Genomic DNA, 288,358 nt, shown 5'->3' with positions numbered 1-288,358 from the left:
TATTTTAGAAAGGTCTGTTTATAGAAACTCTCAGTATCAACTCTCCATCTCCATTCATAAGAGTGCTCCTTTTCCCTGGTGTGGGGGCCAGGGTCACCTTCACAAGGGGAGATTTACGCCCTTGCCCTTAGGTGTTTGGGAAGGGGACACAGAGCTCTTACTGTATCTGTGGTTCTTTTTTTTTGTATTTTTCTGAAGCTGGAAACGGGGAGAGACAGTCAGACAGACTCCCGCATGTGCCCTACTGGGATCCACCCGACATGCCCACCAGGAGGCGACGCTCTGCCCCTCCGGGGCGTCGCTCTGTTGCAACCAGAGCCATTCTAGTGCCTGGGGCAGAGGCTAAGGAGCCATCCCCAGTGCCCTGGGCCATCTTTGCTCCAATGGAGCCTTGGCTGCGGGAGGGGAAGAGAGAGACAGAGAGGAAGGAGAGGGGGAGGGGTGGAGAAGCAGATGGGCGCTTCTCCTGTGTGCCCTGGCTGGGAACCGAACCCGGGACTTCTGCACGCCAGGCCGACGCTCTACCACTGAGCCAACTGGCCAGGGCAGTATCTGTGGTTCTTGATTGCCTTTGGCGTTATTATTATTATTTTTAGATTTTATTTATTGATTTTAGAGGAGAGAGAGGGAGATAGAGATAGAGAGAGGGAGAGAGAGAGAGAAGGCGAGAGGATTGGGAAGCATCAACTTGTAGTTGCTTCCTGTTGGGCAAATGAGTTTGTAAAATTTATGTTTTTTGAGTTTGCTCACTTTTATTGTTAAAAATGGCTCTGGGCAGCACCAGGTATGTTGTCTGTGAAATTGCAAATTACCTTCCTGCTTGGGAAGGGCCATTGTTATGCTAATTTTACTGGAGGAGTGGTTTTGGCACCAGAAAAGTTTTAAAAGGAGAGAAGGAGAAGGAGGAAGAGGGAGAAGCCAGGATGTCAGGGAAAGAGAGGGGATACCGAGTGCTGAAGGAGAAGCTGGGGAACCAGAGATGAAGGGCTTTAGGACTGGAAGGCCTTTGATTCTAGGAGGAACCAGAGAAGATTCTCCTGGTTGTGGAACTGATAACGTATCAGTAGCTTTGTGAGCTCTAAATGAAGAGGGAAGTGTTTTTTCCCTGTGTGTTTGCTCATCAGCCACCACAAGACTTGAATAAAGAAATGGCCCACCATTTTTTGGCTCCACTGTTTCTTTACCATCTGCCCAAATCCAATGTGAACCTGCATGTGAATGGCCATGACGGTGGTGACTCCTGGCCATACACTTCCCATATGTGCCTTGACTGGCCAAGCCCAGGGTTTTAAACCAGTGACCTCATTATCCCAGGTCGGTGTTTAATCCACTGTGCCACCACAGGTCTCCTTCCACTCAAAATAATCCTAGGGGGCATATTTTAGGGTGACATATTCTGTTATCCTTCAACTGTTAAACATCCTTATACTACCAATTAAAGGTCATTTTCAAAGCACAGCACCAGTTGTTTTCTCTTATGAAAATGTACTGTGGACCCATATTTTGGCAATGTACATATAACAATTGTTTCTAGAAACAAAAGTGATATTAAAATATGCAAACTGTTTCCTAAATGAAAGAATTGAAAATAATTGGAGAGGTATACAAACAGTGGTTAATAAGCCGCCTTTTGCAAAGACATATTACAACTTATGATCTTCCTTCATGGTGTTTGTTGTCAGTGTTTAATCGGGCGTGTGAATGTATTCAGGTATTAAACCTTTCTGTTAGCTGGGACTTTGCACTATTTTCTGCTGAGTTGTTTATGTTCTATTGTTGTTGGCTCTCTGAACTTCTCTTTCTGTTGCTCCTTTGTTTCTGGTCTTTTTTCAATCGGTATAATTGTCTTCTTTTGTCTTCAGAAGCTTTAAATAGAGTAAGTCAGAATCATAAAGTTCTGGTGCTTTACAGATTAATTACAGGGACTTCTTATGCTGATGTTTTATAAAAGGCAGGAAGGGCCCTGGCCAGATAGCTCAGTTGGTTAGAACATCATCCCAAAGCACTGAGGAGTCTAGCATGGAGGTCACCATGGGGTGGCTGACAGTGGCCCTTTTTACCACCCTTGGGGACACCAACCTTTTTTTTATTTATTTTTACAGCAGGCACTACACCTTTTTTGTTTTTTACTTTTTATTTTTATTATTTTTATTATTTATTTTTTTTTATTTTGAAGCTGGAAATGGGGAGAGACAGTCAGACAGACTCCCGCATGCGCCCGACCGGGATCCACCCGGCACGCCCACCAGGGGCGACGCTCTGCCCACCAGGGGGCGATGCTCTGCCCATCCTGGGCATCGCCATGTTGCGACCAGAGCCACTCTAGCGCTTGAGGAAGAGGCCACAGAGCCATCCCCAGCGCCCGGGCCATCTTTGCTCCAATGGAGCCTTGGCTGCGGGAGGGGAAGAGAGAGACAGAGAGGAAAGTGCAGCGGAGGGGTGGAGAAGCAAATGGGCACTTTTCCTGTGTGCCCTGGCCGGGAATTGAACCCGGGTCCTCCGCACGCTAGGCCGACGCTCTACCTCTGAGCCAACCGGCCAGGGCCTGTTTTTTACTTTTTAAATTTCACTCGTGCCCCCACTCCCTTCCCTTTTGGCAACCATCAACTTGTTCTCTATATCTATGGGTCTGTTTTTGTTTTGTGTATTCATTTGTTTGTTTAGATTCCACATATAAATGAAATCATACAGTATTTGTCTTTCTCTATTTTACTTATTGCATTTAGCATAATATCCTCTGGGTCCATCCATGTTGCCGCAAATAGCAACATTTTTTTTTTTTTTTGTATTTTTCTGAAGTTGGAAACGGGGAGGCAGTCAGACAGACTCCCGCATGCGCCCGACCGAGATCCACCCGGCATGTCCACCAGGGGGCGATGCTCTGCCCATCCAGAGCATTGCTCTGTTGCAACCAGAGCCATTCTAGCGCCTGAGGCAGAGGCCATGGAGCCATCCTCAGCGCCTGGGTCAACTCCGCTCCAATGGAGCCTTGGCTGTGGGAGGGGAAGAGAGAGACAGAGAGGAAGGAGAGGGGGAGGGGTGGAGAAGCAGATGGGCGCCTCTCCTGTGTGCCCTGGCTGGGAATCGAACCTGGGACTCCTGCACGCCAGGCCGATGCTCTACCACTGTGCCAACCGGCCAGGGCCACAAATAGCAACATTTTATTCTTTTTTAATCGTTAAATAATATTCCTTTATATATTCACTGTGCCTACGCAGAGTGTGGTGGTTCTCAATCTGCATGTTCCTTTCACTGCACTTGGGAATCTTGCAGGGTATTTTCATCATGACTGGCACAAGGATTTCTAAAGCTCTGCAGTGTTTGTAGTGTACAGCAATGCTTGAGTTGGCATGTCCACCCTCTAATCCCCTGCAGCACCAACCAGACTTGAGTGGGACATATGTAGAGTTTGTCCTAAAGGTTGGGGGTGACAAAAAAGAGATGAATTTAGAGTGCCTCCTTATTCCATACCCGTTCTGCATACCAAATCTCTCCTTCAAATATTCACACTCCCTTTTGCAATATCACAGACCCTGAGAAATTCTGTAGTACAGAATTCTGTCTAACCTCACTCTATTCAATGTTTTCCAAACTTAAATATCAAATTGATGCGATAGTAATATATGTGTACTTTTATTAATATATGAAATAACAAGGAACAGCAGCTATTTCAAGGTGTATTCAACAAGTTAACATGTGATGTGAAAATACAGGATTTTATTGGAACTGTGGCTTGTTATTAAAGGAAAAGCTAAATTTCAGATAAAGGACAGTGCAAATAAAGCTATGATTACCTTCCTTCCCAGCTCACAGACCCCTCTGCATTCTGTGCCTGTGGACTCAAAGTCAAGAAACCCTCAGAACAAAACTGACAGGAAAATTTGTAAACTGGTTCCGACACCATGCAATGGAGCTAGTTCTCTGTAGAGTTAACACAAGTGTGAATGTGAACATCCATCTCTAGGTTTCCTGCCTCGGAACTGGTGGAATGCCAGTCACCCGTGGGACTGGGAACCATCTCTGCCCTTGCCTGGGGTTCTTGGACTTTATTTTTCTGTGACTCAGCTGTGTGCTTGTCGGTCAAATAAGTTTATAAATATGATGTATATGTTAGCTCGCTTATAGTTTGCATTGGGTGTGGGAGACAGGCTGTAAGCCGGCAAAGTTATTATAGCCTATGGCTTAGTTTTAAGACTAAGACTTTCTCGCCCTTTTAATATTAAGATATTATTTTCAAAACTAAGCTTTCCCCACACCCTTAACTGTTGCATAATGTGGGATGGTGCACTCTTAGAAGAAATCCCATTTATGCCTCAGATAAGTGACTTTGTATCAGAGACTTTATTTGTATATTGGCTTAAAGCAGGGGTCTTAAACTCAACTCAGCATGTGGGCCGCAGAGCAAGATGCTAGAGAAATGAAAAATACAAGTAGGCCCCTAGGCTTACTTAATTTTATCCAAAATATTTTGAACTTCGTGGATTAGTCTGCGGGCCGCACAAAATTATTCGGCGGGCCGCATGCGGCCCGCGGGCCGCGAATTTGAGACCTCTGGCTTAAAGGTTTTGATTTCTACACTATAAAATGGGGCTGACCTGGGGCTTGCTCTCTCTTGGTTCCTGAAATTAGCATTGCATAGGAGAGGCAGTCAAGATGGCGGAGTGCTGAAGGAGAAGCCAGTTTGTGCAGAGTTTGTGCAGAGAGAAGGAGATGGGAAACAGAGGTGAATAAGGCTGGTGAGCTAGAAATCTTTGATTCTAGAAAACTTGGATAAGTCAGTGGCTTTGGGAGCCCTGAATGGAAAGGGAAGTGTTTTCCCACTGTGTGTATTTCTTGCCACCGGGTGCAAGCTAGGATTAAAAGTAATGGCCCACCAGTTCTTGGCTCTATTGTTTCATTACCGTCTATCCGAATCAAATGTGAACATGCATGGGCCAGGTGGGTGATGTGATGGTGGCCACGGCTACTGGCTTTATATTTGGTGTAGTCTGTGGCAGGATTTGATACAGATCGGTATGGAGCCGCCACCACCTTTGAGCTGTGGAATAGAAGACTGGCTGCTGTTATGGTTCCCCATGGCAGTCCTTTTGGGGATCATAGGCTGGCTGACTTTTACAGCCATGTGTGAGGAAACCAAGAGCTCTGTGGAAGAGGCTGCTTGGGACCTGCAAACAGAGCAGTGGGAGGAACTGGAGCAAACGTGGGAAAAAGAGATGTCGACCCTGGAGTTGGAGCAAGCACTGGAGAAGGAGGCCGACCAGGTTCATGAGATTCACCTGAAATGGACTAGCTGCTCGAGAAGGAATCACAGGTTCATGAGTTACAGATTTCCCTGGATGTTGTGAGGAGCCAGCAGCGGCGGGAGGCCAAGGCTGATGCGGGGCTGGGGCTGCAAGGCCTGTGGAACAGAAGGCGGTGGCAGCCCGGGGTTTGAGCCTGGCAGCGGGAGCTGGTGTTTTCAGTTCCTCTTTGGAGAATGAGGAGAATCAAGCTGGAGTTGCAATTCGCAGTCTCCAGAAGATGAGAGCCCAGCTGGAAGGAGTACCTGCTATGCCCCTGGTAGGTCTGTGATTTTGGGACATAGAAGTGGATGTCATCATGCTCTCCGGAGCAGAGATGGAAATGCTGACTGCCATTGCCACGTGCTCCTCTTTGGGACAGTGTAAGACCTGACAGGACAGCAGGGATGAAGTGGGTGGCTGAGGCCCCATGTATGTGGACTGATTCCTGGACTATGACTGGAGTGGGCACTGGCTCCTTTGTTGGATGGACTTACAGATTTTGGATGATGTGAAATACCCTAATGGAGGTGGGGGCAGCTTTGCTGGAGGCCCTCCCCCTGCCCCGGGAAGCTTTTCAAATGGCTTGAAAGAAGGCCGAGGACTTTTTGTGCTTTTGGCAAAGTGCTCAGAGCCTGTTGAAATGTACCTTTGTAATTGTTGAAACTGTATGATTTGTGCTGTTGTAATTTGTGTAATGTGCCTAATTTCCTTGTGCAGGAATACCTATGCTTTAGATTGTAAGCGACCAAAAGGGGTGGAATGTGGGTCAAATAAGTTTGCAAATATGATGTATATGTTTGCTCGCTTATAGTTTGCATTGGGTGTGGGGGACAGGCTGAAAGCAGGCAGGGTCATTATAACCTAAGGCTTAGTTTTTAAGACTAAGCCTTCCCCACACCTTTGAGTGTTGCATGATGTGAGGTTGTGCACTCTCATGAGGAATCCCATTATGCCTCAGATAAGTGACTTTGTATTAGAGACTTTCTTATTTGTATATTGGATTAAAGGTTTTGATTTTTACACTATAAAATGGGGCAAAGGAGGCCATGCAGGAGGAGGGCAGAGAAAGGCCACGTAGAGGAGAGGAGAAGCAGTCAAGATGGCTGTAAAGCCAGTAGGCAGGGCCAGGGCCAGGGCCACCATCAGAGCAGCCGGGCCTATGCAGGTTCGCATTGGATTCGGACAGTTGGTAAAGAAACAACGGAGTCAAGAACTGATGGGCTGTCATCTTTAATTCTAGCTTGCACCCAGTGGGCAAGTAAAAATACACACTGGGCTCCAAAACCCACTCACATTCAGTGCTCACAAAGCCACTGAATTATCCGAGTTTCCTAGAATCAAAGGTTTCTAGCTCACCAGCCTTATTCTCCTTAGTTCCCCATCTCCTTCCTTATCCCAGATACAAACGGGACACAAACTGGCATTTCACTCAGCACTCCGCCATCTTGGCTGCTTCTCCTGGCCTACTCCACGTGGCCTCCTTCTGCTCTGCTCTCTCCTCTAATCATCCCTGGAACCAAGAGCGCAAGCTCCCGCTCCATCCCCATTTTATAGTGTAGAAATCCAAACCCTTAATCCAAAATACAAAATAGGGAAGTCTCTAATACAAAGTCACTTCTCTGAGGCATAATTGGATTGTACCACCCCACATCAAAAAGGGTGGGAAAGGCTTAATCCCAAAACCAAGCCCCAGGCTACAAGGATTCTCAACACACATTAATATCACCTGGGCGACAGCCTCACGTGGGCAGCACCATCTTTAACAAAGTGAGCATAATATATTTTATCTGCCCAACAATGGCAGAGTGCTGAAGGAGAAGCCAGTTTGTGCAGAGAGAAGGAGATGGGGAACAGAGTGAATAAGGCTGGTGAGCTAGAAACCTTTTTTTTTTTTCTTTTTTAAATTTTTTTTTTCTTTTTTCATTTTTCTGAAGCTGGAAACAGGGAGAGACAGTCAGACAGACTCCCGCATGCGCCCGACCGGGATCCACCCGGCATGCCCACCAGGGGCGACGCTCTGCCCACCAGGGGGCGATGCTCTGCCCATCCTGGGCGTCGCCATGTTGTGACCAGAGCCACTCTAGCGCCTGAGGCAGAGGCCACAGAGCCACCCCCAGCGCCCGGGCCATCTTTGCTTCAATGGAGCCTTGGCTGAGGGAGGGGAAGAGAGAGACAGAGAGGAAAGCGCGGAGGAGGGGTGGAGAAGCAAATGGGCGCTTCTCCTGTGTGCCCTGGCCGGGAATTGAACCCGGGTCCTCCACACACTAGGCCGACGCTCTACCGCTGAGCCAACCGGCCAGGGCGCTAGAAACCTTTGATTCTAGGAAACTCGGATAAGTCAGTGGCTTTGGGAGCCCTGAATGGAAAGGGAAGTGTTTTCCCACTGTGTGTATTTCTTGCCCACCGGGGGGCAAGCTATGATTAAAGCTATAGCCCACCAGTTCTTGGCTCCGTTGTTTTATTATTGTGTGTTTGAATCAAATGCAAACCTGCATGGGCCAGGTGGCTGTGATGGTGGCTGCAGCTGTTGGCTTTACAATCAGGCTCTGTGATGGCTATTCAGAGCTCAGTTTTGGTGTAGAGTAGCTTTGTTGCTCTTATCCTTCTGGGAAGCTCTTTAAATGCCCAATGTTACCTGTTTCCAGGAAAGGCTCTCTCCATCTCCTGTTGCTCAGTGTCCTGTCTTCGCTGTCTCTCGGTTTGGCTGGCTTGCTGCCCAAGGTGGAGGTTTTACTCTTTTTATCTGAAATAAAATTTCCTGGTGCCCTCTGAGCTTTGCTATTTTTGGTGTGGCATCATTAAAGTCTGCCTCTGGGCCTACTGGTTGGGATTTTACTTTTGATTGTTAAAAAGATAGGATCTCCTAGCCCAGTGGTGCAGGGACTGGTGTCCAACTTTTATTTTGTTTATCTTGTATTATGATGAAATGGAAAGACAAGTGAAAATAGAGCACTATAACAATTTACAGATATTCTGAACAATTAGTGTAGAAAATATTTTCAATTGTTGGGAGGAAAAGCTTCTAATTATTTTCGGAAGCAAAAGCAATAATTTACAAGAAAACTTTATTTGTCACTAAAATACTGTATCTATAGACATCATATCCTTTGCTTTTTTTGTGTGTGTGGCTAAGAGGACTTATCCTCTAAACTGACAGAGGTAAAATCATGCCTGTTGAGGGTGAGAAGGAGTCAGTTCAGTGTTGAGAAGATGAGAGAAGCAAGAGAGGCTTTAGGGTAAATCCGTCAGAGCTGTAAGGATCGGTGCTTCAAACTGGGGCAAAACAGAAGGGGAAAGTTAGAATGGGGCAGTGCTGCTTTCAAATTAGAAAGTTTTCAGGCTTGCTACACATGTTTACTTAAATGCTCTAACATGGTCCTAAAAAAATCTCTATTCTTAAATTGGAAGGTCAGTGAATTATAGGTAATACAGGGACTGCTTCAGGGAATATCTGTCTCTGTGGCTATATTCAGCACTCATTATTTCGTTTCTTTTATACGTTGGCTCGGAACTACTGAAATTTAAAACTTTGCAGTGCAAAATATCCTACCGTTTTGAAATTTTTATGTCCTACCCTAACATATTGTGATTTATCACTTTACCTTGTTAATTCCCTTTTCACCCCTTCCTCTGGTTCATAGCCATTTCAGCTTCTCAAGATGTTGATCTCTCGGTATTTGCCTGAAGGACTGACAGGTTGAAGCTGGGGTCTTTTGTGGTCTGTATTGATCCATCTGGTTTTTTTTTGTTTTTTTTTTTAACTTATTGTGGTGACATCGGTGAACAAAATTATACAGTTTTCAGGTGCACAATTCCACAATACATCGGCTGAACACAGCATGGTGTGTTCACTCCACCCCAAGTCACATCTCTGTCCGTCACTATTTATCCCTCCCTTCTTAGCAACGAAGGTGCTTGTTAAGAAAGTTACCCTCTTCGTTTTTGTTTTCAATAAAGATACCTTGGCATTTGTTCAACAGTTAATGAGAAGTCATGGTCCAATGGTTTTATTTTTCCCTTCAGGTCTTTCTGTGTTTGACATAATGGTGAAAATTTTTAAATCATTTTTTAAAAGACTTTATTTATTTTAGAGGAGAGAGAGAGAGAGAGAGAGAGAAGAGGGAGGAGCAGGAAGCATCAACTCCCATATGTGCCTTAACCAGGCAAGCCCAGGGTAAAATTTTTAAATCTTGAGTGGAAAAATGTATCAATAAAATAAAAGCATATGGAATTATATTCTGACCTTGATCTTTCCTCTGTGACTGTATATTTTTCACAGGATTAAGTAAATTCTAAGGGTGTACCTATTCCTATCAGTGTTTGCTAGTAGAACAATTGCATACTACTTTTCCTCAAATGAAGTGATGCTTTTATAACTTCTAAAGAAGACAGAATTGTCTGAGGTTTTTTAGCTTTTAATAATTAAATTTTCTAATTGTTGATACTGATAAAAAATATGGCTGCACCCCAAGTATAAGGGTAAATTAGTGTGCTGTCTATAGAAACTAGCTCTCTGTGTAAGTGAAGAGCAGATAAAAACCATACAGGGAGTTAATCTAATCTGCTCACTGGCGAATTATAAAACAACGAGGCGGAGCATGGTGGTTGAATAGCCTTTTAGATTATCCATGCTGCATTTATAAAATGTTTTGTTTTCTATCAGAAATCATTCAGTTATATGCTAAAGCGATGATAACCTCATTATAGTAGGTTTGTTTATTCCTCAAAGCAGTTGTTAGTTATATGGTTAAGAATGAAATGTAAATCAAAGAAATCTTAAAAACCACCAATTAATAATTTACTCATTTAACTGTTCTCCAAAGATTAGACATGTTAACTAAAGATAAATGTAGAAATCTCTTCCCTGTGGTCATAATGCTTTGACATTTATATTATATGTACCCCCATATAAAGAAGACTGACTGGATGAATTCCCCTGTCTAAATGACTCCACCCCACCCCTGACCTGCCCCTGTTGTTATCTCCGCCCTGTTCAGGTTATCACCCACAGTGTGAGTGTGTTCTTTTATGTCTTTGTTTACACGTTGTCTCTTGCCGCACTCAATAGAAGCTTCATAGGATAGAGACTGTTCCTGAATTGTTCACTGCTGTGTCCCATTAAAGGTACAGAACAATTACTATTGTCAAAATTCTGATAAACATTGGAAAGAAATTGACTTGAAGAATGAAGATTTCCTTTTCCTTGCCTATTTTTGCATTGTAAATATGTTAATGACCAGAGGTTGAAGGGAAATGTTTTTGTAAAAATGTCATTTTAATATATCACATAGGCCTGCCTTTATTATGTTGTGTAAGTGAATATTTAAAAAAATTAAAAACAATGATCTATTACACATAGTGGTTCTTTCCTGAGTAGTCTATAGAGACACAGTCCACTTGTCAGGTTTAGGAGGCAGTGTTTGGACAGAGTTAGGTTTAATGTGCTTTAGTATATGAGTTATTTAATCAGTGAAACCAAGATATCAGACAAAGTACAACTTTCAGTGTAGAGCCAAAAGAAATACCACCACTCAGTGCTTGCACAATGTATCCTTTTAGTTATCTATAACTGTAAAGCCAGTAGCCATAGCCACCATCACAGCCGCCTGGCCCATGCAAGTTTGCATTTGATTCGGAGAGACGGTAATGAAACAACAGAGCCAAGAACTGGTGGGTCATTAGCTTTAATCCTAGCTTGCACCCGGTGGGCAAGAAATACACACAGTGGGAAAACACTTCCCTTTCTATTCAGGGCTCCCAAAGCCACTGACTTATCCAAGTTTCCTAGAATCAAAGGTTTCTAGCTCACCAGCCTTATTCACCTCTGTTTCTCATCTCCTTCTCTCTGCATAAACTCTGCAAATTGGCCCCTCCCTCAGCACTCTGCCATCTTGACTGCTTCTCCTCTCCTCCATGTTGCCTTTCTCTGCTGCCCTCTCTAATTCTAATCTCAGGAACCAAGAGAGAGCAAGCTCCCGGTCTGCCCCATTTTATAGTGTAGAAATCAAAACCTTTAATCCAATATACAAACAAGGAAGTCTCGGATACAAAGTCACTTAGGGTGGGGAAGGCTTAGTTTTAAAACTAAGCCTTAGGGCAGGCATCTCCAAACTATGGCCTGTGGGCCGCATGCGGCCTCCTGAGGCCATTTATCCGGCCCGCGGCACTTCCGGAAGGGGCACCTCTTTCATTGGTGGTCAGTGAGAGGAGCACTGTATGTGATGGCCCTCCTACTGTCTGAGGGACAGTGAACTGGCCCCCTGTGTAAAAAGTTTGGGACTCCTGCCTTAGGGTATAACGACCCTGCCTGCATACAGCCTGTCCCCCAGACCCAATGCAAACTATAAGCGAGCAAACCTATATATCATATTTACAAACTTATTTGACCAACAATAACTACATCTGATTCTGTTGAGTGTAGATTACCTTTAAAATAAAAAGAGATATCAGGGGTCCTAGCTATGCAGAATGAATCTATGATGAACGTTGTAAAGCCAGGAGGCACGGCCAGGGCCACCATCAGAGCAGCCCAGCCCATGCAGGTTCGCATTAGATTTGGACAGTCGGTAAAGAAACAACGGAGCCACAAACTGGTGGGCCATAGCCTTTAATCCTAGCTTGCACCCAGCAGGCAAGTAAAAACACACACTGGGCTCCAAAACCCAATCACATTCAGTGCTCACAAAGCCACTGACTTATCCGAGTTTCCTAGAATCAAAGGTTTCTAGCTCACCAGCCTTATTCTCCTCAGTTCCCCATCTCCTTCCTTATCCCAGATACAAACTGTACAAACTGGCATCTCACTCAGCACTCCGCCATCTTGGCTGCTTTTCCTGGCCACATGGCCTTTCTCTGCTGCTGGCTCTACTCTCTCTGCTCTCTCATGCTAACCTCAGGAATCAAGAGAGCAAGCTCCCACTTTGTCCCCATTTTATAGTGTAGAAATCCAAACCCTTAATCCAATATACAAAATAGGGAAGTCTCTAATACAAAGTCACTTTCTGAGGCACGATTGGATTGTACCACCCCACATCAAAAAGGGTAGGAAAGGCTTAATCCCAAAACCAAGCCCCAGGCTACAAGGATTCTGCCTGCCTTTAGCCCACCCCAACACACATTATTTTTATTTTTTATTTATTTATTTTTATTTTTTTGTATTTTTCTGAAGCTGGAAACGGGGAGAGATAGTCAGACAGACTCCCGCGTGCGCCCGACCGGGATCCACCCGGCACGCCCACCAGGGGCAACGCTCTGCCCACCAGGGGGTGATGCTCTGCCCCTCCGGGGCGTCGCTCTGCCATGACCAGAGCCACTCTAGCATCTGGGGCAGAGGCCAAGGAGCCATCCCCAGCACCCGGGCCATCTTTGCTCCAATGGAGCCTTGGCTGCAGGAGGGGAAGAGAGAAACAGAGAGGAAGGAGGGGAGGGGTGGAGAAGCAAATGGGCGCTTCTCCTATGTGCCCTGGCCGGGAATCGAACCCCGGTCCCCCGCATGCCAGGCCGATGCTCTACCGCTGAGCCAACCGGCCAGGGCCCAACACACATTAATATATCACCTGGGCGAAGGCCTCCTCGTGTTATCTTTAACAAAGTGAGCATAATACATTTTATCTGCCCCACAAACGTCAAAACTTTTTAGGATATATATTTAATTTTAGTTAAAAAATTTATAAAATCACAGCCCTGGCCAGTTGGCTCAGCAGCAGAGTGTAGATCCAGCTTGTGAAAGTCTCGGGTTTAATTCCAGTCAGGGCACACAAGAGAGGCGACCATCTGTTTCTCTCCCCCTCCTTCTCCCCTATTTTCCCCTCCTGCAGTCATGCCTGGATTGATTCAAGCTCATCAACCTCATGCGCTAAAAACAGCTCAGTTGCAAATGGCCCCAGATGGGCAGAGCAGCCGCCCCAGATGGGGGTTGCTGGGAGGACCCGGGTCAGGGTGCAGGTGGGAGTCTGTCTCTGTATCTCCCCTCCTATCACTTAAAAAATATTACAAATATCAGAAATTTGAAACAGGTTACTCTATGCAAAGCTTCCCAGAAATGATGGTGTACTGTGTATTTCCAAGAGAAATTTCCCAAAGTGTTTTCGCCTTGCAGCCTACTTTTATTGGAAGTTTTCTCCAGAGATTAATCCTTAACCGAAACCACTCCAGAAACCTCTATACTCTGGAGACTAAAACTCCGTCTGAACTTGGGAGCCGTTAAGTGATCCGACCGGATGTGTGGGTTACTGAGGAGTTTCTGAGACAGGAGTGGCCTGCATGGAGCCAGGACCGTCCCGCAGGCCAGGGTGCCGGTCTCACTCAGGACAGGACCTGGGTCTGGAGGATGGAGGTGTGGACCCCAGGCGGGCAGGGCAGTCCAGGGCTGTGGTTAGATAGGAGGCTTCGGAGGAACTCATTTCAGACCCACGGGAGAAGTCACTAGTGGGCAGGCTAACCTGTCATAGAGCTGGGTCCCACCAACCAGGGTCAGCAAAGTCTGTGATGAGCGGGGGGTACACTACACCGGGGTGGTTGAGATGGGAGACCCTGCCCCAAAAGATGAATTGGCTCTGGGGACATAGACCCCTGGCATGGCCCCAGGAAGGTTAGGTTTTGTCCAGAAAATGAAGATAATACCGTAGATAACTCCATTGTATTTCCTGGTTCAATGAATTAGTCAGGATGACCATTCATGGTAGGAATATATGGGTAATTAGCTAGGATGACAAGCCAGTCTTTTAAATAGATTCATGAGAAGGAATATTCTTTTTTTCTTGCCACTGATGAATTGAGATTTTTTTTTTTTTTTTACAGAGGCAGAGATAGACAGGGACAGACAGACAGGAACGGAGAGAGATGAGAAGCATCAATCATCAGTTTCTCGTTGTGACTTCTTAGTTGTTCATTGATTGCTTTCTCACATGTGCCTTGACCGTGGGCCTTCAGCAGACCGAGTAACCCCCTGCAGGAGCCAGCGACCTTGGGTCTAAGCTGGTGAGCTCTTTGCTCAAGCCAGATGAGCCCGCGCTCAAGCTGGCGACCTCGGGGTCTCGAACCTAGGTCCTTCCGCATCCCAGTCCGACGCTCTATCCACTGCGCCACCACCTGGTCAGGCGAATTGAGATTTTTTGAAATAGAAATTTCATAACTAAATTTAATTTTTAAGCCATTAACTGGGAATAATAAACAGAATAGAAATTTTAAAGAGAGCTATTAAGTAGATGATTATAAAACATTTGAATGAAAATTGCTTCTTAAAAACTCTACTCCTAGGCTTTAAAAAGTCCTATAAAGCTATTCCCACAGGGTTGTTGTTTTTTTTTAGCTGTGCTTCGAAGGAAGAATGAATATATTTAAAAAGATAAACATTTTTTTGCACACCTTTTTAAAAATTAAACTTAGAATTTCTGCTTTTATATTCTTTCTATCCAATACATTCCATACCTATTATTAATCCCAAACATCAAGTAATATTTGGGAGAAAAAAAAAATCCTGTACTTTAATTCTGATCTATCTACTTGTCTGCCAGTTGTTTGTAGGAAGGCCGGTCTATCCTGAGTGCCTGGCCCCAGGGCTCACCGGCTGCTGTAGGCCTCTACTCCAGGTCCTCCGTGGAGCTGTGTTCTCCTGGGACTGCATCCTGTCAAGAGTTTGGGAGGAAAGGGGAGGTGCTTCTCTATTTCTCACTCTTTAGCACCTCTTCTCATCTGTGAGGACAGGTGCATAATTAGCTGTCAAGTGACGCAGATTTGCACAGTTCTGCATATCACCTTATTTTCCCCATTGGCTTCCTGGCTCTGTAAGCAGAGGGTGTTAGGAAGCTACGCCTCTGAAATAGCCACTGTCCAGCAAACATAGCTGTCCTTCCTGAGCAGTGTCCTGATTCCTAGCGCATCTCTGGACCCTGGAGAGAAACCTGGTAGGATGGAACAGTGGAAGTTGGAAGTGCAGGTGCGGGCGGGGGAGGGGGTGGGAGGGGAGAAATAACCTGGTGGCCAAAAGCACAGGCACTGGAATTAATTTACCAGTGTGGTCCCCTATCCTGCCTCTTTCCCCCACTGACTGGGAACTTCCCTTTGCCTACATTTTCTTGTCTAAAAAATAATGACAATTCCTGCCTCATAGAGCCTTTGGGAGACTTAAGTGAGATGATCAGTGTCAAGTGCCTGGCGCAGGATAACCCCCCCAGAGGAGCTCCTATTATAACGAAAAGGCCTGGTTTTTGAGTCTCTGAGTCCTCACTTTTCTCATCTCTCCCCTGACCTTTGAGGACAGGTGTGAGGCTCAAGAAAAGGCGCTGTGAAGACCTCCAGTCAGAGCACACATGCTGAACCCAGGTGGGGCCTGTGCTTGCACCTGCTTTAAGATGCTAAGGTGGACAATTAGACCTGTGTTTTCATGAACACCCTCAGTAGCCCTAAAAGGAATTTTAGGATAGCTGGAGGGTGCTGTGAGAACTCAGGGAGCTAATTTGAGGTGGAGAAACAACCACAGCTCATCTCCTGTAGCACCTGTTACGGCCCTCACATCCACTTCATAAAGGACTTGGAATCAATCCAGCTTTCAGAAAGCTGTTCACTGCTTCTGTAGTTCTCTCTTTCTTTTATGTTTTAATTCAACAAATATTTGTAAATATCTCCCATGAGCAGACATTACACTAGACGCTGGAAGTAGAGTGGTGAGTAAAAGAGAAATTATCTCTATCCTATGAGATGCACAGAGTTTAAAGAAGACTCCAATAAAAATATTATTGCAGATTATAATAAGGGCTACAAAGAGGAAAAAATACAACCGTGAGAACCTCGGGCAAAACCTACTTGAGATTGCTTGTTCTGGAAAGCGGTCCTCGAGGATGTGGCATTTAAGCTGAGACCTAAAGGAGGGATTAGCCACTTGGCACATTTCAGATTCTAAGGCTGTAGGGGAAAGTTTTAAAGGATTTTCAAAAGGGCAAAAAAACAAACCAGAAAACCTCTACAAAGAAACAACAGAAAACTTTAAAACACTGTAAATTGTAGGAAACTGATAAAATGCTAATACAGTGTGTCTGTAAAGTCATGGTGCACTTTTGACCGGTTACAGGAAAGCAACAAAAGACGATAGAAATGTGAAATCTGCACCAAATAAAAGGAAAACCCTCCCAGTTTCTGTAGGATGATGTGGCAGCATGTGCGCATGTGCAGATGATGGCATAACACCGTGTATACAGCGGAGCAGCCCACGGCCATGCGTGTCGAGATGTGGACGGTACAGAGGAAAGTTCAGTGTGTTCTGTGGCTCGCTAAATTCGAATCCGTGACCAAAGTGCAACGTGAACTTCGGCGCATTTATAATGAAGTGCTACCACATAGGAATAACATTACTCAGTGGGATAAGCAGTTGAAGGAAACTGGCAGTTTGGTGGAGAAACCCCGTTCTGGTAGGCCATCAGTTAGGAGGAGTCTGTAGAGGCTATACAGGATAGCTACCTAAGAAGCCCTAAAAAATCTGTGCGTGAGCCCACATCAAACTGCACTGAATAGGTATAAAACTGGGAGAGTTTTCCTTTTATTTGGTGCAGATTTTACATTTCTATTATCTTTTGTTGCTTTCCTGTGACCGGTCAAAAGTGCACCATGACTTTATGGACACACTGTATTACTTATCCATAGAAATGTAAATTGTATCCAGAGTAAAGCAGTTGATTATCACCTTGGGGATAGTGACCAGTGCTCCAATATTGCATCTATTTATAAATTCATTTCAGCATTTTATGGTGATAGCAATTTATTGTCAGAAATGACTCTAAAATGTGACTAGAGTCATTTCTTAAATGACTGCAGAATTATGAATTCTTCGCAGCATCTCATATCTGATCCCGTGAGCTCAGCTCTTTCTGTATCTCTAAGATGACCTGTCTGTGATTCAGAAAGTACTTGTATTTCTCAGGGAGTGTTTAATGGTTTTCTATCTCTGGAGGGTATTACTAAATCAGATTAAAAAGTCTCTTAAATTAAAGAAGCTCTATCTGATTGGTTTATAAAAATAAAGAAGCACTTATATAAATTGAATATTCTTAAAATTTTGAGAAAATAAGGCAATTGAACTTAATTAAATCTAAAGTATTCTTAAATGAGCTATTTAAAAAATATTATTCATATAAAATCTAACTCAGAAATGCATTAAGAATCCAAGTATACAAATGAGGCAAATCTTTGGCAAGTGAGATTAATTTGATCTCAAAATTCAATTTAAAAAATAGCTGTCCCTAATTTATCAATGTTAAGCAAAATGCTTAACTATTTGGGTTTGCTTTTCTTAAACTAAAACTGGTTTACTGATCAAGTATGTTAATGTTGCCACTCTGTAATGTTTCAGGTTATGAGAAATATAAGTTGGGCTTTAAGTAAATTGAAGCATTATTATGATGATCTTTTTATTTCAACAGTAATTATGTTTTATATTGTCAGCTTGAAGAAAATTCCCAAGATCGTTAGATAACAAGATTGTGTAATAATTTTAAATTGCACTAATTAATGAATAATTTTTGGAGACCTAGAGACTTTTTAAGTAAGATATACTAAACATTGATTATGTTGAATGATCTCAAAAAGAGTCTGAAGCTTTGGCTAGAAATAAATGATAAAGATTATTCAGGCCCTGGCCATTTGGCTCAGTGGTAGAGCTCCAACCAGGTGTGTAGATATCCTGGGTTTGATTCTTTGTCAGGATACACAGAAGTGACTATCTGCTTCTCCATCCCTAGTTTCCCCTTCTCTCTCTTTTCCTCCTCCCTCTTTTTTTTGCTCTCTCTCTTTCCTACCACAGCCATGGCTCAATTGGCTCCAGCGAGTTGGCTCCAGTTGCTGAGAATGGCTCTGTGCCTTCTGCTTCAAGCACTAAAAAATAGCTCGGTTGCCAAGCAGTAGGGCAATGCCCAGATGGGCAGAACATGCCTGTGGGTCAAAGAAGTTTGCAAATATAATATATATGTTTGATTGCTTATAGTTTGCATTGGGTGTGGGGGACAGGCTATAAGCAGGCAAAGTCATTATAGCCTAGGGCTTAGTTTTAAGACTAAGCCTTTCCTGCCCTTTTAATACTAAGATGTTTTCAAAACTAAGCTTCTCCCCACACCCTTGACTGTTGCATGATGTGGGATGGTGCACTCTTATGAGGAATCCCATTTATGCCTCAGATAAGTGACTTTGTATCAGAGACTTCCTTATTTGTATATTGGATTAAAGGTTTGGATTTCTACACTATAAAATGAGACAGACCTGGGGCTTGCTCTCTCTCGGTTCCTGAAATTAGCATTGCAAGGAGAGGCAGCCAAGATGTCAGAGTACTGAAGGAGAAGCCAGTTTATGCAGAGTTTGTGCAGAGAGAAGGAGATGGGAAACAGAGGTGAATAAGGCTGGTGATGTAGAAACCTTTGATCCTAGGAAACTCGGATAAGTCAGTGGCTTTGGGAGCCCTGAATGGAAAGGGAAGTGTTTTCCCACTGTGTGTATTTCTTGCCCACTGGGTGCAAGCTAGAATTAAAGGTGATGGCCCAATAGTTCTTGGCTCTGTTGTTTCATTACCATCTGTTCGAATCAAACCTGAACCTTGGTAGAGCGTCAGCCTGGCGTGCAGAGGTCCCGGGTTCAATTCCCGGTCAGGGCACACAGGAGAAGCGCCCATCTGCTTCTCCACCTCTCCCCCTCTCCTTCCTCTCTGTCTCTTTCTCCCCCTCCTGCAGCCAAGGCTCCATTGGAGCGAAGATGGCCCGGGCGCTGGGGATGGCTCCTTGGCCTCTGCCCCAGGCGCTAGAGTGGCTCTGGTCGCGGCAGAGTGATGTCCCGGAGGGGCAGAGCATCGCCCCCTGGTGGGCAGAGCGTCGCCCCTGGTGGGCGTGCCGGGTGGATCCCGGTCAGGTACATGCGGGAGTCTGTCTGACTGTCTCTCCCCGTTTCCAGCTTCAGAAAAACACACACACACACACACACAAAAAGATATTGGCCAAATTTGCTGGTTAGTAAACACTTTTTAGTATTCCTTTATTATTATAAATGTGTTGAATTTTGAATTTTTAAAATTCTTCTTTAAAGTTTTATTCAACATTCTACTGGCTAGAATCTTAGACATGTTTGTTTTACATTTGATGAGAGTTATAATTTTGCTTTTATAAAAAAATGCCTTTAGCAAAAATAATGGAACCTCATCCCATAAAATGTATATTTACATCAAATATAACCTATTTTTTTAGGCATCTATAGCCCTGTAAGTCCATCAGGTTCTCCCCTCCAGTCTTTAGCAGTGAACATGGCTTATTCACTGGTCCTTGTTTGTTTTCTTCAACCACCCAAAGGGCGTGTGTTGGGCAGATAAAATATATTATGCTCACTTTGTTAAAGATGGTGCTGCCCACATGGAAGCCTGCTGCCCAGGTGATATTAATGTGTATTGGGGGCAGGCTGTGGGCAGGCAGGATCCTTGTAGCCTGGGACTTGGTTTTAGGACTAAACCTTTCCCACCCTTTTTGATGTGGGGTGGTGCAATCCCATCATGCCTCAGATAAGTGACTTTGTATTAGAGACTTCCCTATTTTGTATATTGGATTAAAGGTTTTGATTTCTGCACTATAAAGTGGGGCAGACTGAGAGCTTGCTCTCTGTTCCTGAGATTAGCATTAGAGAGCAGAGCAGAGAAAGGCCACGTGGAGGAGGCCAGGAGAAGCAACCAAGATGGTGAAGTGCTGAGTGAGAAACCATTTTGTGCAGATTTCGTGCAGGGAGAAGGAAGGAAATGGAGAACAGAGGTGAATAAATCTGGTGAGCTAGAAACCTTTGATTCTAGGAAACTCGGATAAGTCAGTGGCTTTGTGAGCCCAGTGTGTGTGTTTCTACTTGCCCACCGGGTGCAAGCTGGGATTAAAGTTAATGGTCCACCAGTTCGTGGCTCTGTTGTTTCATTACTGTCTGTCCGAATCTAATGCGAACCTGCATGGGCCAGGCGGCTGTGATAGTGGCTGTGGATACTGGCTTGGCAGTGTGATAATATAATTGATCTCTTTCTTTACCAGCCACAGTATCTTAATGCAGTTCAGACAATGTGTCCACATATTCTTCGCTATTTGACTACAGCGGTCATAACAAAGATGTTCAAAAACGCCGGCAGGTGCTAAAAGATCTAGCTCTAGTCAAAGTTATTCAACAGGAGTCTTACACATATAAAGACCCAAATACAGAGTTTGTTGAATGTTTATATGTTAACTTTGACTTTGATGGGGCTCAGAAAAAGCTGAGGGTATGTGAATCTGTGCTTGTGAATGACTTCTTGGTGGCTTGTCTTGAGGATTTTATTGAAAATGCTCGTCTCTTCATATTTGAGACTTTTTGTTGCATTCACCAGTGTATCAGCATTAATATGATGGCAGATAAACTGCATGACTCCAGAAGAAACTGAAAGGTGGATTGTGAATTTGATTAGAAATGCAAGACTGGTTGCCAAGATTGATAATAAATTAGGTCATGTGGTTATGGGTAATAATGCAGTATCACCCTATCAACAAGTGATTGAAAACATCAAAAGCCTTTCTTTTAAAAGCCAGATGTTGGCGATGAATATTGAGAAGAAACTTAATCAGAACAGTAGGTCAGAGGCTCCTAACTGGGCAACTCAAGACTCTGGCTTCTACTGAAGAACTGCAAAAAAGAGACCAAAAAAACAAACAAAAAAACCCCCAACCAAAAAAAAAAAACTATAAAGGAAAGGTGAAATAAAAACCATTATATAAAGGGTGACATACATTTTCGAAACAATATATTGAGTATAAATTTTGGCGAATTTAAATAAAATAGGCTGTTTCATTATCCGGTCTTCTTCAAAAGCTGGCCAGCATGCCTTGATCTAATTATTACTTAGATTTTTTCACTCATGAGACTGAGTTTAATGGCAGGAAGGACGGTTTATGCATTTGGCTAACACAGAGTATTCATCAGCCGGTTTTCACTGCTGAGTCCACAGGCGAGCTTTCTTTGGGGAGAGGAAGGCCTTTGGCTCGTGGCTGCATGATGGAGATCCGTAGCGAGGCTGGAGACCAGAGCAGGTTGCACTGTGAAAGTGGTTCCCTTAGAATTCAGTGAAAGGTGAGACCACAGTGGGGCAATACTCACTAAAGGGAGTCCTATAGCAGGGGTCCCCAAACTACGGCCCGCGGGCCGCATGCGGCCCCCTGAGGCCATTTATCCGGCCCCCCGCCGCACTTCCGGAAGGGGCACCTCTTTCATTGGTGGTCAGTGAGAGGAGCATAGTTCCCATTGAAATACTGGTCAGTTTGTTGATTTAAATTTACTTGTTTTTTATTTTAAATATTGTATTTGTTCCCGTTTTGGTTTTTTTACTTTAAAATAAGATATGTGCAGTGTGCATAGGGATTTGTTCATAGTTATTTTGTAGTCCGGCCCTCCAGTGGTCTGAGGGACAGTGAACTGACCCCCTGTGTAAAGTTTGGGGACCCCTGTCCTATAGGAACGCCCTTCTCTACATATCTGGGTAGTCTTAACTCATGTTTCCATTTACTCAGAGAGGTAGAGGAAACTGGGTTATTGTACTGGCACAGTGTCAGGATGGAATTTTTGGTTGGAGATCAAACCATACTTTTAGTTGGAATGAATTTTGGAGTTGGAGACCTGTCACGGAGACAATGACTACTCAGAGACCACATGGTGTGCACTGAGGGACCTTGGGAAGACCGCCTCATCATCCCGAACACGGGTTTCATGAGATGGCTCTGACCCCCGAGTCCTTACAGGCATTTATTGATACATACAAATAGAAGAAGGGACAAGAATGAGGAAGTCGGGAAGCAGAGAAGAGAATGAGGAAGTCAGGAAAGGGAACAGAATCTTTAGAGCAGATTAAAGGGCAAGTGAAATAGCTCAAATGTCCCCACTTATTGATTAATCAGAATTGCTAATTCTATCCCTACTGTGCTACGTTCAGCACTGTACTGAATTCAGTACTTTTGTCAGTAAAGCTACTGTGGCCTTTACCTCAGGGCACTGAACTCTATCCCAGTTCTAAGTTCCCACTCAGGGCCTCTACACCTCCCCCTTTTTTGTTTGAGCTGTCTAATAACAGTACAATTTTCAATAGGTTCAGGAGGACATTTTTCTACAGGTGGCAGTAGTTGCAGTGGAAGGTGAACGATGGGCATGGAGAGAAACAGGTTTTCAGGGGTCACAGGCGTGCCTGTATTTTGCAAAACTTCTTCAGCATGCCCAGTTAGATGCTTTAAAGCAGTGGTTCTCCAACCCCCAGGCTGCGGACCGGTACCGGTCCGTGGGCCATTTGGTACCGGTCCGCAGAGAAAGAATAAATAACTTACATTATTTCCGTTTTATTTATAGTTAAGTCTGAACGATGTTTTATTTTTTAAAAATGACCAGATTTCCTTTGTTTCCTTCTAAGACTCACTTTTGACGCTTGTCTTAGTCACGTGATACATTTATCCGTCCCACCCTAAAGGCCGGTCCGTGAAAATATTTTCTGACATTAAACCGGTCTGTGGCCCAAAAAAGGTTGGGGACCACTGCTTTAAAGCACCTCAGGTGCCTGACCTGTGGTGGCGCAGTGGATAAAGCGTCGACCTGGAAGTGCTGAGGTCGCCAGTTTGAAACCCTGGGCTTGCCTGGTCAAGGCACATATGGGAGTTGATGCTTCCAGCTCCTCCCCCCCTTCTCTCTCTGTCTCTCCTCTCTCTCTCTCTCTCTGTCTCTCCCTCTCCTCTCTAAAATGAATAAATTTAAAAAAAATTAAAACAGTCAAAAATATATAAAAAAAAAATAAATAAATAAGCACCTCAGGTGATGCCAGGTGCTCCCTGAGTGCTTGGGAGCAAGTTAGGTCTCTTTCTCTTTTTCAGGTTCATCCACTATCAGCTCTGGATCTCTGGAACCGGGTTGCTTCCGAGAGGCAGATGCCAACTATTGGTCAAATAAGTTTGTAAATATGATATATATGTTTGTTCACTTATAGTTTGCATTGGGTGTGGGAGACAGGCTATAAGCAGGCAAAGTCATTATAGCCTAAGGCTTAGTTTTAAGACTAAACTTTTCCCCACACCCTTGACTGATCGCATGATGTAGGTGCACTCTCATGAGGAATCCCATTATGCCTCAGATTAGTGACTTTGTATCAGAGACTTCCTTGTTTGTATACTGGATTAAAGGTTTTGATTTCTATACTATAAAGTAGGGCAGACCGGGAGCTTGCCCTCTCTCGGTTCCTGCTATCACCATTGCAGGGGCCTCCTTGATCCCTTACCCTTCATGGGAAAAGCAGGTTTTCTGCTTTTCCCTTGTCTTCTCTTGTGGCTCGCCTGTCTTGGTGAGACACCAATAAACAGAATGGTCCACCATTCTCCGACTCCACCATTTCTTTACCGTCTGCCCGAATCCAATGAGAACCTGCATGTGAATGGCCACAATGGTGGCTCCTGGCCTTACACCAACTCATGTTAAGGCTTCACATTCCTCGCTGGTATCCAAAGAGGACCTGTTGATAACTAAATTGCAACATACTCTCGCCCCCAGGTTAGCAATTCAATCACACTCTGCCACTCGGGGCCAGCTAATACTCCCCAGTACTACACGAGAGGCTTAGGCTGTTGCTTGGCTGGTATAAAACGCCTCTTGGCTGCAGTAAGTCTAGATGAGGAAATGTTCAAAAAATTAAGAGTAAAAAGAGCCTTTTACTTGTGAGGTGAGTCTCTTCTGCTGCTCCCCCTTTTTTGTTAGTTCAATTGGTACTTAAGAAGGCCATTGGCTTTTTCTGCAATACTTGTAAGTTTGGGTGAATTCCTCAAGTTCCTGAGGTCCCCAAGAATGTCTCAAGATTTCTTTTTGCTTCCCTTTCAGGAAAATCCATCTTCTAAAGTCTTTCCTCTCCTTTTCTCACCATTGTTCACTATCTTAGTTCTTTTTCTTTTTGTTTTTTTCCCTCTGCAAAAACCTTCTGAAATCTGCACAAACCTTCTATAACCTGCACAAACCTTACGCAACTTACACAAACCTTCTTCTCTATTCAGAAATAACTAGCTTTCAGAACAACTTACTTTCCTTTTTGTAAGGCCAGTAGCTGCGGCCACCACCACAGCTGCCTGGCCTGTGCAGGTTCCCATTTAATTTGGACAAATGGTAATGAAACAACAGAGCCAAGCACTGGTGGGCCATTACCTTTAATCTTAGCTCGCACCCGGCAAGTGCGTGAAAACAAACACACAGGGCTCCAAAACCCACTCACTCAGCGCTCACAAAGCTACTGACACATCGAGTTTTCCTAGAATCAAAGGCTCCCACCTCACCAGTTCAATGGAGCTTACAAAGCCCCTCAGCTCTGTTCCCCTTCAGCTCCCCGCCATCTAGCTTGCTTCCTCTCTACCACCACATGGCCTCTCTCCCTGCAACAACGTGGTCTTCTTCTCTCTGTCAAAATGGCCTCCTAGCTCCTCCTTTTAAAACTTTTCTGCGCGAAAGTACCTGCTCCAGCACACATGAGCATAACCAAGCCCCTTCCCAAGCAGAAAGGTAATCAGCTGCCCCATGTGGGCAGCACCATTTTTAACAATAAAAGTGAGCAAAACCAGAAAATACAGATTTTACAAACTTATTTGCCCAACACTTTTCCTTTCAAAAGGACCTCCATACCTTATAATTAAAACCATACATTTTCTTTCCAATTAATCAGAATTCTCAATTTCCAGAAACCTTAACTTTAGGGGAGGACTAAGTTAGTAGTTAGCAATATTAGAGTGATACTTTTATGAAGATATTTCATGACCTTTATAAATTTTTTTATTTTTTATTTATTCATTTTAGAGAGGAGAGGGAGAGACAGAGAGAGAGAGAGAGAGAGAGAGAGAGAGAAAGAAGAGACAGAGAGAGGGAAGGGGGGAAGAGCTGGAAGCATCAACTCCCATATGTGCCTTGACCAGGCAAGCCCAGGATTTCGAACCAGCAAACTCAGCATTTCCAGGTCGATGCTTTATCCACTGCGCCACCACAGGTCAGGCCCTATTTCATGACCTTTAGAAACAGGTTCTTTCATTGGCAAACAAACATATTATCAAAAGATATAACAGTGATAACAGGAACCTTATGTAAACCCAGGCAAAACAAACATTTTCTGTTAAGAAATTTAAAACATAGTAATTAAATTAATCTAATAGTAACATCAAATGCTTTTGTTGACAACCTGGTTAAAAAGAATGGGAATAGTTTTATATTTTTCAGTATTATTAATAACTGCAGAGAAGATAAGACTCTTTATTTGTCCTTAGCAGCCTTCCAGGTTGACTGAAGAGAAGGGAGAGGATGGGCTACTGAGCCACTTGGATTTTAAAAGTGTCCCTTTTTTTCCCTTTTACAGTGAGGTTGTGATATTACCCTTTCCATTTTTACAGCCTGCACAAGGTCTGGAGAGTTGTCAATTCTCCTGTTGTTCTCAGTATTTTCCTATAGTTCCTAGGTTTCCAGAAGGCTTTAAGATATTTAAATGACCTGGTTTCTCTTTTTTCTTCCTTTTTTCTGAGTTTGACTGTCTGGAAAGGGGAATGAGATCTTTTCCCCACTTTGAATTATTAAATTTTTTCCTAAACAATCTTTAACATGAACAACATGGAAGTTGGTACATAACATAAGAACCAAATTCTAAATAAAGACCAAGTTCAGCTTGACCAGGTGGTGGCGCAGTGGATAGAATGTCCGAATGGGACGCAGAGGATCCAGGTTCGAAACCCTGCGATCACCAGCTTGAGCACAGTCTCATCCGGTTTGATTGCAGGTCGCTGGCTTGAGCGTGGGATCATAGACATGACCCCATGGTCACTGGTATGAAGCCCAAGGTTGCTGGCTTGAGTAAGGGGTCACTTGTTCTGTAGCCCCCTGGACCCCTGTCAAGGCACATATGAGAAAGCTATAAATGAACAACTAAGATGCTGCAATGAAAAATTGATGCTTCTCATCTCTCTCCCTTTCTGTCTGTCCCTATCTGTCCCTCTCTCTGTCTCTCTCTCTCTGCCTCTGTCACATACACATAAAAGACAAAATTCAAACAAAAGGTATTTATAAACCAAATCCTCTAGAAGGAGGAACTGCGATGCTAGTCTTTAAACCTTATTTTACGTTAACCAGTACTATAAATGACCTTTACAAGGTCTAGGCGGGACAAAACCCAAATGGTGGAGGTAGAGGATTTCTAGTACACATAGAATAGTAAAAATTTCAGACAGATAGACAGATAGGTGAGAAAGACAAGAGCTTTCAAACTGAAATTGACTCCTATTTCACAGACCTGAGTATAATTTGACATAAACAAGACAGTTATAGAACAGAGACACATAAATAAAACCTGATTAAACCTAATAACAGAGTTGCTACTTAGCCCTTAGCTCTGAAGACAATGAACACAGAACACAGCAATTAGTATGGCAACACCTTATAGAGCGGTGGTCCCCAACTGCTGGGCCACGGACCGGTTTAATGTTAGAAAATATTTTCACGGACCAGCCTTTAGGGTGGGACGGATAAATGCACAAAATAAAATTATGCGACCAACATAAAAACTGTGGTATTTTTAAATATAATTGTCGAACTTACAATATTTATTGGGCTAAGTTAAAAGAGGAATGAGCATGTCCTCATTATTCAGGCTGTATTTAAATTTGTTATTCTGACAACATTTCATGTCTAATATCAACATGTAATATGATAGGTTCAGGCTCGCTACCAATCATGAACCTACAACAATAAAAATAAACATGAATCCACTGTGTACTCGTATGCAACTTTATTAGAAACGTCCTTTTAACATCGCACCAACAACATGAGTAACATCCTCTCTGCCTCCAAACACTTTCCAGTCACTATGGTAACGTTTAAACATGCCTTAAAAATAAGATACAACACAAAAACAAATATAAAGTGCATGAAAAATACAACTCACTATTGTTATGAATATTGTAAGTTAAGGGTTATTTATTATAATGTTTATATAGAATGAGAGATAGGCTACTATCTCTCAATAACCATAACGCTAAATCAGTGGAAGCCCTGAGCTTGTTTCTCTGCAACGAGACAGTCCCATCTAGGGGTAATGGAAGACAATGACACCCGAAGTGTGTTGCTTATGTCCAGTCTATTCCGTAATTTTGTTTTGGTTGCTGTCACTGCAGAAAATCTCACTTCACACAAATAGGATGTCGGAAATGGCAACAGGGTTTTAGTGCTTTTGCGGCGATCTCGGGGTGTTCTGCCATGACTTTAATCCAGAACACCGGCAGAGTTGTAGTCTCAAACATATTTTTAAGGCCGCCATCATTTGCAATCTCCAGTAGTTGATCCTCTTCTTGCATAGACACGCTGGATTCACCTGGTTTGTTGACAAATGGATCGCGGATCCATTCCTTGGCAATTTGTGGATCTTTTGTGGTTGGGAAGTAGCGTTCAAACTCTTTTAAAAGCAAATACAGGTGATCGTGCACCAGCTGGGACAATGAAGGCTTGGGCTCAGTCTCTTCCAAAATTCCCACGAATGTTTGAAACATGTCAAATATACCCCTGTTCACGCATCGTCCCCATAAATCCAGTTTGGCTTTAAATGCAGCTACTTTATCTGCCAACTTGAAGATAGTTGTCATTTTCCCCTGAAGTGACTGATTGAGTTCATTGAGGAGGTTAAATATGTTGCACAAGTAACTGAGTTTTGCGACCCATTCCTAGTCACTGAAATGTGCTGCTAGTGGTGACTTTTTTTCTGAGAGAAATCTCTGCAGTGGCTCTTGTAATTCAAACACTCTGGTCGGGACCTCCCTTGGGATAACCATCTTATTTCTGTGTATAAGAGAAGGTGTCTGTGCTCCGCGTTCATTTCCTCACAAAGCTGCTTGAACAGGCACAAGTGAAGGTCGTATACTTTGATGTGGTTAATAACTTTAATGACATCATTCAATATGCTGTTAAGTTCCAGTGATATATTTTGGCTAGCCAGCATTTTCCTGTGAATGACACAATGCGTACTCGCATTCAGGTGCAACCTCCTTAATCCGAGTACTTAAACCAGACATCCTTCCGGTCATGGCACCAGCTCCATCTGTGCATATGCCAACACAAAAAGACCATTTCAGTTTTCCTGATATATAGTCATCCAGTGATTTAAATAGTTCTGCGGCTGTGGTTTTGGTTGGCAATGATAGTGCACATAACATATCCTCATGCACATCCTCTTGATAAAGATAACGCATGTAAACAAGTAGCATTGCCTTGTTGTCAATATCTGTAGATTTGTCAACCTGGAGAGCGTACCACGGTGATTTATTAATCCTTTCCAACAATTGTGATTCAATGTCCTCTGCTATATCCTCAACGCGCTGTGTGACGGTGGTAGCTGAAAGAGGCATCTGTGCTATCTTTTTAACCGCAGCCTCTCCTAGAAGTTCACGACAAATGTCTTTAGTGGCTGGAAGGATCAATTCTTCACCAATGATGAATGGCTTCTTAGCCTTAGCAATACGATTAGCCACCAAGTATGATGCTCTCAGTGCACTCGCATTTATTGATGTAGTGGCCACCAGTAATTGTTTCTGTCCTTCTTGTTCGTGCCTTTTTCTTTCGAAATACTCAGAAGGCTTGTCTTTTAAAGTAGGGTGCTTGGTCTCCAAGTGGCAAAGCAGTTTTGAAGGCTTCATTGCCTCATTACTTAGCCAGTCACCACATATTATGCAGAGCGGCCTTGGTGTGTGAGAATCACCAGTTGTGATAAATCCATACTTCAAGTAAGACTCCTGGTATTGTCTGTTAAATGAAGCTTTCTTTTTCTTTGAGGTCGTAAGTTTTTCTGTCTCCTCACTGGCCTTTTTCCAGTTCGCAAAAAAACTTTCGATGAAATTTTGTTTTTCACTAATTTTGCTAGTTTCTGGGTTTAATTTTAGGAACAACGTATCACGTGACCAAGACAAGTGTCAGGAGTGAGTCTTAGACAGATGTAACAGAGGGAATATGGTCATTTTTAAAAAATAAAACATTGTTCAGACTTAAATATAAATAAAACAGAAATAATGTAAGTTATTTATTCTTTCTCTGCGGACCAGTACCAAGTGGCCCACGGACTGGTACCAGTCCGTGGCCCGGGGGTTGGAGACCACTGTTATAGAGTACTGTTGTATCGGAACAGCAACAAACAGATGTTTTGCTACACCAATTAAGTAGCCTAATTAAGGAGTCTTTATTTTAAAGCCAGCGACTGCATGAAGACCTAAGTCATTCAAATCATGTGGCCCCGAACACAGTTTGGGGCCAGCTTTTAAAGACAAAAATTATATACTGGTTGTGGTGGGAAGGAGGGGGAGCATAGTACAAAAGTCATTAATCTCACTAACAAGCTCATCGAATTACACTGTTGTAGTGCCAGTAGTCATGGCCATTGTCACTGCCAGGCAGGTGCAGGTTCCCATTAGATTTGAACAGATGATAAAGAAACTGTGGAGCCAAAAACTGGTAGGCCATTCCTTTATTCTAGCCTCACACCCGGAAGAAGAGTAAAAACACACAGGGCTCCAAAACCCACTCATTCAGAGCTCACAAAACTACTGACACATCTGCATTTTCCTAGAATCAAAGGTCCCCCCGCCAGTCTCAGTCACCTCTGGTTCCCCATCTGCCAACATGGCTTCTTACTCTGCAAAATTGGCTTCTCTCTCCTTCCCTTCCATCTTGACTTCTTCCTTCTTCTCCTTCTCCCTCCTAAATCCTTTTGGCACAAAACCCCCTCCTCCAGCAACATTAGCATAACAATGGCTCTTCTCAAGCCAGAAGGTAATTAGCAGTTTCACCTGGCAGTGCCATTTAGCTGGGCAGTTAAAAATTGTTATTTTTAACAATAAAAGTGAGCAAACATAAAAATCACATTTTACAAACTTATTTGCCCAACAACTGTCTTGTTACAACGTTTATCTATAGGATTCATTATAAAAGAAAATATATTTCTACATACTAAGTCTATAAGCTTTTGAAGATGATAACACAGTAGTGATAAATGTTTCACTAACAAAAACATTCCTAAACATTCTAGGATTTATGACCTATCCCTGATACTACAATAGTGAGAAAGATTTTGCATATCTATTCCTAAACATCCTAGGATTTAGAACCTATCCCTGACACTACAATGGTGAGAAATGTTTAAGATAAGGAGAGAAGCTAAGTGAAGTTACTTTTGCTAAGAGCCCTTAAATTACCTATTTGCTAAAAGAAACTTTCTTTTCTATATTTCAGTACAAAACAAAGAAACAAATTTAAGATCCAAAATTCCATTCTATTTAAGTTTAAATGAGCACCCCACACATATTTTAATTTTAAACATCAATGCCCAGAGCATTTAAGCACAGGAATGAAACTATTTTTAGTTCAACATTAGAGCCGTGTTTCCAATTTTTGCATGCAAGCACTTAATTTAAGCCTCAAAAGAGCCACATCTTGGCTATCCTAAACTGATAACCTAGTTACAGTATTAAGCCCAGTTTTAAGTTGGCCTGGTAATTTGCATAAACACCAATTGATCATATTGTCTTTTTACAATCTGCTTTGCTAGAACTTTATAAGGAATTTTCAGATTGAACTTTAATTAGCCTCTCAGGGCACACACAAAAGCCAAGTTACACAGTTGCCATTAGGCTCTGCCTGTAATCTTTCTGAAAATGTCCTTCTTTGTCACAGTTATAAGTTTGTGGCCTCAATGTGGCAGCAAGTACCTGGGCTCAATGTAGGTAATTACCTACACTCAAATGTAGGTAATTCAGTACCTACATTTTGACAAGCTCTAATTATTTCTGCTATATTAGGGTGCTGCCCCTTAAGAGGGACCAATACCTTTTGGAAATCAGCATTTGAGGTTTCATAAGGCAATTTTAAGGTCAGCACCTTTGCTGCTTGTTCTACCTGTTGGGAGATGGCAGTTTGAAGTTGACTAATGAAATCAGTCTAGGGTTCATTAGGTCTCTGATGGACACTTGCAAAAGAGCCCACAGGGGCTGTATGGCCAGTAGCCACCGCCGTCATGGCCATGCAGATTCTCATTGGGTTTGGGCATATGGTAAAGAAACAGTGGAGCCAAAAAATGGTGGGCTTTTCTGTTTATTAAAGTCTTATATTGGCGGACAAGCAAACAGGCAGGGAAGACTGTTTCTCTCTCATTCAGAGCTCCCAAAGCCTTGATGTATTCTCTGGTTCCACAACTTGGAAAATCTTCTCCAGTTCCTTCTGGAATCAAAGGCCCCCACCAGCGTCAGTGGAGCTCCCAAAGCCCCTCAGCTCCGATTCCACCTCCAAACTACTTCTTCTCTCCCTGCAAAACCCAGGCTAGGGAATAAACCCCTTCTCCAGCAAACATTAGCAATACAGTGGCCCCTTCCAAACAGGAAGATAATCTGCAATTTGTAATCTGCCACCTGAGGGCAAGCACCGCAGCCTTTCACAGACTACCTACATGTGGTGCTGCCCAGGCCAATGCAAAATATAAGCGAGCAAACCTAAGAGACATTTTACAAACTTATTTGCCCAACAGGAGCCTTGGTATCTGGAATCCGAAACCATGCTTTAAAAGCCGCCAAAAAAACCTGAGAAAAGACGAAATAGTTCATGTGGTCCTGAGTCTGGAGAGTGTCATAAACCCCAGCTCCTGTGAGCATATCAATACCAGTTGGAACTCCCATATTCAGATTCTCTACAGCTTGTGTCTAAGCTGCTGTAAAGCCAGTAGCCACGGCCACCATCACAGCTTCCTGGCCCATGCACATTCACATTTCATCTGGACAGATGGTAATGAAACAACGGAGCCAAGAGCTAGTGGGCCATCACCTTTTAATCCTAGCTTGCACTCGGCGGGTAAGAAATACACACAGTGGGAAAACACTTCCCTTTCCATTCAGGGCTCCCAAAGCCACTGACTCATCCAAGTATTCCTAGAATCAAAGGTTTCTTCACCAGCCTTATTCACCTGTGTTCCCCATCTCCTCTCTGCACATACTGCACAAACTGGCTTCTCCTTCAGCACTCCACCATCTTGGCTGCCTCTTCTCTGCAATGCTAATTTCAGGAACTGAGAGAGAGAAGCCCCTGGTCTCCCTTATTTATAGTGTAGAAATTAAAGCCTTTAAGTCAGTATACAAATAAAGAAGTCTTCGACACAAAGCCACTATCTGAGGCATAAATGGGATTCCTTATAAGAGTGCACCACCCCATATCATGCAACGGTCAAGGGTGTGGGGAAAAGCTTAGTGTTGAGAAGATCTTAGTATTAAAAGGGTGGGAAAAGGTTAGTCTTAAAACTAAGCCTCAGGCTATAAGGATCCTGCCTGTTTACAGCCTGTGCCCCACACCCAATGCAAACTATAAGAAAGTAAACATATACATCATATTTGCAAATTTATTTGACCCACAGGTGGTTACTGCTTTCACTAACCCCTTCCAGTCCCATGAGGTCATTTCATATTTTGTGCCAATTGCCTAAATCATACCCTTGGTAAATGTACTTTATACCCCATTTTCAGTAATATTTTTCCTGAATTCCTTAAAGGCCAGGAAAGGAAGACTCTCGTGTTGTGCAGGCTGCCCTGACATTCTTTTTTTTTTTTTTTTTTTACAGGGACATAGAGAGAGTCAGAGAGAGAGGGATAGATAGGGACAGACAGGAACAAAGAGAGATGAGAAGCATCAATCATCAGTTTTTGGTTGCAACACCTTAGTTGTTCATTGATTGCTTTCTCATATATGCCTTGACTGTGGGCCTTCAGCAGACTGAGTAACCCCTTGCTTGAGCCAGCGACCTTGGGTCCAAGCTGGTGAGCTTTGCTCAAACCAGATGAGCCTGCGCTCATGCTGGCTACCTCAGGGTCTTGAACCTGGGTCCTCCGCATCCCAGTCCAACGCAATATCCACTGTGCCACCACCTGGTCAGGTGCCCTGGCACTCTTTTTTTATTTTTTTAAAGGGACAGAGAGAGAGTCAGATAGAGGGATATATAGGGACAGACAGACAGGAATGGAGAGGGATGAGAAGCATCAATCATCAGTTTTTTGTTGTGACACCGTAGTTGTTCATTGATTGCTTTCTCATATGTGCCATGACTGCGGGCCTTCAGCAGACTGAGTAACCCCCCGCTCAAGCCAGTGACCTTGGGTCCATGCTAGTGAGCTTTTTGCTCAAGCCAGATGAGCCCGCACTCAAGCTGGCAACCTCGGGGAATCGAACCTGGGTCCTTCCGCATCCCAATCCGACGCTCTATTCACTGTGCCACTGCCTGGACAGGCTGCCCTGGCATTCTTAATATGAGGAAAGCCTGAACAAATCCTCCATCTTTTTTTCTAAGCCTTCCATTAGACACTTTCAACCTTACTTTCTTTTTATTTTATTTATTTTATCTTATTTTTATTAATTTTAATGCAGTGACATTGATAAATCAGGGTACATATGTTCAGAGAAAACATCTCCAGATTATTCTGACATTTGATTATGTTGCATACCCCTCACCTAAAGTCAAATTGTCTTCCATCACCTTCTATCTGGTTTTCTTTATGCCCCTCCCCTACCCTCCCCACCCGCTCTCTCTCCTTCCTCGCCCCCTCCCCACACCCCCACCCCACCCCTTGTTACTATCACATTCTTGTCCATGTCTCTGAGTCTCATTTTTTTTTTTTTTTTTTTTTTTTTTACAGAGACAGAGAGAGAGAGAGAGAGTCAGAGAGAGGGATAGACAGGGACAGACAGACAGGAACAGAGAGATGAGAAGCAACAATCATTAGTTTTTTGTTGCGCATTGCAACACCTTAGCTGTTCATTGATTACTTTCTCATATGTGCCTTGACTGTGGACCTTCAGCAGACCGAGTTACCCCTTGCTCAAGCCAGTGACCTTGGGTCCAAGCTGGTGAGATTTTGCTCAAACCAGATGAGCCTGCACTCAAGCTGGTGACCTCAGGGTCTTGAACCTGGGTCCTCAGCATCCCAGTCCGATGCTTTATCCACTGTGCCACCGCCTGGCCAGCCTCTGAGTCTCATTTTTATGTCCCACCTATGTATGGATTCATATAGTTCTTAGTTTTTACTGATTTACTTATTTCACTCTGTATAATGTTATCAAGGTCCATCCATGTTATTGTAATGATCCAATGTCATCATTTCCTATGGCTGAGTAGTATTCCATAGTATAAGTACCACTTGTCCACTGACGAACACTTGGGCTGTTTCCAGATCTTTGCTATTGTGAACAATCCTGCCATAAACATGGGGGTACATTTCTCCTTTTGGAACAGTTCTATGGTGTTCTTAGGGTATATTCCTAAAAGTGGGATAGCTGGGTCAAAAGGCAATTCAATTTTTAATTTTTTTTGAGGAATCTCCATACTGTTTTCCACAGAGGCTGCACCAGTCTGCATTCCCACCAGCAGTGCAGGAGGGTTCCCTTTTCTCCACATCCTCGCCAGCACTTATTCTGTGTTGTTTTATTGATGAGCGCCATTCTGACTGGTGTGAGGTAACATGTCATTGTGGTTTTAATTTGCATTTCTCTAATGATTAGTGATGTTGAGCATTTTTTCATATGTCTATTGGCCATCGGTATGTCCTCTTTGGAGAAGTGTCTATTCATTTCTTTCGCCCATTTTTTGATTGGATTGTTTGTCTTCCTGGTGTTGAGTTTTACAAGTTCTTTATAAATTTTGGTTATTAACCCCTTATCAGACGTATTGTCAAATATGCTCTCCCGTTGTGTAGTTTGTCTTTTTATTTTGTTCTTGTTGTCTTTGGCTGTGCAAAAGCTTTTTAGTTTGTTATAGTCCCATTTGTTTATCCTGTCTTTTATTTCACTTGCCCGTGGAGATAAATCAGCAAATATATCTCTGCGAGAGATGTCAGAGAGCTTACTGCCCATGTTTTCTTCTGAGATACTTTTGGTTTCATGGCTTACATTTGTCTTTTATCCATTTTGAGTTTATTTTTGTGAATGGTGTAAATTGGTGGTCTAGTTTCATTTTTTTGCAGGTAGCTGTCCAATTTTCCCAACGCCATTTATTGAAGAGACTGTCTTTACTCCATTGTATGCTCTTACCTCCTTCATCAAATATCAGTTGTCCATAGAGCTGTGGGTTTATTTCTGGGTTCTCTGTTCTGTTCCATTGATCTATATGCTTGTTCTTATGCCAGTATCAGTCTGTTCTGAGTACAATGGCCTTCTAGTATAACTTGATATCAGGAACTGTGATACCTCCCACTTTATTCTTCTTTTTTTTTTAACAGTTTAATAATTTATTTACACATATTTATAATGTCATGTTATCTAATATTATTTTAGAATGTTTTTCTACTAATATATATTCATTAAATAATTTTTTCCTTTTTTTATAAATAAATTTTTATTTTAATGGGGTGACATCAATAAATCAGGGTACATATATTCAAAGAAAACATTTCCAGGTTATCTTGTCATTTAGTTCTGTTGTATACCCATCACCCAAAGAGAGATCGTCCTCTGTCACCCTCTATCCAGTTTTTCCTGTATCCCTCCCCCTCTCCCTCCTTCCCTCCCCCCACCCCCCGTAACCACCCCACTCCTGTCCATATCTCTTAGTCTCGCTTTTATGTCCCACCAATGTATGGAATTCCGCAGTTCTTGTTTTTTTCTGATTCACTTATTTCACTCCGCATAATGTTATCAAGATTCCACCATTCTGCTGTAAGTGATCCGATGTCATCATCTCTTCTAGCTGACTAATATACCATGGTGTATGTGTTCCATCTTCTTTATCCAGTCTTCTATTTTTTTTTACAGTGATTAAAAGCCTTTAAGCAAACTCTTGGCCAATACAGCAAGAAACCATAAAAGAGCAGTTTCCTTAACATGTTCACCAAGTCCAAGTTGGCCCCATCACCATGCCAAATCCCTGAAAAATGCAACCCAACCACAGTTCAGTCTGTTAGGAGCTGTCACAAGGAGCAGGAGTCCAGGAAAAGTCCACATCCAGGATAAGTCCGCATGGCACTGGAATTGTTGTCACCATTCTATACTTTGCAGCTCATGTCCAAGTCCCAATGACCGCTGCTTCTAGCTGGGAATGGTTCAGGTAGACTGGAAAAGCCATTTGCAGCATGCGTGGATATGGAGCTTCTGTTCTCCTCTGCCTGGAGAGATGAGACCAGGTTGCTTTTCCCTGGAGCTCTGCGACTGTGGCATGGTAAAGATAACATTGGGATACACTAAGCAGTCTCGGTGTGGCTTCTTCAGTGTTCCTTGGTTGAAGAGTCCTTTTAGTTTAGTCCAAAACTTTATTCTTCTTTTTTAAGATTGCTGAGGCTATTTGTGTTCTTTTCTGGTTCCATATAAATTTTTGGAATATGTGATCTATATCTTTAAAGTATGTCATTGGTATTTTAATTGGTATTGCATTGAATTTATAAATTGCTTTGGGTAATATAGACATTTTAATGATGTTTATTTGTTTATTCTTCCTAACCATGAGCACGGTATATGCTTCCACTTGTTTGTATCTTCCTTGATTTCTTTTATCAATGTTTTATAATTTTCCGAGTACAAGTCTTTAGTCTCCTTGGTTAAATTTACTCCTAGGTACTTTATTTTTTTGGTTGTAATAGTGAAGGGGATTGTTTCCTTAATTTCTCTTTCTGACTGTTCATTATTGGTATATAAAAATGCCTCTGATTTCTGAGTATTAATTTTATATTGTGCCACTTTGCTGAATTCATTCATCAGGTCCAGCAGTTTTTTCACTGAGACTTTAGGGTTTTCTATATATAATATCATATCATCTGCAAATAATGGTAGTTTTACTTCTTCTTCTTCTCTGATTGCTGTGGCTAGGACTTCCAGGACTATATTAAATAAGAGTGGTGAAAGGGGGCACCCCTGCCTTGTTCCTGATCTTAAGGGGATTGCTTTTAATTTTTGCCCATTGAGTATAATGTTGGCTGTGGGTTTGTCATAGATGGCTTTTATCATGTTGAGGTATGTTCCCTGTATTCCCACTTTGTTGAGAGTTTTGATCATGAATGGGTGCTGGATTTTATCAAATGCTTTTTCTGCATCTATTGAAATTATCATGTGGTTTTTCACCTTCCTTTTGTTTATGTGATGAATCACATTGATTGATTTGATTTGCAAATATTGTACCAACCTTGCCTCCCACAAATAAATCCCACTTGATCATGGTGTATGATTTTTTCCATATATTGTTGGATCCAGTTTGCTAATATTTTGTTGAGGATTTTAGCATCTATATTCATCAGGGGTATTGGCCTATAATTTTTTTTCTTTGTGTTGTCTTTGCCTGGTTTTGAAATTAGAATTATGCTCGCCTCATAGAAGGAGCTTGGAAGTCTTCCTTCCTCTTGAATTTTTTGAAATAGCTTGAGAAGGATAGGAGTTAGTTCTTCTTTAAATATTTGGTAGAATTCACTTGTGAAGCCATTAGGCCCAGGACTTTTCTTTGTTGGGAGTTTTTTGATAACTGTTTTGAACTCATTTGTTGTAATCTGTCTGTTTAGGTTTTCTGATTCTTCCAGATTGATTTTTGGAAGATTGTATGTTTCAAGAAATTTGTCCATTTCATCTAGGTTGTCTAATTTTTTGGCATACAGTTCTTCATAGTATTTTCTTACAATATTTTGTATTTCTGTTGTGTCAGTTGTTATTTCTCCACTTTCATTTCTAATTTTATTTATTTGAGTCCTCTTTCTTTTTTTCTTGGTGAGTCTAGTTAAAAATTCATTGATCTTGTTTACCTTTTCAAAGAACCAGCTCCTAGTTTCATTGATCCTCTGTATTGTTTCTTTAGCCTCTACATCATTTATTTCTGCTCTGATCTTTATTATTTCCTTCCTTCTACTACCTCTGGGCTTTACTTGCTGTTCTTTTTTTAGTTCTTTTAGATGCAGGGTTAAGTTATTTATTTGAGCTTTTTCTAGCTTCTTAAAGTGTGCCTGTAGCGCTATGAACTTCCCTTTCAGTACTGCTTTTGCTGTGTCTCATAGATTTTGAGTTGTTATATGCTCATTATCATTCATTTCTAGGAATTTTTAAATTTCTTCCTTGATCTCATTCTTAATCCATTCTTTATTTAACAGCCTGCTATTTAGTTTCCATGTGTTTGAGAATTTTTGAGTTTTTCTGTTGTGGTTGATTTCTAGTTTCATGCCATTTTGATCAGAGAAAATGCTTCATATGATTTCAATCTTCTTAAATTTGTTGAGACTACTTTTGTGCCCCAACATTGGTCTATCCTAAAGAATGTACCATGAGCACTTGAAAGGAATGTATACCTGGCCAGTTGGCTCAGTGGTCGAGCATCGGCCTGGCATGCAGGAGTCCCGGGTTCGATTCCCAGCCAGGGCACACAGGAGAAGCACCCATGAGCTTCTCCACTCCTCCTCCTCTTCTTCCTCTCTGTCTCTCTCTTCCCCTCTTGCAGCCAAGGCTCCATTGGAGCAAAGTTGGCCCGGGCGCTGAGGATGGCTCCATGGCCTCTGCTTCAGGTGCTAGAATGGCTCTGGTTGCGACAGAGCAACACCCCAGATGGGCAGAGCATCGCCCCCTGGTGGGCATGCCGGGTGGATCCCGGTCGGGCGCATGCGGGAGTCTGTCTGACAACCTCCCCGTTTCCAACTTCAGGAAAATACAAAAAATAAAAATAAAAGAATGTATATTCTGCTGCTTTAGGGTGAAAGGTTCTGAAGATATCTATTAAATCGAGTTGATCTAGTGTGTCCTTTTAGTCTGCTGTTTCTTTATTAATTTTCTATCTTGAGGATCTATCTAGTAATGTTAGTGGGGTATTGAAATACCCTACTATTATAGTATTGCTGTTGATCTCACCCTTTATATGTATCAAAGTCTGCTTTATATATTTAGGTGCTCCTATATTAGGTGCGTAGATATTTATAATAGTTATATCTTCCTGTTAGATTGCTCCCTTTATCATTATGTAGTGGCCTTCTTTATCTCTTACTATAGCCTTTGTTTTAAAGTCCATTTTGTTGGATATAAGTATTGCTACCCCAGCTTTTTTTTCATTTCCATTTGCATGAAATGTGTTCTTCCATCCTTTAACCTTCAGTCTATGTGCATCTTTTGTTTTAAAGTGTCTCTTGTAGACAGCATATGTACGGGTCCTGTTTTCTTATCCATGCACCTACCCTATGTCTTTTGATTGGATTATTTAATCCATTTACATTTAAGGTTATTATTGATATGTAGTTGTTTATTGCCATTTTATTCTTTAAAGCTGTATTCCTCTTTTGCTATATTCTTTTCCCTCTTTGATCTGTTTACAACAGGCTCCTTAACATTTCCTGCAGCACTGGTTTGGTTGTAATGAATTCCTTGAGTTTATTTTTTTCTGGGAAGCTTTTTATTTCTCCTTCAATTTTAAATGATAGCCTTGCTGGATAAAGTAGTCTTGGTTGTAGGTTCTTGTTTTGCATGACTTTGAATATTTCTTGCCATTCCCTTCTGGCCTCAAGTGTTTCTGTTGAGAAGTCTGATGTCATCCTTATGGGGGCTCTTTTGTAGGTGATAGCCTTTTTTTGTCTAGCAGCTTTTAATATTTTCTCTTTATCATTTAGCTTTGGTATTTTAATTATGATGTGTCTTGGTGTAGGTTCTTTGGGTTTCTCTTTAATGGAGTTGTCTGTTTATCTTGAACTTGTGAGAGTTTCTCCTGCATTAATTGAGGGAAGTTTTTAGCTATGATATGATTGAACAAAGTCTCTATCCCTTGTTCTTTCTCTTCTTCTTCAGGAACCTCTATGATGCTGATGTTATTTCTCTTCATGTTGTCACAGAGCTCTCTAAGAGTTTCCTCAGACTTTTTGAGTCTCTTCTTTTTTCTTCTCTGCTTTCATGCCTTCATTCCAGTTGTCCTCCAACTCGCTGATTCGATCCTCAGCTCCATCCATCCTGTTTTTAATTCCTTCCATTTTGGTCTTCATTTCTGATATTGTACTTGTCATCTCCGACTGATTCTTTTTTAATATTTCAATATCCTTTTTTATACTTGCTATTTCTTTATTTAGGTGTTCATAATGATCATCCATTGTTGTTCTAAGATCCCTAAGCATCCTTACAATCATTATTTTGAACTCTGCATCTGGATGTTTGGTTATTTCAATATCACTCAGTTAATTTCCTAGATGTTTTTCTTGTGGTTTCATTTGGATTGCACTTCTCTGTCTTCTCATTATTTCTGTCTGTTTGGGTGTTTTGTTTGTAGAACTGGTTGAGTCTAGGCTTGGTGTTGTCTGCCTCCAATTTTCAATTGTGTTATTTCTAGGTCTTTTTGGGTGGGCATCAGCTATTATTTGTAATGCACTTTTGGATTTGGGCCGCTTTGAAGTCTTGATTTGTTTGTTTTCTTAACAGGTGAAAGTCTTGTTTACTGATCTCAGCAGGGGGCTTATTTGAAACTGTATCCAGGAATGTGGTGACTGTAACCTGAGACTCTGAAGGCCTCTTCTGCTAGTTACTCTCTCTGGGGGGAGGGTGTTTTCTCAACTTCAGTAGGGTGAGGTGCATCTCAGGTCTCCATAAATACCTGAGTTACTGCCCCACCTCCCCACTTCTTATTTTCAGCTGTGTCTTGTTGCACTGATTGGAGTTGGAGAGATGTCTGGAGATCTGTGACCCAGAAGCACTTCAGTGTTTTATTTTGTGGAAGGATAAGCCCCTCCCCCAGCTATGGCCGCCTCCAGCACTGGATGAGTCAGCTTCTTAGGTCGTCCCCTGCATTCCTCTGCCCCTCACCATCTGTCTCTCTCTTTCCCCTTTCTTTTTGGAAGACAAGCCGGCCCTTTCAACACACCTTGTTCCCTGGTCACCAGGCAAGTGGCTGTGAGCAGAATTTTCTGCTCTTTCCTTGGAGTGAGAGCCCTTCTGGACTCTCAGCCTTACTCCCCCCCTCCCTGTTCCTACAAGCAGGGGAGATTCAGGCACTCCTTACCAGGTTTGTTGTGGCTTCTTCTTTGCTCCTTGGTTTTTGAGAGCTGATCTTGTAGTCCAGAGTTGGTTTTTCATGCTGATTGTTCATAAATTAGTTTGTAATCCAGTTTGGTGGTGTGAGCTGGGAGTCTGCATCTGCTTACTCCACTGCCATCTTCAGGTCTCTTCAACCTTACTTTCATATGGAGGTGGCTAGTGAGGTTGGGGCTCATCAGAGGGGGAATCTGATTATTTCTGCCCTGAATTGGGCATAATGCCAATCAAGGATGATTCCATGTTGTTAGATATTGTACAGTCACTGGTCCTAATAAGCTGTGGAGCCAGCGTCCCATTCACTCCCAGTCTTCAACATCTAGGCCTTTCTTTCAGGTTCCATGGACACTGTTAATACACTATAATAAGTAGCCTTGTGAATTGCCCATTAGTGTGACCTTACACCCTGCACTACAGAGAAGACCATGAAGTTGGAGCTTATGGTTGCGCTGCTCTAGGATTAGGGAATTCCACATGGTAGAGCAGGGGTTGGGAACCTATGGCTCACAAGCCAGATGTGGCTCATTTGATGGCTGCATCTGGCTCGCAGACAAATCTTTATTATTATTATTTATTTATTTATTTTTTACAGAGACAGAGAGAGGGATAGACAGGGACAGAAAGACAGGAACGAGGAGATGAGAAGCATCAATTATTAGTTTTTCATTGCGTGTTGCAACACCTTAATTGTTCATTGATTGCTTTCTCATATGTGCCTTGACCACAGGCCTTCAGCAGACTGAGTAACCCCTTGCTCGAGCCAGCAACCTTGGGCTCAAGCTGGTGAGCTTTTGCTCAAACCAGATGAGCCCTTGCTCAAGCTGGCGACCTCAAGGTCTCGAACCTGGGTCTTCCACATCTCATTCCGATGCTCTATCCACTGCACCACTGGCTGGTCAGGCTCGCAGACAAATCTTTAATAAAAAAAATAATAATGTTAAAAATATAAAACATTTTCATGTATTACAATCCATTCATTTCCTATCGCTCATGTTCATGGTTACAGGTGGCTGGAGCCAATCACAGCTGTCCTCCAGGACAGCACCAAATTTTTTATTGGATAATGTGTAACATACACGGGTTGTTGTATGGCTCTCACGGAATTACATTTTAAAATATGTGGCGTTCATGGCTCTCTCAGCCAAAAGTTTCCCAACCCTGTGGTAGAGGGTGTTGTAAAGTAGTGTCCCATGGGTTTATGTAGAGACACCAAGACAGAATACAGAAGACTTTTTAAGAGGAGATTTATTGATTAAGCCGGCTGCATATGACGTACATGGGGTATAGCTGACCCAAATCGTGCAGTCTCAAATATAGCTCTGAGGCTGGTTATATACCCTTTACCACATACAGGTTGGGGGAAGAGGAGGGGGAGCATGACACAATCATTAACAAGCTTATAACATTTGTCTAGAGCAGGGGTAGTCAAACCTTTTTATACCTACCACCCACTTTTGTATCTCTGTTAGTAGTAAAATTTTCTAACCTCCCACTGGTTCCACAGTAATGGTGATTTATAAAATAGGGAAGTAACTTTACTTTATAAAATTTATAAAGCAGAGTTACAGCAAATTAAAGCATATAATAATAATAATTACTTACCAAGTACTTTATGTCAGATTTTTGCTAATTTTGGCAGAATAAATCTTTATAAAACAACTTAATATAGTTAAACCTATCTTTTTATTTATACTTTGGTTGCTCCGCTACCACCCACCATGAAAGCTGGAATGTCCACTAGTGGCGGTAGGGACCAGGTTGACTACCACTGGTCTAGAGGATCTATAAAAAATATTGAAACTTTCAAGGTAACATAATAGTGATGCTCTTTTACATATCAAAGACATTCACAAATCTTTGTGTTGATCTGCCCTCCCTTTGCCTAGAGGTATATGTTACTCTCAGGATTCCAGGAAGGGAGGAAGAGTTAAAATCAGTGTAGGGTATATAAATATTGTCTCTTATTGAAAGGGAAAGGAAGTTCTTCAGATAACCTTTATTCTATAGTTAAACTAAATGACCCACTCATCCTTGCAAGCCAGAAAGCTTCTGCATTCTTCTCTCTTCATTCTCTAAAGAAAGGACGGAGCAAGAAGCCTGACTTTTCCTCCAAAAATTAATATTAATATTAATTTTCGTAATTCTTTGGTACCTTACCACAAAAGCAAATTGAAGGAGAATGGAGGGAAAGGGATGGAGTACCCTGGTCTGATCTGTATTTTACTTCTTGTATGGCCAGTATCTGCGGCCACTATCACAGCTGCCCAGCCTATGCAGGTTCGCTTTGGATTTGGACAGATGGTAATGAAACAGTGGAGCCAAGAACTGGTGGACCATCATCTTTAATCCTAGCTTGCACCCGGCGGGCAAGTAAAAACACATTGGGCTCCAAAACCCACTCATTCAGTGCTCACAAAGCTACTGACTTATCTGAGTTTTCCTAGAATCAAAGGTTTCTAGCTCACCAGCCTTACTCACCTTTGTTCCCCATCTCCTTCTCTCTGCACAAACTCTATACAAACTGGCTTTTCCTTCAGCACTCCACCATCTTGGCTGCTTCTCCTGGCCTCCTCCATGTGGTCTTTCTCTGTTCTCTCTCTGCTCTCCTCTCTAATGCTCATCTCAGGAACCAAGAGAGAGCAAGCTCCCAGTCTGCCCCACTTTATAGTGTAGAAACCAAAACCTTTAATCCAATATACAAACAAGGAAGTCTCTGATACAAAGTCACTTATCTGAGGCATAATGAGATTCTTCATGAGAGTGCACCACCCTACATCAAAAAGGGTGGGAAAGGCTTAGTCCCGAAACCAAGCCCCAGGCTACAAGAATCCTACCTGCCCACAACCCACCCCCAACACACATTAATATAATCATGCCAATCCCAAGCAAGAAGGGCAACCAATACCATCACCTGGGTGACAAGCTTCCACGTGGGCAGCACCATCTTTAACAAAGTGAGCATAATATATATATTTTATCTGCCCAACACCTCTCCACAGATGTTCGGATGGTACTCCTTCATCATCTATGTCTCATTTACCGGGATGTGTCAGACATCTTTTTCTTTGTTAGGCTTTGGGAGGTTGTTTCATTGTTTGGTTCCTGTTCCTCACATGAGGAAGCACTTGTTGTGGAGACAATGACTACTCAGAGACCCTGAGACATGGTGTGCACTGAGGGACCTAGGGGAGTGTAAGGCCAGGATCCGCCATCATGGCCATTCACATACAGGTTCGCATTGGATTCGGACAGTCGGTAAAGAAACCATGGAGCCAAAAACTGGTGGGCCATAGCCTTTAATCCTAGCTTGCACCCGGCGGGCAAGTAAAAATACACACTGGGCTCCAAAACCCAGTCACACTCAGTGCTCACAGAGCCACTGACTTATCCGAGTTTCCTAGAATCAAAGGTTTCTAGCTCACCAGCCTTATTCTCCTCAGTTCCCCATCTCCTTCCTTATCCCAGATACAAACTCTACACAAACTGGCATCTCACTCAGCATTCCACCATCTTGGCTGCTTCTCCTGGCCTACTCCACGTGGCCTCCTTCTGCTGCTGGCTCTACTTTCTCCTCTAATCATCCCAGGAACCAAGCGTCCAAGCTCCCACTTCGTCCCCATTTTATAGTGTAGCAATCCAAACTCTTAACCCAATATACAAAACAGGGAAGTCTCTAATACAAAGTCACTTCTCTGAGGCATGATTGGATTGTACTGCCCTACATCAAAAAGGGTGGGAAAGGCTTAATCCCAAAACCAAGCCCCAGGCTACAATGATCCTGTCTGCCTCCAACACACATTAATATCACCTGGGCGACGGCATCTTTAACAAAGTGAGCATAATACATTTTATCCGCCCAACAGGGAGACTGCCTCACAATCCCCTATACAGGTTTCATGAGAGGGCCCTCACCCCCAGTCCTTACGGGTATTTATTGATACACACAAACAGAAGCAGGAATAAGAATTAGGAAGTCAGGAAGGGGATCTTTAGAGCAGATTAAAGGGCAAGTGAAGTAGCTCAAATGCCTCCACCTATTGATTAATCAGAATTTCTAATTTTATACCTACTGTGCTGCGTTCAGTACTTTTGTCAGTAAAGCATTGTGGCCTTTGCCTCAGGGCACTGAGCTCTGTACCTGTTTTATGTTCTTATGCAGGGCCTCTACAGAGACACTGGACAAAATTTAATGAGAACTACCAAAAAAAGAAAAAAAAAGAAAGAAAAGAAAAAAGAACTTGTTAAATTACACTGGGGAACAAATTTTTTTTTTTCATTTTCTGTTGCATGAGGTTTTAGAACTGTTTCTATATATGTATGCATCGTTGATTCCAAATCTGAAATCTGTTTTTTGGTGCATGCTCTAGTTTTTATGCAATTTTAATTTCTTTTTGTTACAGTTAATGGCATGTATTGGTTTTTAAATTAGAGTTAAGGGTGTTGGGCAGATAAAATATGTTATGCTCACTTTGTTAAAGATGGCATTGTCCATGTGGAAGTCCATTGCCCACGTGATATTAATGTGTGTTGGGAATGGGCTGTGGGCAGGCAGAATCCTTGTAGCCTGGGGCTTGGTTTTAGGACTAAGCCTTTCCCACCCTTTTTGATGTGGGGTGGTGTGATCCCATCATGCCTCAGATAAGTGACTTTGTATTAGAGACTTCCCTATTTTCTATATTGGATTAAAGTTTTTGATTTCTGTACTATAAAGTGGGGCAGACCGGGAGCTTGTTCTCTTGGTTCCTGAGATTAGCATTAGAGGAGAGAGCAGAAAAGGAGAACAGAGAAAGGCCATGTAGAGGAGGCCGGAGAAGCAGCCAAGATGGCAGACTGTTGAAGGAGAAGCCAGTTTGTGCAGAGAGGAGATGAGGAACAGAGGTAAATGAGACTGGTGAGGTTAGAAACCTTTGATTCTAGGAAACTCGAATAAGTCAGCAGCTTTGTGAGCACTGAATGAGTGGGTTTTGGAGCCAGTGTGTGTTTTTACTTGCCCACCGGGTGCAAGCTAGGATTAAAGATGATGGTTCACCAGTTCTTGGCTCCGTTGTTTCATTACCGTCTGTCCGAAAATAATGCAAACCTGCATGGGCCAGGTGGTTGTGATGGTGGCTGTGGATACTGGCTTTACACATAATGAAATAGAATGTCTTCTTGAGCATTGTAAGGCCAGTATCCACGGCCACCATCACAGTCGCCCAGCCCATGCAGGTTTGCATTATATTCGGACAGACGGTAATGAAACAATGGAGCCAAGAACTGGTGGACCATCATCTTTAATCCTAGCTTGCACCCAGCGGGCAAGTAAAAACACATTGGGCTCCAAAACCCACTCATTCAGTGCTCCCAAAGCCACTGACTTATCCAAGGTTCCTAGAATCAAAGGTTTCTAGCTCACCAGACTTATTCACCTCTGTTCCTCATCTCCTTTCTGCATAAGCTCTGCACAAACTGGCTTCTCCTTCAACACTCCATCTTGGCTGCTTCTCCTGGCCTCCTCCACATGGCCTTTCTCTGCTCTCCTCTCTAATGTTAATCTCAGGAACTGAGAGAGAGCAAGCTCCTGGTCTGCCCCACTTTATAGTGCAAAAAATCAAAACCTTTAATCCAATATAGAAAATAGGGAAGTCTCTAATACAAAGTCACTTATCTGAGGCATAATGGGACTCCTCATGAGAGTGCACCACCTCACATCAAAAAGGATGGGAGCCTGACCTGTGGTGGCGCAGTGGATAAAGCGTCGACCTGGAAATGCTGAGGTCGCCGGTTTGAAAAAAAAAAGATGGGAAAGGCTTAGTCCTAAAACCAAGCCCCAGGCTATAAAGATCCTGCCTGCTCCGCAGCCCGCCCCCAACACACATTAATATAATCACGCCCATCCCTGGCAACAAATATCACATGGGAGACGGGCTTCCCCATGGGTAGTGCCATCTTTAACAAAGTGAGCATAATATATTTTATCTGCCCAACATTATGTTAAAGTAAATGTTGAAAATTTTACAATAAGATGAAAACCTAAAATCTTGAATTGCAAAAAACCTGTAGCTTACAGAAAAGAACTAATGTCAGATTTGAGATCAGCACACTCGAAATAACAAGTGTTTTTGTGGATGCAACAAAAATTTTGTTCCCCAGTGTTATCTTAAGAATCTTGAATTTTCAGTGTAGCTTCTGATGCAGGATTACAATAGTAAGTGATAACATACTTCAAGAATACCTTGGAAAGAACCAGGATGAAAAATCAGATGACCTAATTCAGGTGTTGACTTGGCTCTTGAGCAACTTCAAGTGGGTCCTTTGAAGTTTTGTGCCTTTAATGACAGTGGGATGTCTGCTCGACCCTTCTTGCAGCGTTATAGGAGGGTCAAGCAGAATCATATGTGTTAAAATACTATATAATATTGGGAAATAAATGAACACTACCCAAATTAGAAAGGCAAAGGCTGTTTAATCAGAGCTCACCACAGTAGGGAGTAATAATAACTTGGGTTTGACAGACACTCAAAGCAGGCAGAGGAGGGAAAAGCTTATAGTGGACAAAAGTGACTGGTCATGTGTGCCCTGATGGGCACTTCTGGGCAGGAGAAGCTGGAGACACGAACCAGAAGCAAACAACCCATGTGACTGGTTAGGGGAGTACATTTGGCTACCTCTAAATTGTAAGCAGAGACAAAAGTTAGGGTAGCTGTCAGCTATTGACGAAGTCCTGGCCATTGGGGACTAATTATTCCGGATGTTTTGGTTTAACTTCCTGGATCATCTGCTAGAGATAACTGCCTGGCTCCTTCTAGTCTGACTTATAGCAGGCTGCTTCCTGGGTGTTTATTGTAAATAAACGGTTGGTTTCCCAGGCAGGCCGAGGAAGGTTGTAGGTCAAAGTTCTATTTTTATATATGTTCTGGCAATTGCCATTGGGATATTCAGTTTCTCAATGTGTATGACATAAAATTCTGAATATGTGACTAGACTGATTTTTGAGGCTAATAATCCATATTTCTTACTAGAGTGTTCTTTTTTTTTAAATCCCCAAATATTACTTGAACTTAGTAGACATATTCCCAGAAACTTCCTTGAGAAAGCAACAGCTGCTACTATTTAAAGATTTCCTTTAAATCTACTGCCCGGAAAGCTGAGTTGGTTTAAGTGTGTCGTTCTCTTCCCAGATCCTGGCTCAGAGCTGGGGGTGGGGGGAGGGGAAGCAACCGAACAGAATTAATATCCTCAGGCTACTCTCTGCTCATTGCCTAATTTTATACCCAGAGTCACAGAATAGGAAGGAGTTAAAATGTGATTTGTCCAGCCCCTACCCTGGAAGAGAATTTATAAATTTTTTTTTTTTAAGTTCAATTGGGACCAAGACATGATAATCTTACCTGGCAGCTGATTATAGGATTAAAACTTCCAGAAAAGTCAAGTGGAAGAGGCAGTCATAAACCAGTGAGATGAGAAGTCGTGCATGTTGGGACTGACAGCTTCACCTGAGAGGTTTCAGGAAGATGAGCACACATCTGTTTCACAACTCTCCTGGCACCATCACTGCCTGACTTCAACAGGCATTATACAGCTGAGTTGAACCAGCTAATGGCCTCCTCACCAGATGTTTCCACTTTCTGAATTGGACAACATCATAGTTACATGTATTCAAAACCCTCTTGGCTAAACACTTTCATTCCTATCTTTTGTTTAAGTTTTCACTTCCTTAGCAGCAGGCATCTCCAGCTATATTTTCAACAAACTTAAAAAAAACCCACCTCAAACCTTCATAAAAATCACAAGTAAGAGTACAATGAAACACTTTTTTCCCTGAACCATTTGAGAATAAATTGAGATCATGATACTCCATCACAGCCAAATACTTCAGTATGTATTTTTTTTTACAAACAATAGCTTTCTACTACATGATTATAACATACCTTTCAAAATTAGAAAAATTAATAGTGATATATTATACACTATGTAATAATACATTTTATTAGATTACCACTATCTAATCCTCAGACCCCTTTTAGCATTAACTTTTAACCTATGGTTAGCAAGATGATAAATATAAGATTAATAGAGTCAAGTAAATAGCTTTTCTGTGTTAGTAATAACCAGCTATAAGTTGTGGTAAAAAAATATTCTTTACGTTATAGCAAAAATTATATTATATGGGAGATATAACCTAGTACACTTAACAGAAAAAGATGTTCAGTTTAGGGAAATGTCATAAAGTTAGGTATTACCTTTTAACCGCCCAGAAATGGCCTCACAGTGGAAAGGAGAACTAGAGGCAGAAATGCAAATTCTATCACATAAAATATAGAGACATTTAAATCCCTAACCGTCTACGTAGGAGGAAGTGCTCTGAAAGCAGTGAAAGTCCCGTGGAGTTTGGGGAGTCAGAGAGGGCAGTTTAAAATAAATAAGTAAGAGACACTGCAGAACAATTTCTACAATACCATGAAGGTTATGTTATGCATCCAGCCTGTGTCTCACGTTATGTTAAAAGCCCCACATAAAACGACACCATGTAGTTTAATCACACTATGTATTTTCTAGGAGAACACATGCTTGTGTTTTATGCTTTTACAAAAGCATAAAAGATCTGAAAAGAACATATAAAACTGATAAGAGAGTGAGCTATGAGGAAGCAGGAGCAGGGCCAGGTGGAACATGTGTTGGCTTTATCTTTTGTGCATTAGTTTTCCTGGAATTGCTTTAAAATGTACTTGTATTGCTTATATAATTAAAATTTGCTTAAAGGAGCTAACTTTAAAAATTACTGTTTCTTTCTCCTACTGTCAAGCAATAGAGATCAGATCAGGCCAAATTCTTTTCGTTTCATATGTCTCCAACTTTCTTTAACTTGCAGAAATGTAGCTGAAGATGGTCTGAAAGTTTTAAATAACTCTGGGCGAAATCGAAAATAATTGGCAAAATAGTTACTCAGAGCTGTAAAAAGGTCGGTTGAGGCCCTGGGTGCAGAAGAAAATATTGGGCCCCTTACATTAGAAAGAAATGTAAAGTTGGGGTTTTGCGGGGCCATTCAGAAGTTGGGGCCCGGGGCGCGTGCCCAGTGCACCCACCATTAAGTCCACCTCTGTAGTTACTATATCCACATCATTACAAAAAATTGGTGGCTCAGGTAAATGTGAGACACAGGCTGGATGCAAAGGAACTTGGATAAAAGTTTAAAGCATAATATAGGATAGTTTGGGCTTCCTCACAACGTGGCTGCTAGGTTCCCAGAGCACGTCTCATCAGAATTACATTGCTAAAAAAAAAAAAAAAAAAAAAAAGAAGAAGAATGAGAATAAAAAAATTTAAAAAACTTTATAAAGGGGGAGCATTCAATATCTTGTTTCCCAACATGTCAGTCTAGCTCAAATAGACTCTTAAAAATATCCTCTAAAAAAAAACCCCTGTGAAATGAAAGACATTGTTCAGTCATTTTTGGAAATCACAACCTGCAACTGGACCATATACAAAAGAACATTTGAAAAAGCCTGAACAGCGTTGCGCAGTGGATAGAGCATTGACCTGGGACACTGAGGTCCCAGGTTCGAAACCCCTAGGTAGCAGGCTTGGCTGCTGGCTTGAGCAAGGGGTCACTGGCTTGGCCTGAGCCCTCCAGTCAAGGCACATATGAGAAGCAATCAAGGAACAACTGAAGTGACACAACAACAACTTGATGCTTCTCATCTTTCTCTTTTATTTTTCTCACTCTCTTAAAAAAAACACAAAACAATTAAAAAACTTCCAGACACCTGTGCTTCACAGGGAAAGGGAAACACTATATTATCCTTTGTGAAATGAGTTTAATAAACAGTGGACATTTCAATATACTATCCCATACTTTTTGGATTTTGGTGGCTTGAAGAATAAAGAAAATACCACATTTGGAAACATATTAAGTCTATTCCTAAATTATACAGTGTGTAATGATGCGCGAAAGGAGTATGTTTTGTGCGTCCAGAGGTCCCAGCTTGGGCAGGCTCATTTTCAAACTTGTATTATGTTAAACACCCACAGCCTCCGCTGGGGGTGTTTGGTATACCGTCTCCCTCCCTCCCATGCTTCTCCTCATGGCTCTTCGTTTTCTTTGACAAAATGCTTTTAACCTCACTCTGCTGGCTTCTACCTTGCACTGGCCTAGAAAATAATTGCTTTCCAGTTCATGTCCATTACACTAGCTTAGCATGAGTTTTTCTATGTGAGATTCTGGCCAAGCCTAATGGTGTTTCCAAGTGCTCTTGTGCTCTGAGGTTTGGAGGCTGCACATCTATATTCAGTCTCTGTGCCTTTGGCTCGTGTTTCCCTGCCGGGAGCTGCCGAGTCCTGCTGCCGGGTCCTGCTGCCGGCTTCTCAGAGCTGTCCTCTCGGAGTGTAATATAAGTCCAGTGCAGCTGCTGCTGGAGGGTCAGCTGTGTTCAGCTGTTCAGACGGTCATTCCATGCTGCCCCCACGTCGCCCACCACATTTTCCAGGAGAAACCTCCATGTGTCCTTGGTCAAGGGTCTGTTTGGACTTGCCCACTTTATGAAATCAAATGACAAAAGGTACATTGGGAATGAATGGCGGTCCACTGGCCCTGTGTCACGGAAGACACGTCCAGCTGAACAGGTGCCACTGAAAGGGTTCTCAGTTGTCCGCGGAGGCCTTCTTTCTCTCTTGGCTCGCAGACCACAGGGTTGGTCAAGATTTCTGTGGGCGCTGTGCCCTCTTGACACATCCCCAGAGCTCTCGCAGCCAGGAGGACATTTAAGGCCAGTGGCATTTGGGTCAGACAGTACTGCTAGGCACGGTTGTTAAGGCGATCCCTAACCTCTCCCTTTTACTGCTTGTCTCGGGGTAGAGAAATGAACTGAGCCAACACCCTTCTCAACTACTTTTCGACCTCAACCCTAGCCTCGAAAGGATTTCTAAAGTGAACTCTAATCGTGACTTGTAAAATCAAGACTTTTTTGCAGACATCGCTCCTAACTCCCTTGCACCTCGCCTCTCTTTCCCTGTACACAATGACAACTGTGGCCTAAGCCGAAGTCCTGCTCATTAGTAAAGCAGATGATTTGGGCATTTGAAAATAAGCGGAAATTAGAACTCCAGAATGAATCTAAATCAGTCAACTTTCTTAATTTTTAAAGAGGGTTTAATTTTATATCTCTAGTCATCTTCTGATTGTTTAGTCTTTAAATTCTGTGCATCAAAGTTTTCATCTAGAATCAACACAACATGCACTGAGCTACCTTCCCCCATGATCAATGGTGCTTCTGGAATGCAGGTGAACTTGTGCAATTGCCTGCTGTGAAGTCATCAGAGGCTCCCCACAGTCACCCCACCAGCGCTGTTTTGCTTCCTGGGTCAGGGCGCACCCTTCACCGATGTCAAGGGTAACATTTATCCAGAGTTAACGTGTACTTTCCAGATTGCTACACCTCGCCTGGCTTTCTCAGAACTGGCTATATCATCACTAAGTTGTAACTGTCTTGTGATGAAGTTACACTTCTCAAACACTGGCTACATTAAGAAAATGATCACAACTTTTACTATAAATGATGTTGCCATCCCCCATTCATTCTTGCACTCTTGAAATAGATTCGTTTACTCTTAATAGTTGTTTCTCTGATGAGACTCTGTTTGCTGAATGATTAATCCCATAGTAATGCCACTTCATGCTGGATAATACCAGGCACTGGCAGTGTTTGCGAGGATGAGATGGCTCTTTCTCAAGGCCCATTCCAGTTTGGGTCTTTCTGTTGTGACCAGTGAGTTGTGATGGAGACACCTGTCCAACAGGAAACAGACAGAAATCGCAGCTCATTGATGTATGAACTCGGAGCCTCTGATGGGCTCAGATGGGCGTGCATTGCAGGCCCAGCTGTCCCCGGTCCTGATCTGACCTAGTGACTTTGAAACCAGAGTTTTCTTCCCAACCAGCTGAAATGTCCTGTCACATGTTATTCTTATTTAAAACTCTGGCTCAGCCTGCAGAGCCCTGTGAGCTCAGCCACCCATGCCTGGTCAGGTGGCTGGAAGAGTGCCGGTTGCCTAAGGACCTAGACTTTCCTGCAACTTTTGCTTTTTATTAAAACCAGTGGAGGCCCTGGCCAGTTGGCTCAGCGGTAGAGCATCGGCCTGGCGTGCGGGGGACCCGGGTTCGATTCCCAGCCAGGGCACATAGGAGAAGCGCCCATTTGCTTCTCCACCCCCTCCCCCTCCTTCCTCTCTGTCTCTCTCTTCCCCTCCCGCAGCCAAGGCTCCATTGGAGCAAAGATGGCCTGGGCGCTGGGGATGGCTCCTTGGCCTCTGCCCCAGGTGCTAGAGTGGCTCTGGTCACCACGGCAGAGCGACGCCCCGGAGGGGCAGAGCGTAGCCCCTGGTGGGCGTGCCGGGTGGATCCCGGTAGGGCGCATGTGGGAGTCTGACTGTCTCTCCCCGTTTCCAGCTTCAGAAAAATATTACCAAAAAAAAAAAAAAAAAAAAAAAACCAGTGGAGGAGTAACTGTTTCACCCAGGAGGATTAGCCCCCAATAGGCCTAACTAGGGGCTGGTTCCATATCGCAGGCCTTGGCCTGAGGAGCAGAGGAGGGGAGGGTTAGAGAGAGTGAAGGAAAAACCGGTAGCTGCCCTTTGCCCCCCCTTCACCCCCGAGCTGTTCCCAGCTGGGCCTGACTGATCCCTGCTCAACCTTGCCCCACCCACACTCCCTCAACGGGACTCGGGGAAGAACAGCCTGGGAACCATCAGGAAGACGGTAATAGTAGTGGGCTTCTGTCTTGGTTCCCCTCCCAAGCTCTCCTCTCTGTAATCTGGCTGCACCCGCCCTCCAGTTCTCCTATGAAGAGGGCGGTCCCCAAGCCTGCACATCAACATTTTAACCTGGAGCCTAGTCCAATGTTTAGGGCCTTGCTCCCAAGGAAGGTCACTGGATGTGCGAGGGAGGCCTGCTGGGCTTCAGGAATTCTCTCTTTGGTGCCACAGCCTCCTGTCTGCTAGGACAGTAGTTACTATACAGGAGGCTGCTGAAGGGGGCCCCGGTGCTTTTTAGTCACATCCTTCCCCCCTCTGGGTTCCAAACTACTTGAGGGGTGTGTTTAGAAATCTGACAGATGACAATTGTGTTACAAGTTGGACTTGAGACCAGGGCTTGCACCTGAGCCTTGATCGAGGCTTTTTATAATATCCCCCTGCCCAAAATTGAAATTGCCTGTTGAGTCACAGGCCGGACCACCACAGAGTCAGCCTAATAGGTTTCCTGGGGAGGGCGATATGAATGCATGTGTCTGAAGAAAGGCGGATTTCTCAGACCAAGAGAGTCTGGAATATCCATGATCTGGAAAATTTTCTACCTTACTTCTTCTCTTACAGGAAGGAAGGAACGAAGGGGCTGGGAAGAGGAGAGAGAAAGCAGAGCTTTTTCCGAATGTCCTATGAAGGCAATAGCTTCTACTTTATAAGTTATAGTGGGTTGCATAGTGCTCCTCCAATTCACATCCACCCAGAACCTCAGAGAAATTGAGTTATTCTTATTTGGAAATTGAGTCTTTGCAAACGGATCTTGAGATGAAATCATTTGGATTCAGGGGTGGGCTCAAAATCTAATGGCTGGTATCCTTATAAGAAATGGAGAGGACACAGAGAGACACAGAGAAAAGCAGACTCTGTGAAGGTGAAGGCAGAGGCTGGAGTGATGCTTCCACAAATCAAGTAATATCTGGGGTCACGAGGGGCGGGAAGAAGCAAGGAAAAATTCAAGTGTGGCCCTGCCGATTTCATCCGGTTGGTGGTACTTTGTTATGGCAACCTTGGGAAACTAATACACAAGCTAAGGCAGCTATAAGGAGACATGAGGAGGGAGGGAGGGAGGGAGAGAGAGAGAGAGAGAGAGAGAGAGAGAGAGAAATTGTTCTCCCTGTAAAACCTCACAAACCTACGAACACACCTCATGTGACCCTCAGTGGGAGTTGGGTCTAGCGCCCACACTGGCCCTCTTTGAAGCCTTGCCTTGCAGGGGCCCCAGGCTGGTCACCGCTCAGCCTGCAGCCACCTCCTCAGTGGGCAGGGAAGAGGGGAGGCACACCCCCCTTGGCAGCCCTGTGTCAGGGCCCCTCATTAACCCATGAGCAAGGGTGTTGTGGTCTCAGATTCACTTCCAACAATCTGTTCCCTGCAACCGTTTCCCTGCGAATAGTGAGTCATTATATTGAGTCACAATTTTTAATAAAGTTATGATATCTGACTCCAAAATATTTGTTTATTTTGTTTATAAATCCACTCTTAGAGTTGAGTTAGGGTTCTGTACACTGTAAGGATCTAGCTCCAATACTATGTTATTGATATCCTGAAGGTGATTTTTTTTGGTAGGGAAAAGAAGAAAGGAAACACTCAGGCAGAACAACATTTCTGAGAAAGCACTTCCCGGTTCCTATGAAATCTTTCCCTTACCCCGGGCGGTGGGAAGCCAGCGTCCGTGGAGGTGCTAGCGCAGACAGCCCTGTGGACGCGCTGCCACAAGAGAGGTGCCCGGGGACGAGAGTCCAGATTTAAGAAAAAATACATCGCATAAATTATATTCAAAAACAAACCACAGGCTGAAAGGACAATGCCAATCACCAGGATAGCATGCCTGTGGCGTCGGCAGGGCTCTTTTCTGACCGGCCAGAGGGGTGGAGCTCCCAGAAAGGCAGGCAAGCTTGAGTCAGTTCAACACAGTCCGCCAGGCTCCACTGCATAGTGAGTTTCCCGGGCTCGCTCTGACCAGGCCATGGCAGGGTGCACTTTCTGCCCACACCTAGGAGTGTTTCTTTATCTTGGTGTGGCAGGAAATGGAAGAAGAAATGTAGGGCAACCCTGATAATAGGCGTGAAGCTCAAGAAAGGCTGCTGCCCGGGTAAAATTTCCACTGGCCTGGCTCATCTTCATGCCTGTTTGCTCCCAGAATTCCTTGGAGACACTTTGTAAGGAGAACTACAACTGCTTAGCTAGCATTGACATCCCTATGAAGTGATGATCAACATTCACATTCAAACCTTGAGGTCTTCGGAGAAGAAAATGAGTATGTAAAACAATCAGCAGCTTGAAGTTGAGATGCATGACCTTGGCCAGAATTTTTTTTGTGTGTTTAGATCACATTCGTTGAAGTGCCTCCAACTTCTGGCAAAAATCTGCTTCATTCTTTATGACTGAAATAGGTAGTCTGAATCAATTCTATTCAGTTTTATGCATCTTATGCCTGTCTACGAATAGTGGTAGAAAAGCTTCCAAAGAAAATTGAATTTATACAAGCTGCTAAACTTCTGGTCAAAAGTGACATGTTATAAGGAATGTTTGTAAGATCTCATTAACTCTAAAACAGGAGTAATGGTACTGAACCAAAAATCAAGTTTTCTAGATTCTTTAATGCTTTCATGACAATATACAAGTAATATACTATCTCAAAGAAAGATGTATCCTGTGGCTATTTGTTAGATGCCAGTCTAATGGGTTTTTCTATTTATAGATATTAACTTTGTGATTCAGTTAAAAGTAAAACTATAGTCAGTAAATCCTAAAGTTTTAAATAGCCTATTTCTCTAGTGACTCAGATAAGACTGGTCTGAAACACACATGAGTGACTGTTTGTGTGACATAATCTATTTCTACATTACCGATTACTTGAGTTATATTACCAATAGTGGATAGGATGACAGTGAAGATAATGAGGGGAACAGAAATGCATGAAATTAACAACATTTAGGTCAGGCTTTCCCAGATGAAACTTTGTAGGGAAACTAATCAATTCTACTCAAACAACTAGAAAACTTTAAATAACCAATCAATTCATTTTATTTTTAAATTTGTTGTTCAATATATTTTAGCCTTTTAAAAATCTGGTTTGATAATATAAACAGACAAGTAAATATATTAATGGAGAGAGAGGTAAATCTTCAAGTAGCAGGAATAATGGAATGAAGAAATCATCATTTATATATCAAGCCAGTATAAGTCAGTGTGATAAGTTATGAGATATTTACCCAGTCTCAAAGGATCTCTCCACAAAATAACCATTAATTAAAATTATGAAAAGGCAAACTTGCAGTCTGATCATGAGGAAATGTAAGATAGCCCATATTTTGGGTCGTTCTACAAAATGACCTGCCTACAATCTTCCAAAATGTCAAGGTCGTGAGAATCAAAGACGATGAAGGATGTTCTAGGTTGAAGAGGTTATAGAGGCATAATAACTGATCCTAGATTGGGTTTTTTATTATAAACAATGATGGGGCAACTGATGGAAGAAATCTGGACAGGGGTCTTGGGTAAAGGGTCATCAGGAGCTGATTGTACTATTCCTACAACCTTTCTATAAGCTTGAAATTGCTTCATAATAAAATTTACAATAGTTTTGGAGCAAAAGCAACAATGATTTGGCCTGTGGCGCTGTCTTGCAGGAGAAATGGCTGAACATTAGCCTGGCACACCAGGACTCGCATCTTGGTTCACAACTCGATAGCTTGTGACTTTGGGCAAGTTACTTAATCCTTCTGAGACCCTCTTATTTCTCATCTCTTAAGTAGGACCTCCCCATGGGGCTTTCAGAGGATTAAATGTTATTGCACATGTAATAACCTGTGTAAAAGCTCAGCTCAGTGGTTAACACAGAAAGAAGTGCTCAATAAACAATGGCCATAATAAATAGGGTATTAGTTTTCTGAGGTGCACTAGCAAAGTGCCACACAATGGGTGGCTTAAAACAACAGAATTTAATTCCTCATAGTTTTGGAGGCTGAAGTTAGAGATGCAGAGTTATGAGGGAGTGGGCACAGACCTTACGTGCCCTCTCTGAGAGCAACACCCTTCCAGCCCCTTCACCGGAAAACTCTCTGAATCCTGGACTTTAGAAATTGTTAGGGAGGAGTCATGAGGACGGGTTCTCAGACCCACCCTAGTTATCCCCCTAGTTCCGCAGTGTGTCACCGGGAATAGACATACTCAGCAACCGACAGGGTGCCCAGCCGGGGGTACCCAGCACAACACCAGGCACATGTTGTAAAACGGAACATAATCGAAAGAGCTATGGTATTTTTGAAGATGTTGAGAGTACAGGATCTGCAGTGGCTGCTTTACTTGTGGCTGGTAGTTTGGTTCTGACCACTTGTCCCAGCATTGGTTCTGCCTCATCTTGTCTAATCTTGTTGTCAGTGCTCAACGAGGCCACATGCAATAAAAGCACCTACAGGGGCCTCTGGGGCCCAGGTCCGTGGTGAGGCAAACTTTCTTTTCATAAGCTGCAGTTGTCACAGCTGCTACCCTTACTCCCACGCCTCTGGCTCACTACCCTCTCATTTATATTTTAGGATTCTTCATCAAGTCCCCAAATCACCCTTGGTTAAATTAGGTCATCTTAGGACATCTCAACTATCTGTTGAGAAAAGATTCTGAAGCTATGACTTCACTTGGGATTCCATGTTCCTTATTTCCTGGCTCGCCTTATCTTGATGTGGGTTGTCACACCATAATTTTAGGACATAGTCTACGTGACAATGACTCATCCCATGTTAACTCCTCTTGAGATGTAGGGCTAGACCAGGTTCATGTTCTCTTGTTTCTTCTTTTTCTTTTTTGTATTTTTCCGAAGTTAGAAGTGGGGCGGCAGTCAGACAGACTCCCACATGCACCCGACTGGGATCTGCCCAGCATGCCCACCAGGGGTGATGCTCTGCCCATCTGGGGCATTGCTCCATTGTGGCTGGAGCCATTCTAGGGCCTGAGGCGGAGGCCGTGGAGCTGTCCTAAGCACCCAGGCCAACTTTGCTCCAGTGGAGCCTTGGCTGCAGGAGGGGAAAAGAGAGATAGAGAGGAAGGAAAGGGGGGAAGGGTGGAGAAGCAGATGGGTGCTTCTCCTGTGTGCCCTGACTGGGAATTGAACCTGGGACTTCTACACGCCGGGCCGACACTCTACTGCTGAATCAACCGGCCAGGGCCTCTCATTTCATCTTATTGTCTTGCAAAGAAGAAACAGAAATTTTAAACTGAAAGATGGTAGTTTAACAGTTTATTTAATATATCTTTTTTTTTCTTTTTTTTTTCTTCATTTTTCTGAAGCTGGAAATGGGGAGGCAGTCAGACTGACTCCCGCATGCGCCCGACCGGGATCCACCCAGCATGCCCACCAGGGGGCGATGTTCTGCCCATCTGGGGCGTTGCTCTGTTGCATCCAGAGCCATTCTAGCGCCTGAGGCAGAGGCCACAGAGCCATCCCCAGCGCCCAGGCCATCTTTGCTCCAATGGAGCCTCGGCTGCGGGAGGGGAAGAGAGAGACAGAGAGGAAGGAGAGGGGGAGGGGTGGAGAAGCAAATGGGCGCTTCTCCTGTGTGCCCTGGCCGGGAATCGAACCTGGGACTTCTGCACGCCAGGCCGACACTCTACCGCTGAGCCAACCGGCCAGGGCCTATTTAATATATCTTGATCCATAAAATGAAAACCATCACATTTTATCTCTTTATGTATTATAGACAAACTTTTCTAATCGCCCATAAATAAATATGCAACCAATGCTTAGGGGAAAAGAAATCTCCAAGAGGTTCTTAATTCTGCAGTCCAAATCAGAAAGCACGTGGCTAATTATGCTACAATAAAATTGAAAACCAGAGAAGTAGTAACTTTCCCGTGATCACATAGAATATGATATAATATCATTAATTTTTAAAGCCCTCAGCTTACATAGGAAAAAAGAAAAGACAAATGAACACTTAGAAGGGGAAGTGTAGAATAGATGTGAGTGAAACCCGAGCTCTGTGAAGGCGTAGATCATCTGTCTCATTGATCATTAGGTTCTCAGCTCCAGGCACGGTGCCTGACAAATAGTAGGTGCTCAAGAAAGATTTGTCAAATTGTTACTCAATAATAGACAGGAGAAATAGCTCAGGCACCATGTCAGCTGCTTTTGCTCATGTAAGAGCTGACTCTATAAAATAGAAAATCATACCTGTCGTCCACAAGAAAATGCCAATTCATTGCCATAACTCTGTTATAGAAAATTGAATTATGAGGTAAGAAAATGCAAAGTATGGCAAGACAAGCCTGAAGATCTAGGGATATAGCCTGTCTTCTTTGCTATTTAAAATACATTTCTAAAAAGTATTTAGCTTTATCTCTTTGTTGGGAATAGAATTTAAACTGCAAAATACTTGCAGGGTGGGGTGGGGAGAGGGGGAACTGAACTCTCTATACCAGTCACATGGATTGAAGGGCCACTCTACTCCAATATGACCTCATCTTCGCTAATTACACCTGCAAAGACCTTCTTTTCAAATAAGGTTACATTCACAGCTATTTGAGGGTTAGAACATCAACTATCCTTTTGGGAGCACAATTCAGCCCATAACGTTTTTCATAGGAGGCTCCTTACCCTTCCTTGGGTTGTGTAAGGACTCTGGAGGCTCACAGTCTCTCTAGACCCCGACTGCAGCAGCCTCTGGCTCTCTGCTCTGTGGCCCAGTCCCGTCACGTGGCACAGTACCAGGCGCCCCTGGTTGCTGGCCTCCCCAGTAGGGGCCTCCTCTCAGGGCAGCCCCTGTTTCCCCTCAGGACCAAGCTGGCCCCTGGCCCCACTCAGTGCCCACTTGCCACCCCCCCTCTGGAAGCTTTCTCTTTCCCACTTGGCCAACTGTTTGTCCAGGACCTGTTCTTCCTTCTCGGTCCCTTAGGGCCCCTGAAACCTAGTTACATGTGTCTTGCCTTCTCTGAAAATAAAATATGTAGTGGCCTTGGTGAACCTCTGTCGTTTTCTTCAGCTTGCAGCTCAGCTTGCAGCCCTTTTCCATCGAAACGCGAGAGATGACTGCCCCCTTGGGGTAAGAGAAGCACTTCTGAGTGATTCCAGGTGAGTGGCTAAGTGGCACCCGACCTCGCCAATCCTCAACAGCTTACTCTGCTGAACATTAATTCTTTCAAGTTTCCTGCCAGCTAAGTTATGAAAAAAGGGGAAGAAAGAAGGAAAAAACAAGAAAGGGAGAATAAAATGCACTGCAATCAAGAGGTAGGAAGAAACAGTACAATAAAGCATTTAAACAGAGAGGAAGAGAAAACACATCACAAGGGAAGAGACTAAGAGGGATTTATGAAACAAGTTATATGGGAACAGCCAGAGTTTATTAAACATTCTATAAGTCTTTCTTGTTTAAAAGAAACATATAGCCTGGCCTCTGGTGGCGCAGTGGATAAAGCATCGACCTGGAACGCTGAGGTTGCTGGTTAGAAACCCTGGGCTTGCCTGGTCAAGACACATATGGGAGTTGACACTTCCTGCTCCTCTCCCCTTCCCTCTCCCCTCTCACTCTCTCTACTCTCTAAAATGAATAAATAAATTAAAAAAAATAAACATATAGCAATAATCCAGTCAAAAAAAAAACAACAACAAAAAACAAAGCTCTAATGACCCACTTATATAAGGTTCTAGAGTGTCAGCTTCAGAGTCAGAAGTTAGCCACACACATCTGTTCTCAAATGCGGGTGCGGCAGTGTGGGGCGGGAGAGGGGAATGGAGAGTTGTTTGATGGGACAGTTTCAGTTTTGCAAGATGAAGAAGTTCTTTTGGTTACACAACAATGTGAATTACATTTAACACTCTAGAACTATACACTTAAAATGGTTAAGATAGCCAATTTAATATTCTGTGTATTTTACGACCCTTGTAAAAATTAGAAAATAAACGTATGCCATGTTCTTTGGTTTAACGTGTAAACCATTTGCCTTTTACCTCTCTGTTTATCTTTCTAGTAGTCATTCAATGTTTTTATTTTCTGTGCTACATATTAGTAATTATCCTGGGGAGTGAGAGAGGAATCTCATTTCCGCATCAACAAGAGATTTCAAAAGGGATGGGGAGAAATGTCGAGGGAATCCAAAGGCCAGTCTTGACGGAGAGCACTTGGCAGCCAGTTAGGAAGAAAGGGGACCACGAGTGAGGAGCAGAGTGTGCACCAGGACAAGCAGATTCCTCTAGAAGCTCCAGGAAGGGCCTCTGGGATGGCACCTCCACACTCCTCATGGGCATTGGGCAGTGAGGACCGCAGAGGAAAACAGCAAATAGCTGCTTTAAGCCAGAATGCCAACTCAACCATTCATTTCATCCAGTGAAAGCTGCCACGATGATTAAGCCCCAATGTGAAGCTGTGAGTTAAAGATCTACACTATGTCCTGATGGTTTGGAGGTACTGGATATCATTACCAACCCCTATGAACTGCTGGATGTTTACCAGTGAAAGAAAAGCCAGAATTCAGATCTTGGAAAAACATTAAACTTGCATCTGGACTTTTTTTTTTTTAATTAACAGCACATGCTTTATAACTCATATAACTGGAATATGCACATCTTGTCATGGGGGAAACCAAGTCTATTTTTTTTTGCATTTTTCTGACTGGAAATGGGGAGGCAGTCAGACTGTCTTCCACATGCACCCGAACCGGATCTACTTGGCACGCCCTCCAGGGGGCGATATTCTGCCCATCTGGGGCGTCACTCTATTGCAACCAGAGCCATCCCAGCACCTGAGGCAGAGGCCATAGAGCCATCCTCAGCGCCCGGGCCAACTTTGCTCCAACGAAGCCTTGGCTGTGGGAAGGGAAGAGAGAGACAGAGAGGAAGGAGAGGGGGAGGGGTGGAGAAGCAGATGGGCGCTTCTCCTGTGTGCCCTGGCCGGGAATCAAACCCGGGACTCCTGCATGCCAGGCTGACGCTCTACCACTGAGCCAACTGGCCAGGGCCCCAAGTCTATTTTTCACAGACCACCAGTAAGGCTCTTGAGCTGCCTTTTTTGGAAAATAAAATTTACATGGGTGAAATCTCTTGGGGGCAAATCAATTGGATTATACTCATGGGGGTCAAGGCCTCCATTCATTAAAATTGTGAGAGACCATAGCTCTCTTGTAATGTGTCTAGGTTTATTACTTTTAGGAGAGTCAGTCAAAATAGTCTTAAGGGTAGTAGAAAAACATCCAGAAATCTTAAGAGTATTATTATGCATAAGACATATAGGTATATTATTTGTGTTTTCATGGAATGAGAAATTTGAATTAGTTTTATGTATAATAAAAAAACTAGATGATTCTTTCAAGAATTTAGTACAATTAATAAATACAGATATATCATCTCCTCCTCAAGTAACAGGCTTAAAAATGGTGGATTTGGAATAGAAGCCCAATAAGATTTGTTTTGTCCAATAGCCCCAACAATCAGTATTTGAATTGAAACTGCAACTAGCATAGCAACAAACGTAGTAGTAGGGTTATGATGTATATTTTGTTGATTACAAACTAAACCAGCCCTCTCAGATAGCGCCTTCAACTGGCTCCAAGTTGGTGGGGTGATGGTTCGAGTAGAGTGAGCCAGACATTGACCACGACAGGGAGGTTGTCTAGCTTCCTGTAGTGACAGTCATTGCATCACTCAAGTAACAGGGTTATATGGAGAGTTTCTTGATGGCCTTTGCTGGAGAGTCACCTGTGACGAGGGTGGGACAGAACTCTCCTCTGAGCTTGACAAATAAGGAGGAGAATGGAGATGAGGAGGAGGCAGCGGTGGCAGCAAAGGCCTGGCTGAGTTTCAGTCACTTCCCAGTCTTGGAATCTCAGGTCGGAATTTACCACCACAATTCTTCCACTTTTCTTTCCCAAGCTCTTGTGGCACACAAGCCATTTCACAGAAACTCTCTTCTTACTTCTGCTGTCACACTGTTGCCGTGTTGAAAGAGTTCCACATCTGGACCTTTTAATAAGATGTGATATGGGAGAACCCATATTTATTCTAGAGACACCCTTAATTCTCTCTGAGAATTCATTGTAATCAGATAGCTGTAGTTTCTCAGGAGCATCTGTTTTTCATTGAACATTGCATTGCAATGAGCACTCCTGCAGAAGCAGATTGCAGAATCAAGTGGAGTGCAGCTGCGGGTTCTTGTTCACCTCGCTTTCCTCTCAGATGTCTCTGCATTGTGCTCCAGCATGGGGGACAGGGGAGTTTTGTCCTGTGAGCACCCAGATGGCTAAATGACTAATGAGGTACATAGGTATTCTGGAAATAAAGCTGCAATTGTTACAGCTCTGTCCTCTTACAAAACACAAATTTTACAATCCCAATCTCTTTTTCACCTTTTCTACTAAACTTTAATGCTGGTTTGTAACTCCTCTGAGCAAAGATGTGTGTTAGCGCTAGCAATCATTGATCTAATTTCATTTATTGGTTCTACCCTGCACCTACTGTTGATGGCCAATAGGGGGCGGTGATCAATGGCTTTATTACTGTTCTGCTTACATCTTAAAAATCATAAGATTGCAAAATTCAGCTCATTTATTAAAAATAAATATTTAACTTCTTGATTCTTATAGGATTTTTTTTATCACTTGCTGATTTCACTTATGTATTCTTTAGTATCAACACTAATGTTTCTAAATGTCTACAAATAAACCTTAAAGGATATAGATATATATTTTTTAATTTATTCATTTTAGATAGGAGAGAGAGTGAGAGAGAGAGACAGAGAGGGGGGGGGGAGGAGCAGGAAGCATCAACTCCCATATGTGCCTTGACCAGACAAGTGCAGGGTTTCAAACCGGCGACCTCAGTGTTCCAGGACGACGCTTTATCCACTGCGCCACCACAGGTCAGGCAGATATAGATATATTTTTAAATCAACATTTAAACGGAAAGGTAGCATATGTAAGGAAAAGTTTACAAATCACAAATGTGCAGCTGGAATTTTTTTTACAAAGGCAACACATATGTGGGACCACTCTCTTGGGGAATGATATAGAATATTACCAGAAAGTTCCCTCAAATTCCTTCCATTATTATCCCTACTCAGAGTAGGAACTCTTCTGAATTGTTTATCATGGGTTAGTTTTGCTGTTTTGAAACTTTATATTATTGAATTATATAATGTTTCTGGATTCTTTTGCCCAATATTATGTTCACGAAGCAGTATTACATGGTATAGTATACATCACTGTTTGAATATACCACATTTCTATCCATGCTAGCAGGCATTTGGGCCGCTCTCAGTTCAGGGCTATTATGGGTGATGCTGTTATACACATTCTTGTACACGTCATTTGGTGCACATATGTATAGATAGATATTTATTTTGGACTAAACTTGCTGAGTCATAGGGTATCCATACGTAAGCTTTAGAAGATACTGCCAAACAGGTTCCTGGAGAGGTTGTATCAATTTGCACTCCCACCGGCCACATATGAGAGTTTTAGTTGCTCTACATCCTTACTAATGTTTGTCATTGCAAACCTATTTTTTTTGTTGTGTGAAATTATTATGGTACTTGCTATATAGCTTTTCAAGGATTTCCCAAGCAGTATAACTTTAGCTAGCTATTAGGAAAAGAGTAATGAAAATGCAAGAACTGTGCAGATAGCAAGCACTCAGAATATGTATTTGGCCCATGGAGTGTTCTAATGGAAATCTTAAGGCGTTTCTCAAGTTAAGGGGCCCTCTTATTGATCAGAGAAAGGTATTGTGGGTAAAATTCTTTATTCTTACACTTATCAGCCCATATTACATTTTAGCTGCTGAAGTGATTATCCCCAACTGTAACTGAGCATCCTTGTCAGGACAGACAGAGGGAGGCAAACTTCCCGCAGGAGATGCAGCTCTTCCTCGAACCGAGGAGGTGCCTTAAAGCTCAGCAGTGTTCCCGTCACATCTCGCCTGTCCACAGGTGACCTGTGTGTTACCAATGGGAACATCTTTTCAATGCTGTTTGAAAATGAAGTCAGAAAGTAATGAAGATGCGGGGAGAAGAGAGTGCTGAGGGTAACAGCATTTGAGTAGGACTGGTTTGCCCCCCCCCCCCCCAGATCTTACCTTGAACATGGTGAACATGGGGGAAAACAGAGGGGAGGCTGCATGTTCTACTCAAGCACACTGCATGAGTGTTGACAAATTAAAGATAGTCTCAGAGTGATCTGAATTATTAAATTCATTCTTCTTGAACACAAAAGAACAACGCTTTTTCTGGATTTTGAGAGACAAAAGTTTCTTATGTATATCATCTTTGAGAATTCCAGATGTTCTCTGAACAGAGGCAAATACGTCTGCCCAGACTTCTGAACAAGCAGGCCCACCACCTCTTAGTCATGGCCTCTCCTGGCCTCTCCTGTCCTCTCATTTACCTCTGCCCTACTCTCCTGGCTCAGAAACGTGAAACATGATAAGTAAGTCCAACAACACCGATGACTCATAGGGGCTTTAGGCTATTTTCCCACAATAAGTCATACTCCTCAGTGGTTCATCACCATCCATTTTGTTTGCAGAATTCCCAGCTCCAATGTTGGGAGGTGGTCTATGGACATGGAACAGAATTCTTGATCCCACAGAGATTCAATCTATTAAGAAAGTGGCAGATTTTGTAGTAAGAAGAGGAGGGGCACCCCGCGGTTCCCACAGGAGGTGATTGCCATGTTGAATAATTCCATGAGCTGGTAGGATGGTGAAACCAATTAAGTCAAAGATCAAGTAGGGTGCATCAGATCCAGATGATCTAGAACTAGGCAAGTAGGGAGGCTTTCCTGCTGGGTGGGTGGCATATCTGGTGAGAGCTGGGAACTCATATTTGGGCTTTTGGAGCCCAGTGAAGCTCAAAGGCATCAAGGAAGCACATGGCATTTTAGGTCTTAAAATATAGAAAGTAAGGACATGCCTAATTATAATAGTCACTATACTGTGGACTCCCATCACTCACAGTCCTCTCACAGTCCTCCCAGTCTAGATACAGGGCACTAATCAGTAGTAATTTTCATCATAAGCAATGTTAATTGTTGACATAGGGTAACACTTTACAGGGGAGCAGAACTAGAAAGTTAACCCCAAGTCAAACTTCCACAGCAAAGGAGAAATCTTTAACACAAATGCTGAACTTTGTCCGAGGCTAGCACTAAGAAACATTTACTCACAAATGTAAACTAATTAAAAAAGGAAAATAGCCCCATTCAGCTCATTAAAACAGTCACTTCTAGCATTATTTTTTTATGTAAACATAAAAAATTTATGTATACTCCATTATGCAAATTGGTATGCTGCATTGTTTTTGATCAAGTGTGAACTGTTAAAAGTTATAATAACACAATATAGATGAAATATTTTTGACACCTAGGGCTTTATGATCAGGTTTAAAAATATATAACTATTTATATATACATATTTTGTTTTCAGAGAAGTATGTTAGAATGATTAATAAAAATTATTTAAATATAAAAGTATATTACATTAAGATAAAGTCTGTGGAGAAAGTATATTAAAATATAATTTTAAGGAAAAAGTAAAATATAAAATTAGAAACTTTTAAAACACTTGTCAGCACATTTTTTAATGGATAATGATGGGTATGAAATTTTATGGTATATTGATTCTATTGGATACTGTTAAAGAAATGATGTGAGTTTATTTTTAAGTCAGTGTTTATAATACACTGAAATTACATCTTTTGCAACCATTTTAACTTGCAATAAAAACTTTTATATGTCAAATTAAAAATATGCAAAGCTATAATAGTTTTTCATGAGTAAAAAGATATAAAAACCATTGCTCTCATCCCCAGTTTATAACTGGTTTGGTGGTTGTATTTTTGAGGTGTAAGAGGGCAGGTATCAAATACTTTAGTCACACGGCCCATTGTCTGGGGTATAAGTGTTCCATTGTATTCTCAAATATCTGACCTGGGTGGTTCAGTCTCAAAGTGGCTGTAAATGTACCTGTGTTGAAGACTTCTATTGTTTTGTAATAGTAAAAATAAGCCTGAGGAGAGACCATTAAAAATTATTAGGGTGGAAGATATTCAGGCACAGGGAGAATAATTGTAATGTGCCAATGAAAATGAATAATCACACTCTGTAAGTCTGGCTTTTGGACACCTGGGTTACTAATGAATTCCTTATGTAAAAATGGGCCCATACATCTCAACTTTGATAGATCCTTGTTATGAAAACTGTCCATATAGCTTGGGTTCTTTTTGTACATAACAGAAAAATCACTTTTATTCATCCTATTAGCTTATTCAGAAGCTAATGGTGATTGTGACATATGGAATAAAATAAGTTGATAGGACTGAAAAAAGATTCTCTTGTGCCTGGGTCTGTGTTGAAACATGTGTCCCCTTCCTCTTCTCCTGCGGCCCTTGTGCCACGAGCCACCCTGTCCCCCCAAAATCACCAACCTAGAGATAGAAAGTGGAGAGAGGCTGGCCTTCAGTGTTTACAGTGACAGAGTCTGTGGCTCAGGCCCTGGGTAATTGGCAAACAGCCAGGAGAGGCCAACACAGACAGGAAGGGACTGTGTTCCTCACCACTGTCCCAGTACACGAGCACATGATTTGGCTCCTGGTCAACCCATGAGCACATGTCAACGCTGAACTAGTTCAGAGGGGAGCCAGAAAAGGTGGGGCATTCTCAGAACAAGGTGCGATAGAGTCTTGCCAGAGGTGATAACATTTGTAGCAACATTCTTGAAGGCTGGACTCAAACTCTGTAAGATCAGAAACTAGGATTTGGCCATGTGTACGAATGGGTGGACTCAGAATGCCAACTTATTAACTTAGAAAAATGTAATAGTCGTGGGGACTAGCCATTCAAGTCTTCTTGCCAGCTTAATACCTGTCCTGCTCTTGGGAGGTACTTGAGGGAAGCCCAGACGGCATCGGCTCAGTGCAAGCAGCTTTCAGTGAATCCACCCTCACAGCCAGCGCCAGCGAGCTCTGCAGCCCAGTGTCCATCACTGTCCCGTGTGTTGCCAGGAAAGCTGAGGTCTGTTCGCCTGGCCATGTGCTCCCTAATCAGTCCCGGAGCCCAGGATGGCTTCTTGTTCCTTGGGCTCCATATTCTAGCTTCATGCTGACTTCCCTACATTGCCTCCAGTTTATTAATACATACGCTTTCTTCTTTTTCTCCACAGCTCCTTTAAACAGCTCTGTCCCTCCTTTCTTTGTGGGCATCCCAGAGATCTAGGGCAGAAGCCACAGCTTTTCTGGGGCTGTGAGGTATTAACAAAGAATCACATCTTTTCGGTATAAAAAAATCCGGGTCTATTCTAATATTAAGACTTCCATTTCTCATTCAGTTTTAACCTTCTTTCCTCCCCCAGCCCAATCCCAACCTCAACCCGGAACTTGGAGTCAGGGATCGGGGCTGTTTGGCTTCTTGCTATTTCCCACCTGGATCTCCTCCCTGCTGCAATCACCATGCTACCCCGGGATTCTTTGGGCACTAAGGGAGAGGACGGGAGAGCCGTGAGGACAGGAAGGGTCCTACTGGCGAGTAGAATTGGCATTTTCTGATCTGTGGGAATGCTTGTATGGGTCCTTACGAGATGGGCCTGCAGGGACCCTCCACTTATGGGTTCTTGACACCTCCAACAACTGACCCTTGAGCATTAGGGGTTCCCTCCCCAACACAGAGACCCTGCTTTTGGTGTCACCTCATCTTTCCACAGGTCCACTACAGAGATGACCTGTCAGGAGTACCCAAGTCTGGATACAGGGTCTTGCCAGCCCCAGGGAAACACAAATGCTCCCTGACCCACCACATTCAGGACACCAGGAACCTGTCACTACACCCTACCAACCCAGAGAGTGAGTGAAGCTCTGAGTGAGTCTCCCAGCTTCCCTCTCTTGCTTGGTGAGGCACACGCCTTCCCCTCTAAGGTGGGAAGAGACAGAGCCTCAGCACCCCTTCCAGATGGGGGCTCCCTCTCTCCTCAGCAGTCCTCAGCCTCTCTCCTCAACAGTCCTCAGCCTCTCTCCTCAGCAGTCCTCAGCCGAATTCTCAGCCTTCTCTTGTTTAGCCTGAAGGTGAATGATGGGGTGGGGGGCTGGCAAAACCTTTGCTTCAGGGCACCCCTGATACCTTATTTTAGAACGTGGAGTCCCTAAGCATTTCTCTTTATCAATACAGTTGATCTTTTATTTTTCCCTTTTGCTTAATGATTTTTCTAGTGGGCTGATTATCCCATTTCACATACTCTTGACTCCTAATTTCACTTAAAAGTTTCCTGAGGGCCCTGGCCAGTTGGCTCAGTGATAGAGCATCGGCCTGGCGTGCAGAAGTCCTGGGTTCGATTCCCGGTCAGGTCACACAGGAGAAGCACCCATCTGCTTCTCCACCCCTCCCCCTCTCCTTCCTCTCTCTCTCTTCCCCTCCCGCAGCCAAGGCTCCATTGGAGCAAGTTTGCCTGGGCGCTGAGGATGGTTCTGTGGCCTCTGCCTTAGGCGCTAGAATGGCTCTGATTGTGGCAGAGCTACGCCCCAGAGGGGCAGAGCATCGCCCCCTGGTGAGCATGCCAGGTGGATCCCGGTCGGGCGCATGCAGGAGTCTGTCTGACTGCCTCCCCGTTTCGAGCTTCAGAAAAATACCCCCCCCCCTCAAAAAAAGAAAAAGTTTCCTGAGCTCTTTGCATCTAAATCATCTTGTCCCTGGCTCGGACTGCATGTTCCACTCTTCAGATGCCTGTGTCAGCTAGGTCCCCACCAGGAGAACAGAAGACACACTGGTCATCCGAATGGATAGAGGTATTGTTGAATATGGGGTATCGGAGGATGCCCAAAGGAAAAAGCACTGAGGTTGCACGGGCCGCTGGGGCTGGGAGATGTAAGGGGGTGTTTGGGCTGCCAGGATTGAAAACTGAGAACAGGCCTGGCAGAGCTGGCAGACCTGTGCAGAGAGGGCACACCAAGCTGCTAGTACCACAGGGGTTTGGAGGACGCTGCCAAAAGGCTGGGGAGGGGTCTGTCCCATGGTGCTGGAGCCTCCAGATGGCTGCAGAGGGCTTGCTTCTAGGAGTGTGGAGATAGACTGGAGACCACTACAAACAGCCTGTTCCAGGTGGAAGTGGGGCAGGAAGAACAAGAAAACTTGCCTTCACGCCTGCTGCCTTCCAGCCCCTCGAAGTGTGCCCACCTCTGGGAGACTTACCCAAGAGCAGCCAATGAGGGACCCCTGAGACACACAACGTCCCGGTCCCAACATGACAGATTGGGGTGTAGAGAGTGGGTACTAGCTCCATGACAGGTAGGGTTTCTGTTTAGGAAATAATGCAATTCAGCTCTGTATCCGCATGTTCCAGATCCTCACCACCACGTTGCAGAAAACACTGCATCGTCTTCCAGCCTTAGAAATAATTAAGAATGCACCTGCACAGTGTTAAGAATAGAAATTCCTCACTATTCTCAACACCTTAGTCATGGTCCCTTCTGCCCTTTTGCTGGTATTTAGTGATAGTCATCACATGAATAATTCTGGCTTTATTTTATGTATTCTTATTTCATACTCATCATATTTACCATCTCAGTGATTTCAAGATGATCCATAAAGTTACTACTCTAATTTTCTAAGCTCTTTCCCAATGGTATGGCTATTTTGCCATTTCCCACATTAATAAATAATACTGCTGTGAAAACATTTGTGTATATTGTTTTTTCTTCATTGCATATATTTCTTCATCCTCATACTTTCCTACTCTATAATTTTACCTTACATTGAAATTATTTGAGATGCTACATCCATGTTTTATTAAAACCATCTCTGCTCAGACTCTCTCTATCTTTCCATTCTCTCCACCCTTTTTCTTAATCCTTTTACTTGATTACTTTTCTTCTGGGCCTGTCATTGCAGGCTTTGTTTTCTTAACTTATGAAAAATTCTTATTTCACTTTGTCACCTTCCTCTCTACTCAGTTTACTTGCACTAAGAGCACCACCTCCATCAGAAATTGGTCTGTGGCGAATGAGGCTTCTTCACCTCAGGCTAATCTGCCCTGTTCCCTAAGGGACCTCTCTCTTTTGAATAATTAGTGGCCTCTAAAATTTGTATTTAATTAATCTAACCCATAATTTGTTTGATGTATCTGGACTAAGTCAAAAGAACCAAAAATGGGTTAATTAAAATGTTTCCCTTTGGAAACTGACCTTACAGTCAAATACTAGTTGAGGCCATTTATCAAGCAAAAAATTAAGATTGATTTTGCTGCCCCAGGATAAAGTATGGCAGGCAACTAATTATGTCACCAAATATTTATTTGTTGGTATCTGCTTCTTTCTTTTTCAAAAAGTATCTCTCCACTAGAAATTATTATTTTTTTGTGACAGCGACAGAGAGAGGGATAGATAGGAACAGACAGGAATGGAGAGAGATGAGAAGCATCAACTCATAGTTGCAGTGCGTTAGTTGTTCATTGATTGCTTTCTCATATGTGCTTTGAAGGGGGGGCTACAGCAGACTGAGTAACCCCTTACTCAAGCCAGTGACCTTAGGCTTGAAACCAGTGACCTTGGGCTTCAAACCAGTGACCATGGAGTCATGTCTATGATCCCATGTTCAACCCAGTGACCTTGTACTGAAGCTAGTGAGCCCACGCTCAAGTCGGTGACCTTGGGGTTTTGAACCTGGGTCTTCTGTGTCCCAGTCCAATGCTCTATCCACTGTGCCACTGCCTGGTTAGGCAGAAAATATTTTTCTTAAGTTTTGTATGGGATATACATGAATATATATATGAAAATATCAGTGGGTAGTTTAAATGAAAAATCAAAGCATCACCCATTTTTAAGGCCAATGTTTATTTATTTATTCTATTTATTTATTCTATTTATTTATTCTATTTATTTATTTATTTATTTTTTATTTTTTTCTGAAGCTGGAAACAAGGAGGCAGTCAGACAGACTCCCGCATGCGCCCGACCGGGATCCACCTGGCACGCCCACTAGGGGGTGATGCTCTGCCCTTCTGGGGCATCGCTCTGCTGCGACCAGAGCCACTCTAGCACCTGAGGCAGAGGCCATGGAGCCATCCTCAGCACCTGGGCCATCTTTGCTCCAATGGAGCCTTGGCTGCGGGAGGGGAAGAGAGAGACAGAGAGGAAGGAGAGGGGGAGGGGTGGAGAAGCAGATGGGCGCTTCTCCTGTGTGCCCTGGCCAGGAATCGAACACGGGACTCCTGCACATCAGGCCGACGCTCTACCACTGAGCCGACTGGCCAGGGCCAAGGCCAATGTTTATTTTAAGCTTTATAAGAGATCAACAGAGTCCTCTTGCCCAGTTGTCTATTCCTGTCTTTATTATTTTACATATAAAGATCTACCGGAAAGTTCTGTCCGTTTCTGTCACAACAAGTTTCGACACGTAAGCACATGTTTATTTGGCGCATGTGTGCCTCTCTATACTGACGTAGCAAATTAACTAAAACAAAGTTGATTCACGTGAGTCTTATGTGTGAAGCGATAGTGTACCCAAGGCTACTGATAAAGTTCATTTATGCCACTGTAATTTTTACAGATTTCAACAAGGAAGAAATGCTACAGAAGCATGTCTGTCATATCCACCATATTTCCCGGACTTAGCACTCTCCGACTATCACTTGTTTTTGTCCTTACAAAATTTTTTGAAGGGCAAAAAACTCAAAAATGAAGAAGATATCAAACAAGCACTGGTTCAATTTTTTGCATCAAAAGATAAAACATTTTTCAAAAAATGGGATATACAAATTGCCCTTACGCTGGCAAGAAATCATTAATAATAATGGCAATTATATTATTTAATAAAGTTTATTGATGGTAAGAAAAATTTGTATTTTGTTTTATTCCAAAAATGGACAGAACTTTCCAGTCGGTAGACTTTAATAGTATCCAGTCAAGGGCACTGAGAACGATGCTCACTGGCACCCCTGAGGTAAACTCACATGGAAGAGAAAACAGACTTGTAAAACATTTTATTTTCCAACAAGCCTTGTCTGTCATAGCATCATTAGGATTTATACACCCCAAAATTATTGGGATAGTTTAATCTCCAAATGCCCGTTGATTTTTTAAAAGTAGATTTACAAAAATGTAAAATACATAATCATTTACTTAAATGGGAAAAAATAAAATGTATCAGGCAATATACAAAATCTGAATGGACTTATTTTCCTATTAAAAAAAATACTCTCAAATGGCATAACAAATAAAACACAGATTATCCGCTTTGCACAATCCAACTTAAAATGAAGTGGTGAAGAAAAGTTGGACGTCAGCAGCCAGGGAGGAGCACCAGGTGAGCAGGTGGAGTCAGCACAGCAGCCATTTATACTATTGGGGACCGTGTACAGTAAGCTCTTGGCATAAATGGCCCAGCCCTCCAAATCACCCACCTCCACTGGTTGGACTCCCAGAACTCCTCAGCTCACGTGTGTGACATCATGGAATGTTTACTATGACCAGCTGATAGAGAACCAGCCTGGTTTAGGAATAGCTTTGGTTGATCATTTGGTGCGAACCAAATATCGATGGCTGCCATGCTACAGCCCAACTCCAGGGTGGTGCTGAAGGACATTGTGAGGAGGAGCACTCTCACTGCCGAAGCTTTGAGCAGTTTGCTGGTCATTTCCTCTGTGCACAGATGCAGCATCTGTGCTAGGCTCCTTGTCTGGAAGGGGCAAAATGGGATGAGTGGCAGCAGGGAGGTGTGTGTGTGTGTGGGGGGGCGCTGTGGAGGGACCCGTGGATACAGACGTAGGCCTGTGGGTCTTGAGTCCCACTTTAATCTCCAGAGAGCATCACTGCAGAAGGTGCACCCAGCAAGCAGGCACATAATGATGTTTATGGCCAAGTGCTGCAGCCAGTCCAGGCTTTGTGTACCAGCCCAATGCCCTGCACAACAGGCCATGACGGCCCAGTCATGGTGGCATGGATGGACCCGTGCTTTGAGTTCCCTCTCACCAAGACCAACCTAGCTATGCATAGCAGAGGCTGATTCTAACCCCCTAGTATGGCAACACCGGCCCCCTGGTGGCAAGGTGGTTACATCAGAGCCCTGCAGTCCTGGAGGGAGAAGCGATGTGTCTCACTGTGTGTATACCATCAGGGAGCCAGCTTGGTTAAAGATGACCTCCTGCGGGTTTAGGGACCTATCCTTTAAGATGTGGCATATATATTGAACCAATGGCTTTTTAATTTTATTTTAGAAATTAAATTTAGTGGGGTGACATTAGTCAATAAGAGCACATAGGTTTCAGGTAAACATCTCTATAGCATTTTGAACTGTTGATTGTGTTGTGTACCCATCACCCAAAATCAATGGCTTTTATATGGTATTGTGCCCCAGTAGCTAAAAAGCAGCACCCAGGCACCAATAAGTAGCAATAGCATTGGCTCCTCTTACTATCACTCCCAGTTGTCCACTTGGGGATTTGTGCTTCCTGTTGCACCTTTGGTTCTGCTGAATTAGAGGTCATTGACCCAAGGGGAGACCCTCAATCATAGCAGATGGGAGCTGAGGGATAAAAGTCTGCCTGTCCTCTGCTCAGAAAATCCTGAGACCTGTTCCACTGCTTCTCAAGGCTTCCCAGAGGAACTGAGTCCCAGCTGCCTATTTACACAACTTTTTTTTTTTTTTTTTGTATTTTTCTGAAGCTGGAAACAGGGAGAGACAGTCAGACAGACTCCCGCATGCGCCCGACCAGGATCCACCCAGCACACCCACCAGGGGTGATGCTCTGCCCACCAGGGGGCGATGCCCTGCCCCTCCGGGGCGTCGCTCTGCCGTGCCCAGAGCCACTCTAGCGCCTGGGGCAGAGGCCAAGGAGCCATCCCCAGTGCCCGGGCTGTCCTTACTCCAATGGAGCCTTGGCTGCGGGAGGGGAAGAGAGAGACAGAGAGGAAGGAGGGGGTGGGGGTAGAGAAGCAAATGGGTGCTTCTCCTATGTGCCCTGGCCGGGAATCGAACCCGGGTCCCCTGCACGCCAGGCCGACGCTCTACCACTGAGCCAACCGGCCAGGGCTATTTACACAACTTTGATTCACTTTTCTCCCTCTCCTGTTTCACTTTCTTCCTTTCTTCATTTGTTTTTCCTGGGGTCGCTTCCCAAATAAATTACTTGCACCCAAGTTGTTGACTAGGATCTGCTTTTGGGGGAACCCAAACTAGGATAAGTGCCTTAATGACACTGTGCTTCATACTATACTATATGTAAAATGTCTTATGATCCTGAGTAATTTTTCAGCCCTATATGCGTATAAGCTATTTTTCCTGCCTTCCATCTTTAATTTTAGCATTTGATCATATTTATGCTAAATAAATAGGACACTTTGATAAAATGAGTGCCTTTGATAATATACTTAACAATGGATACAATGAGCTGCATATAACCTCTTCTTACTGCATTTTTCAATCTAGATAATGGTCCAAATCAATAAAATCAATTTCACAGGGAGTGATTGCAACACAGTGCTAGGTGAATAGCCATCTGCCTGTCTGGCTTCAGTTCGGGATAGATTTTAACATTTTTGTGACCCCCATCATCCAAACACCGACAAGCTAACCAATTTATTTAGCACGGTTCAACTGAACTTTGGGTGGCTATTGGTTTGCTGTTGTCTGCGGGTACACCCTTAACGATGCGTAGGATCAGGTATCAATGGGCACCAAGCTGGGGAGGCTGGAATCCTCTCTTGAGACATGAGGGAACTGAAGAACACATGCTTGCAGTGACATTGACAACAATCTTAATCGGCTCCAACCCAACATAACAATGAGTTCTTCAGAGCACATGTCCTCTGTAATAGAAACTTGGAAAAATGTTAAGTTTAACCAAATTCTCACTTTAGATACTAAAACAGCTTGACTAAACACCTAAAAATACCTAGCTTTGAAAAATGTTACTTCCTAGAAACCCTTCCAAATAAGCTTCTTTGAAATTAATGTACATCAAGGTAAAAGAGTGCCACTAGCAGCTATAAAGAATTTAAATGCCCAGGGACTTCTAAGAAGTGGCCCATGGGTCTCCCTTCTGACAATAATCGGCTGCCAGGTTACTGGCCACCGAAGACTACTGCCTAGAGCTGTCTCTCTGTAGGACCATTTGATTGAGTCAAGTTGAATCTTACTCTTGTTTACAAGCGTATAAGCACCTGACCTAATTTAATGAAATCTAAAATTGTAATGACTGACTGTATTCTAATTTTTTTTTTCTCCAACTCAGCAGTAATGAGTGAACAGGAACTTCAGTGGACAATTATTCTTGGGTTAACACCCTTCTGTTGATAAAGATTTGGCCACAAAACTTTTTTTTTTTTAATTGAGAGAATGGGAGGCAGAGATAGACTTCCACATGCGCCCGGACTGGGATCCACCTGGCAAGCCCACTAGGGGGTGAAGTTCTGTGCATCTGGGGAATTGCTCTGTTGCTCAGCAACCAAACACTTCTTAGTGCCTGAAGCTGAGGCCATGGAGCCATCCTTAGCACCCAGGGGGCCATCTCTCTCTGATCGATCCATGGCTGCTGGAGGGGAAGAGAGAGAGAGACAGAGAGAGAGAGAGAGAGAGAGAGAGAGAGAAGAGGGGGAAGGGGTGGAGAAACAGATGGGCACTTTTTCTGTGTGTCCTGACCAGGAATCAAACCCAGAACATCAACACACCTGGCCAATGCTCTACTATTGACCTGACAGGACAGAGCTTGGCCACAATACTTGATGGAGCTGTTAATTGCTTTGCTTCCTAGGGAAGTGGTTTAGAACAGGGGTCCCCAAACTATGGCCCGCGGGCCACATGTGGCCCCCTGAGGCCATTTATCCAGCCCCTGCGGCACTTTTGGAAGGGTACCTCTTTCATTGGTGGTCAGTGAGAGGAGCATAGTTCCCATTGAAATATTGGTCAGTTTGTTGGTTTAAATTTACTTGTTCTTTATTTTAAATATTGTATTTGTTCCCGTTTTGTTTTTTTACTTTAAAATAAGATATGTGCAGTGTGCATAGGAATTTGTTCATAGTTTTTTTATAGTCCGGCCCTCCAACGGTCTGAGAGACAGTGAACTGGCCCCCTGTGTAAAAAGTTTGGGGACCCCTGGTTTAGAAAATGGGAGAGATGTGTCAGTCCTGGAGTCAGAGCCCAGGTTTGAGTTCATCTCCACCACTTGTTGGATGTGTGACTAGTAAAATGGGGATTAGGAGAGAAACTTCATTAGGTTGTAGTAATGATGGTGACATAATACAGGGAGAGTACTGGGCAGAGACACAGGGTCTCAGGCAGTGGTAGCTGTTACCACTGGATATTCAGCCCTCATACTACAGAATTCATACTGCTCTTTTAATTACTTTGCATTTGGAAAGAAAACATAATCACTCAACTGGAAGCTGGAAATAAATGCAACTCATGATTATAATAGCAATACTTTGAAAGAAGGCAGAGGAAGAGAAAGAGTTAAGTCTGTTTTTAAATTTTTATATGGTTTCTAAGGTTTTGTCATTAACTCTATCAATATATGTGCCTGGCACTTGGCAAGCTCTCTGTAGGTGAGTGCTAACGCTGTTTTAAATTGCCATGTGCAGTCACAGCAAGCAAACAAGGAAAGCACTGGGGCTGGGTGGAGGAAAAGATGTAGATGTTGTACACCTTCATACTGTGCTTCTTTTAGGAAGAGGCTCTCTTCCTTGGTTAGCATTTACATGTGTCAATGTCGCTGGTTATTTGAAGAAAGTTATTAAATTGCGTGTCATTTGGTTGTCTGAATTCTTTAGGTCCTGCCGCTGCTGGTTCACAGCATCTCTTCCAAGAGCGTATAGCCAAGTGGCCTGTTTGGACTTAGCCATTTGCTATAGTGCTTCCTTCCAGATCATCTGCACAGACACAGTTTAGGCTCTGCTGTTTTCCTGACCTTCCTCCCAGTGTTTGAAACATTGCCATTAATTTAAAGTGGAGTCGCTCCAAGGTTTCTTTCTGGTATTAGAGAGACAGCCAGGGGCATCCCGGCCTGTGAAGTCGTAAGAGCGCAGGAGTGGACCCCCCAGCAGGGGGCATGCGTGACAGCTTGTGTGTGTGTGTGTGTGTACACGCGTGCACGCGCGTGTGGTGTCCATGGCCCTCCTCTCCCCAAGGATCACAGCAGCATCCCGAAAATCAATTCCTCCCCAAATTAGACCTATCTGGTTAACAATTATCATTTGTGTTCTGTAATTATTGGCTCGCAAAGTAGCAAACGTCTCGTCTCGTTGTCAGCACTCCAGCCCCCAACCTCTTGAAATAAAACTGGAAGAAATAAAAAGAGCATTCTGGGAAGATTTAATAATTTAAACATTCATAAATTACGAATATATAAATAAAGGATTCCCAGTCCTTCAAGGAGAGGAGAGGACAGCGGAAGGGACGGGGCCGTGAGAGGAGCCTGGCTGGGCTCTCAGGTCCGGAGCGGGTGTGCATGGGCCCCGTGAGGCGCATAGTTAAGGGCGCGCACTGTCCGTGGATTGGGAGGCTCGGTTAGCCCTTTCTAGCTGGTAGGCTGTGGCCTCCTGGAGGTCAACGGGCCCTTGGGGCGGGGGCCACTGCCCGGGGCGCAGGTGCGGACGCGCGCGCACGGCCGGCTGGGGGGTGGAGGAAGCACGGCAGCGGGGCCAGAGCGCGGGGTGCGTGTGCGGCCCGGGGCCGAGCACGGGGCCGCTCCGGCGCGGCGTCTTTTCTTCTCTTCACAGTGATGTCATCGACAGCAGCGGCTGGGAGCCGGGAGGCGGCGGCGGGGGCGGCGCCGGGCGGCCGCCGCAGGTTCATGTGCATGTAATGAAAAGGCACTTGACAGTCGGCCAGGACGCACGCGAGGGAGCGCAAGCCGGCCGGACCGCGGCGCCTCCCGAGCCAATCGCCGTCGTCGGTCTCTCCATGGGCGAGCAGGAGGAGGGGGCGGTGAGCGCAACCGGCCGGGCCTCGGCCGCTCCGAGGTGAACGGCGCGGAGACTGGCTCGCGGCGCGGGGAGGCCAGGCGCGCCGCCGCTATGAATTCCGCTGAGCAGACCGTTACGTGGCTTATTACCTTGGGGGTGCTAGAGTCGCCCAAGAAAACCATCTCGGACCCAGAGGGCTTCCTGCAGGCGTCTCTGAAGGATGGAGTGGTCCTCTGCAGGCTGTTGGAGCGCCTGCTGCCCGGGACCATTGAGAAAGTGAGTGTCCCCCGGCGCGCTCCCTCACGGAGGACAGGCCCCGGCAGTGGGAGCCCGGGGCGGTGGGAGGCCCCGCGCCCCGCCTTGCCCGTGCGGCGGCCCGGGATGCGCGGAGACGCGCGGGCGCGGGGTCGCTCGTGTCCGCACCTGGTGGCCGCGCGGGGCGGAGAGAGCGCGGAGCGCGGAGGAGCCCACGCGTCTCCTTTGTGCGCGGACCCGGGAACGCGGCCCGCGCGGGGGGCGCGCTGGCGGCGCGAGGACCCAGTGGCGGGAGCTCGGGGCGCCATTGTATGCGGTGTGGGCTGGGGAGGGGTTCGGGGCCGCGTTCTAGAGGAACGACCCTGGCGGCGGGGGTGGGGGGGCCGGAGGAAATGAGAGCGCTCTGCTCCGCCCTAAGGTAGAGTCGCCTGTCTCCGTGACCCCACCGAAAAACCGTACTCCATCTAACGCGCACTGCTTCCTCCGAGGCTTTGTTTGAACAGCTTTTGTTGATGGTATTGTGAGAGTTTCGCTCCCCCATTTAAGTGACCAATTGCTATGCTTTTTTTAAAAGATGCATTCATCAATAGCTGAGGGCTGGGTTGTGAAATGACTTACTGCCCTCCCCACGAAAGTGTTCCTCCTGTCTCCAAGCCCAGAGGATGGCAGACACGGGGTTGGGAAAAGCCTTGGCATTCTTTAGGGCTGTCTTAAAATTCTAGATTTCATTTTCCAGTTCCTACCTGATTTTGAACAGAATCCCTAGCCCTCCAGACCCTGCTTCTCTTCTTCGTGACTGGTGGTTTCCCCGGGGCTGGAGTGTGAACCTTGACCCGCATCTCTGTGAGTGATTAAAGTTTGCTTTTCTCTCCCACAGCTGACAAAGCAGGGGTGAGGGGAGAGAAGCACTTTTAAAACCGATGCGTTTGCTATATTTCAAAAACGCTACAGTCTTACCCCAATTATTTTGGCCAATACATAATCTTAAGATCAGCAATTACTTAAAAGATGTTAAATGTAGAAATTGAAGCACACCATGATTAGGGAAAACGATTTAATTTTTAAAATGGGTGTATTGCCCCCTCCCCCCCAAAACAAAGAGTTTGCTAATAATAATACTTGGTGACTCTAAAAAGTAAAATGTTTAATCTTTTAAGTTTGTGCATGTCCTGGAGCTATATTTTCAAGGTCAGAAAAGATTTTATTTAATTTTAGTTTTGCATGCATACTCGTTTTAGGTGTTTTTCTTAATTGGAACATATTTATCAAGACAGAATCTTCATTTTAGAGGGAATTTCTGCCTGCCTGTCCAGCAAATATAAATGTTCCTTGTAAATGAACCTGATGTCACAATAAAATTATGACTTAAGACAGGAATAAGGAGCAGGATCTAACTTTCAAGGCACTCAAAATACTTCGTTGTCATCTGGATATCAGACTCTCTGGTAATAAAAGACAGATGTTGAAAAGAATTGGAAATCCATGCATGTTAAGTTTACCAAAATAGGATTATATGAAATGCTGTTCCATTTCTAAGAGTGAAAAGCATTAAGAAACTTCATATATTTTATAGATAAAAACATACCACTGTCAATGCATATTACTTGGCATATTAACTATGTTAATATCACTTGGCAGACTTCAATAATCATTTTCTTTTAAGTTCTAGAAAAATTTTCTTAGAACACTGTACTGTGCCTTTCATCTCTAACACAACAAAGATAGGAATGAATAAAATGTTTAGCTTGCTGAAGCCAAATTGAAACAACCCAACATATTCTAAAACTATGGTCATTGGGGAGTTTCTTATATTGAAGCTATCCTTTTTATTCCCCCTAGGCCCCAGCTGGTTTTAGACTGACACTATCACAATGGAAGTTTAACATCAAAGTAGCCAATAATAGAGCTTCTGAATTTCTCTGGTTCAAAGGTAGCTTTTTTGGAGTAAAATATTAGCTATTCTCTGCTCCTGAAAACTCTGGGTTTCAGAAGTTCCAGGGGCCTTTTCTGTTTTTTGAGAAGTTATTTATATGAGATTTCTGATGTTTGCATGCACACCAAATAGGATGTGCCACAGAGCACACATGCTGAACAGCTTTCAGTGGAATGTGGGAATGTTAGTATGAGGACTTTTTTTTGCTTGAAAGGGAACATTTGGAAACTGAACTGAATATTCATATGGAATTGGAAAGATCTTAACTTTATGCCTGTTTGCCACACAGACATACTGACAACTGGTTAATGGTGTCTAAACAGCCTGCAACTTAATATATATTTGCAAATTCATCATTTAAAATTGAACCATTGGACTGGGAATAGTGCATAATTAGGAAAAGTTTTGGGGTGGCTCAGATATGCCATGTGCCTTTTATTAAGAAAACATGCCCTAAAATGTTTTCTTGCATTTGTTCATTTGTTCTATTTTAGAGCCAGTAAAAAGGGTGGAGAACTGAGAGGACATTTATTTGGTTCAGATGGTTCTCACTTCAGAAAAGTTTTTTTGTTATGCAGTTCTACTTTAAGGTGGAAGGTTAGACAAGAAAAATAGGTGGATTATACACTTCACAAGAGCGGTTCAGAAAAGAGACATGTTTCATGATTGCTGACGATATGTTTTCTGCTGTAGGGAAGTGAATAGTGGGGATTACAAGGTTTCCCCAATCTTAGTGTATGTGGATCTTACACTTTGATTTTCTCCAGCAATAGCCAGAATGCCTTGCTGTCTTACACTATTTGCTTCCCTCATTCCTCCTGTGATGGGAAACACACAAAGGTCACAGAATCCAGTGGGACCTATTAGCAGTGAGCTCATGAGTTGTGACTTGAAACATCTCCAGACCAGGTAGTCACAGGGGGTGAAATCAAGATTCAGAAGTTTCAGAGGATGGAACATGACTATAAGATGAATAAAACACTCTAAAATAGTGAAAATCATGAAATGCTGCTATAATTATACCTGTACATCAAGTTGCTTGGTTCACCATGAAAAGCTCAAGAAACCTGGTTCTTTCTTCCTATGCTCATAACACACAGTAATCTGTAAAGTACAGCACAAGAGACCATCAATGAATATTTCTAGAATATAACTGAAAGTCAGATGCTATTGCTGGATGTCCTGGGTGTGCAGCTGTGCATGCGTTTAAACTGGTTTAAACTGTTGGGCTATGTATTAGTATATGATAGCTGTTGTAATGAAGTGCCACAGATGGGCAGCTTACATGACAGACCTTGCTCTCTCACATTCTGGAGGCAGATGTCCCAGATCAAGGTGTGGGCAGAGCCACGTTCCCTCTGCGGGCTGCAGACGCTAGGGGAGGACCCGTTCAGACCTTGCCAAGGCTTCTGTGTCAGCATAACTCCGGTCTTTTTCCACGGTGTTCCTGCAGGAGTCTCTTCTCTGTGTCCACACCTTCCCTTTCCAGCAGAACACCAGTCCCTGGAACAGCACCGCCCTACCCCAGTGCGACCTCATCTTAACTAATTATATCTGCAAGTGAACTTGGTTTCCAAGTAAGATCTTGTTCTGAATTATTGTGGGTTAGGACTTCAACATATCTCTTGGGGGGGACACAATTCATCCTATAACAGGTTATATAATGAATCTGAACCAAGTCCATTTGTTAAGCACTTGCCTACATGCGGGTGCCAGGTGCTATGGAAGATAAAGAGACTAAACAATGTGTTCTTGGGGGGTTTGTTACAGGCGAAAACATAACTAATAAGCATAAGAACCATGTGAGGCAGAAGGGAATCAAAAGCCGTGAAGTCCGGTGCTGATGATAAGAAGAGAAGAATGAAGAAGTCCAAGGAGACTGCATCTGAGCTGTCCAGGCTCTGATGATTTTTTTGACACATAGATTAGAATGTGGTTTGTGTTTCCCCGAACTGATCTGGCAGCCTTGGATGATCTTCCATAGCACAGAAAACCAGGGAATTCCGATATAGCACAGGCAAAAGACAATGCTATTTCCTAATTGATACGCAGCTCGCTTTCTGATCTGTCCTAGGGTTGGCTGAGGATGGGGGTGGGAAGAGAAATGAAGTGTCAGTAGCTGCCTACTGTGAGAAATTTACCTTTTCCTAGGCCCCTAAGGATGTAGTCAGTGATGGCAGTGTGGTGTAGTGGTAAGTCTCGCTTTGATTTGGAATGCCTGTGGCCTGTAGCTATTCATAAATAACTTGTTGATTGGCTGGTAAAGCACCTGGAGAGAATATTCTAGTTATAAAACATTATCTCCTGTGTTTTTACGGAGACTTCATTAGACCTTGCAAACTGAATTATTGGTTGTATAAAGTTGCTTCTAATGAAACTACTTAAGGTTTCAGAATAGTTAACTTGGCAATAATAAACAACTGCTTTTGAAGCATGTGACTAAAGTACCATCTCAACCCTCCGCCAGAGTGATTCCACTTTTGAAGTTTTAGGCCCAGAGAAAGGGCAGTTGTAACTGCATCTGGTGGCTCCTGCAACATAAAGTAAACAAACCTAAATTCAATTTAAATTGGGAATGCATAAAGTGATTTCCTGAGAGCCACACTAGACCTGCTGTAGTGTTTCTGTCGACATCACACCTGTGCACTCACATACGTTTGCATACTCATACGTGCACATCTGGCTTGGGTTTGGGGGACGCCAAGGGAAAGGATTACAAAATGGCTTTTTATTAGGGGCAGCTGCCTCAGTGAACTCGGCAGGAATTCAGCATTTGTGCTATCCCAGCACCTCTTTCTACTAATAGAAATAAGACCTGTAATGTCCTTCTCTTCTCATTTCTTTAAGCACAGCCCACCCTGCCTTTATATAGATCTCTTTTAAAGAAAAAATGTGCTCCCTAAGTAGCAGGCACCATGCTAAAATGCTGATCCAGTGTCATCTCATGGTATACCCATCTCACAGATGAGAACACTGAGGCCCAGCAGTTTGCTGTGCCTAGGTCACTTAGCTGGCACATGGAAGCAGAACATTCCAACCCGGGTCGGCCTGCTGCCAGAGCTCAATATTTTTCAGGCGATGACATTTCTGTTGCTCTTTGAACACCTGCTGGCTGCCTCACCTCTGCTACATCAGGGGAAGATAGGTAGTTAGGCCTTCAGGAATTACAGGGCAGGTCAGCAAGCCAGACAGACATAGAGAAGGACCACAGCGGCCAGAACGGGGTCCATAGACTGCTGGTGAGCAGTGCTCCCAAGGGGAAAGAGGACACAGTGGGGACTCGCAGGAGGTTTGGGTAGACAGCTGTCAGTAAGAGCAGTGTTCCTTCCTGGCTGGACCGGAAGTCAGAGACACTGGAAAGAGGACACACACAGCTCTGGGGAGCGCTGTCTTTGGGGTATGGACTTGGGAAAGCTCACTTGGAGCCTTTCCATCGATTCCATGGCAGGACACCCCCAAAGACTTCAGTTAAACTCTAGCTCTGGCTTCATAAAACTCACTGTGGCTCCTGGGCTGTTTGACTTTGAGTTTACTGGAAGACCATCTAGAGCAGTGGTAGTCAACCTGGTCCCTACCGCCCACTAGTGGGTGTTCCAGCATTCATGGTAGGCAGTAGCGGAGCAACCAGAGTATAAGTTAAAAGATAGATTTAACTGTAGTAAGTTGTTTTATAAAAATTCTGCCAAACTTAGCGAAAATCCGACAAAGTACTTGGTAAGTAATTATTATTATATGCTTTAACTTGCTGTAACTCTGCTTTATAAATTTTATAAAGTAAAGTTACTTCCCTACTTTATAAATCACCATTACTGTGGAACCGGTGAGCGGTTAGAAAATTTTACTACTGGCCCTGGCCGGTTGGCTCAGTGGTAGAGCGTCGGCCTGGCGTGTGAAAAGTCCCAGGTTCAATTCCCAGCCAGGGCACACAGGAGAGGTGCCCATCTGCTTCTCCACCCCTCCCCCTCTCCTTCCTCTCTGTCTCTCTCTTCGCCTCCCGCAGCCAAAGCTCCATTAGAGCAAAGATGGCCCGGGCGCTGGGGATGGCTCCTTGGCCTCTACTCCAGGCACTGGAGTGGCTCTGGTCGCGACAGAGCGACGCCCCCGATGGGCAAAGCATCGCCCCCTGGTGGGCGTGCCGGGTGGATCCCGGTCGGGCGCATGCAGGAGTCTGCCTGCCTCCCCGTTTCCAGCTTCAGAAAAAGACAAAAAAAATAAAAAGAAAGTTTTGCTACTAACAGAGATACAAAAGTAGGCGGTAGATATAAAAAGGTTGACTACCCGTGATCTGTACTAAGATTTAAAACAATATAATACGATATACTACAATATAATGTGAATTCACACACATATATATGTATATGTAGATAATAAACTTTTTAAATGGAAGTCCTGTATATGTATGTATATATCCAGTGAGTTCTTTCTTTAGAGGCAACTGCTCACTATAAAAAATAATTGGAGGGGATCAGGGACCACAAGCAGGGTGGTTGGAAAAGCTTTTAGTTCGTTTGGTGGGGGCATCTCTAGCCTTTTGGATCGGACTTCTTTCATTGTTGGCAAATGGCAGCAAAGGCACACCATTCCTCTGGGACTCAACTCTGCCATGGGCAATGTCTGGGGCTGGGAGGTTCAGTGGTCTCCAAGACCTACTGGTTACTCTTGCAGTCACTGTAATATGAGGTGGTCCCAATATGTGCTATGTAGTTACTCATTTGCTGTGTGACTGGGGCAACCTGCCTAACTTCCCTGAGTCTATTTCTTCCTCCTAAAAACGGAATTAACGATTATGCCTGGAGGGAATGGTAAATGAGTAGCTGTAAGGGGTTTTGTGCAGTGCTGGGTGAAGTGGGTCCCCAGTACACGGCAGTTACTGTGTTATGGATTGACACTGAAAACTTTCCCTGCCATGTCCAGAAAAATGCTATGCCAGGATTTGAACCTTAGGGCCACCAAACCCCAGGAATACGTCTTTATTCTAACAGCAGGGCAGATTCTTACAACTTTAGGGGGCTGGCGACCCCTCCCTCCCCACCCTGACAGACCACTGTTGTCGGGGTTGGTGGGACCAGTGAATTTGGCTTCCAGGGCCCTCTGGTGAGCACCAGGTCCCCGCGCAGCTGCTGAGTACACACAGCTGCTAGCTCAGAGGGGCCAGAGAGCCCGGCTGGGGGGCTCAGGTTTCATGTATATAGAGTTTCATGCTTGAGAAGGGCCAGGAGTCACAGATGGGCAGTGAGGACCTGGACAGCCCGCCCTGTGTCTGCAGAGGGAGGGCATTGGGCTGCCTGAGTCCTGTATCCTGTGTACGACTTCTGACTTTTCCTTCCATCAGTTCTACTAAGTTAGGTTAGGAGAATTTATTTTCTGATGTTTTTGTATTTCTAACTTTAGCCCTGAATTTTTGGTTTTATGAACCAGGCTGGTAGTTCTCAGCCCGTTTTTATAGCACAGTGTTGTGTCTGCTGTAGTCTAAAGGCCAGGGAGGAAGGGTAAGGATGTTTACATAGGGTGTGTGAAGATACATTTCTAACACATTTGTTTAAATTATTTAAATGTAATTGATGTATTTATTGGGTTCCTACTATGTGTGTGCTAGTATACACATCATGTGCACAGAAACACACATGTATTTATTGTGTTCATATTATGTTCATGCTGCTAGTGTATTATTACATCATGCACACAGATACACATGCACACACATGAATGTTTTCTGTACCACCTTTTCAGGCAGGTCATAAGAGAAACCAAAGGGTCTTATGTGTAAAGCTTTTGTGAATTCTCAATGTGAAGGAATTCTCAAGAGGTCACATAGTCCAAACTCATAATTTTAGATGGGTTCACTAAGGGCAGTTGCATATTGGCTGGGTAAGTTAGCAGTCTAGGGAGAGTCCTTCACACTGCAGGCTAAATGAATGGTGTCTCCAGGGTGCTAGGGAGGGCCCTGGGGCAGTGGTGCAGAGGGGTGAGCCTCCATAAAGGTAAGCCTCCTAGGGCACAGAGCAAACTAGAGGAGGGTCCTGGTTGGTTACAGAAGTGGCCCTAATTGGCAACCCCTCCCGCCAGCCATGCCCCTTGGAGAGCGACATTGCAGCTCCTCTCGTCCAGAGGTGGCGCCCGTTTTCTCACTTCTTGAGCTGAGCTGGCCAGTGGACTGTGGCAAAAGTGACAGGTGCTTGTTCCTAGCTCAGCTCAGGGCCTAGGAGGCCTTGCATCTTTTCCAGCTCTCTCAGATGTTGCCTTTACCCAGAGGACAAGCCCAGGGTTGCAGGGGTCTCAAACTCGCGGCCCGCATGTGGCCCGCCCACCAATTTTGTGCGGCCCGCAGACTAATCTGCGGCCCACGGGCCACGAGTTTGAGACCCCTGACATTGAGGGATGCAAGACCACAGGGCAGAGAGCTCAGTTATCCTTGCCGAGACCTCTTGTACTCACCTAGAGCCTACCAGCCCTAAACACTGGAGAGAGTCCAGCCAAGATCAGCGGAGCTGCCACCTGAACCGGAGTTGACCACTGCTGCATGAGGAAGCTCCAGAGGAACTAGAAGGACTGCCCAGACGACCTGTAGCCTCACGAACAAAAACAGATGCTAATTTCAGCCTGCCGCTGACATTTTGTGGCTCTTTGTTACTCAGCCTTACTGTGGCAACAGGTAATGGGTACAAGGATGGAGAGTGGAAGTGGAATTTTGTGCGTAACTTTGTTATTATTACAGTTGGAGCAGCTTTTTAAAAATGGGCTTATAATATTTTTATCTTTTCTCCAAAGAAGCTGTATGTAATTCAGAACCCCAAAAGGGTATGTGAAAGCGATTTAAGCCTCTTCCAGTTTATATTAAATTGCTTTAGTCTAGAACAGGAATCCACAGCATCAAGTTTGCTTTGAATTTGCGCAGTTTCTTGCAGGGAAGTCTTGTTCTAACAGTATGATTTTTGTTAGTAAGGCCTTTAAAATTAACAAGTTTGGTATTATTTATAGATACCCTGGCCTAGGATGGCCTCTTCTCTCTCAGTTCTGAGTGTCTCACTACTAAGATCCTATACCAAAAAGACACCTTTTCACCTATTTCCTGTCCTTAAAGTTGTTTGTGTTCTTAAGAGACTTTTAAGTATCCAACCACAGTTGGTGAATTTATTCAGACGTCTTTTGTCAGGAATGCAGATTTTCTGAAAAAACCTGTTGCTTTCTGAACACATGCCAAAAGATTATGACGTTGTCATTCATTTTGAGGAAGAATGTTACAGTGCTTTTGACGGAAAATTAGGAGTTTCAGAGAATCATCCTGATGCTGCTCACCTCTGCTGCTGGCTCTCCAGTGGGAAGCAGAGACCATCAGGACACACGGGATCTTATATCTAGGTCTTTATTTCTGAGTAAACTCATTATGATCTTTCTATGGTGCTGAAGGAATTGCCTTGTTCAAGACCTTTGTACAACAAATCTCATAAAGCATTGGTGCTGGTAGCATTTCTTCTCATGGAAACATGATGTTTTCTGGTCATAGTTCTGTTTGTTAGTGTATTTTTGTTTCTTTTGAAAACAAGCTCTATAAATAGAATGTGGTCAAATTCTTAACAGATTTATGGCAGAGGTTAAACTTCTAGAATGTACCAGAGAAGCCATACTTTTATGTGACAAGAGACTATATTTGAGTATTTTGCAGACTTTATGAACTGATGACAAGTGGAAAATAAGGGTTCGTTTATTTTTTTATTTTGAGAGTGCATTTATTAAAGCTGGGGACAGTGAAACAAGAAAGGGCGCAGGACAGAGGAAGCAACAGGAGGGAGCCTAGGCTCTCTACAAACGTAATGGGAAGACGTGAGCAAAAGCCAGACTGTTGGCTCACTGAAAAGTCAGGAAAAGGGGGCCGTGGAGGCAGGTTCAGGGCATTAACCTGGGATGAGCTGCTGCTGCCCACTGCTCTCCTTTTGGGGACCCTTAAAGTTTAAGAGATGCATGCCTGTGGGGGAAGAAAGGCATGGGCGTGCATCCAGGAGGGAGACTAGGCCAAGAGTTCATTTCTTGTACCTCCAGGAAAGCATATTTACATACATTGAATCTGAGTAACTGCCTTGTCAGCAATCCAAGATCGACTCTTCAAATAAGTAATAGTAATCATATTTTCTTTAGTGTGAGTCTTAAGCATACTGTTTATGAATTGTTAAAATAATATTCTGGGTGTGAGACTACTCACCTTGCACATAATTCTTTTGTTGTCTATAATGGAGCTCCCACTTTAAGAAGCGAGATAAATAAGGGCAAATTGAACCCAAAGTAACTACTAGACAAAAGAGAATAATAAATAACAGAATAGGAATCAGAGAAATAGAAAACAACACTATTAGAAAAATTCAACAAAACCAAAAGCCGTTCCTCAAGAAAATCAGTAAAATAGACAAACTTCTTAGTCTGATTAGGAAAAAAGGAGAGAAGATACAATACACATATTAAAAGTATAGCAATTGGATATCATCAATATTTTTATGCCAATAAATTCTACAATTTAAGTGAAATTTACAATGACCATGGAAGACAGACTACCAAAGCTCATTCAAGAAGAAATGGATAACCTGAATAGCCCTATATCTATTACAGAATTTAAAGTTGCATTTAAAAAGCTTTTCAGCCTGACCAGGCGGTGGCACAGTGGATAGAGCGTCGGGCTGGGATGCGGAGGACCCAGGTTTGAGACCCTGAGGTCGCCAGCTTGAGCGCGGGCTCATCTGGTTTGAGCAAAGCTCACCAGCTTGGATTCAAGGTCGCTGGGTCAAGCAAGGGGTTACTTGGTCTGCTATAGCCCCACAGTCAAGGTACATATGAGAAAGCAATCAATGAACAACGAAGGTGTCACAACGAAAAACTGATGATTGATGCTTCTCATCTCTCTCCGTTCCTATCTGTCTATCCCTCTCTCTGACTCTCTCTGTCTCTGTAAAAAAAAAAAAAAGAAAAAAAAAAGAAAAAAAGAAGCTTTTCATAAATAAAATTTCAAGTCAGATAGCTTCAGTAGTGAATTCTACCAAACAATTAAGGAATATATAAGGAACTCTCTTAAGACTCACTAATAAGGAAACAAACCAATTTAAAAAATGGACAAATGGTTTGAGCAGACACTTCACCTAAGAAGATATACACTCACATGAAAGGATGTTCAACATTATTGGTCATTATGGAAATATAAGTTAAAACCACAATGAGATGCCACTACACACCTGTTAGAAGACTGAATGTAAAAGACTGATCGTGCCAAGTGTTGCCAAGGATGTGGAGGAACCGCTGATGGGAATGTAACATTAAACAAAGGCTTTAGAAACCAGTTTTTCAGTTTCTTAAATATTGAACATATATCTACCAAATGACTTAGCCCTTCTATTTTCATGTATTTACCCAAGAAAATGGAAAATGTGCACATTGTCTTGTGCACAAATGTTCATAGCAACTTTGTTTTTAATAACCACAAACTAGACAAAACTCAGATGTTTTTCAGCTGGTAAATGGATAAATGAATTATGATATATCTGTGGACTACTCAGCAATAAAAGGGAATAGAGGGAAATTATGCAGAGTAAAAGAAGCTAGACAAAAAAGTATATATTGTATGATTCCAGTTATATAAAATTTTAGAAAATACAGTGACATCAAGTAGATGAGTGCTTGCTTAGGGACTTGGGGGTAATGAGTGTGTTTGATGGTTTCAAAAGCGGACATGTCAGAACTTATCAGATTGTATGCTTTAAATATGAGCACTTTATTGTATGTCAGTTGTATCTCAATATGTGTTATATGACAGTATTCACACTGGGTATAGTTAAGTTTTTGTTCTGTGTAATGGAGCTTTAATTCATTTTATTGCCAATACCCTACTTTTGAACCTAATTGTGAACTCAGAAAACATGTATAGAATTTTAATTCACAAAGGTAAATAGTATACTTAGATTTATTGCCAGAGACCTCATTTATTTAACGTGTTTATTTTCTCATCACATTTTTTTATTGGGTATCTACTGTGGTTTAAGAATTGTGCCAGACACTGGAGACTTAATGATTACCAAAAATAAACTCACATACTCTCTCAGTGGGAGAGATTAACAGTAATTATATAAACTTGTTTTACAAATTGAGATATGTGCTCTGAATGCAGGGAACAGATTTCTGAAAGTGTGTAGCAGAGGAACCTGATTAACACCTGGCAGATGGGGACAGGTGATGTTTTAGGGAAGGTTCTCCTTCAGAAGTGGTACTCGAGCAGAGCTCTGATGCGAGGAGGCTGTAATAAGGCTGCAAGAGCACCTCTAGCGGCAGACATGGGCCAGGCAGGGTGGGGCCCAGGTTTGAGACAGGATGATGACGAATGGACTCAGCGCAGAGTCTGTTGAATTAGATAGAGTTCAGAGAGGACACTTACCTGGAATATAAATTTGGGAGTCACACCACAGAGATGTGAACTGAAGTACAGGAGTGGTGAGATTTCTCATGGGGAAATTATAGAGCGAGAACATGAGAAGGCCTTGAGGAACTTGGAAATTGATGGCTTGCAGTGATTGATGAGTCTGAAAAGGCTAAGGACAGTGGTTGAAGGGTGGCTAATCGGAGGAGAGGAGGGTGACCAGTAGAAGAGGACGGCCAAGGCAGCATGCTTCAGAAAACCAAAACGCTTTGACAACATGCTGGTAGGGAAAGAGGCCACTCTTACTAATTGTTTGAGGACAACGGAAATGCACTGGACTGTCCTGGACGAGCCTGGTTGAGTGGTCTTCCCAGTCATTAGTGACCTTATCAAGGGTGCCTGAGAGAAGTAATGAGAGTGGGCACCCGGTTAGTGTGAGGGTGGGTTCAGGACAGAGAGAGAGGGGGTGGGAGGTTTGTTAAAACCGGGGAAGCCTTGAGCACAGGTTTGAGGGAAGTAGAAAATGTTGGAAATAGAATATGGATCATGAGTGAATTGATTCAGTGAGTGATTGGATAGCGGAGAGCCTATCGAGAGCCCGATGGATGTGGCAGTATGGATTTATAATGATTTTGCAGGGGGCTGAGCAGAACGTTATGATGCTTATCTACTCTTTTGACAATTTTGTGAAAAGGAAGTTTGATTTTCAGCTGTTTCTTCCTTGATTAGGGAAACTCTAGAACTAAACTGTATTCCTTTCACTAGCTTCAGGGAAATATAGCTATGGTATATTTTATTTCATTTCATATATATATTTTAGAGAGGGGGGGGAAGAGAGAGAGATGAAAAGTATCAACTCATAGTTGTGGCACTTTAGTTGTTCATTGATTGCTTCTCATATGTGCCTTGACTAGGGAGCTCCAGCCAAGCCAGTGACCCCTTGCTCAAGCCAGAAACCTCAGGGTCAAGCCAGTGATGTTGGGCTTCAAGCCAGCAACCATAGGATCATGTCAGTGATCCCAGGCTCAAGATGGTGACCCCACGCCCAAGCTGGTGATTTCAGGGTTTTGAACCTGGGACCTCAGCATCCACGTTGATGCTCTAACCACTTTGCCACCACCAGTCAGTCTCATTTTCTATGTGTTTTAACATGTTGGTGTTGAGGCTAGACATTTGTCACTCTGAACACTTCTGAGATTTCCATCTTAAATGTATTAACATCAGGTGTTTAATCTTCATTTTTTGATTCATTTTATAACAAATGGCTTTTGAGGTAAAGTTGGTGACACTGCCGAAAACTAACTCTCTTTGCTGTTTCTCTGTTTTGCAGTTGACATTATTTATTTATTTGTGGCAGAGACAGAGAGTCAGAGAGAGGGATAGATAGGGACAGACAGGCAGGAAGAGAGAGAGAGATGAGAAACATCAATTCTTTGTTGTGGTTCCTTAGTTGTTCATCGATTGCTTTCTCATATGTGCCTGACTGGGGCTCTACAGCAGACAGAGTAACCCCCTGCTCAAGCCAGCGACCTTGGGCTCAAGCTGGTGAGCCTTGCTCAAACCAGACGAGCCTGCACTCAAGCTGGTGACCTCGGGGTCTCGAACCTGGGTCCTCCACATCCCAGTCTGATGCTCTATCCACTGCGCCACCGCCTGGTCAGGCTGCAGTTGACATTTGAAAGTCCAGATCTGATGTAGGATAAGGCATTATCAGGATGTAAGTGTATAATATTAAGAAAGTTCAGGTTCAAGTCAAGGACTATTTGTATTATAATTTTTTTCTTTTCTTTTCTTTTATTTTCTGAAGTTGGAAACGGAGGCAGTCAGACTCCCGCATGTGCCCCACCGGGATCCACCTGGCACGCCCACCAGGGGGCGATGCTCTGCCCATCTGGGGTGTCACTCTGTTGCAACCAGAGCCATTCTAGCACCTGAGGCAGAGGCCACAGAGCCATCCTCAGTGCCGGGGCCAACTTTGCTCCAATGGAGCCTTGGCTGCGGGAGGGGAAGAGAGAGACAGAGAGGAAGGAGAGGGGAGGGGTGGAGAAGCAGATGGGCACCTCTCCTGTGTGCCCTGGCTGGGAATCGAACCCGGGACTCCCGCACGCCAGGCCAATGCTCTACCACTGAGCCAAATGGCCAGGGCCTGTATTATAATTTTATGAATATACATGTCTCTCTTCTGGGACTCGCTTTCTCTTTCTCATTTAAAAAACGCAAACAATTTGTTACTTATCATTATAAATAAAAGGAAGTAAAAGTAAATCAAGTAGTGTTTATTAGAAATATTTTTCCTAAATAACCACAATAAATGTAAGCAATGCTTAGCTTTGGGTATTATTTTCCAATTCAAAATAATAAAAATTTACTATTCAGTTCTGTCTCTGTGTGCAGGAGAAGTAAGCCGACCAGGTATATTTTTCTCTTTCTTTTTCTTTGAGAAGATGGTGGGGAGAATGTTATTGAGAGTAGGGTAGGGATGTTAAAAGAAAGAAGTGTGAGACATGTTGTTGAGGGCCTTACAGAATGAAAATTTCTGGTTTGGTTTGGTTTTTCCATATATATATATATATATATATATATATATATCCTCTTATAACTGGATGTTGCATAGCTTCTCAACATTAATTTTTGTCCATTAAATATAAAAATATTAGTCATGTTACTGACATCAGAATTAGTAGTACGTATACGCATTTCAGGGTATTTTCAAGTAATGATGGGCTTTCTCTCATTTTGTACTTTTGATTTCAGATGGTTGTGTGAGTCTTACATTTATGTGTGTGTCAGAGTCATCTGGTGGCCCTGGCCCCACCCCAGGGTTCCTGATTATTAGGTCTGAGTGGCAGTTGAGGATTTGCATTTCTAAAAGTTCTCAGGTCATGCTGATGCTGCTGGTCCTGGGGACCACATTTGAGAACCACAAATAGCCCACTGAACCCATCAGCCCAGCAGTACCATAACCTGGACCAACCACATTCCATGCATGGTCCTTTAAGAAGACAGGAGACTGAGGTGTGGTCAGCTGAGGGCTTTCCCACAGGTGAGCACTGGCTGCTTGCCTATCTGGGTTACCCCCTCATGCTTGGGAAGTTTCCTAACTAGTTCCTTTCAGTTCAAGACAGAGCAGACCCCATGCTGCCGCCCTGTGGGCTTTTGGAGCATTACACATGGAGGTTAGGTGGGAAGGAAATCTTGCCTTGGGTTGGAAGGGACACTGGGAATATACCTGAAAAATGGGATTCCTCACCTGTTTCTATGCATATACAAAATTTTTGTATGAAACAAAAAAGAAACACAGTCTCCATTAAGGGATCATCTTAGGCGGTTTGTATGAGATTTTATGAATATATTATTTAAATTAAGGCACTTAAGGACAGGTCCCTGAATGTTGAAATTAGGGTTAAGAGAACTGTGGCTAAATAAGATAATTAGTCACTAAAAGCTACCCAGAGATATGGAGACACTTCTAGGTAAGGGTTCTCCTTTAACACAGTGCCTTTTTTTTTTTTAAAGAGAGAGTCAGAGAGAAGGATAGACAGGGACAGACAGGAACGGAGAGATGAGAAGCATCATTAGTTTTTTGTTGCGCATTGCGACACCTTAGTTTTTCATTGATTGCCTTCTCACATGTGCCTTGACCGTGGACCTTCAGCAGACCGACTAACCACTTGCTTGAGCCAGCGACCTTGAGTCCAAGCTGGTGAGCTTTTGCTCAAACTAGATGAGCCCGCGCTCAAGCTGGCGACCTCGGGGTCTCAAACCTGGGTCCTCGGCATCCCAGTCCGACGCTCTATCCACTGTGCTACCGCCTGGTTGGGCTAACACAGTGCTTTTAAAGGAAAAGTAAATCACCCATCTTGGGTTGTGGGGTTAGGGAGTTGCCTCTGGGAAGAGTCTGGAATGCTATATCAAAGCGTAGCTCTTTAATGATAGAGTTTAGCTAGGCAGTAGGATTCATGCTAATGCTGCTTCTAAAGCGTGGTGGGACTATGGTCCTTAAACTGGGGACTTCTTGTTCTCTGAAGCCCTGGAGGAGTCTGTGTGGCTCTTACCAGCCTTCTACCAATACTGCGGACAAATGCCTTGATTTCATTCCAGTTTATGCTTTTCAATTCAGTAGCCAATTATAAATTCATTTTGTTACTGAATATGGAAAAAACAATGACAATTTTTGACAACCTCTCCCATCCTGAGCCTGGTCACAGGAAGCTCCTTTTCTATATAGATGATTGCTTTTCTCGATGCCATCACTGAGGTGACCTTTAGCGACCATTTCTCCTTCCAGTGAATGATGTTGGAATTACCTGACAAGGGTTTTTAAGGAGTTTCAAAAAGCAATTATAATGAAAACAAACAAACAAACAAAGAAAAAATAGGACATCTCATCAAAGAAATAGGACTTATAAAAAAAAGAGACAAATGGAAATTATAGAACTGAAAAATAGAATAACTGAAATAAAACTCAGTGGTTGGGCTCAAAGTAGAGTGAAGGTGACAGAAGATAGAACCAGTGAACTTGAGGACCCATCAGTGGAATTAGCTCAGTCTGAACAGACAGAAAACAGTCTGAAGGAAAAGGAGGAAGTTGCTAAGGGCTGTACACGCTCCCTGGGGCTATTGTGAGACAAAATAGATGACAAGGTACAATAACAAGAACAATAACATAACTGCAGTTTTGGCAGGTGCCTTTATTCACTCCCTTCCCTCTCCTCCTTGTTCTGTGTGTCTGTCTAGCTCTCATTTCTGAAATGTCAGAATCACATGAGGTCTTCATCAGCTTGTTTCAGCCCCTTTGTGAAACTTAGGAAACTAATATAAGGCAACCTTATTAAACATGTAGGTCTGTGGACGGCTGCATAAAGTGCCGGCCGGCTGACAGGAGCCTGAAGAGGCCTGAGGGAGTAGACCAGCTGGTTAGGGGGAAACCAACTTAGAGCCAGCGATTTTCCTTAGTGATAGAGAGATGAGAGCTGAAACCAGAGTGCTGTCTCTTGACAGCACCCGGCTAACCGATGCCCTGATACACACAAAGAGAAAACAGAGCCCTGGACACTGAATGTGGGCAGTCCTGGAGAGAGCTGGGCAGCAGCTGGGCAGCCGGCCTCAGGCAGAGCGGTGGTAACAAAATGCATCTGTCACTCATGACAGAAAGGGATTGAGGTTTTACAGTAAAACCCAGGAGCATCTTTCAGTTCTATCATTTTGCCTGTGGTGATTACATTTCCAAGTTTTTGCAGGATGGTTTCTGCCTCAACTATTCAATTTCACATTAAACCAGTTATAGTCCTTTTGGTTCTAGGTGCTATGTCCATACCACTCAAGTTCACTTTCAGTAAATAATTATAATCAAGTACTTTATGGTCAGTAATTAGTGTCGTAGGTATAGGTCCTTAATTGATTAATTCACTGAACAAATAATAAATGCTTGTAAATGCCAGGTGTGAGATATAGCACTCATCCAGTAGACCAAATACTGTGCATATGAAGTATATATTTTATAGTGCAGGGAGATGTTCTGTAGACATGCATAGTACGCAAGTATATTACACAGTATGTTAGACAGTGGTAAGTGTTATGGAAAGAAACAGGAGAGTGAGGAAGAAGGGGAAGGCCAGCAATTCAGGTGATGTTGCAATTTTACATCAGGAGTGACATTTGAGCAAATACTTGCTGAACATGATGCAGGAAGGCATGACGTGAATGGAAGAAGAGGATTTCTGGCAGATGGAATGCCTCTGCAAAGGTCCTGAGGTAGGATACAGCCTGGCAAGTCTGGGGCAGCAGAGGCCAGGGGGGAGGAAAGTAGTAATTGGACTGATGAAGTCACAGAGGGAGCAAGGGAGCAGCTTGTAGAGAGCTTGCTCAGCCATCATAGGACTTTGACTTTAAAAAAAATTAATAGACTTTATTTTTTATTTTTTTTGTATTTTTCTGAAGTTGGAAATGGGGAGGCAGTCAGACAGACTCCCGCATGTGCCCCACCGGGATCCACCCGGCACTCCCACCAGGGGGCGATGCTCTGCCCATCTGGGGTGTTGCTCTGTTGCAACCAGAGCCATTCTAGTGCCTGAGGCAGAGGCCACAGAGCCATCCTCAGTGCCGGGGCCAACTTTGCTCCAGTGGAGCCTTGGCTGCGGGAGGGGAAGAGAGAGACAGAGAGGAAGGAGAGGGGGAGGGGTGGAGAAGCAGATGGGCGCTTCTCTTGTGTGCCCTGGCCAGGAATCGAATCTGGGACTCCCGCACGCCAGGCCGACACTCTACCACTGAGCCAACCGGCCAGGGCCAATAGGCTTTATTTTTAAGAGCAGTTTTAGTTTCCAGAAAAACTGATCAGAATGTACAGAGAATTCCAATATATCTGTTCTCCACCCCCAACTTTACCCTATTATTAATATCTTGCATTAGTGTGATATGCTTGTTATACTTGATAAACCAATACTGATACATTATAACTAAAGTTCATGCTGTACATTGTGTTGTACATTCTGTGGGTTTGGACAAATGCATAGTGACGTGGATTCACCACTGCAGTTTCATACAGTACAGTTTTACTGCCCCCTAATCCTCTGTGCTCTGCCTATTCATTCCACACTGCCCCCTAGGAACCTCTGGCAACCACTGGTCTTTTTACTGTCACCATAGTTTTGTCTTTTTCAGAATGTCATATAATTGGAATCATGTAGCATGCAGCATTTTCAGATTGGCTTCTTTTATTTAGGGTTATGCATTTAGGGTTCCTCCACGTTTTCTTGTGGCGTTCTAGCGCATTTCTTTTTAGAGCTGAATGATCTTCTGTTGTCTGGATGTACCTCGGTCTCCGTTAATCTCTGGAAGGACATCTTGATTAATTACAGGTTTTGGCAGTTGTGAATAAAGCTGCTATAAACATTTGTGTGCAGGTTTTTGCTTGGACATGTTTTTAACTCATTTGAGTAAAGCAAATTTAAGGAATGTGATTGCTGGACCATATGGCGAGCAACAGTTAAGTGTCTTCCAAAGTGGCGGTATCACTTTGCATTCTCGTCAACAATGAGAGAGTTCCTGTTGGCCCACGTCTGCACCAGCATTCGGTGTTGTCAGTGTTGGATTGGTGTCATTCTAATGGTGTGTAGTGGTATCTCATTGTTTTAATTTGCATTTCCATAATGACATGTGATGTGGGGCAACCTTTCATCTGCTCAGTTGCCATCTGTGCCTCTTCTTTGGTGAGGTGTCTGTTAAGGTCTTTCGCCCATTTTTAAACTAGGTTGTCTGTTTTCTTATTGTTGAGTTGTAGGAGTTTTCTGTATGTTTTGGATACAAGCTTTGATTGGATGTCTTTTCTGAAATTACCTTCTCTCAGTCTGTGGCTTTTCTTTTCATTCTCTTAAAGCACTTTGGCATTTACTGAGTGAGATGAGTCATTTTTTGACAGGTTTGAGCACAGGAGTGATGTGGCAGGCAAATTATCAATATGAAGTGAGATATTCCAGTTGTAGTAATATGGAAGAAATAGAATTCCTGAGTATACATTGACAGCCTTATCTTTAACTAATGAAGATCAGTTTTTCTAAGTGATTTTTGAAAATATAGTTTCCAAATACAGACAGCCTCACATCTTCACAGCTATAGCCCTATTTATTTCAATCCGTATTCTGCTGATACTGAAGAGTGTTGAGAGATAATGATCTTTTTATCCCCTTTTTATTACTCACAATTATAGTGAAAGTCTCCACTGGCCGTTGAGTTCTTTCCTGCGAGAGGCTTTTACAGAGAGGGTATTCCACGCGGCGGTGGCCTCCTTCCCCTTGTCTTCTTTCCCTCGGAAGAGTCTTGGCTGCTGTTTATAGAGTGCTTGCCAGCGAATGTCTTCAGCTGTTTTCTATCCCTTTATTCAGGTTTTTCCCTCAAATGAAGGCTCCCTTTGCTTCCCAGTCTCTCTCCAAAGGCAGCCAGCCCTCTTTGTGTGCCTTCAAACCTCCCACATGCTATCATGCAGATTAAAATACAATTTTTTCCTAGGTGGTCAGTGTCTAATCTGTGGGCTCTGAGGCTTTAATTTGCCTCAAATGCAGCTTCTCAGGCAGTTTAAAAATAAAAGATCCTTTAGGCGGGAGGGTCATGCACAAGGCCCTGTAGCTCCCACTGCGGCCTTCAGTTTTGTGTGTGTGGGAAGGGCATGGGGAGGGGGGTGCAGGAGGAAGCATGAATAGCTAGGGTAAAACCAGTGGGGACCTGCAGGGCAGGCAAAACCCCTCTGATACATCAGAGAACACAGATTTAAACAGTGGACTACCCTTAGTCGCTGCAGGGCAGGAGTTGACATTTTAACCCAAGCTGTCTTGGTCAAAGGTAGAACCATCGGGTCATGAGACCTGTGGGAACAAGTCACCACCAGTCCCCATTCAGAGAGCAGGAGTTCCTCCCCTTTTAGGAGGTTCTCAGCCCTACTTGCCATACTGATACTGTAAAGATACACAGCAAGTATCTGCTTTAGATATTTTTATCGCCTTTCCACCAGACCACAAGCCTCTACCATAGTGTTTCCACCGATAGACAACAGGAAGATACCACCGACCATTCTGCACTGTGCTGAGCAGGAGAGGAAGTGGATGTCAAAAGATCAGAAACAACATAGGAATGGAGCTGAAGGAGAAAGGGAGCAGTAGCTCAGATTTACAAAATGCTGTGCCATAATTTGTGGCCTCTTTTCATTAGGTCACAAGCATGAGAATGAGAGGGGAATAAAGACGATTATTCCGTATGAACAGGTGACAGCTTCAGGTGAGAAAAATCTCTGACCACGAAGCCCAATTTGAGTTGTCTTATGAAATGGTACTCTTCTGTTTTCTTGTTTCAAGATTGTTCAAAATCATAAGAAATGGCATCTGCTTACGGAATGTAATGAGACATGAACAACGGCCATTCTGTGCACTTCTGCTTCCTTGGTGTTGGGATTGAGCCAGACAGGGCATATGCTGTTTTCTAGAATGCTCTCACTTGTTTAATGTACACCTGGCTGTTTTGATCTAACATTATTGGGGGAACAAAATATAACTCCAGTGGGGAAGTTTATTCTAGGTTGTCTGATGTTTCATGGTAACATTTTAAAAATGTTCCATTTTTGGCATTGGCATAAATTTGGATGGTTGTGACCATTTCTGGAGGACTTAAAATGTGCTCTTGGAGTTTGTGGGAACCAAACCTCAGGGGACACATGAGTTAATTTAAGCTGTGTAGTCTTCCTGGGCCTCTTTTTGACATTTCACATGTCTTGGATATCTGAATTTAGTTTGGGAACTGGAGACTTTGTACATTCATATTTCTTATTGCCCTTTATAATTTGGCTAGTTCCACACTGATGGAAGACATTTTATTTTTCCCCAGATGATTACAGCATCCATATAAGAACTGGACTTTGGGATAAGTTGAAGAAGGAAAACAAAAGGAAAATATACTTTAAGGCTTAAATTTCAGTAAACTACATGTAATCTTAGGCTATGTATTTTGGGAGATGTTTAGCAACTAAATCTTTGATATTTCTACTGGGTGCTTCATTTGTTTTCCAGTAGATTTGGAGGAAGGGCTGCCCGTAGACTGCCAAGTGAGCCCTATCAACCTACATTTCCACTCCACTGAATGTCACTAACTGTTGAATAAGCACAGAGTACTATGGAAGAGCTTGATTCCTGACCAGCAGATAGCTGCAGTCTGATTAGAATAAAGCAGTGGCTACCAGGTAATTAAAAATTAGATGAATCAATAAGTGCTAATTAGACTTTTAGAAGATTAGCTCAGGATTTTAAACATAGCATTGCATCCTGGCCTGGAGTGGTGGAGATTGGCCATACAATGACCCTAACACACTGACTCACTAAAGACTGGGAAGGCACTTTGGCCTGAGGAGACATTAGAATGAAATCTTCTTCTTTTAAAAATGTATTTACTTAATAATACTTGAATGTGTACAAATTTGAATAGGTACAAAAAAATAGAGTAAAAAGCAAGTCTCCATCTTTCTCTGTACTTTATGCCCCATTTCCTTTCCCTGGGGCAAACAACCCCTGTTAAAAATATCTGACATGTGGCTCTGGCTGGGTAGCTCAGTTGGCTAGAGCATTGTCCTGATATATTAAGGTTGCGGGTTCAATCCCTGGTCAGGGCACATACAAAAATCAACCAATGAATGCTTAAATAAGTGGAATATCACATTGTTGTTTCTTTCTCCTTTCCTCTCTCTAAAAAAAAAACAAAAACAAAAACAAAAAAAACAAAAAAAAACCCCGAAAGTATCTGACATGTGCTTCCAGAGATATTCCATGCATTTCTAAACATCCATATATTCTTGCCTTTTTTTTTTACACAAAATGTAGCATGTTATATGTACTGTTCCCTATGTTCCTTTCCTCTACTTACCGTGACTAAGAGATCGTAATATCTCAGTATATAAAACTGCCTCTTTTTAAAAGGCTGTGTGGTGGGGCCTGACCTGTGGTGGCGCAGTGGATCACGGGTCGACTTGGAACGCTGAGGTTGCCGGTTCAAAACCCTGGGCTTGCCCGGTCAAGGCACATATGGGAGTTGATGCTTCCTGCTCCTCCACCCCTTCTCTCTCTTTCTCTCTCTCTCTCTCTCTCTCAAAAAAAAAAAAAAAAAGAATAAAAAAAATACATAGTAAAAGGTGTGTGGTGTCTGTTTTGTGGAAGTACTATAATTGATTTAATCCTCTCTCTGTTATTTCTTATCTTCTGATGTGACACTGTGTTCTATTTTTAATTGTACCATCAGGAAGCTCACTAGGTTTGGGTCCCAGCACAAAGCAGATAGCATGCTAAACAGAGGTGGTTGGGGAAAGTTTAATGAAGAGGCTATTTACAAAGCATAAGCAGTGATAAGGACAATCTGTAATGATGTGGAAGTATCCCAGGAAGCCATGGCTTCCCTCGGCCTGAAGAGAAAAGTCAGGGAAGCGGCTTCCTGGAGCTAGTGTGAGTTGCAGCCACAAGAGAAGGCTCCTTTACAGGAGCTGGGGTCTTCATTTGAGGAACACAGCCAGTGGTGTGTTAGTAAAGGCTTAACAGCCGGCTCTCTGTGGTGAGGATCCTTGGTTTGTAGTGCTTGTTGATTTCTGTGGTGCTAACATTTGCACCCTGCCCAATTCCAAGTTCCCAAGGTGATGTTACTGAACGCGGAGTTGAGGTGGGAAGTACCTAGTCAGTCTTGTGAGCGGCTCCAGCATATCACTGTGGCTCTGTCAGGCAGCTAGCTGCTCAGCCTGGTTCCTGGTAGGGCTGAATTCCACCAGAAGCTGATGCTTTGGGGAGTCTGGTTGCTGCAGTCCTCACAGGTCAGTGTCCTGAAGTACACAGTGGATGAGGTATGAGACCTGCATAACTACATAATTTTAGACAGGTAATCTATCTTGAGTATCTGTATTCTCATCTGTATAAGAACAGATCTGCCTTGCATGTGGAACCTTTCTGTACCAAGCAAGGTTCTCTAACTTCTCTGTGATTAGTGAATTCAGTGGCCTACGTGGGTAGGTAGTATAGTTGTATTTGCTGACTGTTTAACAGGAGATGCTGTGGGCCCCTGTACTCGGGGAGTTTGTCTGATGGGAGAAGATAAGACATGCACCAGTAGGTCCAGCTACATGGTGGGGGCTGCAGACAGAACCACAGGTATTCAGAGGAAGAGGTTCTTTGTAGCTGGGGTGATGAGGCTGTTGATGGGGAGACCTTTGTTGTGCAGTTGGCAGTTTGTTCATCCAACTGGGGAGAAACAAATTTCTTGACTAGTTCACTCTACTTATACCACTAGTTCTCTAAGTATGGTCCTGGTGCCATCAGCATCTTTGGGATCTTGTCAGAAATCCAAAATCATAGGTTCCTCCCCAGACCTAGTGTTCAAACTCTGTGGTAGGTCCGAGTAGTTTGTTACTCCAGGTGATTCTTACGTCTGTGTCCATTTGAGAAACAGTGACTTATACCATATCAGCCAGTTCCAAACCTGGCTGAAAATCAGATGGGGAATTTCAAACACTCGCCCCCACTCTCCTGCCGACTTCTAGGCTGTATTTCAGACCTACTCAATCAGAATCTCTGAGAACTATGGTCCTGGGGAGTTAAGGGTTTCATAGATAGTATAAGTTGTCTTGTAAGTTTTTTATCCTCTTGATCTTAATTGTTGTAGTAATACTGAACTTGTTTAAGTATTTGCCTTGCTAGAACTGGCTTATTTTCTCATGCAGTTTCTCCCTCTACACTCAGACTCTCAACACTTTCAGAGTCAAGGAGAGGGCAGTTGCTTTAGTTGGCACTGTGTGGACTGAGGGTGGAGCTGGTTGTTCTCGGCATAGTGTGGGCGGTGAAGAGTTGAGAAAGAAACTGGACAGCGTGGAGGTCTCTGAAGTCCGACCTAAACATTGCTTTATGATTTAGTTTATAGCCAATTCTGAGAACATCAACACACCTTTATCAAATCCATATTTGAAAGGAAAATGACAATGATTTGGGGCCTGCCTGTGCCTTTGCCTGTTTAGAGTTCTTGATGGAAAAGCCTGGAGTTTATTAATGTGAAGTTTGGATAGGATTTCTAGACAGTGTATGGGGCAGTTGTTGGTCATTTGAAGCCAGAATTCTTCTCTAAATACAATACCTTGGAAAGTACACTGAGGAGAGCTCACCTTTGGTGATGACAGAGCTATGAACATTTTTGTACATGCCTTTTTGTGGACATGTTTTAATCTCTCTTGGATAAATACCTAGGAGAGACATTGCTGGGGCTTAGGTATATTTAACTTTACAAGAAACTTGCAGTTGTCCAAATGTACCATTTTATATTCCCACCATACGTATGTATGGGGGTTCCAATTGCTTTTCATCCTTGCCAACATTCGATATTGTCAGCCTTTTCCATCTTATCCATTCTGTTGAGTGCTTAGTGTTATCTGTGGTTTTAATTTGCATTTCATTGATTTGCATGATGTTGAACACTTTTTCATGTGCTCACTTACTATTCATATAGCTTCTTTAGCAAAATAAGAAGGGGGACTTTTAAATATCTTCTTTTGTACCATCATATCTCACATGTATTATTTTTTACTATAGTATTACCCCTGGTCTCAACTGCTCTTTCTCATCATCCTTTAAAACGCCATGGACTTCTTGAATGTCATACCTTTGAAAATGTAATTCCATCTGCCTCTTAACCCTTTTAGCCCCAACTTGGAGTCACCTTTTGGTTTGGTTAAGCCTCTGTCCCTATCCTATGTCTATAGAATTTATTTCTTTTCTCTGCTTCTATGGTCCTAAGTGTACATCTGTGTGGTTGTACTTGCCATGTTGTGTGTAATTCTTCCCTGTCTCACTCTTATCACATGATCTGGCATGGAGTCTAGGTCCAATATTGTTGAGTTAATTTATTACCCATTTGTTAGGGAGCTTGCTGGGTGGATCCTGGTTGGGGCACATGCAGGAATCTGTCTCTTTGCCTCCTTTGCCCTCAATTAAAAAAAAGGAGGGGGCCTGATCTGTGGTGGCACAGTGGATAAAGTGTCAACCTGGAAACACTGAGGTTGCCGGTTCAAAACCCTGGCTTGCCTGGTCAAGGCACATATGGGAGTTGATGCTTCCTGTTCCTCCCCCTTCTCTCCTCTCTAAAATGAATAAATAAATAAATAAATAAAAAAAAGAAGAAGGAAAAGTGGGGAAAATCTGTACTTATGAACTAGGTTACTCAGTATTGGCATATAAAATAAACCCCAAGATAGGAATAGAATTGATGCTGAGCATATCACCTTCTAGCAATATGTAAGTCATTCATAGATAAACTAATTAAAAAAACCCTGTTCATCTCATTAAGATACACATTTCCAAATAAATTTTTATATATTTAATAATTTTCATCAGAAACTGTAATGTTTCCATTGTTTGTGTAATCATAGTTTACTCAGTTTAGAAGAAAAATAATAACAATTAGATCTTTGTGGCTTAATAATCTTAAGGGTCAATTGTTATTAGTTGTGGTAACTATATTCGACAAAATCACTGCAAACTCTAAATTAGTAAATACTGAGCCATTGCTCCTGGAAAAATACAGGGTTAATTTCTTTGAGACTGTGGTCACAACATTTCATCAACCAATCAATAAATACTGTAATCTTGTTTTAAGTGTATTTCTGTTTAAAGACAGACATGTTCAAATTATTATATGCAATATTTCTTTATAATAAAACTTTCAATTATAGCATTATATAATATAGTCTACTGTAATGTGACTGTCCTAATTTAACTCTCCTGCTCAGTAATACACAAAGTGTATATATATATATATATATATATATAGTGCTCATATATACATATATGGTAAGTATATACTGTATACAGTATAGTACAGTCATATAAGAAAGCCCTGAAAAAAGCATTAAGCAAAGATTAAACATTTAAACATTTTATCAAAACATTAACTAAAACTTTACTGTTGATAGAGCTGTGAGATGTGTGATGGGACAGTACACCGTGTGGTTAAACCTCTTGACCATGGTTTGCCCCATGAAAACCAAGGGAAAGAGCTTACTTGGCAAATGAGGAAGAATCAGTGAGGGTGGCATGTGAAATCTGGCAACACTGCCTCACGAGTTTGGCTTCCACAACTTGATAGTATCAGCAGTATTTTTTCCCAAACTGGATTGAAAAATTGCTTCAGCCTTGTCTGCTTGACTTTTTGCCTCAAATCTTTAAGTGTCTCAGCATAAGGAACAAATGCAGTGGACTTCAGGTGCTTAAATGTGAGGCTGTGTTCAAGCAGAGGTTCACACTCTTCCATGTTACTGATAAAATTATTTCAAGACAGAATTCCATTCTGATAGTTTCACTGCTGTGAGAGGGATGATTCTTGGAGTTGTAGGCTGACTCTCATCACCATCCTCATCACCACTGACTCCAATGCCATATTTTGCCGTTTCCTCCAGGTCTTTGTTGGTAGCTTCCACTGCTATTTGACAAAATTTCCTCCATATCTCTTTCCTTCACATCACTGAAACCTTCTCCACTTATTTGCTGTGAAATATGCATTAAGCTTTTGACACTGTTCTTTGTATTTTCTGTAACACCTTCAAATTTTTTTGTGCAGTCTGGCCAAACATTTTCCCCAAAGTTATTGATAATATCCTGCTTGATGCTGTCCAGGCTGTGCCAGTATGATCAATAACATTGTGAATAGTGACTGACTTCCAGTAGTCCATCATGGTGGTTTCCTCATTGGCGTCAAGAGCCCCAGAAGCATTTAGGAAAGCTCCCTGGTGGTAGTGGCTTGAAAGCTTTCATTATGCCCTGAGTGTGGGGTTGGGTGAGAGATGTAGTATTGGGGGCATGAAGAGAACTTGTGTCAGAGTGGACATTTTCGAGTTCTTCATGGTAATGAACTGGAGCATTATCCAAAATTAACAAAACACTGAAGGCAAGATTTTTGCCATGAAGATAATGTTCAGCTTCTGGGATGAAGTTGCTGTGGAACCAATCCCAGAATATTTCAGACGCCATCCATGCTTTTTTGTTCCACCACAATGGACTTGCATACAGGTCAGGTTTTTCCCTCTTAAGTCAGCGGTTCTCAACCTATGGGTCGCGACCCCCGCGGGGGTCGAACGACCAAAACACAGGGGTCGCCTAAAGCCATCGGAAAATACATATATATTATTGAGAACCGCTGCTCTAAGTGCTTGTGGGTTTTGTGCTCTGTGTACCAGTAGGGGTTTGCACTTAAAGTTGTCCTTGGCATTGGCACATAATAGCAAGGTTGCACAGTCTTTGCATGATTTAGTCAGAAGCTTTGGAGGCCATTTGCATTACAAGGCTCGTTTGCCAACATTCTTGTAAAATAAGCCTGTCTCATCAGCATTGAAAACCTTCTCCAACCTGACCTGTGGTGGCAGAGTGGATCAAGAGTCGACCTGGAATGCTGAGGTCGCCAGTTCAAAACTCTGGGCTTGCCCGATCAAGGCACATATGGGAGTTGATGCTTCCTGCTCCTCCCTCCCTTCTCTCTCTCTCTCTCCTCTCAAATGAATAAATAAAAATAATAAAAAAAACCCCAAAACCTTCTCCATATAACCCTTTTCATGTATGATGCTTAGCAGATACTTTTAACATCCTTCTGCCATCTTCTGATCTAAACCTGCTTTACCTGGAAGTTTAACTTTTTTTTCATGTGGTATCTATCACCTTTTGAAACATGCAAGCCAGCCCGCAGTAGCTGAGAAAGGTTTAACATTTTCTTGACCCTGGGTAACATGACTGTAAATTTCCTTGGCCTTTAGCCCTACAACAGGGCTGTCTACCACACTTATTTTTTCAGTTATCTCATGAATCCACAAATTTGCTTTTCCATCTTTTCCATAGCAGCCGCACGCACTATCGATGTTACTTTAGCACTTTCCAGAGCAGCCTCACATATGGACTGGCGAATCTCCCCTTCCTTTTTCTGGATGTGCTGTATTGTTGATTCATTAACATTGAATTCATGGGCAACAGCACCTATGTTACCCCATGTTAACCCATGTTACCCATGTTAACAGTGCTGTTACTGGCCTGAATGAAGCTTATCTAACAAATGTATTTTTTCTGTAAGACACATTGTAGACTTCTTGTGCTTAGGAACAGATGATAGTGCTTTAGTACCATGCTTGGGGGCCATTTAAAACAGTAAAATCAACAAAAAGCACAAAAATGTGAAAATGTGACATTAGTAGACTGTTGAAAGGACATTTACTTATATTATGAGCTAAAACAAAATGGAGCAGGGCATAGCCTTGGTTCAAGTTCAGTTGGGAATGTGTGCATATGGGAATTCAAAATTTCCCCCTTCTATGCATATCCATAAATGGCTAAGAAGGTATCACAGGAACTGATTTTAGCATTCTACTTACATTTTATGTAGTAGGAGAATTTTCAAATACAGAATCAGTGAATGAGGATTAACTGTTGTAATGCTAGTGGCCAAGGTCAGGCTGATCCACATTGGGTTCGGGCAGACGTAGAAAAACTGCAGAATGGGAAAGTGTTGGGTCATTCTCATTTAATAGATTCTCACAACAGCGGATGAGCAAACAAGCAGGGGAAAAACCGCTTCTCATAGCAGCAAGCGACCAGCAAAACAGCCTCTCACAGTGGCAGGCAGGCAGGCAGGTAATCTGCCATCTCTCCTGAGAGCAAGCACCTATAGCCCTACATAGGCTATGCACATGTGCCTCTACCAGGTGCTCACACACTAATCAAGCAAAGTGCTTGCAGCCGGTATACCAATGAGCAAGCCTAACACACCTGTTTCCCCAAAACTGTTTTTATGGGTGTCTTGCAAAAAGAGTGTGATAACATTTTTTTTTTTCATTTTTTCGAAGCTGGAAGCGGGGAGGCATTCAGACAGACTCCTGTATGCACCCGACCGGGATCCACCTGGCAAGCCCACCAGGGGGCGATGCTCTGCCCCTCTGGGGCGTTGCTCTGTTGTGTCCAGAGCCATTCTAGTGCCTGAGGCAGAGGCCACAGAGCCATCCCCAGTGCCCGGGCCATCTTTGCTCCAATGGAGCCTCAGCTGCGGGAGGGGAAGAGAGAGACAGAGAGGAAGAAGAGGGGGAGGAGTGGAGAAGCAGATGGGCGCTTCTCCTGTGTGCCCCGGCCGGGAATCGAACCCGGGACTCCTGCACGCCAGGCCGACGCTCTACCACTGAGCCAACCGGCCAGGGCCATGATAACATTTTCAAGCACAGATATTTTTACTTTAGAATAGTTTTGTGGGGGGAGTTGAAATGAGTTAAGTGAGAAAGAAATTAATGTATAATTTGACTATTAAAGAAGAGCACTTTATAATTTTTAGATGGAGAATGGCTATATCTATTGTATCTATATCTATTGGATATTGTATTTTAAAAAAGGAATGTTTAACAATTTAGTTTTAAAATGTCATCAGAATGTCAGAAATTAATACTTTGCAACTATTTAACATGAAGACTTTAGATGTTAACTACACATTTCATACATAGATTTTCAAAATTCTTTTAGGAATAAAATGAACCAAGGCAGTTTTGGTTTGTTCTACAAAAATAAAATACGTCTGTTCAATTTAGAGGGAAATACATTGGCTTTATTTGGGAAGAATTTTTAAATTGTAGGGGTGTTGGGAAAACAGCTGTGTTAGACTTGCTCACTGGTTTACTGGCTGCAAGCACTTTGCTTGATTAGTGCGTGAGCATGAGGCAGCACTACGTGTGAAGTCTATGTAAGGCTACAGGTGCTGCCCTCAGGGTGGATGGCGGATTGCAGATTGCCTGCCCACCACTGTGAGGGGCCATTTTTGCTGTTTGCCTGCGAAGTGGTTTTCCCCTGGCAGTTTGCTGGTCCACCCTCGTGAAAATCTATTAAAAAGGAATGGCCCAATGCTCTTTGACTTCGCAGTTTCTCTGTCCGAATCCAATGTGTACCTGCCTGGCCTTGTTTATCTGCATTACATAGGGGGTAAAAGTCTTATTTTCTCCCTCATCACACCTCTTAACACGCTGGTTTTGTTTTGATTTGTAATCATAAAAGACCTAAGCACTTTGAGATGAAACCACAGTACTCCTGAGAGGACTAATGGAGTGTCTTGATTTCCCCCTATAAGATAGTAGTACAAAAAGGCCTTGAATGGCCTCCAAAGTGCCAGAATTCTGGAATATGATTTGGTATTAACTGCCAAAACTTAGTCTTCATATGCACTTCAGAGCAACACAAAAAGCTTTTCGGATGTTTCAGGTTTCTCCCTTGTTCTATATAATTGGTACTGTTCTGGTTTCCTTAATGTTTCTTTCCTAGCTAGGCAGTTATCAATACTTACACGTGTGACCAGTGGCCCTCACAGTTCTACCTTGGCACCAGGTAGTTTGCAGGAGCCTCCTTGCTGCTCTTCACCTGTGGTGGAGGCTGCATTCACCAGTTTCGCCCCAGCTGACTTGTAGCCAGCTACTTCGGTTAATCATTCATGAAGCACATGGTCTGTATTTGGGAAAAGCAGCATTGCACTGCAATTCCAACATGCGTAACTTATGTTGCTCATTATTTTAAATCATCGTATTAGAATGCTAGCTCCACTCCTTCCCCGAGGCCGGGGCGAGGAAGAACTGAAGAAACACCGGGTTTTTTCCAGCCCCACCGAGGCCGAGCTCACTCGGGTTCCGCTGGGCGGAGCGGTCTGTGTTTAAGGAGGCTGAGTTTGTGGTGGAACACCAGGTGTTTGGAGGAGGGCGAGTGTGGCCAATCCTGGTGGGCAGAGTCTGAGGGTAAGGACCAGTTGCCGGGAGAACGAGGCCACTCTGCGAGGGTCGAGGGAGAGGACCGGAAAAGGTCGCGCGCGGGGCTGTCCGATGCGCGGTCTGATACGTCACTTCCGGCGCCCGTCCGCTTCCTGGTGAGGGAAGGGGCCTGAGATTGGTGCAGCCTGGAGGAAGGAAAGAGGGTGAGGAGAGGCAGCGGCTGAGCGGGCGAGCGGTGGGGGCAGCCGGGGGCGCTCCGGGCCGCCGGCTTCGCCCGCCCGCACTTGCCCGCCCGAGCCTCCCGCCGGGGTCGCCGCGGGTCGCCGCAGGGCTCGTCCACGGCCTGCCCGGTTTGCTCAGCGTCTGTGCTCTGTGTTGCAGGTGTTCCCAGAGCCCCGGAGCGAGAGCGAGTGCCTGAGCAACATCCGCGAGTTTCTGCGAGGCTGTGGGGCCTCTCTGCGCCTGGAGGTGAGCGGGTGGGGACGCGGCGGCGGCGGAGCAGGGGGTGGCTGAGGGCGCTGGCGTCGGTAGAGGCTCAGGGGATCCGTGGGCCTGGAGCAGTGGCGCCCAGAGACCCGGCTCGCGGGCTGCCCCAGGGTGTGAACGCGGTTCCAGGTTAGGGAGGAGGCACTGTATGGAGCCCCAAACTTTGCCTCCTTTGCAGTAAGGAAACGTGGTAGCTCGTGGTGCAGGTGACACACATTTTCGACAACTGTTTGTCAAGGGGTGCGATCTGATTCCCTTGCATCTGCCTAATCTTTAACTGCTTTTAGGGATTCTCTGGTGACCTGCATGCAGGTCTGGGTCAGCGCTTAAGAATCCCCAAAAGTGAGGCACAGCCGGGCAGGAAAAAAATGGCCCCAAACTCTCTTCCAGCCTTGTCTCTTAATGCGCTTTTTTTTCTTCCAGAAGTTAGCTGGTTTTTACTGTAACATTTGACGTTTAGGTTAGAGACATACTACCCTGTGTCTTGGGGAGCACACTAGGCGGTTTGTCTTTTCCATGTTGCTTAAGGTATTGTCACTACACTAAATACAGTCTTTCAGGGGAAGCCCTCTGGAAACTTCTGTTTTTAGTCTAATTTTAACATGTGATTTGTCTTGATCTTGGGCTGCTTTAGATCCAGAAATGTAGCTGTACTTGTACTTCAGAATTACAGGCTGGTGTGGTTGTAGTCAGTTCAGTGTTTAAATCTTGCCTTTTCTGCTCTCTGGTTTATTACATTCTTAGCCTTTGTTTCCTTACCTGAGAAGTGAGTGTTATACTAAGCCCCTAGCTAACAGTATATGAGAGCATCTCTAACAGAGCCTGTTATATAAGATGGAGCCATAAGGGTTTTCTGTTCCAGGATGGTCCCTTAGTGTAGGATTCTTGGGGGAAAAAGCTAAAAGTCATCCAGTCTATAAGGGAAGGTTATAAGGAAAGCTTATCTGTTATTTGAAGTGAGACAGGAATTCATAGAGATGAAAGTACTGTTTTTATGAATGATTGTAAACCGAGATATTTTATTGTTGGTAGTAATTGATTTTTGTGAGGATTTTGTACAGATAAGCCAGATAATGCTTAGTGGAGATTCCAGAGACCCTGGGGCTGTTTAGGATGGGAGACACTGTTTCACTGAGCCTTTACCTCTGCTGCATGGACTTGGTTTCACCACTAAACTTCCATATTGGGCTGTGATAATAGGCTTATTAGCTTGTAGCCATTTTTGCTTTTTCTTAACGTTTGTTGTGGGATTTTGTTATATCCTTCAAACTGGTGTTTTGTTTATTTATGGTAAATTTGATACTCAGTTTGCACATTAAGATTATAATCTGACAACTTCGGTGTAAGACTTTTAAAGAAAGTATTATAAAGAAAGTTGATTGTTAAAAACCCCTCATCCTTAGTTTTCCAAAGGTTGCTGTTGAAGTGTCATGTAGTGACTTTTTAATCATTAAGATTTAAAGATGTTTTAGAAAAGCGCTTGTTCATGAACATATCCCAAGCATCTAGAACGGTGCTTGGCACATAGTAGACCTTCAATAAATACTGTGATTGATGAGCTTGGAATTTAGTTGATAGCAGATGTCTTTTTTTTTTTCTTAATTAAAGGGAAATTATGACTTGTGCTGTTTCTAAGGAGTAAATATCTCTTCTATTAAACATAAAATAGAGGCAAATTTTGTTAGCGTTCTATCAGGGACAGCTGCACATCACATTTAAAACTCATAATTACATTAGGGATAATAAAACAATAAAACAGCACATCAGAAACCTCATAAATTATTTGTCACTCTAATTTTTATGAAGGTGTCCTAAACAAGGAGAGTGTGTGGACCTAACTTGTGCTTCCAGGCTTGTTTTCATCTGTGATGTGAAGGGAGAAGCCTGTTTCCTAGAGCATGGCCTTGCACTTGGACCCTGTGCAGCAGTTTTCCAGTGATTTTCAAGAAAAATATGTCGAAAGGCTACTTTTGAAATGCATTCTAGGTTTAACACATTTTTATTTTCACAAAATTCTGGAAGCCTGACAAGAAACCTTTTGAAATTATAAACAAAACTTAAAACTGATATTCTAGATTAGTTTTGTTTTATAGTTGTGTCAAGATGCTGTTTTTCCAGGGTTTTGTTTAGACTGACTTCTTTGTAACAGACTATTTTTGATATATGTCTTTTTTTGTTTGCTACCATTTTAGATTTTTTTACTGTGATTATTCTGTCAGTTATTTTAATGCATATGCATCTTAATTAGCTATAGAAAACCAGGTATTATACACCAACAAGTTGTTCTGATTATGAAAGAAGTTTTAATTTCAGAAGAATATACAGTTTGCATTTATAGTTAGAATTAGTGCCTCACATGTTTTAGGTGCTACATAGATAATAGCTGTTGTTGTAGCTATTTTGTTTTGTAGTTTGAACCACATTGTGGTGGAGTTTTTACAAAAAAATCTTTACTCAGTAATCCATATTCATTATATAAAATTCAGGAAATAGAGAAATGTAAGAAAAAAAATTGTTTAATGATACATCTAGAAATAACTAGTGTTAAAATTACTATGTATTTTTCAGTCTTCCCCCTTTATATATATGTAAATATATTTTTAAAATATCTATTTAAACATTAAAAAATAAAATATCCACGACATCATGGTCTACATACTGTTTTGTAACATACTCTAACTTAATATAGTGTGACTTTACTTATGTTAAATATTTGCCTACTTATTTTTAAAGGGTGGCTCATAGTTTCTAGTGGTAATTCCCATTTTTAGACCTACCGGTTATTTCTAAGTTTTCACTGTTGTAAACACTGAACTTTGTGATGACCATTCTGTACAAAATCCTTCATCGCTGATTTTTTATTAATTTTTAATTATTTTTTATTTTATTTTTTTGTGACATAGAGGAACATATAGGCACAGACAGGAAGGGAGAGAGATGAGAAGCATCAATTCTTTGTTGTGGCTCCTTAGTCTCCTTTGTTCATTGATTGCTTTCTCATATGTGCCTTGACTGAGAGGCTATAGCAGAGTGAGTGATCCCTTGCTCAAGCCAGCGACCTTGGGCTTCAAGCCAGTGACCATGGGGTCATGTCTGTGATCCCACGCTCAAGCCAGTGACCCTTTGCTCAAGCCGGATGAGTGCGTGCTCAAGCCGGTGACCTCAGGGTTTTGAACCTGGGTCCTCTGTGTCCCAGTCTGACGCCCTATCCACTGCGCCACTGCCTGGTCATGCCATCACTGATTATCTTTTAAGGAGAAGTTCCCTGATAGGGCACTAGTGGGTCAAAGGTAGAGATATAGAAAGGTTTTGAAGACCTCACTGCCATATTGTCTCCAGAGACATTTTTTATCGCTTTGCTTTTGCCCAGTAACAATATATGAGAACTCTTCTTTTTAGTCTTGTAACTGCCTGTACCTGTTGTGTTTTCTCCTTCACCCAGGAAGATGGAAACCTCTTTGGCAAACATTTTGGCACCTCTTTCTTTTGTTGAAAGTACCTATATTCCTTGGTACATGGTAAACTAAGACAAGTGTGAGGTACTCAAAATTTCCTGTATTGGATTTTTATAAGAGGATGCAAAGAAAAGCTGCTAGAATAGGAAATAAAAGTTGAAACCTTAGACATTTGCAGTTACCTTCCAGCTTTCTCACAGGTGACCTCTGTTGGGGCACTGGCCAGAGGCATCCTGTGGCTGCTCCGTCCAAGTGGGAACTCGGGCTGCAAGTGCATCTTGCGAGAATGTTTGCAAAGGTGCTGATTTCCCCTTGAGTGTGAGTGAGCGTGTTTTCATTTTTTTCTCTTTAAGTTGAGAGAGTATGGAAGGGTGTTCGAAAGGGCTCTCCAGTATTGTAATTAGCTGGGCTGATTTAGTGAGTTAGTGAGGTTTGGGAGAGAAATTGCCTTTAAATATTCCTAACACACTTATCTTCCCTGTGTATTTCTGAAGGACAGACTCTTTTATTGAAGATACTTTTCTGCCTTAATGTTCACCTCTCATCTAGATTTTTAGCCAAGGCTATGATTGAGATTTCATCCAAGAATATTTTAAAATACTATTAAAATAATACATGTGTACATGGGAACTTAAAACTTGTTGATGCAGGCTTAAGAATTAATTTGAATAAAGACAAAAGTATATCTGTAGTCTTTTCTCTAAGGATGGGCAGCCCCACCCATGTGTTATCTTTGTCCTAGATTTAGACAGGTAGGTAAGCTGTTAACTGCATTAAAGGTGTTTGAGGCCACACCGCAGCCTTTCTTAGCTAGTCATCTTGTTTTATTGACTCAATGGTAAGCTAGAAATGGTGGGTAATGACATAGTATTTATTAGTTTATTTACTGAATAAATTTTTGAAGTCATTTTATTTATGCCTTTACCAGAACTTGCCTTTTAAGGAAGTTGAGATAAGTTATGTAATTTAAAAAAGGTCATTAATACTTAAAGGTGTATAATAGATAACAAGAATAAGCAGTATTTTCTGAGTGCTTATTACACCCTGGACCCTGTTTTAAATGCATTAAACTCACTTAATTTGTAAGGGTCTGTATTAGGTTTTATCATTATTATCCCCAAACTATGTTTAGAAAACTAAGGTGCTGGGAAGTAGGGCACCTCCCCAAGGTTCAGAACAGCCCATTGTCCCACCTCATCAGAGGACTCCTAAACAGCGAGACTCTGAGAAACTGCCTGAAGAGATGCAGGAATAGAGTAAGTTGGGTTAAGTGTAAAAGGGAAAAGTGAAGGTGGCTCACATTTTAAGCTCCTGTTATCTGTTGGGTTAGTAAGGCTAGAAGCCTAGGCAGGCTGGGTAAGACTGGTAAACTATGTTTCTGATCCAGACAAGAGGCCGTGGAGGAATATATGATGCAGATTCAGTCCATATCTATGCCTGGTGTGAGAATGCTTCCTCAGCTAGGAATTCAAGATAATATCTTACACTAAAAATTGTCACAGCTTCCCAGGCAGCTACATTCCACCTGCCCGTCAGTAATAATGGCAGGAGGTAATATAGATTCAGGATTTTGTTTTATAAAGGATCCTTTGAGAAAGCCATCCTCTGGTGTTGAGATAATAAGAGGGTGGGAAGTGGGAGTCAGTGTGCATTTTCAAATGGGAGAACTTCAGGGTGATAGGGGAGGAAGAGGCTCTTAGAAGAATTGGAGAACATGTTCTCTTCATTTTGTGTCTTAACTCAGTGGTCCCCAAACTACGGCCCGCGGGCCGCATGTGGGCCCCCTGAGACCATTTATCCAGTCCCCGCTGCACTTCTGGAAGGGGCACCTCTTTCATTGGTGGTCAGTGAGAGGAGCACATTGACCATCTCATTAGCCAAAAGCAGGCCCATAGTTCTCATTAAAATACTGGTCAGTTTGTTGATTTAAATTTATTTGTTCTTTATTTTAAATATTGTATTTGTTCCCGTTTTGTTTTTTTACTTTAAAATAAGATATGTGCAGTGTGCATAGGGATTTGTTCATAGTTTTTTTTTATAGTCTGGCCCTCCAATGGTCTGAGGGACAGTGAACTGGCCCCCTGTGTAAAAAGTTTGGGGACCCCTCGTCTAACTCTTCCAGTGCCTCTAGGAAGGGGACTTAGCTGGAGCTCAGCACTGGGCCAGGTATTTGTAAAGTTTCTGCAAAGATAGGATTATAGTAATTCAGTGAAACTTCTACCTCCTCCACTAGCTACCAGTGTAGTAACAGGATCTAGTCCATGATTACAATTTCTCTTTGTAGGCCCTTGATGTGGAATCTCCTTAGGTTACCATTGTAAGTGGTTTTAATGCAGTTGGCCAGGCTCACCTAAGAGTGTATCACTTGTATCTCAGCTAGTACTGGCATTGCTTAAAACACATGGTAGGATAGCAAGGCTGTTTTGCCACTGAAAATACGACCTCTGGGCTAGAAACATAGGACTTAGAGAACATCAAGGGCATGCCATCAGGTTACAATAGAAAACTTCCTTTTATTCAGTAAGTAAGACATGTATGTAGCATACTCCAAAGTTTAGAACATTTCTTACCTGTCTTCTAACCTGGAAGCCAACTTTTAACATTTAACTCTTTCTCTTGGTCTTTATTTTGGTATTGATTCTGGCTGCTAGTGTGTGTCCTCATGTAGTGCTGGCACATGTGGGGACCTCTAGCTCAGTGTCCTGCCAGCCTGCCTGTCCCTGATCCCCATCATTCAGAGGGTAATGCTCAGGTGCCTTGTCATAGTGGGTGGGACTTTTCATGACCTGAATCCTGTCCACTTCTGCCAACCCTCCCTAATGCTCCTGGACTTCCTCCTGTTCCAGACATACCAGACTATTTGAAATATCTGAGTAGTGTTTGTTAATTGTTTCATTTTACAAGTAGTGGTATGTGTTCTGTGCTAGGTGCTATCTTGGTGGCTTTATGTGTATTAACTTGTTTACACTTGTAAGGACTCTCACTTTAGAAGAGAAATGGAGCTGGAGAGGTATAGGAGCAGAGCCATAGTCACTCAACTACTGTGTGGTGGGGCCAGGTGGAAACAGGGACTTGGGCTGTGCCTGCATCTACCCTGGGTGCTGTTCCTGGTGCCCATCCGGTCTTTGTGCCAGGAGCCCGTTCTTGAGGTGGCTTTCTGTATGGTTTTCCTCCTTCAAGCTGGCCAATCTTGTCTCTGCTGCCACTTCCACTATCTTTCAGACTGTTATTGCTATTTCTGTCTGTGACAACTTCAACATAGTGTCATAAGTTGTACCTGTGTCTCTGGTCTTGCTCCTTGAGGGCAGGTTCTGTGTTTTTGTTTAATATTTGAGTTTTTAGTATCTCTTACTTAACAGGAATTAGGTAGATATTTGTTAAATTGGTAAAACCCTGTAGGGTGCCCCATCCAGACCATTGGTAAAGGGACTCAGTCTGTCTGCAGAGTTCCCTCTATTCTCTCACAATTTAGCCCCCCGCCCCATTCACATTTTTATTTTTCTGTCTCATCACTCCTTAAATTTTGGTTTTGTTCTTTCAGGGCCTTGCTTCATGACTTACTTCTAGCTAAAAGATAAGTGAAAAAGTAGCCTTTTTTCCTCACTTAATGAAGTAGGTGTCTGCTGATCCTAATAAACGAGTGTCAGCTTGAAGGGTTGGGCAGCTAGCTGTGCAGTGTAGCTTGCCTGTGGCTTAGGAGTTCTTATGGCTCTTCTTGGTGATGGCTTACCTTTTGCAGAGCACAGCGGAGGCAGCCTAGGGGCCTGGCAGTTCCAGTTTTAGCATTCTAGAGTTTTAAAATCAGGAAGGACCTTGAGCCTGGTGAGAAAACTGTATTTGGCAAATTTCCTTAGGTCTAGTGTAAGGGAAACAGGCTATCTCATACAGCAGTGGTCCCCAACCCCCGGGCCGCGTACTGGTACCGGTCCGTGGGCCATTTGGTACCAGTCTGCAGAGAAAGAATAAATAACTTACATTATTTCCGTTTTATTTATATTTAAGTCTGAACAATGTTTTATTTTTTTAAAATGACCAGATTCCCTCTGTTACATCTGTCTAAGACTCACTCTTGATGCTTGTCTCGGTCACGTGATACATTTATCCGTCCCACCATAAAGGCTGGTCCGTGAAAATATTTTCTGACATTAAACCGGTCCGTGGCCCAAAAAAGGTTGGGGACCACTGCCATAGAGAGCCTCAGTGGAACAGAAGCTCTGCTGCCTCTTTCCCTCAGGCCTCCACTGGGATGATGTGCTACAAAATGTCCAGAGCTTTCTCAGACTCTTTACATAGGGACAGGAAATTTCTGTGGTTCCCACTGTGGAGACCCTAGGAGAATCTGGGGAAGGAGAAGTATTGAAGAAATCCGAGTGTAACTGTATTATGAGTCTTTGTTTCTCTACGCTGGAAGGGGCCCAGAATCTTTTTCCTGTTAACAGATGTCATTGCCTGTTGGTTGGAAACAGCTCAGGTAGAGGCATCTGGTGGTGGTGAGAGCTTTGGGTATTGGATATGATGCATTCTGCATCCACGCAGAGTGTAAAGAGGGCCGTGCTCACTGAAGAGGAGGGCTGCTTGCCCTCTGCTAGACTCTACAGTTAGCTGTTTGCTTGCAGCTGTCACTGTAGGCATTGCTGATCTGTGGTGGCTTCTCTGGGCTGGCTCAGCTGACCCTATGGGGGTGTCTGGGTGTCTCTCATTAGCCTCAGATGCATCATCATTGGCCCAGAGTGGGGGAAAGAATTATTTTTGTGTGTGTGTATTAAATATCCATTATTTTGAATATTATTAGGTCATGTGCATTTTTCATCTTCCAGTCAAACAAGAACGCTCAGTGTTGGCCAGTTGGTGGGGAAAATTCTTTATCAAGATCCATGTTCTTGCCTGACCAGGTGGTGGCACAGTGGATAGAGCGTCGAACTGGGATGCAGAGGACCCAGGTTCGAGACCCCGAGGTCTCCAGCTTGAAGGCTCACCAGCTTGGACCCAAGGTCGCTGGCTTGAGCAAAGGGTTACTCAGTCTGCTGCAGCCCCACGGTCAGGGCACATACTGAGAGAGCAATCAGTGAACAACTAAGGCATCGCAACGAAAAACTAATAATTGATGCTTCTCATCTCTCTCCATTCCTGTCAGTCTGTCCCTGTCTATCTCTCTCTCTGACTTTCTCTGTCTCTGTTAAAAAAAAAAAAAAAAAAGGATCCATGTTCTTATTTTCCAGTCAGGCCTTGTGAAAAATGAAATAATGTCAGTCATGACTGATGAATGGGAACAGTATGAATCTGGAACTCACGTGCATGTGCGGTCTTGAGAATGCTGAGGTAGCATTACTGCTATTTCCCTGTCCACAGAAAATTCTGGTTACTTAGTATTTTGCCTTTTTTTTTTTTTTGAGACTGAGAGGGGGACAGACAGACAGGAAGGGAGAGAGATGAGAAGCATCAGCTCATAGTTGCAGTGCATTATTAGTTCATTGATTGCTTTCTCATATGTGCCTTGATGGGGAGGCTCCAGCTGAGCCAGGGACCTCTTGCTCAGGCCAGTGACCTTGGGCTTCAAGCCAGTGATCTTCAGGCTCAAGCCAGCGACCATGGGGTCTTGTCTGTGATCCCATGCTCAATCCAGCGACCCTGTGCTCAAGCTGGATCAGCCTGTGCTCAAGCTCGTGACCGTTTGGTTGCTCCACTACCACCCACCATGAAAGCTGGAACGCCCACTAGTGGGTGGGAGGGACCAGGTGACCAGCACTGCAAAAGTGGGCGGTTTTTATAAAAAGGTTCAACATCACGCCTCTATTGGGTGTTTTCTCTGATAGCTTAGAGTAGTAATTAGCTGGTCTTTGAGTTGAGAAGTGATACAATGTTACTTCCTGTGACTATTAGTATTTCCCACTTTGAGGCTAATAGAGTGTGTATATTTGCTTTTCAGGGAAGACTTATAATGGGTAATATCTGCTTGGGTTGCAGAGTGTGGAGCTTCTAAAATACTGATTCCAGGGTCCCTTTGGCGAGTTTCTTATTTAATTAGTTCGGGTGTTTAAGCTGATCCAGCTGCATTAGTTAAATTAGGGTGTGGTGAGGTCAGGAGAGATCTGGCTGGGAGAGGGAACCACATGATTTTCCCATGCTTGAAGAGCCAAGAATCTTGCTCAGCTTAGGCAAGACGGAGAGGAAAGTACACTCTTCTCCAGCTTTCTCATTGCAAAACCAAGCCAGCCCAGCTGTGGTGGGAATTTGAGGGAAATCCATGTGGCAACAATTGAGATCTTGAAGAAGTGATGTTGGGCCTATGAAAATTGTTCATTTGAATCCTTGTTTATAGGCAAAGCCTGTGGATGGAGAGCGCAATGCTTTTATTTTCTACTTAAGTGGGGTTGGGGTGGTGAGGGGATTCTGGAGAGAGCCTTATAATATGCCCTCCTCCTTTTCCTTATTCTGAAAAATTTAAAACAGAAAGGTTGGAAGGACTAGTGTAAATACCCTGTGCCTTCACTTAGATTGCCATGTGACCACTTTTGCTCCTTTGTTATCTGAATGTTTTTGACACATTTGTATTATGTCAATCATTTAAACCAGGTGGTAGACTTCATGATGCTTGATTTTAAAGACTCAGCATGTATATTTTTAAAATGTGAACATTCTTCATATAACCAAGGTATTGTTGGCACATCCAAGAACTTTTCCATTGTTTTAGTAGTACTATGTCAGATACAGGCCATATTCATTCACATTTGTCCAATGGTTTCCAAGTGACCGTTGTAGCTTTTTTTTTTTTTAAGCAAGCGAGAGACGGGGACAGACAGGGACTGACAGACAAGAAGCAAGAGAGAGAGATGAGAAGCATCAACTTGTAGTTGTGGCACTTGAGTTTTTCATTGATTACTTTCTCATACGTTCCTTAATTGGGGGGGGAAGCCTCCAGCTGAGCCAGTGATCCCTTGCTCAAACCAGTGACGTTGAGCGCAAGCCAGCAACTTTGTACTTCAAGCCAGTGACCGTGAGGTCATGTCCATAGTTCCTTGCACAAGCCAGTGACCTGTGCTCAAGCTGGTGAGCCTGTGCTCAAGTTGGATGAGCCTGCACTCAAGCTGGTGATTTCGGGGGTTTGAACCTGAGTCTTAAGGGTCCCAAGTTGATACTCTATCCCACTTCCTGGTTAGGTTTTAGCTTTTTTTTTTAATATGTTGGCTCCAAACAAGGGTCATGCACTGCATTTGGTTTGTCATGGCTTGTTAGCCTTTCATTTCCAGAAGAGTTCCTCTACTACTATCATTTATGACTGATGGTTTTGAAGAATACAGGGTAGTTATGTAGAGTATCCTACAGTCTGGGCAGGACCTGATTTAGGTTAAACATTTTAGGCAAGAATTCTTTTTTTTTTTTTGTATTTTTCTGAAGCTGGAAACGGGGAGGCAGTCAGACAGACTCCCGCATGCGCCCTACTGGGATCCACCCGGCACACCCACCAGGGGGGCAATGCTCTGCCCATCCGGGGCGTCGCTCTGTCACGACCAGAGCCACTCTAGTGCCTGGGGCAGAGGCCAAGGAGCCATCCCCAGCGCCCGGGCCATCTTTTGCTCCGGTGGAGCCTTGGCTGCGGGAGGGGAAGAGAGAGAGAGAAAGGGAGGAGAGGGGGAGGGGTGGAGAAGCAGATGGGCACCTCTCCTGCGTGCCCTGGCCGGGAATTGAACCCAGGACTTCCGCACGCCAGGCTGATGCTCTACCACCGAGCCAACAGGCCAGGGCCACAAGAATTCTTCACAAGTGATGTTCTGTATTCCCATGGATTAGAATAAGCTTATTGTCATACTCCATACTGTCGGTGCTAAGTTCCATCACTTAGCTAAGGTGACATTCATCAGATCTCTCAGCTGCAAAAATGCCCTTTCCCTTTGTATTTAGTATGTAATCTGTGGGTCGTGTCCCCAAAAACTTTTCACCTGATTTTCCTAGCATCCCCTGATCATCGTTCCCGAGTTTGTTATGGTGTTAGCCAGATGGTATGATGCTGCTTTTGAGCCTTCAGGCTCTGTTCAGGAAAGGACATTTGAGGGTGTGTTGGGCATCGAAGGTAGAAAGTTGTGTGCAGTTTGGCATGTGGAAGAGAAAACGTTACCTTTGCTTTCAAGAATCTGAAGATTGTTTTGTGAGCTCTGGATTGCCGTTGTACAGTCTTTCCATCGTCAAGCAACCAATCAGTCTCTGACTCATACTAAAGCTATGAGTTCATTTCTATCCATGTGGACTTCGGATGTGAATAGTAAAAAAGATACTTGAAGAGGAATAAACAAATAGGACATTTCCATTGTATGAATGAGAAGAAATGATAGAAATACAGAAGAGTTAGAAATGTAATAACTTTAAAAACTTTATACCAGCAGCTTAATAGTATATAATAGCGCCTGCTTGCTGAGTGGCTTCTAAGAACAGCCGCAGGGCAGTGATGTAAGGTAGATGCAATTAGCCTTGGCACACTGAGGAGAAACAGATCTAGAGAGGTTAAGAAATATGCCTGATATATAACATTTATTAAGTGGCAGAATTGGTATTTGGATCATATTTATGGAGATTTCAGAACTTCTAAATTTAAAATTGAAGATCAGTGGAACAAGGGAATGGTGTTAGTACAGTTGGTGGAAGCGCTGTGAAAGGGAAGAGGACTGAGGGAAGATTTTGGACCCAGGGCCATTGGATCTTTTCAGGGAACTAGGCAAATGCAGTGTCCACAACGTTCGTGTATTTTGAATTCTTAATGTGTTAACTAATCTGCACCATACAGCTGAGATGGAATTTACTTGCAAACTGTTAGTTTCCTACATATATTCCATCATTTTGGGTGTGGTAGATAACTCAGTTAAAGCCATTTGGTATAGAGAAGGATTTATAACCTGGAGAGTTAATGGCTGTTGGATCATTAGCAGCTTTATTAAAAGCTTGAGTAAATTCTATCCTTGCATTTGCTAATTGTTCATCCCTTAGTGGTGAATTTATTAAAAATTCAAATTGTTCAACTTTGGATTTTGTGTGTGTGTATTGGTTAGAATGTAAAACACATTTTTTTATTATGGGTCATGGCCAGGAGTTTGAAGACTTGCAATCAAATGGATGTGTTTGAAGAACCAGGACATGGCAGTTTAAGGGATTGGAAGTTTGTGTAGTGAGTTTCATGTTGTCTCAACTTCAAATTAGATTTCTTTTAGCTAATACAAGACCTAGAAACTTACATTCCTCCTGGCTTTCAGCATCTCATTGGAATTTTAGTTTAAAACTGGCCCATGGACTATGAAAAGGTAGTTTCACTTATGACTGGGAGTGTTCTTAGGAAGATATAGCTACATTGTTCAAGTAGGATGAGAATAACGAGGTTTTTTTTTTTTTTTTTACCAGAGTATTTATTGGTAGAACATGTTCTGAAAAATGTGATGTTGAAGAGCAGGTTTGTATTTTATTGCTAGTGGAGAACAGGAAAGTGTTTCTTCTGGTGATGTTAGTTTGCATACAGTTTGTAAAGACATTCCCTGCACCTCTGTCTGGTCCTGAGGGAATGCACAGAGATGCACAAACTGTGTGTGCTGGCAGCACTGTAGCAGATAAAGTGAATACACATAACTGGGATACAGGCAGGTCCTGTAAGTCCTGCAAGAGGGATAGTGACATGGGGTTGGTATTGAGAGAGAGGGGGGGGGGGCACCTTTCAGATGGCTAGGCTTGAAAAAATAGGTAGATGAAACACCTGGCCATGGGGCAAAGCCTGCCATTGCTTCCTGGTTGGGCTTCAGGCTTCTCAAGTTGATTTGTTGAGTTGAACCAACACAATGTCCTGGATTTGATGAGCTGTCTTAAATAGGGGGATTGAAAAGGAATCAGAACTGTGGCATTCTGGGCATAACTGCTTGGAGTATGTGGTAACCTCGTACTTTGGTAGGGGGTAGCTTTAATATGGAGATTATAATAGGCATGGAAGGGGAATGCTCAGCTTAGGTGCCAAACATTTGGAAAAAAATTTATTTTTTAAGTTAATAAAGATTAGGCCCAGCACTAGGGACTCAAATATAGCTCTACAAAATATAACTATGACCAGTAAAGTGTAAAGAGATCTGGGGATGCACCATGCCAGCAGTCACATTGTGTCATTATGCTCATGCTAGCAAGCTTTAGCAAGTGGTACTTAATTTTGAAATAAGTGTACATTGTACATATACTGGAAACTAGAAATTACAGAGAAAGATAGGCATAGAAAGTGTTTTATGGCATTTAGAAGTATTGGGTCCTAATTTTTTAAAAATCAAAGATGTTCTGAATGAAAATACTTAGTCTTAAGTTTATTCTTCTCTCTGAAAGTGTCTCAGCATCTGGATGTTTTGATAGCATCTACCCTCAAGTCTCACATCAGGCACCATCTACTGTTTTATCTTTTTTATTGTCACTCTTTTTAGCCTGCATGAGAAAGAGACAGATAGGAAGGGAGAGAGACGAGAAACATCAACTTGTAGTTGCATCACTAGTGGTTCACTGATTGCTTCTCATATGTGCCTTGACGGGGGAAGGGGTGGCTTCTGTTGAGCCAGTGACCCCCGTTGCTCAAGGCAGTGACCTTGAGCTTCAAATCAGTGATCTTTGGGCTCAAGCCAGTGATCATGGGATTTTGTCTATGATCCCATACTCAAGCTGGTGACCCTGTGCTCAAGCCAGATGAAGCCGTGCTCAAGCTGGCAACCTCAGGTTTTGCACCTGGGTCCTCAGCATCCCAGTTTGAGGCTTTATCCACTGCACCACTGCCTGGTCAGGTTACTGTTCTGTCTTTTCTTATCATTCAAACTTTCTTTAAACTGTTCATGTCTCATGGTGAACATTGTATTTGCATAGCATTGAATAGTTTATAAAGTACCTGTACTTTATCGTGTTACCATAGCTAATTGTTACAAAACTCTTTAGAGCATACCTATAAAATCCCCTTCTAATTCACTTCTCTGTGTCCACTGTGGCTTCCTTCATTTAGATCCCCATGAAAAGGAAGGATTTAGTGTACTTGCCCTGCCTCTCACCTCCTTCACAACCCCTCTATATCTCCATTTTTACTAATTGCACTGTTTGCTGATTCTTAATTTTTCAGTAGGCACTAAGTTTAAATAATATGCTAGAAACCTGTATTTCTCGATATTTCATCTTCATCTTTACTATTGTATGAGAGATGAGGAACTCCACAGGTCATGGTGGGCAGGGTGCAGGGAGGGCACTTCGTCACGATGAGTAAGGTGGACCATGTTTCCTCTGGTGTTACTGTCTACAAGTTTCTTGTCTGTTGGGCTGCCTTTTTCCTAGTGCTCTGGCCAGAGAGGACTGGCTTTTCTTAGGGGCTTGTATCTGCACCCTTTGGTGTGTCTTGGCTGCAGTTTTTTTTAACACCTAGTATGGAGCATTTGAAGCAAAAAGAAAATCCAGAGAACCCACTGCCATATTGTTTCTCAGGCTCCAGAGCCCTTACCCAGTCTGCCTTTCCTGTCCACACCTGTTTATAAAATAAGATTGGCATGGAATCTCCAGCATGGCACCAGGGGCTTGTTCTCAGCAAGATGCTACATCCCTCCTCTGCTTTGCTGCGTGTGCCTCAGCCTTCCTGGTGATTACTGTTTGTGACCTGGACTTGCCAATGCTTTCATTGCTCAGTTTTTCTGCCTCTCTTCTCTGGACTTTGTCTTCCTTCCTCCTCCAGTCCCTCTTGGAAAATGTTCCTAAAATATTTGCCTGGCATTTCGGTTTTGTAGGTGGTCCCCATCCTTGTGTTTTGGGTGTTGATACAGTAGAATCCACAAAACTGAATATGATTTAAATCTGGTTTTAAACTGAAAGAAATTGTTTGGGGCATATTGAGTGAAAGTGCTGTATGTATTGATAGAATCCATCATCAAACTTTAATTTTATAACTGAGGTGTGGGCGTAGGTGACATTCAGTACAAACTATAGAGGCCGAGAATGTGAAAATTCACTGTTGGATCTCTGTCTTTTACATATCCCATTGATGTGGACCATTTGCATTAAACTTAAATAGCACAACTTATTTAAGATTTATTTTTATTCATTTTTTTTCTAAAATCACAAATTCCATTTGAAACTGTGATAGGACAAAATGGTATTTTTAAACTTCACGAATCACACTGTAGAACTGTGCCAAAAGTAGCAATTTCTTTGTCAAAAATAGCTTCCTCATAAACTCACTGGGAACTGACCTGGCTCGCTGCATTTGGAATGTGTAAGCTGCGTGGTTGAGAAAGTGCTTAGTTGGCCTTAATGTTGTTGGGGTCTTTCCATTAGTGCAGAGATGGTGAAAAGATGACTTTTTTCTCTCCACGTTCCTTGGTTTTTCCTTTTTGGGTATTCCTGTGGGTGTTATCATTTAGGTGAGGGTCATCTATTTTTGCTTTAATATCAGTATGGCCAGGTGGGTCAGTCTGTTTTGGTTTGCGATGTTTAGGCCAGGTTGCTGTGATTGTTGAGACTCAGAGGCTATGTGAGAAAGCAGTTGTGATAGAGTGCATTACAGTGTGTCCGTAAAGTCATGGTGCACTTTTGACCGGTCACAGGAAAGCAACAAAAGACTTAGAAATGTGAAATCTGCACCAAATAAAAGGAAAACCCTCCCAGTTTCTGTAGGCAGATAATGACATAACACCGTGTATACAGCAGAGCAGCCCACAGCCATGCCAATCGAGATGTGGACGGTACAGAGGAAAGTTCAGTGTGTTCTGTGGCTCGCTAAATTCGAATCCGTGACCAAAGTGCAATGTGAATATCGGTAATGAAGTGCCACCACATAGGAATAACATTACTTGGTGGGATAAGCAGTTGAGGAAACCGGCAGTTTGGTGGAGAAACCCCGTTCTGGTAGGCCATCAGTCAGTGATGAGTCTGTAGAGGCTATACAGGATAGCTACCTAAGGAGCCCTAAAAAATCTGTGCGTGAGCCCACATTGAACTGCACTGGATAGGTATGAAACTGGGAGAGTTTTCCTTTTATTTGGTGCTGATTTCACATTTCTACCGTCTTTTGTTGCTTTCCTGTGACAGTCAAAAATGCACCATGACTTTACGGACACACTGTACTATTGCATCATCCTGTATCAATCCAATTGGTCTGCATCTGGTTAGACCGATGATGTATGGGCCACCTTCCTCTCCTCACTGTCACATGTGCAGGTTTGCCTGAAGGCTGTGCACATTATTGACTTGCACAGCTCTCCTTGATGGTCTGTCTCAGCGGCTGTGCAGTTGGAGTCAGGCAGGTACAGCCAGGCGCTGCCGAGGGGTGGACTTGCTGGCTCTCTGGGGCTTGCTGGTGTAGTGGTGTTGCCTACAGGGAAGAGTTTCCTGAGGCTGCAGCCCATGCTGAGGAAAGCAGAGGAAAGAGTTGGCCTTAAGCTTCCATTTCTGTGTTGTGGTTCTTGCCATTCTTGACTTGTTAGTTATGTAAACCAGTCATTTTTTTGTTTGTTTGTTTAAGCCAGCTTGAGTTAGGTTTCACTTGCTTGCAGTTAAAAGACTCCTGGCTAACAAGATCTTTATTATATGATGTATAACACAGTGTAGTACCATTTCTAAATTTGGAAGCCATGATGAGGTAAGCTCATTGATACTGGGGAGCCTTTCAGGTCTCATTAAGATTCAGGCACCGTCTACTTACCTGGCAGGGGAGATACCATGATCGTGAAGGTGGTTTTCCCAGGGCGAGCCTTATCCACTGCACTCCGGATGTGCTGACCCCTGAGATTTCCTCACATGTGGGAAACTTGACTGCATAATTTGTGATAGTGGGGGACTGCATTTGCTCTCTCCCCTTAGGACAAAAAAGATTCAGGCTTCTTCCATTTACCTTGGGGAACCTTGCTCCACTTCTTTATCAAGTGTGTCAACATTCTGAGCATAGATTTGATATCTGATTTGTTCAATTAGAAGGTGTGGTAACTCCATTTAAAGCAGGGGTAGTCAACCTTTTTATACCTACCGCCCACTTTTGTATCTCTATTAGTAGTAAAATTTTCTAACCACCTATTGGTTCTACAGCAATGGTGATTTATAAAGTAGGGAAGTAACTTTACTTTATAAAATTTATAAAGCAGAGTTATAGCAAGTTAAAGCATATAATAATAATTACTTACCAAGTATTTTATGTTGATTTTCGCTGTTTGGCAGAATAAATCTTTATAAAACAACTTTCTATAGTTAAATCTATCTTTTTATTTATACTCTGGTTGTTCTGCTACCGCCCACCATGAAAGCTGGAATGCCCACTAGTGGGTGGTAGGGCCCAGGTTGACTACCACTGATTTAAAGAGAAAAGCGTGGTAGATGAAGATAGGACTCCCACAGTGGGTGGGCACTGTCCTCATATTTTTGGATACTCCTCCCTCCTAAATGTAGGGCTGTTGGCCCCCTTCCGTGACCTGCGCTGATGACTCCTTTCTCACAAACAGCATGGTGTGCTGGCCATTTTAAGAAAAAGAACAGAGATGTTGGTAGAAACACTCAGGCTCCTAAAGATTTTGCATGGAGCCTATGGGCATCATCCTGCTCAGAGCTGTTGCATGTCATGTGTCTACATCTCCTTGGCTGGAGCCCATGGGAAGGTGTGGCATTCAGTGGGAATGCACAGCTTTCTTCCAGGGAGAGGTGTGAATGGAAGAGAGCAGTGACACAGTGAGCTGCAGTGCTTTTAGACAAAGATGAAAATAGTGTGATGAATAAGAACAGTCTAGATTGGATCTGTGTCACCTCTTAGTACTTGTGCCCTTGAAACTTCTATTTTTTAACAATATTCTATTGATTTCAAGGCTTTTCTGAAAAACCATGATAGCTCTTTCTGTTAATCCAGTCATCTTCTACCTGGCTAGAGATTTATGCTTATAGGAGTTCTCACAAGTGCACACAGGGGGTCACCCTGGTAGCATCACCCTGCCAGATGGGCGCTGGTGACAGTTGGTCGATATGGGTACACAGGCACCTCTTCCTCATGTATAGTTGAGCCCTCCTTATTTCAGGTGTTAATTTAGGAACCAAACTTGATATAAATGTAACCATATAAATAAGGACTGTATTAAAATAGGGTATTTTTAGAATTAGCAGAAGTTAAGGCTGGGCCAGATTGCCAAGTCTTTGTTGATCATTTTTAGCCTTTTCAGTGATATGTCACTGACAGTGTTTTATGGGGGATGAGTGCTCAGGGTGGTGCTCAGGGTTCTCTGAGGAGCTGGTTACTCTGGGCCTCTCTGCTGGACCGATCTGGGAGGAGCACTGGACAGGGTTGAGAGCCTCTCAGGCCAGATGGTATAGTTTTGATATAGATAGTGTAACTTCTCTCTCTGCCTTTTGTCTATAGCTGAGAGCCTGCACATCTGCTAAGACCACACATTGCCAGCTTCTTTTGGAAGCCCTTTCTGTAGTCTTATTATGACAGGTGTTTTTTTCCTCGAGCCAAGGCTGCAATTTTCCCCTGCAATTGTAGCGTCCAGCACAGTGCCAGTGAACTGGGGTTCTCAGTAGCCCCTCGTCTCTTCTGAGGCAAGCCACAGCTTGGGTGAGCACTTCTTTTGCCTGCTAGGTGGGAGGGGATCCTGACCAGCCTTCAGAAGTGTCCTCTCTGGGAAAGTGCTGACTGACCTGCTTCTGGTGGCGTCCTCGTCTTGGCAGGCCCAGCAGCAGTTTCTTTTGCCCCTCTCAGTTTTCTGGAGCCTAGTCATAGGGGGTGCAGCTCTAGTACAGAAGAATGCCTTGCCTTTTGTGGAGTTGTAACTAATTTTTCCCCATTTTTTTTTCTTCTGCTTCAGCCTTATAAAAAAGCATGTTGGGAAGGCCCGCTTCTGAACTTTCCACCCCTTACATTTTCCCTTCTGCCAGGTCTCTCGACCCTGGTTCTCCCTTGCTCAGTGTTAGCAGTCATTCTTTTAAAAGTGCACTGTGTCAGAGGTGCCTCGGACAGGTCAGCCAGTTACATTTCTCTTCCCAGACGCGCAGTGACGTGTCCACAGGGGCCAGTGCTCAGAGGTGGGTTGACCCTCGGAAGGCCCGTGCTTACTTGTCATCCTCCCTGCCCTCCTGGGTTTGGACTGTGAAATTGTAGACTCCTGGAAGCCATAGAGCAGCGGTTCACAAGCTGTGGGTCGCGACCCCGGCGGGGGTCAAACGACCAAAACACAGGGGTCGCCCAAAGCCATCGGAAATACATATTTATTAATTGTTTGTCTGGGTGGTCCTGGTTTATGCTGGCTGTCCTGGACTGTTTTTGGTAGAGCTCTCGTTCTCTCCAAGTGACTGTGGCTGGTAAGTTCAGTGTGTCCTATAGTGAAGACCATGTCTAGTCGGCTCATTTTCCTTCTATTTTCAACTTTTTGTCTTCTCTGCACTCCTCGTGTTTTCAGAGCCCTTTTGCATTTGTTGATCCTTTTAATTTTTCTCCAAATTTCTTTTCAAATTGTACCTTGTGGAAGATGATCTTTAGGAATAGCCCGTATTGGAAAAAACCAGCCTGGAGTCTTCATTAGTAGGTTTGGCATCAGCTGAGTTAGTGATGTGCTCTTCTTTGTTGATACAGGTATTTGTAACCCTCTGTCTGTCTGGGTTACAGGATTCAGGTTTTCCTCTAATAGAGGAGTAGGGCGTATATGCTTGTGAGAGAAACTGGAGGGTTGGAGGCCATGTCTAAGAGCTTCTCCTTTTTGCTCTGAAGACATTTATGCCCACTTAAGTTGAGTTTTGTAGGCAGGAACTGTTAGTGACACCCCTGCCTGCAAGGAGAAGTTAGCCAAACATCTGAAGAAGAAAAAAAATTTCTGCTGATACTTTTACGAAGATTATAGCAGTGCAGTGCTCTACTTTGATTCAAAGAGAATGATACATTGTTGACTAGAATCTTTTTGGTATTTGGTACTTTTCCCTGATAAGTTGTTTGTTTAGGAGTGATTCTGCTGTGTCTGTACTTGAATATTAAAAAACAACAACAACACTCTGCCTGTAATTGTACTTTTAGAATACAATTTCATCAGCCTGGATTTTAGAACTTTTCCCTTTAAAATAGTTTATTTCCTGGCCCTGGCCGGTTGGCTCGATGGTAGAGCATTGGCCCAGCGTGTGGATGTTCCGGGTTCGATTCCTGGTCAGGGCACACAAGAGAAGCGCCCATCTGCTTCTCCACCCCCACCCCCCCACAAGGTTCCATTGGAGCAAAGTTGGCCCAGGCACTGAGAATGGCTCTGATTGTAACAGAGCAACACTCTAGAGGAGCTGAACGTCGCCACCTGATGGGCATGACGGGTGGATCCCAGTTAGGTGTACGCGGGAGTCTGTCTCTCTGCCTCCCTGCTTCTCATTTCAGAACAAAAAAAGAGATCATTTCCTGCTTTTCTTGGTTGGTAGAGAAAGCCACAGCCTTTGCCTGACACCCCTACCTTTGTGACTGTGCTGTTGGACTTTGTGATTGTGCATTGTTCACACACTATTTAAAAATGGGCTCAGGTGAGGCTGGCCATGATTCCCACTCTGAGAGTTAATATTGGGAAAGGCATTGACTGGATAATTCAGTGTCGGGCAGACAGTGACGGGACTGCTGGTCCTATGGAAACATTCTCAAATAGGGGCAGCTGTTTTGGTGATGGGCAGCAGATGCAGTTCACATTCACAACGCTGAGCAGACCTGGAGTGCAGGCTGGTGGAATGTCCTCCCTCTTTTGTGCTGGTGTATTTCCTCCTTATGGGCCTTGGGATGGCGAAAGAGTCCACACTGTTGAGGCTGAAAGGTCAGTGGGGGCAGTGGTCTGTGTCAGAAGCAGCAGCTTGGGTGGGAATTCTGGATGGGAACCTTAGCGTTTTGATACGGAGTAAGGCAATCGCCTGTGCAGTATGAGCTGGAATCTTGCTGATGTACATTAGTAGAGGTTGGCACCAGAGAGTGTGTGCTGTGATGTGTGCTGCAGAGGCAGCGTGCGTGTGTGGTGTGTGCTGCAGAGGCACTGTTCACGTGCAGTGTGCACGTGTGTGGTGTGCTGCAGAAGCAGTGTGCGTGTGTGTGTGTGTGTCGTATTTGGCACAGAAGCACTGAGTGTATGTGGTGTGTGGTGTGAAGACTTCTGTGCCCTTTCCTTGATGGTCTTTAGGATGTTCTTTAGCAGTCATTGAGGAAGCTTTTTTCCTTGATAGTTTTGTATTTTAGTGTGGGGCAGCTGTGTTAGGCTTGCTTGCTGGTTTATCAGTTGCAAGCCCTTTGCCTGATTAGTGTGTGGGTGGGGGGTGGGTGGCAGTTCCCTGTGTGTATGTGCGTCTGTGTCCTATATAAGACTAGGGTGCTTGCGCTCAGGGGGATTGTGGATGCGTGGATTGCCTGCCCACTGCTGTGAGGGGCCATTTTGCTGTTGGTTTGCCTGAGAGGCAGTTTCCCCTGCCTGTGTGCTTGTCTGCTGTTGTGAGACTTTATTAAATGGAATGACCCAATCTTTTCTGGCTTTGCAGTTTTTCTACCGTGTGCCCAAATCCAGTGTGAACCAGCCTGGCCTCAGCCACCGGCATTACATTTAGAAAATAAGAGTTTTTCTTGGTAGAACGTCATTATTGATGGGTCAATTTTTACAAAAGACTTTAAGTCTTGGTGTGCAAGAATCGGTACTTTTTAACCTTGATCCGTTTTGAACATGTGAGGCATTTTTACACATTGCTGCTTTCTGTAGCCATCATTGTCATGTCAGTATCCTCTCTTTTTCTCATTTCCATTTTAAGGATGAGCAACTTGAGGCCCAGAGGCCTTCAGTAAGTTGTGTAAGGGCTGTAAGCAGCAGGGAGCAGCCTTCAAGGTCAGAAGGGTTATCTGTCCTCACAGAGCAGTATTGCCTCCTTCCCACTGCATGCCCTGTCACAGTAGTTCAGCCTGACCTCGCCTCCCATGGGACTGGAGGGAGTTTTCAGAAAGTATTTTTATGTCCCACTTTGAATACTCTGGGCCTCTTCTATCCTGATTTTTAAATGGTTTGTATTTGTTGTATTTCATTATGTAGTATTGTTTCTATTAAAAATATTAAAAATCAACTAAGAAATTTAATGATTTTGGTGGAGTAGTGGTAGGATAATTTTTTCTTTTGTCGAGAATATTATTTTGCTGCACATTTAATGCACTTAAATGTACAAGTGAGGGTGAGTTTTTAGTAATACACTTTTCCAATTGTATAGATTCTAAGATGTATTGTTGTAATGTCCGAGGCCAAGGCCAGGCAGGTCCACACTGGATTCGGGAAGACAGTAAAGAAACTGCGGAGCTGGAAAGCATTGGGCCATTCTGTTTTAATAGAGTCTCACAACAGCGGACAAGCACAGTCAGGGGAAACCACTTCTCTGTCACACAAACAGCAAAAACGGCCCCTCACAGTGAGTGCAAGCACCCGTAGCCTTAAATAGACCATACACATATGGCGCAGTCATGCACTCACGTACTGATCAGGCCAAGTGCTTGCAGCCGGCAACCCTCCGAGCAAGCCTAACTAACACAGCTGCCCCACAATTGTGTTTCCACCTTTCTGTGCTTATAAGGAGGGATGGGTATGAGGGAGCCTGCTGAGGGAGAGGATTCAGGGCACTTGATCCCTCCAGGGAGGTGCCTCTTATTCTTGGTCCGCCCAGAATCACCTGGAGAGCATTAACATTGATTCTGGGTTCCTGCCATAGAGATACTATCTAAATTGGTCTGAAATGTGGCTTGATTTGTAAAGTATGTTGGTTTTGTAAAGTTCCAGAAGATCCTAATGTGCAGCCCCTCCTGATAATCACTCTCCCTTTACCACCGGAAGAAAAGGGACACCTGTGTCTGTCTCCTTCCTCCTCCCATGCCCCGTATTCCAGCCTACTCCATCCGTGCTGACAGATTGCTGCTCTAAGACATCCATGGTTAGGGCATGAGGTGGGCCGCACTCCCAGGGCTTTTATCTCCTTCAGCACTGAGTGCCCCAGAGCACCATTTAGTGTGCTAACTGTCCTGGTCATTCTCATATACTGGCTGACTTAGTTTTGCAGACATATTAGAAGTTATAATGATACTTTGCTTTTGTTCGCATAGTACAGACTTGCTCAGTGCCCTAAGATGTTTCTGGTTTTGCTTTTTGTTGAATCGATTCCTATTTCAGGAAATAGTCTGTTATCTTTCTCTGGAGAAGTACTTTAGTCAAAACGTTATTAACTCAGAATATGCATTTTTTGCCTCTTAGTGGCCAGCATTTGTCTCGTCTCATTGTGTAGTTTCCTGTTTAATAATGTGGGGTGTCTGTGAATTCACCTAAATTCTGATGTCACGTTGAATCCCATTGGTGGGCAGTTTTAGCCAACCAGGCACTTCCTGGTATCCAAGTAAGAAAGATATATAGTTCTGGAATAACAGGAAACTTCAGTTTTCAACATCCTGTTTTTCTGGGTTTTATGACTCGCTGCTTCACCACAATGAAGGTTAGTAGACATTTTTATGTATCTTTTTGTAGAATACCACAGTTTTAATTTTTCAGGCTTTAGAATTATAACTTAAGGGCTGAAAGATATGCAGGTTACCTACTCCAGCATTTTACAAGTGAGGAAACTTATTTTCTACGTATAAGAAAACTGAGGCCTATTGAGGCCAATGCTTTAATTCTTTAAAATATAATGTCACTAACCCATTAAAAATGTAGGTGGATATGTCAAACTAGATAGTGTGCCTATTTGACTTGGAATTTCTTAAAAAATAAATATGAGAATAAACTAATTGAATCGTATATTATGATTCTTAACTGTTCTATGGGCTCTTTTCACAGGGAGGGTCTGGCATTATGAAATTAGCTTTATTTTGTACTTCAACTATATAAGAAATGGTATCAGTAATTGTATACTGAATGCTTAAGTGTATTCACATCGTTTAAGTCTTTTGAGGCTCCATTTAGTTTTCTCTTTCAGCGTTTAGAAAAAATGACTTGTGTTTTCAGCTCCTCTCTTAACTCAGTGATTTGATGGCCTCTTTTCTTGAAGTTTTTCAACAGTTGGGTTTTTTTTTTTGTTGTTGTTCATGTTTAAACATACCTCATGACAATTTTTACTCATTTCAGAGATTAAAGGCAGAAGGTCATTAGCGAAGATGATTTTTGAGGAAATGAGCAATATTGTATTTCCCCATGTATAAGATGCTCCTGAATTTTGGGGCCTGAAATTTGAAAAAAAATGTATTGCATAACGTTATTGAACTGAAGTTTTATTCATCATAAAATTCATACAACTCCTCATCACTGTCAAAACTCCCATCCATTAGCTTGTCCTCATCTATGTCTGATGACAAATCAGTCTTCACATATTGTCTTGTCCTCAGTTCTGTTTATGGCATTTGAAATGCCACAACTACTGTATAAGATGCACCCAGATTTTAGACCCCAAATTTTTCCAAAAAAAAGTGCGTCTTATATATGGGGAAATACAGTAATTATTCAGATTTGGACTCCTCTTAGCTGCTTTTTATGTGAATGTCACTCATAGTGACATTTAGTGCAGCTGAGTGGTGGATGGGTGGATGAATTGGTACATATATTCATTCAGCAAACTTTGTGTTTTCCTCTGCGCTGGCAATTTTGCTTAGAAGTTGAGTGCTGTAAAATCTGCTTTTGTAGATTTCCTAGTCTGGGGTGGCCTATACACATGGAACATAAGATTGTCTTTGTGATGAACATGCCGGTGGAGCCTGGTTAGGGGACCTGAGTCTGGTGAAGGAAGCGAGACTGTGGAAGTCAGATGAGTAAGACTTAGCCAGGAAATGGGGTAGGGGCTGGGAGACAGGAAGGAGGGGGTGGTCCTGGCAGGACCTGTGAGAAAGAGGAACTGACCAAAGGAGGGGAGAGGTGGCATTCAACAGGAAGAGGAAGTTGGGACCTCCCCTTTGCTGATACTCACTTCTGGATAACTAGTCATGTTTGTTCATTTTTGTCCCACTGAGAAAAATGTTGAAGTCTGTTAACACAATTTACATTTTGGTATTTAAATACTGTATCTTTCTGTTATTTGCATCTTTGAAAAAACTTTTTTTCATTATTTTTCTGGCAGAGTTGTGGATGATTTGCCTATTAAAACATGTTTCAAGGGGGGTTGTTTGATAATGAAAAGCTATATGTAGTCTTCAGATAGTATTTGGGAATGAGATGTCTGTGTGTTTTAATTTATGTGTGTGTGTGTACACGCACATCATAGGCTAAGGATTCCGAGCAAGTAATGCACTTTATTTTTCAGCTCTGTGTGTATGTGCACGTGCATGCATGTGTGCGCATGCTCATGCTTGTGCGTGCTTGCATGGTCCCACTGGGGTTGGCTTGTGCTTCCCCTTGTTTCTGGGCTGCCCAGCTTGGAGGAATCTTACATTACAGACAGTCCTGGTCCGGCTTAGCCCTCTGCCCTGATACCTGTCTTCATCCTGGGATCTGCATCTTTTGTCTTCCCCTCCTTTTGCTCCCATATCCATTCTGTTGCGTGTGTTTCTCTTTTGCTTTTGCTTCTGTTTTGTTTCTCTCTCTGTTTCTTCTGAATGCTGTTAGCTTTGGAATCAACTGTGACTAGGAGGGGAAATGTTTAGTTAGTATGCCTGCCCTGCGACCTCTGCTTTACTCTAAGTAGAGGATTGGGAAACCAGCTCAGCATTCACTGAGTGCGGGACTCCAGGTTATGAAGGAGGGTGGGAATTGGTCTCAGCCCAGGATTAGGATACACTTAACTAAGGGGATTCTGTTGGACTTTCTACCCCCAGACTGGAAGCTGAGCTCACAGGTCCTCCTTTTTCAGGTTGTGCCGTATCTTGAGGATTTTATCTGGAGATCCTACATGTCGTTCTCTCATTACTGTGAGAAGTTTGTTTGTCCAGCACCCAATATAAGACTCTACTAACTTTGTTTATTTTTTTCTTTCAGACATTTGATGCAAATGATTTGTACCAGGGGCAGAATTTTAACAAAGTCCTCAGTTCCTTGGTGACTCTAAATAAAGTAACAGCAGGTAGGACCTGTTTTAAATTGAACTTGAGGGGTTGCAAAGACAAAAGGGCAAAACTGTTGCTATTCTTTTAGCAAGTCAAAATGAGCAGTATCAAATTAAAAAAAAGTAAGCCTCTATGACATTAAATTTTTGGTTGTCACTTTTGCTGTGATGTTTTTTTTCTTATTAGAACAGAATCTTTTTTTTTTAGGTCCTCAGGTGAATATCAGATGTTTTCCTTACTGTGAACAGAGCAGTTATTACCTGGAAACACAGCAGAGGAGAAAAGTCTCATTCATGGGGCTATCTGGAAACTAGAAGCACCTTTCTGTAGATTTTTATTATGCTGATTAAAACTCATATTTATTAGCAGATCTAGTGACTATTTTTGAAGTGTGATCATGATAATGGAGTAGCCAGTGAATTGGCCTCTAAAGTAAACACCTACTTGGATCAGGTTTCCTGAGGGCTGTGAGGGTGGTTGTACTAGGGGCGCTTGGTTTGTATATTCTGAGCCCCAGTCATCTCTTACGGAGAGGAGTGAGTGGAGGTAGACGGTATGCCCCTTAGTGGGCTCCAGACTGCAGTGAGGACAAGGAAAGATTCTGTGCAGAGTCCTCTGAGGGGGGCTGTGCCAGTCCCATGAGCTCCGAGACCTTCTGTCTCGTGGATCTAAAAGAAAAGATCCTTGAACTGGAGTTGGGTTGCATTTGCAAGGATTTGGAATGGTGTGGGTGCCAACTTGGACTTGGTGAACATGTTAAGAACACTCCTCTTTTATGGATTCTTGCTGTATTGGCCAAGAGTTTGCTTAAAGGCATTAATCATTGTAAAAAAAAAAAAAAAGAAGAAGACTGGATAAAGAAGATGTGGCACATATACACTATGGAATACTACTCAGCCATAAGAAATGATGACATCGGACCATTTACAGCAAAATGGTGGGATCTTGATAACATTATATGGAGTGAAATAAGTAAATTAGAAAAAACCAAGAACTGCATGATTCCATACATTGGTGGGACATAAAAACGAGACCAAGAGACATGGACAAGAGTGTGGTGGTTGGTGGGGAGGGGGGGAGGAGGGAAGGAGGGAGAGGGACACAAAGAAAACTAGATGGAGGATGACGGAGGACAATCTGACTTTGGGTGCTGGGTATGCAACATAATTGAATGACAAGATGGCCTGGACATGTATTCTTTGAATATATGTACCCTGATTTATTGATGTCACCCCATTAAAATTAATAAAAAATTTATTTATTAAAAAAAAAAAGATCCTTTTGGGTCCTTAGTGATTCTTTTGTTTTAGAGTCATTTTTCTTTTTCTTTATTTTTATTAAATGAGAGGCAAGAAGGCAGAGAGACAGACTCCCACATCTGCCCTGACCAGGATATACCCAGCAAGCCCCCTGTAGGGTGATATTCTGCCCATCTGGGGCTGCTGCTTTGTTGCTCGGCAACTGAGCTATTTTAGCGCTTAAAGTGAGGTCATGAAGTCATCCTCAGCACCTGGGGCCAACTTACTCGAATTATTTGAGCCATAGCTGCAAGAAAGGAAAAGTGAGAGAGGGAGAGAGAGAAGGGGAGTGGTGGAGAAGCAGATGGTTGCTTCTCCTGTGTGCCCTGACTGGAAATTGAACCTGGGACTTCTACCTGCCAGGCTGATGCTCTACTGCTGAGCCAAACAGGGCTTGTTTTTCTATTTACAGATTAATTTTAGATTTCTGGGGGAAAGTTAGACTTTGATATGTCTCTTTTAATCAGAAACCTCAAATGTATTTTGTCATGATTTCTTCGCATTTTTGTCCTGGCCCTTCAGATGGGGTGTACTCACCTTTTGGCATCTGGGAGAAGTAGAATAATCCTCACTTAGAGGTCATCCATACTCGGGAACCATCCCTGGTGTACCTCACAGCATCTGTTTGCTAGGATGGCTATCTAGGGCCTGCCTGTGCTTCAGGAACAACTGGAAATTTGTGTTGTTTGTGATATCTTCAGACTTTTAGTTGTTGACAACTGATTCAAACTTTTATAAGACACTATTTAAACCAATCCAAACATCTGCCAGTAAAATAGACCTGGAGACCATCAGTTTAAGGATATGTTTTACAGAAAGAAGGCTTTCCATGTAGCTTTAGGAAATTGCTAGGCACGTGCATTTCAGAACAGTGATTTAAAAAACTCTTTATGACCTCTATTTTAAAAAATCAAATTACTTTGAAGAAGTGGGTTGCTAACATTTACTTACTAGGTTGGCCTAAGTGAAGGCTAATCATGAAGAGACCTAGACCAGGGGTCGGCAAACTGTGGCTCACAAGCCAAATGCTGCTCTTTGGCCCCTTGAGTGTGGTTCTTCCACAAAGTACCACGTGTGGGCGCTACCTCGATAAGGAATGTACCTACCTATATGGTTTAAGTTTAAAATTTGTCTCTCAAAAGAAATTTCAATCGTTTTACTGTTGATAGTTGGCTCTGTTGACTAATGAGTTTGCTGACCACTGCAGAGAGAAAGAACTAAGACCTTTAATAGCTGTTTACTTTGATTCGTCCACCAACTTTGTGAGGTGAATAAAGCATGAGTTGCCTTCATTTTGAGGTAATACTCCTTGGAAGGGTCTCTGGCTGAAAAATCCAGGGGGATTTTTGTTAGTTTTAAGTAATTTTTTCCTTTTGTCGTCAAATAATTCTTGCTGCTTATATGTGAAGCGTGATCCTGGAGAAGTAGGTGTTTGGTGGTGATATATTGGAAATGAGTTCTGGGTGGTGCCCTGCTAAGTGATTGAATTTGAGAGGCTTATTTTTTTCCAGATGAAGAGAAAGTATTAAAAATAGGTTACAGAGCATTTCAAAAATTTGAAAATTATACTAGGGAAGAACTGATAAATAGTTATCTCCAATTAATTTCTGGAAAGGTGATTGGGGAGTAAGTGCAAGTCATTTCTGTAGCAGACAGAATCTGTGCTTTGTTTACTGCATAAATGGCCTGCTTTGTTACGGTCTGTGGTGCGTCCCTTGGGGGCTGCCCCAGTTTAGAGTCTGGTGTGCAGTGAGGGTGCATAGTGTTAGGCGTTTCAGCTCACTCTTTTCTGTGTTCATGACCTTTTCAGACATTGGACTGGGAAGTGACTCTGTGTGTGCCCGGACCTCATCTCATCGGATAAAGTCTTTTGATTCTCTGGGATCCCAGCCTTCACACAGTCGGACTTCAAAATTGTTCCAGGGCCAGTATCGGAGTTTGGTAAGTTGGAGAGAAGTGGTTATTGAAATTGCAGTATGTTGGGGAAGTGAGTGTGTGTAGGTGTATCTGGAACATATGTATGCTTCTATTAACGGACTTGTAGATTGAAGGGTGGTTTGACTTTGTCCCATTGTTCCTTTACTTGGGTTTGGGATTTACTCACCACATATACAGGTGTAATGCTTAAAGATGGCTTTTGAGAAACTTGGGTTTTTTGGGTGGTATATTTTAAGATGCATAATCAGTTTATCTAGAGAAATGTGTTCTTTACACTATTTCCTTGGTCACTTGCATAGTATTTTCTCATCTGCTATGTACAAATGTACAGAACTGTAGGAATAAGAAATACATATTTAGAAGAGTTTTCAGCTATATAAAGAAGAAAAAAGCTAAAAAGTGGTTAAAAGCTAAAAAGACCTAAGGGTGGTTTTTCTTTTTATAAAAGCATAACTTGGAGTGCTTTACCGAGTCAGATGCAGTATATGAAGAGGGGATGCCCTGATCATGGCTGGTAGTAAGATGGGTCAGAACTTAGTCATCCTGGAAAGTGAAGAAAACTCCATTTATAAATTGTCAGGATACAGGCTCTGAGCAGAGAACTTGGGATTAATGGTGAAATTGTTACCAAGAGACTGGGGATAGAGTAAATATAGTACTGCGTGGAGAAAGTGTGGAAAGGGGCTTTCCTGTCAGCTGACCAGGGTGAGGCTGCTCCCTGTTGTCATTGTGACAACTTGCTGAGCCCTCTTTTGAACTAATGGGTGATTGCCACTTAGTTTGATTAGCAAGTGATGTGACTTTGCTTTCATGTAACATTTTAGTAATTATGTTATGTTAGAAATCTAAATGATCTTGTAACCTAATTCTGAACAGGCCGATTTTTCTAGAGTTTTGAGGGGGCCATAGCTTTCTATCTACATTAACACAGAAAGAAATACTGTTAAGTAAGCTAATGGTGATCCTAAAGAAACAAAAATTAATTTGGTTAGAGATGTACTTTGTAGAGGGAGAGAAATTTTAGTTCACAAAGCATGGTTAAAAACTAAAAGCTATAGAGGGAATATAGTTTTTATGTTTCCTGAACTTTAAAACTCACATTCGCTCTGATTGCTGTTATCTTTGACTGCTTTTCCTCTTAGAGAAGTCCCATTATCCTATTTATGATTTTGTGTACAATACCATATGCATTGAGTCGTTTTTCTCTCTTCCAGGCATTGTTCTAGTGCTTTACCTGAACTAACAACCCTCATAGCAACCCCGTGAAGTATGAAGTACAGAGTTAGAGGAATAGTAATTTTGTAGAGTATTGGAAGCACTATAATTCTTAACAAATTAAGAAAAAAAGCCTTTGAGAAGTATTTTAAATACATGAACAAAATGTAAGATCAATCAGTAAACTTTGAGTAAAAAACTATGTGCTCTCATTTCCCATGGCAATTTTAATCCTTTTTGTTTTTGCTTAAATAAGAACTGAATTGCAAATGTATAATTTGAAGTAAAATAAAGTTAAATATAATGTTGATAATAATTAATGTTACTGAGGTCACAATAAGTATAGGATTAATTTTTCATTAGCTAGAGAAATTTTTTTAAGTTACACCAGAAATAAAAAGTCACCTCACCTGCTTTGTGTCTGTGACTGGTAGACACAGTTATCTGCTAATGACATGAACATGGCAAGGCCCCTCTTGCATGCTGGGTAAGAACAGTTATCTGCCCTTAGATTTTCCTATATGTGTTATTACTATTACTTTGAGGTTTTTTTCTTGGATTAAAAATAATTTTTAATGAAACAAGAATGACAAAATATTTATTTAAAGCTGGGTGACCTATAACTTGATGAAGTTATAGATGCCTGATACATGGAAGTATACTTATTCTCTACTTTTTGTTAAGAAATTTTCAATAAAAATGTTAAGTTAAAAAAAACAAGTGTTGTTTCTTGAATATTTTGAGATCTCATTAAAGTAAAGCCTAGCTTTGAAATTGTGTAAGGCATTACCATCCCCACAACAAGGATCAGTATTTTCAAGGTGCTGTTGTAACTGCCTTCATCTCTGTCTCTCCTAACTACCACCTCGGTGCTAGTTGTCTGCCTAATGTTGCTTTTGTGTCTGAACTCATTGTCTGTTTTAGGCCAGATCTCCTGCCTTGTGATGAAGGCAGATTTGAAAAGTTCTAGTGTGTTGTTCGTATTGCAGTGGAAGTTTAACTAACTCCTTTATTATGGCTCTTCCCACTTGCTTTCTGATCGTTCCTTTTCTGGCGTGATTTCTTTTTACCCTCTTTCCTATGCCCTGTGCTAAAATGAGCGTGAGTTGCCTATCACCCTAAGAAAGAGTGACTCCGTAACTGAATTGGGCAGGAATGGGGCACCCTGTCGACTTGGGTCATAGTTTTTCTCATATTTAAATAAGGTTGACTTCATCCTTTTTTATTCTTAAATAACTGCAATGGAATGCTTCTGGGATCTCTTATGTCTCCGCTGTGTCCTAAATTTTTTTTTTTTTTTTTTTTCATTTTTTCTGAAGCTGGAAATGGGGAGAGACAGTCAGACAGACTCCTGCATGCGCCCGACCGGGATCCACCCGGCACGCCCACCAGGGGCGACGCTCTGCCCACCAGGGGGCGATAATCTGCCCATCCTGGGCGTCACCATGTTGCGACCAGAGCCACTCTAGCGCCTGGGGCAGAGGCCACAGAGCCATCCCCAGCGCCCGGGCCATCTTTGCTCCAATGGAGCCTTGGCTGCAGGAGGGGAAGAGAGAGACAGAGAGGAAAGCGCGGCGGAGGGGTGGAGAAGCAAATGGGCGCTTCTCCTGTGTGCCCTGGCCGGGAATCGAACCCGGGTCCTCCGCACGCTAGGCCGACGCTCTACCGCTGAGCCAACCGGCCAGGGCCTGTGTCCTAAATTTTTATCCTCATAAGTATGACCTTGGGCTTCTGAAGTTTTTCTCAGTTTGCAAGAATATTTGTGAGGTTATTGCACTATATCCCTCACTTAAGGAAGACTTGACCTCTTAAAGCATTTCCTTTCCCCGTAGTCCCCACTGCTTATTGGGACCAGTGCCAGCCCTGGTTATTGAGTTCACAAAATGTATTTCCAAGGCATGCAAGACAGTAAAATGTATTACAATGTTTTTTTTAAAAACATTTAGTTCCCCTGTACCATAAACAGAGAAAATATTGTGCTTCTCTAATGTACCATATTTAATCAATTCTATGACCTTTAAAAAAAATTATACCCTAAAGCAGTGATTTTCAACCTTTTTTGAGCCGCAGCACATTTTTTACATTTACAAAATCCTGGGGCACACCACCTACCAAAATGACACAAAATGACACTCTAACACAGTACATATTATACATATAGTTAATAATATAGTTTCTAAATGTATTTATACTCACTTAGTGTGAAACCTGGGCCTGTTTTGATGAACACAAAAGGGATATCCTGGCAGGAATGGTAGAAAGACACACACGAAGCTCTTCCTCAACAGTTCTCAGTCTCTCTCTGTTTTTAGTTTTTATCGCAGTCAAGCTTGAGAAGCTCAGCTCACATAGTTATGTGGTTGAAAACGAGAGCAATGTCAAAATAGCTTTGTTGGCCAGAATGGGGAACTCCTTGGCAACAGATAACCAAAAACTGTCCAAAGGAAGATCAGCAAACTTCAGCTTTAAACCACGATCTTGTTTCAGTTCAATGAGTTCCTCTTGCTCCTTTAAAGTCATGTCCTTTCCAGCAGCGGATACTGAGCTGTATGGGTCCCTAACCCAGTCAAGGCATTCTATGAAGGCTAAAGAGAAATAAAATGACAACGTCTTCTCAAGAGTTTCCAAATGTCTGCCAATCACCTCGCACATTGCAACAGTGTTGCCATCATGCTGTTTCTCGGTGAGCGGGAACATCTCAAGGTTGCCACACTGCACATGTTGTTGCCAGAGCTGCACCTTTAAACGGAATCCGTTCATTTTATCAGTGCTTGTAAGCAGGTGTTCATTTCGGCCTTGCATCCGTGTGTTCAGTTCATTCAGATAATGAAATATATCAGCCAGGTATGCCAGCTTTGCACACCACTCATCACTTGCAAGCAGCTTTGAGTAATCGGACCTCTCGTTTGTCAGAAATACTTTAAGTTCCTCTCACAACTCATACACACGGGCCAGCACTTTGCCGCGCGACAGCCACCGGACCTCCGTGTAGAGCAATAAGATTTTATGTTCCGCTCCCATTTCTTTACACAAAGACGCAAATAAGCGACATCTCAAAGGTCGCGTCTTCACAAAGTTCACTATGCTCACAACATCATCCAACACAGGAGCTAGATCTGCTGGTAAGGTCTTTGCAACGAGGGCCTCACGGTGCAAAAAACAGTGCATAACAATAACATCTGGGTTTCTTTCTTTGACCCTACTTACAAAGCCTTTGATGTGCCCGACCATGGCTGCGGCTCCATCAGTGCAGACACCTGTGCAGTTTTCCCATGTAAGCCCGCTTTATCAAGATATTCCTACATGACCCAAAATATTTCCTCTCCTGTTGATTTTTCTGGCAGTGCCTTGCAAAATAGGAAGTTTTCTCTAATGGCTTCTCCATCCACAAAACACACGTTGGCCAAGAGCTGACAATGTCCACTAATATCCATCTACTCATCAAGTTGCAAGGCAAATTTCTTACTGATGCGCACCTTTTCCAAAACAACAGTTTCAATGTCTGCAGACATGTCATCAATACATCTGGCAATTGTGTTATCTGCGAGAGGCACTTTAGCTATCTCTTTGGCCGCGGTAGGGCCAAGCATCTCATTTACAATGGCTTTACAAGCTGGCAGTATTAATGTTTCTGCCACAGTGTGGGACTTTTTTGATTTAGCTACGAGTTCAGCAACAAGGTAACTAGCTTTGAGGGCTCTCTCGTTTACCTTTGTGGTTTTTCTCAAAAAAGTTGCCCATTTCTCATTGTTTGTACATACGCGTACAAAATAGTCCATCGGCTTGTTTTGAATGGAAGGGTGTTTCGTTTGGAGATGGCGTTTAAGCTTGCTTGGCACCATGGCACTATTAAGCTTCTCACCACACACCAAGCACAGCGGAGTCGGTGCTGTCTCATTCCCGGTGAAAGTAAATCCAAATGAAAGATAGCTTTCGCTGTATTGCCTCGAGCTCACCGTCTTGTCTTTTTTCTTTTGTCGACCACTCATACTAGGGCCTTCATCTGGGTCAGAATTTTGTCCAGGGCCCTGTTTGGCATTTGCATTTTCCCTTCTCAAAAACTTCTCCATCACTGTCACTTGCTCATCTTTCCGAGATCCCAAACTGTCACAAGAGTGAAATATGCCTGGCAGAGGTCCTTTAAATAAATTACATTTATTAAAAAAAAAGTTAAATAAAAAAGGATAACCCCCTCATATATACAGTCCCATGTAACATCGCTCATATATAAAATCCCATGTAACATCCCTCATATATAGTCTCACGTAACATCCCCTTATAAATACAGTCCCACGTAACATTCCCTCATATACAGTCCCATGTAACCTCATATATACAGTCCCATGTATCCCCTCATATATACAGTCCCGCTAATAGATACTGGAGCTTTCATCAAGGTTGTGGGTTCAAATCAATTTGGCAAATACTCTATATAGAGGCTGGACAAAATCAATTTTAGAAAATGTTGGGTACTTGTGTAACATCATAAGTCCTCAGAGCATCTTTACTGTCAGATTGAGAAGTTTGCTTTCTAGGTAAGGATTCTGATAAATACTAGAGTTCTCCCTGAGGTTGTGGGTTCAAATCCCATGGTCAGCTGGGTGCAGGGGCCTTGTTTCTGTCTGTTTTGATGGTGTATATAGAGATTTGAGCTATTTAAGAAGATGACCTTTCAGGAGGCCATATACAACATAGATAACATTGTGATGCATTGTATATCACCCTCTGCGGGGGCCTCTTTTAAAAAGAAAAAGGTCAAATATCTATATACACCATCAGGATACACATACCCAGCTGAGGCTGAGGCTTCATCAAGTGGTGGCAACATTTACCTACAGTCCTGACCAGGAATAGAAATCAGGACCATGGGGAGGAGTAGCAGCTTCAACTACTCGCTGTGGCCACACAATGACAAGTGCCCGGCAGCCTGAGCGGGGACCTTCCTGGGTGTGGATGAGAGGTGGCCTACTATTGGTTCTTTGCTAGTGGTCGGGATGAATCCTAGAAGGTGATTGGTCAGTGAGCGTTCCCTGTGCCTCCACTCTTCCTGTCGCTGATAGCTGGAGGGATTGTGAGGGGAATGTTTATGTTCGGATGGAGACGGCTGGCGGCGGGCCAGATAAATAGCCTCCGCTGGTGTATTCAGCATGCAGGCCGTAGTTTAGGGACCCATGTTTAATTTTCCCACGGCACACCTGACCATGTCTCACGGCACACTGGTTGAAAAACACTGCCCTAAAGTAGCATGTGTCTTTTATGGTTGATGTCATAATTGATAATACTTGGTGGAATATAACACCAATGGGCATTGTCTAATTTCAGGCATTTTCTAGTTGATGAAATACATTATGAGGGAACTGAAGTTTTGTGAAGTTAAGATACTTAGCGTCACAGGACTGGGAAATAGTTTGCCATTAGAGTAGAAATTGATTTTCACTCCTTGATGACCTTTCCTCTTATAAATGAGATTATAGGTACTTTTAGGGAATGGAGGAGATGGTTGAGTTTGTGTGAAGGTAGCACACCATGATATTCTGGTTTGGGTTATAAGGATAATTTTAGAACATTGGATAAAATAAAGTACTTGATGAAGTTATACATGCTTGATAACTGCTGGGTTGTGCTTTGATTATAGAAATAAAAAAGAGGCCATTAAGAATTAATGTGGTGGGTATAGATTAGTTTCCAGAGGAGGTCCTGTGTGTGTGCCTTACCTGGTGGTAGGGGTTACCTTTTCCCTCTTCAGTGCCCTCCCATTGCTAACTTTTATTGACATATATGACATATAGAAAAAAAGTGTCTTTTCTAAGCAAACAGTTTGATGAATTTTTACAAGTTCAACATTACCTATTTGTAAGCACTCCCAGATCAAGAGGCAGAACCTGACTGTCCCTGCCTGCCTTTATTGGATATGCCTTTCCCAGAGGCATCTGCTGTCCTGATTTCTAATAGTAAAGATGAATTTTACCGGTTTTGTATTTTATGTACTAAATGAGATTCCACAGCATTTACTTATTTTGTACCTGGCCCTTTCTGCTCAGCTTATTATATTTTAGACTGTCATGCAGTGTCATGCTGAGCCCAGATAGATGACAGAGTATACTTTCAGGAGAACTTTTAAAAAAGGGAAGGAAAATATTCCAAAGTAATAAGATCATGATTAAATACACCCTTTCCAGATTCCTGTGACTGGTGATAGTGGCCAGAGCGCTCTTAGCCATTGTGATGTGCTGGAGGACAGCCCTTTGTAGAGCACCCTCCTTTTAGCCCGGTCTTTGGCAGCTTGCCCTCTAATCAGCACTTTATAGGGCAACATTGTAAAAGTCTGTATATCCTTCAGGGTATGAGTGCTGAACAATGGAAATTTGTGGAATCAGAAATTTAAATGGATCTGGACTGGCTGCCTGTAACTCATGCCTTTCTTTCCACCTCCTCTCTCAGCTCCCTGTCCTGTCTTTAGTGGAGTGTCTGCTTCTTTGAAACAGAGAAGGTGTCAGTGGTGTTGTCTAACTCGTGCCTTAAGTGTGGAGAAATCGTAAGTGTAGGGAGAATGTACTTTACCTTTTACCTCATTTACAAGGTACCACCAAGACAAGATACCACCACCATGCCTCGACTTATGTTCAGGCCAGACTCGTGTACAGTGAGGGCCTCAGTGCTGATTGTGAGCTGAAGTCGATAGGCTGGCAGTAGGGTCACCCCAGGGGCAGTTTGACCTCCTTAGGGGCCTGCTCTGCAAGTTTGTTATGTCGTATTCTGTTGTGGAAATTTATCACCAGGATTGGCTGTGTGCTTTTACACAAAGCCAGGATAAGCCACAAAAAAGGAGAATGTAATGAAGATCATAGTGATCAACTGATGATTGAGGACAATGGTTTTTAGAAAGAGAGAACCTGATACAGTATAGTAAGCCTGATAATGTTTCACTGAACCAGAACAAGAACAGCATGTACCATTTTTCCAACTGTGATCTTCACGTGGACAGATGAGTTTATCCCACCCCTCAATATTCAAGTGTGCCAGCAAGCATTATGTTTGAGTTGACAGTGGTCAGCCAGAGCTTTCATTGCCAATATTTATTGTTTATTGAATATTCTAAATATTAAATATTAAGTATGCATTGTTTAATTTATTAATGAAATTTAATGTATTTGAATTATTATTTATAATGTAAGTTAATGCTATATATATTTATAATTTATAATATATATAAATACGTAATATGTAATAGTTAATATTTAAGTAGATAAATAAGCATTAAATATTTTAGGAATTCTATCAGCTCCTCCTCTTCTTTTTTTTTTTTTTTTAATTCAGTGAGAGAAGGGGAGGCAGAGAGACAGACTCCTGCATGAACCCCTACCAGGAGCCACCTGGCAAGTCCACTGGGTGGTGGTGCTCTGACTGGGCATTGCTCTGTTGCTCAGCAACCTCGCTCTTCTACTTAGTGCCTGAGGTGGAGCCCATGGAGCCATCCTTAGCACCCGAGACCAACACACTCCAATCAAGCCATGGATGCAGGAGGAGAAGAGAGAGAAAGAGAGGGAGGGGGAGAGGTGGAGAAGCAGATGGGTGCCTCACCTGTGTGCCCTGACTGGGAATCAAACCTGGGATATCCACACACCGGACTGACACTCTTCCTCTGAGCCAACCAGACAGGACAGCTCCTCTTAAAGATCTGCCTTAACACTGTGTGCTTTATTTTTATATTTTTGTTTAATGACACACGTATCTAGTGTAGAGATTTAGGCAATTCTGTAAGACTTGCTATTAAGAAAAAAGTCAGTAGAGACAACAGTTTTCCATTTTTTCCCTCAATTCTTTAGGAATTTGCATGTGTCTCTAAAATGCCTATATTAAGTGTGATTTATTTATTTTTATTTTTATTTTTTTTATAGCTTGAGATGTTACCAATGTGGACTTCTCACAGTGGACTAGGGGGTTAGGGCTCTTTCACAGCCTTGTGTCCCTTACCTGCATCAGTGCTTCCAGCTCTTCTTCCTCATGAGTTCCATTATGGCTTTCACTGGGTCAGTGTTTAACATTGTTAGACTCACAGTGAAGCCATGATCTGTGTGTGACTCTTCTTCCTTTCATAACATTTTGTTTTCTGGAATTAATAATTGTTGCGTGTTTAGTTTTCTGTGTACCTTTTGCAGGTTGCAGTTCTATTGTTTTGCCTTTTTCTAATTTCTTCTTGTCAATTCAGACATGTTAGGATTTTTCATTTTCTCTTCCTAAGGAACTTGAAGTCTTCTGACCCACTTGAGTGTCTTGGATGTCAGCCAGGCTCTGCAGCTGCCCTGAGTTATTTATTTATTTATTCAGTGAGAGGATGGGAGGCAGACAGACTCCTGTATGTGCCCTGACCAGGAGGATCCATCCAGAAAGCCCACTCAGGGGCAGTGCTCTGCCCACCTGGGGTGTTGTGTTTCATTGCTTAGCGGCTGAGGCCCTGGAGCCAACCTTGGTGCTCAAGGCCAACTTGCTTCAGTGGAGCCATGGCTGCAGGAGGGGAATAGAGAAAGAGAAGTGAGAGGGGAAGCAGTGGAGGAGTAGGTGAGCACTTCTCTGAGGTTTTCTTCGTTATCATCCTGTAGGCTCCTTGTGACCTTAGTCATCTCCTCTACCTCTTTTTCTCCATCATCAGTTTTTTTCCTGGATAATTTCCCTGTCTTGCAGGAGCACATCTTTCACTAACTTCTTGAGAAAGTGTGCATGGGAGGTAAAGTTTTTGAGGCCTCATATATCCACAGATGTCTTTTTTACCCTGATACTAATATTTTTCTCTTTGTCTTTATTTATTTATTTTTAAATTATTTTTATTTATTTTATTTTATTTTTTTACAGAGACAGAGAGAGAGTCAGAGTGAGGGATAGACAGGGACAGACAGACAGGAACGGAGAGATGAGAAGCATCAATCATTAGTTTTTTCATTGCGCATTGCGACACCTTAATTGTTCATTGATTGCTTTCTCATATGTGCCTTGACCGCGGGCCTTCAGCAGACCGAGTAACCCCTTATGGGAGCCAGCGACCTTGGGTCCAAGCTGGTGAATTTTTGCTCAAACCAGATGAGCCCACACTAAAGCTGGTGACCTCGGGGTCTCGAACCTGGGTCTTTGGCATCCCAGTCTGACGCTCTATCCACTGCGCCACCACCTGGTCAGGCTTCTCTTTGTCTTTAGCTTTCCGAAGTTTTGGTGTGACTTGGTATTTGTTTAGGCTAATCCTGTTTGTGGCCACTCAGCTGCTTGAATCTGTACATTTGTGTCTTGTCAAATTCAGAACATTTTCAACTATTTCTTTTTTTTTTTTCTTTGAGGAGGGGAGATAGATAGACTCCAACGTGTGCCCCAACTGAGATCCACCTGGCAACCCCCATCAGGGGCTGATGCTTGAATCAACAGAGCTATCTTCAGCGCCCAGGCTGACTGGGGAGAGGGAGGAGAAGAGAAACAGATGGTTGCTTCTCATGTGTGCCCTGACTGGGAATTGAACCCGGGATGTCTGCACAATGGGCTCATGTCTATCCACTGAACCAATCGGCTAAGGCCAACAACCAACTTACCTCCCTCCCTCCCTCCCTCCCTCCCTCCCTCCCTCTCTCCCTCTCTCCCCCATATGTGTCCCTCCCCCACATGTGTCCCAACCTGGGTCCATCCTGCATCCCCACCTGGGGCCAGTGCTGGAGTACCGAGCTATTTTTAGCGCCTGAGGCTGTTGCACTCTGGGGGAGCTATCTTCAGTGCCCAGGGCCATACTCAAACCAGTTGAACCACTGGCTGTGGAAGGAGAAGAGAGAGAGAAGGGGAGAGAGAGGGAGGGAGGAGAAGCAGATGATTGCTTCTCCTATGTGCCCTGACCGGAAATTGAATCTGGGACATCCATACACCGGGCCGATACTCTATCCACTGAGCCACCAGCCAGGGCCAACAATGTTTCTTACACGACTTTTCAGCGCTGCTTTTCTTTTCCTCCAAGACTCTGATACCAGTCTTAGATCTTTGTTATTTCCCACAAGTCTCTAGAGCTCTTGTTATTTTTTTCCTCCACTCTCAGTTTGAGTAAATTTTATAATTTATTTCTTTTCTGAGATTTTCTATTCTATTTTGAGAGAATTAGTAATTGCTTTTTGAAGCCTCTTGATGATGAAAACCCTTTCTGATGATCCCAGCGTCTGCTTTATCTCACTCAGTATCAATGTCTTTTCTCATTCAAACTGTGGTTTTTCAGGTTCTCAGAATGAGGAGTGTGTTTGATTATATTCTGGAGGCTTTGCAGGGTGTTTTAGGTAGGAGGTGCTGGCTCCTACTTAACTCTTGTTCTCAGCAGCTCGTGGCCCTGATGGGGTTAGTGTGTGGTCCTGGCCTGGTTGGTAGGGTATGGTTCCAGTGACGGCTTGTTTCCAGAGCCCTTTCAGTGATGGTCAGACTCATTTCCCGGTGTTGCTGGGGTTCCTGCTGGACTGGGGGAAGGGTTTGAGGAGTTGAGAGGGGGAGATCTGGGGCCTTTGGTCTCCCCTGAGGCTGGATGGAAGGTGGGGAGGTTCTAGGCTTGGCTTGTTCCCTGAGACTAGGTGGAGTTCAAAGGGGCAGGGGAGGGTGTATTGTGGGCAGATGGGGCAGTCTGCTGCCACCTGGTAGGGTGCAGGTTGGGAATCCCTGTCTGATTTTTTCTAATGTCACCTGGAAAGGTGGAGTGCTGGTACTTGGTGGGGTGTGAGGTGTTCTGCTCAGTCCCTGTGCACACCCAGGTGCAAGCTGAGTGCCTGTACCCACTGTCTGTGCCTGCTGCCCCTTGGCTGCTCTTTTGGCCAAGAGGGCACGATTTTCATGGGGATTTATTAATTTATTTATTTACTTTTGGTGTCTGAGTTGTAAGCCTCTCTAGCACCCAGTCTGACATAGATGGGGATAAAAGAGAAAACTCTAGCCACTCTGCCCTTCTCTTACCACATTGCAGAGATCTGCAAGTGTGCTTAATCTCCAAGAAAAAAATGCAAACTAAAATGAGGTACCATTTTTTCCCATCCGTTTGGCAAAAATAAAAATACTTGACAGTACTCAGTATTGGTGAATGTTTGAAGAAATAACTTATTGGGATGTAGCATGGTGTAAGTTTATAGAACGTTTTTGGAGGGCATTTATAAGCAAGTGTTAAAATTTGAAATGTATTGTACATAGTCTTTGGTCTGAATTTAACATAATCTGATTTACGGGAATATTCAAAGATAGATGTCCAGATAGTTTTAATGCAGCCTTATTTTGCAGCAGTAAAATACTAGAAATAGCCTAAAATACAGTAATGGCGAATTGGTTAAGTAAGTAATGGCATAGCATTGCACTGTATTTTACAGTTAATTAAGACTAAAGTAATTTAAAGTACTGCTGAAAGAGTGACTACAGTATATTAATTTCTTTTAAATGGTAGAAAAGTTTGTACAGTTTCATAAAAACGTATGTGAAAATGTATATATGTAGGCAAATAGTGACAGGAATAAGACTTGTCAAGCTGTTAAGAGAATTTAATCCTGGACTGGAAACAGGGTATTAGGGTGGTCAGGGTGTACTATGGGGGATAGGATATTTAAGTTTCTTGAATTTAAACCTCCATGATTAAAAAATTGTTAGTCATGCTACATTTTTTTTTTTAAGTGAGAGGAGGGGAGATAGACTCTCACATGCGCCCCAACTGGTATCCACACAGCAACCCCTGTCTGGGGCTGATACTCTGCCCATCTGGGGTCATGCTCGCAACTGAGCTATTTTTTAGCACCTCAGGGGGAGGCTCTGTGGAGCCATCCTCAGTTCCCGAGGCCAACACTCTTGAACCAATTGATTTATGGCTGCGGGAGGGGAAGAGAGAGAGGGGGAGAGGGAGGGAGAAAAAGAAAGAACAGGAGAAGGGAAGGGAGGAGAAACAGATGGTTGCCTCTCCTGTGTGCCCTGACTGGGAATTGAGCTCGGGACGCCCACTCTGTGTCAGCACTCTACCACTGAGCCGGCTGGCCAGGGCGTCATGCTACATTTGTAATAGTAAAATATCTAATTATTTTGTAATGACATAGACTATACTTCATGAAGTTTTTCTTTCCCTCCCTTTTGTAGGACATGACCGATAATACCAACAGTCAACTGGTAGTAAGAGCAAAGTTTAACTTCCAGCAGACAAATGAAGATGAGCTTTCCTTTACGAAAGGAGACGTCATCCATGTCACTCGAGTGGAGGAAGGGGGCTGGTGGGAGGGCACTCACAATGGCAGGACTGGCTGGTTTCCCAGCAACTACGTACGAGAGATCAAGCCCAGTGGTAAGTAGCACATCGGCAGAATGGACTGATGCTTTTCTTTTAGGTGAGAAGAAACAGAAAGAAATGAATGTGCTCAGTATGTAGTAAGTGTTTTTATTCAGTTGGAATTGTGTAAATGACCCTGGGCTAAGTATTCACATTCGTCCCTACTCTCTTTTGTTCAGTGAAAGTTATTTTTTTACTTTACCCCCACGTTGGGGGTATAATGACTTCTGATCAACTGGTACTAAATCACAGTTCTCATGACCCTCTCTTTGGGTTTGATAACTTGCTAGAATGGAACTTGGGGAAGTGCTAGTTATATTTACTGGTTTATTATATAATAAAGGATACAGATGAACAGCTAGATGAAGAGGCACTTAGGGTGAGGTCCTGAAGGGGCCTGAGTGCAGAACCTCCTGTCTCCATGGAGTTGGGGAATGCCATGCCCCTGGCAGGTAGATGTGTTCCTCAACCTGGGAGCTTTCTGAACTCATTTAAATGGGAATTCTTGTTGGTTAGTAAGAATACAAAGTGAATGAATTTTTACTTTTTGGGTATTTGTGCTCATGGGGTTTTGAAAGTTAGCCTTTGCCAATTAGATTGGAAGGAGAGTTTGTATGTCTCAAAGTCTTCTTCAGGTGATTTCTGGGAGTTATTTTCAAATTGATTTGAATGTCATCAATGTCATCTCTTGGTAATACAGTATACCATTGAACAGTATGGGGGTGAAGGGTGCTCACTTCTGACTGGTAAGAAATCCAAGTAATTTTTGACTCCCCCAAAACTTAATACTGATAGCCCACTATTGACTGGAAGCCCTACTAATGACATCAGCAATCAGTTAACACATTCTGTATGTTAAATGTCTTATGTACTGTATTCTTATGATGAAGTAAGCTAGAGAAAATATATATTATTGAGAAAATACATATTTACAGTATTTTGTATAAAACACACACACACACACGAAAGTTGATTCATGTAGTTCAAACCTGTGTTTTCAAGGGTCAACTGTAGTTGCGTCGTACACTGTTACCCTTTTAAAGTCCTCAGTGTAGCACAGACATCTTGCTCTCAGGTCCCATTTTTGGAGTCGAGTGTGAGGCCTGAGAGCTGGTGGGGACGATGCAGCTCTAAGGAGAACCTGCCGCTACTTATTTATAAGTGTTTACTTAATGACAGAAGTGACTGCATCATTTTGTTCATTGATGGGGTCACATGGACTCCCTAGTTTGTGTATTCAAGTAACTTTGAAAAAAAATTTTTCTGTTTACTTTTTAAGGCATAAGGAGTAACATTGACTCATTAGTGATTCATTATGCTAATTATTCTTTATGTGACCGTTGAACCCAAGGAATAATGTCTTTTGGGGATAACTTCCATCCCTAATGTTTTCAGGTTACTCATGTATTCTAAGGAAAGTTATCCACGGCTGATTTATATTTCGGCTTTGAAACAAATACACAAAACCACATTTTACCATATCCCTTTAGAATAAAATGCTAGGATCACAATAACATTTCAGTATTGCATCTTTTGAGTAATTTATGTGGCTTTCTGATTTTGGAATAGGTTTTGTTTTTTGAAAAGTGTGTATAATCTAAGCATTGTAATTTACAGTGTAATTAATGCTTCATTTTCTGTAAGCAGAGTGTGCCAGGTCTTCTAACTGGTGATCTTGTTAGCATCATTTTTTTTGTTAAACAAAAACACTGACTTCCTTTAAATTGTGAGTTTCTCTTTTGATTTGATACACAATTATTTTTATTGAACAAACAAAACTGAGGTCTGCCTTTAAGTGATATCTATTGGGCTGTGTCTCTCTAGGTGAGTTCTCAAGCTTGTGCAGTTTCTGCTTCATGTCTTGGAGAAGTAGAAGTACCATAACCATGATTGTTTGCCCTCTTGTGGTGAGAGATGGCAGTGTCTGGTCAAGTTTCAAAGACAAATACCTTCTGAGAGTGCATAAGGATATTTCTAATGCTTGCTGGGCAAACAACACTGCATTCTTTCTGAATCTGTGCCATATATATATATTTTTTTTATTTTTTATTTTTTTTTATTTTTTTTTACAGAGGCAGAGATAGACATGGACAGACAGGAACAGAGAGAGATGAGAAGCATCAATCATTGCGCGTTGCAACTTCTTAGTTGTTCATTGATTGCTTTCTCACATGTGCCTTGACCGTAGGCCTTCAGCAGACCGAGTAACCCCCTGCTGGAGCCAGGGACCTTGGGTCCAAGCTGGTGAGCTCTTTGCTCAAGCCAGATGAGCCCGCGCTCAAGCTGGCGACCTCGGGGTCTCGAACCTGGGTCCTTCCGCATCCCAGTCCAATGCTCTATCCACTGCGCTACCACCTGGTCAGGCTGATCTGTGCTATTTTATGGAAGGTATATCATTGTTACTTAGCGTTTAATTCTGTACACATTTTTTGGTATGTAAAACTCATGGATATCTACCATGTTTTATATACACAGATGTATATGTTTTACACACACACAGTAGAGAGTATCTTATATTCAAGGGAGATGGAAGGAAAGAAACAGCATGGCTGGTTCTGGGAGTGAATGAGGCTCTCAGTCATTAGTGGGCAGCATGAGGAGGTGCATGCAGTTGGAAAATGAATCCATTGAGGGCTAAGCTGGCTGGGTGTATAAATCATGTTCTGTCCTCACAAGTACAGTTTCATGTGTGCTGCATACACATTCACCACATTTCTTTCAAATAATTTTTGTGACACGTTGAGTTAATTCTCCCATTTCTAGGTAGCTTATTATCTGTATAGTATAAAGGCTTTATTTAAAAATAATCTTGCCTGTTCAGGTGGTGGCGCAGTAGATATAGTGTCAAACTGGGATGAGGAGGACCTAGGTTCGAAACCCTGTGGTTGCTGACTTGAGCACGGGCTCATCCAGCTTGAGCAGGGGCTCACCAGCTTCTGCACAGGGTCACTGGCTTGAGTGTGGGATCATCAACACGACCCCATGGTCGCTAGCTTGAAGCCCAAGGTTGCTGGCTTGAGCAAGGGGTCAGTCACTCTGCTGTAGCCCCCCCCCCCCCCCAATCAAGGCACATATGAGAAAGCAATCAATGAACAACTAAGTAGACTAAGGAGTCACAATGAAGAATTAATGCTTCTTGTCTTTCTCCTTGCCTGCCTGTCTGTGCCTATCTGTCCCTCTGTCTGTGTCACAAGAACAACAAAAATCTTACTTTGGATTTTGGTTAACTTGAGGTGATAAGTAATAACCTAGGCTAGGCAGTTATGTGACAACTTAAATGTAACTGTCAATTGCTGATCCATAAATCTTTAATGAGTAGCCACACTGCCACTTCCTAAATTTGTCACTTTTAATATTTTCAACATCAAAAAATGACAAATGCAAGCTGTTGGACACAGTTACTAATTTAACTGTAAAAGAACAGTACTTGAAATATTTTTGTGCAGAGAAAGGGACAAAGGTAAGACAGCCTTTTCTTGGTATTGCTGGAAATAAGTGTGTTCTCTAGCCCTCACTCTTCTTTGGTGTGGAATGGGTGGTTTTTCAGTGGAATACCCTCATACCCTGGATTGAAGAACTATTCTGATAGAGAAGAATAACATTTGCTTCCTTGGGGCGCCTAGAGATTTTCTTGTGCTAGGCAAATCCTGAAGGTTCTGCAGGAGCATGGTGTAGACTTGGGATGCACACCTTGGCAGGGTTAGGCTCTGGTGTTTGATTTTTTTTTTTTTTTATCTTTCTGAAGCTGGAAATGGGGAGAGACAGTCAGACAGACTCCCGCATGCGCCCGACCGGGATCCACCCGGCACGCCCACCAGGGGCGATGCTCTGCCCACCAGGGGGCGATGCTCTGCCCCTCCGGGGTGTCGCTCTGCCGCAACCAGAGCCACTCTAGCGCCTGGGGCAGAGGCCAAGGAGCCATCCCCAGCGCCCGGGCCATCTTTGCTCCAATGGAGCCTTGGCTGTGGGAGGGGAAGAGAGAGACAGAGAGGAAGGAGGGGGGGGGGTGGAGAAGCAAATGGACGCTTCTCCTATGTGCCCTGGCTGGGAATCGAACCCAGGTACCCCGCACGCCAGGCCGACGCTCTACCGCTGAGCCAACCGGCCAGGGCCTAGTGTTTGATTTCTTAATGATTGTATACTCAACCCCTGAGTAGCCAGCACACTGCCTTGCTATTTCTCTGGACCAGCAGAGAAGCAGCTTAGATAGAAGCTTCTAGGCTTTTCATCAGTTTTACAGGTCACCAAGAGATCCAGCCCATTCTACTCTGCCCAGGTTGTACCTGGGCTGTGTTTTATTCCAGCCCCTGGGACCAACCCCTTCTCCATAGGCCTATTCCTGTCATTGCCAGTGTTTTTCATTCCCTTTACTTTTAGCACCTATGGAGTCTCCATACCCCGTTCTTTTAGTGCATCTGTGTTTAACCCTTTCAGTAGTATGAATGTTTATTTATGTCCTTGTGCCTCCTGACCTCCAGAGTACAGTCATCCAAAAATTTTTATTTTAAAAATGTTAAGGCAACATTTAAAAAAAGGCAAGTGTATGTTCATCTTGTGTCCATAAATTGGTTATCAAACAAACATGATTTTAAGTTAATAAAACTGTAACTAGAACTAATTTCATTTTTGAAAAAAAAACTCACTCCCAGGGGTCAGTGAGCATGAAAAAAACTCACTACTCAAAGGTTAAATTCTGTTGTTTTCAACATTTTTATAGTTAATTGCAAGTAAGGGAATGCCTGTTTTTTCAGTTGTCCCCTGGAAAGGTAGCACTAAATTATATTCTCACCATTTCTTCACCCCCTCAGTTATAGTGAATCCTGTCACTTTTTAGCTATCAGACACATCCACCCCATAGAACCAATGATAGACACACACCCACACACCCATCCTATAGAACCAATGATGCAAACACATACATAGGACTAACGGTAGACAGACACACCCCGCCCTGTAGAATCAGTGATAGACACACACATACACGCACACTGAGAGCCGTATTATTAATTAGCAAGAACCTCTTCAGTACTGAGTATGCTTAATATCTCTTGAATGGAAGCCATGTAATTTAAAAATATTTGAATTCTTACAGTATTCATGACTGCTTCCATTGTTGTCACTTGTGTGGAATTTTCTAAGGCAGTGTGTTGTTTTCTGGTTTTTGCCCCTATTTAGGATGACCTTCCTTCTCCTTTATATCACTTTGAGTCAGACCATGTCAGACTTTTGCATTCTGAGTGATGAGAATCCCTGAAATAGAGTCCCGACTGTAGGTCTTGATGTTTTAATTTTGTCACACAACTGCCAACATTTCCTCTACTCTTGTTTGGGTAATATTTTACCTTTACTACACTCATGTGGGTAGCTCACAATTTAGTGTTCTTTGCTGACAACAATGGAGCATAATCTTTCAGAGATTTTCAGCCTGAACTAGGGGAATGGGCTAAGTGACACATGGCTGTGAAGGATGCCAACTCCCTGACCTCAGGTTGTTGAGCATGGGAAGGTGGTGTGGGCACTGTGATGACTCCCTGGAGATGCTCAAGCATACTGTTAGCTCCCCTTTTTGATTTATTCCAATTGAGGTTGCTGGGCCAGCCATGTTGGGCTGTGTGGGAGGCTGATGTATTTGATTGTCTCTGGTTTTGATCGGTAAAACTACATTGCATTTTATTTCAGAAAAGCCCGTATCTCCCAAATCTGGAACATTGAAGAGCCCTCCCAAAGGATTCGATACAACTGCCATTAACAAAAGCTATTATAATGTGGTGAGTAATTGTAAAACATTTTTAAAGAATACCTTACTTTTTTTTTTTTTTTTTTTTTAAGAGAGGAGAGAGAGACAGAGAGGGAGAGAGAGGAGAGAGAGAGAGAGAAGGGGGGAGGAGCTGGAAGCATCAACTCCCATATGTGCCTTGACCAGGCAAGCCCAGGGTTTTGAACCGGCGGCCTCAGCATTTCCAGGTCAGCACTTTATCCACTGCGCCACCACAGGTCAGGCGAATACCTTACTTTTTTGAGTGTCTCTAAAACTCAGCAATGTAGAATATAGGTAAACTATATAGAGTATGGTAAGGATATAAAAATAAAAATTATTATCTGGCCTGACCAGGTTGTGCAGTGGACAGAGCATTGGCCTGGGGTGCAGAGGACCCAGGTTTGAAATCCTGAGATCACTGGCTTCAGTGTGGGCTCACCAGCTTGAGCGTGGGGTTGCTGGCTTGAGTGTGGTATTATAGACATGACCCTGTGGTTGCTGGCTTGAGCCCAAAAGTCACTGGCTTGAGCAAGGAGTCACTGGCTCAGCTGCAGCCTGTTGGTCAAGGCACAGATGAGAAAGCTATCAATGAACAACTAAGCTGCCGCAGTGAAAAATTGATGCTTCTCATCTCTCTCCTTTCTTGCCTGTCTCTGTCTCTGTCTCTTCCTCTCTCTCTCACTTAAAAAAAGTCATTATCTGTCCCACACATATAACCACCATTAATGTTTTGGTATATTTCCTTCTAATCTATATTTTATAATTTTATATATTTTTAAAAATCTTGTGTATATGCAATTATACCTTGTTCTTGTCTTATAACTTGGTATTGTGATTATATCCCCATATCATTACAAATCTTCAAAAATGAGATTTTTAAAAGATGTATAAGGTGTTTCAAAGTTTAATGTGCATTGAATGCCATTATGCTTAGATTTGGAGATTGTAAGTACATTAGATTAATATAGTTTCTTTATATTTTAACATAGTCTTTTCTGGGAAGGGTGTGTGTGTGTATGTGCATATGTGTATATACATTTATACATATATACATATATAAAAATATCAAATAGCATGAAATTAGAGGAGAGCATCTAAACATTGTACATAGCAAAGACAAGTGTTTCTGTGTTGGATTTTGAAATTTAACATGAATTAAAAAATGTCTGTGGTGTTAAATCTGATATCTAATCTAAACCTTCTTTGTCCCTACACAGTTGCATATTGTATAGAAAATAGAAAATGATACTCTTTATTTGAATAAAATTTTACATTGTTATTATATATCTATTTGGTTGATAAATCAGCAAAGTAAACTTTTAAATATGGAAAGTGTACATTTATTTAATTTTCATGTACTTTTCTTGATTAAGGGATATATAAATCTGAGGCCATGAATATTTGAGTTTTTGAAGTGAAATTTAACAACTGATTAATGTTTCTTTGTGGCAGGCCTTTTGCCATGAGTGTTTTATCTTCTGTACTTTTACTAGGAAATGGTGAAAAATTATGACAGATTTGATTATGAATCAGTTCTGCCACACTGACCTATTGCCATAGTCTTCTTTGCTATAAGCCTGCATACTCAGCTTTCTTCTAAGCATTTACCTTCCATTTGTCCTCAAATCTTTCAGAACAAGTTGGCCCGAGGGAAAATTCATTTATTTAACAGTGAATGAATGTCAGTGTTAGTGCCCGCTCTGTACCAGGCCCTGTTGGGCATATGGCAGTGAACAGAAATGGCAGAAATATTATCAGCATATAATCTAGTGCATGGATACAACTAATGGTTTTCTCTCACCTCCTGTGTCCATTTCTTTGCTTGCTCTTTTCATGAATTCATCTTACCACTTCTTGTTCGCTGTGTCCTGCATGTGATACCACTAAACATATGCATTAACAGTATTTGACTTCTTTTCCTCGATCTGTCAGGTCCTGATCTTTTCCTGAGAAATCTTTTATTTGAGTCTTACCTTCTACTTCTCTGGTTTCTTTTTTCTTTTCACCAATCTTCATTTGGACTCTTAACTTCCACCCTAACTCTGTCAATGTTCAGAATGTTGGACTTCTCAGCATGTCCTGTCCCAACTCCGAGTGGCCTCCTTCTTTTCCCGGTTATGCTCAGCTCTCCACATCCTCTTCTGTTCTGTCTGTTGGACGTTTGTTCCTGGGATATGATTCCACTAACTTGTTTGCTTTTTAGTATGTAATGTGTTATATGTGTGGTTTTGTGCACATGGCCATAAAAGACAAAACCTTTTTTGTTTCTTTAGGGTTTTTAGTAGGAAAAGAACTTTTTTTTAATAAATTTTTATTAATGTTAATCGGGTGACATCAATAAATCAGGGTACATATATTCAAAGAAAACATGTCCAGATTATCTTGTCATTCACTTATGTTGCATACCCTTCACCCAAAGTCAGATTGTCCTCCGTCACCTTTTATCTAGTTTTCTTTGTGCCCTTTCCCCTCCCCCTCCCCTTCTCCTCCTTCCCTCCCGCGCCCCGCCTCCCCCCCAACCCCCGGTAACCACCACACTCTTGTCCATGTCTCTTAGTCTCGTTTTTATGTCCCACCAATGTATGGAATCATGTAGTTCTTGGTTTTTTCTGATTTACTAATCTCACTCCGTATAATGTTATCAAGATCCCACCATTTTGTTTTAAATGATCCGATGTCATCATTTCTTATGGCTGAGTAGTATTCCATAGTGTATATGTGCCACATCTTCTTTATCCAGCCTTCTATTGAAGGGCTTTTTGGTTGTTTCCATGTCTTGGCCACTGTGAACAATGCTGCAATGAACATGGGGCTACATGTGTCTTGACGTATTAATGTTTCTGAGTTTTTGGGGTATATACCCAGTAGAGGGATTGCTGGGTCATAAGGTAGTTCTTTTTTTTTTTTGAAGCTGGAAACGGGGAGAGACAGTCAGACAGACTCCCGCATGCGCCGGACCGGGATCCACCCGGCACGCCCACCAGGGGCGACGCTCTGCCCACCAGGGGCGATGCTCTGCCCCTCCGCGGTGTCGCTCTGCTGCGACCAGAGCCACTCTAGCGCCTGGGGCAGAGGCCAAGGAGCCATCCCCAGCGCCCGGGCTATCTTTGCTCCAATGGAGCCTTGGCTGTGGGAGGGGAAGAGAGAGACAGAGAGGAAGGAGGGGGGGGGGGTGGAGAAGCAAATGGGCGCTTCTCCTATGTGCCCTGGCCGGGAATCGAACCTGGGTCCCCTGCACGCCTGGCCGATACCGCTGAGCCAACCGGCCAGGGCTCATAAGGTAGTTCTATTTTCAGTTTTTTGAGGAACCACCATACTTTCTTCCATAATGGTTGTACTACTTTACATTCCCACCAACAGTGAATGAGGGTTCCTTTTCTCCACAGCCTCTCTAGCATTTGCTATTACCTGTCTTGTTGATAATAGCTAATCTAACAGGTGTGAGGTGGTATCGCATTGTAGTTTTGATTTGCATTTCTCTAATAACTAATGAAGATGAGCATCTCTTCATATATCTGTTGGCCATCTGTATTTCTTCCTGGGAGAAGTGTCTGTTCATGTCCTCAGGAAAACAACTTTTAACTCATGGTGTGTTTTCCTATTGCATTCTTATGTGACATGTTGGTGTCTTTTTTGGGGAGTGCTGCATGTGGTGAATAATACAGTCATGCTCCATAGTGACATTCCAAAGAGGGAGCTACTTATTTTCTATTAGAGTTTAAAGTAGTCGCTTCTTTCCTGTGGTTTTGCTTTCCGCAGTTTCAGTTAACTATGGTCAGCCGCAGTCTGAAAATACTACATGGAAAGTTTCAGAAATAACAATTTATAAGTTTTAAATTGTGTACTGTTCTGAGTATCATGATGAAATTTCCTGCTGTCCTGCTCAGGACAGGAATCATCCCTTTGTCCAGTGTATCCATACTGTCTATGCTACTCACCTGTTAGTCACTTAGTAGCAGTCTCAGTTTTCAGATTGACTGTTGTGGTATCACAGTGCTTGTGTGTCAGTACCCTTATGTTACTTAATCATGGTCCCAAAGTGCAAGAGTAGTGATGCTGGCAATTCAGAAATGCTACATTAGTAAATAGCGAATGTTTAAATTGCAGTTGTTGCTTGACCAGGCGGTGGCGCATGGATAGAATGTTGGACTGGGACGCAGAGGACCCTGTTCGAAATCCCAAGGTTGCTGGCTTGAGCATGGGCTCACCAGCTTGAGCGTGGGATGATAGACATGATCCCATGGTCTCTGGCTTAAGCAAAGGGTCACTCACTTTGCTGTAGCCTCCCCACCCCCTTCAAGGCACATATGAGAAAACAATCAGTGAACAACTAAGGTGCTCTAACGAAGAATTGATGCTTCTCATCTCTCTCCCTTCCTGTCTGTCCATCTCTCTGTCTCTTTCTGTCTCTCTCTGTCACACACAAAAAATTGCAATCGTTGTACACATAAACTCATGGAATTCATAGAAAATCATCTTTTGGTAAAGTACTCTCATTTTACATTAGAGAAAACAGTAAGCTCTAGAGCAGGGGTCCCCAAACTACGGCCCGCGGGCCACATGTGGCCCCCTGAGGCCATTTATCCGGCCCCCACCGCACTTCCGGAAGGGGCACCTCTTTCATTGGTGGTCAGTGAGAGGAGCACATTGACCATCTCATTAGCCAAAAGCAGGTCCGTAGTTCCCGTTGAAATACTGGTCAGTTTGTTGATTTAAATTTACTTGTTCTTTATTTTAAATATTGTATTTGTTCCCGTTTTGTTTTTTTACTTTAAAATAAGTTATGTGCAGTGTGCATAGGGATTTGTTCATAGTTTTTTTTATAGTTCGGCCCTCCAACAGTCTGAGGGATGGTGAACTGGCCCTGTGTAAAAAGTTTGGGGACCCCTGCTCTAGAGGTTAAAGAAATTGTCCAAAGTGACACAGTGATTAATGATTAAGACAGGAATTAGTTTCAGTGCTTCTTTTTTTTTTACCTTTTTTTTTGTGACAGAGACAGAGAGAGGGACAGATAGGGACAGACAGACTGGAAGGGAGAGAGATGAGAAGCATCAGTTCTTTGTTACAGTACCTGTTTCTCATTGATTGCTTTCTCATATGTGCCTTGACCCAGGGTGGGGGGCTACAGCAGACCGAGTGACCTCCTGCTCGAGCCAGCGACCTTGGGCCAAGCTGGTGAACCTTGCTCAAACCAGATGAGCCCGCGCTCAAGCTGGCAACCTCGAGGTTTCGAACCTGGGTCTTCTGCGTCCCAGTTCGATCTCAGTCCACTGCGCCACCTCCTTATCAGGCGTTTCTGAATTCTGTATTTCCAAATTGTGTATTGTCAGCGTAAAACAACTTCCAAACCTCGAAGAATTTTTATGAGTTTCTTAGAGCCAAACTGAATAGCTGGGAAGCAAAGTCTTAACGGATTGAGAAAGTGCTCCCAAAAATGGCGGTTTCATCCCTTATTTTTATACATTAGAATCAAGGGAAAGACTGAAGGGGGGTTATATGAAATTGATTGGTGATGGATTAGGGAAGAGGGAGAAAGCAAAGTTGGGGTGGGAGAACCTCTGAGATTGGATAAAAGTGAAAATGTACACTAGAACCTCTCTTACATAGGGAGGCACAAGATAGGTTAAGTTAACATGATAATAACAATGAAAGGGTTTGTTGGTTCCTACTTTGGTGGGATGCTTGCCCTGAGGGGGCAGGAAAAAGATTACCCCTACATTTTAAAGGCACATCATCAGGTGCATATTGTAGATGCAAACAGACAGGCTTTAAAAGCAAACATTGACCTTGTTTGAACAGAGAATACTCCCTAGGACATGACTACCTACCATAAACCACTTTTAGTTAAAAAGTGTCAATTTCAGACCATCCTGTGTGTTTACTTTAGGTCCCAGAGTCTGTAAGGACACCATGCAGGCTTTCCCTGAGCTTGTCAGGTTCAGCATGTGGCTCCTTTTCATCCACAGTATAAAAGTAAAATATAGGACAGAATATGTAACACAGTGCAGTAGATAATATTATGTTAGTCATTTTTACACTTCCTTTTGTAGTTTTGTTTTCACAGAAAACTACTGAGGTATAGGTATTTTTAATCCCACTGAAAGATAAGAAGGCTCTCTTAAGAGGCAATACCAGTGTGGGCTGATGTTACTAAATACAGTTGCCTGAAAGATGACTTAAGTCTCAACTTGGGATCAGTGGAGAGCAGTGAGGAGAGTGTTCTAGGTGAAGGTACAAACATTTTAAACTTGAGACAACTTGAGACACAGAAGATAAGCATAAATGAGATCGGGTACGTATCTTGCTGCTGATGTGTAATGGTCAAGACAAACTGAAAAACACTGAAGTAAAAATTGATTCTTACTGATTTATGACTGTTATTTTGGCAGATTTATCACCTATTTCTCTCCTCTTTGTCTGTAACTCCCATTGCACACATGTTGGTGAGCATGGTGGTGTCTTACAGGACTCTAGGTGCTGTTAAATTAATTTTTCTTTATTTTTAATTATCTCTACTGATCTCTTTGTTTGCTGAATGTTTTACTTGCTCACATCTGCTATTGAGCCTCTTAGTAAATTTTTTATTTGTTGCACCTTTCAGTTCATGATTTCCATTTGATTGTTTTATAGTCAAATAGACTATTTGAGTCATTGTTTTTATACTTTAATTCTTAAATTTTTTTTTTTTACTGATTTTAGAGAGAGGGAGGAGGAGAGAGAAAGAAACATTGATTTGTTATTCAACTTATTTTTGCATTCATTGGTTGATTTTTATATGGTTTCCTTCAGTTCCTTGAACATTTTTCAAAGACTTTATTTTTGAGCTGTTTTAGGCTTACAGTGAAATTGAGAGGAAGATACAGAGATTTTCCATAGGTCTTCCTGCCCCCATTCATGTATGACATCCTCATTATCAAGATCACTCACCAGAATGGTGCCTTTTTTTTAAACAAAGGATAAACCTACTTTGACATATCATAATCACCCAAAGTCTATAGTTTACTTTAGCATTCACTCTTGGTATTACATATTCTATGGTTTTAGATAAATGTATAATGGCATATATCCATACTTATACCATAGAGGATTTTCACTACCCTATGCTTTCCCTATTCATTTTTCTTCACTCTTACCCTTGGCAACCACTGATTTTTTTACTGCCCCATAGTTTTACCTTTTTAGAAATGTTATATAGTTGTGATCATTCAGGATATAACCTCTTAGATTGACTTCTTTCACTTAGCAATATGCATTTAAGGTTCCTCCATGGCTTTTCCTGACATGATAGTATTTTTCTTTTAGTGCTGACTAATATCAAATTATCTGGATGTACAACAGTTTATTCATTCATTCACCTACTGAATGGCATCTTGGTTACTTCCAAGTTTTGGAAGTTACGAATAAAGCTGCTATAAACATCTGTGTGTAGGTTTTTGTGTGGACATAAGCTTTCAAATCCTTTGGGTAAATACCAAGTAGTACAATTGCTGGAATGTCTTGAGTATGTTTAGTTTTATAAGAAATTGTCAAACTATCTTTCACAGTAGCTGCACCATTTTGTGTTCCCACGAGCAGTGAATGAGAATTCCTGTTGCTCCACATCCTCACCATCATTTGGTATTGTCAGTATTCTGGATTTTGGCCATTCTAATAGGTGTGTAGCGGTATCTCACTGTTTTTTTAATTTGTTTTTCCCTGATGACATGTGATATACCTCACTTTTTCATATATTTATTTGCCATCTGTATATCTTTGGTGAGGTGTCTCTTAAGGTCTTTGGCCCATTTTTTAATTGTTCTTTTTTTTTTAATGTTGAGTTTTAAGAGTTTTTTTGGTATGTTTTGGATAATAGTCCTTAATTAGATGTGATTTATTTTTCCTTTATCTTTAATTTTCTGTAGTGTGAAAATGATATGCCTAGGTGTACTTTTTTATTTATTTTTTTAAACATTTGTATGCTTGATGTTCTCTGAGCTGCCTGGATTGGATTTGTGATTTAGTGTCTGACATGATATTGAGGACATCCTTGGCCATTATTGTTTCAAATATTTTTCCTGTTTCTTCCTTTTCTAGTATTCCTATTACATACATGATTACACCTTTTATAGTTATTTCACTGTCCTTGGAAATTGTTTTGGTTTTGTTTATTTGTTTGATTTTTTGGTCTTTAGTCTCTTTGGTTTTTGGTTTTCAGTTTTTAGTATTCTATTGATAAAACCTATAGCTCTGGGATTCTTTCCCAAGTTCTTTCTAGTCTGTAATAAGCTTATCAATCGCATTCTTTGTTTCTGTTAGTGTTTTTGATCTCTAGCTCTTATTTTGGTTCTTAGGATTTCCATCTCTGCTTATACAGTACACCTGTTCTTGCAGGCTGAGCCTTTTGAATATTCATCACAGTTTTAAATTCTCAGCCGGTTAGAATTATCTGATGACTTTCCAATTATCTGATGCTTTGTCTCTTCAAATTGTTTTTTGCCTTTTGTTGTACCTTGTATTTTTTTTTTTATAACCAGATGTGGGGTACTGAGTAAAAGGAACTGCTGCAGATAGGTCAGTAACGTGGTGAGATGTGAGGAAAGGGGTAATGGTCCATAGCCCAGTGATTAGATTTTAGTGAACCTGGGCCTCTGCACTGTGAACTTCACAAGTCTTTCCTATTTTTATTTTCCCTTTTTCCCCTTTTAGGTGGGGTAGGATGGTTAGGGCCACCTGGAGTTGTGTATTTCCCTTCCCCTGGTCAGTTAGCTATTATAATACTCCAGCAGGTTAGGCTCTAGTTATCTAACTTCCTTTAAGGGCAGACCTTGTTAAGAACAGTACTCTGGTGTATTACAAAATGGTTCTGTTTCTCTTCCTCAGCTGGAAGCCCAGGGGCATTTTTTTTTTTTTTGATACTTATTTTGGGAACTTCATCAAGCTCCCAGAGGTAAATTTTCCAAAAATGTTGAGTGCGTCCATATCACTGGGTCTGCTTGGGGTTGTCAGCTCTGATTTGTCTGCACTGAGCTCTGGCAATTTATCAGTCTCAGTTCAGGGTTTCCAGGTTCTCACTGGTTTCTGCTCATGTGTCTCTGTTTTGGTCTAATTAGAGTGCGGCTTCCTAACGTGTATTTTCCTGTCGTTCTCTCCAGCCTTGGGGCAGAAGTTTGCTGTGTATCCTCCCTTCTCTTCTGGATCCAAGAAGAGAGTTGTTGATTTTTCAGTCTGTTTTACTTACTGGTAGGATGTAACTTCCAAGCTCCTTCCACATGGAACTGGAAACCAGACGTCACTCCTTGGATGTATTTATGATAGCTGTTTCGGGCCTCCTTTTGCTAAGCTCAGAGGCAGCTTCCATTGTGTGCTCCCCTTCTTGGGGTGCACGGGCCACATGTGCTTTGCATATCTTGTAATTTTTCATTGAAAATTGGACATTTTAGGAGATAGATTTTAGCAACTCTAGATTCTCAACTCTTGCTCCACCAGGATTTGTTACTATTGTTATTCTTTTGTTTAGTGTCTCCCTTTGACTAACGCTGTAGTTTGTCTTCCCCAAATGTCACTGATGAGCACTTTTCATTTTCTGATTATTATTTTTTTGCATTTTAAGCTTGGCTTCCTTGTATTTACACTTGGGCAATAGAGTTCAATATTCAGCCAAAGCTGTTGAAGATTGTGCTTAAACAGGCTTTCATTCATTGCTAGTGGGTTTGTATATGGTTGGTTAATAATGCATTGGAGCAGGACTGGGTTAGATGGAAGCTTTTTAGAACTTAAAAACAGTGAGTGGAAACAAAGGAAGATACAAAAACTGATGTTACGTAAAAGTTTAATAATTCTTTGCCTTTAAACAATCAACCAAATTACAAGTTAATGGGAACATTATTTACAACAGTTATAACAATACAAAGTTATTAAATTTAAAAAAAATTATGTATTGATTTCAGCGGGAGAGGAAAGGGGTGTGGAGAGAGAGAAAGAGAGAGACAGGACTTCGAGTTATTCCCGCATATGCCCTGACGAGGGATTGAACTAGCAACTTTTGCACTTCTGGACAACGCTCTAACCAACTGAGCTATCTGGCCAGGGCACAAGATTATTTTAATGTGTGAGGAGCTCATTAAGACAAATACATGAAGATTAATAGATAAATAGAATATGGTGTGAGCATTGTAAAATGTGGGAAATATCAATACCTGTGTCTTAATCAGTTCAGGCTCTTCTAACAAAATACTAGAGATTGGTGTTGGGTAAATTAAATAGCACACATTTATTTCTCACAAAATTCTAAAGGCTGGAAGTTAAAGATCAAGATGCCAGCATGATTGGGTACTTCATGAAGTCTCTTTCTTGGTTTACAGAGGGTTGCCCACCTTCTTTTGTGTCCTTACATGGTAGAGAGAGCAAGCTCTGGTCCTGCCATTCTTTTATTATGGCACTAATCCCATTTACCAGGGCCCTGCCCTTGTGACCTAATTACTTTCCAAAGGCTCCACCTCCTGATACCAACACACTGGGGATTTAGAATTCAACATGCATCTTAGAAGGGCATATGCATTCAGTCCACACCACTCTGCCAAAATAGTGAGACTTACCATAAAAAATTTGATAGCAATATTATATGTATCCAGTAAATATCTTGAATGTTTTTTGTTTGTTTGTTTTTTTGTATTTTTCTGAAGCTGGAAACGGGGAGAGTCAGTCAGACAGACTCCCGCATGTGCCCGACCGGGATCAACCCGGCATGCCCACCAGGGGCGACGCTCTGCCCACCAGGGGGCGATGCTCTGCCCCTCGGGGGCGTTAATCTGTTGTGACCAGAGCCACTCCAGCGCCTGGGGCAGAGGCTGAGGAGCCATCCGAAGCACCTGGGCCAACTTTGCTCCAATGGAGCCTTGGCTGCAGGAGGGGAAGAGAGAGACAGAGAGGAAGGAGGTGGGGGGGTGGAGAAGCAGATGGGCGCCTCTCCTGTGTGCCCTGGCTGGGAATCGAACCCGGGATTCCCACACGCCAGGCCGACGCTCTACCACTGAGCCAACTGGCCAGGGCCTGAATGTTTTTTTATAAAGGGAGAATCTTCAGTTCTAATAATGGTGGAAATGTAAATCTGTATAGGATTTCTCAAAAATAATATGGCAGGTGTACATAGAATTCTGATAATATTCAAATCCTTTAATCTAACTGTACTTCTTGAACTCTACCCCAGAAAAAGTACATGAATATATTTAAAAATGTTTGTGCAAAAGGTGTTTTCATAGGATTATTTGTTGTAATATACAAGCAACCTAAGTATGTAGCAGTACAGCGTTGGTTAAGTAACCAGAGGTACATCCATTTATAATGATTAAGAATGTACTTTAAAAATATCAAAAGCCCTGTCTGGATAGCTTGGTTGGTGGGAGCGTTGTCCTGGAGCGCGGAGGTTGCCAGTTTGACTCCCTATGTCAGGGCGTGCGCGCACACGCACAATGTTTTTATGTTAAGTGCAATAAGCAGAATATAAACTTGAATAGGTATATGATTTAATTATGTGAAAATGCTGTCATAGAAAATAAAAGGTAGTATGCTTGAGAAGGGTTCCTTTTGAGTGGAAGAATTTTATTGCTTGGTAGTACAAGTGGTAGTGATTTTGGAAGATGACTTGGGCACTAGAATCCGGACTGTTGATGATGGAAGCAGGCCATCAGGGACTGTGGGTGGGGGCATTGGGGTCTCAGACCCCAGGCTTAGAGAGTGACAGTGGAGGGGAGAAAAAAACATTCAAGATACTTTACATATGGAGTTGATTAGTTTTTGTACACGGCCAACCCCCACTGTTACCTTTATTTTCGAATGTGAAAACTATCTGAAATCAATTTGTTTTCAGTGTCTTAGGTAAATGAATAATCAGGAGATGGGTGGAGATTCAGGATTTCTGTGCAGTGTTTGTGTGCCCTCTTGGTGGGCTGGCCCAGTGGAAGTCCCTAGTTGCTTGTGTAGTCACTTCATTGTAAAATGAGGGTGATAGTGCTGGCCTCAGCCTTGTAGTATTGTTAGAGTATTAGCAGTTGGTTTTAAGGTATCTGGTGAAGTACTTGGCCCTCTTTAAGAGGTTTTCAAGGTTATTAGGAAGAGTATTTAGGACCATTTGTGATGTTAGGCATCATTGAGGCCACCATACCTTCTGTTTGTAAATAAGCATTGCATTTAAGGATCACCTGGGAGAGCTGTAGTCAAGGGTGACAGGATCGTATAATTAAAGAAAACATGTTTGTGACATGCCTGAGCTTGATAGATTTTGACAATGTAAGAACATTAACTGCACCTGCAGGGTGGTAACAGACATCTTTCCTGATAGAGATGAAGGAAAGCACTTCTGTAGTAGAGGCTGATGCCCACCCTGAGAGAGTGAAAGGTCTTGAATCACCTCTTTTTAAGGGATCAGGAGTTTCCTCAGTCATCATTAGGGATGAGGTTTCTTAAATAATGTTGATCTGGGAAGTTATAGGTTCTTCTGACCACCTTACATGTTCAGTGATACATTATGGTTTTGTTTTCCTCGTTCTATTGAACAAACTCTTTGACTTAAAGGTGTTATGTCAGTGCTATTTATGTACAGGAAGAGCAAACAGTTTTCCTTTCACTCATGCCAAATATCTTGAAAAGGCAGAGTGTAGCTTTTGCCCTAAATTTGACATAATAGATAGCAGTCACTAATTTTAATAAATGTCTGAAATAGGCATGCATCTTTCATAAAATGCTGTAGCAAACTTGCCTTAACCTTTTTCTGTGCTCCAGAGAAATAGTAACCTGTCTTTGCCCTTTGCTTCTTGGGATGCCTGGAACTTCTGCATGCTAGGCCAAGGAGATGCTTGGAACCTTGGCATGCTGGGCCAAGGAGAATGCCTGACTCTCTGACCTGACCTTGACCTTGTACGTGTATTTCAAGCAGCCCCACCGCAGCTCTAGTTTTGTTCCTTTTACCTTTTACTTGTTCTTTGGCTTCTCTCCATCTTTATCAAGATGGCTTTTTAATCCTTTGACATCTGATGTCTCTGCCCAGGCCTGTGTCTGGATAAGGTTCATTATCTCATGTGCTCTGGGTATTATGCAACTTTGTTCCCTGTGGCTCTCTTAGAGAGCTGTTGCCCTTCTCTCTTAAATCCTCCCCACATTTCCTATCATGGTGAGGGGTGGGTCTGGTGATGTCTTTGACAAATTTTGCTCCCGTTGTTTTTATATAATTTCTTTGTTTTACATGGATCAAGATCGGTGTGAAGGTTTTTATGTGGTAGCAGTAGCCTGGCATAGAGTAGGAGCTCAACATTTGGTAAATGAAGAACTGAGTTATTTATTTATTTTTATTTTTTTATTTTTATTTTTTTTTGTATTTTTCTGAAGCTGGAAATGGGGAGAGACAGTCAGACAGACTCCCGCATGCACCCGACCGGGATCCACCCGGCACGCCCAACAGGGGCTACGCTCTGCCCACCAGGGGGTGATGCTCTGCCCCTCCGAGGCGTCGCTCTGCCGTGACCAGAGCCACTCTAGCACCTGGGGCAGAGGCCAAGGAGCCATCCCCAGCGCCCGGGCCATCCTTGCTCCAATGGAGCCTTGGCTGCGGGAGGGGAAGAAAGAGAGAGGAAGGAGGGGGTGGGGATAGAGAAACAAATGGGCGCTTCTCCCATGTGCCCTGGCCGGGAATCGAACCCGGGTCCCCTGCACGCCAGGCCGACACTCTACCGCTGAGCCAACCGGCCAGGGCCAGAACTGAGTTATTTAATCATGGAAAAGGCCATCTTGTAAAATAATTACCGCCTCACTAATAGAGTTATATAAGAAGTAGCTCCAAATAGGATTCTAGATTTGGGTTGGAAGGCTGTACCAGGTGGTTTGGAAGATTCCTTTCACCTTAAATCAGGGAGCTGACACTCTTGAGAAAGAAATCTCTTTTTGTAAGAAAGGAGGCAGACCCGTAGACCAGTAGGACATAGCAGAGCCAGGTTTGTGCCCAGGTCTGCCCTGCTCTCAAGGCTAGCGAGGCACACATCGTGGTGCGGTCATGCTCATCAGTGTGCTTGCTAAGGCCAGCTTTCTGTGGTGACATCCATCATGGTGAACCTGAAGCCTTTGCTGTAGCTCTTGTATTAGTGAACCTTTAACCTTGTGAACACTCAAAGAAATACTGTAATAACATAACTTCTTTCCATAGATACAGTAACATAAAACATTTTACATGGTGCCTCCAAACTTTTTAAGAGTTAATGTTATTAAGTATTAAGAACATGTAGAGGTAAACAAACTGCATTAAATCAGTAATTGTCAGTGGCTGTGGGAGTGGGGTTGCTCCTCTGTGTTCTTGCGGCCTCTGGATGCGTGGGGCCGGGAGAGCTGTGGGAACTGCTTCCTCCAGCAGCACCGCCCTTCCCTTCCTCTCTTTTCTCGAGAGGCTGGCAGTTTATTAGTGGCTCAAGTCCTATCTTGTAATTAACTGTTTGAAAATTTAAGTACTAACTACAGTTTAAATAGCCTGGGTAGAAAAGAAACGTGCCTTGATTATTTTTCCTTGTGTGGGGAGGGTCTGATTAGGTGGGTGGGAGAGGGGTTTGGACAGTTGTGCTATTCTTTATTTTTTCCCATTGTGTTTATGAACTAGGATTATGTTTTTGAAATTTGGTTTGGTTTTAATTTATGATAATTTTTTATCTGGGTCAAATCTTTAAAAAATTACCTAATGTTATTTATTTCTTATATGTAGTTCATTTACTTTTAAATGACTATAAATGCCATATAATATAAAACATGACACCTACCAAGATTTTCAATGAAAGTTGTAACTTGTTTGTAAAATCAGCGATATGAAAATGCTCCTTTAATGTTGGTAATAATAAAATCAGTTTCTGTATGTCTGCAAGTTACTGAAATCAGTCTTTCTTTGTTTTGGTTTGCTGTAATGGCTGATAGATAGTTCAGGGATTGTTTGTGTGGCTTGCCTGATGTCCTCCTTCTGTGTGGCACCATTGTTTGACTGGACTTAGTTCTCCACGCCTTTAAGCCTCAGGGAGAATTCATGCTGGCCGAGCTCAGGCTGGGTCGTTCTTTACCGCTGTGGAGTAAAGACTGCTCTTTCTGTGAAAACTGCACGCGTTTGCTGGTATCCTGCCTTCGTGCGATGGAGCTTTGGCAACCTGGCTGTTAGGTGTCATGGGGTCCTGCAGCAGCCAGAGTGTGCAGAAGCCAAGAAAGAGAAGAAAGGTGATGACTGGAGTGCACAGGTGTGCTGATGAGCTTAGGGAAGAGGGCTGTGTGGCCTCCTGGCAGAGTGGACAGGCAGCATCAGTCTGACTCAAGTTAGCCAAGTCTTGGTCCTGCGTTGGTGGAAAAGCTAAGTGTAACTTGGATTGTTTAGATGGAGAGTTAGATAATGTCTTTAGCACTTATTTGAAGGTAATGCTTATGACAGTACAAGTGAACCAACTTAACTGCCTTAATGAATGTAGCTTTTTGGTCGAGTGTTGTTTTTGGTACATTCTTACGGAAGCTTTGACAGCTGCTTGCTGTGCTTAATGCTCCCATTGAGGAAATGCCATTTTATTCTTCCACCCGTATTGGTGATGTTTTCTTGCACAGTTTTTCTTTAATGTCACCTTTGAGCTGTTTTAATAGATTTTAAGGTATTCAAGCATGCTCTGAGCAGTATTGCTAATAATTCCTAATATTTGTACTTAAGACATGAAATCATGTATTATAACCTTTGTTTTAATATATTGAAAAAGGATTTTTTGTCATACTCATTTGTGACGTTTTATTTTTAGTTCAGTGATCCATTATATTTGGCTTATTACTTCTCGTTATTTTTGAAGGATAAGATGTTGTTTAAGTATAATTTTCTGATGATGCAGTGGCTGGTGTCACATTGTGTTCTCTGTCCACTAGTCCTTTGACATTTGTGTCTAATGAGTATTTCTTCGAAGGAAGACATTAGAATCATAGGATCACCACCCAGATTCCTGCACAAAGGAATGCACTCTGGAGTGGCCCCTCCTCCCTCTGGCTCACTCCACCAGTCTTCCATGAATAGACCCATTCAGGGGTGAAACCAGTGTTCAGTGTCACAGTGAAAGAACCTCTGATTCTGTTCAAATTAACTAGTGTAGTATGTTATTTAATCAGGTTTGCATTTACTCATGAGTGACCGTAGTCTCTTCTCAGAGTACACAGAAAACAGTAGTGAACAGAATAATCTGGGTTGCATTTATTAATGCTCTTATGATTTTAGTTTAACGATAACTTTTTTCTTAAATGTTTAAACATACATTTGATTATCAAAAATCAGTGCAAAAACTGAGTATGCTTGATAGCTTTATTCCACACAGTTTCTTTTGTGTGATTACATTAGGATGACTTGTTAATTTTTGAAGACATAGCTGACACACGTTAGGGCATGTAGTAGATCCTCGGGAAATACATGTAGTAGACTACCTGATGAAAGAAGGTGCTGGCTCTAAACGGGGAGTGAAAAAGATAGTTGAGGAAGGGATTCCATTTTCCTTATTCATGTCAGGTCCCATGGGAGCCCTGACTCCTACACTTAGTCTAGTGGTTCTCATACTTTTTGAAGTCGGGGTACATTTAAAATTCTACATATAATTATAGAGGACTATATACAAATTTTTGAGAAATATGTTATAATAAGTCAAATATTAAAGAAAAAATATAAAGTTCAAACATGATTTTATGGTAATTAAATGAAATAAATACAAAATTAAATTTTTTCTGACATTAAAAAACATTTTTATGTTAGATTTTTTGAATTATGCTTTTTAGAATCATAAAAAAGAGAGGTTAAAAAATAAGAAACCACCTGACCTGTGGTGGCGCAGTGGATAAAGTGTCGACCTGGAAAAGCTGAGGTCGCCGGTTCAAAACCTTGGGCTTGCCTGGTCAAGGCACATATGGGAGTTGATGCTTCCTGCTCCTCCCTCCTCTCTCTCTCTCTCTCTCTCTCTCTCTCACTCTCACTCTCACTCTCACTCTCTCTCCTCTCTAAAAATTAAAAAAAAAAAAATAAGAAACCAAAATGTTATCTTTATATATATATACATTCTTAGTAAGATTTAGTAAATTTGGCAGGTCACGGTGTGAATGTGTTCAGTTTTGTCATTCTTGTATTTATGAGAAACATGAGCCTGATGTGTCCTAGCGATTTCTTCAATGTTTGGGCATATATTTGAAAAGCAAACTCTCATTTCCTCGTCAATACACTAAAGAATTCCTCTCTTTTTACTCTTAATTGTGTTGAGGGTAGAAAATCCTAATTCATGTAAATAGAATGTTGAAAATTGTAGTAAAATGTTCAAAGCTTTTTTAGATATTGCCACACAGTCTTCTTTTTTAGAAATCCATAAGGCTTCAAGAGACAATTCCTTATGTTTAATCATCAATCCAAAACCCCCACCATACATATCATCTTAACTTTACACCAAACAAAGGATAGAAGAAACTTGCCTCCAGTCTTTCTGGGGAACATGGGGGTTAGTGTAATCCAGCACCACAGCTTAACAGTGTTTTGCAACCTAATCAGGCAAGTGAGGTGGGGGGTTGGGCAGACTGTCAGCTTATAGCCAATTCCCCATACCTCTGTCTCCCCAAAATCTAAACTCCAGAAACCCTGTTGGTTTTTTGGTCCCCAACAGGCACATATTTCTCTGGAATACCACAGGGCACACCTGGAAATCTTCTAGGGCATACACTTTGAGAACCACTGCCTTAGTCTGATAGCTGGAGAAGGCAATGTCGGGTAGTATCAGAGAGACCTAGGCTCACATTCTGCTCTGCTATTCACTAGCTGTTTGATTTTGGATAAATTACTTAATCTCTCTAGGCTTCAATCTTTTCCTCTGTAAAAAGAAAAGGTTTTCTGAGGATTAGAGTTACTGTGTAGAGCACTGTACTCGGTGCTGGCACTGGCAATTACTCTTAGGCCTGCCTGTACATCCTGGCTCCACCTGCAGACCTCAGCGCCTTCTTGCTTTGTCCTGTGAGGAGGCTTTGCTCTTGGTCATTACTAATTGAAAGAGGCTTATGCTTTAGTTCAGCTGTTTTGCACTTTATCTCTCAGTTTTTAGGAGTTCAGTGATTTTTGGCTGAATTGCTGCACTAATACTGGGTAGCATGAAACATTTTAATTTTAAAGTTGATTTAGAATTAATCTGTTATCTTTAAATAAAATACAAGCATACCTTAGAGATATTGTGGGTTTAGTTCCAGAAAGCACGTATTGCAATAGTTGTCATCTCTGTTGCTGGTAGAGGAGGATCTTACTTTCAGTTTGCACAAACAAAAGAAACAAAGTCTGTGCAGCACAATAAAGAGAAACACAGTAAAGTGAGGGTGCCGGTAGTGGCTATTTAAAGGTTGTGTTATACTGGTAGACCCTTAATTTTAATAAATGTGTGTAGGGTGATCTGAGACTATCATATTCTCTAATGAAGGTCTGTAGTTCCCAGAAATTGATTTAGATTTCCTAGATGCAGTCTTAAGGAATAAACTGTATTCTTTTCAGTTGAAATATACTCTATTATATATGTTAAAATGTATAGATTTTTAAGGGTACAGTTTAGTGAGCTTTGACAGGTGTATATGTAACAACTACCCAAATCACGATATGGGAAATGTCCATCATTCTAGAAATTTATCTGATGCCCTTTCTCCCTTGTTACACTCCCTTCCTCCATTTTGATTTCTGCCATTGTAGATTAGTTTTGTCCATTCTTGGACTTAACTATAAATGGAATATGCAGGGTGTGCTCTTTGTGAATGGTTTCTTTTGCACCACGTAATGTTTAGAGATTCATCCTGCATCTGTGCTTTTGTGATTGAGTGATTCCTTTTTATCTATAGACTTGGCATTTCTTACTGGATGAAGGAATTGATTCTAGCCTTCCTCATTTTAGGTATACTTGTGTCAAGTATTCTTGGCAGTAAGATGAAGTCAGTAGTGTAACTGTGGTGATGGTAATTAATGGATTTAATAGTTAATCATAGGGATCGATGATATTAAACAGTATTATTTAGAAGCAACACTGAATTGAACAATGGTGAACTTTCAAAAGCTTATAAATCTTAATGTCAAATAATACTTATTCATCATTTATTGTAGGTGCTACAGAATATTTTGGAAACAGAAAATGAATATTCTAAAGAACTTCAGACTGTGCTTTCAACCTACCTACGGCCATTGCAGACCAGTGAGAAGTAAGTTAGATGATAAATTGTGTTAACTGTAGAGTAGTTGTCACCTTAGGCTATTCCCTTGTAGTTTTGGAGACTAGAGAGTGAAGTATTGGAACAGAATTTAGTGTTCCAGTTTGCCTTAGAGGATAAGCAATCTGTTTGTTAGATTAAGACTTTAATAGGGCATGGGGATGAGAGAGGAGAGGAATATAAGTAAAACTGTTGATATATTTTTACTGTTATTTTTCTTGGCTCTAGGTTAAGTTCAGCAAACACTTCATATTTAATGGGAAATCTAGAAGAAATATGTTCGTTCCAGCAAACGCTTGTACAGTCTTTAGAAGAATGCACCAAGTAAGTAAGATGCTAAAATTTACAAAATTTAGATCGGTATAACTGGCATTTTTAAAGGATCAAGTTTAACTTACTTTTAGAATTTACCTTTCCAAAGATGGAAACTAGGTTATTTTGAATTTATAAGGCATATTATCTTTTATAGTAAAAGCTGTGTTTTAGAATATCTAAATTTTACAGTAGTGTTCTTAGAAGGAGGGGTCTATGGATTAGTCAGAGAAAGGAGAACGATTTCACGTGAGCAATGATTTTTAAGGTGTTGGGGTAAAGTGGGGGATGAATAAGCCCTGAAGAGGAGAGGCTGGCGTGAGAAAGAGCGTAGAGGCACCAGTGGCTTGTTTCCTGTGGGCCTCTGTGTGCTGTATGGGAGGCGTGCGCGCGCACAGCCTTGGAAGCCAGGCCTTCCCGGCATCCTCTTCCAGCACACGTTGCTCCTGGTCGTCAGGAAGCTGAGAAATTGTAAAGCACTTATATACATAATGTGCTGTTTGGACGTATTAAGAACTTGTTTTTTTCACTTTTCCAAGATATTTTTCCCTGTGGTGGGGGACATGTATGTTCATGAGTGGACATGAGATTTTTTTCTGTGTGACTATTTTATGTTCTTTGTTAACGTCAGACATTAAAGGATATTTATTAAGTGCCTGCTGGGTATTATAATATGTCATAATGCACCTGGAAAGTTTTGAGATTTTAGTCCACCGGTGATATTTGATGTGTATTTGTGGGCTTGAAAAGGGAGCTAACACATTTAATTTTGCATTATCTTTATTTTTGTAGCCACCTAAAGGACCAGTGTTGGGCAAACAAATGTATTAGGCTTGCTTGCTTGTACTTTGCCTGATTGGTGCATGAGCACGGGCAGCACCACGTGTATAGTCTCTGTAAGGCTGTGGGTGCTTTGTCTCAGGGCAGCAGGTTGTAGATTGAAGATTGCCTGCTGCCATGGGGAGGGGACATTGTTTGCCAGAGAAGACCCCCCCCCCATTTGCTTGTCAGCCTCTGAGGGAGAGAAATGGTTTTCCCTGCCTGCTTGCTTGCCCGCCATTGTGAGACTCTTGGCCCACCCTTTTCCAGCTCCACAGTTCCTTTACTGTCTGATTCCAATAGGAACCTGCATGGCCATGGCCACCGGCCTTACAACCAGAAAATTTTCTCTCTCGTTGGTTTCTGGTTTTCCTTCCAGCCTTTTCAGTGTTGGAAGTGGTAGGGGTGGCCTGCCCTCTGTGCTAGCAGTTCTCCACATTGGTGACAGTTTACCATGCTGAGAGGAGGTTTGCTCACTTTGCTCTGGCTTCGGGGTTTCATGAAGGCACTTCCTATTGGAAGGTGTGGCAAGGAAAGCTGAGTGTCAGCGTGACTAAATACTGGCTCTCAAATAAATTCATAGTTTTTGGGGTGGCGGTTTGCAGCATTTTTGGTTTGCATAAAATGACATTACTTATATGATCATAAAAAGATTAGTTTGAAAATCACTTTGCTTTTCTCTTTGTGAATGAAGATCATTTGGCAGCAGTTTGGATTGTTTGCAAGACGCCTTCACTATTGTGCACAAAACGGGAGTAACTGTTTGCTTCTCCTTTCCCACTGGTTATAGGTAATGTAGACTAAATTAGCACTTATGTAGTACATTTTGCAATACCTTTTGTGAGCCTCATGTCAGTCCTGTGAAATAGAGCAGATATTACTATCCTCACAGTATAGATTCAAAAACTGAAATTCAGGGTAGTAAAGGAATGTTAACTGTCAACAACATGGATGGTAGAGCGAGAGAGAGCACTAGGGTCCTTCATCGTAAGGAGTTTTATCTTTTCTAAAGACAGGGATTTGGGAGAGGTCTCAGGAGGATCTCAGTAGAATAGTAATCAGCTTTCCAGGTGTGTCCTTTAAGGGTATTGGTCATTGCAGCTAGTCCTGATGTCAGCCATGGCATTATCTGGTTTTGCTGCATTCCTGGGCCTGGAGCTGAAACACAACTGAGGTCTAGATGTTATCTTTAATTTGACCAAAACTCTGTCCCTGTGGTCAGTAGACCTGAGGCCTTGTTCGTAAGATTATTTGTTTGATGGGGGTCAGAACCTTATTATCCTGAGGGCTTAATGCTTAAGGGCTTCTATGGGAGTCAGAATGAAGCTATTCTCTAGCCCCCTGTTCTTTCTCTCAGGGTGCCTATCACACGACTAACGACTAAGGACATGCCAGGGGAGGGAAAGGTCAGGGGACAGTCTGAACTGCATGTCCAGCGATGTGAAAGGTCAGAGCGATCTAAACCACATGACTAGTGATATGCTAGGGGAAGAAAGGTCACCCTGGGGGTGAGGTCCCACCTACAATAATTGTTTCCCAGTTTTGACCATTGTTAAGTTACCTGGGACTTTCTGCCCTGGTGACCTCTGTACCTGGCCTATTGTTCCTACTCTGCTCATGTCTTTCTAGCTGCCTACTATATCATTAGTATGCCTTCTAGTGAGTATGTCTGACAGGCAGTTGGCCAGCCCTGGAATCACATAAGATTGGAGGTAGAGATTTGGGAGCTGTAGTGTCCTGCCCCAGGGGTGTTTGCCTCTTTATATCTTATTTTCTCATCTGTAAAATTAAAATGGGGATGGTAGCATATACTGTGAGGATTAACCAAAAGTCAGCAGGTGGTGGTGGGGGTTTGGGATTTGTTTTTCTCTGTGGAAATGCATTCTTTTTACTTTTTTTGCAACAATCTCATTCTTCCTACTTTTTGCAGCAATACCTCCCAATTCTGTTAGAGCCATTTGTAATTTAGTAATCAATAAAACCCTGATTTTGAAGGTCCCTGGGTGAATTGTTGACATCTTGAAGGAAAGGTCTCTTTCCCTTCACATTGACCTTTCCCCTCACCCTTTCAGTTCTGCGGCATTCTCTTCCGTTGGTTCTGCTCTCTGCTTGCAGACTACCATAGGACATTAAAGGAAACATACAGGGTATATAACTTTAGATATTACTATCTTCTTCTGGGCAAAACTGGTCTGTAGAAGATGATGATAAAATTGTGCTTTCTTCTCGGTTCTTTTTTTTTCTTGCCATGTTATTTTTGGAGATAGCTAACGGGCAGGTGACTAGCCATGGAATCATGTTGGAACTAGAGAACACTTCAGTGAATTCAGTGGTCTAGAAGACAACTTATTTTTAACCACCAGCTAGTTAAGACCTTATTGCCTATATCTGGAGTGGTAGAAAGCAGCAAAATATTTTTAATCTTATTCTCATCAGTTACTTGAAAGGAGTCTGTATTTATGTCAAAAAGTCAGAAGAGGTTCACTTGGAATGTGAAAGTGAAAATAACTCAGTGTTTAGGGAAGAAATGTTTGGGATGACTAACAACATTATAAATGGTCATTTTGGGAGGCAGAGTGATTGCAGTTGTAGGAATTTTCTTTTGTTTTTTTGGCCACCTTGTTTCCTTGTCTCACATGGTTGCTCTGGGCCGTTTTACCTGCTGCAGGTCTCACGGCTGTGCGGAGCCCTCTCTCCTGCTTTTTGTGGCCGCCATCCCCAGGGTCAAAGCCAGCTCTTGGCTTCTGCCTCTTATATCTGCCTTCCCAGAGCTGACCTTTTCTTTTGATTTGTGTTCCCAGTAGTTTGCTCGATATTTTTGTGCTGATCTCCTTAGAGCCCTTCAGCTCAGCTCAGCAGGAATCCTCGTCATTGTCTCTACCTTTCTTCACCCCTTGTTGGCCCCTTTTCCTCTGTCCCTATCTTAGTTAAAGATTCCACTACCCACCTGTCAGTTCTTTCTAGAAACCATGGACACCTCTCTAAGGCTTCCTTTCTTCTTGGCTGTGCCCCTGTACTACCCTTACTGCTGACACTTGCCTGGGCTTAGGTCATCTCGTCCTCCCTGTCCTTGCATGAGTCTCCTAACCAGGTTCTGGCCTCCAGTTGACCCTTGCACATCCATCTCTCCACCAGCCCAGGCTCTTTCTGAAGCGGGCCTTGTTCTTGTTCGGTCAGCATCCCACCGGGAAACTCTGGATGGCTCCCAGCTGTTTGTTCACAGCAGTGTTTATAAACCTGTCTTTGAGGTGTTTGAATAGGACATCTTGAGGGAGTGGAAGCTGGTTTAGAAGATCAGGTCCAAAGTTTTGATATTTATGGTAGTCCCTCAGGTGGGCTCTTGACCTGTGGCTTCAGACTTTTCTCCTGCCCCTTCCCCTCGTTGTGCCTTAACTCAGAGAGAAAGCCTTTACCTCTGTCCCCTGGGGAGCTGACAAATGTGGTTTCGCACCGGCTTTCCCTGCCATTCTATTCCTGTGGGTTCACCATCTTCTCTTGTTAAATCCTGCTTGTGTTTTCAGACCCAGTGAATATGTATCACTTCTTCCCTTGCATTTGTTTACATGCAAGTTTGGGTTTTATTTTAGTTGCTAACTCTTTTTCAGTGTATTGTAGACCTCAGTAGACTGAGTTCCCTTATTTATGACAAAAATCAGTTTGTTGAAGAGAATATTTTATATAAGTATTTAATGTAATTATTATAGTTAAATAAACAGTCATGATTTTGTTCAAAAGTTAATTATAAAGCTTAAGATTTAAATTTTATTTTTGTAAATACTGTTTGGACTTGTATGATAACATTTTCACAACAAAATAGTATTTGTTTTATATTATTATTAAAATACAGGTTTAAACTGGAGGATGTAGTTTATTATTTTTTGAAAGCTATCTTTTTAAACTGTCCAAATAATAGCAAGCCTGGGTGATATAGAGATATATAACTTTGGAGAGCAGACTCAGACCCAGAGCTCACTTCTCATTCTGCCTGGGCCATCCTGAGTAAGAAGTAGGGCATAGGACTGGAGCTTATCTGGAGGTGATACGGGGCTAATTGTGCACATTTGTAGAAGCAGGCACTGACCCATGTCATTCAGGTCATGGGGTTCACCTCCTGTGAGTCAGCAGAGGAAGTGGTGTCTGCAGAGACCGACTCTCTGCCCCTGGGTTGTTATTCGTTGTCACCTGGGGAGCCCCTGAGTAGCTTTTCTCATAATTTCTCTTCTTGTTTTGACTGCGTGATCATATAGAAACTTGATTTCAGAGCACATGTCCAGTGCTAGAATGTCAGACGTCTAGGAATTTAGAAAGTGATGACAAACCAGTGGCAGGTACAGGGGACATGAGCAGATGACCCAGGGAGGGAGCTCGAGAAGGCTGACTACTGGTCAGAAGAGAGCTGTGGGAGGGGGGGGGGGTCTCAGATTCTGCTCCCTTCCTGGGGCTCTGGCATCCTGGAAGTAGTTGCCCATGTTTAGGTTTTTGAGTCCCCAGAAAAGACTTGCCATGGACCATCTGCAACCATAGCTGTGGTTTTTGTGTGGCTGTGGTTTCCGAGGCCCCTGAGGCCCCTCCCTCTGTGGGGACCTGGGCTGCTTACTAGTCTCTTCTTGAAGTTGCCTGTCATTCGCAGACAGACTCTGTGGACTTCATTGAGAACAATGAAGTCTACTGAAGTTCACCCCGTTCATAGTGATGTCTTCTTGTCGATCTTAGTCGCCTCTCTGAAATCTGTAGTTAGTGAATTGTGAACGTTTTATCTAGGTAGCAATACCAAAAGGAATAAATGTGTTATGGGAGGAAATTGTTTTATCAGTTTTTGTGATTTTACAACAGTTTTTCCTAGGATTAATTATTTTCATTTAGGGAAAGGAAGAAGGCCCGTTGGGTATCTCCTTGTACTTTTTGCTGTTATTCTTATTGCAAAGACTAGAGACTGGATTGTTTGTCAGCACAACTGTTGTCAGATCATCAATAAGACCCTGTTTGTTTCAGACCATTGATAATACCGACCCACTATTAGATCTTGGTATTAGTACAGTACTACCAGGAGGCCGCAGTTGGAAGTGGCTGACAGCAACAGCCCTCTGCACCATTTGTTCTTTTGCACCTGGCCTTAACATCGTGTTGCATGCACTGCCTCTGAGAAACAACCTCTAGAAGCACAAGAGAGAGCCAGAAAGAAAATCTTCTATTTTTATTCTTGTAGTCTGCACTGTGATCTTCGTTAAGTTTTGCTTGTTTGTTCCATTGATTTAGTGATCCTAGAAGGTGTTATGTGTGAATCATGTTGGCACATGCTCTAGGTTCCAGTCTTAGGGTGACTCATGTAACCTTTCTGAGCTCCGTCTGTTTTTTTTTTTTTTTTTTTTTTTGTATTTTTCTGAAGCTGGAAACGGGGAGAGACAGTCAGACAGACTCCTGCATGTGCCCGACCGGGATCCACCTGGCACGCCCACCAGGGGTGACGCTCTGCCCACCAGGGGGCGATGCTCTGCCCCTCCGGGGTGTCGCTCTGCTGCGACCAGAGCCACTCTAGCGCCTGGGGCAGAGGCCGAGGAGCCATCCCCAGCGCCCGGGCCATCTTTGCTCCAGTGGAGCCTCGGCTGCGGGAGGGGAATAGAGAGACAGAGAGGAAGGAGTGGGGGGTGGAGAAGCAAATGGGCGCTTCTCCTATGTGCCCTGGCTGGGAATCGAACCCAGGTCCCCCGCACGCCAGACCGACGCTCTACCACTGAGCCAACCGGCCAGGGCCGAGCTCCGTCTGTTGATGCTATCTAGTGAGTATGGATTACAGAGGCTGTATAAACTGTAAAACCATTTATATGGTGATGGCAAGTATAGTGAATTCTTGTAGAGTTGGGTTGAGAGAGGTAATTAAACTCTAGGGCCAGATTTAGTGGGGCTGAATAAACAAGGAAACAAAACCTTGTGTAGTAAAAGAAACTGTTCATGTATAAGCCATACTAAAATATAACTTAATTTAATTAACTGATGGAATAAAAGAAATGAAAATCCATTGATCTAGAGTTTAGGTCCATTCTTCTTTGAATTCATCAGGGCTTGTGGTGTTGGACCACGTGGGAAGTGAAATCATAACATGGTATATGGCATAGCACTGAGCGGTGTTATAAAATCATCATAATTCATGATTCCATGTGCACATCACTGACTGTTCATCTCATGTTCATAAAACTATGTCATCCCATCACTGCAGTTACTTTCAGCCCCTCAGCTGGGCACTCAGGGTTCCCTGTTGGATCACTCCCATTCCAGGAGCCAGGTTCAGTTCTTTCACTGTGTCCCTGCGTATGAGCATCTCCTGCTCAAATGTTGGTGTGTAATAGTTTCAAAATAGATGTATGTTAGGTGTCTGGATCCTGATAGCAGGCTGTCCAGTGTGTCTCCTAGTGCAGCACCTTGCTGTGTGTGCTGACTGGTCTTCAGGTGATTTAGAGAGGATGCTGGCCTTCGTGCCCTCTCCAGGAGGGTCTGTGTCCCTCTGCACTGGCAGCAGTTTGCATCATAATAGTGAGGCACCTTCGGCTGTCTTGTATTCCCTTTATTTTTTACTTGTTTCATATTACCCAAAAAGATTGCATTCTCTTTTAAGGTAGAGAAGATTTCTTACTCTTTTAATCTTTCCCAGTGTCTAAGTAATTGAGGTTCACTTGTTAGGTCAGTGACTATTTATCTTGCAGATACACTGTGGCTAATTCCCGAAGGCTATTAGAAAACCCACTTAAGCGTTCACACTTGGAACAGTGTCAGCTAGCAGTGCAGATGCTAGTTTACTTTGACTTCAGATAAGGATAAATGAACAATAAAACCTCAGATAAGCCTGCTCAGGGCTAAATGGTTACTGCATTACGTAAATGCCATTTACAGGTGAGCCATGTTCTGTGCCAGAGTTATAGTGTGCCTTTCCTGCTCTTTTTCTCATGATAGTAATGATGATACATTGCCTTTATTTTTTATTTGATCCCCCCTCCCCCATACCTATCACTGATTTATTCCTGGCTATGTTCGTTTTTTTCAAAATATTCATATAAGGTACTTATTAATGTTATATTCTAGAAATCATTCTGGACTGGAGCCCTCTGGCTCTCATTTCTAGCCCTGCGGCATGATCTCGGGGTCTCCTCTGACGGTTAGCCTGCTGCCTTTCACCCCTCCGTGTTGGATGCTGGTGTCTTCTTCTCTTGTTGCTGCAGTTCCTCATTTTCCAGGAGTGTCCTGAGGAAAGAGTGCATGGAAGGCAGTTAGTCTGTGTTCATACTAATGTGCAGGGAGACAGACTTGTCGGAAGTTATGTCTATCCATGTGTTACGGTTCAGGTTGAGAAATCCCAGGTCATTCTAATTTTTGTCTTTTTTTTTTTTATTTTTTATTTCTGACTCTTTGTTTGACACTGGTATTTCTCCCTCAAAGGCTTTGGTGTGCTTGTTTCTAGAACTCCGGATTCCGGTGCCGATGCGTTTGCTTTGGGTCATGTTGCATCCCTCCGCCTGGCGCTTTAGCTTTCTTCCGTCTGGAGATTCCTGTCTGTCAGCCGACTTTTATTTTCATTTCTTTGATTTACTTCTGTTTATTTTGTTTGTTTTCTGTATCTGGAATTTTTATCCTGATCTGGAACTGCTTGTCCTGGTCTTCTAGTATTTTCTTTCCCATTAATCTGGGAGATTGCAGAACATTTTCCAGGTTTCCTGTTGACTTTTTCAGTTGTACTTTCGTTTTAATTTTCAGAAGCTCCTTTACTTTTGTCTTGAATGTTCTTATTTTCAAAGTGTTGATGTAAGAATGACCAAACCTGTAGAGAATTTTTATAAAAATTTATTTGAGTCAAACTGAGGATACACCTGGAGCTAATGTCCTGTCAGCAGAGACAGATGCTTTGGGGAATAACAGTTTGCAGATTTTTTTTAATACATTTGAGATTAAGGAAGAAACTCAGGAGGATTACGTGAAGATGGAGAGAGCAAGATTTGTTAACAAGATTTTGTGTCGTCTTGAGGGTGGTTATTTAAAAGTTGTGTTAACCTAGTGCACTGAAACAATGGACAGAGCTTGCTTAAGGGAAGATAAACCTTTTACTAAAAAGATACAGTTCTGGGCATGACTGCCTTCCTTGACCTGCCAGTTAGGAATTTGTGATCAGATCACTCTGTGAGGTTACTTTCCATAGAACACCCCCCCCCCCCAAACAACAACAACATCCTTTTCTTTTTTCATAGATCTATTTATTATTCTTAGGATTTACAGTTCTTTTGAATTTTCTTTTCCCTGAAGAGTAACTAGCATGATTTTCCCCCTTCGTATTCCCTTGCTTTTGTTAAATTTTTTTTTTCAAAAGTATTTGGTCATTTTATCTCTGTTTCTTACAATTAAGATTGGTGCACTAAGACACTTGACTGGAAGTGCTGACCGTGGGTTGAAACTAGTTGACTGTTTTGTTGGGGAACCCCTGGTGTTACTATATTTTGGTCACTTTTTCTCTGGGTCAGATTTCCTAGAGAGAAGAGAAGGCCGTTCTGGTCTGCTGCTTGGAAGATTGGAATCCTGTCAGTGCTCTGGGCTTCTCATGAGCAAAGGAGGAAACGTGGGCTGAGGGAGGATTGGTCAGTGTCCTTTCATGATCCCTGTTTCCTAAGGACCCCTGCTCTGTCACTGCTGGTAGGCTCCACCAGTGACCTTCTGGACCGTGGCAGTGAGTGTCTTGGCTGCCTGCAGACCTTGAGCAGCTATGCTTGCGGCCCCACTGCCAGAGGCTGGCCTGGTTGCTGGGGACTCAGGTGTGGTTTTGAAGTTGGATTTGCTGGCCCAGTTATGACTGCTTGTCATCAGCTTTTCAGCTTCCACAATTGGTTCTGATTGTCTCTTTTTCTGTTCTTTTTGTTTTTGTGAATTTGTGCCCTCTAAAGAATTAAGGCAACCGCCACTGGTGTGGATTTGGGAAGGAGAGGGGTTGGCAGATTTGCTCAAAGTCTAGTCTTCACCTGATGGGAAAGGTGGCTTTTAATTTTTTGGTATGCCTATTGTGATGCTAGTTTGGTAGAAAACCTTAGTAACCAAATACCACATTTTATAATTCTTGTTTTTGTAAAATGTAAGGTGTTAGGACATCTGTTTTCCTCTCTGCCCAGAGAAGCCTGGGCTTACGGGTTTGTAGGTCTGCTGTGCACAGGTCCTGGCGTCTGGATGCTGGAGAAATGGCTGGGGGTTAGTTCACTGTTCTGTAGCAGAGCAGCTTTCAAGGTAGGTACTTTTCCCTGTGGTGTGCTATGAACACACATCCTCTGCGATCTGGATACTTTGTTTTCATAGAGGTGGTACACAAGGAGGTCTTTCTTACTGAAAATAGTCTGTTACTTAGCAATTTTCCTTCTGTCTGTAAAATTTAGGATTATTTCCTTGTGTTGCATGTCTCCAGGTTGCCTGAAGCTCAGCAGAGAGTTGGAGGCTGCTTTTTAAATCTGATGCCACAAATGAAAACCTTGTACCTTGCGTATTGTGCCAATCACCCATCTGCAGTGAATGTTCTCACAGAGCACAGGTGGGTTTACTTACACTTCTTACTTTAAAGTAAAGGACTTCTCCAGGTACCCTCCTAAACAATGCTGATATTCACTTGATTATTCAAGAGTGAAAATTTTAATTGCCCCTTAAAAAATTAGTGCCTGTAAAGGGCTAGTAAAAAGTCTTTGAAGTTCATATATTTTTCCATGTCTCCCCTTCGGCCTGGAGTGCTTTGGAGAATGGGTAGGAGGAGCCTAGGGAGTATTCTGGGATGTGGCCGCAAGCTACACCCAAGCTGCCAGAACCACTTTCTCCATAAAACTGGAAGTCATGAGGATTAGGTTTGCTGTAAGAGAAAATGTGCCATTTATAATTAGGACTGGGTTTTATAGGTATATTGAACATTAAATTGGAGATCATTAGCTTTAGCTTTTCAACCTGAAACAAGATTAAAACACATGAAACAGAATGTACAAATTTTCTGCTAGTTTGTGAAGAAAAGGCTGTGATGTTTCCAGAGTATTGTAAGGAGACTCACGAACGTTGCAGTCATTCGATATTAGAGAGTGCAGAGGCACAACTCTTTATTAGTAAGTGTTTCAGAAAAATGTTTATGGTTTCTTTTGAAAACGGTTCAAAAGTTTTTAAACCACAAATGGAAAAATAGTTTTAGTAGCATCAAGATAAATGCCACTGTGCTGCTAATTATAATATTAAGCTTCATCTTATTATAAGTCAGTATTTCAACTTAAAACTTAGAAACTCTTTTGGTAAGCAAGCACTGCTGAGCCGTTTAGAGACTGAGATGAGGTTCAGTGTAGTGTCCCAGTGAGTATGGAAGTGGTGGCAAGGCTTCTGGATCAGTCAGAACTGGTTTGAGCCCTGACTGTGGATTTTAAGTAGGTGGGTCTGGGTCACCTCACATCTCTAGAAGTGCCTGTTGCAAAGGGTTATTGTAATGTAAGCAAAACATGTGTAAATTGATCCAACGTGAGTGAACATGATAAATGCCCTAAAATGAAGCAGCATCTTTGACATGGTGATGATTAGGATGTACAGTGTCCAACAGAAACAAAACATCCAGAGGCCTGCTCTCCACCCCACCCTGCACCTCGCCCTCTCTCCCATTTCCAGGAGGGCGGGCTGAGTCAGCATGCACCTTTCTGAAACCAGGAAGCATGCATTCAGTTATGCTCTCTGCTGTCTATTCCTGGGAATTAAAAATTAAATGAAATTTCTACAAAAGTGAAATGCAAGAATTAAATTTGTGTTTCTGAAAAATTTTAAAGGAATTGTTGATTCAGTGATAGGGGAGATAAACAGAAAGCAAATACAATGTTAGGGCAAAATTATAATCTTTTTTATCTTTGCTCTCCTCTTCCCTCTTTTTTTGGGGGGAGGATTGAGTCTCTGAGATTGGGTTGGAAGTATGGAAGCGGCTGAACAATTTTAAGGAAAGATTCTAACTAAATGTTTTTCCCATAAAAGTGAGAATCTGTCCTGAAGATGATATTTAAAGCAAATTCAGACTGTTAGTTTCCTAAATAATAGTTTTAAGGGAAATGCTTGGAAGTATGTGCTGTTTATCCTCTCTTCTGTACTATTACTTTAATGACTGTCATAGCTGAAATGTAGGTGTAGCGTTTTCCCAAAATAACAGGGAAAGAATACAGATAACTTCCTGAATGGGTAAACTGTGCCTCCTCCATGTGCCTTGTCCGAGTTGGGAAGTGGGTGGACTGAGGTCACACTGTGGGAGTGTGAGCCTTCAGAGAGGACGCCCAGGATGCACTGCCTGTGTGTCCTGGGGTTCCTGAGCAGCGAGAGTACCCACTCTGTTCACAGGTCAGACCGCACTTCTGAAGTGTTAAGTCCATGAATTGAAATGAAGAGCACAGTTGTCTGGTAGCTTCTGTCAGCATTCACCATTTTTCGTCTGGGCTCTTAACTTGCAACCTCTTCCCTGTTTCTCTACATTTGATGAAGTCTTAAGAGCTGTCACACTTATGAGTAGATTAGTCTTGTGTTTGTGCTTGAATATGTTACTTAAAGGATTGATTTAAATTTAGTGTTTTGAAGTGCTAAAGTCTTATTTGTGATCTTACTGGGTTAAATTCTGAGGGTGAATCTTGTGAACGCATTTATAGAGCCACCAATTGTAGAATGCACTGATATGTACCTTTTGCATTATACTACAGTAGACATCATATGTTCATGGCTGTCTATTTTGAATGAATTATGGGTTATATAATTTAGTCTGTAAAATGAGTTTTGTTGTTTCCAGAGCTTTAATCATTACTTTTTGCTTGGCTACATGATAATTCTCCTTACTTGTGTTCCTTTTATTGTCTTCTTGCAGCCCACAGTGTCATTTCAGTAAACACAGAGGAGAGACACTGTGTAAGGATTGCTCACATCAGTAGAGTTAAGCTGAAAGAGCCATGGTTTTGTCAAAATAGCTGTAACCAACTGTTTTGTTTTATTGTGCTAAATTTAAAAAATACCTAAAAAAATGAAACAGTGCTTTATAAAGATTTATAAAGTTCTGTTTCTTAACTGTACATGTTCTGGCATTACAAAATGTCATGTGTATATTAATAGAAGTTACTTCTGCTTGCAAAAGAATTTCACTTTTAAGTTGAAGGGGATTTTTGGGGGATGGTGTAATAAGGATAACTTTCTTAGTTATGTTAATTCTTCTCTGCTTTAACTATAGTTATGAAACTTAAAATATAATCCTGAAAAATCAGAAGTGACATGAATAGACTTTTCTGTGACTTTTCTTGTGATAGAAAAGGCCCCGTATGGATTATATTAAAAGGAGTTGAAATATATTTCTAGTATCATAATGTTTCATTTTTATGAGACTGTGTTTGACCATATGTTTAATGTTTAAAGAAATGCATATAAAATATAAATTGCTTCTTCTTCAATCCATTACTCCACTCATGCCTTAGGAATTGACAGAGTGAGTGATTTGAGGAGGAGTGCTTCTGAGGCATGTGGGGAGAGCACGATGAGTGTGAAAGAACTGGGGTGTTGTCAGAGGGGCCAGACCAGACGTGTCTGCCCAGACTCCGGTCCCTCTCGGTTCAGCCAGCCTCCCAGCAGTGAGAGCAGAGACAGCGGCCTTCACTGGACATCCTCATCTGTAAACATGCATTATAATACTTGTGTCACAGGCCCAAAGTGATGTTGACAAGAATCATGTACAGAAGGAAGCCTTTGCTCTGATGCCCAGTACAGAGTGCTTGTCCCATAGTGGCACTCTCTTCTGTCTTTTTTCTGATTGTGTGGTCTGCTCTTCTCACTTCTGCCTGAGCTCAGTGGAGCGCGGCTGGGGATGGTGAGGGAGGTGAGAATCCTTCTTGGAGCACTCTTGATGTATCTACCTATCTGTTGTGGGAAGAAGTCAATGCTGAGGAAGGGAAAGGGCAAGCTGATGATAAAACTGAACAAACAGGTACTTCAGGAAATTGCCTCTGGCTTTTAAATCACCATGACCTCTGGGTAAACACTATAGACTAATCCACAACAAGGTTCTGAAATATTGCTGTTCTTGGTTTCAGTAATCCCAGCCCTATGATTTTCCTAGGAAAGCCATTCTTAGAAAGCACAAAGTTATATATGCAAAGAAACTGAATTGTGTGTTGGTTTTGAAAGCAAGCGTGCGTGCACACACACACAACCCTAGAAGTAGTGTGACAGCTTCTATGATAACATTTTATTAGGAAAAAATTATTTTTGTATGTGAGAGAGAGGGACAGACAGGGACAAACAGGAATGGAAACAGATGAGAAGCATCAACTCATAGTTGTGGCACCTTAGTTGTTCATTGATTGCTTTCTCATATGTGTCTTGACTGGGGGGCCCCAGCTGAGCCAGTGACCCCTTGCTCAAGCCGGTGACTTTGGGCTTCCAATCAACCTTTGAGCTCAAGCTGGAAACCTCATGCTCAAGTTGGTGAGCCTGTGCTCAAGCCGGTGACCTCGGGACTTCAAACCTGGGTCCTCAGTGTCCCAGGCCGACGCTCTGTACATTGTACCAGCACCTGGTCAGGCAGTTTTTGTTCTTAATGAAAGAGGTAACATGAACCTTCTGGGGGTTCCCCTGTGGTCTTTTGAAATAACCAGCACATGTTTGGCTAGAAAAGCTGTGGTTTTAACAATATTAAAGATATCCTGTTATGTTTTGTGTTCTTGGTAGTTGCTGGTGGGGGAAGAGGGCATGATCACACTGAATTCTTACAGTGGTATCTTCTTCTTTTCTTGCTGGCCGCTTGTTGCTCAGTGAGGAGTTGGGAGAATTCATGGAGATGAAAGGTGCCAACAGTCCAGGGATTCTCGTGTTGACCACTGGCCTCAGCAAACCATTCATGCGCCTGGATAAATACCCCACTCTGCTCAAGGAGCTCGAGAGGCACATGGAGGTACTGCTTATTACGTGTCTGTCACTCGGAATCTGTTAGCCACTGTCAAAGAAGTTACTAATGACTTAATTTATGGGCCAGAACCTACAAAACGTTTACTGGGTTTTTTTTTAATTCAGTGGGTTTTCAAAATGATTTTGTTAAATATTAAGATTTTCCCCCTTATCATAGCTTATCTCCTCTTTCACCCACTGCTGCTGATAGAAGAAGTTCCAAAGATAGAAAATACTCATAGCACTGAGGAGTCCTATCAGGGACATTTAGCTGCAAATATCAAATGTATAAGTTGTAGAGAATCTGTTAAAAGCATAAATTAATTAAAGATGTATATATATTTATCTTATTTCTGAATAACTGGCTGTGGGGCCTTGTAGAAATTTGGGTTCAAGTTATTGGCTAGGGTTGGGTGAACTTTTTCTGTGAAGGGCAGGCCATTGGTCTTCTCCTTAACTGCACACCTGCTGCCAAGCAGCAGAGGCTGGATGTAGGTAGTGGGCACGGTGTGTGCCGTCTTCATTCGCCACAGCAAGTGTAGTTTCCCTGCCTCCAGCTCTGGACTTCTCTCGTCCAAATTACTGTTTCCCCTGAGTCTGCTGGCTCCATGATTCCCTTAAGGAATAAGAGGTGGTGCTTTATTGCTGGGAAAAGAATTGGAAGATTCAGGCTGGCCTATGGATAGTGCCTTTTTATAAAAAAGCTTTATTATGAAACCTAATGGTGTGTTTCTTTTATTCAAAGGATTATCATCCAGATAGACAAGATATTCAAAAATCCATGACTGCCTTCAAAAACCTTTCAGTAAGTGATTAAGCGTATTATGGAGTATTTTCTCAGATATTTTGGCAATTGAATGTAGAAATATTGTTTATCAGGTAAAAATGTTAGATGGTAAAATAATTACTTTTGAAGTATAATTCAGGTTTACTGTGATGAAAAAAGAATAATTATACATGTACTAGTTATTCCATGGCTGATAAATTTTCCTGCTTTTACTAGACTTTGGATACTAGAACAATGAAATGATGATTATTTACATTTTAAAAAGACACCACATAATGATACTATAGCTGCTTGGAAATGATTTGAATATGTTTTTAACCTCTAGTGTCCTTAGTGATAGGGTGTGAAAACAATACTAGTGGCTCCATTTAATGTTCTGTCATGTCCTACTGCTTGCATTTCTGAGATACAGTCCTTATTTATAGCATAACTGGTACTGCTTTTTCCCTCCCTCTTCTCAGTCTTCTATGTTGGCAGATAGTACTGAAATCAGAAGACATTTTTCTTGTCCAGTCTACATCTTTTCTTCTACAAAGTGGCAAGATCTGCTATATTTTCCTCAGTGATTCTTATTCCACAGCAGATTGTTTTGCCTCTCTTGATTCCATACCTGTGAATTAAGCACATCATTCAGTAGATTACCTGTCTTAAGAAGTAGGAACAAAGCAACATGGCCAAAACTTACGATTCTGGGGGCTTTTAATAGTGTTCTCCTGTATCCCTCAGGCCCAGTGTCAAGACGTACGGAAAAGGAAAGAGCTGGAGCTGCAGATCCTGACGGAAGCCATCCGGAGCTGGGAGGGAGATGACATTAAGACTCTGGGCAGCGTCATTTACATGTCCCAGGTCATGATTCAGTGTGCCGGCAGTGAGGTATGGCAGTGCATGTGTGTGCCGTGACAGTTTCTGTCCCACTGTGCAGAGTAGATGAGAGGGGACGCCAGCCATGTGCTCTTGGACTTTGTTCCTCTGCTAGTCTCTCCGTTGTTTTCCCTGAAACCACTAAAATGCCTTGGATAAAAACTAAGAGCTGAACGTAACTTGCATTAAATATGATTTATGTTTGCCTGACCAGGTGGTGGCTCAGTGGATAGAGCGTTGGACTGGGATGCAGAAGACCCAGATTCGAAACCCCAGGGTCGCCAGCTTGAGCACGGCTCATCTGGTTTGAGCAAGGCTCACCAACTTGAGTCCAAGGTCACTGGCTTGAGCAAGGGGTCACTCGGTCTGCTGCAGCCCCCCAGTGAAGGCACATATGAGAAAGCAGTCAATGAACAGCTAGGTGCCGCAACAAAGAATTGATGCTTCTCATCTCTCTCCCTTCCTGTCTTTGTCTGTCCCTATCTGTCCCTCTCTCTGTCTCTTTGTCACAAAAAAAAGTGATTTATGTTTTATGAATGCTTTTTTAGTTTACTCAGTGACAGTTAAGATTATAAATACTTCAGAATGTTATATTTTTCTAATTGTAAAATTCAAAATTTTAAAGGAATATGAAATGACAACTTTTTAGTAGGCCTTGTATCTTATAATTTATCTACCTTTTGCGATTGCCAAATATAAAAATAGTTTCATGTATGTTAGAAAGGCTTAGGTGATTGTGGACTACTTGATCAGTTAGATGCAGTGAAGAGCAGTTATGATCAAAGTTTGTATCGATATCAACGAGGAGATGGGGTCCAAACAGGACTTTAGATCCCTCACTAGGAGTCCAGTTTTGCATATGTCTGCCACAGAGTAGTATGTACCTCTCTGGCCAAGGGCTTCTTACCAACACTGCTATTCTAGAAAATCTGCTGGTTTTTTTTGTTTTTTTTTTTTTTTAATTTTATTTTTTTAATGGGGTGACATCAATAAATCAGGATACATATATTCAAAGATAACAAGTCCAGGGTATCTTGTCGTTCAATCATGTTGCATACCCATCACCCAAAGTCAGATTGTCCTCCGTCACCCTCTATCTTGTTCTCTCTGTGCCCCTCCCCCTCCCCCTTTCCCTCTCCCATTCCCCCCCCCCCATAACCACCACACCCTTATCAATGTCTCTCAGTTTCACTTTTATGTCCCACCTACGTATGGAATAATGCAGTTCCTGGTTTTTTCTGATTTACTTATTTCGCTTCGTATCATGTTATCAAGATCCCACCATTTTGCTGTAAATGTTCCGATGTCATCATTTCTTATGGCTGAGTAGTATTCCATAGTGTATATGTGCCACATCTTCTTAATCCAGTCATCTATTGACGGGCTTTTTGGTTGTTTCCATGTCCTGGCCACTGTGAACAATGCTGCAATAAACATGGGGCTGCATGTGTCTTTACGTATCAATGTTTCTGAGTTTTGGGGGTATATACCCAGTAGAGGGATTGCTGGGTCATAAGGTAGTTTTATTTTCAGTTTTTTGAGGAACCACCATACTTTCTTCCATAATGGTTGTACTACTTTACATTCCCACCAACAGTGTATGAGGGTTCCTTTTTCTCCACAGCCTCTCCAACATTTGCTATTACCTGTCTTGCTAATAATAGCTAATCGAACAGGTGTGAGGTGGTATCTCATTGCCGTTTTGGGAAATCTGCTGTTTTTAATGGTTAGATCATTATACTTTTCTATTATGTATACTAATTGGCATTTGCTTATGGGAACCACAGCTACCTTACAGGTTTGGTTTAAGTGAAAGATGAACCATATTCTTGTGGTATCCCCAGACAGTGAAAATTGGGCACTTTGTGTTTTAATATTCACAAAAGTTACATGTTTATTGGGTCACAAAGCTTGCACCTCTTTTACATGGGCTACTTGTGAGTCTAAGAATTCATTGTATTTTAGTAGAGAGAAATGCTTAAGCAGGAAATACAGTATTATGTTTAATAGACTTAATTTACATATTCTCACATCTGTAAGTATATGTTTTAAAAAAATTATGTGGATTTGTTTGTTCTTTTACTTAGGAAAAAAATGAAAGATATCTTCTACTCTTCCCAAATATTTTGCTAATGTTATCTGCCAGTCCCAGGATGAGTGGTTTTATCTATCAGGTAAAACACATTTTAAATTTATATTTTAGTGTTTAGTGTGGATTTGAGAATCATTTCCATGCATATTTTGAATTTTTTCATTAAATACTACCTATATCTATTTTTGTGTTGTATGTCGTATTATGTGTATATTGTCATACATTCAATTATGTACACATAGCTACTGTCTGTATATTTTACTGTCATTGTACAAATATCCTTGTATTAATCCTAAGCAAAAAAAAAGAAGGAAACAAATGAAATTTATAGATTGATCTCCTAAGGACACAGATACTATGGTACAAGGACAGCTCTTTCACCTTCTTTTCCTGGTCATCGTGGTGCCATCGTGGTGCCACTGTGGCTGGGTTCAGTGGGACAGTGCCTCAGGCTGAGATGTGTCATCAGCAGGATAGCACTGGAAGAGATATTGATAGATGTCAGGTGATGTAAGTAGTACTGAATGCTCTTTCAACCTCTTTATATTTAATAATTTCACTGATTTTCTTTGAGATTGAGAGCTGATTTAAAAAGAAAATGCCAGGGGATATCATTTCTGGGTTTTTTTGTACAGTTGTCCCCTGGTGTTTGCAAGTAACTGGTTCCACGACTACTCTCAGATATCAAAATGCATGATGCTGCTCCAGTGTTATAAAAAATGAAATAGAACAATGCATATAGTTACCCCCCACCCCCCAGCTCAAATTTTTAGTCATGGATGGAAAATACTGTTTTTGATCTGCAGTTGGTTGAATCTGTGGATGTGAAACTTAATGGATATGGAGGTCTGACTATAATTTAAAATGGCAGTATTAAGTAGATTGTGTTTTCTCTGTATGTCCAGTAGGTGCTTCTGGGAAGGTTTTATTACCTTTTTTCTGTGTAGTTACAGAAGCTAATGTATGTAAAGGCCTAGCTGATCACCGGATACTGCTTCAAGAGAAGTCTCCACTTTGTTTTTTGAGTTGCATTTCTTCAGAACATAATGTATTGTTTTGTATTGACCTCCACAAGCACACTCGAGAATCCTGAGTCAAAAGTGTCTACAGCTTGTTTGTATCTCCAGAGAGCGTTGTCTGCCATCCAAAGGTGCTACCATCACACAGTTATTCCAGAAGGAGCACTGTAAAATTGATAAAGCAAATATATATGGGAAAATCCAGACAAAAATGCCTCTTAATTTGTAAGGTGGCTTCTGAGCAGATGTCTGTGGCTGAGTTAGCAACTTGGGTTCCCTGTAACTGGCAGCTCCTGCTTTGTTAAATGACCCCGATAAACGTAAAGCTGAGTCCTTTTTTGCCAACACTTCTGGCTTCATGATTTATACCTCAAGAGGCTGAGATGGGGCTCTGCTCTGACCTGAGGAAGTAAAGATTGCCCTCTGGTTCAGGTCAGGCCCCTAGTGTCAAGGCTGGTGCATTTGCTAGGATGTTGGCATTGATGTGCCAACATTGATGTTGGCATGATGTGGCATTCATGTAACCAATAGGACCTTTTTTCCCACTCTGCACAATTTTCAGGGAAGTAATCTCTGATTGCTGTGACCTGTGTATTGTGAATATTTATTTCTGGCTTTGAGAAACATTAAAAAATATTAATTTAGCAACAACCAGAACATTCTGTTCCTTGGTGTTGATTGTTAGCTTAAATATAGTCACACAGCTTTATTTCTGTAGAACTTCTCAAAACTACTAAAATACTTCTCTGCATTATGAATCTTGGAAAGGAGTGTGCAGTATGTAGTGGTTTTTCAATTCATTTGACCACAGAAGAACCCAAGCACTGTCTAAAGTCCCACCTACTGAACAACATGACTAGCTTTCTCAGCCTGGGCGCTGTATCATTCCAGTCCCTTGTGCTATAGGATGTTCAGTAGCACCTCTGGCCTTTTTCACTATAGGTATCAGGAGCACCATCATCTCTGTGACTTTGCCAGTATCTTCTGCAGGGCAGCCCTTTCCCCTTATCTTGCTGAGACTGCTGCTTTTGGAGGTGCTGAGAGAGTTCTGTGCAGGCAGCTTGGCCTTAAACACCAATAGACTTTTCTTCAAGACTTGGTTGGTCACCAGGTCCCATGGTGTATTCATGGAGACATTTGGTCCATGCCATCCCATCTACCTAAGTCTGTGTGCCGTGACCAGCTAGGCTACCCAGGCAGTAAGGGTTCTCAGTGGCCATATAGTCATAGCCCAGTCATTGGACCAATCAACCATGATAACTTTTTATGTATCAATCCTGTAAACCAAAAGGAAAAATTAATGGTATGGGCTGGATAAACCCAGGGTTTTTTTCTTAAGGGTGGTGTTTTTGACAGCTCCAAATTTCAAGGACCTTTTGGTGGGAATGAAGTGTCTCAGTGGACATTTTGGGTAGCACCAAATGTCCTACAAGGCTGTTGCAGTCCTTTTCTGGTATATCTCCAGTGACATTTTCCGTTTCTGTTCCCAAGTCCTCCCCTTTCAGAAGGGATAGGTTGGCTGCCATCTTTCTGCATTTTGTGCAGTGCTAGGCACAACTACCGACTTCCTGTCTGGTAGACAACCAAGTATAACTGTTGTACAGTTTCTCAGGCTCCAATTTTCCCCTTATTTTGCTTCAAACATGGAACTGTCTCGGCATTTCTTTTTGAAGCAAATCAGTGTTTCCTTTCCATAAACATGTTATTTAAAATAGCTACAATAGATTGTTTTTTTAAAAAAATCATAATATATAATGTTTTTGTGTCCTCATGTTTATGTATAGAGTAACTCATCAGTTGTAATTTATTTGTGTTCTGCATAGTTTGCTGTTCTTTTATGCTGGCTCAATTTCTTCGTTATAACATTATGATTACTTATTTGAAATAGAGGTTTTTATAATATACTTGCATCTGGTACAAGCAAAACAGCTTTTATGGTTTACAAATACAGTTCCTCTGCCATTTCTGAACTCATTTAGTATTTGATAACGGTACCTTCTTTATTAGAAAAGCACTAATTGTGTTTTTTTGTGGGGGGGGTCTTTTTTTAGGGAAAGCTACCAACGACAGGAATGACAATCACAAAGCTTGAGGACAGTGAAAATCATAGAAATGCGTTTGAAATATCAGGTGACAGGCAACAACTCTGTGGATTCTATCTGTCATGGTGATGAGAGGCAGCTTATAATCTGTGTGCAGATTCTTGCTCGACTACTTCAGAAGGCTGATGTTTAAGCGTTGTTGAATTATACTCTGTGTGTGTGTGTGTGCATGTGTGTCCTTTCTCCCTGTTTTCCCATTTCAGCTTGTTTTTCTCCTCTCTTCTAGGGAGTATGATTGAGCGGATATTAGTATCATGCAACAACCAGCAGGATCTCCATGAGTGGGTGGACCATCTACAGAAGCAAACAAAAGTCACATCTATCAGCAACCCCCCCATTAAGCCTCATTCTGTGCCATCTCATACTGTAAGGACCCCCATACTTCTGACTACAAACACCAGAGTCAGCTTTTGGTTCACTTGTCAGCAAGTGATCAAGTAATTTAAAGCATAGTCAATATTTGGATCAAGAACACACATACTTATTTACCTTTTATTTCTCTGCAAATATTTGCTCATCTCCATTGATTAGTGAATAGCTTCAATGATCACTTTGGTAGAGCAGCTCTAAGTTGTGCTTTGTTACATACAGTTCAGTGCCACTTGGGCAAGGAGGCTGCTTCTGTGCTCAACGTGGTCCTCGAATACTAATTTACTGGGGATTTTCAATTGAAACTTCAAGACCATCTGCTCCATTGTTGTTGTTTTTTTCTGAGAATTTTAACTGTATTTGTTGTTTTATTAAAAAAAAACACCCACAACTATTATGATTTTGAAAAGGACCAGTCTTGTTGAAAGTATTAAAATATAATTTTTGACTTAGAATTTTGATTTTAAGAAATTTACTTTTACTTAGAAAAAAGAAAAACTCAACAGCTCAGCTCAGTGTTTTAGATAAAGTACTTGTATTTCTGAATAGATCAGAAACAAAGTGTTAGTATTTAAAACTTCTCTTTTTTGTGTTTTTTTAAATCATTTGTTATCTTTATCAAACAGTATTGAAGAACCAGGCACACCTTTTTACTAATGACATAGCATTTCCAGTTGTTAGGTTTTCTGACATACAGTTAGATTGTTAAGATTTTTATTAGGACTTTTCCTATCCTGTCACTTTTGTGTTCGTTATCCTTAGCGTTCAAGGTTTAGCCCAGCAGGTGTGGTGTAGGATAACACTCTGATCAGAGTATCGTCTGACTTAAAATCTCGCAGCAGTTTGGAGGCTTAAACTACTCATTTGCTATAGCTGATGTTTCATTTTGAATGGCTCTGCCATTTATAACTTCCCCATACTTTAAAAAATACTAAAGATGTTTAGCTTTCATGATACCAAATTTATTCCAAAGACATATGTGTGTTTATAAAGAACATGTGTGTTTATAAAGAAAAATAGAAGTGCCTTTTCATTCAGATTGTCTGTGACAATCCCAAACTAAACTTTATAAAATTTCATACCAGATAGAAGCTTGTTCCATGTCACCCGGTGGCAAAGGAAACACCTCATCAGCAGGGAGTTCTAGGTCCCCACTGTGTGGAGGGCACTGTTTTTCGTGTACAGGCTTTTGAAATGTGCTGCTTTCTCTGGGAGCTTCTTTGCTTCTTGGGGAATTGTCTTCTCCCTGTAACGTGGCTGTATAATACTCTAATTTTAGCACAAAGCGTAACTCTTTTGACTCTTTCAAGTAAGGACAAACACCACCAAATGTTGCTTCTTACTGCATTATTGCTAGAAGGGATGTTTTACATAATTTTTTCCTTTTGTAAATTAATTAGTTTGAAAAAAATTAGTAGTAGCTGTGCAGCATATTCTAAAACACTCATGTACACACCAGGACAGGCATGTGGTTCCTTCAGGAAGTTGATCCTTCTGTTCTTGAATATCATGGTATAAGCTGTGGTTCCTTCTTCTAAGCATGTGTGTCAGGTACTGTTCAGTTCCTGTTCACACATTCTTTCTAACAATGGCCTTACTCAGGATTTCAGCTCATAGGACCATCAGCTGTATATCCTGTGAAGCATGCTTTATTGCTTTGGGTTAAGTTGAGGTCATTAACTAATGTTGAATTACTTAATTTATTTAACATTTTCTCATTTAATTGTCAATGTGATGGTTTGTTTTTTTTTTTTTTGTTTTTTGTTTTTTGGTTTTTTTTTTTAGATTTTATTTATTCATTATAGAGAGGAGAGAGAGAGAGAGAGAGAGAGAGAAGGGGGGAGGAGCAGGAAGCATATGTGCCTTGACCAGGCTAGCCCAGGGTTTCGAACTGGCAACCTCAGTGTTTCCAGGTTGACACTTTATCCACTGCGCCACCACAGGTCAGGCAATGTGATGGGTTTTTCCAGAAATATAAACCCCATTAATGTCTTCTGAAAAATTAAATTTTTATTTTTAGCGAGAGAGAAATTAAATTTTTATTTTTATTTTTAGAGAGACACAGGTAGGGAGAGAGATGAGAAGCCTCACATTGGAGTTGTGGCACTTAGTTGTCCACTGATTGCTTCTGATATGTGCCTTGACTGGGGGGCTTAGGCCAAGCCAGCGCCCTTTACTGTAGCCAGCAACCTTGGGGTTCAAACCGGCAACCCCACGCTTAAGCTGGTAAGCCCGTGCGCAAGTTCACGCTCAAGCTGGTGAGCTTGGGGTTTTGAACCTGGTACCTGAGTGTCCCAAGTCATTGCTCTATTCACTGTAGTACCACTAGTCAGGGAGAAATTAGATTTCTATAACTGTTTTAATTAAAGCTAATTTTTCTGAGAAATAACTTCTTTTATTCCAGGGAGTGGCAAAAAATATAAAGAAAAAGTAAATGTTTTCAGTTTTACAGGCAATATGGTCTCTGTTGCAATTATACTTTACTTTGCCTTTTTTTTTTTTTTTTTTTGTATTTTTCTGAAGCTGGAAATGGGGAGAGACAGTCAGACAGACTCCCGCATGCGCCCGACCGGGATCCACCCAGCACGCCCACCAGGGGGCGACGCTCTGCCCACCAGGGGGCGATGCTCTGCCTCTCCGGGGCGTCGCTCTGCCGTGACCAGAGCCACTCCAGCTCCTGGGGCAGAGGCCAAGGAGCCATGCCCAGTGCCCGGGCCATCTTTGCTCCAATGGAGCCTCAGCTGTGGGAGGGGAAGAGAGACAGAGAAGGCAGCTGTCAACAGAAATGGGCCTGGCTGTGTCACTTTTTTGTTAATCAAAAACTGGAGTTAGGTCCTAGCTTAACCCACCTCTAAAGCACAGGGCACTAATATTCAACTGGTGAGCATTACCTTTCCCCATAACCACACCCCTAGTACAAGAATGTCTATTCTTTTATAAAATTCTGATGTCTGTATTAAATAAAATACGTTTTTGCAACTGTTGCTCCATGGTAAATAAAAGTAGCAGTGGAATGTGCAGGCGGTAGGCCGTCAGCATGCTGCCTCCTGACCCACGCTTTGTTGCAGCCTGGAGCAGAACTGTGGAGGCACTCAGTATCCCACTGCTTGGAGGCAGAGATGCAGGAGAATTGATAACCTGGGGGTTATATCACTGGGTACATTTTAAAAACAGTGAAAGTAAGTGTATTTGATCAAGGTTTCTTTGGTGAATGTTCTATTTCTTCACTTTCTTGTTTTTTCCCATGGGCAGCTCCCCTCCCATTCAATCACCCCATCCAGCAAGCATGCAGATAGCAAGCCGGTGCCACTGACGCCCGCCTACCACACGCTACCCCACCCTTCCCACCACGGCACACCACACACAACCATCAACTGGGGACCCCTGGAGCCTCCAAAGACCCCGAAGCCATGGAGCCTGAGCTGTCTGCGACCTGCACCCCCCCTCCGGCCCTCAGCTGCTCTCTGCTACAAGGAGGTGAGGTCTAAGCAAAAGTGCGCATGACTTGGGCATTTCAGTGAATTCAGAAATATGAAAAATCACGTGTCTAGTTGTGACATAAAAAATATAGATCTTTGAATTGTGAAGGGCCTGCCTTTCTTCTTCTGTCATTTCCTGATGTTTAGGGGCTTAGGAGGGTTAAGGGAACCCTTGGGGGCAGGGGGAGACTAATATAGCATTGGGCCCTCTCTGTGCCATTCACGGGGGCTTTTCTGTGCTTGCCAGGGCCCGGCCATGAGCAATTAGAAGGCTTCACATGGGCTTTCTCGGAACCTCTAGCTGTGCTGAAATTATTTTCAGCTTCCATTGTGATGTGTCTCGCCTTATCTGTGCATCCTGTTCTGCTGTGTTTTATAACTCTTGCAAATTTGAGATCTTGCCCAGGAGCCCTACGTTTATAAATAAAAGTGGAGGGTGATTAAGACAGCTCTTCTCTCTTGCACTTTGCTTCTTTCCATTCTAATCTAGTGTTTCTCTATGTATTATGTGCAGTTAAAATGTGATGATTCCCACCCCTAAATGTGGTAACAAGTTTCCTACACTTTCATACTAGGTTATAAACCTGCTTTGATGAGGAAAGGAAGTATCCTGAAAACTTAAATTCTGAGAAATACTAGCACTTGAGGAAGCTTGGTAAATGAAAAGATGAGTGTGGTTATCACGAGCATGAGTGGCATGAATGAGTGTGGTTATCATAAGTATGAACTTAAGTGTGAGTTGGGAGTTTGGTTGCTGTGAATGTGAATATGGTTACTGTGAGTGTAAGTGTGGTTATTGTATGAGCATGAGTATTGGTATGATTATTATAAGTGAGAATATGGTTGTTAGGATGTTAGGAGTGTCAGTGTGGTTATAATGAGAGTGAGCATGGTTATTGTGTTCATGTAAGAATATGGTTATGAGTGTGAGAATGCATATGGTTATCACGAATGTGCATGTTTATTGTGTGAGCATGTGAACATGGTTATCGGACTATAGAAATGATCCCTGCAAGTATAGTCTTTGAACATGGTTATCATGAGTGAGTGTTCTGGTTGTGGTCATCATGAGTATGAGCATGGTGCAGCACTGTTGCCTGGTATGAGTCTCGACATCTAGTGAAGGGCCGAATTTGCTGAAGAATCTTGAGCAGACCCTTCCTTCATCCTTGCTAGCAGTCCTAAGTGTTTTAAGACACCTAGAAAAATACTACATAAATTATAATCAGTTCTTTACATTCTTTGTTCTTAACAAATTTTATTTTTTTATGATACATATTTTGCTGGGGGTCATATGCCCAAGTCAGAAATTTCTTTATCGTAACAGTTAAGAATGTTGATACTCTGTTACCTGGTTTAGTGTTTACAGATAGCACAGGCGAGCACTGGTGGAGTTTGCATTACCAGGGAGGAAGATTGAGGTAAAAGTGTTCAGCACAGGAACAGCAAGGCAAGGGAAAGTGTGTGGCAGTGACCGTGAGCATCTGCTTTTGGCTAGCTGGCTACAGTTGCTTTCCTGGACCTCATGCTAGAGAAAAGGTTTCACACACTGATTATTGTACAGTATTACTGAGCACCTCAGAATACTTAGTGAAAAGTCATCTTAAGAGTATGGCAAGAATGGAGCAGCCAGCTTTGCTGCTGGGTCCAGGTGTTGGGCACGATGTGTGTAGATTTGTGCCCTCTGCACATGTGTTGCCTTGTACATTGCCAGTAGTCTCATCAGTATTTACTTTGAATTATTTAGAAGCCAGAGAACACATGCTGTGTTATTTGTGAACAAATTTCTGCTGCATTTCTTTTCATTTATATGTTTAAGTGAGAGGAGAGGAGATAGACCATCTCCCACATGAGCGCTGACTGGGATCCACCCAGCAACTCCCCTCTGGGGCCAATGCTCAGATCAGCTGAGTTATCCTCAGCTCCTGGAGCCGATGCTCAGACCAACTAAGCTGTCCTCAGCGCCCGGGGCCAATGCTTGAACCAGTCGAACCACTGGCTGCGAGAGGGAAAGAAAGAAGGGGGAGAGGGAGGCATAGAGAAACAGATGGTCACTTCTCATGTGTGCCCTGACTGGGGATTGAACCCAGGTTTTCTGTACACTGGGCTGACGTTCTGTCCACTAAGCCAACCAGCTGGGGCCACTCTGCCGATTTCTAAAAGATTTTTAAATATTTATTTTTACAAAAGATATTTTGAAGAGATATCTTTAAAAATCAGGGTTTGTTCTCTATGTGCTTTTATTCTGATTCATCCCATAGCACATGTCACCTTCTGAGTCTTGGTTTCTTATTGTGAGATTCACAACTGGTTTATGTAATTTATATGATGCAGAATTAATGCTTTTTGATATCAATATTTAATACATGCTTGGCATTTGAAAACCTTGTTCTCTCCGTTGGTCTTTCTCCTGCTCTCAGTTTTTCATCTTCTGCACAGTTTTTAGAAGTTGTGTTACAGAGGTTAGGGGGAGACTGTTACATTGTGAACATAGCTCTGAATTAGCGTGATACTTCTGCCAGAAGCCAGTGCCTTGTCTTCTCTCTGCATCAGCGCCCAAGGCCTGTGGGCTGAGCTGTCTTACTCCCTTTTCTTCTCTCTCAAGCTTCAGACATTTTCCTAAAGGAATGGTTCTTCACTTACCTTTCCTTTAAAAATAACGTTAGTTTCCTCATCTCTTCCTAGTTAGCTGCGGCAGATGGGTCTGCTCCAGAATTAGCAGCACGTGTGGAGCTCGGCGCACGCACCGCCAGCTGCCCTCTCTCTCCTCCAGAAGCTGCCAGCCTCCCGGCAAGCTGGCAGCACCTCTGTGTGTGTTGTGACAGTGCTGATGGATCCAAGTAACGAGAGGTTTTTATCAGAGTCGTTGCCCTGTTCCTGATTTTAAATCAGTGCTCAACAGCTGGCAGAGAAAAGTCCAAGTATGGGAAAAGTAGGAAACTCGTAACAGTGAATGTCTGTAGCGCTTTAATATTTCACACCTGCACAGCGATTCTTACTGTATGTCAGTAAAAATGACTGCCTTTGGGAACTGTCAGCATTTTTTTTCTCGTTTTCACTTAGGATCTTAGTAAGAGTCCCAAGACCATGAAAAAGCTGCTCCCTAAGCGTAAACCTGAGCGGAAGCCTTCGGATGAAGAGTTTGCACTGAGGAAAAGTGAGTTACTTGTGCATGAAGACATGGTCTGCCTCAGGCACAGCACAGCATCCTGGGATGGGGAGAGTCAGGGTCGGAGCCTGGTGTCACTTCTGAAGGACACTGAGCAGCAATAGCAACAATCCAATTCAGTGTAGACTCTCAGAACAAGAGAGATACACTGGTGATGGAGCATGCCTGTGGTTTTCCCCGTGGTGGGACTGGTGGCTCTCTCTTGGCCTCTGTGTCTATCACTTCCTCTGGGACCACCTGCCCTTCCTGTCCCCTTTGCCCTGTGGTCTCCACATGTCAGAGCTGCATCTGCACGCTGGTCTATATCACTGTAGGGCTCGTTTTTCCCAGCCCTGTGTGCTCAGACACGCTTCATGCTCAAATGTAAGCTTGTGAAATGTCAGGCACGGTATCGAATTCAGCTCTGGATTCCTCAGCCTCACACGTAGGACATCTTCAGTGGATAGCATGTGAATGTCGAGAGCTTCAGCACATGCCTGCCCACTTCTTCCCAGGGCCTAGCCTGTTTCCCAGTGTGACAGGCAGGAAGGCCCCCGTGAGCAGATGGCTGTGGGCTGTCTGGTGCTGCGGGAGAACCTTGACGGGGAGGTGGCCTGGCCTGGTAGGAGCCGCAGGGAAGCTGTGGGGTCTCTCTGAAAGGCCCCGCCTCTGGCCCTGCTCAGCCTGCCCACCTCTGTACCTCTTGTTCCCCATGTGCCCCATGATTTGTAACAGGCCTTTCTGACTTTCTGGAGCATTGCTCCTCATTTTTGCCATACCCATTTGGGACCCTTCATCCAAGGAGAGATGGTTTTAGAACACACAGCTGACATCACCCAGAGGAAGGGGCAGTGGCTGAGCGTGAGCCTGGAGGGCCGGCCGCCTGCACTCGAGCCTGCTCTGCCGCTAGTCATGTTCGGAGGACATTCTTGTCCTTAGAACGGGTGTAGTAATACTCCGGGAGAAGTAGTGCAGTACCGGCCCACAGGCTGCTGTGAAAATGAGTGCTCTCGCTGCCCTGACACCTGGCGTACGCTGCAGCGGGCGGGCAGTGTGTATTGTGCCATCGTGGTGGTCACTCTCCTCAGGTTTTGGCAATGTAGAGCAGAGCCTCAGTCCCGGACAGCTAAAGAAGTGATGAGGCATTCCAGGGACGAATGTCAGGCCTGGAATTGAGCAGCTGGTCCACACATACTAGCTGTGCCTGGGGAGTGTTGTGTGGCTCTCTTCATCAGCAGGCATGTTTTGAGCCCCTTCTGTGTGAAGGGCCCTGTGCTGGGCATTGGGACAGGCAGCACAGGAAGTACCATTCCCTTGACATTGTTTCAGTGCCTCTGTGTGCCAGGTGCGCAGCAGTCAGCAAAGAAACACCGTCCTCTTGGTGCTGTGCTTCAGTAGAAAGGCACCACGGGAGAACGAATAGGCAGTGGATAGCATGATGGTGTGAAGAGCAGGGGAGCGGGGTGCAGGGGCCGTTTTAAATAGGGTGCTTGGGGAGGCTGAATAAGCACCCTGAAGGGCTGAGGAAGCCAGCCAAGCAGCTGTCTCGCCAGGGCTCTCCAGGCACTGGCTCCAGAGCCCCTAAGCCAGGAAATCCTTGGTGTATTCAAGAGACAGGACACTAAGGAGCCCCTGCCCTGGGGTTTAGGTGTGTGTGTGTGTGTGAGGGGGGGGGTGACAGGGAGATAGTGAGATGGTTTCCAGAATTGCTTTGAGTGAATTTGCAGCCGCAGTCCAGTTGTGAACAGAGGCCTTGATGGGACTTGGGTTTTAATAGGACCCCTGATCCCTGTGTTGAGAACAGACAGGGAATCAATAAATCAGACAAAACTAAGAGCTATATGATTTTACACATAGTAGGATATAAAACTGAGAGGGTGAAATAAGTAAATCAGAGGACAGACGGGCAGAGGCGGGAACAGGGAGATCGGATAGGAGATGGCGCAGTCGTCCAGAGAGGAGGACATGATGGTGCCTGGCCAAGGTGGTGACAGTGACAAGTGAAATGTAGGTGGAGTTCAGGTTTCTTTAGAGATGGGGCCTCTAATAGTGGTTCTCTACTGGGGATGACTTTGCACCCCAGGGGACATTTAGTAATGTCTAGAGCAGCGGTTCTCAACCTGTGGGTCGCGACCCTGGCGGGGGTCGAAGGACCAAAACACAGGGGTTGCCTAAAGCCATCGGAAACACATATTTTATTTAAAAATGTATTGTATAATAAATATGTATTTTCCGATGGCTTTAGGCGACCTGTGTTTTGGTCCTTCGACCCCCGCCAGGGTCGTGACCCACAGGTTGAGAACTGCTGGTCTAGAGATAGCTTTGGTGTCACAACTGGATGAGGTCGCTGCTGGCATCGGGCAGGCAGTTAGGGGTTCTGCTACACACTCAGTCTACAGCAGTGGTCCCTAACCTTTTTTGGGCCACGGACCGGTCTAATGTCAAAATATTTTCACGGACCAAAATATTTTAGGGTAGGACAGATAAATGTATCACGTTACCGAGACAAGCATCAAGAGTGAGTCTTAGATGGATGTAACAGAGGGAATCTGGTTATTTTTAAAACATAAAACATTGTTCAGACTTAAATATAAATAAAACGGAAATAATGTAAGTTATTTATTCTTTCTCTGCGGACCGGTACCAAATGGCCCATGGACTGGTATTGGTCCGTGGCCCGGGGGTTGGGGACCACTGCTCTACAATACAGCACATAAGACAGCCCCACAGCAAAGAATTTTAGCAGGTCCTGAAATAACATCGTTTTATTATAACATTGATAACTCTTATTTAAATCAATTAGCATATGGTGAAATTGGTTTAATTATACCTCATTTCGATTAAAGTTGCAGAGCCAATGGATGACGTTAAGTGAGGACTTACTGTATCTGATCCAAAATGTCAGTCGTGCCATCCACGGTTGAGAAACACAGGTCCGTGGGATGTGCTGTTGGATTGGACTTGGTGTGTGAGAGCGAGGCTGTTGGCCTCTGGGACTGTGATAGGGCAGAGTTAACAGAGCCCAAGGGAAGTCAGGGCTGGTGGTGAGAATCTCAGAGTTGTTCTCTGTGCTTTGATGGTTTCCTCAAGCTGTGAGACTGAACAGACAGAGAAGAGAGAGAGTCTGAGTCTTAAGAGATGCGATAGGTGAGGGATCAGGAGGTAATAACAAAACCAAGGGTTTTTTGTGAGTTGGAGGAGAAACTTGATCTGTGTAGATATCTGTGTAACTAGTGCCTGTGCATAGCAAGTACTGTACTTAGTAAACCTGACTGCTTTAAAGTCACTGTCATTTGTAAGTTATTTCAACCTCTGTTACATTCAAAATCCTAGAAGTTTTTCTAGTTTGTAGAACAGTCTGTGCCACGTGGAAAATGTGTACTGTCCTCTTGTCAGTGTGCCTTCCGCCTTCCCAAAGAAGCCAGTGCCCTTTCTGGATTATCATGCTTTCTTGGCACTGAGGATGATGCTGCTGTACTTACCCACGTCTGAGAATAATAATTCAGTTACATCAGCTGGACAGATCATTTTCATGTTGACCACGATGGAATGGCCTGCCCCTGGAAGATACCTTGCAAAATGTCTTGAAATTAAACTAGTTAAATGTCATCTTTTTTACTCCTAAGAGAAGAGCATATCATAGAGCTTATTATAGAAAACTTGTTAAATGATTGGTTCCAATGAGTGAAATTTAAATCAGTTTCTTAATTGCTTTTAACTATTGGTACTGAAGTTTATTTTCAGTAGGGAATATTTGGCTTGCCTTTTTATATCAATTTTGCTATTATAAAATGATGTTGAGGCTTGTTGTGCAACTTATAAATATTTCAGCCTTCCATTCTTTCCACTTTTCTTTTTTTTTTTTTTTTTTACAGAGTCAGAGAAAGGGACAGACAGGGACAGACAGACAGGAACGGAGAGATGAGAAGCATCAATCATTAGTTTTTTGTTGTGCATTGCGACACCTTAGCTGTTCATTGATTGCTTTCCCCTATGTGCCTTGACCACGGGCCTTCAGCAGACTTAGTAACTCCTTGCTCGAGCCAGAGTCCTTGGGTCCAAGCTGGTGAGCTTTTGCTCAAGCCAGATGAGCCTGCGCTCAAGCTGGCAACCTCGGGGTCTCGAACCTGGGTCCTCCACATCCTAGTCCGACACTCTATCCACTGCGCCACCACCTGGTCAGGCTCTTTCCACATTTTTATTATCAGTAGGTGAGCCTTTTAAAATATACACCCACGTAATATCTTAGAAAATGTAGAAAATAAAGGAAAACAAACCAAAGGATCATATGAAGTATGCTGGGTGTGAGGCTCCGTGGCTGGGGCTGATACAATTAGATGCTGTTAGTCTGAAAGTTTCAGTTCTCTGTGCCTGAGATCTCTGAGAGTGAAGCCAGTGTCTGAAATAATCCATAGATTAAAGAAGAGCTCTGAAATGATACTTTCAAGCTTTAGATTGTGCTTTATAAATTTCTTAGGTGAAATCTCAAGTAGGAATTTGTGGGTCAGAAGAAACACTCTTTTAAAGCCTCTCTGGAGGGTTTGCCTGTCTTCATTTCTGCCAGCTGTGGGTGGGGGAAGGCCTTTCTTCCTGCTGTCTGAGTCAACATGGAGAGCTGGCAGGCTTTTTCATTCTTGTCACTCTGGCATGTGAAAACCTGATGCTTTGTTTTAATTTTCACTACTTAGTGCGATTGAATGTCATTTGTTACTGACTATATTCTTGTGTGAATTGCTTGTTTCTAGTTCTTGCCCTTTTTTCAATTTTGGGATGTGGGATAGTTTTTCTTACGGATTAGTAAGATAATGTTTATGTATTTACAGTATTAACCGTTTTTCATATATGTTGCAGACAAAAAATACTTTTAGGAAACAAAATCCTTTTGAATGTAATTATTTTGTAAATATTGGAAAACAGTTATCTGACAGAATCAAAAGAGGTATTGTCTTGATTGTCATCATTTTGTTTGAGTGGATCCCTTCTCATTCCTTTACTTAATAGTACTAGTTATTTTTAGATTATGACGTGTTGTACTTGTCACTTATAGTTTGCTCCTGACATGTCTTGTATCTCTCGACAGGTACCGCGGCTTTGGAAGAAGATGCACAGATTCTGAAAGTCATCGAAGCTTACTGCACAAGCGCCAAAACACGGCAAACACTCAATTCAAGTAAGTTTTACAGTAATGTACCGGGAATTGTGGTGGTTCGTTTTGTTTAAAATCACAATCGCAAGGAAACTGCACTGCAGGGGCCTGTGAACGGCTCCTCGCGTGCTGCCTGAGCAGTCCTTAGTGACAGACAGATGATATATGGCCAGCCAGGTGCTGACCGGCTTGAGCCTGACATCCCTGAGTCATTGAAAAAGGTCTGAGAGGTCAGTAGAATAACTGACTTCTAGGGCAGGTTCCACTGGGAACCTTTTAAGTATAAAGTGCTGCTGGGATTCATAAAGCTTTCTTTTGTGTAAAGAGGAAGTATTTAGACATCTATCAGAAGACTCTCATTCAGTTCAGTTATTTAAGCTATGTATTGAAACTTGGTGGTGGGCTTTTATTTATTAGTTTCTTGGAATTGTTATTAAAATATAAACCTAGAGCAAGGCTTCTTTTAGTCCACTTTCTTTTTTAAATGATTGTATTTAAAAATTTTTTGGATAGTAGATGCCAGTAAGTTTATTAGTATATTTCAGCACCACTGAATTTACCTGCACATTATGTTTAATGTCTTAAATGAAAGTCTTAATCTATTGTGAGAACAGTAAAGAGGGGCTCTTTCTTTTTTTTTTTTTTTTACACTTTCATAGCATTTGAGAGTGGAGTGCAGCACGGTGGGGCAAATAGAGTAGAGCATGTGGTTTATTCAGAAAAAAAGGGGGCCAAATTTATCCTTTGCTGGTTCTGAAGCCACAGGCATCACAGGGTGTCCTTTTGTATTATTGTTTCTTAGGTGGACTTCTCCCCTGCCTCCCCACCCAGAACTGGATGGTTTATATATTGCTTCTGGCATCAAAACTGGTTTCTGTTGAATTTTGTATTTTTGGTTCCCATTCCACCCTGACATTTGGCAGATCACTTATCTCACCTTTATTTTCATTGCCAGAGTATGGTGATTGCAATCAGTGTTCTGTCCTGTTTTTAAACTAATGATGAAAGAAAGAAAAGGGAAAAGGAATTTCAGCTGCTTTAGCTTTTGTTAAAGGTGAATATAGGACTAACAGGATTAAACCCAAGTGGCACCTGCAGATAACCTACCAGTTTTCTTGTGGCCAGTATGTTACATATCCCACCTGTAACATTAAGACTTTTAGTCCATACTCTCACTGGTGAAAATGCCTTTCATGGTGACTAGTCAGTAGCGAAGGAGAGAAATGGAGAGGCCTGAATGTGGAGTGCACATTCATAAAAGCAAGCAGTGACTCGTAAATATATGTAGATTATTATCCTTTAAGATATTACATTCAGTTCTATGTATTTGATAAGAGATTGTGCTTTAAGTAATAGGCTATAAAATGTGGCCATAGTTTTTTTGGGTTTTGAATTTGAGATATTAAACAATTACTCATTTCAACTTCGATTATTTGAAATAAAATTTAACCTGGTAGTCTCAGGTGAATAGATCAAGTACTGTAATAGGAGCTTTATATGTTTTTGTGCAAGCTGCATTTCTTCATCCAGGAGACTGCCCTGTGATGTGCCTGTGACCTTGCTTCTTCTGGCTGCCTGAAAGAAATGGCCTGTAGTGTATGCAGATCTTTTCTTACCATGTTGTCTTTACTATGTGTTTCCATTTCTCCTGTGCAAGAAAAGCATTGGACAATACACTGATTTTTTTCCACTGTTTATTTTTATTGATTTTAGAGAGAGGAAGGGCAAGACGACAGACAGGAACACTGATCTGTTCCTGTATGTGCCCTGACCAGGGATTGAACCAGTAACCTGTGCTTCAGGATGATATTTTCACCAACTGAGCTCTCCAGCCAGGGCTATATTGATTTTTATTAGTATGAGCTAACCTTCTGGGGCCCTCATTTTTACAATCATATATGGCCTTCAACCAAACATTTTAAAGATTAGGTCAGATAAGGGAAATGGGTCCTTTGTGCTTGAAAGGTGATATCCTTAATACATTTGGAAATGGGATCAGAGCAAAAGCAGGTCTTTTCATATTAAATGTTTAATGAAGACAGGCTCAGTATACATTTAGATGCCAATAAGACTGTATAAACCAAACATCTTTCATATTTATTTTTATGTCAAGGAAATAATAACCTTCGTAGAGTATGGGGATTTAGTTGAATGAATCCAAACTGGTCCACTGCTTGTTCTTGTTATAGGCTTGGAATGGAATTAACTTTGATCAGAAGCAAGAACAGGATGGGAACAGTGGTTGCTCTCTGTGCCATTCTCCATCACAGAGGCACCCCCTGGTTCCCACTGAGTGTGTCTTTCCAGCATCCTTTGCCCTGGCCCATTTCAGCCTGCATGCCTCACGCACAGCCGTCTGCCCAGTGTTGTTGCTCACGGATGCCAACCATTCATGGGCTTATTTCTGTTCTCCCATTTTGTGCCCACTCCTTTCTGTTGTCCTCCTTTTAACAAAGTGGCATTACCAGTTCATGTCTCTCTTCCTGCAAGTAAAAGGGTCTGCATCAGGGTTGGTAACATTTGAACAGACATGGCTTCCCACTTTATCCATATCCACTGGCTGAGTGCTCTAAGGAGTGGAGATGTGGGGTGACGGGAAAGGGGCAATGAGAGGGCAGTGGACCCTATTTAATCCCTTTCTCCATTCTGAAATTTTTACAGTGGTTATAGTTTGGTAAGGTAAGTTTTAGACCCCCATCATTAAGATGACTTCTGGTGATCTGTAGTCTGACAAAGAGATAGCTGAAGAAGTAAGTCAAAAATCCTTTGAAACTATTTTGCATTCAGTATCCACTTAATGAATAGGAAACAGTTTTTAATTAAACACATAAATGGTTCCTCTTATGAATAAAGGTTAATAGAATGTAGTATAGAATTAATTGGTTACTTGTTAAATGTCTATAGAATCATTTGTGGACATGGGTTTAATTTGAAAAAGATTTAATTGAGTAATAATAATATTTTTTAAAAGGAACAATTTGGAAACAATACTATGTTTTAGGTTTATTTAAACAATAATTGATCTGGTTTTATTCTAAGGGTTGTGCTAACTTTGTTATTAAAACCCAGCCATATATAAGGAGAAATGAACATTGTTGCCATTTTTTAACAATATTTTCTCTTTTCCTTCTCTTCCCATCACCTTTTGCTTTTGTTTTCATGTTTTTGGTTGTGGCTCTTCCTGTCCGTCCTCCTCCTCATCCCACCTTTGCCTGTCACACCTGTCACTCCATTCCACCCCCGTCTTAGCATGGCAAGGCACTGACCTGATGCATAATCACGTCTTGGCTGATGATGACCAATCAAGTCTAGACTCCTTGGGTCGTCGCAGTAGCCTTTCTCGTTTGGAGCCTTCAGACCTCTCGGAAGACTCTGACTATGACAGTATATGGACAGCCCATAGTTACAGAATGGGTTCTACATCTCGTAAGAGCTGTTGCTCATATATCTCTCACCAGAACTAATGCACTTCTGAGCTTTCTTAACAAATGCTTGTTGTATCGCAGCCTGCTTTTCTTAGATGTTTTCTTGCTGTTCCTTGTCTCTTTTATGTGATATTTTAACAACTTTTGAGAGCGTTTCTGATATTTTCCCATTGTACTTTTGGAGGCTTAATTGCCAGTTCAAGCATCCATTTGAAGTTACTGACGGTTGAAGGAGATGGTAAATTCACACAGCCTATACCTAAGGGTTCTTTTCTCAATGGGTAGTGGTGGTTTTGTAGCCCCAAATGGTTTGTTTTTTTTATTCTCAGTGTAGCAACTGTCTCATTTCTTTTTGGATACAGCTGTATGAGCACTTTTATATTTTATACTGAAACCATACAGGTTTGTGATCTAAGTGCCAGTAACGTGGAGGAGACTCTGGCCTTATATATAGGAGTCTAAATTTTTTATGCATAATGGACACTGATCAAGTAGCTGTGGAGAGAGAAAAAGAAAAAAGCATGCAGCAAACGTACTGTGAGCTCAGTTCTGACAGCCATGTTCTGAGGACTCCTCAGGGCGCTTGTGACCATGAAGAACCATGTGCTGCTGTGGGCTTTGGGTCTCGGCAGGGGCACGGAAGGCTTGTCTGCGCCCTCACAGCTCTGTGCTTGTCAGTGTGCCACATATGGTCTTATCCGTGCTCCCCGCTTGCCCTCGGGGTGCGAGTTTTCCTCTCCAAAGACCAAATTACTGTCAGAGCTCAGACACTGTCATTATCACACCAAACTTTCCTTAATTGGAGTAATTTCTCTTAAATGGCACTTAACAAGCCTGTACTACTCTACTGAAGGTTTAAAGCCCAAACTCTGAAGCATTCCGCCTCTGAAAGTGTAGACTAGATTGCTTTCAGAGACAGGCATTTGGTATTCTTCAAAACATGAGTGCTTTGGCTTCGTTCACAGCCTGGCTTCACCCTGACATCCATACTTACACTGCCTGTGATGGACACATTGTGTGTTTTCAGCAACCAGCTACAGTGAAACTCCATTACAGCAACCCTGTCCCATGTCACCTCATTCTTGATTGTAATGGGGATATCTGAGTCTATTGAGGACTTAACTGAGTTACTGTGTAACTCAGGAAATCTCAGATTGGGGCAGACTCTCCTACTTCCCTGGGATTTGTTGTAAAGAGATTTCACTGGCCTCCCTCAAGACTAATTTCTGCTTCAAAAAGAACTGAATGTGACATGTTGCATTCAGTTGTAGCATCCAAATTCATATCTCGTCATTGCTAGAAGGGAACAACTGTGTTCTCTCCCATGCATGTTATATTTGGTGTTAAAATGGAACCTTAAGGTTGTATTTTAAGTATTCATTGAAACCAGCTTCAGAAGACAAGATGCCATAATAAACTGGGAATAACATTTTTTCCTTTCTTCAGGGTGGCTGTAATTCCAGGTGGCTGTGAATTCTTTCTTCCCTCACCATATCCCCTTTGCCAAACCCATGTATTCAGTGTTCTGATCTCGTTTGCACAGAGACAACTCTGATGTGCTATGTCATTGTTTCCTGGGAGCTGGGTCCTGTTGCTCGCAAGCCCAGAGGTGCTAGTGAACTCCCGGCAGTAGCATATTGCTTAGAAAGTCAGACAGCTTCAGTACTGCATGCGATGAGGTCATTAGGAAAACCGATAATTCCAAATAGCTGTCTGTTTCCAAGCATATGCCATCTGGAGATTTCATATTTTTATATTAGTATAAATAAGAAAGTTGAGGAGCAGTCTTTTAAAAGTAGAGAGCCCAGTATTAACCCACAGTAGAGATGGGGTTTATATATGTTCAGCCAAATAACAAATGGAATTTTTGAAGAACTAGAACTACTACAAAGTTCATATGCTTACTCAATACCACACCAAGACTTTGGAAGCAGTTTCGTTTTATGTTATGTAGAGTAGTCACCTTTTCTGAGATTAATAGAACATCTTTTTGTTTGCATTGAGATAATAATGGTGCATTGGCTTTGTTGCCTCTGCCATGCCTTAGTAAACTGGGTTGCCTATGTCATGTGCTATATGCCACAGCTTTGAAGTACAGTTGCTGCACTCTGATTTTTCTTTAACACTAAATATCATTTGGGTTGTCTTAATGAGACACTTTTAATTCCTAGACGCCAAAGTTTTGACACTTTCCCATTATTCCTTCTTGTACCAGTTAAAGCCATTTTGATGACGATTTTTGTTGATGCTAAGATGACTGCACAATAACAACCTGGCTTTTTGTCTGTTTGGATTTGTTTTGGCTGTCTGGCACCATTAGCTCTTGTGACCTGGTTGGAAGTATTAGTGCCACAGGCCTGCAAACAGTTCTTGTGTGGCAGTGGTGATAAGGCGTCCAAAGGGCCGTGTTTCTACTTCTGTGGAACTTTAGTCATGCTGAAATAGTATTTTATGTTTATACAATTCTGTAATATCTATGTGTACAGTTAGTATTATAATGAAAAGATGAAGAATCTGAACTAGAAGGTAGGCTTAAGCCATTACCAACCCCTTTGCAAATGGCCTAAATGGTGTTCCCATTGAAGTAACACTTGCCACAAGTATATAAGCTATATTGTGTTTTGCATAAAATTGCCAAAACACAGTAATGTGTGTATAGTGGTATAAGACCTGGAAAACATTTATTTATTGTGCTTTTTATCTGTGAATGGGAAAGCCTTTTTTAGTGGGTAACTGCCATTTGAAGACTCAGTTGGATGTATACCTGAATGTTGCATTGTATTGTACAGTATCATATTATTGTTTGTGGTTGCATATGGCAATGAAGTGTTTGTTTTATAAAAAAAAAAAAGACATCTGTTATGTACAGTTGAAATAAATTTTGCATTTGCTAGCCTGTGGCTTTTAATATTTGTTACGTGGGGGGGGGGGGGAATAGCCTAGTTTGCAGTGTAATGTGATTGGCTGTTCTGAACGCTGTCTTCTGAAGGAAGGCCAGCAGCAGAGCACTTCCTGTCTGCGATGAGCAGGCTTGCACTTTCTTAGGTTAAGTACGTTCTGAACATGACAAGGTCACACTCCTCGTACATTTTTATATCATCTATTTTCCTCTAATTTTTTTTAAAACAAGTTTTCAATCACTGGGAAGTTTGTCTTCAGAAGGAAGCATTCTTGCTTTTGGGGGGGGGGTTGCATAAATAGAAAAGGAGCCCAACTTTAATAGCTTTTTATTTAGGCTCAGGTCAGTTTTTATTTTTGTTTTTATTTTTGTAAAGTGCATGCCCAGTTTACTAGGAAAAGCAAAATGAAAGGGAAGAAGTACTGTGTTAGCATGGGGCTGGGACAGGGTGTGATGATGGACCGTGCAAGCCATGCTCTAAAGAGAATCCTCACATTTTCTTTTCCTAAGAAAAGTAAATTAGAAGCTTACAGCCATAAAAAATAAAGGGCCCTTTGGAGAGGTTATTAAGTAGTATTTTTTTCTTAAGTGAGTGGAGGGGAGATAGAGAAACAAACTCTCGCATGTGCCCTGATCGGGATCCACCCAGCAACCTGTCTGGTGTCAGTGCTCAAATCAGTTGAGCTGTCCTTAGTGCCTGAGGCTGACACTTGGAACATCCAGATCAATTGTGCCACTGGCCACCGGAGGGGAAAAGGAAGAGGGAGGGGAAAAGAAGCAGATGGTCGCTTCTCAAGTGTGCCCTGACCAGGGATGGAACCTGGGACATCTCTGCATGCCGGGTCATCACTGTTCACTGAGCCAGCCGGCCAGGGCTTAAGTAGATTTTTAAAAGTATAATATTTTGCTTCATTCTGAAAGTTATTTCAATTTTAGTGGAGTATAAGTAGATGCATATATTAGAAAGATTATGAAATTAAGAAGTAAGTTTTGCTACAAATGTACTAGACCACTGGCCAGGTAGGCAGATGTTCTTTTCTGATAAACTTGTTCCTAGGTTTTGCTGAGACAGTTCACTCATGAGTACAAACACACCGTGTGTATGCCATGGATTTGACAGTCATTGTCAGATCAGGCACCGAAATGGTGTTCTAGCAACCAAGCTAATCATGCCCTAGGGCTTACTCTTGCTGCCTGGACAAGTCATCTGTCTATAAAATGGAAATGTTCAATCAATCAATGTTTCTCAAATTACAGTCCATAGTTGGGGGGGGGGGGGATCTGCGTGTTCTGGGGGCAAGGTTATAAGCTCTGGGGATCTGTGACAGTTTTAGGGGGCAGCTTTCTAAGCATGTCTTAGCTTCAGGATCACATGTCTAAGTGAGTCCCCCCAGGGGCCCTAGTGCCTGATGTCTCTCCAACTTGTGGTGCAGAGTGACTCCTGCTGGTGATGGTGTGGAACTGTCATTGCCTGTGTCAGCAGCCATTGTGTCTAGAACATGTTTTGGGGAGTCTTCAAGTTTAGGAAATGCTGGATTGGTGCTAAGTATAAATAGTTTCTTTATATTTACCTCCGTGTTGAAAAACAACGAACCCAACCAGCATTTGTATATGTGTATTTATAGACAGGATCTTGGGCTAGTCTGACACTTTTCAGATTGTTACCCAGAAAACCTCAAAATGTTCATGTGGATGCTGAAGTAGAAGAGTTCAGCACTCAGATGAATTTAGGAATGCTGCATTAAATTTCAACGGTTATTTTTACTGAAAACCTTAAAAATGCTACATATGCACTGTGCATCTTGAAGAAGTGGCTGAAGCATTCAGCGTTTTCCATAACGGTGTGTGGCCGAAGCCCATTATCTCCTGTAAAACACAGATTCGGGGAAACAGATCTTGAGTGTGCTGGAACCATCATGAACCTGTTCGTCTGTGTCTCTGACCTTTTAGAGGGTTTTCAATAAAGCAATAGAACATTTTTGGTATTTCTGCTGTTAAATTATTTTTCTAACCTAAGTAATTAGGGGAAAACATGCTCTGGATACCTCTGAAAATACTTTAGTAATCTTTGAGGTAACTTGTTAAACCTGTTTACTTTCTAAAATTTTGTTCTTAAAGAGTAAACTTATTTTAAACCTGGCTGGAGAATATTTCCTTATTGTTTTGTTGAAAGACTAACATTTTTTCAGTTACTTTAGAAAAATATGTTGTATTGAAAGTAGGCAGATCATTAGTATTCTATGTATTTCTGTGAAGGAAATAAATATTCTTTAACAAGCCTCTTGGCTCAACATCAGATCCATAAACGGCAATTTTTACATTGGCACATTTCAGGAATCAAGCAGTTTAGTACATCTGTCTGTAGTATTCTCCAGCTTAACATTTCTATAATATATTGTTAAATTCTTGTGTGCTTCAAGTGTATGTAAAAATAAGAACCGTGTCGTGCATGCGCAACTGTTGTACCAGTTCTCATAGCTTTTAGTTTCTCTTAGTATGTTACATAATGAGATTTAAGGCTTTTATAAAACTTTATGAATTCATCTGGTAAAAGATATCTATAAAATGTCATTTTTAAGTTAATCCTAAGAGCAGCTCTTCAGAGACGGTTAGTTTTGTTCTTCTATTTTACCAATGATAGAATTTCGGCTCAGTAGTTAAATGAGAGGCCTGAGTTGGCTGAAGAGGCCCATAGACGGGATGTGAGGGTGAGTTCGGGTGGCCCCAGCTCCCCTGCTGGAGCCGCCCGCTGTCTGACCCTCTTTACAAAGTAGACATCCTTTGTGATTCTGTTATGTTATTTGAACATTTTAATGCTGGAAATACAATGTAAATAGGTTGCCTAGAAAGAGAAGATGCAAAAATAACTGAAATGCATAGAATTTAATATTTCCTCAAGTGCTTTTATATAAAAACATTTTCAACCTCTTGTTTCATTAATCCAGTTGAAAGAATGTTGTATTACAAACTGAATGTGAGAGATACACAACTGATTACTTTTTTTGATTTGACTGGAACACAGTCAACAACTGTTTGGTCTCAAAGTTGGAAAAATTATGAGCCACCTAAATTGTCTGATGTCATCAGTCTGCTTGTCTTCACAGTGCAAATTAAATTTGTCTACATATGTGAATCTTTATGAATCCTTTCCTCTTTTTCTAGAAAACAGCACATGAATTAACTTCTTTATAAAAATGTGGGTAACATTTGCATTTGTATTAGAAGTATAGGATTTCCTCGACCTTCAGAATTTTTAAGCTGGCTCTTATCCCCGTACTTTCGCAGTAATTTGTTTCACGTACCAGTTTCCTTCTGAAGCAGTATTTCCCCAAGTAGCCCAGATGTCCCAGCAGCATTTTCCATTAACCAGGAAAGGCCTGGAAGAAGACACGCCCACAGCCTCTCATGGCGCTGTGGCACCTGGAGCAGGCAGTGCCTCATAGAGGCAGATTATTGTCAGTGTAACAGTGTCTTTAAAGAAGTGGTCCTTTTTGGGACCCTGTCTTGAAGGACCTTACCCTCTGTCTAAAAAGTAATTCCCTGGCTGTGCAGGTCACTGTATGAAAGGGTAGAATGTGGCCTTAAGGAAAGGTATAAGCAAAGTAGCTCCTCCTCTGCTCAACAGCAACAGGGTCCGCTGGCCCAGGATTTGCAGCATGGAGTGAACACAAAAACACTAGCAGAGGGTTGTCCTGTACAGATATATTCTGGTACTGGCTCATTGAGGCTTGTGACAAAATTCTAAGTACTGCATTTAATTATAATAGTAAAATTATTCTCATTCACATAAAGGCCCTTTTTATTGGTGTAAAAAATGTATGTATAGAAAGAAGTTTGTGCTCTGTAACATAGAATAGTACTTGCTAACCCAGAGCTTAGTTTTTTTATACCTGAGATAACAGAGGAGGAGGTCAGCATCTTCATTTTGTTCTGTTCTGGATAGTTATGGTTTCCCCGCATGCTTGTATTTGGTACCTGTCCAAGTCTGTGAGAATGGGACAGAGAAAGTGTTGCAGATGTTCAGAAGGCAGCAGGGAGGGACTTGGCCCAGGCCCCGTGTCCTGTTCCCTTGCTGTGCTGCCGGGGGAACGATAGAGGTACTCTCTGGACGTCAGTCATGTTTTATGAGCCCTCTTCTCATCAAGCTTTGATAGTAATTGATAACCTTGTTCCATTCAGAGGAGTAAAAGCTTAGAAGACAACACAGGTGAAACTGTTCTTTAAAATCAAACTGTTAAAACATGGGTGTTATGCTGAACGTTCCCATGATACAAAGATATATAATAAGTGCCATCCTATAGTTTGATGAACTTTTAGGAAGGCAAATTAAAGATAAACCAGGAAAAACAAGATCAAGCAAGTTGAGCCACCATCTTTCTAATTAATATATATTAAACGTTAAGTGTATTTTTTAATGGAGAAATAGATCACTTCCCAAGTGATTGAGTTCTCTGGTAGGCTATATCCTTCCTCAAATTTGCATCTGATGTAATTTTTAAAAAATATAAGTGATATATGGTATAGTGTTACATAACCTTTAATATTTAAGAGGAGATGATTTTATTGTATCCTCAAATAAGATTTCATTCTCTCTTCTCACTTTTAAAATAAATATTTGGGTTTCTCAATTAATTTCTAAAGTATCTATTTTGTGGCAGACATTTATTGAGACATTGTCCTAGGCCAGTGGTCGGCAAACCATGGCTTTGCAAGCCACACGCGGTTCTTTGGCCCCTTGAGTGTGGGCGCAAAGGCCAGCTTAGGAGTGTCCTAATTGAGTTAATAACAATGTGCTTATATAGTTAAAGTTTTAAAAATTTGGCTCTCAAAAGAAATTTCAATCATTGTACTGTTGATATTTGTCTCTGTTCACTAATAAGTTTGCCGACCACTGTTAGGCAATTTATTGGTCTGGGAGTTGATTAAATGGCATAAACATCTGACGTTGTGAACAGTTTACTTCCATTTGGAAAAAAACAGGTTTATATTCCAGGGAATATAGAATAAAGTTTTTATAAAAGAACCAGGGGATAAATTTCACTTTTTCTAAACCATGTGCCATAATATCTTTACCTGTCACTATAGAGTTAAATGTTTGATTGCTAGTTGTTTTTTATTTATAAGGTTTCAGGGTATATGAACTACATAGTCGGACACGCCTGGAACAATGTGGCTCAAAGTTTGTTTGATTGGAGTATTCCAATATACTCAGAGCACTGTGGTTGGAACTTTTAATTTACTGCTTGTGGAAAAATTCAAGGTTTAATAGATCCACAATTAGATTTAGAAACTAAAGCTTAATGAATTAGGAAAAGGCTGTTTCCTTTCCTCTGTAACACTTTAGGCAGGAAAGAGACTGGCTTCATAGACGGAGACAGAGAAAACTGGTAGAAGTTGCCCCTTCCTAGTTTACCTAGAAAGTAATTTTTTACTGCATAATCCCTGGAATTTAATATTAATATTAAATAGTGTTGTATAGTTAAATTCTTTTTCGTTTTGCTGTGGTATTTATCTGTGGGTTTTGTTTTTCTTTTAATGATGATAGGTTCACGTAAAGAGTCCGCTCCACAAGTTTTGCTTCCAGAAGAAGAAAAAATTATAGTTGAAGAAACTAAAAGCAATGGTCAGACAGTGATAGAAGAAAAGTAAGATGTATTCCAGTATTTTAAAGCAGGCATGTGGGCGTGTGCGGAGGTGGGGCATTGTGTGTGGGGCGGAGGGGGTGGGGAGAGGGGAGGAGGAGAGCGCTGGGGTCAGAAAAATTCCGGGAGGCCTGCGAAGCTGCTGCTCCGGGTCCTCATGGGTTGGAGCTAACGTTGCCTAGGCTCTGACTTCCCGCAGAAAGAAGTTGGCTGTTCTGAGGTATATATGAATTTAGATGTTCAGTGAGCGGGCCAGAGCATCCCTGTTTATTCCACCTGGTTGTGTCCTGGTTCCTGGTGAAGTGCTTTTCTGTGTCTTCTTCATTTCTCGTCCCTGTTCAGGTATTCATTCCATTTTCTATTCTAGGAGTCTTGTTGATACTGTCTATGCATTGAAGGATGAAGTCCAAGAATTAAGACAGGTGAGTCATAATCAGTTTCTTAATTTTTTTTATGGGGGAAAAGAGGAATACATTATATTGAAAATGAAGCTGCTTTTCTATAAGCAGAGTAATATAGAAAGGTGATCCTACCTTTCAGAATTCCAGCCTATCAAATCATTGGTCTTCTGTAAATGTGGTAGACCAGGAAATGAATCTTTAAGACTTGATTAAATTCTGTCTCTTAAGGATACTGTTTTTGACATCAAAAACCATCTTAAATTCTGTTGAACAATAATTTAAAATATCTAAAATTCCATCTAGTTAAAAGTTTTATTAAGTATCTGCTATGACTGTTCTCTGCCACTTTCTGTTATAACACAGTGGCTGTTGTTCTCGAAAAACCCAAACAAGAAGTCAACTTGATAAAGTATATTTTGTGTATATATATTATTTGTACAGATGACTTTAGGCTTCAAGGAGGGAGTGGTGAGTGCTGCCCCTAAGCCGGGAGGTTGAAGGGGGCCGAGGAGAAGCAGGAGCACAGCGTGGCCTGCGTGGGACCCGTGCTCAGAGCTGCTCCCCTCAGCTGTCGCGGCAGTGTCCGGGGCAGCGTCCACGGCAGTGTCCGGGGCAGCGTCCGTGTACTTTCCTTTTCCTGAGGGGCCTCTGGGTTTGTGCTTCCCCCTTGACAGTGGGCTGCATCTTTGTGCGCCTGTCTTCTCCATGCAGAGGAATGAATGGGGCAGACTGTACAGAAGGAGGTGCTTACTCATTCACTTGTGTGTTCATTCAGCTGCTGGTACTGCCATTCTTACATAACTCTGTAAGACCTTTACAAATGGGAAAAGGGTCAATGTGATGCAAGTTCTTCCTCTTGCTGTTTTCAACCATTTTCTTATGGGATGTCATACAGAGAGTCTCCCCTTTAGTAGTTGGAACTAAATTGTAAGAGACATTAGGACTACTTTTCCATCTGTGATTGGTCTCGGCTCCCAGGAGCAACTGCAGTAAGGAGCCCCAGTTGTCTATTTAGACATTTAGGCAGTCTGTTGAATATACCTGTGGCTACAGTATAGGGCGATTCCTGCCCAGGTTTCGATCAGCAAGGCTCCCAAGTCTCCTGGGGGAAAAAATTCCTCTCTCGGGCCACACACAGTGAATATCCTGTCTGCTTCTTTTATAGGATAACAAGAAGATGAAGAAGTCTCTGGAGGAGGAACAGAGAGCACGCAAAGACCTGGAGAAGCTGGTGAGGAAGGTTCTAAAGAACATGAATGACCCTGCTTGGGACGAGACTAACCTCTAAGGAACGTCCTTGGTTCTTTCTTGAAGACCAGTTACGAGACCAAGCTGGGAGCCCCACGATCTCAGCTGGTGTGACATTTGGGACCACAGGACGGGGCAGCGGGGCTGATGGAAGTCGTCTTGCTTTCTGAACATACAGAAGCTGGAGTTCATGCAAATAGAAACAGTCACATTGTTCCTGACGAATCCAAACATGAGGCATAGACTGAGGGCGAACTTCATTAATCTAAACTCTGGTAACATCTCAATTACCTCATTTTGCAATAAGTGCAGTGACTGACTACCAATCCTGGTCTTTTGGGCTTTTACTGAATATATATAAATATTATATATACATGTTTCTTGTAAATACCCCATTTTGAATGCATATCCGTGATCGTTATGTCTGGGCTGATGCCCGTGCTAGAACTTCCTTCCCACTAACCTTGCTGGCCCCGTGCACTAGAAGTCGTGTTAGTGCACGCATGGAAAGCAGCGACGCAGAGGACGCCCGGATGGCTTCTGGTAGATGCCTGACTGGTCTCCACCACCATAGTCTTCACAGTGCTCTAAAAATACTTCCCACTTTGGTATGCCTAACTAATTTAACCTTATTTATAGCTGCAAAGACACTTTAATGCCATTTGAAAGTCTCCTGTTGAAGCAGTATTGCAGTCACTGACGTGCGTGACTCCGAGTGCCGCGATCTGGCTGACTGAGGGAGAGTCTGGGCCTCAGCCGTGAACCCGAGGAAATCCCACCCGTGCCACGTGTCCAGCCACAGGTGCGCCCTCTGGTCTGCTTTGTGTGAATCCTATGATCATCAGAGTGTATTCACTGCACTTGGAGAGACCACACAGACTTCTGTATGTAGGCTAGTTTGATAACTCGACACAGTGCACTGTTTTGTCTTCTTGCAAAAGAGAAAGCTTCGCTAGGACCTGTAAATACAACGTATTATTATTACGTGTCACTGCGGCCAGTGAGGAAGAGGCAAGGCGATGCTGTGAGCTGACTCTGCGGGCAGGCTGTCTCGGTCAGGCCCGCGAGACCCGACTGCTGTTGAACCGTCAGGGCGCAGCAAGCAGTACTGCGGCGCTCACTGCGAAAGAAGCGTTTCCCTCTTCTGGCAAAATAAAGCAATATCCTACTTAAATGCCACCTAAGCAATGAAAGTCCATTTCCTCCCTGTGTCCAAACTGCAGAGGAGATGGACGAGGGAACCAGTCCTGACCCTGGCTCTGCTGACCTCGGGGCCAGGGGCTCTAGATGCCTCAGCAGCCCCTGGGCAGCAGGCTGGCCTTGGGACCCAGGGTGTTTGTCCTTCTGTCTTGGAAATAGGTTCACAGTGTTACAGGAACTGGGCTTTCCATTTTCCTCTTCTAAAGAGGTTGTTCTAAAGGGAGGTGACATCTTCATAGAACAAGTGTTATATCTTTAAAGCAGAATTGTAACACTGTGCATTAGAGACTTCTCAGAAATACCCATTTAACATCAGATGTGACTTTTTCATGATTTGAGATCTATTTATTGGTCAAGTGACCCTTTTTTAATTGCATCAGAATCTTCTGATGCCTATGAACTGGGCAACTTTGAAACTAGTTGGTTTTCTGGTTGTCCATTGTTCTTGTTCTTTGCCCTTGTTAATTAGTCCCTGTGCCCACCCATCTCCCACTGAAGGGTGTTCACGTGAGCTGGCCTCCTGGCTACAAGCTCAGTAGGTGTGTCTAGGGCCCAGCACTGACCTGTCTACACTTGACCTTTCAACTAGAATTGCCAACTTCCTTTACAACTTCTTACATTTGTTCATTAGTGCTAGGACTAGAAAAGATTGGGTTTTTTTGTTTTGTTTTGTAAGCCCTATTTTTACAGTAGCATTATTTTTGGTGATGCATAAGACATTGCAGAGAACAACAATTAAATTTGAGTGTACTGAATTTGCTGTCTTAAGCAAATTTTAACTCAGGAACAGCATTTATCACCTGATCTCTCCACCAGTTTGTGACGAGCGATGTTGCCGTCAGCATCCTGGACGGGTCTCTTACAGAACCTGCCTTAACTGTTGATTACAGCGACAAGTGAAAACTTGTGTTTTCACTGTCCCTTACCCTGATGGGGTGACGTTTGAGATGCCTGTGTAATGCATTACCTTTTCTTCCCATGGATCCAATATTTTACTGAGCTTTTTAGGGAGCAGAGAAAATGCATCTGAGGGCAATTCCTTCTACAAACTTGCCCTATAAACAGACTGTGATTTTTCTGCACGTGACCTTCTGAGGGGTTGAAAGTTGATGAGAACGGTAGAAAGGGACGTTGTTTACCCTAAGGGTTACTTCTCTGCTCTCACCTTTCATGGACGAGGAGACGAAGCCATTCCTATCCTGAGATGTGAAGCACTTTCATTTCCACACAATGCTGAGATGTGGCGTCGGAAGCTCGCTCCATTGTGCTTTGTGGGGTGTATCTGTCCGCGTGCACCAGGGCGCCTGGGCGTTGAAACCTTCTGGCTTTGTGTGGACTCCCTGATGTCCCTCACTTCATTTCTCCTGGACACACAGTCTCCTTTTACAGCAGTGGGGACACTTCACGCAAATGCCACAGACTGTCCTGGCATTGACTACTCATGCTACATTGTTGTAATTATTAAACTGATTATTTTTCTTATGTTACAAATATGTCACTTTATTTTTCACAATGTGTTTATGTGTTGCCTTTATGCTTTGACTTTTATATTTTTTAAAATTCTGGGTTGAATTTTGATATTGGAAAATGCTTGTCTCTGAAATCTAGGGTTTGGGAATATTTGAAGAAACAAGATTAGAAAATGGAATTGATACTGTTAGGTATGGCCTCCACTTCGTCTGCTGTTGCAGAATAACGACCTTCAGCCCGAAGATGCTCAGCAAACCATGCTGTGGGGTGAATAAGGGAAAGCATGTTTCAAGATTTCTTTGGGGCCCTTACACGAAAGTCATGACAACAGGGCGTTGCTTTTCTGTTTCAGGCCTTGCCCTTTTGGGCACTCACTCCAGGCAGGGTTTCCCATCCAGGTACAGGGGCTGGAAAATAGGAGTCAGGGAGGAAAACAAGCCTCAAGTTAAACAGCCACACTGGGAGTGTGTAGAAATGTCTTCCCTCAGAATTTCTACCCTTCGGCCTCTAGGGTGTGAGCCCATAGCAAAGGTATCTCTCACTATGGTTTTCTATCAGATAACTTAGAACTACTATTCTGCCATCTTTGCACCAGATTTTGGGGAAACCAAAAGCCAGTCTTTCTTGATGCTGTTATAATTTGCAGCTGTGTGGTTTTCACATTTTCACAGTCCTCTAATGTTCCCTCTGATCCTCAGGAAGGCAGGCAGGTCCTCAGAGGTAGTGAGGACAGATGTCCTGGCCACGTCCACAGCCATGAATGATGGAGCCTCTCAGTCAAGAGACTGGGACCAGGGAGCCTGAAGCTGGAAGCCTGGTGCCCCTCCTGGACGTGGAGTGAGGGGAATCTCTGGAAGGGGGCTTGCTGAGGACAAGACGAGGTAGCCAGGATGTCCATGCACCTGGCTCAACTCACAGCCACTCAGGTGGAGTGAATAGGCTGGGGGCGGGGAGGCCTGGCCTCCCAAGAACCCAAATACAGCTGGTGTCCAAAGTTTAGAGTAGTTCCATTTCCAGCTAAAATGACTAGGCATTCAAAAATCATTTGTGTTGAATTGCATTGTGAATAGAATGTGTGGTGCATTAGACACCCTAATTTGAATTGTTCATCTTATGGGGCAGTTTAGGCATTTATTTTTCTTGCTTTATACACAGGGTATAAAGTAAAAAACAAGTTTTTCTCTCCCAATCCTTCTTCCTCTCTAAAGTAACCAATGTGACGTGTCTTATGTATTCTTTTGGGCAAATGCAAATCTATGTATTTGTGTGTACAGTTTTGTTTCCCACAAGTGAGCTCATACTAAAATGCCTTTTATAAAAAATAAAACCCATGTAGGAAATACTACATCAAAGAGCAAACATTAATTCCAGACATATTAAAGACTTACATAGGGAAAACAAAACTTGTAAATTTTAGAAGAAAATACAGAATGTTTATGATCTTTTGCTAGGATCATCTTGTGTTTTTAACATATCTTAGCTCTTTTTCCACTTAGGCATATATGGGTTGACCCATTGTTTTGACAGCTACATAAATACTCAGTTGACTGAATGGATTACAGTTTATTTTTGGTCACTTAATAGGTACTTGGCAGGGGTGGATCATTTCAGAAGTGCCCCACTGACTGCTGTGTGACTGTGAGTGGCTACGATTAACTTCGAGAACTGGTTTGTGCACTTTTTAGATTTTGATAGAGTTTGCCAAATTCCTAGATGTTTTAGAATTGACATCATTGACAATTTTACATGTAACAGTTAAAAAAAAAATCACGGTAATAAATGGTGTCTGAAACCTTTGCTTCAGTTGCGACTCTGTAATGAACATGCCATTGGGAGAGAAGGCTGTGGTAGCATACTCCCCCGTCTGTCTCCACAGTATGTGTTTTGTTCCCAGTCTCTCTTCTGATTTTTATGTTGCAAAAATTATCTTTACAAAGCAAATAAAACTAGCCCGCAGTCTGCCACCCTGACCTTACCTCTAGCCCTGCCTCCTCCTCTCCAAATTCCTCTAGCACAGGTTTTCAGCGGGTGAGGGTTGAGTGGGCTGCCTTCCTCCCCGGCTCCAGGGTGCTGCCGGGAGAGGTCAGTGCCCAGCCCCAGGCAGAGGGGACAGTTGCTGAGGGTGTGATCTGAGTGGACACTGGAGGAAAGACGTGCAGTCAGCAGACAGGTGGGCTGATCTGCTTTGGTCGTTCATGTTTCTGTACCTGATCAGTATTTGTTTAATATCCGAATAGGCACGTGGAAGAGAACAGCTGGCTTATCTCACACTCAGATGTTGTGTCACAGAGAACAGTGGTGCCCATTGCATTTGTAGAAGTGATCATTTCTCAGATATGTCCAAGTTTTAAAGATGTTAAAATGGTTTAAGCAGCAGGGGGAGGGGGAAGATGAAATAGTTGTGTGTTTTTTTAATCTTCGCATTTGTCATCTCTATAATGCTGCAAACTGCTGCTCTTCAGTGGACAATGCTGTTGTCTTTTCCAGGAGGGTGGGGGCTCTGACTGGCAGAGGGCAGGCAACCCATGTGGCTCTGTTCATGAGGGAGCGGTGTTAGCAAGCTATGGGACTGCAGCTCAGAAGCCAAACTCTCTAGTCAGCTTGTCAGCTACACAGCTGGCCAAGGAGCCAGACACCGCCTCATCTCGGAAAACTGCTCTGATGGCGGCGCAGGACAAAATAAAGTGTTGCCCTTCTAAAAATTGACCTTCTGCATGGATTATGCAGGGATGCCTTCTCCATAACACCTTGCTGGTGTTGATCTCTGCTCTCCTGGGCTGAAATGGATGCTGTTTTAATTTCTTAGATGCATGTTGGGAAAGCAGCTGTGTTAGGCTTGCTCGCTGGTTTACCAACTGCAAGCCCTTTGCGTGATTAGAACGTGATCACGTGGAAGGGCTACATGTGTATAGCACAGTGGTCGGCAAACCGCGGCTTGCGAGCCACTTGCGGCTCTTTGGCCCCTTGAGTGTAGCCAGTTTAGGAGTACCCTAATCAAGTTAATAACAATGTACCTACCTATATAGTTTAAAAAATTTGGCTGTCAAAAGAAATTTCAATCGTTGTACTGTTGGTATTTGGCTCCGTTGACTAATGAGTTTGCCAACCACTGGTATAGCCTATGTAAAACTAGGGGTGCCTGTGCACGAGGATTGCGGATTATGGATAGCCTGCCCACCACTGCGAGGGGCCATTTTTGCTGTTCGTTCGCTTGCTGTTGTAAGAAGTGGTTTCCCCCATTTGCTCATCCGCTGTTGAGAGAATCTATTGAACAGTAAAGGCCCAATGCTTTCTGGCTCCACAGTTCCTCTACTGTCCGCCTGAATCCAATGTGAACCTGCCTGGCCTCAGCCACCAGCGGTTACATCTGGCGCAGTGGGCAGGATTTGGATCAGATTGGTATGGAGCTGCCAACACCCTTGAGGAGTGGGATAGAGGACTGGCTGTCCTTTTGGAGGTTGTGGGCTGGATGTTTTTTACAGCCCTGTGAGAAGAAACCGAGAGCTTTGTGCGGAGGCCTCCCGAGTTGGAAAGCTCCAGGGTGGGCTGCAGACTGAGCTCTGACGGCAGCAGGAACTGCAGCAGTTGCAGGAGAAGGAGACTGACCACTTTCAAGAGCTTCAATGTGAGGTGCAGGCTGAGCAGCAGTAGCACCTGGACTGAAACGGCCGCTGGAGAAGGAGTTGTGGTTTTGTGAGCTGCAGTTGACCCTGGAAACTGAACATTGGCACCAGCAGTTGTTAGAGAAACAGCTGCAGGTTTGGAAGCTCAAGTTCCAGCTTCAGGTCAAGAGCCAGCAGCCTCACAAGCTGAGGCAGGCTCCAAGGATGGAGCTGCGTCTGTGCTGGCCGAGTGGCTCTGAATTGGTGGGAGCAAGTGTCTCTGACTCTTCTGAGGATGAGGAGGTTCAAGATGAAACTGCCGTTGGCAGACTCCAAGCCTGGCTGGCGGTCACCCAGAAGGCAAAACCCCAGCAGTCGAGAGTCCCTCAGGGGCAGACACAGCTCCCTCCGCAGGTAGTTGAGCACTGGGTGGTCCAGCCCTACACCCAGGCAGAGCTGATGGAGTTCGGGGTGAAATTCAGGAAGAAGCCCACTGAGCCCTGGCAGCCTGGTTACTGTGGTTGCGGGACATGGGGTGGATGGCATCATGTGCTGTGGAATAGAGATGTACTATAAGCCTGGGACGGCTGCTGCCCATGCTGCCTGCCCCACCCCAACAAGGGGCCTGTAAAGATTACCCGAACACAGATGTGGGTAGATTTGATTGCAGATAGGGAGACATTAGGGCTAACAAAGTTCTGTTCGAGCTTTGGCAGCAGCATAAGCCACAACAGAAGTTCCAGCCGCTGAAAAAGCAGGGGCAGTGGGCAGCCCCAGCAGCCACCAAGAAAATGGCTGCTGTTCAGGTTGCACAGTTGCAAGATTATATGATGGAGACAGCTGAGGGAGAGGAGGCTCCTCAAGACCTGTTATCCCAGTTAGAGTAGGGGGAAGGCCAAGGGACTTGTCCAGTGGGGATGGGAGGGGGCCAGAGGCCCCATGTGAAATTGGCAATGCACTGGTCCCCTTCTAATGTGCAGCAGGTGCTGGCATTAAAAGGTAATAGGAACTTCTTTGCAGCAGCAGCAGCAACAGCTAAGAGAACTGTCAAGGGTGGCACAGGCCTTAAATGTGTTTGACTGCCAGGCCCTGTGAGCTTGAACCTCTGAGGAGTTTGGATGGGGCTTGTGGCAACAGACAAAGCGCTTATGGAAAGGCACTGGGGTCTGTTAATAAAGGGCTGTGTGGCTAGTTGCCTGTAATGAACTTTTACCTGGTGATTTGCACAGGCAGCTGGGCTGTCTGTCATGGACTGATCATTGAATAGTGTAATAGACTCTTGAATAGACCAGAGGGGGGCATGGCTCCCTTGATGGATGGACACATCGCTTGTGGACAGTACTATGAGAGACGCTGATTGGGGGGGGGTGGCACCTGCAGAGGCCCTCCTGCATGGGGAAGATGCTCTCACCCAGTTGCAGAGACACACCAAGGTTACTTTCTTCAGTGGACACAGCCCTGGACTATAATAGGCCATCCCACCTACCATAGAGTAGGGGGCTAGACATGAGCCTCCAGTTAACTCACTGGGCAGAGGTCTCAGGGAGACATTGTGAAGGGCAACTTTGTAATTGTCATTTTTGGTAATAGCTTATGTCTTTGTAGTTTGGTTGCTGTAGTTTGCACTGTTTATATAATAATGTACCTCACTCCTCGCACAGAGACCATCTTGGAAGATACCTGTCCCGTAGACTGTGAAGCGAGCAACCCTAAAGGGATGGAATGTTGGGAAAACAGCTGTGTTGGGCTTGATTGCAGGCTTACCACCTGCAAGCCCTTTGTGTGATTAGTGTGTGAGCACGTGGAAAGGCCACGTGTGTATAGCCTATGTAAGGCTATGGGTGCTTGTGCTCGAGAGATTTCAGATGGCGGATTATGGGCTGCCTGCCCGCCAGTGTGAGGGGCGTTTTTGCTGTGTGTTTGCCTGTTGCTGTGAGTAGTGGTTTTCCCCTGCCTGTTTGCTTGTCCTCCATTGCTAGACTCTATTAAATGATAATGGCCCAAAGGGTTCTGGCTCCACAGTTCCTCTACTGTCTGCCCGAATCCAATGTGAACCTGCTGTATTTAATTAACTTTTTATTCATAAGCAAAGGGGTTGGCACTTAATAACTGATAGGAGGTAGGGAAGTGGCAGCTCTTTGGAATATGGCAACACTACACAAAAGCTGGTGGCTGCATACTGTGAGGGGACAATTCAGGGAAGTCCCGCTCTGTGACAGTAGTGTGTGAGGTCTGTTGACATAGCTGGTGATCACCTGTCACTTTACAGCTGATGGGTTGGTTTGGCTATCTTGTAATGTGTGGTTGCCAGAGGCTCTGAGGGGTGGGGGTGATTGTGCCTAAGACCACACTGGCCTGTGGGCCTGTGGGCGCCAGTCTAAGACCAGGACCACAGCACCTGAGGAGGCCTGGGAGGCAGACTGATCTGACCCCGGCCAGCCTTGACTCCACATGCTTTGGGCTTACTGTCTTCTTTCCTAACAGCTGTATCACACAGGTGTTTCTTATGATTTTGAAGACTGTGTCTTCTCTGGTTACTGTCCCAGAAAAATTGTTCACACAGGTGTGTTGGTCTCTGTGGCTGCTGTAATGAATACCACAAACTGGGTGAGCTCAGTCAGCAGAACTTGATCTGATCTTCTCAGTTCTGAGGCCAGAAGTCTGAAAGCCACATTGGTGGGCTGCGCTTCCTCAGAAGGTTCTCCAGATGGATCCTTCCTGCCTTTGCCACTTCTGGGGCTTACAGCAGTCCCAGTGTTCCCTGCCTCTGTGTGTCTGTTTTCTTAGTACGACACCAGTCATATTGGATTAGGGCCCACCCTGGGTATGACCTCATCTGGATCTGACTGTATTTGCTAAGACCCTATTTCTAAGTAAGGTCCTGTGCACAGGTATTGGGATGAGGACTTCAACATATATATGGTGTATATATATTATATGTGTGTGTGTGTGTGTGTGTGTGTGTGTGTGTGTGTGTGTATATTTTTTTTTTTTTGGCGGGGAGAAATAATTCAACTCATAATAGTAGGGGAAGTGGACTCTCATCTCTAGGCATTGGTCTGATCCCAACTTTAAATTTCATTATGGTGTTAACTAATCCAGGTTTGGTAGAGTTCTCAGAGGTTGTCATGAGTCATAAGGATACGTTTCCTATTTCAGAAAACTCATGCCATTGCCTACATTTTCTCACTGGAAGACAGCACAGTCCACGACAGCAAGTGCCTTGCTCTTAGCTAAAGTTGAGCCAGTAAATGCAGCTGCTGGTTGTCACATGGGAATGGGCCTCGGGGCTAATGAAGGGAAAACCAGCCCTGGCCATTGGCTCTCCGTCCTGTGGGCTGCTAAGCCTCCGTGCTCCACAGGCCTCGCCCAGCACTCTGCAGAGTGGACAGCGGCTTCAGGTGGCACCAGCCGTCACCCTGACGCGTCTGGGGGTGTCCCTGAACAGCGGCACTCTGAGAGTTCTGGCCGGCCAGGGGGGTGGTGGTGAAGTGACATCTCCTTGTCCTGTGGCCCCAGGTAGAGTATGTTGGTGGAGGTGGAGTCGCCCCTTCCTCTTCTCTCAGTCCAACCAAGAACACTAGCAACGTTCCGCCCTGGGAGGCTGCCTGCCCTCCGTGCCCCGGTGCAGTCACCCACACTGGGCCTTAGCTGCGGGTCTTACCTGTCTTCACCTGAATAAATCCTTTGGAATCTCAGGCCCTCTTCTGCCTCTTCCTGGAAACCTGTTGTGGGCATCCTCCTCCCACCCAAGGGCCTCCGCAGCCTCCCGGTGCAAACCCCAGCCTTAAATGACCACAGTTGACTCACTGTCTCCGTGAATTCCCTGAAAGCTTGTCAGGAAATGAACCTGAACCAGCGTCTGCAGGGTTCGTGTCTGCCGTAGGTTGCCATTCCCAGGAGGGAGGACACAGCTGTGTTAGTGTGGGGACGGAAGAAGTGCGGCCACTTCGGGTAGCTGGGTGATAGGAGAGGCTGAGCGATTGCTCTCCTCTCTCTCCGCAACCCCTCCCTTGGATTCATCCTTCCTTTCTTGTTCTGCCCTCACATCTCCAACCCTGCTTACATCCTGCCAATCCTGCCAGAACCAATGCCCCTGACCTGTGTAAATCTCACCCCTGGTTAACTCCAGCGGCCCTGTCGTTCCCCTGAGTGGTGGTCCCTCCACTTGACCCTCCTGATGGTATTCCTCTGCGTAATGCCAGTGGCCAAGGCCAGGCAGGTTCACATTGGATTTGGGAATATGGTAGAGGATGAGCTAACGGGAAAACCTCACAGCAGCAGAAGAACAAACAGCAAAATGGCGCCTCACAGTGGCAGGCAAGCGATCCGCCAAACACCACCCCGAGTCAAACCACCCGCGGCCTCAGATAGGCTATGCACACATGGCTCTGCATGTGCTCACACCAGGGGTCCCCAAACTCTACACAGGGGGCCAGTTCACTGTCCCTCAGACCATTGGAGGGCCGGACTATAAAAAAAACTATGAACAAATGCCTATGCACACTGCACATATCTTATTTTAAAGTAAAAAAACAAAACGGGAACAAATACAATATTTAAAATAAAGAACAAGTAAATTTAAATCAACAAACTGACCAGTATTTCAATGGGAACTATGCTTCTTTCACTGACCACCAATGAAAGAGGTGCCCCTTCTGGAAGTGCAGCGGGGGCCGGATAAATGGCCTCAGGGGGCCGCATGTGGCCCGCGGGCCGTAGTTTGGGGACCCCTGGCTCACACACTAATCATGCACAGTGGAAGCAAGCAAGCCTAACAGCAGTTTTCCCAACAATCCATCCCTTTAGGGTTTGCTCGCCTCACAACCTATGTGACAGGCATCTTCCACGAAGAGTCCTGTGCGAGGAGTTGAGGTACATTACATAAACAGAGCCTGTAGCAACAGCACAAGTTATACAATAATTACAAACGTGCCCTTTATGATGTCTCCCTGAGCACTCTGCCCAGAAAGTTAACTGGAGGCCCACCTCTAGCCCCCTTATCCCATGGTACCGACAAGACCCCCATCATAAGTGTGGGGCCTGTAAAGTCCAGGGCCATGTCCACTGAAGAAAGTGTCCTTGGTGTGTCTCTGCAACTGGATGGGAGCAGCTTCCAGGGCAGAGGGGCCTCCACAGGTCCCAAAGCACTCCCCCCACCAGGGTCTTTTATAGTATTGTCCACAAGCGGCATGTCCATCCAGCACGGGAGCCAGTGACCCCCTTTGGTCACAGTCCAAGAGTCTATTTCAGTGATCAGTCCACAATAGCCCAGTTGTCTGTGCAGATCACCCTGGTCCATTACAGGCAACTAGCCATACAGCTCTTTGCTAAACAGACCTCAGCACCTTTCCATAAGAGCTCTGTTTATTGCCACAAGCCCCATTTAAATCCCTCAGCAAGCTTACAGGCTTGGTGGGGTCAAACACATTCAAGGCCCATGCTGCCTTGACAATTCTCTTTGCTGCTGCTGCTGCAAAAGCACCTGTTATCTTCTTACACCAACACCTGCTGCACATTAGAAAGGGACCAGTGGATTGCCAATTTTACACGGGGTCTCAGGCCACCCCTGCCCATCTCTGTTAGGTGGGTCCCTCACCTTCCTCCTATTCACACTAGGACAGCAGGTCTTGGGGATCTTCCTCTTCCTCAGCTGTCTCCACCATATAATCTTGAATTTGTGCAACCTGAATGCCAGCCATTTTCTTGGCAACTGCTGGGGCCACGACTTCTCCTGCTTTTTCAGTGGCTGGGACTTCTGTTCCAGCTCAAGCTGCCACCAAAACTCTTAAGACTCTATTAGACCTGCCATTCAGTTTCTATCTGCCCCAGCCATGATCAAATCTATCCTCATCTGTGTTCAGGTAACCTTTATAGGCCCATTTCTCTTGTTAGATGGGGGAGGGGACAACATGGGCCACACAGCCATATATATGGTCCTGTGCTGCCTCCACCTCCCCCAAAATCTGCCACCGGTGGTCTGTGTAACTGCATTGATGGGCTGTTCCACATAGGGGCCCAAGATAGCCACTAGTGACCCCAAAACAACTAATGGGGCACTGCAGAGAATCAAGTTTCTCATCCCTGCCATAAATACTTCCTCTTCTGGTCCACAAAACATCAGGTTGAAAGCAGGATTCTTCATACCTAATTCCCGGAGGACCTGCTGCAGCTCAGTATATGACTGCCACCATCACTGCCTCTAGCAAGTCTCCAGCATTCTGCTAGATGGTGCAAATGACAGCCATCACCCATTCTAATAGGGTATGATTTCCTGAGTAGTCAGGGCAATTCTGGAGACACTACCTCAAGGAAGCAGATGTGTGGTAATGGCAGCCAATTTCTCCATCTCTGTTCTGGAGAGCATGATGCCATTTACCCCTGGGTCCCGCAGCTGCAACAACCAAGCTGCCAGGGACTTGGTGAGTTTGGGCCTGAATTTCACCCCTAACTTCAACACTGGGTGTAGGGTTGGATGACAGAGTACTCAACTACCTGCTGAGGGAGCTGTGCCTATCCCTGAGGGACTCTTGGCTGCTGGGTTTTTACCTTCTGGGTGACTACGGGCAGGGATCTGAGTCTGCCAATGGCTGTTTTGGCCCAAACCTTCTCCTCCTCAGAGGAGGAGTCAGTAATGTCTAACAGCTGACTCAGAGTCACTCTGCTGGCACAAATGCAACTCCTTCTTCAGCGACCACTTCAGCTCCTGCGACTGCCGGCTCTCGGCCTGAAGCTGAAACTCGAGTTCTTGAACTCTCAGTTATTTCTCTAACAACTGTCACTGCCACATTCTGTTTCTAGGGCAAACTGCAGCTCTCAGACCTATATTTCCTTCTCAAGTGATCGTTCCAGTTCTAGGTGCTGTTGGTGTTCGGCTTGCATTTCACACTTGAGCTCTCAAAAGTGGTCAGCCTCCTTCTCTAGCACTTGTTACAGTTCAAGCCGTTGTTGGCGTTCAGTCTGTAGCTCATCCTGGAGCTTTCAACTTTGTACAGCCTTTTGCACAGAGCTTTTGGTTTCTTCTCCCAGGACTATAAAAACACCCAGCCCACGACCCCCAACAGGTTAGCCACAGGGAATAGCCACTCCTCTATTTCACCTTTCAAGTGTGTTGGCGGCTCCATACCGATCTGATTTGAACTCTGCTTGCTACTCAGATGTAATGCGGTGACCAAGGTCTGGAAGGTCCACATCGGATTCGGGCAGATGGCAGAGGAGCTGAGGGGCCAGAAAGCAGTGAGCTATTGCTGTTTAACAGCTTCTTGCAACAGTGGATGAGCAAACAGGCAGGGGAAAGTCACTTTTCACAGTGGACTGCCCTCATGGTGGTGGCTGAGAGAATCAGGAAACCACACCTCACATTGGCGGGAGAGCAATCTGGGAGAATCGCCACTGAGGGAAAGCACCCATAGCTTTTCATATAGACACACACATAGCTTTCTGCCACGTGCTCACACCCTAACCATGCACAGTGCAAGTGAGCAAGCCGAACACAGCTGTTTACCCAACACCCTGCCTCAGTGCCTCACCCTCATCTGGTTTAGGCTCATGGGTTCTTCCCTCCTCTGCCCACAGATTAATGCTTTCTTCATTCATCTCTGGAACACCATGTATGCTGTGCCTCTTGCCACCTGGGCTCCCGGCTGCCTCCTCCAGTTTGCAGGTTCCCTGTCTTTGCCAGTTTAGGGCACCACCTGCAACGCTGGCTTCCCCGGTGCTCTCCCACATACTGATGGCTCTCCATTCCAGTTATCCACTATGCATGCCCTCCACCCGAACCACAGACACAGATGCCATATCTGCTTGGCTTGTCCACTTGGATTCTCATGTCCATCTTCCATGTAGCAGGTCCACCCCTCCAGCCTCTCAGGCCAAATCCTTGGATTCATCCCTGACTTGTTTCTGCTCACAGATCTGTCAGCCAATTGTACTGACTCTAAAACAACACACAAAAATACTTTCAACCAGTTACTACCCCTGTCCCACCCTTATTTTTCTACTGGATGATTACATTATTCTCCAAGTTTACCCTTGTATCCTTACCATCTATTTTCAGCACAGCCAGAACGATGCTGCTAAAACATAATTCAGTTTCTCATCTGCACAAAATCCTGTTCTCATGCCCTATTTCCCTTTGCATGAAGGCCGAAGTCCTTGCTCATGATTTGGTTTCTGTGACATCTCTGTCTTCACTCAAGCCATGCTGACCTCCTCCTGGGTTCTCAGATTCACCAGGCTGCCTCACCCCAGGGCCTTTGCACTTGCTGATCCTTCAGCCTTGCATGTGCTCCCTGGGTGCCCACATAGTGCCTTCCCTTCCTTCCATACCTGCTCAGGTGCCCTTTAATTCAGAGGCCACCTGAGCCCTCCTGTATAACAAAGCCACTCCCTGCTGCAGGCACTCCCTAATCCGTGTGCTCTGCTTTCCTGTTCTCCGTAGCCTGTGTCTGATCTGACAGTCTGTTCTGTCTCCTTTCATGGGACTATTACGTGCCTTAGGGTGGGGACTTTGTTTTGCTCACTGTTGTATCCCAGCAGTGCCAGCAGAAGTGGGCTCTCCAAGCAGAACCGTGCAGTGAGGACGGGAGTGGCAGGGCTCAGCCAGTTCTGAAGCTGGGCCTGGTTGGGCAATGAGGGTAGGTGGCCCACAGGAATGGGACTGGGTGCGGGATCTGGATGAGGGCAGGGTTTTTGATGCCATGCCTGCCCTTAAGGCTCTCCCACCCTCCTGGCCCTGTCAGTGTCCTGTCTGCCCTGGAGTGGCCAGTGTCACAGTTCTGCCCTCTATGTGATGTCATGGGGCTGTGTGACATCACAGCAGGCAGGGCGGGCCAGCTATTGGTTCTATACTCCGCTGGCCCGGAGCAGTGAGAGGGAGCAAGCAGCCAGTTATTGTTGGATTCAGAAGTGGTCCTCTTGGAGTGGAACAGGGAGCTGTGTGGCGGTGGGGCTCACCCGGGGACATGGTCAGCAGGTGAGACCCGATCGCATCAGCCCGTCCGCCTCCATTCCTGGCAGTGACTGTGGCCGCAGGCTGCCATCATGGTCCGGCCTGTGCTAACTTCTCTGCCTCCCAGGTTCCCTTGACCCTTCGCTTGTCTTTCAACCGCTACAATGCAACATGTGCCAGAATTCAAGTCTCACTCACATCTCCTGAAACAATATGCAGGTAACGAAAGACCACTCACTACAGGGGCCTCCTTCAAGCCAGGGTGTTGACATCACCAGGCTGGGATGGGAAGGCAGAGAAATGTTGTTTTTCTGTTTCCTAAAACAATGTAGAATAATACTGTGAAATCTTTGTTTTTTTAAAATTTCATTGCAAAACCCCTGAACCTGAGGTTTTTCAGCCTCAGAAATATGTTGAACTATTTCCCAGGGATCTAAAGAGTTAAAGGCATTTTTATATGAGGCACCAAACATATACTTCAACTAGTTCATAATGTTTATGGTAAGAGGGATTATTTTTTAAGAAAAAAATGTTTCTTACCCGTCAAGTTCACCTTTCCCCACCCCCATCCTGGGTGCCAAGGATGAGAAGTTGGACACTTGTACCTGGGTGCTGAAGGAAACTTCATGTACACGTGCCTTTCTCCAAGGCGCATGGTTAGTGTGTACATATCCTGCGCTTGCAGTCACTTAAAACTACGTGGGGAAAAATTCTAAAAGTGCAAGACCCCTGGGGATTGGGTGAGAAGAGGGAAGTGTTCACTTCCACTGTGTGTAAATGTTTCTTGAATTTTTTTCTCAGTTGAACTTTTCTCATGCCTGACTGCAATAATAAACAAAAGATAAGAAAATAGAAAGGAAAGATTTTATTTTTATTTTTTCATCTCTTTGGCTCGGAACAGGAGTGACTAGGGAGACTCTCGGGATGTCCGGGGATGGAGACGCGAGACGCTCTTCTTGGTGGCGGCTTTAGGAAATGCACTGCGACATCCTGGGAGGTCCAGGCAAATAGAACAGGACAGACAGGAGGAGCAGGGAGGCGAGGGAGGCCCAAGGGTCTCAGATGTGATGTGGAGACTGAGTTTCCACAAAGGTGGGGGGAGGGGACCAGCTGCTGTTCCAACATAGTCCAGTGAGGCAGCCAAAATAGGAACTATGTACTGAGATGTTCTCACGGGCATGGTGATATTCGAGAGAACAATCAATTTGAACACAAATGGTTATCCACTCAATGAGTTTTCTCTTGCCTGTGGTGTTTGCTATGGAGCAAGTCTGGGAACCCTTGTCCCCTTGGCTCTGGTAGGGAGAGGTTGTATATTAGGTGTTTCGACCCCATGGGGTGGGAAGAGAAATTGTGGGGATGATGGGGATCCCAGCTCTGCCACCACTTGTCTGCTCTGGAACCTCCTGGGTCTTTCTGGATGAGGTTGAGCACACAGGAGCCAGTGTTCTCTGCCTCCTTACTGTCATCTGCAGCCCTGTCTAAACCCTGCGGGAGCCACAGGAAACAGGGGGGGTGCTCTCAGTGCTGTGTCCCTGCAATGTCATCACTGCCCTGCGGCCTTAGGTGGGGTCACACTGAACACAAAATCCGGCACAGATCCCATTCCCTTAACCTGATGGCCACTCTAGAGAGCCACTGAGAGCTCAGTGACCACAGGGCGCCCAGGGAGGCCTGCACACCACAGCCCTCCTGGGACCAGCCTCTGAGCCACTCTAGTCCATCTGTGCCAAGGACAGGCCCCTCTGGCTGCCCGGGCTCCCTCTGCCCCGCCCGGTCAGTGAGCTGGGCTCTGGCTGCTGGGACCCACCTTTCGGAGCGTGCAGTGGTGCAGGTGGTGAACAGCTGGATCTCGTCCTCCCACTCTGCCGGCGTGTCCAGCTGTGTGTCCCTGTGGCTGCAATGGCATCTGGAGGGCCATCACAGTTCCTTCACACTGCTGATGGGCCTGGGAGGCTGTGGCGATTATATTTGTCAAACCTGGAATACGGGGTGTCTTGGGAAAGAGAGAGGAGGGTATGAGGGACAGCCGTTTCTCTGGAATCCCTTTGTCGGAAAGTCTAAATCAATCCTAGGAAAATGACTGGAGTTCCTCACCTGGGAAACACTGGGTTGGGGCAGACATTGCTTGCTGCCAATTAGAGGAATCACATGTCTTCAAAGCTGAAGGTGTTAGGTAGCTGAGCTGTCTTAAAAATGGTCACTTGTTCCCTATAGTGTATTGCACATTCATTATTATTTTTTCTTTTTTTTGTCAGAACTGGCATTAAACTTTCCTTTGATTCCACTTTTAAATTCTGAAATAATCCCTCCTCCCATATTGATTATTTTAATTCACCGTCTGCTTGCAAGGGAATTAATTACACATTATCACCCGCACTCCCCAATACCCATTCTGTTAGATCTTTGTTTCCCGTTGTCTTTGTCGAGCACCCAGCCCGGCGAGCGCTCCGCTGAGCTGCGTTATCTCCCTCATCGTTAGAGGACCCTGCATTAGTCTGTGTAATTAACTTGACATTATTTTATCCAGCAATCCAATTTATTCCAGATCTTAGTTTCAAAGTCAGATTTGTAGGATGCATGATTAAAAATAGAACAAAACCCACAACACAAACCCTGAAGTTTCCCTCCAGGTCTTGTGATGTTTAGAATGACAAGCAGTGGCTGTGTTCTTGGTGACAACCGGTCTGTGTGTGTCTGTGCTCTGCAGTGTGCGATGTTCCTTTGCAAAACGTGTGTGACAACAATGTCAGCAGAGCTCAGTGTCAAGTACTTGGGTGCTGCTTTCATAAAGGCGTCTGCTATGAGAAATCCGTTCCCAGTAAGTATCTGGGCAAGGCCCACCCCCTACAGACAAAGCTGCGGAAGCCCAGGAGGGGCCGGCTTCCCTCCCCTGGGTCTCCACTGCTGGACAGGCTTATTGTATTGTCCCTTGGTCACATCTCTCTGTAGTAGAGAGAGCAGAGGGCTTTGAGTGTCTGGGACTGGGACTTAGGCCACCAGAGAAAAGTCCATTCCCAGATGGGCGGACTTGCTATTGAAGAAGGCTAATACTGGGGGGGAGGGGACAGTGTAGAAGGCGGGGGTTGAGGACACAGTATTGCAAACACACCTGGTTTGGGGCGGGACTGGCTGCTGACTGTGTGCAAGCTAAGACCTACTCAGGGTGGGAGCTGGAACGTGCAGCTGGGACCCTGAGGATAACTGAGGATCCCTAGACGGGGATGAGAGGGGGAGGATGTGGGGGATGTCTCCACAGGCTGGCTCATCGTCATCAGGATAAAAACGCAGACCTGACATTAAGGTCTGCACCCTGATCGCTCCAGTCTGGGACGTGCTTGGGCAGGTAGGGCCAGCAAACACTCCTGGGATGGGGAGGCTGTGGGATCCCAGGGAGGCTGTGGGACCCAGGGGTGGGGGGGAGTCTGCCATCCTCAAAACAGGGCCTGCTTCCGTCAGTCTACCAGGGGAGGCGCTCAGTGAGGAAGTGTTCAGTGGGCAGGGCTGGAGGAGGTGGGCGCAGAGGAGGATATAAGTGAGGATGCCTGGCCCAGAAGGGATGCTCTAAATATACTCTCTGGATATTTTTTCACACTTTGGCCTTTTGTGCTTCTGGAAATTTAAAAAATATCTGCAAACGCTCAAAAAATTCCACATGCCCTAAGTGACCAATGAAGGCACAACTAAGTAGAACAAGAAATGAAAGCCTCCCCCCACCCCCTTCCTCTCTCTGTCTGTCTGTCTAAAATCAATCAATCAATCAATCAAAAAATAATAATCCACTTGACAGTGATGCATTTTCCTGCCATTTGTGGCCCTTTCAGAAGTGAAGGTGGACAGGCGCCAGGGCTGTTTGGGGAAGGATTAAATGAGTCCGTGGGCCAGGGGACCTATAGAAGACCTCACAAAGAGGAGGGAGGTGCTTCCACGCTACGAAAGCTGGTTGCTCTCTGGGGACACTCAGCAGCTGAGATGCTATGGAAAGAGGTGTCCCGGGCCCTCCCTGTCCCAGGCTTCTCTCCTGTCACAACCTGCAGTGGATGAAGGTGCACTTGTGCTCTGTGGCTGGGAAGGATTTCTTCTTTTTTTTTCCTTTCCTCTTTAAGTCCCAGTTCGACTGATCCCCTCAGAGGCTAGACAGTCTACCTTCTTCATCTGGACACAGTAAGGCCTAGGAAGTCACAAATATTGGTGACTGAGGAGTGTCACCAAACATTGGCTCACTGGGCCTGCCTGATCCCATACTCAGAACTCTAAGTCAGTGCTTTTAAGAAGTAAGTGATATTCTAGGCAAAATGATTCAAGAAGCTAAAGCAGGGATCCCCAAACTTTTTACACAGGAGGCCAGTTCACTGTCCCTCAGACCATTGGAGGGCCACCATATATAGTGCTCCTCTCACTGACCACCAATGAAAGAGGTGCCCCTTCCAGAAATGCAGTGGGAAGCCAGATAAATGGCCTCAGGGGGCCGCATGCGGCCCGCGGGTTGTAGTTTGGGGATGCCTGATATTATCAGGATCCTGGCTCACCCAAAGAGAGAGCATCTGTCCACTTTTATGGTGAAGATTTGGCACTTAGGGCAAAAGAAAAGGAAGTTGGGCTTCTCAAAAAGTGACAGATGAGAGGTCACAATGAATGCCATTTATACCAGGAGGATTTTCTGATGACAATTTTCTCCTTAGATCTTGAATTAGAAGACATGGGACCACATCTCCTTCCTTACTCATCCCATCCTTCACCTTTGGGAACCCCCAACATCCCTAGGATCTCACACCTCCTCCAGATCTGTAGACAGAAACAAGTGGAGGTTACCTCTTTGTTGTTTATTATTTTTATTGAGATAAAATGCTCATATCATAATATTCACCCTCTAAAAGTATGTAATTTATTGGCTTTTAGTTGTGCAGCCATCATCACTATACGTTTTGGACTATTTTTTGTTATTCTAAAAAAAATCCTGTACCTATTAAGCAGTTACCCACTCCCCTCTCCAGCCAGCCCACCCCACTGATGTGTCTATGGGTTTGCCTATTCTGGACATTTCATATAAATTAATATAATTCATGTAAATGAATATAAATTATACAATATGTGGTCCTTTGTGTCTGGCTGTTTTCACTTATATAGTGTTTTCAAGGTTCATCCAGGTTGTAGCATGTGTCAGTACTTTATTCCTTTAAAGGATAATATTCCATCATATCGATACACTACATTTTGTTTATTCATTTATCAGCTGATGGAAATTTGGATTGTTTCCACTTTTTAGTTATTATAAATAACGCTACCAGAACATGTGTACAAATTTTTATAAACATATGTTTTCAATTCTCTTGGGTATTTACAGGAGTGAAATTGCTGGATCATATATTAACTCTATTTAAAAAAATTTTAAGGAACTGCCAAACTATTTTGCAAAGTGGCTGCACCATTTTTACAGTCTGACCAGCAGTGGAAGAAGCTTTCAATTTCTCCATATCCTCACTAACACTTCTCTTTTTTATTATATCTGTCGTCCTGTAATGGGTACAAAGTTGAATCTCGTGGTTTTGGTTTGTGTTTTCCTAATGAATAATGGTGTTAAGCAGCTTTGCATGTGCTTACTGGCCATTTGTATATCATCTCTAGAGAAAAATCTTTAACCCAGTTTTCCATTGGGTCTTTATTGTGGAATTGTAAGAACTCTCTGCAAATTATATCTCTGATAAGAGATATAATTTGCAACTATACTGCTCACAAAAAATTAGGGGATATTTCAAAATGAATATGAGGCTATAAAATATCCCCTAATTTCTGTGAGCAGTATACTTTATCCCAGTCTGTTGGTTGTCTTTTCACTTTCTTGATGTGTACTTGAAGTATCATAGTATTTATAGTTTTGATGATGTTTAGTTTGTTTGTTGGTTACTTGGGCTTTAGGTGTTATGCCTAAGAAACCATTGCCTAATTCAAGAGCACAAAGATTTACATCTATGATATCTTCTAAGAGTTTTATAATTTTAACTCAGGTCTTTTATCCATTTTGAGTTTATATTTGTATATGGTGTGAGGCAGAGATCCAACTTTATTCTTTTTTATGTAGACATACAAGTGTCACAACATCATCAGTTGAAAAAACAGTCCTTTGTTTTTAAGTTAAATTAAATTAATTAAAAATTTTTTGGAGAAAGGCAGGCACATTGAGGTCCTCCTATATGTGCCCTGACCAGGGAATCGAATTGGCAGTCTTTGTGCTCTGGAATGCCACTCCAACCAACCGAGCTATCTGGCCAGAGCTTTTTTTTTTTTTTTTTTTTTAATTTATAGACAGAGAGAGGAAGGAAGAGAGAAGGGTGGGGGAAGAGAAGCATTCATTTGTTGTTTCATTCAGTTGTGCATTCTTTGGTTGCTTCTCATGTGTACTGTGACAGGGGATCAAAGAAAATTCTTTTTTCTGTTGAGTTGTCTTGGCAACCTTGTTGAAAATCAATGGCCCATAAATATGAGAATTTATTTCTGGACTCTCAATTCTATTTTATATATATATCTCTCTTTAGCCAGTACCACACTTACTATAGTTTTATAAGTGTTGAAACTGAGAAGTATAAGGTCTTCAATTTTGTTCTTTTTCAAGATTGCTATCAGTAAGGGTCTTTTGCATTTTATTTGTTTTTTTAAATTTTTAACTTAGGAATTTAATTTTGTTTTTTTGTATTTTTCTGAAGCTGGAAACGGGGAGAGACAGTCAGACTCCCGCATGCACCTGACCGGGATCCACCTGGCACGCCCATCAGGGGGCGACGCTCTGCCCACCAGGGGGCGATGCTCTGCCCCTCCGGGGCGTTGCGACCAGAGCCACTCTAGCGCCTGGGGCAGAGGCCAAGGAGCCATCCCCAGCTCCCGGGCCATCTTTGCTCCAATGGAGCCTCGGCTGCGGGAGGGGAAGAGAGAGACAGAGAGGAAGGAGAGGGGGAGGGGTGGAGAAGCAGATGGGCGCTTCTCTTATGTGCCCTGGCCGGGAATTGAACCCGGGACTTCTGCACGCCAGGCCGATGCTCTACCACTGAGCCAAACGGCCAGGGCTAGGAATTTAATTTAATGGGATGACATTGGTTCGTAAGAACTCATAGGTTTCAGGTAAACATCTCTATATTATTTGAACTGTTGATTTGTTGTGTGCCCATCACCCAAATTCAAACCATTTTTTAAATTAATTTTAATGGGGTGACATTGATAAATCAGGGTATATATGTTCAGAGAAAACATCTCCAGGTTATTTTGACATTCAATTATGTTGCACACCCATCACCCAAAGTCAAATTGTCCTCCGTCACTTTCTATCTGGTTTTCTTTGTGCCCCTTCCCTTCCCCACCCCCTCCCTTCCCTTCCCTCCACCTCCTAGTAACCACCACACTCTTGTCCACATCTCTGAGTCTCATTTTTATGTGCCACCTATGTATGGGATCATATAGTTCTTAGTTTTTTCTGATTTACTTATTTCACTCCATATAATGTTATCAAGGTCCATCCATGTTGTTGTAAATGATCTGATGTCATCACTTCTTATGGCTGAGTAGTATTCCATAGTATATATGTACCACATCTTCTTTATCCAGTCATCTATTGAAGAGCTTTTTGGTTGTTTCCATGTCTTGGCCACTGTGAACAATGCTGCAATAAATATGGGGCTGCATGTGTCTTTACGTAGCAATGTTTTTAAGTTTTGGGAGTATATACCCAAAAGAGGGATTGCTGGGTCATATGGTAGCTCTATTTTTAATTTTTTGAGGAACCACCATACTTTCTTCCATAATGGTTATACTACTTTACATTCCCACCAACAGTGGGTGAGGGTTCCTTTTTCTCCACAGCCTCTCCAGCATTTGTTATTACCTGTCTTGTTGATAATAGCTAATCTAACAGGTGTGAGGTGGTATCTCATTGTAGTTTTGATTTGTATTTCTCTAATAGCTAATGAAGATGAGCATCTGATGATTTTTTGTTTCACTTCTTTAAAAAATGACATTGGTAAGTGCATAGAAGAAGACATAGGTACTCAACTCATGGACCTGGGTTTTAAAGAGCATTTTATGAATTTGACTCCAATGGCAAGAGAAGTGAAGGCAAAAATTAATGAATGGGACTACATCAGACTAAGAAGTTTTTGCTCAGCAAGAGAAACTGATAACAAAATAAACAGACAGCCAACTAAATGGGAAATGATATTTTCAAACAACAGCTCAGATAAGGGCCTAATATCCAAAATATACAAAGAACTCATAAAACTCAACAACAAACAAACAATCCAATAAAAAAATGGGAAGAGGACATGAACAGACACTTCTCCCAGGAAGAAATACAAATGGCCAACAGATACATGAAAAGATGCTCATCTTCATTAGTTATTAGAGAAATGCAAATCAAAACTGCAATGAGATACCACCTCACACCTGTTAGATTAGCTATTATCAACAAGACAGGTAATAACAAATGTTGGAGAGGCTGTGGAGAAAAAGGAACCCTCATACATTGTTGGTGGGAATGTAAAGTAGTACAACCATTATGGAAGAAAGTATGGTGGTTCCTCAAAAAACTGAAAATAGAATTACCTTATGACCCAGCAATCCCTCTACTGGGTATATACCCCCAAAACTCAGAAACATTGATATGTAAAGACACATGCAGCCCCATGTTCATTGCAGCATTGTTCACAGTGGCCAGGACATGGAAACAACCAAAAAGCCCGTCAATAGATGACTGGATAAAGAAGATGTGGCACATATACACTATGGAATACTACTCAGCCATAAGAAATGATGACATCGAATCATTTACAGCAAAATGGTGGGATCTTGATAACATTATACAAAGTGAAATAAGTAAATCAGAAAAAACCAGGAACTGCATTATTCCATACGTAGGTAGGACATAAAAGTGAAACTAAGAGACATTGATAAGAGTGTGGTGGTTACGGGGGGAGGGGGGAGAGGGAGAGGGAAAGGGGGAGGGGGAGGGGCACAAAGAAAACTAGATAGAAGGTGACAGAGGACAATCTGACTTTGGGTGATGGGTATGCAACATAAGTGAACGACAAGATAACCTGGAGTTATTATCTTTGAATATATGTATCCTGATTTATTGATGTTGCCCCATTAAAAATAAAATTATTATTAAAAAAAAAAAAGAAGAGGGACAGATGGTGATGGAATACATAATGCAATATACAGATGATGTATTATAGAATTGTACACCTGAAACCTGTATGATTTTATTAACCAATGCCACCCAAAAAATTCAATAAAATTTTTTTAAAGAAAAAAAAATGACATTGGAATTTTGATGGAAATTGCATTAAATTTGTATATCGCTTTAGATAATATAGACATTTTGACTATATTTATTCTTCCTATCCAGAAACAAGGAATATTTTTCCATTTCATTATATCTTTTTTGATTTCCCTTAACAATGCTTTGTAGTTTTCTTTATATAGGTCCTTTACATTCTTTGTTATGTTTATTCCTAGATATTTTATTTGTTGCAACCATGAAGGGGATTATTTTTTTGAGATCGTTTTCTGATGTTTCATTGTTGGAATATAGGAAGGCAATAAACTTTTGTATATTAATTTTGTATCTGTGACCTTACTGTATTTGTTTATTGTTTCTAGTAGTCTTTTTGTGAAGTCTTTGGGGTTTTTGATGTATAGGATCATCTGCAAAAAGTGATACCTTTACTTCTTCTTTCCCAATATGAATGCCTTTTATTTCTTTCTCTTGTCTGATTGCTCTGGCTAGAACTTCCAGCACTACGTTGAATAAGAGTGGAGAGAGTGGACAACCTTGTCTTATTCCTGATTTTAGGGGAAAAGTCCCGAGTTTTATGCCATTTAATATGATGTTTATGAAAAAATACTCAACATCACTAATCATTAGAGAAATGCAAATTGAAACCACAATGAGATATCACCTCACACCAGTCAGAATGGTGCTCATCAACAAAACAACACAGAATAAGTGCTGATGAGGATGTGGAGAAAAGGGAACCCTCCATCACTGCTGGTGGGAATGCATACTGGTGCAGCCACTGTGGAAAACAGTATGGAAATTCCTCAAGAAATTAAAAATCGAACTACCTTTTGACCCAGCTATCCCACTGTTAGGAATATACCCCAAGAACACCATAGCACTGTTTCAAAAGAAGAAGTGCACCCCCATGTTTATGGCAGCATTGTTCACGATAGCGAAGATCTGGAAACAGCCCAAGTGTCAGTCTTTGGACAAGTGGATTAAAAAGCTTTGGTAAATATATACCATGGTATACCACTCAGCCATAAGAAATGATGACATTGGATAATTTACAACAACATGGATGGACTTGGATAACATTATACTGAGCAAAATAAGTAAATCAGAAAAAAACTAAGAACTATATGATTCCATACATAGGTGGGACATAAAAATGAGACTCAGAGACATGGACAAGAGCGTGAGGGTTACAGGGTGGGAGGGAGGAGAGGGAGGGGGTTAGGTGTGGGGAAGGGCACAAAGAAAACCAGTTAGAAGGTGACGGAAGACAATTGGACTTTGGGTGATGGGAATGCAGCATAATCAAATGTCAAAATAACCTAGAGATGTTTTTTCTGAACATATGTACCCTGATTTATCAATGTCACCTCATTAAAATTAATAAAAAAAACCCATTTTTTATAAAAAAAATATGATGTTAGGTGATGGTTTATCATAGGTGGCCTTTGTTATGTTGAGATATTTTCCTTCTATACCCATTTTGTTGAGTGTTTTAAACATAAAATTGTGTTACATTTTATTGAATGCCTTTTCTGCATCTATTGATAGGATCATATGGTTTTTGTCCTTTGTTGTGTTGATATGGTGTATTATATTAACCATTTTACATATGTTGAACCATCCTTGTGATTCTGGGATGAATCCCATTTGATCATGATGTATTATTTTTTTAATGTGTTGTTGTATTTGATTTGCTAGTATTTTGTTTAGTATTTTAGTATCTGTATTCACTAGAGATATTGTCTGTAGTTTTCTTTTTGTGTTTTCTTTGCCAGGTTTTGGTATGAGGGTTATGTTGGCCTCATAAAATGTGTTTGGAAGTATTACTTCTTCTTCGATTTTTTGGAAGACTTTGAGTAGAATAGGAACCAAGTCTTCTTTGAATGTTTGATAGAATTCACTAGTATAGCCATCTGGTCCTGGACTTTTATTTTGGGGGAGGTTTCTGATAGTTGTTTCTATTTCTTCCCTGCTTATGGGTCTGTTTAGACTTTCTGCTTCATCATGATTCAGTCTAGGAAGATTGTATTGTTTTAGGAATTTATCCATTTCTTCTATATTGTTAAATTTGGTGGCATATAGTTTTTCATAGTATTCTACAATAATTTTGTGTATATCTTGATATCTGTGGTGATTTCTCCTCTTTCATTTTGGATTTTATTTATTTGAGTCCTTTTTTTTCCTTAGTGAGTCTTGACAAGGGTTTGTCAATTTTGCTGATCTTTTCAAAGAATCAGCTCTTTGTTTTATTAATTTTTTCTATAGTTTTTCTGTTCTCTATTTTGTTTATTTCCGCTCTGATTTTTATTATTTCCTTTATTCTGCTGGTTTTAGGTTGCCTTTGTTCTTCTTTTTCTAGTTCCTTAAGATGTGAAGTTAAGTGGTTTACTTTGGCTCTCTCTTGTTTGTTCATGTAGGCCTTGTAGTGATATGAACTTCCCTCTTATTACTGCTTTTGCTGCATCCCAGAGATTCTGATATGTCGTATTGTTATTTTCGTTTGTCTGTATGTAACTATTGATATCTGCTTTTATTTCTTCTTTGACCCACTCATTTTTTAAAAGTATGTTGTTTAGTTTCCACATTTTTGTGGATTTGTTTACCTCTTTTTTGCAGTTGAATTCTAGTTTCAAGGCTTTATGATCAGAGAATATGCTTGGCATAATATCAGTCTTTCTGAATTTGTTGATGTTATTTTTGTTGGCCCAAACTATGGTCAATTCTTGAGAATGTTCCATGTACACTAGAGAAAAATGTATACTCTGGCATTTTGGGATGAAATGTCCTATAGATATCTATCATATCCAATTGTTCTAGTGTTTTGTTTAAGGCCAATATTTCTTTATTGATTTCTTGTTTGGATGAATGATCTAGAGCAGGGGTCTCAAACTCGCAGCCCGCCGAACAATTTTGTGCGGCCCGCAGACTAATCCCCTAGGCTTACTTAATTTTATCCAAAATATTTTGAACTTCGTGGATTAGTATTTTGAACTTCGTGGATTAGTCTGCGGGCCGCACAAAATTGTTCGGCGGGCCGCATGCAGCCCACGGGCCGCGAGTTTGAGACCCCTGATCTAGAGCCATCAGCAGTTTATTGAGGTCTCTGAGTATGATTGTATTTTTTGTCAGTGTTTGTTTTTAGGTCAGTCAGTAGCTGTCTTATATATTTTGGTGCTCCTTGGTTTGGTGCATATATATTAAGAAGTGTTATGTCTTCTTGATTCAGTGTCCCCTTTAGCATTATAAAATGACCATTTTTGTCTCTGATTACCTTTGCTGTCTTGTTGTCAGCATTATTAAATATGAGTGTTGCTATGCCTGCTTTTTTTGGATGTTATTTGCTTGGGGTATTGTTTTTCAACCTTTCACTTTGAATTTGTTTTTATCCTTGTTGCTTAGATGTGTTTTTTGTAGGCAGCATACAGTTGGATTTTCTTTTTTAATCCATTCTGCTACTCTGTGTCTTTTTATTGGTGGGTTCAATCCATTTACATTTAGTGTAAATATTGACACTTGAGGGTTTCCTATAGCCATTTTATATATTGCTTTCTGATAGTTTTGTATCTTGTTTGATTCTTCTCTTTTGTTTTTCTATCATTTGTTTTTTGTTTGGTTGTAATCCACACTTCTTTCCTCTGTTGCTTCTTTTTTCAAGCCACGTGCTTCTGTGGTGGTTTTTTCAGGGGTGGTTACCATTAAGTAATGGATAGGGTACCTATCATGTTCATTGTAGTATATTATCTCATGAGTGCTTCTGCATTCAATCCTCCTTTGCTACTGTTAATCTTTGTTCTCTCCTCTTTTTTGATTTTGTTGTCACAGATTAAATTTGATTTTATTGTGTTCTTGATGGAGCTTTTACTTGTGGTTTTGTTCTTTGTATCTGGTCGGAAATCCCCCTTTAGTATTTCCTGAAGTGGGGGTTTTCTGGTGATTAATTTCCTCATATTTTCTGTATCTGTGAATATTTTTATTTCTCCTTTGTATTTGAAGGATAGCTTTGATGGGTATAGTATTCTTGGCTGGAAGTTCCTCTCTTTCAGAAGTTCAAATACTGGGGTCTACTCTCTTTTAGCTTGTAGAGTTTCTGCCGAAAAATCTGATGATAATCTAATGAGCCTTCCTTTATATGTTGTATTCTTCTTTTCCCTGGCTGCCTTGAGAATTTTTTCTTTGTCACTGGTTTGTGCCAATTTCATTATGATGTGCTTTTGAGTAGGTCAAACCATTTTTCATCTGTATATTTGTCCCTCTTTCTTCCCTTCCTCCAACCCCTTCCCTCTGGTAACCACTTCACTTTTGTCTATGTCCATAAATTTCAGGTTTTTTTAGCATCAGTTTGTCAATTTCTGTAAAAGAGCCATCCTGTGTTTTTGACAGAAATTGTGTTGAATCTGTAAATAACTTGGGGTTATTGCCATCTTAATAATATTTAGTATTCTGATCCATCAATAGGGAATATCTTTCCATTTATTCAGGTCTCCTTTAGTTTCTTTCAGCAACATTTTGTGGTTTTTATTTTATAAAGCTGTATTTTTTCTATTAAATTTATTTCTAAGTATTTTATTTTTTCTGATGTTATTTTAAATGAAATTGTCTTCTTAATTTTATTTTTAGATTGTATATAGAATTCTACTAGGTATACACCCAAGAGAACTGAAAGGTTGCCAGTATATAGAAATACAACTTTGTGTATTGATCTTGTATCCTGTAACCTTTTTGCACTTATTCATTAGTGGATTACTTAGAATTTTCTTCATAAATATTATACCATCTGCATGTAGAAATAGTTTTACTTCTTTTCTAATATAGATGGTTTTATTTCATTTTTTTTGCCTACTTTCCCTGGCTAGAACCTCTCCAATCCAGTGGTAACTAGAAGCAGTGAGAGTGGGCATCCTCATCTTATGCCTGATTTTACGAGGAAGTTTTCAGTGTTTCACCTTGAAGTATGATGGTAGTTATGGGTTTTACTAGACATTATTTATCAGGTTGAAAAAGTCCCTTTCTCTTCCTAGTTTCTTGCTTTTTTACTTTTTTTAAATCAAGAAAGAATATTGGACTTACCTTTGGCTGGATAGCTTGTTTGGTTAGAGTGATGTCCTGATATGCAAAAGTTGCCAGTTTGATTCCCTGGTCAGGGCACATACAAGAACAGATCAATATTCCTCTCTTTTTTTCTCTCTCTTCCTTTCCTTTTCCAAAAATCAATCAATAAATAGAAAAATTAAAAAATAGTGTTGGATTTTTATCAAATTATTACTCACGTGGGTTTATTATTGTCTAGTGTTTTTTCCTTTTATCCTGAAGGAGTCTCTTCAGGATCTCTTGTAAAGCATTTTTGTCACCTTGAAAGTTAATTCTGAGCTTTAATAAATCTCTAGTTTAGTTGTACATAACTGGGTAGTGAGAGCTGCAACAAGACAGAGTGCTTTCTTTTTAAAGGAGTTCATTATCCTACACCTATCTCATCATAAAACCCACAACCTTAACAGAATCTGATTGGAGAAGTCTGTTTGAGTCCCAGGTCTTCCAATGTGGAATGACCTACTTATATTGCCACATTCCAACAGCTCCTTCTCTGGGGCATGGGACAGGTCCTCCTGAGCTGAGTTCATAGCACTGGGTGGTGACTTGGCCTTAATTTGCTGTTTTTGTCATTTATCCTTTTATTACTGTTTCATGGTATTGGTTGTTTGACACACACATCAGTCTAGAGAACAGCAGACAGTTGCAATCTTGCTCACTTCCTTTCCACCACAGGGTTTTGCTTCTTAGAGGACTCCAGTGTCCTGAGCACTTACGTAACTTAGTTTTTCTGAGACTTGTGCCACTTGGGGCTCCTCAAATCAGGACACATTCACATCCAAAGGGTATTTGAGTTTGTTTTTTCAATCTGCTACATATAAAGATGTAGAAGACTCAATTCCTAGGTCAAGTCACAGAACTGGTCATAGTCTTTGGCCTTTAGTCATCCCAGTTTTCTCATATCCTGTGAAACAGATACAGCATTATGACATAGTGAAACAGATCATTCAGGGAGATTACAGTCATCAAGGGAATACAACTCCAGGCTGCTTCTTCGTTATCCCCGCCTGTCCTGTCCCCTGAGCATCTTCTCATCAGAATTTTCTGTGGGAGTTGCCCATTTTATAAATGTTAGTATGTATAACAAACATTGTTTAAATTAGTATAATTAACTTATGCCTATCATTCATTTGAAAAATGAGACTTACACGTTACAGGGCCTTCATTATTAGTGTCTTCAGGGACCACTTCCCCTCCAAACCCCAACAAACTCTCAAGAATTTTTTCTACTTGAGAGCCCACTGTTTTGCAAATTGGTATGTCATTTTTGCATGGAAGCAAATATTAATCCTCTTTCCATCCTTTCAATTTTAGTGAGTTGTGCGGGCTAAGCTTTTCCTCACCTTCTGACTTCTTTCAAGTTTGAGAGGTTGGGCCATCTGTGAGAAGAGTCTGGGCATTGAGCCCTCCATTTGGGTTCTCACTGTGCCCTCAAATTATTTTTCATTTCTTTGACATCTTACTCATTCAAGACGGCGAATGAACCTTTGTGCTGTGCAAGTTGTAGTATTCAGTGACAGGGTATTATGAGTTCTTTGTGCACATAATTCCATGTTATGAAAACCTTTCACCAACTTCTTAAATTGGCTGGTTTGAAGTGCACATTGTGTTAAGGCATAATCTGTATTATTAAGAATACGAACTTGGGGAATTAGCATTAGATCTGTGAGAAAGAATTGGGGATTCAAAAAGAATGACTTGCCTTCATTCTTCAGTCTTGACTTAGGGTACATTATGTAACATGTCATTTCTTCTCATTGTTTGACTTCAGTTTCTTCATGAGATTTGCTGAGATGATTTCAAAACTTTTATTTGACTATATTTGAGGGAGAATTTCCCAAGATATTCCTTAAAGAAAATAATGCTTTCTTTGATTGCTGCTATTTCTGAATGACTAATCATTACATATGGTTTATTAAAAAACCATACATATTATTTTTAACAAATAGTGTGCTGGCCAGACACTGTACAGATAGAGTCATAGAGGTTCAGTTTCTGCCTCCAGGAACTTGACATCAAGGACCAAAAATATTTGCACATACAAAGATATAGAAGATATGCTGATAATTGAATACTAAAGCATTGTCTTTCATAGGACTTCACTCATATATTTGTTCTGAATTTATTTCATGAACCAAGAGACAAGATTACACTAAGGAATATACAATCCCTGAAATTCAAAAATTTAAGGTCTACCTTCTTGTACCTTATCATCTTCTAATTTCACTATTTCAGATAAAATGAACTGTATTTGTTCATTTCAATTCATTTAATTCAACATAGTTTAAAGTCACTTTCTTTGTGCCCTATCCTACATCCCAAGGAGAAAGCTTGGGGTGGGGTGGGGGGTCGTGCTCAGTCCTCCTTCCCACTCCTTCCCTGGGAGTGGAGAGGGGCCCAGAATTTATACCAACTGATGCCCCTGTGCAGGGGAACACAGGAATAGAGGCTGCCCCTTCACAGTCACTTCGAAGGCTCTGGTTCTTCTGTTGGGGGTGGGTTTACAGAAGACACAAGAAACTGAGGACAGTGGAAGCTCTTTGTTAATACAGAAAAACTCAGTCAATAAAATCTGAAATCAGACCAATGGAATTTTTCATCTAGAAAGCACTTATTTTCCTTATATTCAGTTTGGGGATAACTGACCTGAATACCAAGGAATCCTTTTCAGGGAGTTGGGGGTAGGTGAGAGACCCAGATCACAGAAGTCCCAGTGCCACTATTTCCTGAGCAGACAAAAGAGCCATCTCTGCCCTGCTCCCCTCAGTGGAGAGTCCTCAGGGGGCATGTGGGTAGCCACTGGCCACCAACCTGAGTACCTTCCACGTGGAGCCTTCATCTCTTCATGGGTGACCTTGATCCGAGGAGGGGCTTCGGGAGGGAAGTGGTAGCGGAGAGGCGGTGCTCAGGGATGGCAGGCGGAGAAGGGCAGCAGGGTGGAGGGCCGCGGGCCAGCTCGGGGTGGGGGGGAGGTAGACTGCCTTTTTCTAATTGACCCACATAATGATAAACAAAATTTGTTTTTCAGCTCATGTGCAAGTGTTTTTTGCTTTGATCATGATCATCCCCATGGCTTTCATTATCACCATTATTTACAGGTCAGCCATTTTGTTCTTTCCGTTTCACAGGCAGAACTTTGATGGGAGAGGAATGGATGTTGGGGGACTCCTCTCCCTGGCTCAGTGCTGTGGGTGCCATGAGGACAGCCTGTGTGGTTGAGAGCCAGCTGGCCTAAGGATCCAGTTTCTTCCCCAGAGCTTGATAATAACAGCAGCCAGACTTTAATGAGCATCTAACATTTCTCCTACCACCAGCGGGTGAGGGCTCCCAGCCGGCTGTGTCTGCAGACCCCTGGCTGACCCACACTCCCAACCCAGGCTCACTACGCCCCTTCATCCTGCTGTAGAGACAGGTCGTGGATATGTTCTCAGACACCAGTCTCCCCTCACTTCAACAGTGAGGACATGCACACCCAGCGAGGCCACGGAAGCCGGTTGCTGCCCGCCGGCAGGACTGGAGTGCAGCTTTCTTCTTTGGGGGCCTTCCACCGCAAGCCTCTCCCTGTGACATGAATAAAAGCCACGAGATTAGTTTAGTTGCTTTGTCCAGTAACTAAGAAAACTATTTTCCCACTCTGAGTGGTGCTAGGTGACGTCTTGAGTGACTGACCTGGCTGTAACCTGCACACAGTATACAGCTTCCCACTCTTGTTTTTGTCCTTGGGGGTCTAGATGACACTCACAGATCACCTGCTCGGGCATATATAAGAAACTAAATGGGAACTATTAAAGCAAATTCTCTATGTGCGTGGTCATGAAATCTATATTTTTAGGGGCGAAGTCCTGATGGAGGACTGGATGGCTTAGTTTTACATCTTTAATTTCTCTGATTGTGATAAAAACAAAAACAACCTCTCTTCCCTTCAGAGTTGTTCAAGGGAGGAGAGAAAAGGAAGTCTCTATGGAATTACCTTTGTCATCCAAGTACAGTGATCAAGTTAAGACAGCGCCCTCCAGCAGCGGGCAGGCAGCCCCTTCCAGCGGGCAGGCAGCCTCCTCCAACGGTGAGCAGGCGGTGCTCTCCAACAGACAGGCAGCGCCCTCCAGCGGGCAAGCAGTGCCCTCCAGCAAGCAAGCAGCGCCCTTCAGCGGGCAGGCAGCGCCTTTCAGCAGACAGGCCGCGGTGAGGCTTTGGACTGGCACACCACTGCGGAGTGCCCAGCCTGAAAGAACGGTAAGCAGTAACACATGAGGATTGTCCTATTCTCAGAGCTCAGGGCACAGCTTCCTTCCCTTGAGAGATCTTATCTTTGAAAGATATTCAGTAGCTAGCTATATTAGCTCTTCAACAAAGTTGCACTTATTTTTTAGTTTGGACTATTATAATCTATCTTTTCTAACTAGGAGGGTCTAGTTTGTAAGGTGAAGTCGGCCCTCAGCATGGGCTTCCTACTCTAAAGGCACATTTCCTTTCATAAGTATTGTCTTCCACCTTTTCTTGCCCCTTTCTTTGCCTCTCTGCAGTCCCACCCTGTCCAGCTGGGCCAGCTGCGGGAGTGGGCAGTGGGTAAGGGGTGGGTGGGGTTGAGGTGCATCTGCAGCCCTGGCAGGTCTCATCGAGGTGCTTCTGGCAGTAGTGCCTGACACAGCACTTCCTGTGCGCTCCCAGACAGCGTGGTGGTCTGGGCTGAAGAGGTGAGAGCAACAACGATCTTCCACTCCCCCTGGCTTTCAGGAAGCAGAGCTGCTTGTATGTTATCTATTCTTTTTTTTTTTTCAAAAAAAATTTTTTTATTTATTCATTTTAGAGAGGAGAGGGAGAGACAGAGAGACAGAGAGAGAGAGAGCGAGAGAGAGAGAGAGAGAAAGAGAGAGAGAGAGAGAGGAGAGACACAGAGAGAGAAGTGGGGGAGGAACTGGAAGCATCAACTCCCATATGTGCCTTGACCAGGCAAGCCCAGGGTTTTGAACCGGCAACCTCAGCATTTCCAGGTCAACGCTTTATTCTTAGGAGGCCTTAGCAGTTGCCTGAGGCTTTTCACAGGTTAGCGACTTGCCAGGTAGAGAAACAAGCATCCCAAAGGATCCGCTCAATCTGAGGTGATGTTTGTATGGGAACACTATCTAGGTCTTTTCTTATCCATTAGTCGCAAAGACCTGTTTTTCTGGAGCCAAGGGGAAAGGGAGATGAAGGAAGCAGTGGCCTGCCTAACTGGCTCCCAGGATCTGATGCACACGCCTAACTGTGCTGTGCCAGTGCTGTGCCACTCTCCCATGGGCGAGATGTCGCCTTCTCAAGGTGCTTTCTGCAGAGTGAAACCTCAAGGGGTGGAGACCCTTCTCCCCTCAGGAAACTCTTCCTCTCCCAGGGATGCATAGAAAGAGGGCAACACAAACCCATCTACCCAATTTGACTGAGTAAATCATGGCGAATTGTGTGTCATGTAGGTGTGTTCACAGACCTTGGTAAAACTTCCTTGGCATCGCTAACTATTCCATTAAAGAAAACCCACTTATTTTTGTTTCAAATTCAGTAAGAGTGACAATAATGGATGATGATGAAGCTGAGGATTGAGAGGCGTGAAGAAAATGTGAAGGTTGGCGGAGATATTCAAATGATGTGGTACAGAGGGTGGGCCACTGTAAAATGATGATGACCACGCAGTGAGAAAAAAATAAAGGTAGTTTCTTTTATTTAAAATTTTAATTTATTGATTGATTTGAGAGAGAGAGAGAGAGAGAGAGAGAGAGAGAGAAGGAGAAGGAGAAGCATTCATTTGTTGTTCCACTTAGTTGCGCACTTACCGCTTGCTCTCCGGACGTGCCCTGACCAGGGATCAAAGCTGCAGCCTTGGCGATTGGGATGATGTTCCAACTGACTGAGCTCACCGGCCAGGGCTGAAAATGAAGGTACTTGAAATGCTTTGTTTCATGTTGTCTTAGTCAATGCTGTATTTTTATCTTAGGAGAAAGGAGAACATTGCCAGAAGGCTTGATTTTTTTTTTTTTTTTTTTTGTATTTTTCCGAAGCTGGAAATGGGGAGAGACAGTCAGACCCCTGCATGCGCCCGACCGGGGTCCACTCGGCACGCCCACCAGGGGTCGACGCTCTGCCCACCAAGGGGCGATGCTCTGCCCCTCCGGGGGGTCGCTCTGTTGTGACCAAAGCCACTCTAGCGCCTGGGGCAGAGGCCAAGGAGCTATCCCCAGCGCCCGGGCCATTCTTGCTCCAGTGGAGACTCACTGCGGGAGGGGAAGAGAGAGACAGAGAGGAAGGAGAGGGGGAGGGGTGGAGAAGCAGATGGGCGCTTCTCCTGTGTGCCCTGGCCGGGAATCGAACCCTGGACTTCTGCACGCCAGGCCGACACTCTACCACTGAGCCAACCGGCCAGGGCAGGTTTGATTTTTTTAATGGCACTGTTTGTTATTGATACTGAAAGAAAGCAGCTTATAAAATGGACACAAGGCAGTGTCACCGAGGCCCCCTTTCCAGAAGGCAGGCTACACTTTCATAGGGTGGAATGCAAGTCACTCAGACTTGCAGGAAATTCAGAACTCGCCCAGCAGTAAGCTGTGCTAATGCGAAGAGCAGCATCAATTTCTGAGAGGCCCAGAACATCCACTGCAGTTTCTTCAGAGTCCCTCATTCAGGGCAGGATGCACATATGACAGTGCTAACCATGGACGATGCAAGCCAGTCAGGGAGAATCTCTGCGTTTTACCTTGGAAACTTGCATTTTCCAGAGTGGCTGTGACTCATATATCTATACGTTGCAGGCATTATATATAAATATCAGTATATAGGAGCCCCTTGAAGTCCTCACTTATTTTCTAGCTTATAAATTCTATGCATGTGATCAACAGAGTTTTGGTCAAGGTCTTAGTGCCCAGACTCCTTGAAGAAGGGAGGATGAGGGAGGATGAGGGATAGAAGAAGCCAGCCCTTTCCTTCTCACATTTGTCCTACTGGCCTTAGTCATTGGCCCTTTGGTTGGTCTAGATCAGGCATCAGCACACTTCTTGTAAAAGACCAGGCAACAGCTATTTTAGGCTTTGGGGCTGTTTAAGTTCTGATAATTCTTTAGCTCTGCTAGTGTAGTATTAAGGTGGCCACAAATGATGGAAATGCATGAATGTGGCCAGGTTCCAACCCCTGTCTTGGGCTGATACTCCAATCAACCAAGCTATTTTTAGTGCCTGAGGCTGATGCACTCCAACCAAATGAGCTATCCTCAGCACCTGGGGCCATGCTTGAACCAATTGAGCCACTCATTGGCTGCATGAGGGAAGAAAGAGAGAAGGGAGAGAGGGAGGGAGGGAGAAACAGATGGTTGCTTGTGCCGTGTGCTCTGATTGGGAATCAAACCTGGGATGTCCATACACCAAGCTGATGCTCTATTCACTGAGACAACTGGCCAGGACCAACAATATATCTTTAATAAGACATTGAACTCCCTGCAAGAGCTTGCATTTCCTTAACAATCCTGCATCTTTTCTTCTGCATATATGATATAATTTTGCAAAAACAAAACAAAACAAAACAAAAAATAGGAAAAAAGTAAAAAAGTCTTCATATTTAGCCTGTTGATCAATTATACTTGAAGAGCATCTTTTCATACTGATGAAGCTAATAAAAAAAGAAAAATTTAAAAGACTCTTCTATAAAAGATTTCAGACCTCCTGTGTAAAAATTCTTTTGCCTCATGGCTTTTTTCTATGTGCCCATTACCCCACTCTATGCATACATTTTCTCTCAAGCACAGAAAAATGTTACTTACCCTTTCCCCCAGATTGTCTTCATTTCCTTCTCTGTCATCTCTGTAATAATGTACTTCTGTGTCCTTAGCTTGACTCTGCTTTTACTCAGTTTCTGATGCAAGTATCAAAGTCAGCCCGATGCCTTGAACATTGCTTTTATTTCTTTCTTCTTTCCTAGACTGTGAACGGTGAGTTCAAACCAGTGAGTTACTCTGTGGACTTGATCCCTTCTTCAATCCATCTGGAGTCACAATCACTTGAACCCCAATGCACATGCTTTATATTTCCCAGTTTCCAAAATGATTCTCAAACACTTTGGAACAAATATACTTTTGTGGTAAATCCTTTGTGCAAAAATTCCTTTAGATATTTTAACTTTGCAAACTAAGTGATGGCAAAAACATATTTGCTTATCCAAAAAAGTAGTCTGTAAGGTATCATGGTATAATAAGAAAATATCAAAAACTTTGGAGGCCAGGGATTTTTCAATGGCATTTGATTAGGTGGACACCAATATAGAGCTGGTAATGTGGAAAATTATGCAATAAGGATAAAAAGATTAATGAGGAAATGTGGCCTATCTTGTGGGTAATAGGAGAAGCAGAGGGGTGGAGAGTACAAGACCCTGCATACTTATTACGCCCTCAAAACTCTGGGAGAGTGGAAGACAGTTCCCAGGGAGTCACAAATAGTTGGAACTTTATCATGCTTAAGAGATATCCAATGATTGGAGGAGGCTACCGCAAAGAAACACTGTGCACAATGACTTTCTGGGTGCTTGGGGAGTGAGACTCTGGGAATTTTGCATATGTTATATTTAGAACTGAAGAGGAAAGTGGTCTGGAAAATGTTTTCTTGACAGCAGCTTGGCTATGAAGCTGACCTCATGGGTCTCCAGGTTGACTGGAGTCACGATCACGCTTGATTCTGGAGCACTAAACGTGGGCAGGCGTCCCAAGGGTTGTTTCTATTTAGATTAGGAATGGCAACGATTCCTCTCAATGGTGGGAAATACCTTGCAGTGTTTTATTCCCAGATTGCTTTGCTTGGAGTGCACTCAGCTAAACTTGACAGAGACATCAGCTACACAAAGAGTGGAGTGGCTCATTGAAGAGGGTGAGACTTTTGGAAAACAGCATCCTAGCCCTCTTGATTTCCTCTGCTGCAAGGGATGGAGGCAAGGTCAATTTAATTCTAGAATGTGATGTGAGCTCTCACAGACCCCCTCCGGGAACTCACTATACCCTTTCCATAACGTGAAATCCAGGGATCTGAGAGGTGTCGAGACTGGCTTACCTTGCTGGCCTTAAAAACTCAAGTCTGGAAAGCAGTCTCACACACAACACAAGGTGGAAAGAATAATCACAAAATGTTGTGTGGCCATAATATGCTCAATGGGCAAGATTATGCAGAAAGTAAGGAATATGCTCAATGGGCAAGATGATGCAGAAAGTAAGGAATATCTTTTGATTTAGAATATTCTCCAAGATTTAAAACTGATATTTATTTTTAAGTTTAAATTATTAGTAAAGTCATATAGATTTGAATATGTTTCTATTCAAATTGGCAATAGGAGGTAGAATGGAATGAAAGGAAAATACCATAATGGACAGGATAAAATTAAGACAAAGGTCCTGCCCTTTCTGAACTTGTAACCAAGGGAAGAGGACAGAAGAATATTTTTACATTCCCATGACTTACTCATTTTGTAACTGGAAATTTGTATCTTTTGACCTACTCTACCCACCTACCCCCCACGCTGTGCCTCAGGCCACTACCACTCTGTTCTCTGGACTTCCGAGCTTTTTATTTGGTTTTAGATTCCATATATAAATGTGATCATATGGTATTTATCTTTTTCAGTCTGACTTATTTCATTTCATATAATGCCTTCAAGAAGAAAATAAGGAAAAGAAAAATCCAGAAAAGAAGATAAAAATAAATTGTTCCCATGACCCCAAATTACCATAGTTAATATTCGATTGTAGGTGGTATTTCCTTCTCATTCTTTCCCTAACCACACAGTATTTTGATTCTGTCCTCTCCTGGGACAATAATAGACACTTGTCTTTGTCCTCTGTGAGGATGAGTTTTATTTATCAATTTGACTGGTCCAGGGGGTGCCCAGATATTTAGATGAACATAATTCTGGGTATTTCTGTGAAGACATCTGGGGTTGAGCTTAACATTTAAATTGGTAGACAGAGGAGAGCAGATTGTTCTACTCAATGTGGCTGAGCCTCAGCCAATCAGCTGAAGGCCTGAATAGAGCAATAGAGCTGACCCTCTTGCAATTAAGAGGGCACTTCTCCTGCATCATGGCCTTTGGACTCAAACATCAGCTATTTGAACTGAAACATGGCCTTTTTTGAGTCTTCAGTCTGCCAACCTACAGATTGGAACTTACATCATTGGCTACTTGGGTCTCCAATGTGCTGACTGAAGGACTTGGGACTTGGCAGCCTTCATAATTGTGTGAGCCAATTTCTTTTTCTTTTTTTTAGATTTGTGTACCTCTTTTATTGTTCTTTTTTATTGATTTTAATTTATTGTTTATATAGATTTTCGTGTTGCCCCGAATGCATCCCCTTCCCCCATATCAACATCTTCCTTGCCCCCTTCCCCACAGCGCCCTCCCCCCCTTCCCTTCAGGTTTATTCCATCCTATCATCCCCTTTCCCTCTGTCCTCTTTTCCTCTGGTCCTCTTGATCTCTCTTCTGTTTCAATTCTGTTCCTCAGTTCACATTGTTCATTGAATTCCTCAAATGAGTGAGGTCATATGATATTTTTCTTTCTCTGCCTGGCTTATTTCACTTAACATAATAGTTTCCAGGTCCATCCATGTTGTTGCAAAAGGTAATATTTCCTTCTTTTTCATGGCCCCATAATATTTCATTGTATATATGTACCAAAGCTTTTTAATCCACTCGTCCACTGATGGACACTTGGGCTGTTTCCAGATCTTAGCTATTGTGAACAATGTTGCCATAAACATGGGGGTGCATTTCTTCTTTTGAATCAGTGATATGGTGTTCTTGGGATATATTCCTAAAAGTGGGATGGCTGGGTCAAAAGGCAGTTTCGTTTTTAATTTTTTGAGGAATCTCCATACTGTTTTCCACAGTGGCTGTACCAGTGTGCATTCCCACCAGCAGAGCAGGAGGATTCCCTTTTCTCCACATCCTCGCCAGCACTTATTATGTATTGTTTTGTTAATGAGCACCATTCTGACTGGTGTGAGGTGGTATCTCATGGTTTTAATTTGCATTTCTCTAATGATTAGTGAAGTTGAACATTTTTTCATCTGTCTATTGGCCATCTGTATGTCCTCTTTGGAGAAGTGTCTATTCATTTCTTTTGCCCATTTTTTGATTGGATTGTTTATCATCCTGGTGTTGAGTTTTACAAGTCCTCTATAAATTTTGGTTATTAACCCCTTATCAGATGTATTGTTGAATATGTTCTCCCAGTGTGTGGTTTGTCTTTTTATTCTGTTCATATTGTCTTTAGCTGTGCAAAAGCTTTTTAGTTTGATATAGTCGCATTTGTTTATCCTGTCTTTTATTTCACTTGCCCGTGGAGATAAATTGGCAAATATATTGCTGCAAGAGATGTCAGAGAGCTTACTGCCTATGTTTTCTTCCAAGATGCTTATGGTTTCATTACTTACATTTAAGTCTTTTATCCATTTTGAGTTTATTTTTGTGAATGGAGTAAATTGGTGGTCTAGTTTCATTTTTTTGCAGGTAGCTGTCCAATTTTCTCAACACCATTTGTTAAAGCCATTGTCTTTACTCCACTGTATGCTCTTACCTTCTTTGTCAAATATCAATTGTCCATAAAGGTGTGGGTTTATTTCTGGGTTCTCTGTTCTGTTCCATTGATCTATATGCCTATTCTTATGCTAGTACCACACTGTTTTGAGTACAGTGTCCTTGTAGTATAACTTGATATCAGGAAGTGTGATACCTCCCACTTTATTCTTCTTTTTTAAGATTGTTGAGGCTATTCGTGTTCTTTTTTGGTTCCATATAAATTTTTGGAATATGTGTTCTATATCTTTGAAGTATGTCATGGTATTTTACTTGGTATTGCATTGAATTTATAAATTGCTTTGGGTAATATGGACATTTTAATGATGTTTATTCTTTCTATCCATGAAAACGGTATATGCTTCCACTTGTTTGTGTATCTTCCTTGATTTCTTTTATCAATGTTTTATAATTTTCTGAGTACAAATCTCCTTAGTTAAATTTACTCCTAGGTACTTTATTTTTTTGGTTGCAATAGTGAAGGGGATTGTTTCCTTAATTTCTCTTTCTGACAGTTCATTGTTGGTATATAAAAATGCCTCTGATTTCTGAGTATCAATTTTATATCCTGCCACCTTGCTGAATTCATTTATCAGGTCCAGTAGGTTTTCTTTCTTTTTTATTTTCTGAAGCTGGAAACGGGGAGAGACAGTCAGACAGACTCCCGCATGTGCCCAAACAGGATCCACCCGGCACGCCCACCAGGGGGCGACGCTCTGCCCACCAGGGGGCAATGCTCTGCCCCTCCGGGGTGTTGCTCTGTCACGACCAGAGCCACTCTAGCCGCCTGGGGCAGAGGCCAAGGAGCCATCCCCAGCGCCCGGGCCATCCTTGCTCCAATGGAGCCTCGCTGCGGGAGGGGAAGAGAGAGACAGAGAGGAAGGAGAGGGGGAGGGGTGGGGAAGCAGATGGGCGCTTCTCCTGTGTGCCCTGGCCGGGAATCAAACCCGGGACTCCCACACGCCAGGCCGACACTCTACCACTGAGCTAACCGGCCAGGGCCCCAGTAGTTTTTTTGACTGAGACTTTAGGGTTTTCTATATACAGTATCATATCATCTGCAAATAATGATAGTTTTACTTCTTCTTTTCCAATTTGGATGCCTTTTATTTCTTCTTCTTGTCTGATTGCTGTAGCTAGGACTTCCAGAACTATGTTGAATAAGAGTAGTGAAAGGGGGCACCCCTGTCTTGTTTCTGATCTTAGGGGGATTTCTTTTCATTTTTGCCCATTGAGTATGATATTGGCTGTGGGTTTGTCATAGATGGCCTTTATCATGTTGAGGTATGTTCCCTGTATTCCCACTTTGCTGAGAGTTTTGATCATAAATGGGTGCTGGATTTTATCAAATGCTTTTTCGGCATCTATTGAAATTATCATGTGGTTTTTCTCCTTTCTTTTGTTTATGTGATGAATCACATTGATTGATTTGCAAATATTTCACCAGCCTTGCCTCCCAAGAATAAATCCCACTTGATCATGATGTATGATTTTTTTCATATATTGCTGGATTCGGTTTGCTAATATTTTGTTGAGGATTTTAGCATCTAAATTCATCAGGGATATTGGCCTATAATTTTCTTTCTTTGTGTTGTCTTTGCCTGGTTTTAGAATCAGAATTATGCTTGCCTCATAAAAGGAGCTTGGAAGTCTTTCTTCCTCTTGAATTTTTTTTTTTTTTTTTGGTATTTTTCTGAAGCCGGAAACGGGGAAGCAGTCAGACAGACTCCCACATGCGCCTGACCAGGATCCACCCGGCACGCCCACCAGGGGGCGATGCTCTGCCCATCCGGGGCGTCGCTCTGTCGCGACCAGAGCCACTCTAGCGCCTGGGGCAGAGGCCTAGGAGCCATCCCCAGCACCTGGGCCATCTTTTGCTCCAATGGAGCCTCGGCTGCGGGAGGGGAAGAGAGAGACAGAGAGGAAGGAGGGGGGGGGGGCTGGAGAAGCAGATGGGCGTCTCTCCTGTGTGCCCTGGCCAGGAATCGAACCCGGGACTTCCACACACCAGGCCAATGCTCTACCACTGAGCCAACTGGCCAGGGCCGCTCTTGAATTTTTTAAAATAGCTTGAGAAGGATAGGAGTTAGTTCTTCTTTGAATATTTGGTAGAATTCACCTGTTAAGCCATCTGGCCTAGGGCTTTTGTTTGTTGGGAGTTTTTAAATGTTTCTATCTCATTTGTTGTAATTGGTCTGTTTAGGTTTTCTGATTCTTCCAGATTGATTTTTGAAAGATTATATGTTTCAATGAATTTGTTCATTTCACCTATGTTGTCTAATTTTTTGGCATACAGTTCTTCATAGTATTTTCTTACAATCCTTTGTATTTCTGTTGTGTCAGTTGTTATTTCTCCACTCTCATTTCTAATTTTATTTGAGTCCTCTCTATTTTCTTCTTGGTGAGTCTGTTTAAAGGTTCATTGATCTTGTTTACCTTTTCAAAGAACAAGCTCCTGGTTTCATTGATCCTCTGTATTTTTTTTTAGCTTCTATGTCATTTATTTCTGCTCTGATCTTATTATTTCCTTCCTTCTACTACTTTTGGGCTTTACTTGCTGTTCTTTTTCTAGTTCTTTTAGATGCAGAGTTAAGTTGTTTATGTGAGCATTTTCGAGCTTTTTAAGGTATGCCTGTAATGCTATGAACTTCCCTCTCAGTATTGCTTTTACTGTGTCCCATAAATTTTGAGTTATATGCTTATTAGCATTCATTTTTAGAAAAATTTTTTTTGTATTTTTCTGAAGCTGGAAATGGGGAGAGACAGTCAGACAGACTCCCGCATGCGCCCGACCGGGATCCACCCAGCACGCCCACCAGGGGGCGATGCTCTGCCCACCAGGGGGTGATGCTCTGCCCCTCTGGGGCGTTGCTCTGTTGTGACCAGAACCACTCTAGTGCCTGGGGCAGTGGCCAAAGAACCATCCCCAGTGGCCGGGCCATCTTTGCTCCAATGGAGCCTCGGCTGCGGGAGGGGAAGAGAGAGACAGAGAGGAAGGAGAGGGGGAGGGGTGGAGAAGCAGATGGGCGCTTCTCCTGTGTGCCCTGGCGAGAATCGAACCCGGGACCTCTGCACGCCAGGCCGACGCTCTACCACTGAGCCAACTGGCCAGGGCCTCTAGAAATTTTTTTATTTCTTCCTTGATCTCATTGTTAACCCATTCATTATTTAATAACATGTTATTTAGTTTCCAAGTGTTTGAGTATTTTTCAGTTTTTCTGTTGTGGTTGATTTCTAGTTTTATGCCATTGTGATCAGAGAAGATACTTGTTATGATTTCAATCTTCTTAAATTTGTTGAGACCCTTTTGTACCCTAACATGTGGTCTATCTTAGAGAATGTACCATGAGTACTTGAAAAGAATGTATATTCTGCTGCTTTAGGGTGAAATGTTCTGAAGATATCTATTAAGTTCAGTTGATCTAGTGTGTCCTTTAAGTCTGCTGTTTCTTTTTTAATTTTCTTTCTTGAAGATCTATCTAGTGATGTTAGTGGGATATTGAAATCCCCTACTATTTTTTTTTTAATAAATTTTTATTAATGTTAATGGGATGACATTAATAAATCAGGGTACATATATTCAAAGAAAACATGTCTAGGTTATTTTGTCATCAAATTATGTTGCAAACCCCTCGCCCAAAGTCAGATTGTCCTCCGTCACCCTCTATCTAGTTCTCTGTGCCCCTCCCCCTCCCCCTAACTCTCTCCCTCCCTCCCTCCCTCCCATGTCTTCCCTCCCCCCCCACCCTTGGTAACCACCACACTCTTGTCCATGTCTCTTAGTCTCATTTTTATGTTCCACCAATGTATGGAATCATGTAGTTCTTGTTTTTTTCTGATTTGCTTATTTCACTCCTTATAATGTTATCAAGATCCCACCATTTTGCTGTAAATGATCTGATGTCATCATTTCTTATGGCTGAGTAGTATTCCATAGTGTATATGTGCCACATCTTCTTTATCCAGTCTTCTATTGAAGGGCTTTTTGGTTGTTTCCATGTCTTGGCCACTGTGAACAGTGCTGCAATGAACATGGGGCTACATGTGTCTTCACGTATCAATGTTTCTGAGGTTTTGGGGTATATACCCAGTAGAGGGGAAATCCCCTACTATTATAGTATTGCTGTTGATCTCGCCCTTTATATCTATCAAAGTCTGCTTTATATATTTAGGTGCTCCTATACTAGGTGCATTGATATTTATAATGGTTATATCTTCCTGTTGAATTGCTCCCTTTATCACTATGTAGTGACCTTCTTTATCTCTTACTGTAGTATTTGTTTTAAAGTCTATTTTGTCAGATATAAGTATTGCTACCCCAGTTTTTTTTTTCATTCCATTTGCAGAAAATATATATTTTTTCCAACCTTTTACTTTCAGTTGATGTGTATCTTTTGTTTTGAGGTGTGTCTCTTATAGACAGCATATGTCTAGATCTTATTTTCTTATCCACACAGCTACCCTATGTCTTTTGATTGGATCATTTAATCTCTTTACATTTAAGGTTATTATTGATATGTAATTGTTTCTTGCCATTTTATTTTTTAAAGCTACACTCCTCTTTTACTATATTCTTTCCCCCCTTTGTTCTTTTTACAGCAGGTCCCTTAACATTTTTTGCAGCACTGGTTTGGTTGTAATGTATTCCTTGAGTTTATTTTTGTCTGGGAAGCTTTTTATTTCTCCTTCAATTTTAAATGATAACCTTGCTGGATAAAGTAGTCTTGGTTATAGGCTCTTGTTCTGCATTACTTTGAATATTTCTTGCCATTCCCTTCTGGCCTCAAGTGTTTCTGTTGAGAAGTCTGATGTCATCCTTATGGGGGCTTCTTTGTAGGTGATTGACTTTTTTTCTCTAGTAGCTTTTAATATTTTTCTTTATCTCTTAGCTTTGGTATTTTAATTATGATGTGTCTTAGTGTAGATTTCTTTGGGTTTCTCTTTAATGGAATTCTCTATGCTTCTTGAACTTGTGTGACTTTATCCTGCATCAATTTAGGGAAGTTTTCAGCTATGATTTCTTTGAACAAGTCCTCTATCCTTTGTTCTTTCTTTTCTTCTTCAGGAACCCCTATGATGCGGATGTTATTTCTCTTCATGTTGTCACACAGCTTTCTTACACACTGTAAGAAACTCTGTCACAGAGTTTCCTCAGACTTTTTGAGCCTCTTTTCTTTTTGCTGCTCTGCTTCCATGCCTTCATTTATCTAACTTGCTGATTTGATCCTCAGCTTCATCCATCCTGCTTTTAATTCCTTCCAGTTTGGTCTTCATTTCTGATATTGTATTTGGCATTTCTGACTGATTCTTTTTTATTATTTTAATGTCCTTTTTTATACTTGCTATCTCTTTATTTAGGTGCTCATTATGTCCATCCATTGTTGTTCTAAGATCTTTGAGCATCCTAACAATCATTATTTTAAACTTTATATTCAGTAATTTAGTTATATCTGACTCATTTAAGTCCTTTTCTGGGGATTTCTCTTGATTCATTTGGGTTGCATTTCTCTGTCTTTCCATTCTGTCTGTGTATAAGAAGGGTGTGGCCACAGGAGTCCAGTGGGTGTGGCCTCTGTGTTCCCTAGGTGCGGTCTGTCTGCAGGTTCGCCACCCCCTCTGCCATCTCCTCAGCCATTCGGGTATGGGTGTAGCTGGTGCTGGCCCATTGTGGCGGTCGCTGTGGTTTCCACCTTGCCTCTGTGGGCAGGACTTTGTTCACGTGCCCAGGCTACAAGCCTTGGCCGGTCTCAGTCTTTGCCCCACCCCCATGGGTGGGGCTGTGCACCTGTGCTCAGCTGCCAGCCTCAGCTGGTTCCCGGCTTTCACCTTACTCCTGCGTGTGGGACTACAGGTGGGACTGCCCTTGCTCACTCGGCCCGCAGCCGCAGGTCAGACCACTTTTGTGCACCTCTTCTGCCACCACGGCCACCCTCAGCCTCCAACCCCACTGACGGGACTGTGCTTCTGTGTCTTGCCGCCGCCTGCCCTCCGGTGAGCATTCAGCAGTGTGGAGGTGGGGGGGGCAATGCAGCTCAGACCTTAGCACTCAATACTGTATCCCTGATGGCTCCCTCCTTCTAAGCAACTCTGCTCTGAGTGCAGCAGGAGAGCTTCTGTTTGGCTGGTGACCTGATTCACTTTGCTGGTATTGCTGGTTCTAGGAAAATTATCCACTTTAGATTTGGGAGTGACTCAGCCCAGGGGTTAGAGTGGCTGTCCCTCAAAGTGTCTCTCCTTGTGCCTCCTAGATTAAACTCTCTTCCTGCTACTCTGGTCCTCTCATCTCTCCCCCTCCCCCAGAGTTCCAGGTGAGTGGTTATGAAAGAGGTTTTCTGCGTGGTCCCTTTAAGAAGAATCCTGGATCTGAGAAGTTTGTCTCTTTCTCACAAACAGTATCCTGGCTTGTTTCCAGCTAAATACTGTCCACACGCCTCTTCTAGTCTGGGGCTGCATGCTGGGGCTTTGTTCCTGGGGCCCAGGACCCTCCCTTCTCCACTAAACTCACTTCCTGCCATGTGAGTCCCTCCGGGCTACCGTTTGCTCCTGGGAGCTGGGCAGCCCTCTCCGTGTTTCCCCTTTTCCTACCAGTCTCTGTGTGGCTTCTTCAGTGATCCTTGGTTAAAGAGTCCTCTTAGTTTAGTCCAAAGTTGGTTTTTCCAGATGGTTGTTCTTAAAATTAAGTTGTAATCCACTTTGCTTCTGGGAGGTGGAAGTTGGTACATCCGCCTAATCCATTGCCATCTTGCCCATCTCTGAGGCAATTTCTTAAATAAGTAAGTAAGTAAGTAAATAAATAAGTCTCTTGTTGGTTCTTTTTATTTGGAGAATCCTGAACAATACAACCCCTTGTGTGATAAAGAAGTTGGCCTCAGTCCAAAGAGAGCTTTTGCCCTTGTCTCCCATGCCTGGGAGGTAACCTCTAAGCCCTTGGAGTTTCCCACATGATAGGAGTGTCTTTGTGACTCATAATGGACCCCTAGAGAGTTTATGCTAATAAGATGACTCAGGATGGAAACTGGTCACACCAGAAAGTCCCACCAGGTGTTATCAACCCCATCTCTGAAAGGGAAGAGGGCTGGCAATTGAAGCCACAGTAAACACTCCAGACACTGAGGCTTGGCTGAGCATCTCTGGCTGGTGACCTACATTGATGGGTCAAGAGATGTATCCTGGGCATGGAAGTTTTTACCCGTGGGACCCTTTCACCTCACCCTTCCTGTTTCTGAGTGACATCTTTTTGTTATGATAAAACTGAAATGATAATTATAGTACTTCTCTGAGTTCTGTGAGTTGTCCTAGAAAATTATGGGACAAAGGAGTGATGGTGAAGACCCCTGAATTTGTAACCAACTGGTCTGAAGTGTGTGGGTGATGTGGGGACCCCCTGACTTGTGACTGGCACCTGAAGTGCCAGCAGTCTCGTGAGAATTGGTCCCTCAGATTGTGCAGTTTGACGGGAGTCCCTCGTAGCCCCTGTCACTGCAGCAAGTTCATAGCCTGGCTCCATCCACTGGCGGGGGCAGGGGTAGACTTACGTGCTTATGATTGGTGCAGTAGGGAAACAATACACCTGCTTTCTTCTTTACTCTCATCTTACTGTAAGGGCGCAGGCCCGGGTAGAGTCTTCTTAGGTTTGTACATGCACACAAAACAGAAGACACTTAGCCAAGATCATGCAGGATGGGGGGAGTACCAAAGCCTGACCTTGGGATGCCAGGGCCGTCTGTGCCTGAATCAGGAAACCTGAAGTCCTAGCTGCGAGCGTCTTGTCTGAAATGCTTGCAATTGATGTTTCTTGTTCTCATGCTTTATTTTGGAATTGGTTTTGTTCTTAACTGTTGAAGTCTGTTGTACTGTTACAATTACAATGGAGAAACCACCAGATACCCCTCATATCAGAGGAACAATACCCTGCCGGGTCGGCCTGTACAGTACCTGACAGATTATGTAATAATTTTCATTGCCTTCACTTGTCTAAGAATAAAAACACTTATTCTGAAAGTAAGGCTGCATACACTATAATCTGATCTTTTGATGAAGCAAAGAAAAGCTGGTTTATTTTTAGATAATGAACTTGCTGATAAGTCTTAATTTGGATCCAGTGCGTTTAACCACCAGAGGCCGTTCAGCAAGTTTCCCCCCTTCTCTGTGTGTACATATGTACTGACGTGTCACCCCATGGGGACATGGCAATTTCCGGGTCTAATCCACACCGAGGCTGCTATTGATTCTTCACAAAGAAGAAAAACAAAGAGCATTTTCTTTGGCTCCAAACCCAACCTTCCCTCCCATAACGATTTCCAGAATCTTTTTGCTTGTTTTTAGGTTGCGAGCCAATTGATTTTAAAAATTTGAGTCTCAATCTCTTGCCTCCATAGAGTTTCTAAGTTAAATGTGAATTCTTAGAATAAAGGTCACCAGAAATCCCTGTGCTGAGAAGGGCTTGCCGTCCTTCTACCCGAAGACTGTTTTCTTTTTGGAGAGTGACTGGAGGTCAAAAGAGCAGTTTGTATCTTCACGCCTGTGGATATATCTTTAAATAGAAACTGAGACTCAAACAAATGGCCAAACCATGGGACGAGGGTGGGTCATGGGGATGCTCCGTGTGGAACCTCCTGGTCTGGTACGTTGTTTGTAGCATCACAGGAGGGAGTGGACAAGGCCCAGGTGGTGTGGAGGTGAGGTGGAGTGCAGCCTTTTCTCTGGCCCTATGGCTGAGAGCAGACGGCGTCACCTTGACTGAGAGCAGCGGGCAGTCAGTCCTTTCAGGTGAATAAAGGAACCCATGTGTCAGGTTCTAGGTGAGATCCATGGGATACACAGAGCAGGCCCGGGGCCACAAGGGTGAGAGGGGAGCTGCCCACATCCTACGTCCTGAGGGGAAGGAAGGCACTGTCCTCAGCTGGGAGCCAAGACAGGGAAGAGGCAGGAAAACTGCCCCTGGATGTCTGCTTCCTAATCCCTGTAAGTGGAGCACACGTGGATCCCTTCACAGAAATGATGGCGGCTAGTGACCTTGAGGTGGGAGGGGGTATCGTGGGGTTATCCAGGTAGAACCTAACTAAGCAAGAGGGTCCTGAAAAGTGGAGAGCTCTCCTGGCAGGCCTCAGAGGGAGAAGTGACCATGGAAGGAAGGCAGAGGGACGCCTCCTTGCAGACTTTGAAGATGGAGGAAGAGCTCAGAGCCAAGGAATGAGTGCACCCCTAGAGGCTGGAGAGAGGCAAGAAACATGCTCTCCAGAGTCTCCAGAAGGAAGGCAGCCCCGCAGACACCTTGACTTTGGCTCAGTGAAACTGTGTTGGACTTCTACACTGCAGAAATGTGAGCTAGTACATTTGTGTTGCATTGCTCCACTAAATCTTTGGCAGTTGGTTATGGCAACAATAGAAAACTAAGACTGTGGTGTTAGAGGTCTGAGGAGTCAGGGGCCACTATGAAGTCTCCACCTAGAGTCTTGGATACCAAACGTGCTCCTGGGCCCAGCTGCATCAGCATCGTCTGTGAGCTTGTTAGAAATGCAGGCCCCCAGACAGAATGTGCATTGACAGGTGTCCCCAGCAAGTGCCTGCTGAAGCCAGGAAAGGAGGGACTGGGTAGATAGAGACAGGTAGAACCTTCAAGCACCTCTGAGCACCCACAAGGTAAGTGGTTGAGAATTTAAGGTGGGATGAGTCAGGACAGTTGTAGGTTGCATCAACACCTTTAGCCTGGTGGGTGCAAGTGTGGACTGATGGACAACTAGATTAAGTAGGGTTCTAGTTTAGTCTATCAAGTATGATGGTGGGGGTGGGGTAGAGGGTTAAGGATGTATACATTAGGAGTAAATTCTAATAAAAGGACCTTGGGAAATAACAATTTTATAGTTTTTCATTTTACATGTTGGTCTGTGATCAATTTTGAACTAGTTATAGTGAAGGGTGTAAGGTCTGTGTCCAAGTTCACTGTTTGCATGGGGATGTTTGTTTTTTCCGGCACTACTTTTTCGAAGAGTATTTTGCTCCACTGTATTACCTCTACTCCTTAGGCAAAGATGAGTTGACTATATTTATGTGGCTCTTATTTCTAAGCTTTCTATTTTATTTCATTGAGCTATTTGTGTATTCATTTAGCAATACCTTACTATCTTTAAAATTTTTTTACTGCCTTTTTAAATTAAAAAAATTCTATTATAGTTGACATATAATAGTATGTTGGTTTCAGGTGTACAAAACATTAATTAGACATTTATGTAACTTCCAAAGGGATCACCCTGATTATATCACACTGTCTTGATTACTGTAGTTTTAGAGTAAGTCTTGAAGTCGGGCAGTGTCAGTCCTCCAGCTTTGCTCTTCTCCTCAATGTAGTGGTGGCTGTGCTGGGTCTTTTGGTTCTATATACTCTTTACAATCAATTTGTCAATTTCCACAAAAGAAGTTGCCGAGATTTTGATTGAGATGCATTGACTCTATCGGTCAATTTGGGAAAAACTGACATCTTGACCATATTGAGACTTGCTATGCACAAACATGAAATAGCTCTCTATTTATTTAGTTTGATTTTGTTCACCAGAGTTTTATAGTTTTTCTCATATAGGTTTATACATATTTTGTTAGATTTATATCTAAATATTTAATTTTGCATGGTACTGAAGAATTGGTGTAGAGTGTTTAATTTCAAATTCCATTTGTTCATGGCTGGTATATAAAAATTAAATTTTGTATATTGATGTTCTACCTTGCAACCTTGGAATAATTGCTTATTAGTTCCAGGAGTGGTTGTGTAAAGTCTTTTAGATTTTCTTTCAAGGAATTGGTCCATTTCATCTAGGTTATCAAATTTGGGGGCATAAAGTTTTTTATAGCATTCCTGTGTTATCCTTTCAAAGTCCATGAAATCTGTAGTGATGCCTTTTCTTTCATTTGGTATTAGTAATTTGCCTTCTTTTTTAAATCTGTTTTTGAAACATTCTCAAACTTACAGAAAAGTTGCAAGTTACAGTACAATAATTTTTTCTTCACTGAGCCATTTCAGAATTATCGACATACTGTACTTTGCCCAGATATTCTAATCTAATGTGTATTTCTAATAACAAATATATCCTCTTATATAACAAAAATACAACTATCAATATCGGGAAATTAATATTGAATATTATTACCATCTAATCTTTGGACCCTATTCAAATATTGCCAATAATGCCTTTCTTTTTATCAAAAGGATTTGTTTCAGAGCATCCTACATTTACCTGTCATGTCCCTTTCATCATTTCATTAGCACCTCCCAAAATGAAATACTTAGGTACAAAGCTAAGAAAATATGTACAAACTTACATGAGGAGCATTCCTCAGGCTTGCCTGGACTATTGTAGAAAAATCACTTTTGAAGATTGTAGATGTGTTACTTCCTAGGATTCCTTACTTTGGGTTTGTCTGACGTGTTTCTCATGAATACATTTAGGCTATGCATCTTTGTATTGTATCACAGGAGAGATGCTGAATCTACTCATTGCATCTATCAGGTATCACTTTTAAGTGGCTCCATTGCTGGTAATGCTTATTTTATTTTAATTTTTTAAATTACATTTCACCTTCAATATTATTTTTGTTTTAGTTTTAAGTGTATACATAGTGGTTAGATAATAATATACTTTACAAAGTGTTCCACCCAATATTTCCAGTACCCACCTTGCAACATACATAGTTATTACAATATTATTGACTATATTCCCTATGCCATATTTATATCCCTGTGACTCTTGTAATTACTAGTTTGTAAACTCAATCCCTTTAGTTTTTTCACCTAGTCCCCCAAATCTCCTCCCCTATGGCAAGCATTAGTCTATGGTTCTTTGTATCCTTGAGTCTTTTCCTGTTTTGTTTGTTTGTTCATAGTGTTCTTCAGATTCCACACATAAGTGAAATCATATGGTACTTGTCATTTTAATCACTAGATTAAGATGACATCTCCAAGGCTTATCTATTATGTGTTACTCTTTTTTTCCTTCTTAATTAGTATTTTGTGTGTAGAAATTAAGTAAGAATCCTCATTAAACTTCCCATATGTATATTCATTCATTCATTCATTCATTCATTCATTCATTCATATCTGTATGGACTCATGGTGCAACGGTTTAATGGACTATAATGTTACTATTATTTATTTTAATGCTTAGATCCTCCCAAGCTTGGCTAGAGGAAGCCCCTGTGAGCTGGGTACTGTGTGTCTTAGGCATCATTTCTTGAGAATTTTCCTGCTATCTGACACAACACAATATTTCAGCCTCTGCTGGTACCTTCCCTTCCCCTCCCCAGCCTTGGAGTCAGCTGTTTCTCTAAGAAGCCCTGGTTCCTTTCAGTGGAGCCTCCTCTATTCTGAAATATGAGATGCCAGCTCTGGTCAAATTCAACTATGAGAGGAGGCGGGAAGGTCTTTCCTCACTGCTCAGGGAGGAGGCTGCTGACTTGCCACCTCTGGGGACGCACCAGCCTCTGTGCATCAGCGAGCCTCTCCTGGGTTCCGGAGCAGCCACCATTTCTTCCCGAGCAGAGATCTGTGCCAATTACCAAAGCCCTGCTTGTGCTGCGCAACAGAGTTCTTTTTCTTTCTTTCTTTCTTTTTTTTTTTTTGGTTGACTTTTTAAAAGCCCGCTTATCTATTCTGTTTCAAATTAATCTCCAAATGTTGCTTTGTCAAACCATTTGTTGTTTCAGCGGCTCTTGATTACAGATGTATGTCATTTCTCTCCCAGCCTTTTTAAAGGGCCAATCACTATGGTAACCATATTACAAAAAATTGCTTTGTCTCTCTAAAATACCCTTCAGAAAAAGGTCATTCGGTATTAATGTTTTCCAGCTGAAACTAGTAATGTAAGTAGTGTTAAGAACATTGTCACCACACACTGTTCTTCTGTGGGTCTGTTTTTAGTCATGTAATTTCAGGAAACTCTCAAAGCAGGACTAAATATTGAGAGTAGAAAAGAGCCCTAATGCTACAACAGATGTGCATGTGTGCTTCTACATTTGAGAAAATGTTTTTATTTTGGTTCTTGTGGTGGCAGGGCCAGCTTCATTGGCTTTGGATGATGACATTTTGCAGTTTCCTTGATCCCAGTGTGGGGTGAGGTTGAGAGAAGCACCCCACTCTTGTCAGACCTGGAGGGTGCCTGGGCAAGTTAATGCGCAAAGTGACCTGCAGGCAGGGTGGCTTTCAGAGGCTCCAACTCCTACGGAGCTGCACCCACAGGCGAGGCCGGGCAAGACCAGCTCACCTTGGGCATTGCAATAGAGCCCGCAGTGGGTCAGACAATCGAATATATTTTTGTTTGTTGTTGTTGTTTTCCAATTTAACCCCAAGATTTTATATAATATTTCATTGGCTGTGGGGTTTTCTCAAAATAAAAACCATTTAAGCTGTGTCCTGGGTGCTCAGATCTTTCACCTTTGTCTTTTTCTAGAGAGAAACAGAACTCAGAAGTGCCTCAGTCTCAGCTAATTTCTCTCCAGATTGTGTTGAAAGCTGTACCTCTTACTCCTGTGCTGCTGCTTTCCTAAGAATTACCCTCCGTCATATTCTGCATGAGCACAGCTTATAGGCAAACAGTCCTATGTAATTTACAATGAGAAAGGGCGGTCTCCTGCCTCTCTCCTTCCCACCCCAGATCCCGCTCCCAGGGGCAGCCGTTGCTAATTGTTTCAGCGTGTCTTCCAGTATTTGTCTCTGTATTTCTAAACAATCTCCTTAATAGACCTACTGAGTAGCTGTTTCAACAGTGCTTACCTTGTGCCAGGCATTTCGAAGTGCTTTACACATTCTAACTATTAATTCTCTCAACAACCTAATTAGGTAGGTGCTATCAATAGCCTCATGAGAAGACTGAGGTGCAGAGAGGTTAAGTAGGTGGCCCAGACACACAGTAAGGGCAAGGTAGGGATCTGAACCCTGACATCTGGCACCCATGTTTTTGATTGATCAACTTTGTATGTTATGTATTGAGTTACTATCATGGAAGGTCAAGGCTACTCTCTCATCCTTCATTCTCATACTTTTTCCTTCATTTTTCCTATCAGAACACAAACTGGTGCATTTTTGTGCACTCTTGGTATCTCTCTGTCTCTGTCTCTCACACTTGTGCACAGGTGCACACACACAATTCTTGAGTCATTTGAAAGTACTTCAGTATGTTTCTCCTAGAAACAATGATATTTTCCAACCTGACAGTGCTATTCTCATCCCCAACAAGTCAGACAGCCCATATTCTAATTTACCCAGTTGGCCCCAAAATATCTTTTACGTATTTTTTTAACCTAGGTATAATTAAAGATCACGCATGACAGTTGTTTATAATGTCTCCATAATTTCCTTGAATATACATAGAATAGTACCTTTGCCCTCCCGCCCTTTCCCCCTTTCAAGCCATCAAACCCATTCAGGTTTTCTTAATTATCCATAGTATGGATTGTTTGGTTGTGTCCTCATAATTTGATTCAAATCAAATATTGTAGCAAGACGCTACATAGGTGATGTTGTGTCCTTTCTGTTTCATTGCATTCAGAGTCTATAACAATTTGTTAAATTTAATCATTTGTTTCAGACAACTACCAGATTGCTCGAGGTGTAAAAACCTTTTCCTTTTTGTAATTGGTAGGAAATCTGTGGGATGATAAATCAAAGCTGTGTGAATATTCTGTTCCCCAATAACCTTTTGCTTAATGACTTTTGCTCATATCAATTATGGTTGCGGAATAGTGATATTCTAATTCTATCATTCCTCCTACATTCATTAACTGGCTTTCTTCTATAAAGAATAACTTTATCTCTCAAGTCTTTTTAAAAAATAATTCACCATAGATTCAATTATTCTTTTTTTTAATTCAATGTATTATAATTGATTATAGCCATTATTCTTTTTTTAATCAAATTGTTCCAAGTTTGGCCCATAGGAGCCTCTTCAATCAGGTTCTTGTATCTTTTTGACACGTCCCATTCATCTTTAAATGCTTCTTTGCTTTCTGATAAAAAGATGGTTCAAACTCACTTTGCACTTTCTCTGCATAAGACTTGAAATGAGCTAATTTTCTAGGATTCTTGGTTACTTTGTGTGGGGAGTGGTTCTATAAATAAAGACCCGGGTCTTAGGTGTGCTAATTGCAACTGGGATGTCATTTCTTCTGGCCCTTTAGATGAACAGAGCTAGAAGTTATAAATCCACACTGATACTCCAATTCAAGTCCAATACCATGGTTGTCTCTTGTTCTATACTTCTCTTAAAGACCCTAGGTTTCTAAAAGCTTAATGTATTTTATTTCACCTATTTGCTCTAGCACGCACGAACTCAGTTCAGAGTTACTACACCAAAATTACTACTAACAAACTTGTAAAGAAAAAATTCAGTATTTCTTTTTTTAGGGTGGGGCAGAGACAGAGAGAGTCAGAGAGAGGGACAGATAGGGACAGACAGACAGAAAGGGAGAGCGATGAGAAGCATCAATTCTTCATTGCAGCACCTTAGTTTCTCATTGATTGCTTTCTCATATGTGCCTTGACCCAGGGGCTACAGCAGACTGAGTGACCCCTTGCTTGAGCCAGCGACCTTGGGCTCAAGCTGGTGAGCCTTGCTCAAACCAGATGCCAATGCTCAAGCTGGCGACCTTGGGATTTTGAACCTGGGTCATCGTGTCCCAGTCCGTCGCTTTATCCACTGTGCTACTGCCTGGTCAGGCAAATTCAATATTTCTTCGTAATGATTTTTGTACTTAGAATATTTAACAAAGTGTGACTAATCAGAGAACTTGGTTAAAAATTTACTTGCATTATTCTTCTTTGTGGTTGTGTTATTAATCTGATATTCATTAAGTTCATTTGTTTCTATGGGTTTACAATTTTAGAGTATGTCATTTATCATCATATTTGACTTACTTTTTGAACATGTTAACCTTGTACATGCTCAAAAGACAAAGGTATATAAAAAAGTGTGGTCAGAGAATTCTAATTTCCATCCACATTCCTTTTATTTATTTCCCATAATCAACCTCTAAGGTTATAGATTTTATTAGTTTCTTAGTTATTAGTTTTTTTGTTTATTATTTAATTCTTCTGTGTAAATACATGTGTATGTATATGTATATATGTGCTTATTATATATGATTATATATATATTTCTTACTTAATCTTGTTTTATACACAAAAGGTAGTATACTATATACACTCTTTGTATTTTGCTTTTTATTTTATTTATTTATTTATTTTGTATTTTTCTGAAGCTGGAAACAGGGAGAGACAGTCAGACAGACTCCCGCATGCGCCCGACCAGGATCCACCCGGCACGCCCACCAGGGGCGACGCTCTGCCCACCAGGGGGCGATGCTCTGCCCCTCCGGGGCCTTGCTCTGCCACGACCAGAGCCACTGTAGCGCCTGGGGCAGAGGCCAAGGAGCCATCCCCAGCGCCCAGGCCATCTTTACTCCAATGGAGCCTTGGCTGCGGGAGGGGAAGAGAGAGACAGAGAGGAAGGAGGGGAGGGGGTGAAGAAGCAAATGGGCGCTTCTCCTATGTGCCCTGGCCAGGAATCGAACCCGGGTCCCCCGCACGCCAGGCTGACGCTCTACCGCTGAGCCAACTGGCCAGGGCCTTGCTTTTTATTTAACTAAAAATATATCCTGGAAAACATTCTGTAGTATTTATAACATTTTCCAGTTCATAACTGCATAATACAGTATGTAGTTGTACTATAGTTTATGTAACTCACTGACTATGAACTTAGGTTGTTATATATTGCAATTACAAATAATGCTGCAGTGAATAACCTTGGGCATGTATTTGTGAAATGTATTTTTCAGGGCTAGTTCCTAGAAGTGGGATTTCTTGGTCAAAGGGTAAATACATAATTCTCTTAGTTGATGTCAAACCTCCCTCCATAGATGAAGTACCATTTTGCATTCCCACCAGCAATGTATACAAGTGACCACCTCTCTCATAGTCTTGCCAACAGGGTGTGTGGTCCTTCTTTGAGTTTTTGCCAGTATGATAGGTGAGAGCTAGTATCCCAGAGTAGTTTCAATCTGTATTCATGGATAAATTTGAGCATCTTTTCATATATTAACAACCTTTGTATAGTGTTTTCTGTGAACTGTTTATGTGTTTTGTCCATTTTTCTATTGGATTTTTGATGGCATTCTTTTTTTTTCTATTTTTGAGATTATTTTATATACTAGGAAGATTAGCACATTATCTGTGAGAATTATTGCACAGAATTTTACCAATTTTTCTTGGTATTTGACTTGGTTTATGGTGTTTTTAAAAAAATATTTTAAAAAGTTTTATAGTCAAATTAATCAATCATTTTTTATTGCATATTAATGATAAGTTAGAATTTAAAACTTTTCTTCACATTTTTCACATTCAGACTATAAAAGAATTCACACATGTTCTCTTTCTGAGGGTTTTTCATTTAGATCACTGATCTGTTTGGTCTTTATTCTAGATTATGGTGGGTCCATTTCTACCTTTTTTCAATGGCCATCCAATGTCCACAATATTCTTTATTATCAGAAAGTCTATCTTTTCCCAGTGACTTGAGATGTCACCTTTATCATGTACTATATTTCCATATACACTTGGTTCTATGTCTAGACTTTCCATTGTCTGTCTGTTCATTAGCCCAGACCAATTTTAATTACTGAGATCTTTAAGTATGTTTTAGTATCTGGTAGGACTAATCCTCCCTTCATTGCTTTTATTTAGAGTTTTGAAATTATTTTTATATGGGTTTTGCCTTTTTCTTGTTTCTTTTCTAAATACTTTATCTTTTTTGTTGCTTTAGTACAGTTTCTCTTCCATTGTATTGTTTATTGTTTATGTGTATATTTATATATGTACACATACACATACACTATTTTTTTTTTTCATTTTTCCGAAGCTGGAAACGAGGAGGCAGTCAGACAGAGACTCCCGCATGTGCCCGACCGGCATGCCCACCAGGGGGCGATGTTCTGCCCCTCTGGGGCGTCACTCTGTTGCATCCAGAGCCATTCTAGCGCCTGAGGCAGAGACCACAGAGCCATCCCCAGCGCCCAGGCCATCTTTGCTCCAATGGAGCCTCAGCTGCGGGAGGAGAAGAGAGAGACAGAGAGGAAGGAGAGGGGGAGGGGTGGAGAAGCAGATGGGCGCTTCTCCTGTGTGCCCTGGCTGGGAATCAAACCCCGGACTCCTGCACGCCAGGTCGATGCTCTACCGCTGAGCCAACCGGCCAGGGCCTGAGTTTTTCTAACTGTTATTGCATGCTTAATTTTTCATTTAAATTTTAGAATCAACTTGTGTTTGCCCAGAATAAAAATGTTCTAGTTGTATTTTAATTTTATTAAATTTATATATTATCTCTAGAAGGATTGATATTTTTATAATATTGAATTATCCTATCCAAGAACGAGGATGTTTTTGCATTTAAGTCATTTTGTGATTATTAAAATTGTTTTGAAATTATTTTTATATGGGTTTTGCCTTTTTCTTGTTTCTTTCCTAAGTACTTTATCTTTTTTGTTGCTTTAGTACAGTTTCTCTTCCATTGTATTGTTTATTGTTTATGTGTATATTTATATATGTACACATACACATACACTATTTTTATTTTTATTTTATTTTTATTTATTTATTTATTTTTTACAGAAACAGAGAGAGAGTCAGAGTGAGGGATAGACAGGGACAGACAGACAGGAACGGAGAGATGAGAAGCATAAATCATTAGTTTTTCGTTGAGCATTGAGACACCTTAGTTGTTCATTGATTGCTTTCTCATATGTGCCTTGACCACAGGCCTTCAGCAGACCGAGTAACCCCTTGCTTGAGCCAGCGACCTTGAGTCCAAGCTGTTGAATTTTTGCTCAAACCAGATGAGCCCACGCTCAAGCTGGCGAGCTCGGGGTCTCGAACCTGGGCCTTCCGCATCCCAGTACAATGCTCTATCCACTGCGCCACCACCTGGTCAGGCCACATACACTATTTTTGTAGATTCATTTTATATTCTATTTTTTGAATCTTTTATTTTTGTAAATTTCATTATTGAG

The 288,358-nt window shown here is 42.7% G+C and overlaps 1 protein-coding gene, 1 non-coding gene and 1 pseudogene across 4 annotated transcripts; all 3 read left to right on the top strand.

The window, feature by feature from the left end:
- Positions 1-5,015: 5,015 nt before the first annotated feature.
- Positions 5,016-21,104, top strand: LOC136309285 (eukaryotic translation initiation factor 3 subunit E pseudogene; annotated as a pseudogene).
- Positions 21,105-79,535: 58,431 nt separating this feature from the next.
- ARHGEF7 (Rho guanine nucleotide exchange factor 7) lies at positions 79,536-230,845 on the top strand. Of its 3 annotated transcripts, XM_066237621.1 has the most exons (22): positions 79,536-80,233; positions 112,184-112,270; positions 138,672-138,756; positions 141,848-141,978; positions 155,302-155,503; positions 161,168-161,256; positions 180,367-180,461; positions 180,699-180,794; positions 191,029-191,151; positions 195,405-195,543; positions 196,282-196,341; positions 197,050-197,196; positions 199,272-199,358; positions 202,347-202,425; positions 202,624-202,763; positions 206,019-206,243; positions 209,309-209,402; positions 214,474-214,563; positions 217,789-217,965; positions 226,409-226,508; positions 226,873-226,927; positions 228,072-230,845. In XM_066237621.1, the coding sequence occupies exons 1-22, from the start codon at positions 80,069-80,071 to the stop codon at positions 228,192-228,194; spliced, it is 2,589 nt and encodes an 862-aa protein (XP_066093718.1). In that variant the 5' UTR covers positions 79,536-80,068; the 3' UTR covers positions 228,195-230,845. The 3 variants fall into 3 exon arrangements, with proteins under 3 accessions (XP_066093718.1, XP_066093716.1, XP_066093717.1); XM_066237619.1 differs by lacking the exon at positions 217,789-217,965 and having other exon boundaries at positions 79,543-80,233; XM_066237620.1 differs by lacking the exons at positions 79,536-80,233; positions 112,184-112,270; positions 217,789-217,965 and adding an exon at positions 136,149-136,206.
- On the top strand, positions 129,411-129,572 carry LOC136309641 (U1 spliceosomal RNA). The gene has a single exon (XR_010726334.1). It is a non-coding gene; the product is annotated as a U1 spliceosomal RNA (small nuclear RNA).
- Positions 230,846-288,358: the final 57,513 nt, after the last annotated feature.

The sequence above is a fragment of the Saccopteryx bilineata genome, chromosome 6 (assembly GCF_036850765.1).
Source record: "Saccopteryx bilineata isolate mSacBil1 chromosome 6, mSacBil1_pri_phased_curated, whole genome shotgun sequence".
NCBI classification, from domain to species: Eukaryota; Metazoa; Chordata; class Mammalia; order Chiroptera; family Emballonuridae; genus Saccopteryx; species Saccopteryx bilineata.
The sequence above is the reverse complement of the archived record's forward strand: the minus strand, read 5'-3'. Positions and strand labels throughout refer to the sequence as shown.

Bases quoted from the DNA above. Each gene is read 5' to 3' on its own strand.
- ARHGEF7 (XM_066237621.1), top strand. From the start codon at position 80,069: ATGAATTCCGCTGAGCAGACCGTTACGTGGCTTATTACCTTGGGGGTG. The intron at 214,564-217,788 runs GTAAGTTTTACA...CCCCCGTCTTAG, and splicing joins ACGGCAAACACTCAATTCAA to CATGGCAAGGCACTGACCTG. The intron at 226,928-228,071 runs GTGAGTCATAAT...CTTCTTTTATAG, and splicing joins AAGTCCAAGAATTAAGACAG to GATAACAAGAAGATGAAGAA.